This window comes from Phyllopteryx taeniolatus, chromosome 5, assembly GCF_024500385.1.
Source record: "Phyllopteryx taeniolatus isolate TA_2022b chromosome 5, UOR_Ptae_1.2, whole genome shotgun sequence".
Classification (NCBI taxonomy): Eukaryota; Metazoa; Chordata; class Actinopteri; order Syngnathiformes; family Syngnathidae; genus Phyllopteryx; species Phyllopteryx taeniolatus.
In genome coordinates this window covers 25,992,862-26,268,466 of record NC_084506.1, presented here as the reverse complement: position 1 = coordinate 26,268,466, position 275,605 = coordinate 25,992,862, and the positions used below count along the sequence as shown (strand labels likewise).

Below are 275,605 nucleotides of genomic sequence, written 5' to 3'. Positions count from 1 at the left end.
GTTGCAACACGTTCCAAAAAAGCCGGGACAGGTGACAAAAAAGACTGAGAAAGTTGAGGAATGCTCATCAAACACGTTTGGAACATCCCACAGGTGAACAGGCTAATTGGGAACAGGTGGGTGCCACGATTGGGTATAAAAGGAGCTTCCCCGAATTGCTCAGTGATTCACAAGCAACGATGGGGCGAGGTTCACCTCTTGGTGAACAAGTGCGTGAGAAAATAGTTGAACAGTTTAAGGACAATGTTCCTCAACGTACAATTGCAAGGAATTTAGGGATTTCATCATCTACGGTCCATATCATCATCAAAAGGTTCAGAGAATCTGGAGAAATCACTGCATGTAAGCGGCAAGGCCGAAAACCAACATTGAATGCCCGTGAGCTTCGATCCCTCAGGCAGCACTGCATCAAAAAACGACATCAATTTGTAAAGGATATCACCACATGGGCTCAGGAACACTTCAGAAAACCAATGTCAGTAAATACAGTTCGGCGCTACATCCGTAAGTGCAACTTGAAACTCTACTATGCAAAGTAAAAGCCATTTATCAACAACACCCAGAAACTCCACTGGCTTCTCTGGGCCCGAGCTCATCTAAGATGGACTGATGCAAAGTGGAAAAGTGTTCCGTGGTCTGACAAGTCCACATTTAAAATTGTTTTTGGAAATTGTGGACGTGGTGTCCTCCGGGCCAAAGAGGAAAAGAACCATCCGGACTGTTATGGACGCAAAGTTGAAAAGCCAGCATCTGTGATGGTATGGGGCTGCATTAGTGCCAATGGCATGGGTAACTTACACATCTGTGAAGGCACCATTAATGCTGAAAGGTACATATAGGTTTTGGGGAAACATATGCTGCCATCCAAGCAACGTCTTTTTCATGGACGCCCCTCCTTATTTCAGCAAGACAATGCCAAACCACATTCTGCAGGTGTTACAACAGCGTGGCTTTGTAGTAAAAGAGTGCGGGTATGAGACTGGCCTGCCTGCAGTCCAGACCTGTCACCCATTGAAAATGTGTGGCGCATTATGAAGCGTAAAATACGACAACTGTTGAACAGCTGAAGCTGTACATCAAGCAAGAATGGGAAGGAATTCCACCTACAAAGCTTCAACAATTAGTGTCCTCAGTTCCCAAACGTTTATTGAATGTTGTTAAAAGAAAAGGTGATGTAACACTGTGGTAAACATGACCCTGTCCCAGCTTTTTTGGAATGTGTTGCAGCCATAAAATTCTAAGTTAATGATTATTTGCTAAAAACAAAGTTTATCAGTTTGAACATTAAATATCTTGTATTTGTAGTGTATTCAATTAAATATAAAGGTTGAACATGATTTGCAAATCACTGTATTCCGTTTTTATTTATATTTAACACAACGTCCCAACTTCATTGGAATTGGGGTTGCATTTTCATCAGAAACTAACAAGGTGGCCACACAGGCACGACGATCAGCCGGGCTTGCTTATCTAGTGTTATTACTTGGAAGCCCAATAGACGTGAGGTCATGACTGTGTCATTTGATTGGTGAACTAGACTTAAACGTCACTCGCTTAATTGGATTGGAGCAAAACGCGCCCAATGCGCAAGTCGAAGTCGTAGTCTTGCACACGAAATAGTTGACAAATAAGCAATAATTGATAAAAGTAGCAAGCGACATTTAGATCACTGTAATGGAGTAAAATTACCGTTACTTCTTAACAGCAGAAGCGGTGGACGTTTTTTTGTGGTCTCATCAACTGCTGTGACTTAGCCAAAGCAGGTCCCGAGCACACAGGCGGAACCTCAGGCCAATGCTCTCGCATATTAGCCCGCCACGGAGTTAATATTCAGAAATTACATCTGTGTGTGGATGTGTGGAATGGATCTAGCCGCCAGCGTTCAAGTAGTACGAAACACCCTATGATGACAGCGACCCCCGCCCATTTACTTTGGAGATGTGCTCTGTGAAGTGGCAGTACAAAAAATAAATCTGCAATCTCGTAAACTAAAATGCTAATTCGATGCTGTCAAACGGATGTGGGAGCATCAGATATGATACGGCGGCAGGCACGAGGACATCATGATTTTCGGGCGAGTAACAAAAATTTACTGTATTAATATAAATTTGTAACAGTAAACGTTACATATGTTGGAATAAAATGCCTTTTTCATAACCCCTAGGCGCCGGCATACAGTTATACAATTGTTTTCATTTTCCTTATACCCATGTATACTATGCTCTATCGACCTTTGACAATTTTTTTGTGAGAAAAAAAAATGGCCAAATTATTCATGAGAATTACAGTACTTCCTCGTCATCTGTGGGCTCTCCCATTTTAAATTGGTTGAGCTGCTAAAAATTGTTATGCATTTAGCAGCATTGTCCCATTGTGGGTTGGAAAGAACGGTTACCTTTGAGTCCCTCGCTGCAAACTTCTGGAACATGTTGGCGTATGTACGCTTGTCCTTATCGTGCTGCTCCCTGATTTGCTTCTGACAAAGAACCATCTGGACGACAACAACAGAGATGTAAGGGCAACAAAATAAAAGGCAGGATATTGTCTCACCTGGATTGGAAGACAATGACAACTGCTTTCAACACGACGGGCAAAAATTTGACACCCCTCTCTCTGTCACGCACAGTGGAATTCCACTTTCAAACAGGCATTGTCCCACCTCTAATACTACATCCAAATACAGATAATTACCAGGTAAATTTTGCCCTCCCAAACTCCGTGTCGGTGCCATTTTTACATAAAAATATGGTGGGTGTGGTAGTGGGGGAGGCGGACAAATGGAGGCAACATTGCCTCATGTGTGCTTTTATAGACAACATTAGAGAGATTAATTTAACCATGTTTTATGGTATTTTGATAATACAAAAAGGTTTATCGTTTTATTTATATTGTATTTACAGAAGGTCCTTCGTTTATGACGGACCTCTATTCCTACGGTGGCAATACAACCAAAATCAGTATGCAATGAAATGTGCTGTAACCTATAAATATGCTAATGTGTTAGTAAAGTGATAATCGCAGTACACAATACACATCTAGGCTATAAATATAAAACAATCTACTGGAAAACCAGTAAGCCGCTACCTGAGCATGCCTTCTTGTGCGGCCTAACCATGTATTCTGCATGGGACGTGGAAAAGTAATCTTTCAAAAAATAGAACACTTGCAGCACTAGTTTTAGTAGGACTTCTATACTACAGTAACACAACTACAGGGGGTGCTCGGTTTAAAACAGAGTTCTGACTGTACGATGGCGACCTAACCCAAATGTGTGCAGTCTGAACACACTGTAGTCTATCACTAATGCAGCAATTACATTAAAAATTTGTAGGGGGGGGGGGAACAAAAAAAAAACAAAAAACACAACAACACTCATTTCTGACTCCCATTGTTCACGCTTAGTAAAAGCAAAAGCTGGAGATTGTGTAAATGTGTCTAACTTCTTTGCGCAGTGACATCATACCTGACTCTTGGCAGCCTTGTTTGAGGGATAAAGTTGAACAACACGCTGAAAGTCATCCCTGGCCTTGTCAAACTCCTTCATGCCAGACAGTGCCTCGCCCCTTCGGAACAGCGCCTTCTCGCTGGACTTGTCCAACTCCAGAGCCTGTGAGCATTCACCAGACAGCCTTTATTCAATAATCAAACCCTTTGGAGTCTCTACTGTAGTTTAATACAGTGTTTCATAACCTTTATTGAGCCAAGGAACATATTTTATTTTAGAACGTAAAATCTCAAAACACAATAAAAAGTAACAAAGAGCATATGCTGAAATGATGATTTCATGTAAATTTAACCATTAATTTAATTAGGGTCTACATGCCATAACATTCTGTTCTATGGCAGAAAACAGGTTAATTATCTACCTTCTTCCCTCTAGTGGAAAAGCATGTAATTGTTCTGCCTGTCACTATCAGCACACCATACGGTGGCCAAAGCGCTTTACAAAACCTCAAATTCACCCATTCACTCACACATTTATACACCAATGGGCACTGCCTTGCATGGCAGCAGCCACATGCAAAGCGCCATCATACCCACTGGGAGCAAATCAGAGTTCAGTGTCTTGCCTGAGGACACTTTGACAGCTGACAGTTGGAGCCAGGATTCGAACTGGGGACCCTTTGGTCACTTGGACGACCTGCTCTACAAACTCAGCTGTAGCCGCCCCAAAGATATGCATCTTTATTTGTTGTAAATAAAAACAATTTGGACTACCTCCCCGTGCAACACCTTGGGTTGGGCATCGTTTGAATTTGAGCAATTCCGGTTCTGATTCCGGTTCCTTAGTTCAAGTCTGGTTCCAAACGGTTCTCAATTCCAATTCTTTTATGGGGCTGGGTCAAAAAACATTTGCATGGTTTAAATAAAGGGTGTCCAAATTATGAACATCCATTTTCTTAGCAGCCTTTGACTTGAGGTTTCTCTATAACCAGTATCAATATTAAAACTATGAACTAAAAGGCAATGTGTGGAACTAACCCAATTGACTTAATATTCATTAATGTTTCAGCTAAAAGTTAAATATAGCATTGTTAAAAGTTGTTATAACTGTTTTAACTATTTTATTGTGTCACTCACCCAGTTGACTGAGAGTTGACTTCACTGACAGCTATATAGCTGCCCCTGTATTCTGTTTCATCACGTCAAATGGTTTATAAGTGCAAGTTTTAACTTGACTTCTTGTTTTAAGCCTCTAGCCTTTTATTTTGAAGGCTACGCACCAGAACTCAGCATTTTGACACGAAAAGTAACTTCACACGGCACCGGCGATTCATTATTTTTTTTAATGGATGGAACAAAAGGCTATAAAACGCAGATTCCTTTTCCTACCCACCAATGAGGCACAAGGTTAGTGTTGTGATACTGTGAGACGTTTGTGAATTTTGTCCCAATTCATTGTGATGTAAAGTTGCTAAGGTGAAGTTTTAGCCCAAGGTTATGTTATTTTTGTCATTGGTGGTTACGTTGGTTTGAAGACTAAAATAAACGCTAAAAACCATTTACCGTTTACCTTGTTAGCTGTCTCAATGTTGGCATAGCTGTCTCAATGTTGGCATAGACTTATTTTATTTCACTCACCCAATTGACAGAGTTTACTTCACTGGAGCTCCGCACGATGTAGGCTGAGGCTCGGAACGCATCAGACGCTACACATCGTGAAAGCCTCCTTTGCACCATATAATTTATTCCAAGTGTTGCACTGATGCGACTGGTCATTGATTTTAACAAAGCTAAGACACACTTTTGTTCGCCGTCGTTGCCGTTGAGCACCAGCACCTCATTGTGCCCGTTGTTCTTCGTTGGTTTACACCGCTTCTTTGTTGCTTTTCGGTGCCACTTCTTCGCGGCAAGAGGAGTAGGCATTGAAACCGGGAACTGAAATGTTTAAATTTGAACGGTTCCGGGAGAACTGGAACGTTAGTCCTGGTTCCAATCGGTTTTCGATTCTCAACCCTAGCAACACCTGATTATCTCTCGCGGCACATGGTTGAATCACTGGTTTAGTGTGTGTGATGTCTTGCCTTGTTACAGTTTTCCAGTGCTTGGTTGGGCTCTTTGAGCTTCAGGTAGCACATGGCCAAGTTGAGATGCGCAGCCAGCCGCAGCGCTTTGGCCTTGTTCTCCTCCTCCTCGGACAACGCCGACTCATTCTCAAGCCATGACACAATCCTCTTGTACTGCACAGACGCCTGGTTGAACTTACCCTCCTGAAAGCAAAGGCACCAGTGTCAATTAGACAACATCCACAGTCAAATGTTTCTCGTGTGGCTGTAAACTCAGCCACCTGTGCGTACCTTAAAATACTGCGTGCCCTTCTCTTTCACTACTACGCTCTGTTCCAACTTCTCTGACGCATTCATCTCCCACGACTCTTTGGCCTTTTCGAAGGCTGTCAGCTTGATCTTGTACTGCAAGAGCGCCCCGCCGGGGATGTTATATTTGGTGTTTCCAGCATCCCCGAAGCCATACCTGAAAGAAAAAACAGAAAAAGTTATTTGTACTTATACCTGACCTCTTGCAGTTTCATTTAAATGAGGCATACACTGTATGCATTTGTTTTAACAGTTTAAAACTGTTCCCATGTCTCATAACATACACTATATTGCCAAAAGTATTGGCTCACATTTGAACTTAAGTGACATACCATTCCTCATCCATAGAGTTCAGCATGTCAGTCCACCCTTTGCAGCTACACTATATTGCCAAAAGCATTGGCTCACCTGCCTTGACTCACATACGAAGTTAAGTGACATACCATTCCTAATCCATAGGGTTCAATATGACATCAGTCCACCCTCTGCAATTAGAAAATCTTTAACTCTTTTGGGAAGGTTTTCCACAAGGTTTAGGAGTGTGTTTATGGGAATTTATGAACATTTTTCCAGAAGCGTATATGTGAGGTTACACTCTGATGTTGGAGAAGGCCTGGCTCTCAGTTTCCGCTCTCATTCATCTACAAGTGTTCTATAGGGTTGAGGTTAGGATTATGCAAAACAGTTTATCCACATCAAATTCATTCATCCGTGTCTTTTTTAACCTTGATTTGTGCAATGATGCACAGTCATGTTGGAACAGGAAGGGGCATCTCCAAACTGTTCCCAGAAAGTTGGAAATGTCCAAAACATTAGCCCCTGTGCTCCAGTGAAACAAAATCAGAATGCTTCCACATACCAAGAGATTTTGGACAGTCTAACAGTTTGGGGGTTACTCCTTCCTGTTCCAACATGTCTGCGCACCAGTGCACAAGCAATTCAGCATAAATACATGGATGAGAGAATTTGGTATGGATGAAGTTGACTGGCCTGCACAGAGTCCTGCCCTTAAATCGAGAGAACACCTTGGGGTTGATTTCGAGTGGACAGTGAGCCGGGCCTTCTCGTCCAACATCAGTGTGTGATCTCACAAATATGCTCATGGAAGAATGGGCAAAAACTCCATAAACTCACTCCTATACCTTGTTGAAAGCCTTCCCACAAGAGTTGAAGCTGTTACAGCTGCAAAGGGTAGACCAACATCATATGAACAGAGATGCCAACCTATTGAAATTCACTTCAAGAACAATGTCCAAATTTGTCTGAATTTCCATATTTTCATAATTTTTGTCAAGAACACTACCGAGGGACAGTTATATTTTCTAAAAGGATAAAGATAATTCTTCATACTTTTCAATTGCACAACATAATCATTACTCTGTAATCGGAATCGTTAATAAATTATGGCTTCAATATTTGTTATCCTAATGTTTTTATTCCATCATCCTTGTAATGGCTGACGCAGTTGCACCCTGAGTCAAAGTATATGAGCGTTTGACATCATATTATTATACAATAACACTTTTCAACCTAAATGGATGGGCAGGTGCTCCAGAAACCCAATTATTTGTAGAGAAACAATTAAATTCACTGACATAATATTTGTCCTTTAGATCTACAATTAAGGCTGCTCAGTAAACATGCATTCGTACTTGGGTTTGATGTAAAACAGAGCCTCCTCTCCCTCCTCCATGGCCATGATGGCTTTCTCCACTCCGGCCGGCAAGCAGAGACTGTCTCCGTCTCCGATCTCGAACTTGAGTTCCCTCTCATCGAACACGCGCCCCTCGCAGGTGCCCTCGAAGCTCACTTAAGAGGAGACAAACCAAAATGCCGTGCTCATACTGTGTCATGTCACAACAACATACTACTGTTTTAATTGTGTAATTTCATACAGCTTGTGTGTTGGCTCTCAGGCTGTGTAACTAATGAATACTGAATCTAAAAATTAAATGTATTTTAGAAAGTTACTTTTTAAATGTACACTGCTACATTTGTAGATATTGCGAAGTAATCAATTTTTTGTTAAGGTAGTATCAGAAATGTGTTACCTTCAACAGAGGCTCCTTCATTAGGCTTGGCATAGCCATGCCCTCTGGTGATAATGCGGCGGATAATCCCTCCATCCTCGTCTTCTGTTAAATCCTCCCCCCGGAAATCAAAAAGTTCCACCTGCAGGTGAAGACAGTAGGGACAGGCATAGTAACAGATTTAACAATGCGGTGTGGAAATGACCGTCATTTAATTGAGTTTAAGTGACTGAACTGTTGCGCAGTTTTCATATTTGTGCAACCAGTTTTTATAAGAGGCAGACCCTCTGCAATTAGTTTTGCTGCGATTCGAACCTTGAATGCAGGTGAAGGGCAACGCAACGTCAAAGATGTAACAAAATCAATAATGCCATATTTTATCACATGAACTTCACAACAAAAATGTCGTATGGAGCGAGATCCACCTGGCCGATGCAAAGCCGTTCCAATACAGTAACGACAACGCTGTTAAAAAGTACTGGTCCCCTTCTCTTCACAAATACATTTTTGGGATAGTTTCCCCACTTTAAGAATAGATCAAACAAATGTAAATAGACAAATATAACCCAAGTAAACATAAAATGCAGTTTAAATTGTGAAAGAAAGAAAATAAAAATATAACTGAAATACATTTCTATAACTGGCAATTAGTGTCACATCTCTGTACAGATATTTTGGCCTCACTCGTTTTAAGTCAGCAACAACGGAGAAAGCCTTTTTAAGGTTGTGCCACAGCTTTTCAATCCAGTTTAAGTACAGAATTTTAGTAGGCTACTGCAAATCCATTTTATTTTTCCTCTCCATTTTTTTTTTTAATTTGAAGTTGACTTGCTGATGTGTTTTGGACTGTTGTCCTGCTGCAGAACCCAAGTGGGCTTCAGCTCAAGGTCTCAAATGATGACCGAACAGTCTCCTTCAGGAATTTCTGGTAAATAGCACAATTCATGGTTCCATCAATCACAGCAGGTTGTCCACAGGTCCTGCAGGAGTAAGCAGCCCGAGACCATCACACTACCACCACATTTGACTGTTGGTGATGTTCTTGTTCTGTAATGCTGTTACATTTTCGCCAGATGTAACGAGGCACACACCTTCCGAAGAGTTCACCTTACCTTCCGAAGAGTTCACCTTTTGTCTCATCAGCCCATAGAATATTCTCCCAAAAGTATAGGGAATCATCCATCCATTTTCCGCAACGCTTATCCTCATTAGGGTCGTGGGCGTGCCAGAGCCTATCCCAGCTATCTTTGGGCAAAAGGCGGGGTACACCCGGAACTGGTCGGCATCCAACTGCAAGTCTTGGGAATCATTCAGATTTTTTGTGGGCGAAAGTATGATGGTCAGCAGTGGTTTTTGCTTTGGAACTCTGCCTTGGAGGCCATTTTTCCCCAGTCTCCTCCTCACCATTGAGTCACAAACACTGCCCTTAACTGAGGCAAGGGAGGCCTGCAGTTATTTAGATGTTATCCTGGGTTCCTTTGTGACCTCTTGGATGAGTCTTCCCTCTGCTCTTGGGTAATTTTTGTTGGCTGGTCACTCCTGGGAAAGGTTTCCCACTGTTCCACGTTTTCTCCATTTAGGGATAATGGCTCTCATTGTGGTTCACTAGAATCCTAAAGGTTTAGAAATGGCGCTTGCAATTCAGGCCAAAAAGTTATATTTTGGTTTCATCAGACCAGAGAATTTTGTTTCTACAGGTCTGAGTATCCTTAAGGTGCCTTTTGGCAAACTCCAAGTGGGCTGCCATGTGCCTTTTAGTGAGAAGTGGCTTCTGTCTGGCCACTCTACCATAAGGCCTGATTGGTGGAGTGCGTTAGCAATGGTTGACCTTCTGGATGGTTCTCCTACCTCCGCAAGGGAACACTGGAGCTCCGCCTTTGTGACCATAAGGTTCTTGTACACCTCTCTGACCAAGGCCCTTCTTCCCCGGTTGCTCAGCTTGGTCGGACGGCCAGATCTAGGAAGGGTCCCGGCGGTTACAAACTTCAATTTCCAAATCAAGACCACAGTGCCTTCAATGCTGCTGAAATTCTTTTGTAGCCTTCCCCAGCTTTGTGCCCTGACACAATCCGGTCTCGGAGGTCTGCAGACAATTCCTTAGATGTCCTGGCTTGGTTTCTGCTCTGACATGCACTACCAACTATGAGACGTTATACAGACAGGTGTGTGCAATTCCAAATGATGTTTAATCAACTGAATTTACCACAGGTGGACTCCATTGAAGTTGTAGAAGCATCTCAAGGATGATCAGTGGAAATCAGATGCACCTGAGCTTAAGTTTGAGTGTCATAGGAAAGAGTGTGAATACTTATGTACCTATTATGTTTGAATGTTGAATGAATGTTCACATTTTTTATACATTCACACGTCTGAACTTGTGTTTTTACTGTCATTAAGGTATATCAATTTTTGTAGAGTTTTTTTTAAAGAAAACTATACTCAAATCAGCTTTACAATAAGTAACAGCAAAATGTGGAAAACGTGAAGGGGTGGGAACACTTTCTGTTGGCACTGTACATCAATGAGTGCAGTCAATGAATGGGGCGATCATTGCAAATAGCTTCTCAAATACCCATACTCTCCTTTATCTCACCCGTTTACTCTCTTGATTATCACAATATAGCTACTGCGACCAAGGCAATCGGCTTCTTCCTTGACAATCCCGCCATGCTTTTTGTAATTTAAAAAAGTAATACAGTACAGTATATGTAGCTGTATGGCGAGGAGTTACAGTAAGAAACTGAGCTACTTCCGCACAGACCTAATAATGAGGAAAATTGAGTGTAGCACAGGCTTACCTCAAAAACAAGTGTGGCGTTGGGGGGGATTTTGGGTGGGCTGCCCGCAGACCCGTACGCATACTCTGGCCCACAGATGAGCTGGCAGAGCTCACCCTCTTTCATAGTGGCCACGCCGATGTCCCACGCCTTTATGACTTGACCTGAGCACGAACACACAGGGAAGAGGGATGGAAACAGTCATCGCCATGATGGGCTGGCGTCATCTCCTTAACAACAGGAAACCAACCTTTGCCCAACTCAAAGGAGAACTTCTCTCCTCGGTCTCGGCTGGAGTCAAAGGGAGTGCCATCCAGAAGGGTGCCCACGTAGTGAACAAAAACTTTATCCCCAGTCATTGGGAAATCTGCACCAGTGCCTTCCCTTTTCACCAGCTGAAAACAAGGCAGTGAGGACATGCAGTGGTACCTTAAGAGTTTCACTTTTCACAGTGACCAAGCTCATAACTGAATTTATTCTTGCAAATTTAGTCTTGTGTCAAATACAATTTCCCCAATGAAATACCATTTATTCATTCCAGCCCCCCAAAACAAGTTTTGTTTTAAGCGTTTTTAATAAAAGAAAAATAGCATTGTATAAAAACTTACAACATAAGACAATGTAAAAAAAAAGTTTTAAGTGATATCACTTACTTACTACTGTACTATTAATTTGCTGAGTGCCTTAAAGGGGTGTGGCCTCGTCAGTGACAAAAGGACCCAGAGTCCGATTGGCGAATTACTCTGCATGCCAGTGTCTGGGTGTGAGCTGAGCTGTGGCCTACAGCTCCTTGCAAGTGTTCTCATTTTGTGTGCATCTGTTCAAAGTATTGGCCCCCTCCTCAAATAATATTTTTGGGATAGTTTCCCACTTTAATGTTTAAGATCATCCAACAAATCTATCATGATTGAGATTTTGGCTTCTCACAATCATAAACATTTTTAAATCAAAGAAATATGATCAATCTGCCAAACAGCACATTGTGTGGATGCAAGTTCCTGCTTTGTCAAAGCACCCTGAATGAGCAGCAAACCTGTAACGTTACCCAGAGCATGTTTTAAGCTGTAAAATGACACCCTGTTCCTGTAAAATTAAACGCACAACAAAAAGAACTACACACATTGTATATTTAAATATAAGACACTTCATTTTAGAACAATCACCAGCTTAATGCTAAAACAATGGAAAGCCCTATTGACGGGCTAGCTAAAATTTGCATTAAATCATGGGAGGGCATGATTTTTTCAAGTTTTGAAATGAATACATAATTGTTCTTATTAATAGTAATTTTAATTGACATCTCTAAATTGCCCGTAGGTGTGAATGTGAGTGGTAATGGTTGTTTGTATATGCCCTCCGATTGGCTGGCAACCAGTTCAGGGTGTACCCCGCCTCCTGCCCGATGATAGCTCGGATAGGCTCCAGCACGCCCGCGACCCTAGTGAGGAGAAGTGACTCAGAAAATGGATGGATGGATAATAGTAATTTAAATAATCAAAATTATTGTGATTATTTTTTTCCCCCCCATAATCACCCTGCTGGACTAAATTGCTCAATATTCACTTAACTCCAGTGGCGGTATATCTGAAGCTCGCTTTTTTTTTTTTTTAGATCGAAACACACACACAAATAAAATCTATTTAAAACCTAACAAGCAATGTCGTGTAACTCGAAAAACCCGTACATCGGGGCCCTTTTATATCAATGTTACATTGTATTAGCAAAATTAGAAGTAAGGAACTCATTACGTGTGAAATTAAACAACCGAGTAAATCTTTTGTTATCTGCCTATTTCTAAAAAGGTGTCTACAGACCAGCAGAGAAGCCTTGCCATTGGCCCAGCAGTATGAGGGGTGGGTTGAAGGTGCACTGCTGGAGACAGATCCGCTGCTAAAACCATGTCAATTCACCATAGCAAGAAATATGCTGGGCTGCAAAAATACATTTAAAATTATTCATTCTTGGGACATTTTCTCAAAAGTCTTCTGCCAAAAATGTTTACCATACAAGACACCTGGGAACGGTTTAAAATTTGGGGAAAAAATGTCAGTCTCCCTTAAGATGTGTCATGTGCAAGTCTCGTAATTTGCATTTATAATTTTGCATCGCAGTTATTTTTTGGAAAGCCCCTGGCACATTCTAAACGATTGGCAGAAACAGGTTATTAATTAATAAGGCAACACATCTTAACAGTTGCCTGTAGAGATACCATTGCATTATCACATTATCATCACATTATTTTCTGAAGCTAATGCTGGTTACGCTGCACTTTATCTCCTTTTGGCCTGGCTTTGACATGACGTGTGTCGGCTGGCACAAGTGTTTTTTGCATTCTGGAACTTAGTCCAACCAACAACAGCTGGAAGTCTTTGACAACGGGCAGCTTGCTGAAAACCTGGGCAGCGAGGTTGAAGTATAACTTGGCCTGCATCTCCGGACTGGTGGTCGCTGGCCTGGGACGGTGAAATAGAGACTTAGTTCCTTTTTTGGGTTACCTGGCACAAGACGGCGCGTGGTCCACAATGCTGTTTTTTTTACGAAGATGTAGCCGGTTCAGCTGGTCAAGTCATTTGGCTGAGAAAGTCAGTGTGGATGTGGTTATGATGTTGTTAATTAGTGTAGAACTGTTTGCTCACAGACACCTTTTCAGAAAAAGGCAGACAAATAAAAGATTTATTTGGTTGTTTTATTTCTTACGTGATGGGTTGGCAGGCTCTCCAGACACAAATGTTTGTATCCATCCGGATCAGTCCATTTGTGCCGAGAGGCGGGGCTGACAGTGAACTGGTCCCCAGTCAATCACACGGCACATACAGTATAGACAACCATTACCTCATGGATGAATTAGTTTTCAATGAACCTCAGGACTGTGAGGAAGACGTACTAACTACTAGACTAGTAATTCCCAACCAGTTGCCATATAACTTAACTGGCCCGAAAATGATTTACAGTGGGTACGGAAAGTATTCAGACCCCCTTAAATTTTTCAGTCTTTGTTATATTGCAGCCAATTGCTAAAATCATTTTATCAGCCATTGTTGAAATTTTTGCAGATTTATTAAAAAAAGAACAACTGAAATATCACACTGCCATAAGTATTCAGACCCTTTGCTCAGTATTTAGTAGAAGCACCCTTTAGAGCTAATACAGCCGTGAGTCTTTTTGGGAATGATGCAACAAGTCATTCCACACCTGGATTTGTGGATCCTCTGCCATTCCTCCTTGCAGATCCTCTCCAGTTCTGTCAGGTTGGATGGTGAATGTTGGCAGACAGCCATTTTCAGGTCTCTCCAGAGATGCTCAATTGGGTTTAAGTCAGGGCTCTGGCATGACCATTCAAGAACAGTCACTGAGTTGTTCTAAAGCCACTCCGTTATTTTAGCTGTGTGCTTAGGGTCAGTCTTGTTGGAAAGGGAACCTTCGACGCAGTCTGTGGTCCTGAGCGCTCTGGACAATGTTTTCGTCCAGGATATCCCTGTACTTGGCCACATTCATCTTTCCTTCTATTGCAACCAGTTGTTCTGTCCCTGCAGCTGAAAAACACCCCCACAGCATGATGCTGCCACCACCATGCTTCACTGTTGGGACTGTATTGGACAGTTGATGAGCAGTGCCTGGTTTTCGCCACACATACCGCTGAGAATTAAGGCCAAAAAGTTCTATCTTGGCCTCATCAGACCAGAGAATCTTATTGCTCACCATCTTTGAGTCCTTCAGGTGTTTTTTTTCGCAAACTCCATGCAGGCTTTCATGCGTCTTGCACTGAGGAGAGGCTTCCGTCGGGCCACTCTGCCATAAAGCCCCGACTGGTGGAGGGCTGCAGTGATGGTTGACTTTCTAGAACTTTCTCCCATGTCCCGACTGCATCTCTGGAGCTCACCCACAGTGATCTTCGGCTTCTTCTTTACCTCTCTCACCGAGGCTCTTTTCCCCCAATTGCCAAGTTCAAGTTCCAGCTCTTGGAAGGGTTGTGGTCATCCCAAACATCTTCTGTTTAAGGATTATGGAGGTGTGCTCTTAGGAACCTTAAGTGCAGCAGAATTGTTTTTTGTAACCTTGGCCAGGTCTGTTCCTTGCCACAATTCTGTCTCTGAGCTCTTCAGGCAGTTCCTTTGACCTCACGATTCTCATTTGGTCTGACGTGCACTGCGAGCCGTTAGGTCTTATATAGACAGGGGTGTGGCTTTCCTGATCAAGTCCAATCAGTATAATCAAACACAGCTGGACTCCAATGAAGGTGTAGAACCATCTCAAGGATGATCAGCACCAGAGTTAAATATATTAGTGTCACAGCAAAGGGTCTGAATACTTATGGCTGTGTGGTATTTCAGTTTTTCTTTTTTAATAAATCTGCAAAAATTCAGATTCAACAATTCAATTTTTTCCCCTGTTAATATGGGGTGATGTGTGTACATTAATGAGGAAAAATGAATTTAAATGATTTTAGCAAATGGCTGCAATATAACAAAGAGTGAAAATTTTAAGGGAGTCTGAATACTTTGCGTGCCCACTGTATCTCCTATGAATTTCTCTCTGTTCAGCTACCTATGCCAGCGCTGTATAGTGACAGTCGGATAAATTAAATGCCCTTCCACTGAACTGCAGAAGGCACATAATTTTCTGCTGGAACCACTTTTGGTGACATGGTTTGGTGGTATTTCATGAGATTTTTTTAAGCTACCTTGGCTCCGGAAAGACTGCATCAATAAGCAATGTAAATAGTTTTTCTTTTTTTTTTGAATGTACAAGATAGATAGATAGCCCTAGCTTTCTTGGCACGTGCTCAACAACATACTGCACCAACAGGTTATTTATTAATAACACCTCTCAACATATTAATAGTCGCCACGGTTTATAAAACCATAAACGTTCAAAAAAGTAAGTTATCGAACTTGTTGGACGTCTCCACAATTAACGACAATGAACGATTAGTTACGCGCCCACGGGGAGCTAGCTGACGACCGCTAACGCTAGCAGCCCAAGCGGTTTAATGTTTTAAAAAATAACCAAGAGAAAACGACGCTCTCAACGTGACTATTTACCTTCAAAACACCTCCATCTTTCTTGGACGTGATATCCTCTCCTTCCATGGGGATGGTGTGGTGCCCTTCGCTCGTTTGCTCCTCGGCGGTCATTGTAAAAACGAGGGTATAGAACCTAAGCCTGACTTGAAATAGCACTCAAACACAACAACACCTGCCTGGTGTGTTTAAGCCAGCTAATAGTGGTACTATCGTTTGTTTTACCAAGGCGCTAATACAGACGGCGCGTAAATGGGTCGTCGTGCAAAGTCCACGCGTGAATGAGAGTGCAAGTCAAGCAGCTGAAGCGGAGAACTTTCCAGACATTCTGGAAGGAACCGAGAACAACCAAGCTCTGCAGAGCGTTAAATAAAATACCAACATCTCCAGAAAAGGCGGTCCTAAACAAAAATGGTTTCGTGCAACAAATATATGTCTGCTATCAGCATATTATGTCTCAACATTACACACACAAAGTATATTATTTAAAACGTTGTATATAATTGCCACACTTGAGTGGTAAACGATGTTTAGTTAATGTCACCGCCCATGACTTCTACACCTTTCATTAAAACGCGCACACGTTAGCTGAGCTCGTTCCTTATTGGTCCGTTTCTGTGCCCTTTGCTCTCTGTTGGCGCGGGAGTTGAAACTAGTCAAAACAGTCCAACTCTTATCATCTTTTCATAAATGTGTCGTTTAAAGATGGTCTTTAGTCGTATATGACCACCTGTGCTACCCAAAACACCACTAGCTGCCCTGACGGGATCGTAAAAGTGACTGTAAGTAATGCTAAATGACGTTGTTTGTTGCGTCTAATTTACGAGGGGATCCATGTGTAAAGTGTGTGTTGCTCAACATTGTGGCTGATAAATGTATAATTTACCATATTTTGGAACCTAACCCTTAGTTTGAAGAGTTAATCTGGGAAGCTTTTCTTTCTTTTTTTAAATGAAGAACGTAGTTTGTGTGTTCTGCAAAGGTTTAAGGAATGTTAAAATTTTGAAGTAGAACATTTTGAGCATTTTCAAGAGTAAAGTGTTCAATAAATGTAATTTGAATAGGTAATGTTTAATGAAAGGAGGGAGCAGGTAGAAAGGTGGAGGCATGCACTGGAAAGGAGAGGAATGAAGATTAGCCGAAGTAAAACAGAATATGTGTGCATGAATGAGCGAGGTGGAGGGGGGAGAGTGAGGCTACAGGGAAAGGAGATAGCAAGGATGGAGGTCTTTAAATACATAGGGTTAACAGTCCAGAGAAATGGTGAGTATGGTAAGGAAGTGAAGAAACTGGTCCAAGCAGGTTGGAACAAGTGGAGGAAAGTGTCAGGTGTGTTATGTGACCAAAGAGTCTCTGCTAGAATGAATTTATAAGACAGTGGTGAGGACAGCCATGATGTACAGATTAGAGACAGTGGCACTGAAGAGACAACAGGAAGCAGAGCTGGAGGTGGCCGAAATGAAGATGTTGAGGTTCTCTCTAGGAGTGGCCAGGTTGGATAGGATTAGAAATGAGATCATCAGAGGGACGGCCAAGGTTAGATGTTTTGGAAACAAATTTTGAAAGAGCAGACTTTGATGGTTTGGTCACATTCAGAGGAGTGACAATGAGTGTAGTGGTAGAACGGTGATGAGGATGGCGCTGCCAGGAGAGAGAGCTAGAGGAAGACTAAAAAGAAGGTTGATAGATGTAGTGAGGGAAGACATGAGGGCAGTTGGTGTTAGAAAGGAGGATGCAGGAGATAGGCTGATGCGCTGTGGCAACCCCTAACGGTACACGCTGAAGGGAAAAGAAGAACAGTAAATATTCTCTGATTTCTGTATTCAACCATGAAAGAAGGCTGATTATCTTTTATGTTAAATTAAAAAAAAAAGACATGCAAACATCCACCTTTACTTTGGAAAACAATATTTAACATTTTTCCGATTTTCTGATGGATGTTATGGCGCAAACCAGTAATCTATTTATGTTTGTGCATTTTTTGCAATGTCAAATTGAAATAATGTCCTGTTTTTTAATAAGGGATGTAAATAAAAATGTTTTTTAAATACAATTCATCGATTCATTGAAAAAAAATCGACAGATTAATTGATTATTAAAAATAATCGTTAGTTGTAGCTCTAATACAAACATAAAAGGGGAACTAAACCCCAAAATGTTAATGCAAGAATACATTGTGTGTGCCAGCACTAATCAAAACACTGTACTCTGATTAATATTGCATTCCTGGAATAAGAATTAAACAGAATATTTAATCAGTGTAAGGGGGGCGCCATGTTGGGAAAAATCATTATCAGGTGCTCCCCAGAAGTGATGTCGACGCGCCAGTAGAGCATTGCTTGCTACCAGAGCGCTCCAACCGTGTCAGTTGACAGATTGCATAGAGCGATGGATTTTGCAGGCGCTATGCTATTGGTCTGTCCACGCGCCGGCTGTCATTTTTGCACAATATTAACCAATTTAAAGTTTTGAAATAGCTTGAGAACAAATCTATAAAATGCTCTTCAATACACCACTGTCTGAGGTGTGTTGTACTCTGTGAGCCATGGGCATTATTGTCGCCTTAAGATTGAGAGCCTGGATGCTTTTTAGACAATAACGTGTGAAAATAGGTTAGATACATTTGAGTCAGCCTGTTTTGTTAAAAGTGGATCGCTGTAACGCTTCAGTGCAGGAGGAACTGTCAGTCACAAAGGTGTGTGCTGATTCATGTTGTTCATCTATTAAACTCATTAGTCAACACATCATTTTATTTATTGCATCACTCATGGCAAGGCCTTTGTAAACGGTGTTTGGTAAGATAAAATGACCACAGTTGTTTGCTTTTGTGAAGTATTAAAGGATTTTGGTCTGGTCGGGTGGCAGCGGGGCTGGCCGGCCGGCGCAAGCACAGACTGGCTTGGATGGCTGGTGCCGTATTTTACCGTTTTAATGAATGATGATGAACGGTGTTGTGTTGATGAGATGAGAAGTGCGTTATGAATACAATGTATTATTATTATAATACCAACATGAACGATGCAGTGTTTGTTATGTAACTCAACCAAGATGTTTTTTTTTTTCTTTATTTTCTGAAAAGTAGTGAAAGATTTTGCAGATGCCACCCTACAGCGACAATATGCAGCTTGCTGTTGCTGAACATTTACTAACTCTATGGTTTTCTTGGTAAATAAAGCTGCATAATAAGCCGGAACTGCGAATTCGCACTCTCACGAGTGGCGGCCCTATAAATGAGTACATGAAAGCAAATGTGATTGTTGAACATATCTTTTAGAATAAATATTAGGTAGATTACGGTAAATAGCAGCTGATAAAGAAGATATGCACATTTAAAATATAACAAAGTTTTTACATTTTGGGTTTAGTTCCCCTTTAAAAAGTAAATTTTCCATAATACGTCCCCTTTAATTGTATGGTGTCTCCATTTGGTCTTCAGGTTCTTCATCATGGAGAATGGCAGATCCCAATTTCCATTTCCTTACCAGCCTTACACCATCCAGGAGGAGTTTATGCGATCCTTGTACAGTGCACTGGACCAGGGCAAAGTTGGTATCTTTGAGAGCCCGACTGGGACGGTATGCTGGTGTATTTCAGAACATGACACATGCAAGATGATTCCAAATTTACATTTAAACACCCCTTTGATCCAGGGCAAATCTCTGAGTCTGATATGCGGGGCGTTGAGCTGGCTGACAGACCTCGAGACCAAAAGAAAACAAGAGGTGGCCGCCCAGCTGCAGGAGGGCGAGATGTCGCTTTCTTCATCCGATCCAGAGGCCGGTGTCTGTAGTTTGTCCGCGGAGCCAGACTGGATCACCAGTTTTGTGCAAAAAAAGGCTGAACGGGATTTGGTGGCAAAATTGAAGGTGAGGGAGTATCAACCTGCAGATGTCTCGCTAAACGTGGTCCTCCATGTTAACACTTGTCTGTGTTTTATTATAGGGGGATGAAATGAAAAGAAAAAAGCGAGACGAGCGCTTAGAACTGATGAGAAGCAATGTTCAGCTCAAGTATGCAATGAAAAGAAAGGTAAGCTCTAACATGTTCCTTAAAATATTTGGTTGTCTCTGTAAGGAGTTGGTATGTAGTGTAGAGTGCATATACGAATGAACATGCTACTGTTAAAACCAACATGAAAACCAGAGAACTGACTCTTGGTGAAAAACAAGTGATTGTGAAGCTGAGAAAAGATGGAAAATACTGTAAATCAGAGCCATAGACCGATGAGACAATGAACAACAGTTCAACTAATGGAAATAAACATCCAATTTGTGGAACTCAGTGGAGGTTATGTCATGGCTTGGTCTTTGTGTTTTCTTCTGGAACAGGTGCATTTAAGGACCTCTCTAATGCTGTGAGCATTGGCACTTATTCCATAGTTCTGGACCTAATAAAAGCCATTTCTGAAGAAAGAAATTCCCCCCAAAATAGCCTCAGTTATAGGCTTGTTTTCTGATGACATATTTGATTTTCAGCCAGATTTTTGGCCTGCGCACTTTGAGGTCAGAACCTGCGTGAGCCTGCTGACATCAGCAGCGGAAGACAAGCACATTTCCTTCTAAACGTCTACGTGTTCTGCGGCATAATTGTCGCCTATATTGAAAGTGTGGATGTTTTTTTAAAGACAATAGCAAGTGAAGGTTTTGTCAGCTTGTCGTTTTATTCATTGAATCTCTCATAGCTGAAAGACCTTTGAAAAAGAGTTTGGGGAATATGACGTAGCAGGTGTTTGCTTTTGTGAAGTATTAAAGTTTTTTTTGCCTTCTAAATACATGAAATATGTTTGAAGAGAACAATTTAGTTCTGAATTGTTGAGATATGGCATTAAACAGTTTTTCACCATCTTAGTTTTCTGGATTTTCTTTGGAGCGGGGCCTAAAACGGGGGTGTTCTAACGATGCCAGGGAATAGCATGAGTCTGCTGTCCCCCACTCTGTAAGTACTTGGCGCTCTCATTTTAGCTGTGGCAATTCAGCACAGTTGCCACTTCCTTGTTGATAATAACTTGGGGCATTTTTCTATCACTACAATGTGCAATCGGCCACCAAGCTATGCCTACAACCCAGGCAACCCTGGCTCCCCAGCAACATTGTAGGGTAGGAAAAATAGGTTTGGCCACATTTCCTAGAAAATTAATAGTGCTGAAACAAACTTCCAACGGTATATACGTTTGTGAGGCCTAATTTGGTATTGAGAGAGATGCGTCAGACCTACTTCAGCAACCCGAGGATACACAATGCTAGCATGCAGCTAGCCAGTCCCGAAAAAAGTACTAGGCATTTAAGTGGTAGATATACACGGACTGTTATAATTCCTACACCGTTTACCCGACGTGGATGTAAACACCCTCAAATTTAAAGCTGAAAGTCCGCAGTTAAATCACATCTTGTTTGTTTTATTTCAAATCCATTGTGTGTATGTATGTATGTGTGTGTCTATCTATCTATCTATCTATCTATCTATCTATCTATCTATCTATCTATCTATCTATCTATCTATCTATCTATCTATCATCCATTATCTCTCCACTGTGTGTGTGTATATATATATATATATATATATATATATATATATATATACCAGTTCAGGGTGTACCCCGCCTTTTATATATATATATATATATATATATATATATATATGTATTTATATATAGGAGGAGGCGGGGTACACCCTGAACTGGTTGCCAGCCAATCGCAGGGCACAAACAAACAACCATTCACACCTACGGGCAATTTAGAGTCTTCAATTAACCTACCATGCATGTTTTTGGAATGTGGGAGGAAACCGGAGTGCCCGGAGAAAACCCACACAGGCACGGGGAGAACATGCAAACTCCACACAGGCGGGGCTGGGGATTGAACCCCAGTCCTCAGAACTGTGAGGCAGACGCTCTAACCAGTCGGCCACCGTGCCGCCACACTTTATGTCATCAGCCTCATTTAGTCAAGTTACCCTGAACTATAATAGGTGCGGTGGAAACACATACCACATGGGCCACAGGAACCTTTTGATACCAGGAATTCCAGCTACCAAGAACTCAAAGTTCCTGGGCTGGTTGGTGGAAAAGCCCCTTTTGTTGATTAAAATATTGGTTTCAGATTCACAAGTGGATTATTAAAGGTGTATTCTTTTGTCTTTTGTGTGTCCACAGAGCTGTGAGGAGGACGAAGCATTCAAGTTGCTCCAGCTCAGTAAAGAGGATCAAACAGACGCAGCGGCAAATCAAGACGACGAAGATCTTATTATTGCAGAGTATGAAAGCGACGATGAGTCGAAGTCAAAGAGCAGGTGTGGGCGGCCATTCGACTTGTAACCTTTGTGACTTGATCACATAATAACAGCAGGATATTTCTTATATCTCTTCAGATTCCGTGGGGGTGAAGAAGAGGATGACGAGCTAGTTGAAGAGCACGTAACAAAGGTTGTGATGCGTGTCACATGATAGCACAAATTCGTGCCCTGTCGTGTGAATACTGTAAGATTTATGTTGTGTGTGTGCATGCATGCGTGCGTGCATGTGTGTGTTTGTGTTTTCACAGATTTACTACTGCAGTCGCACACACTCCCAGCTTGCTCAGTTCGTACATGAGGTCCTGAAGAGCCCCTTCAGCAAGGACATCAGTCTGGTCACGATGGGCTCCCGGCAGGTGAAACATGCACACGCACGCAAACGACTATTAATACCCACCTACCAACCTACCCACATACCAAACCTATCTACCTAGCAAACTTACCAACATACCTACCTACCAAACCAGTCTACCTAATAAATCAACCTACATACACAATCAACATACCTCCCAAAGAAATCTACCTACCTACCAAACTAACCAACAAACATACCTACCTACCTACCCACCTACCTACTCAACACCCCAAGATCCCTCACCAACCTACCTACCAAGAAATCCTACCTACTTACCTACCAAACCAACCCAACCCACCGACCTAAAGAAGCATGTTACTGGTTGAAATGTGCTTTTGCACTACTAATACTTTAGATGTTCTCATAGCATGAAGAGTTAAGTTATAATTGTTAGGTGTTTGTACCCCAATTTTGCATAACATGACTCCCTGGATATTTGGAGGCAAAAATATTCACTTCTCATCCAAGAAATTGTTTATAAAAAAATCTGATACATTTTAATTGTGTTCTTTATTAGCTTATTTTTTTAATTTTGTATTAATTTTTTTTATTTTTTTTTTACTGAATAACTTTATAAATGGCCTGACAGGGCTCTACATTAACTTTTCCACTAGTAATCGCACCAGCACATGATTTGGTTGCACCATTTTTTAGGGACGTACAGCATGACCATGGCACACCATAGTTTTGATTAACAGTGACTCGAGATATTTGCAAGATATGTTACTGTGAACAAGAGGTTTTTCCGCAACAAGCAGTAGCAGACAAAACAGGTCAATTAAATTTAACAAAACAAAACAGGCTTTACTTTTATTTGATCATTTGTTCGACTCGGAGCCAGTTATTATAGTGAGGGCTCCTAATCCTCTCCCCCCGGGAAAAACACTTAATTTTGAGCACTACCAGTCCACAACCATATGATTGACATCCATTTAAAAATGGGTGAATAAGTGTGCCACCACCATATAAAAGTATCGTTCATGACTATTCACACTATTTTGCAAATTATTTACTAGCAAAACAAACCAATTTACCTGTTTAAAATCATAGTCCAAAACACTGCACGGATACAGTAAGTCATTACTACTGCTATAGTTCCACTTTATTTTAATGATATACAATCCTCTTTAAAGGAGTCTGGGCTTTTTAACTTTGCACATACAGTATCGTCATTAGTCTATCCTATAAACAGGGAGAGAGACAGATGAATAGATTTTTTAGCTTTGCTAGCTTCATAACAAAGTTATTAAAACCTTTGCACATGACATGAATGTGACAAATGTAGCAGCATTGATAATGTGTGTAAAAAGAAAAGCTGTAGGTGACTTGCGGCGGGAGGAGTTGATTGGCTTGCCGGACTTTAAATGTAGGTGCGGGCTAGCTAGCTTGCTCACGAGTTGTCCAGATGAGTTGAGGGCTGACACTTGCCATTTAAAATGAATAAGTAGTGGGCCAGGATCAGTACAGGTACGTGGTGGCCACTGGCCAGACACCACCGTGTACTGGCTCGTCTGTGGCGCGCGTAAGTGGCGCGCATGTACGTGACGGTGCTGTGATAATAATAAGAAGCAGTCAAATATGTCGCAGCAGGCGGCCAATCATATTGCAGCGGGTCGCTTTTAACTCATAACAATGATTGACATGGCGTCACAGCGCGCTCTCGCTCTCTCGCATGCGCAGAAGATTGCATCAGAAAAAAAAAGCCCACTTTCAAACATTAAAACATCCACTCGCGCAAATGCAACAAGATGAAATTTGTAATCGCACAAACTGAAAAAAGGTCACATATGCATTTGGTCGCAGTCTCAAGCTCTGCCTTTTTCAAGTTATCACAGTGACCCCACCCATCCTTCGTAATGTGCATTTATAACAAGAACACAATTGTGTTACTTCTTGGGAGACATGATGCAGTGGGAACCACTTGTCATCTAGTGTTCCACATAGCCAACTTGGATAACCTTCACTGTAAACCTGAACAGAATAAGAATATAGAAAATGGATGAACTCGACGCTAACCTTGACACCATCTCAACGTTGCAGAATCTTTGCATCAATGAGGAGGTGCGACGCCTGGGCAGCATTCAGCGCATTAACGACCGGTGCTTGGAGATGCAGAAAAACCAACACGGTGAGAAAAATGAAGGGAAAAATCATATACTGTATTTCATGAACACTCTGACAAGCCGAAAAAGACAGCATGTGACAAAAATTAAGGCCAAGAGATGATAAGTAGGCAGGTTCAGGCCTCACACTATAATGGAATTCAAGCAAAGGTTGCAAAAGTACTGTACTTTGTACATCAGTAGAAGTACAGATACATGTGGGAAAAAAAGTATAAATACTGATTCAACTACTTTTAATTTTATCCAGGTATAATACCCGTTTTGATAATTTGTCACAAGGAAAAAAAGATTCTGCACACAAAAGGTATCAGACTTTTATGCTATCGAAACCATAGCTCTGCTCACTTTTTCAACAGACTCATAAGAAAAAAATGCAAAATTAACTTATGATAACAACAGAAAAAAAATACACCTCATGTTTGCGTATTTGTTTTTTTTTCAGATTAGATGGAACATTTTTGAATTGCCAGAAGCTAATGTGTTTTTAGGCTGGCCTGGTACAAGACACAACACATACTTCACGAATCATTCTTGGAGCGACAACATCAAACAATTAAATAAGGCCATGGGTGGGGCATATCTTGTTTCTCCAAATCCATGTCAGTTTTTCTGCCTTTTACTGTAATGTTTCAATCAATCAGTCACGATCTCAACGCAGTTGACGTGACCTCTCTCGAGTTACGCCTTTTTTAACAAGCCTAAGTAAGGGGTAGAAAGTGCATATATCTGTTTTCAAATGTAGGGAGTAAAAAAGCCATCAGTAAAATAAATACTCTAGTAAAGTACAGAGACCTGAAAAATCTACTTAAGTACAGTAACAAAAGTATTTGTACCTAATTCTCACAACTGGTTTCAAGAATGGTCTGTATTTGTAGAGAAGCCGGATCACGACGAGGGCGCCAAGAAGAAGCGAGGCCCGGCGAAGAGCATATGTCCCTACAGCAAGATCTTGGCACTGCAACAGATGAGGGACGAACTCCTTGGCAAGGTCCACGACATCGAGCAGCTCCTGAAGCTGGGCAGGAAAAGCCATTCGTGTCCTTACTACGCCACGCGTCTCGCTGTCCCCCAGGCGCAGGTTTGTACTCCCACTCCTCCTCATCTTCCTCCTCCTCTTCTCATTGCTCATTCAGGTAGTGTTCTATTTGTCCAAAAGCTGAATCACTTTTGTTGCTTTTGTTTATGCAGTTGGTGGTGTTGCCTTATCAGATGGTGCTTCATGAAGCAACACGGCGGGCAGCAGGCATTCAGCTGAAGGACCAGGTAGTCAACTGGATTTCTACGAATGTGTCAGTTTTACAAAGTCTTAGCCTTAAAACAACAATACAGCGAATCCCCTTTTATCATGGGGGATACAGTTGATAAAAAAAAAATATCTTGGCTGTATACTGTAAAAACCCACAAAAACAATCGCTCAAAAATCCATGATCAAATGGAGGCGTGACTGATGAACTGCAGGAGGCGCATTGCAATGTCATTGTGGCCTCTCCCTCAGTCATGTTAGGTCAGATATCATTGGCTTTGGCGCAGAGCAATAATGAAGTGGCGCATTGGTGACAGTAGAATGTGTTTGTGTGAACAGGTGGTGATCATAGACGAAGCTCACAACCTCAGCGAGACACTCTCCTGCATACACAGTGTAGAGCTCAGCGGTGCGCAGGTAAACACTACTCACACAGCGTCATTTTTTTGTATTTGACCTGAGATCTGCTAATATTGTTGTTTGCAGCTTTGCCGGGCTCACTCACAGCTCAGCCAGTATGCTGAACGCTTCAGGTGAGAAACTTTGACATCTTCCTAACTGAAGCGGATGGAAAATAAAAACATTTGAATAGCTTGTATGCAAATAGTTGGGTCTCTGGAGTGCCTGCTTATCCATCAAGTGTGACATTATACAATCTAGTAAATCTTTTGTGAGTTGCCTACTTACAAAAATGTGTCTGATGTCACTTTGTTGTTGTGGATTTGTTACTTTACACACTCCTTGTACCGCAGAGATTCTCCACCCATGAATTTGAAGCTTGGTTGGGCAAAGATCCGCCATGCCATAAGCAGACCTGCAGTGTTGTTGCGTTAGCTTCTGATAAGTGGCATGTACTGTCCAATTAAGTTGTTGACATGTGAGTAGGGGGTATTTGTGTCGGCATGCGCCAAATGCATGGATCTGCCTATTAATTGACAAGTGTAATTTGGCAGCTTGGTATTGATGTGCTACCTCCACGAGTGAAATAAAATCCATACTTTTAATGCCTGCTTTTTTTATGGGCTTTGTAGTAGCCACTCACCTTGTTGCAACACCCTAGCTCATCATGTTAACAAAAGTCCTACTCACCGTTAGACCTGCAGTAGAGGGAGACAGGGTGGGTCATTTGAATGAGTCAGGACAACCCATCAAAAAAAGCACATTTCAGCTGGGGTACAAAAAGAGGGTAAAAAGAGCTATATTTCTTGATCCTTGCGCAGCTTTCACAAAAACATGTCACTGTCATGTTATTAAGACAGCAGGGAACTGTTATTAATTTTAAAAAAGTGCACGTCTCCTTTAATGTCTTCTCCAGAAGTCGGCTGAAGGCGAAGAATGTGATGTATATTAAGCAGGTTCTCTTTGTGATTGAGGGGTTAGTGCGAGTGCTGGGAGGTGAGTAAAATAATTTTTGCCTTTGACGACCATTACTATCATACTTGATGATGTAAATGTTATCCCCTCAGGCAAGGTTGGTCAGAATCCACAAAACCAAACCACACAAGAAGGTCAGAAAAAACACACACATTCAGAGGCAAACATCAGGGGCAAACGTTTGATCCAAGAATTCTTCTGTTTGTTTTTCAGCAACAGAGATGTTTACTATCAACAACTTTCTTTTCAAAGCTCAAATTGACAACATCAACTTCTATAAGGTATTGTCTGTATTAAAGCATGAATACATTTTCCCACTGCTATATATAGTGGCTCGTGTCCCCCACTATATCATGTTTTTAAGCAATCGTTTTGTTAAAAAAAAATATTAGGAATGTAATTTTTTTTTGTGTCAAGTGTACAACCTCCAGTTGCTTTATTATGTACACCTGCACAATCTAATGACACACAACACAAGAGCTCTATGAAAGAATGATGTGCTGAGAAAAAGTGTTGGCCCCCTTTCTCAAATGCTTATATTTTTACATAGTTTCCCCACTTTAATGTTTAAGAATATCAAACAAATATAACCCCATTAAGACTTAAGTCTTCGATTATGACCACAAAACTGAGTACAATGGTACCTTGACTCATGAGTGACCCATCTCACGTTTTTCGAGTTACGAGCTGTCGCTTGGGTGATTAAAAAAAAAAAAACGAAACAATTGTATTGATTTGTGAGCAAAAATTTGAGTTACAAGCGCGAAATGGCGGCAGCAAACTTCATATCAAGGAGCAGTTTGTCAGATAATGAACAGTTCTTTAAAAAAGAGCTCAAGAGCTTGTTTGAAGCTGCTTATTGGCACTCCCAGTTGAGTTGTATTGGAAAAGTAAAGATAAAACAGAGAATTACACATTGTGTATTTAACCAAACAGCACCTAAATTTGTCTGACAAAAGTCCAGAAGCTTAATGCTAACAAACAATGCAAATGGGCTAACTAAACTAGCATTGTCATGTGGCATTTAAGTAACGGATATTTGAACACAAATGGTGCAGAAACACTAAGGCAATACTCCCAGGAATATGTTCTTTATCCTCTGCGGAAAAAACAAACATTACTGTAGCTAACAGAGCAGTTGTCTTATTCACTAATATACATATGCATGTATTATACTGCCCCCTGATGGCTAAGCCACACAATGAATCCATTCATTTTTACAAAGTACAAAATTGGAAAGTGCTATTTGTCTTATCAAAAATCCCATTAGAAATTCTATTATTGTTGTTTTCTGGGGGCTGGAACAGATTAATGGCATTTCCATTCATTTCTATGGGGAAATATGATTTGAGATACAAGTGCTCTGAGTTGAGTGTCAGTTAATGCACTGTATTATATTTTTAAAAGCTAAATTTGTATTTAGCTCTTGTATTGGATCTCATCATATGTGCAGGAGTACCTAATGTTGTGGCCGATGAGTGTGTTTCAACAAATTTAGACGAATTCATGAATGTGGTGTATTGATCAATCAATAAAGTGATGCCATAATACAACTTCAAATTTGTCTTCTTCCTTGTTTTGCTAGCTTCACGGATACTTTGAGAAGAGCATGATCAGCAGAAAAGTAAGTCAGCAGGGAGTTGGCGTTTCCAGGTCATTTATCCGCTGTGTGCAATTGAAAAAACCTTACAGCCGTGTCTCTTTTGTTTTCCTCAGCTAGGTGGTTTTGTGGATAAGTATGTGGGTTCGGGCGTGAGTCCGCACACTCATGTTTGCTCCAAGAAGGAGAACCGGCGTACAGAGGGCTTGAACCGCTATCTTCAGTCCCTGCACGGCAAACAGAGCACGACACCAGGTTGGACATCAGATGCTTGCAAAATACATGGGCGGAAATTATTAGTTTGAGGACCCTAGTTGGTGTCGAACTGGGCCAGATCATACTCAATTGTCTTGTTGTAATCGTTGCAGTTCTACAACCAATATAATATAAATGGTGATTAAATTATGGTCAAAAGCAAGAATTGTTGAGGTTTTTTTAAAGGCAACATTTTTATTCTGACTTTATTTGTGCAGGCATACCTAATTGTGGTGCCTTTGTCTCACTGTAATTTAGATCGTACAAACAAAAAGTGCTATTTCCTATATTAAAGGGCACTTATTATGGAAAATTGATTTTTTTATCAATAATTCTTTATATTTGGGGTATTTGGTGGAAAGCATGTCACAGCCATGTTAATAGCACACCTGGGAACTTTTTTAAATTGTGTGTGTGTGTGTGGTGGAGGGGGGGGGCGGCAAATTTGTCTCCTTTAACCAGCACATTGACAAAGTGGTTAGCACATCTGCCTCACATTTGAGAGGTTGTGGGTTGGAATCTCTCCCTTAGTGGAGTTTGCATGTTCTCCCGATGCGTGTGCAGGTTTTCTCCGGGTATGCTGGCTTCCTTCCACATCCGATGCATGTTAAATTCATTGAAGACACTGAAGCAGAGGTGGACATAGTATGACATGTGGTTCTTTAATCCGGCCCACCAAGCATTTACATGATCATGAGTCCTGTTATATTCAGTATATACAATTTTCTTTATTTTTTTAAACATGTTAATCAAAATGTACTGTAATGCAGCTCCTCTTGCCCGCAGCTCTTACAAACAACCAACAGGCGTCCTTAGAGGCAGAGAACATGCTGGCTGCTTCCCCTATGATGCAAGTGGAGGGCTTCTTTATGTCTCTCACCAACAGCAGCACAGACGGCAGGGTGGTCATACACAGACAAGGTACTGTTTTAAACACGGAGCACTATAATTGAGGTCAGTGAAGACCCTAGTTGTAAACTTAAATACGCAAATGTGTAGGGAATCTGTCAGAAAGCAGCGTCAAATTCCTTCTCTTGAACCCGGCCGTCCACTTCGCCCAGGTGTTGAAGGAGTGCAGGGCCGTTATCATCGCTGGAGGAACTATGCAGCCTGTGAGTTCCTCTTGAATGTCAAATACAGTGTCCCCCCACTATATAGCTGGTCATCTTTCGTGCCTGTGCTAGATTGGTATTTTGTTTTTACTAGGGTTTACACGATCAGGATTTTTGGGGCCGATCACCGAGTTTAAAAAAATGGTAACCGATCCAATCACATGATGGAGGAATGTGTCTATTTAAATGACCTGTTCATTTACTGTATATACTTGTGTACTTAATTGCTCAGAAAATTATATTTACAATAAATAATGTATCTTTGTTCCTCTATTTATGCCAGTGAGGCATAATGACAGACAGAACAAATGAATGGTCTTTGATTAGATGGCAGGAAGTAAATACAGTAATTCATGTTTCCACTCTTTGTGACATTTTTGTATGTTGGTGTGACGTAAGATATTTCAATTGGGAAGGTTGGAAATCAATGCTCTAGTCAGGCCATGTATTCTAATCAGTCAGGTCAAACCAACATTACAACATGACAGAAATAGTGGGTGTTAACTTACTGTAATTAAATTACTTTATTTTTAATTACTTCACCCACACCGAAACTTTAGAGCATGATTCAACAGAACGGCGGCATGTTTACGCACAACCATTCGTGCTAGCACTAGCTTGCTAGGCTACATAACGTTTTTGTTGCCTGCTTGCGAGCCGTATCGTATTAAAAGTACGTGAACATACCTGAAGCAAGCCTTAAATGAACGTCCTCTCCTGAGCACCGGTGACCACCAACAAACGTTTTCCCCCATTTTGTTCTTACAAACACACGGCGCGATCCATTATTGTTGTCGTTGCCATGGTAACGAGTGTGGTCGTTGACACGATGAAGCCCAGAGATCGGAAAAAACAGGATGTGGTGGTGTCGGAATACAATATTTTATTGCAGTAGTCTGACATAGTGCAATCGCGAAAGAACAAATTTGTCTTGTAGTCTGATCCGGGCATTACGTGTTGTCTGTCTCAGACGTGTTGTCTGTCCCACACCGCCGACATGTTTTTTTTTTAAAATAACTTTATTGGCCGTCAGATATTTACAGGACTACGCCAAAAGACGTGCGACAAGGCTAAAAATAAATACGGGTGTAAAGTCTAGTTTTTACCCAAGCCATCGTTTTCTAATGTTGTTTTTTTAACAATATACAGTGGTACCTTGACAGTGTACCAGTTTTTTTAATTACAAGGTCAATTTTTGTTGTGTGTGCCCGTGCGTGTGTGTGTATGTGCGTGTGTGCGTGTTGGGACGCTAAATGGCCAACTGGCTACCTAGCCAAGGCAGCAGGCCTACTCAGCTCTGGTCAGATTTTACGCTGTGTTGGATAAACTTTCTCCCATTCATCCTGCCACACGGTCAACCCCTCCAGCGATGGCTCCTTTTGTGGCACTTCCATGTTATCCGTCCAACTCCTCTGGGCCACCTTTTTTTTAAATGTTTACATTTTTTTTTATTCAACTTTATTGAGCTACACTGCATACGTCCATGCACAGACACTATCCGCACTCAGTCAAAATGGTGTCGGCAGTAACCAAAGGCTAAACATCACGAAATAATTTAGATTTGTTTTTTTTTTTTAGTAAATGCAGTGTGGTAGCATTGCAGCTCTTGTCTGAATGAAGTAATTTGTATTTTATTCTTTGATTTGTTGTGATTCGTATCTGAAAAGTCTGCTCCAGCATTAATCTTTTTCTGGCGGGCTCAAATGCACCCCAGAGTGACCACCCATTTGTCCGTGGCGCGACCTGCGAGGATTATTGTTTGCTCTGTTTGTACATGTGTTATTGCTCAATGTGTGTTATAAATAGCAGTAATTTGAAGGCTTATAATTACCATAAAGTATTTGCCAATTTCCATCAGCCAGTCCATGGCATTTTACATTATGTTAGCAATAACTTGTTTGCATGTTCTCCCTGTGCCTGCGTGGTTTTTCTCCGGGCACTCCGGTTTCCTCCCACATCCCAAAAACATGCATGAATTGGAGTTCAGGGTGTACCCCGCCTCATGCCCGATGATAGCTGGGATAGGCTCCAGCACGCGAGCAAAATGTGCAAGCAAAAAGCTCTTCGTTACCTCAAAGTGATGTTATACTCCTATTTTGTGACAAAAAGAGTGAGAATAGGTGCTAAGGAATACTTTGAAAAGTGTGTTTTAATAAGTTTAAATGGGTTGGAGTTTTCCCTTGCCCAATTGGGGGGGTTTAGATTTGGGGATGTCGTCAATCATTGCGAACTGTAGGCCTGTGAAGCCCTTTGAGACACTTATGATTAAGGGCTATACAAAAACTTTTTGTATGGTCTCTCTATACAGTGCTGTGAAAAAGTATTGTATTATATGGACTGACGCGATGAAAGTTGAGCTTTTTGGAAGGTATGTGTCTCGTTGCATGTGGTGTAAATGTAGCACAGCATTTCAGAAAAAGAACATCACACCAACAGTCAAACGTGGTAGTGTGATAGTCTTGGGCTGCTTTTCTCCTTCAGGACCTGGACAACTTGCTGTCATTGATGGAACTATGAATTCTGCTCTTTAACAGAAAATCCTGAAGGAGAATGTTCAGCCATCAGTTTGTGACCTCAAGCTGAAGTGCACCTGGGTTCTGCGGCAGGATAACGATTCAAAACACACTAGCAAGTCAACTTGTGAAGCTGAACAGGACAAAAAAAAAAAAAAAAGGTTTAGGGGGCCATTACTTTTTCACACAGGGCCAGGCTACTTTGAATAGTTTTTTTCCCCTTCATTTAAGTTAATTTGTGTAATATTTAATATTTGTCTGCTATTTACATTTGTTTGATAATCTTAAACATTAAAGTGGGGAAACTATGCAAAAATAAAAACATTTGAGAAGGGAGCCACTACTATTTCACGGCACTGTATATTGGATTTTTTAACCTATGGCAAGTAGGTCTGGAACGTATTACCTATGATAAACGGGGGGTGGGGGGGGGGGGGGGGGGGGTTCACTGTACAACGTTTTAAAAAGTGAGTTTTCATGAATTTGTGCATGTTTTATATTAAGATTAAATGTCTTCAAAGCGTACGGGGGAGGGAGTGGAAAACAAAATGTTTTTTTCATATGGTCTGTATCGCACTTTTTCACACAATCCGGGTGCGTCTGTAATGGTACAGTTCACTGTAATGACAAAAATGTGATTCTCCTGGTGCTGAACGCTGCTCTGTGCAGGTGTCAGACTTCAAACAGGAGCTGCTGTTTTCCGCCGGAGTGCAAGAAGAGCGCATTGCTGAGTTTTCCTGCGGTAAGTGGGACCCCATTTGGCATCACAGCCACTCTGCTAAATATCCGTAATGGCTTTGTCAATATTTATGTTTTTATGGCAAAGGACAGTAACTGTGGTTAAGTATGCGGGGGAATTCTCTTGCCTCCTTGCAAGCTTCAAATCAATACATTTTTAGAGCTTGGATAGCTGCATTGCTCAATACTCAGCCATTGTTGAGAGATGAAGTGCTACAAGCAATAAAAGGCAACGAGGTCGGGTCGCGGGGGCAGTAGCTTTAGCAGGCCAGACTTCCCTCTCCACAGCCACTTCCTCCAGCTCTTCCGAGTGGAACCCGAGGCGTTCCCAGGCAAGACAAGAGATGTAGTCTCTCCAGCATGTCCTGGGTTCGTCCCCGGGGTCTCCTCCCCGTGGGACGTGTCCGGAATACCTCACCAGGGAGACGTCCGGGAGGCATCCTAATCAGAATATGTGCAAATGTGTTTCCATATATAAAATTAAGGTCACCATTATTTTATTTCATGCACCGTTATTTTGTTCCTACAGGCCATGTGATTCCACCTGAGAACATCCTTCCCATTGCCCTGTGCAGCGGTCCATCTGGTCAGGAGCTGGATTTCACGTACCAAAAGAGAGATTCCCCTTGCATGGTAACACACAAACAATGGATTTACACTGCATGGTTCAAGCGCGCGGCATGGTGGACGACTGGTTAGAGCGTCTGCCTCACAGTTCTGAGGACCAGGGTTCAATCACCGGCCCCGCCTGTGTGGAGTTTGCATGTTCTCCCCGTGCCTGTGTGGGTTTTCTCCGGGCACTCCGGTTTCCTCCCACATCCCAAAAACATGCATGCTAGGTTAATTGGCAACTCTAAAATTGCCCGTAGGTGTGAATGTGAGTGCGAATGGTTATTTATGTGTGCCCTGCGATTGGCTGGCAACCAGTTCAGGGTGTACCCCGCCTCCTGCCCGATGATAGCTGGGATAGGCTCCAGCATGCCCGTGACCCTAGTGAGGAGAAGCGGCTCAGAAAATGGATGGATGGATGGATGGATGGATGGTTCAAGTGCCACAATTCTGATTGTTTTGCTCTCAAGTTGAACATTTGTAATATGCGTTATGGCAGCGTGAATGGAAAAAATGCATGAAATCGGATAGCTACAGATTAGAATCGGGCCTCTCTCAAATGATAAACTCTTAATATGCATCAGATATTGGATATGTGTCACTTGAAATGAACATGGAAATAGAGTTTAAAAAAATCAGATACAATGATTAAATGGGAATTGGGCACATGGACCTGCAGTGTAAATCAAGCCCATGTGTTCTTGTTATGCATGATGTATTTCCTGACAGATGAACGAGACGGGTCGCATCCTCTCGAATATCTGCAACGTGGTGCCAGGCGGTGTGGTGTGCTTCTTTCCCTCGTACGAGTACTTGAGGCGCATCGTGGCTCACTGGGAGTCCGGCGGCATTCTGACCCGTCTCGCCAAAAAGAAGAAGGTGGGCTACGTGATCGGTATTGTTATTTTTCTTTACACGATAGAACCTCCAAAGTGAAACACAATACGTTCCATAATGACAGGTGACTTCCAAGTTGTTCTAAATGCAAAAGAACAGTATAAATGTTTTATATACAATTTGTTCCAGAGTCAAGCTGCTGCTGTCATAACCCTTTATTAACTGAATGCTTTGTGCAACATTTTTACATTCTTAAGAAAGATGATGGTTTGTCCTTTTGATATTGGTTTTATTGCAACCTGTATCACTTTTGGTGAAAAATTCTGATTTAAAATCCAAATTACATCTTCAGATTTTCCAGGAGCCCAAGAAGGCCAACCAGGTGGAGCAGGTGCTGGGCGAGTTCTCCCGTTGTATCCAGGTGAAGAACTTTGCGCTACAGTGGAACCGCGATAAAATTATCTTAGATATAACGGGTATCGGATAAAACAGACCGTCGCGACTAGTGTTGTCATGATCCCAAAATTCTGACTTTGATACTATACTTGCCTAAAATACCTCGATACCACAGCAAAATTCTAAAACAGAAACTTGAAAACAGACAAAACAACTTCAAATACTTTTATATTTATTTTTATGAATTGAAAATTTTAGGATAATCTTGAAAAATAATGTAATAAAGGAATTAGTCCAAGTCATTTTCCACAAAATTAATTAGCTTGATGATTGATTAGCATTATCATAAATATATATTATATAAGGTCCGGAGATTGACTTGGACAGTCTAAGACTTTCCACTTTTCCCCCCTGATGAAGTCATTTGTTGTGTTGGCAGTGTGTTTTGAGTCAATTTCTTGTTGCATGATGAAGCTTCTCCCGATTAGTTTGGATGCATTATTCTGTGAAGTGCCTGACAAAATGGTTTTGTAGACTTCAGAATTCATTCTGCTGCTACTATCATGAGTTACATCATCAATAAGACAAGGGTGTTGGAATAATTTCTAAGCTGCAGTCATCTGTCCAAGATGTCAGTTACTGAAAATGAGAAAAGTGCAGCGAAAAACGGCAAAAAAAAAAGGTGATTAAGTTCAATGAAAGCCAAGTGAAAAAAAGTCATTAGGAAAAACTTGATTCCTTACATTCCATTTGTTTTTATAAAGTACACTACTTTACAGTGACATTTTCATCATTACAAAGCATGTAGCAAAAAAAAAAAGTTTTTCATGGGGCTGGAACTGATTTGAGATACGAGTGCCTTGAGATAAATTAACTCATAATTTGATATGACTATGCAGTATCTCCAGAAATGTCATGTCTCTCAACAGAGGTGCGTTCAGCAAGGAGGTGGCGGCTTAACGGGGGCGTTGCTGTTCTCCGTGGTGGGTGGAAAGATGAGTGAGGGCATCAATTTCTCTGATGACCTGTGCAGGTATGTGTTTTTTTTTTTATTAAGGATCCTGTATTTACAAAAAGGGACCTTTTTCCTAGTGAAAATACTTTTTCATATCTGTAAATAATTTCTAAAACAGTCAAATCTGTTAAAATTAGAATCATGATTTTTGCCTGAGATTTTATTTTAAGGCCATATCACCCAGCTCAATATACTGTAGATGACAGACTCATGTACTTATGACACCTAGGTGTGTGGTGATGGTTGGAATGCCTTATCCCAACATCAAATCACCGGAACTACAGGAAAAGATGTCTTACCTGGACAAACACCTGGTGAGATGTGATACTGCTTACATTTACACGCATTGTTTTAATGACTCTTAACGGAGACATTACGGAAAATGTACATTATAATGGCTTGTATACGAAGAGTTGGGTTTCTGGAGTGCCTGTCTACCCATCAAATGTGAAATCAAGCAAATCTTTGGGGAGCTGCCTATTTACCAAAATGTCTTAATTTTGACAGACTGTGACATCACAAGCTAATTTACATAATTAGCCCTCGCATTTGAGTTTTTACACCCATGACCTTGTAGCTAGGTTGGGCGACAGCCCGACTACACTGTCTGAAACACTATCATGTCAAAGCCAAAAAAATAAGCAGAGCTGCAGTGTTGTTGGATGCACAGATTACTGTTCGCTAACGGAGTTATCAGCATTTGCTTCTGATAAGCAGTACGATTGTTCAACATGGTGTGGCGGATGGCGTATTTATATTTGGTGACGTGTCCGCTGCCTGTGCCATTTGCAATTGCAATTTGGCGGCTTGGTGATGAAGTGCTCCCTCCACTAGTGAAAATCAGCCAATGTGTGTTATAATTCTTAATCTTTGGGGTATTTTTAAAACTATGTCACAGGTGTGTTATTAGGACACCTCACAAATGCTTCAATCAAGACCAAAATGTATAATGTGTCTCTTTTCAAACATTTTTGTGTTCCAGACTCACAGTGGAGAGAAGAGCCCTGGCCAAGCACTAATTGAAAATCTCTGCATGAAGGCTGTCAATCAATCAATAGGTATGGTAGATCCCTGTGAGGGATCCACAGGTCATTAAACTTGTTTATGTCATCAACGGCGAGTGTTTTTGTTTCCTGGTCCCTAAAGGCAGAGCTATCCGTCACCGCGGCGATTACTCCTCTATCGTGCTGTGCGACCGACGCTACTCCCGTACCGCCACCCTCGCCAAACTTCCGGCATGGATTCGGAGTCGTACCACCACGCACCCAAGCTTCGGCCCCGCGTTCGCCGCCTTGCGGAAGGTGAGGAGCAGGCCGGTATACAGTGGTCCTTGGACTTACTGGATTGAGTGCCCCAACTCAGTAGTTTTTCCAGTTACCAGCCATCGCTTGGTTGATTTATTTGCACTGCTTTGTGTTGCGAGCAAGTTTCAGAAGTGAAACTAACTGTGTACTGTAATGCCCTCACTTGTGGGCAAGGAGAGCCACAGTCGCCGATGCTATTTCACCCGTTTATAGAACGGGACAAGCACAGTATACAAAATATGATTGTGTACTCACGGCCAGACCCTCACACGCAGTCTAGCAGACGCCAGCTCCTGTAGTGACTCACAAGGCCACAACCCTTAAAACATTTTTACAATGCTATTTTTCTTCATGAAAAGTGTTATGCAGGGCTGGAGCGGATTAAAGGCATTTTGATTCATTTCAGTGAATTTGATAGATGATTAAATTGCATTACGGGACAAATTTAACTTGTAATTTAAGGTACCGCTGTATCAGAATCCTCTTTATTTGCCAAGTATGTCCAAAAAAACACACAAGGAATTTGTCTCCGGTAGTTGGAGCCGCTCTCGTACGACAACAGACAGTCAATTGACAGAGAACACTATTTATTTAGATGCTCAAGATAAACTTGTTTTCACTGTTCTTCTTTTTCAGTTCTTTGTGGAGAAGAAGCAAAAGCTCGACTAGTTTTTTACTCGAACTGCTGGATCCTGGGTGCTGCAATTGTACAGTGAATACGGGGCTTCTGCAGTAAGGTTCTCTCTTCCAGCCATCAGATATAAGATTTTGTGTTGGACACGTCAATGTGGTTGTGTTCTGCTATAGCCTGAGCGCATCCGTGCTTTAGCAATATTGGCATCTACTATGTGGACAAAATTTTTAGGACACCTGGGACACACTCATCCAAAGAAAACAGGAGATTGTTGTTGCATGTCCTTCACACCAAGTACTTGCCATGAATTCCTGTAGCTCCTTCAATGTTCCTCACCAGTTTTCTTCTCATCTTCATCTATTTTGAAGGACATCCACTTTATGGTAATGACACTGCTGTGCCACTTTTTCTGAATTTGATTATTACTGTCTTCACTGTGTTTCATGGTATATTTGATGCCTTAGAAATTATTTTCTACCCTTCTTCTGACTGATACGTTTGAATAATAAGATTCCTCTGATGCTGTGGACGCGCTCTGCGGACTGGCACGTGATGCAAGATGTGTTTTCAAAAATGTCAGGAAAAGCCTACGAGCACAGCTTAAATGTAGTTGGGATTCATCACAGGCACTTTAAATGGTGGCATGTGGATTTAACATGAAGTTGAATGAATGTAATTGTTCTGGTCTGAACATCTCCAGTTATAAAAGGGTGTACACACACACACACTTGTTTAACCACATGATCTCAGCTCTTTATTTTTATTTCCCTAAAACCTTTTAACATTTTTTGGGTTTTACAGGTTATAGGTCATTAGTGGTAGAAAAGGGTTTTCAATGATTTATCTTGTTCTCATTTTATACATCACAAAAACCTAGCATTTGAACAGGGGTGCAAAGGCTTTTTTATATTTACTGAGTCTGCAACAGCCTTGGAACATTTCTAAATGCTGCATGTCCAACTGAATTATTGAAGCGGCTACAATGCTGCATGGCTTTCATTTGCCACATTAAATATTTAAAGTGCATTGTTACATAATGCAAACATTGGTTTGAAAAGAAAAACTATGCGTAAAATGCAGTCAAATGCACATAGCATTCCCACGATACATGCAGATTTTTGGGGGCATAGGGGATCTTTTCATTTAACATTTTAAATGTTGCCCACTTGACATTCATTGCAGCCTGGTCATCCTGGAAGGGGGATTTCTCCCCCCCCCCCCCCCCCCCCAATCTGCGGTCCCTTCTCAAGGTTTCTTTCGTTCCACCAAAATGGGGTTTTCAGTTATTCCTTGCCTGATTAGCGGGTTTAGATTAGGAGATGTCACCAATCTTTGCCAACAGTGGGCCTGTGATGCTCTTTGAGACTCTTGTGATTAAGGGCTATACGATTTGGGGGATAAGTGATACAAACATTTGTTCTACAATAAAAGATGTGATTGTTCGATAAAATATCTAATAATTGATAAAAGTTCTACTTAGAAATTTGCTGAAATGTCACGTTTTTTAATTGTATTAAATGGATGGATGTCTGCTTATGACAAAAGAAAATGTTAATATGTATGCTTGAATATAATACCTTTCCAAAATTCCCCAGCATAACCTCCCATGGAAATTTACTGAAAACTTTCCAGAGGTTTTCCAACCTTAATTATCAGTGCATTAAATCTTTATAGTCTCTTCAGACCTCCCAGTCGTCGTCGTCTGTCGTGGTCGTGTGCGGGGCGGGAAGTGGGGGGATGACATCGGACATTCTCGCGAACGCTCCTCCGGCACCGCCAGGAGGTTCGGTTGAATCCCCACCAGCGGGAACCTTGCCAGAAATACCTGAAGAAAGACAGGATGTGTCATTTTTAACTCCCAAAATAGCCGAAACGCATGGCTTCTTGAAGGTACCTTTCCTGCGCATGGCGAGCTTGTTGAAGAGATCGGACATGAAGTCGCCGCCATTGGACGCTGCTCCCACTGCTCATAGATGACATAATAATTTATTACGTTGTTGTCTGACTGTGACAATGGACATGTCATTAAGTACAACTGCTAGTGAGATTCAACACAACAGCTGCCTTCACAAAGGTAATACAGTTCAGGTGTCCTGTGGGAAATTATCCTCGGTCCATGTATTCTGTGGACCAGGGGTCACCACTCTGGTGCCCACAGGCAACATAAGTCATTTGAGGCGTTTGTTACTTCAGGAGTGTATCAAACTGGTAGCCTTTTGAATTCATCTGTCCCCAAGAAGTACTTCCCAGTTCAAAAAGGCTCTGCTGCAGACCTTTTCATAATGTTTGTAAACAATCAGCACCAAGGTACTCACCAGTGGCAGAAAGTGATTGAATAAAAAAACTTTTGTGGAATTGAACAATCACGAAAAAGTTTTATTTTTTGTCGATTTCTTTCGGCGTTATGACGGGGGGCGCGGGGCTACCATGAACACTTTTCATTATTAAGTTACACCCAGCAGATGGAGCTACTTTTCTAAGTACTAACTGCTAGGCGCGGCACGGTGTGCGACTGGTTAGAGCGTCAGCCTCACAGTTCTGAGGACCCGGGTTCAATCCCCGGCCCCGCCTGTGTGGAGTTTGCATGTTCTCCCCGTGCCTGCGTGGGTTTTCTCCCGGCACTCCGGTTTCCTCCCACATCCCAAAAACATGCATTAATTGGAGACTCTAAAATTGCCCATAGGTGTGACTGAGTGCGAATGGTTGTTTGTTTGTATGTGCCCTGCGATTGGCTGGCAACCAGTTCAGGGTGTACCCCGCCTCCTGCCCGATGACAGCTGGGATAGGCTCCAGCACGCCCGCGACCCTAGTGAGGAGAAGCGGCTCAGAAAATGGATGGATGGATAACTGCTAGGCAGGAGAGCCATGTCACACTACTGCCTTTCGCCACTTCCTACTTGTACGAGATAGGGTTTTCTGCAGCTGCCTCAATCAAGACCAAATACAGGTCAAAGCTGGACATTGAAAATTAACTTCGAGTGGCTGTCTCACAGTAGTGTCCACGATTAGAAAAAAATCTGCAGCACAACAAAAGCCCACACCAGCCACTGAAATGATGTTAAATTTTACCCGAATTTTCTTTTTTTTTTTTTTTTTTAATTCTTGGTGGCTTGGAATACTCGCCAGTGTAATTTTTCAACTGTTTTCAATAATTTCATCTCCAGAAGGGGGGCGCAGCAAAAAAAGTTTGGGAACCACTGGCTTAGTGGATGAGTAGCCACTTCTAAAAAGACAGACAGGTTTGTGCAATAAATTTTTCCCCCAGGTACAGTGGACCCCAGATATTTGCAGGGTATAAGGACCGGGCCTGACTGTGAAAAGCAAAAATCCACAAATAAGTGACTGTCGTTAGAATTACCGCTACATTGATTGATTTCTTTTTTAACCCCAAATACTAAAGCAGCGATATTCCACCAATTAGCATTTTCAATGAAAAATGGAGGTTGGATCCCTGACAACCCCAAAAAAGTGGGGGGGTAATTCGTAAATAGGTGAATTTGCAGGTGTCCACTGTATTTCTAAAATGTTTGTTGGGTTGTCTTTGATTAATTTAGCAAAAGACAATGGCTAGCCTGCAATCTAACATCAGCTCTGCTGCACGCTATCCAGTTCAGTGTCCAAAGCACATCTGTGCCATTGTACCGAGCAACAGAAAAGTCAATTTGCCAGTCCTCCAATGATCATGTAACCATTTTCCACCACAGCTACTTTTGACTCTACATAACTGCTTATATTTAAATTACAGACGCTGTTCCATCTTGCTTCAAAGCAAATGAAATGCTAGATAAGTTTAATTTGGATCAAATTAAAATAAAATTAAATGTTTCGCCTGGCCCTTCATGTTTTCTTTAAAGAATTGTACCCATCTTACAAATTCTGACTGGGTAATCAAACATTTGAGCACAACTGTGTGTTTTCTCATTTACTAAATAAAAGTAGGGCTGTGAATTTCAAAATAAGAGTAAGTAAATAAAGAAGCAGGTATTACGTGTTAAAGTGCTTAACTTCAGAATAATGATTTGGGGAAAAAAAAAAAAAACTCACAAAATACAGATAATACATGTTTTGATCATATGGGTAGACGTAAAAGCATGCATTGTAAAAATGCATTATACATAGAAGGGTTTTCCAGAATTTTGAGGTCAACTTTGAAATTACGGTATGTGTGACATCTAGGTGAAAAAGTCAATAAAGCCAATTCTATAGTGTTAGCTTTTAACAGTGTCATCATTTTTATAAAGTTTTTGATATGGAGAGTGACTCAACTCGCTAACCAGAGATTACTCGCCTGTGACGCTCCGCTCTCAATTGCTCATCAGCGACGCTAAAAGCTGCCTTTGTTGTCAGAGTTAAGAAAACACACCGCCTTCCCACCTTGCTCCTGCTCCTTCTGTTTCTTCTTCTCCATCTTGCGCTCCTTGACATTGCGCAACTTGGCGTTGCCGATCCCGCCAGCATTGCGGATGGACTCTAGGAGGCTGGCTCGACCGTCTGAGGGCTTGACCACCTCACTGGGGGCACCAGACACTGTGATCAGAGAAGAATGATGAGGACTTGTTTTGAATGTTGAATTGAACTAAAGAGTGTGCAAATTACAATGACATTATTCCCAAATTTTGCTTTGTATTTTTTTCACCTTTTTTTATTTCTCCTGATACCAAACAAGCTTTGAAACTTTTTTTCTCTGCCAACTTGGATCAACTTCCACAGAAATAATAGAAATAAATATTTTTTGGAAACGTCACTAAATAAAATAATAAATTGCGACGTTGGCAATACTGAGTCTGCGTTTGTAAACTAGCTCCTTTCTGTTGCAGCCATGTTGTTAGTGCAAGCAGTGCACGTCAACGTGGATGCTTTGAACTACGGAAACCGCAAAAAAAGTAAAAACAAAAACAATTATCACCCAGACCGACGCTAGATGTATAGTCTTTTTCTTTTATGATTGGCAAACCTGAGCTGGGAACTCTGACTCCATCTGAGGTGGTTTCTGCTGGAAGCGGTGGCGGAGGAGGCGGTCCTGCTGGAGTTGTAGTTGCGGGAGGAGGAGGTGGTGGTGGAGGTGGTGGTGGCGGTGGAGGAGGAGGAGGAAGAACGCTAGGGTGGAGCTCATCTCCTGAAACAGACAGAACAGTTAGGATAGGCCTCCTCCAGGCATATATCTTAGATAGGTTGTCTTAGTTGCGTATTGCTGTAACTTTCCATTGCTATGGCCATAATCAAATAACACTTCCTAAACTGGTTGCCCTTGTGGCAAACTGGCTTATCAGTGGAGCTGGGATTATTCTGGTTGACCCATTTCAGAAAGCCATTGCGGCTTTGCGCATTTAGATAAGCCAGAGATAGATTACATTGAGATAGGCATTGGCGATTTTTCTTCAAAGTAAAACTGACAGGGAAAGGCTTTCTGGGACATTTTTGTGGGTCTACTCATGATTGACGTGCCTACCCAATTTCATGTTGCCAAGTTAGACTTAGTTCAGGAGCTGCATTTTAAACAATTCAGGGCATGCTACTGTGCCAGTTTTTGATGAATCTATATTTTAATACCAGTGCTCTCCTCAGAGAAGGTCGGAAGCTCTGGAATGCTGTGCGTGGTTCCCGATGGGGCAAAGCCGGGGCCTAGGTCGGCACTGTAGGACAAGTCATCGGCGATGCCCGGCAGGTCCGGCAGGTATGACGGCACATCGATCTCAGGAACCTGACCCAAGTCTGGTACGTAGAAATAGTTCTCTGCAGTCTGGCAAAACAATAGTAACCAATCATCTTCAACACAGACCTTTGAAAGATCATTATGGTTGGATTTATACTGCACGGCTGAAGTGACACAATTCCGATTTTTTTTTTTTTTGCTCTCAAGTGGCACATTCGGGATATGAGTCATGGTGGCATGACTAGAAGTGCATGGAATTGGATATTAGGAGATCGGAGTCAGGCCTATTCCAAATGTGGATAAACATCTTAATCATAGACATCTTCCATCGTTGTACCATGACTTACAAGTGCCCCAACTTACTTAGTTTTTCAAGATACAAGCTGTCGCTCGGCCAATTTTTTTGCCTTGACTTGCGAGCAATGACTTGAATTACGGGTGCGCTTTAGAGCCTCCAAATAAAATAGAGCAATTAAGGTGGATCGCTATGTGTTTGCCTGATGACCAGAGTTAGCATGCCTCCTTACCCCAAACACGGATGTGCTGTGTGCATACAGTCCATTACACTTCATAAAACCAGTTTATTTCTTCACTCTCTTTTATTATGTTTTTATATTTATATTTTACAATACAGTGCTATTTTTCTTTTAAAAATGCAAATAGAAATTTATTTTTGTTTTTTGGGGGTGTGGTGTAACAGATTAATGGCTTTTCCATTCATTTCAATGGGGAAACTTGATTTGATATACAAGTGATTTGCTGCACAGTCCACCTAAATACTATGTAACATTTAATATTTATATTAAATGATCTTGTAAAAAAAATATATATTGTATTATATTTATGCGTATGGAGACTGTTTCATGCGTTTCGTCAGTGTAAACAGCCATATGGGATATGTGTCACTTGAAATGAGCATGGGGGAAAAAAAACGAAAAAAAAAACCTGATTATTGGTACTCAATTCAAATTGGGCACTTGTACCTGCAGTGTAAATCCAGCCCGTGTCTAGATTTTCTCCAATAAAACGGCAAAAGTACAGGGATATACTGCTTCTTTAGCAAGGTTCATTAAGGCATTCTTGCATGAATCTCGTAAAAATACTAAAATTAAAATAAAAAAATAAACTTTTGCTTGGAGTGGGCTGTTGTTAAGTTACCAGTCTCTCGAGCTGTTCTCTCTTTGTGATGGACAATGGAGCATCAAAAGGTTTCTGCTCTTTTTCCGTCTCGATGGTTGTGTGTGTCTTGGTCACAGCTCCCGCCAGAGGATCAAGGAACACGTACTTCTTGTAGCTTAATACACAATGGAGTAAGAAGAGAAGTCAATTTTTCAGGTAGCTGTACTTTAAATGAGTATTTATTCTTCCAACGAGAGTGTGCGTGTTTGTGAGTGCATGTATGTACTCACAGGTTCTCAGTGGTGTTGAAGAGCAACAGCGAGCTGACAGAGGAGATGTTGCGGGGCAGGCTGCCCAGCCCTTCTTCCGTCTCATCCTCTGATTTTTTCTTGTTGCCTACGCACACCGGGAAGTAGACCAGCTTCTCCTGCCAGGGAGACAAACAACAGGGGCTGAGGTAACGAGCTGTAAAATGTCACCTTTATCCCACCCACTCACACACGTTTGTGTAGAAAATAAACTAGTTGCTGAAAAATCCACCTATTCACACCTACAGTATATGCATACGCCCTGCTTCTTCTAAGGTGCCGTTAGCGCAGGTATAGCCGGCATTAGCAAATATTTTTCCAGAAAAGAAAAGTCATATTTTACTATAAACGGGTGTACATAGCTATTTTGGTCTGGTTCTTAGAATGAGCACCATACATTATTGCTTGGTGCTCATTTTTTTTCCACAACCCACAGACATCATTGGATGAACTTTGGTCTGTTTATAAACATGCGTCCTATTCATTACAGTACAAATAAATGAATAAAACTGTTTGTTTGTTTTAATGATCTCTCTCTTTTAGCTCTTTTTTCATGGGCTTTACGTTTCATTAGTCTTAGTCAGAGCCAGTTCACAGCTGGTACACAGTTTGTACATACTGTATATACCTGTAGCAATAGACATTCATCTAGATCTTCATCTGCATTGTATATCATTTCATCCCTTGCATTCTGTATATACCTGTACTTATTTTATAATTTTCAAATTTTTTTCAAATTTATGGAAAAAGGGAGAGGACCATGATTGTGCCAGCCCACGCTGCCAGGAGGAAGATAGTGGGAGTGGGGTCCTGTAGCGCCTCATCGAGGGGTCTCGCACAGGGCGCCATTCAAGATAGCACCACCCCTGACTTTCAGTATGGGGCCGTGTGATCAGCTGATTTGGCGCAGTTCTTTACGGCAGTGGTCCCAGATCTTTTTTACACCACAGTCCGGATTCACATAAAGAAACATTTTGAGGGACCGTCGTAGCTGCTGCTCAAGCAAGACCGAGACGCCCATGGAGCCCGCAACCTCGTTGCCGCCCCTAAGTGTCGTTGTTCGCGGGGAACTTTGTGCACCACAGGCTTACAGGTGAGCTCAACTAAACCAAGAAAGGAACATATCAGTTCATGAAGTGATTCCATTCAAATTCACACAAAATGTTTGTTCGTTTGAACGAGTTGTCGTGAATGACACGACTCGAGCTACTGAAGAAAATGCTTGGTCGTACGCAAATGTGTACTGATACAATCAAATCTGCTGCACTTTTATTATTTTCAGTACACATGCACACACCACTTATGTGCACCACTGACTATAAATGTAGTCTTCACAGACAAAATGCAAACTCTGGAACTGAGCATAAGACTTTCAGAACTATTTACTGTTTGAATCATCAACATCATCATCAAATGTGAAAACGAAGGTTGGCGCTAACTTTGGAAGCTAACATCAGAGGTTAATGTGAGACTTCCTTAGCTCTTTCAGTGCTATTTATTGTTTGAATAATAATAAAGTAACAATCATTAACTTTGAAAGCTAACGTTGGAAGCTACAGTTAGACACTAATGTCAGAAGGTGACGTTTAAGCTAACATTGGAAGCTAACGTGAAAAGTAACATTGAAGCCAACGATGGAAGCTTAACAAAAACATGAGGTTATGTTGGAAGCTAATGTCGAACTAACGTTTGAGGTAATGTTGCAAGCTAATGTCGGACTAACGTTTGAATGTTATTTTGAAGCTAATTTTGAAAGACGACGTTAGAGTTAACTTTGGAAGATAATATTAGAGGCTAATGCTAAACCTCCATAGTGCTAACAATAGAGGTAATGTTGGAAGCTAACTTTAGAAGTTATCAATAAAAGCTAATGTTGAAGCTAACATTGAAAGCTAACATTAGAGGTAACACTGTTGAAGCTAACTTTGAAAGCTGACATTGGAGAAACTTTGGAAGCAAACGATGGCGTTAACATTGGAGACACGGTCTTTGTTATCTCGAACAATACAGGCATTGATTGGAAGATAACTTCTGAAGCTTACACTGGAGGTAACGGAAGCTAATTTAAGAAGTTAACATTAAAAGTAATGTTGAAGTTAACGTTGGAAGCTAATGTGATAGGTAACCTTGAAAACCTTTAGAATCTAAAGATAAAAAGTTGTTTGCGATATATACTGTATTTCAAAATGAGTACACCGCATATTCACGGATTGGCATTAGCGAATTCACCTATTTTCAGATTATTTATATCATATTTATAATATATCCCATCTTATTTGCATTTTTTTTTAACCCGAACCCCCTTATTTTCAATTCTTTTTTACCCCATTATTTTTGTTTTTACAAAAAAAAAAAAAAAAATTCATGGCAATTATAAGGGAGTGTCAATTATTTGCATATTTTCTCTATTCATGGCCAGGCTCTGTCCTTATTCCCGAGAAGAGCAGGGTCAACTGTAGCTTTGTATCCATGGGTCAAAATCTCAATATAGTGGCTAATAGAATAGTAATTGGTATTTTTACGGGTTGCGAAGCAGCGACATACACGTCAGTGTCCTTGCACTTCAAAATCTAAGTGGTTTGGGACCATAGTTTTTGGTATATTTAGGATTTAAAATATTACTATAAGAAATTAGAAACATTTTTAGGAGGTGGGGCATCAATTATTCGCAAATTGTTCCATTTGCATCAGCGCTTGGTTCCTAACCGCTGTGAATAGTGAGGGTTCATTGGAATAACAAATGGGGAAAAGGGTCATGTAAGTGCAGGCAGAACTGAATCAGATGTTTCACCATGCGGTAAACTGAATAATGCATTTGTGCACCAAAGGAAATTGCAGGATGTGTTTTCATTTGTCTCAAGACAAGACACTCAGAAATATCTTATTGCAAAACAAAGCAGAGCTACCGAGGGAACTACTGTACGCGTTTCTTTTTCTTAAAGGAGACACGTTCCCAGGTGTCCTAACTAGGGATGTCCCAATCCAACTTTTTCACTTCTGATCTGATATTGCAGCCTTGAATTTTGGCTGATACCGATATCAGTACAATCCGATATCAGCAACAATCATACTTACATTATTTATTTTGTAGTATGGAATGTTAGAGAAGGCTTGATGAAGTGATATTACTCAAACAGAGAATCAGCAACAGTAGGTATGAGAAAAACAGACCCTAACCAATGGGTTAGATGAAGTGACTTTAAAAATAAGAATCTACTACAATTGAAAAAAATAGAACAAAAAAAAAACAATAACAAAAATATATATTTAAATTCCAAAAATAACCACTGCTTAACTTACATCTACATCTGAATAGAGTAAATTAAGAAAAAAAGAAATAATCAATAAATAATATAAATTACCATATACTTTTAAAGTGCAAAATAACAAGGTTCAATCGAGTCATTTTTTTTTTCTGTTAGTATATGGTATGAACATCATTTGCTTTCACCACATGGGCGGCAATACACTTAAACTTCTTGATGCAACTGGGGTTTAGTTTTATTGACAATCTCTGTTCCTGATGTGCATGTCTTGGCCTCTGTGGGGGAGTGTGATACACGCAATGGGATACACACTTGCAGTAACAAAGAAAGTAGAAGTCACAATCGAATATTGTTATTATAATTCATATTTCACAGAGAGTATTGTTATAGTGCCTGTCTGTATGTGGTTATACAGCATTTGTGCACCAATATTCATTATTTTAAGAGATATAAGTGTCACGGGTTCATTGCTAATTTTTGTTAGCTCTTCAATGGTGTTTTTCATTCATCGTGTTAGCTTTGAGCTAGCGATTTTTGTGAACAAAAACGAAGAAAGAAAGAGAAAGAAAGAAAGGCTGAGATGTTTCTGAACATTCAATAAATGTAATTATTTTGTTATGTGAGTTTAGTTTTACAATGAATTTTAACTGGAGTGTCAATAAACGACTTTACGCAAGCAGCATTCACTCTTACTCCTTGCTACTATGTTAGCACCTTAGCAACCTGTTGTTGTGATTACGTGAGCTCTGCATGTAACAGCAACTCTCCACCACCAAATTTACAACTTCACAGAACATTTAAAAGTGCTGCTTATCGGAAATGAACACTTTATTTTAGTTTTGGCTTTTACATGATAGACGTCACCGTATAGTATATCTGTCACTTGAAAATGGGGGCTCTTCACCAAGTCTGCCAAGTCATGGGTGGAGAAACTCGGCTTGGGGGCAATATTGGGTAAATTAGCTGTAGTGTTACGTCATAATCCAGAAAAGACTCGCTCATAGACACATTTTAGGAAAAAAGCAGTGATCGCCCGATCTCACCTGTAAAGTCTTCTCACAGAAGGGGCGAAGTTTGTTCTGTATCCTATGTCGAGGCCGGGCTTGTGTCGAGGGGTCGGCGGCTCCGGTGAAGAGAGACAAGTAGTCCTGGAGTCGGTCTGGGGCTGGATACTTAGCACTGGAGAAAACCTAGAAACATAGAAAGCTTTTTGAAGGAGACATTGAAAGACATTTTTCCAGGTGTCAATTTTCATTTTAACCATGATGACCAGGGGCCAGAGCTCAGGGGTTGGGATGAGGCGAGTGGCTTCTTGTGGAACAGCAGGCACGTAAAGACGGTAAAAGCCTTTTATTGTACAAATAATTTTTTATAATATTAAACACTTTGTAATCACTCTCTTTCATTTCATTTTTCCACAAATAAACTGAGTAAAATAATAAATATTGTAAAGACTATGTATTACAATAAATACAGTATATAGAATGGGTGGTATTTTTTTTTTTTTATAGGATGGATCTCTGTTGTTTCATTTCTTATCTTTTTTTTTTATGCGTCTGTCCTGCATGGAATAAATCCACCAAATAAGATAATACTAATATTATATTAAATAAATAATAACACTAATATTGAGCAGATTTCGGGCACTACGGTGGCATCTGTCTCTTCAAGTGCCACTGTAGAAGTCAGCTTTACAGATGCCACGTCTGCCCATTTCGACTGAATGTTTTTTTTTTTTTTTTTTTTTTTTTTTTTTTACCTTGGTGGCTTTTTTACTGCCTTTGATCCTGTCAACACGAGCCTGAACCAGTCGGATCCGGTCAGTGACACTCAGCAGGTGGTGGCGATTTTTCTCCACACTCTCAGAAACTCTGAAAGCAACACACGAGACAAATATATATGTATATATATATATCAGTTCTTTTAAGAAAGCACCCTGAAACCTGAACGGTGAGAATTTTTAAGCAAATTTGTGAGGAGCTTACCTCCTGAAAATATCTGTAGAGATGGTCTCCAGGAAGAACAATGCATCTGCTATCTGGTGAATGGCCTCCTCTCTCCTCAGGGCCGGCTGTATGAGAGGCACAGAGTACACCTGACCCTCCAGGCAGTGCTTCTGGGTCATCCTGTATCACAAAGGGCAAAGCAAGCCCCCAATTACTCTATAGAAGCAAGGGTGTCAAACTTGTTTTCCTCATGGGCCACTTCGTCATTATGGTTGGCTGGTTATAACAGTGAAACCACATAAAATGCATAATCGCTTAAAGGGGTGTGATGACATGCCAGAAATTGTACAATAGGGAGTACACCTCTCACGTTTTTGATTTGATGTGAACCAAAATGGCAACTAACACGAGTGAATGCCTCGGTAATGCACGCTCTAGAATTGACCATGTTTCTGTCCGTTTTGTTCGTCTTTAGAGCCATTAACATGACTTACTAAGTTACACTAGGGAAGACTTGCTAAACATTAGGGAGTCTACTCCGAACCTTCTTTCGCCAACTTTTACAAATCCACAAAATTTTTTCTCTGAGTTACTCACGAGTGGAGCGGCCGCACTCTATGGTGCATGGAGTAGGGGGAGAAGATGACGCCACAGAGGAAAGCCGAATTTGGACATTTTCACTTAAGGGTGTACTCAGTTTTTTTGTCAGGGGTTTAACACATTAATGGCTGTGCATAGATTTATTTTGAGGGGACAGTAAATTTACAGTTATACAATCTGTACCGTGACTAATATGCATTGGAGCAAAGTTTCATATCTAAAATATTTACAAAAACATGAGGAGGGTACTCACTTTTTTTTTTGGACTACCTTGGTTTAATGTTCGGTGGGGGAACTCTAATATATAATACTGTAATCCTTTGTGTGTGTGTACTGACAATAACTTACATATAGAAGCCCACTCATTGCACTCCAGTTACATATTACAGTCTAATAGAGTCGAGTGTGTCAGACGGGTACTGGCAAGCGTGAAAATTTTGCAGGGAAATGCAAATTTAGTTCAACTCATTGCATTAGCAATCGCACTTTACATGACTGTAGCAGCAACAACAATACATGAGCCCATGTCACGTATTGCAGTATGTCAACCCTTTACATGTATCATTGAAACTTCGAATAGGCAATACACCCCCATATTGAACGAATTAAAAAACTAAACAAAACAAAAAACCGATAAAATTGTATAATCTACTCTAAGCAAAAGTGACGAGCCAAGACTATGCAGTATGCAGTTTATGCTAATAGGAATAGAAACACCATAACAGTTAATTTGTAAAAACGATTTGAAAGCTGTACGCTTCTAGATACAAACTCCTTACCTGACCATTGATTTTGTGTACTTATTAACACCTCCAGGGCATTTATATGTAGGAAAATGCTATGCTAACGGCGCTAGCAAAACAACGGTCGCTTTACTTCTGCGTCTACGTATCATGTGACTTCACCATTCATGATGGCGCATTCAAGTACCCTCGGAAAGGTTTTGACAGTTTACGCAAGATGGGCTGCGAGGGGTGGGGGGGGGGACAAAACAGTTAAAGGCAATTCAAAAATGACACGTTCCACTCCCATTGCAATTGATTTTGTGTAATTATTAACACTTCCATGGGATTTATATGTAGGAAAAGCTAGGCTAGCGGCGCTGCTAGACATGCTCGCTTTACTTCTGTGTCTACGTGTCTTCACCTTTATTAAAAAAATACAAATCAGTGTACGGCCACAATAATAGGCATGCCTGCACAATCTAATAATGTATAAAAAGATTTCGCCCAGAATATATGTCTTTAATAAAAAACAATAATGTTATTTATCAATGTCAGAACATATGTTGCTGTGATTTTGGTTTGCATTAGTGTCGAAGTGCACCGCATCATACTGAATGGTGTTTTCAACATGTTGGTCACCTTGTGTGACTTGCAAAGTCAACAGGTTCAGATCTTGATTGAGATCTTGTGGGCTAACTTGAAAAAAAATGTGAGAGCAACGACATGGAAGAATGTGAACCAAAGAGCATTATCAATGATGACACAGCAGATTAGGAGAAGCAAGATATTCCCCATCCCTCGCAAAGAAAATTGTTTGATGTTGTCGGCTTTAAGAATGATTTGTGGCAAAAGTGTTGTGTCTTGGGCCAGCATAAAAAACAATATCAGCTTTGTTCATAAATTCTCATTCTATGAAAAAAAACACATGCAGGTAAAGTCTATATTTTGTTGTTATCGTTGGTGTTTGCTCAACCAGTCTACATGTGATTTGTGGACCTGGAGAAGACGATTGACCGTGTGCCGTGTCCTGTGGAGGGTCTCCCTGGAGTATGAGGTACTAGACCTCTTAATAAGGGCTGTTCGGTCCCTGTACGACCGCTGGCAGAGTTTGGCCAGTTCCTACCCTACCCTATGGCCCCCGCTCCTCCAGATCGAGAGGAGCCAGATGAGGTGGCTCGGGCATCTGATTAGCATGCCCTGGACGCCTCCCTGGTGAGGTGTTCGTTGCACGTCGCACCGAGACGAGTCAGGACACGCTGGAGAGACTATGTCCCCCGGCTGGCCTGCAAACACCTCGGGATCCCCTCGGAAAAGTGGCTGGGGAGAGGGAAGTCTGGGCTTCCCTGCTTAAGCTGCTGACCCCACAACCTGACCCCTGGACAAGCAAAAGAAAATGGATGGATGTTTTCATGAGCTAATTAAGCATTTTTTTTGCTATAGGCAGTTCAAAACTTACATTGCTTTTTTTTTTTTGATAGCCTAAAAGTCTGAACCAGTGCTAACTAGCTAGCTCTTGGTTTAAAAAACAAAATACATGTTCATTGTGCCAAATTATCAAAACAGGCTAAAAAACAAAAACAAAAAGAGAACCAACTTATTACCTTAGTACTGGTACTTTAGTCTAAGTGCATTTCAGAGCTCGGATAGTGTAGTGGTTATGTAGTACATGCTACTTCATGCAGATGATGCGAGTTTGATTCTTCACAAGTGTCCCAAGACCAAGCCACTGCTTGTGCGTAGGCCATATGAAAAATGGTATTGTGGCCAATCTAACCTTCATGTGCTGCTTTGATGTCGCACCGCCTGTAGGGTGCGTCTTTGCCCTGAAGTTTGATCGCGGCTGTGCGTAATGGCGCACCAGTGGCTCCCCGCGCCTCCTCCTCCTTGTCTTTCCCCCTCCCTCCCATCACAGCTGGATCTAGTTCCTCTCTTCAGCACTTCTCAGCGCAATCAGAGAGGGAGACAGGAGGGAGGGAGCACAAGTGCAGGCGAGGACTGTCGCTGCATCCTTCTGAAAGAAGACAAAATAACAACAACAACCCCAAGGAGAGCTCGTCCCTATCATCTTCCTCTCTTCCGCGTCCTTTTGCCTCTCTCTTCCTGGCCATTGTCCAAGCCTTGGCTGTAGAATGAGCTCCAGCCTGCTGGAAAACCCGGTGCAGGCGATCTTGTACCTGCGGGAGCTCACCACCATCGTGCAGAACCAGCAAAGTCTCATCCAGACGCAGCGCTCCCGCATCGAGGAGCTGGACCGGCGAGTGGATGAGCTCATCGGGGAGAACAGGCACCTGCGAGATGTCCGCGTGCAGCAGCATCAGCATCCCTACACTGCGTACCCGCACCACCTCCTCCATCATCACCACCATCAGCTTCACCCCGACGTGGGCTTCCTCCATCACCTCCACCTCGCTCAGGACCCGCAGACCAAGAGCTCCGCGGCAAACTCCGCGGCGAGCCCCGCGCCGGAGCAGGCGGCCGCACCGGCACAACAAGTCGACGGGGCCGCGGTGGTCCAGCCCCCTCCCACGGAACCTTTGGACCCGGGAGACATGCAGCTGGTTCCGGCCGAGCCGACTTCGGATTCGCCTGTCGAGAGCGAGCCGGATAACGGCGGGAGTTGCAGCGGGTGCCGCTCCTTGGTTCCGATGACCCCGACCACTCTGTGTCGGTCATTGGCCCTCGCCAAGACGTCCGAGTGAGTAGACAGCGAAAATAGTTCAGAAATGCATTGGAAAAATACTATAAGTAACATACACTACTATTGCGCTCTATTGCTGAATCTATTGCGCCGCATCCCAGCATGATTTTCCCTCATTTTCGTCAGAATTTTTAATTGCACCATAAAGGTTAGCATTATTTTCTTGCAAGCACATTCACAGCTGCTCAGTTAAAGAAAATACGATTTTATTGTTTTTGACAGAGAGAGAGAGAGAGAGAGAGAGAAAGAGAGAGAGAAAGAGAGAGAGAGAGGTGGATTATTTTAAAACGAAAACTGGATTATCATTACGTAACAAACAGCTGTGGGCCTGCACACGTGTGTTGTGATGTGTGTGTGTTCATGCGTGCGCGCGTGCCCGCGCGTGTGTGATGCATGCATGTTTAATGTATGTACGGGTGTAAAGCATTCGTGTGTGTGTGTTTGTAATGCATTATATCTGCGCTGTGTGTAATGCATTTGCGTGCACATACGTGTGTGTAATGCATGCTTGCATGTGTGTAACTTTGTAAAAGGTATGTGTGTGTATGTTTGTAATGCATACATGCATTTTTGTATATTCAATGAGTGTGTGTGTGTGTGTGTGTACGTGCGTGCGTGCAATATGGATATATACGTGTGTAATGCATGCATGCATGTGCGTGGAGTGAATGTGTGTGCGTGTGTTTAATGCATGCATACTTGTGTGAAATACACGTACAGTATGTGTGTGTTTGTGTGTTTGCTGAATGGATGTGTGTGTCTGTGTATTGCATGTGTTTGTAATTTAGACGTGCGTGTGTAGTGGATGCATGTGAGTGTATTTGTGATGCATGCTTGTGTGTGTGTGTGTGTGTGTGTGTATGTGTTTATGTAATGCATTTATGTGTAATTCAAGTGTGCGTCTGTGTGTGACAAATGCAGCCCTATGAGGACGACAAGCCAGTATAAACTGTAGGCCGGTCCCAAGCCCGGATAAATGCAGAGGGTTGCGTCAGGAAGCGCATCTGGTTTAAAACTTTGCCAAAAAAATATGACCGGATCGATCGTGGCTCGGGTTAACAACGTACGTCACTGGTCCCGTTAACATACAGGGCGGCGGTAACCTGCAAGGTGCCGATGGAAATTCAGCGACTGTGGGTTGAAGACGAAGGCGAGGTGGAAAGCGGGTTCTCAGGCAGAAAGAGAAAAGGAAAGCACAGTGCCTACAACTGAAAATGTGGACTTTGAATGTTGGGACTATGACAGGAAAAGCTAGGGAATTGGTTGACATGATGATAAAGACATCCATCCATCCATCCGTCCATCCATTTTCTGAGCTGCTTATCCTCACAAGGGTCACGGGAGTGCTGGAGCCTATCCCAGCTTTCAACGGGCAGGAGGCGGGTTACACCCTGAACTGGTTGCCAGCCAATCGCAGGGCACATACAAACAAACAACCATTCACACTCATATTCACACCTACGGGCAATTTAGAGTCTTCAATTAACCTACCATGCATGTTTTTTGGGATGTGGGAGAAAACCCACACAGGCACGGGGAGAACATACAAACTCCACACAGACGGGGCCGGGGATTGAACCCCGGTCCTCAGAACTGTGAGACAGACGCTCTAAACAGTCGTTCACCGTGCCGCCATGATAAAGACAAAGTTAGATATATTGTGTGTCCAAGAGAGCAGGTGGAAAGCCAGTAAGGCTAGAAGTTTAGGGGCAGGTTTCAAATTGTTTTACCATTGTGTAGGTGGGAAGAGGAATTGAGTAGTGGTTATTTTAAAGGAAGAATTAGTTAAGAATGTCCTGGAGTTGAAAAGAGTGTCAGATCGATTGATGATGATAAAACTTGAAATTGAGGGTGTTATTTTTAATGTAATTAGTGGTTATGCCCCACAGGTAGGATGTGACCTAGTGGTGAAAGAGAAATTCTGGAAGGAGCGAGATGTCGTTCTGAGCATCCCAGACAGAGAGAGAGTCCTGATTGGTGCAGATTGCAATGGACTTGTTGGTGAAGGAGACAGGGGTGAGGAAGAAGTGATAGGTAAGTTTGGCATCCAGGAGGAACTTGGAGGCACAGATGTAGTAGACTTTGCAAAAAGGATAGAAATGACTGTAGTGAACACTTTCTTCCAGAAGAGGCAGGAATATAGGGTGACCTGCAAGAGCAAAGGTAGAACCACGCAGGTGGATTACATCGTGCACAGACAATGTAATCTGAAGGAGGTTACTAACTGCAAATTAGTGGTAGAGGAGCGTGGCAAGGCAGCATAGGATGGTGGTGTGTAAAATGACTCTGGGCGTGGGGAGGAAGATTAAGAAGACAAAGGCATGTGGTGGAAGCTGAGAAAGGAAGAATGTTGTGCAGCTTTTTCGAGAGGAGGTGAGACAGGCTCTCGGTGGACAGGAGGAGCTTCCAGAAGAATGGACCACGACACCCAACGTGATCAGAGCGACAGGATGGAGAGGACCTGGTGTGTCTTCTGGTAGGAAAGGGGAGAAGGAGACTTGGTGGTGGAACCTCAAAGTACAGGAAATCATACAAAGAAATTGATTGGCTAAGAAGAAGAGGACAGAGGAGAGGATACAATAATACACAGAGATGCAATGTAGGGTGAATGTTGGGATGACAAAGGCCAAACAAGAGGCATATGATGACAGGTATACCAGGTTGGACACTAAAGAAGGAGAAAAAAATCTATACAGGTTTGCCAGACAGAGGGATGGAGATGGGAAGGATGTGCAGCAGGTTAGGGTGATTAAGGACAGAGTTGGAAAGGTATTGACTGGAGCCAGTAGTGCGGTGGATAGATGGAAAGAATACTTTGAGTTGATGAATGAGGAAAATCAGAGAGAAGGAAGAGTAGAAGAGGAAAGTGTGGTGGACCAGGAAACAGCAATGATTAGTAAGGGGAAGTTAGAAAGGCACTAAAGAGGATGAAAAATGGAAAGGCAGTTGGTTCTGATGACATACCTCTGGAGGTATGGAAGCATCTAGGAGAGCTTTGTTTTTGACCAGGTTTTTCAACAGAATTCTAGCGGGTGAGAAGATGCCTGAGGAATGGAGAAATTGTGTGCTGTGCCCATTTTTAAGAACATGGGTGATGTGCAGAGCTGTGGGAACTATAGAGGAATAAAGTTGATGAGCCACACAATGAAGTAATGGAAAAGAGTCGTGGACCCTAGACTTAGGACAGAAGTGAGTATTTATCAGTAACAATATGGTTTCATGCCTAGGAAGAGTACCGCAGACACATTATTTGCCTTGAGGGTGTTGATGGACAAGTACAGAGAAGGTCAGAAGGAGCTACATTGTGTCTTTGTAGATCTTGAGAAAGCCTATGACAGAGTACCCAGAGAGGAACTGTGGTACTGCATGTGGAAGTCTGGAGTGGCAGAGAAGTATGTTGGAATAGTACAGGACATGTATGAGGGCAGCAGAACAGTGGTGAGGTGTGCTGTCGGTGTGACAGAGGAATTTAAGGTGGAAGTGGGACTGCATCAGCGATCAACCCTGAGCCCCCTCTTTGCAGTGGTGACAAATTGACCATGATGTACACAGATGACACTGTAATGTGCAGTGAAAGCAGGGAGCAGGTGGAGGAACAGTTAGAATGGTGGAGCCACACACTGGAAAGGTAAGGAATGAAGATTAGCCGAAGTAAGACAGAATATATGTGCATGAATGAGAGGGGTGGAGGGGGAAGAGTGAGGCTACAAGGAGAAAAGATAACGAGGGTGGAGGACTTTAAATACTTGGGGTCAACAGTCCAGAGCAATGGTGAGTGTGGTAAGGAAGTGAAGAAACGGGTCCAAGCAGGTTGGAACGGGTGGAGGAAAGTTTATAAGACAACGGTGAGGCCAGCCATGATGTACGGATTAGAGAAAGTGGCACTGAAGAGATAACAGGAAGCAGAGCTGGAGGTGGCAGAAATGAAGATGTTGAGGTTCTCTCTTGGAGTGACCAGGTCGGATAAGATTAGAAATGAGCTCATCAGAGGGACGGCCAAGGTTAGATGTTTTGGAGATAAAATTGAGGAGAGCAGATTTTGATGGTTTGGACATATTCAGAAGAGAGAGAGTGAGTATATTGGTAGAAGGATGATGAGAATGGAGCTGCCATGCAAGAGAACTAGATGAAGACCAAATAGAAGGTTGATAGATGTAGTGAGGGAAGACATGAGGGCAGTTGGTGTTTGAGAGGAGGATGCAGGAGATAAGCTTGCATGGAAAAGGATGACGCACTGTGGCGACCCCCAACGAGACAAGCTGAAAGGAAAAGAAGAAGTGCGATGCACATACAGTAGGTGTGTGCAACGCATGTGTATGTATGAGAGTGTTGGAGCAGTCTTTATGAGAGCAAGACTCGTGCGTATGAGAGTGTTTGAGTTGTGTTTATGAGAGCCTTTCAGTAGTTTGTGTGTGTGTGAAAGCATTTGAATAGTAAGTGAGAGAGCTAATCCTGAATAATGACCATAACGGCCCCTCACATGTATGTGTGATGCATGCATGTGTGTTATGTATGCATGTGTGTGTTTGTGTGTGAAATGTGTGTGTGTGTGTAATGCATAAGTTTGTGTGTACTGTAGCCGTGAGTTTGTGATGCACATACAGTATTTGTTCATGTGTGATACATGCATGCATGTGTGTATATCTGTGTAATGCATGCTTACGTGTGCGTGTGCGTGTGTGTGTGTGTGTGAAAAATATGTGTGGGGGCAGCCTGGCGTGTGATGTGATGCGGTGCACGTTGCTACTCCTGCTGTTAATGAATGTGCAGCTTGTTCACGTCTCATGGGGCTACCGACAGGCCTCCGATGTTTTGCTGTTAGATGAGACGCACGTGCCCCACGTGAACGCGCACACCCCACCACACCACTACCTCCCCTTGCTTCATAGTACACCACTATGTCATCTAATGAGAGAAAGACACTCTCATCTTTATCCTTTTCATTGTATTTCACATATGTCAAAATTTCGGCCCGTGGGCCATTTGTGGTACGCCGTTCATGTTTTTGCAGGACGCGGGATATATGAAAAATAATATTTTACACGGCATACAATGCTATTTAAAAAAAACAAAAATCGTCTTTGGTGGTGGGGGGATGGTTTGGGGGGGGGGGGGGGGGTTGTCAGGGTAAAAAAATGTGGATGTCAAAAAGGTGTGGTGGGGTTGTGACACCCACATCCCCCATAGGTGTGACCCCCCTGAAAACTGCTAAAACGATTACTACTAATACAAAAATTGGTTTTAGACAGAGCTTTTTCCTAGATAGGAAAAGATGCAAAATACTATTTACAACTACTAAAATAGTAACATTTCTCTTCATAAAGCCTCAGTGAATAAAGCTAAATGATTTTTAGAAGCAAAAGCAGTTTCTGCCACTTTCCGTGCCATCTCAAGATCCAATTTGTAAACATTAATGACCCTCAAGTAAACACAGCTTTTAAGATTGTCAACTTACTACAAATTGCTCTTGTTTTGATTTTGTTGATGAATTTCCCTTGCTTTGTACGAACGCCTGCTCTATGAGTTCATTTTAATTTTTAATTTTTGTTTCATCAGTAGCGTTAGTAGCTTGCCTTCCACTACATGTATAGTATACTCAAAAAGATCCTGTTTCGAGAAACTTGCCATGGATAATGTAAATTGCCCTGCGCGTTTGAGCAGTGTGACGGCCATAAAGCTGCTCAAACTGGTGCCGAACTGCGGTCGGAGAACAGAAAAACGTGTTGCCAGGCAGCAAATTGTTTCAACGCTGCTCTAATGTGAATTGGCGAGTCATGGGCAAAGAAATGATATGCTTACAAAAACCGCAAAGCCTCAGTTGTCAAATGTTGAGGGCCTCACATCTCTTCTAATGATACCTGAAAGGAAATAGGAAAAGGGAAGTGTATAGTGACACACACGCACACACACACACACACACACACATATATAGTACATGTATATACTGTGTCTGTGCGTGCGTGCGTTCTGTGAAAAAGACCTATTTCCCACCCCCCTGAACGCAACACTGGACTAGATAGATAGATTTGCCCTGAAATTGGCTGGTGACCAGTTCAGTGTGTACCCCGCCTCTCGCCCAGAGTTAGCTGAGATAGTCGTCAGCACGCCCGTGGCTCTCGTGAGGATAAGCGGTACGGAAAATGGATGGATATTTATTATGAAGATCTTTGTGTTGGATTATGTGATTTGTTTCTAATGAAGTGGCCTGTTAGCCTCGCACACTCACCGCAGGCGTCTATCAGTGTGTCTCCATCTAAATGACACGTGGGCTGGTGTGTAGTCTTTTTTTTGACTACGTGTTGGTGTATTTTGCATTGTCGCCAGTGTTTCCGGTGCATGTGTATGCACCTTAGGGGTTTTGCAGGGAAGCAAGAGGTTCAGAGAAAGGATTCGCTCTCTCTCTTTCGCCCTCCCTCTTTCCAGCTGAGCCTTCCTATCTGGCCCACTTAGCCCGTGGAGCGAACGGTAATCAGCCGTTCTCAGGAGGGGGAGCGAGAAATAGAAAGATGCATGCTCAGTAACGCTCTTTGATGGAGGCCCCCTTGGAGGAGGTTTGCGGAAGGAGCTTGAGGCTGACTTTTGAGCAGACCAGCTCAGAGAGGCTGAGGCAGGTGGAGGGAGAGGGCCAGGAGAGGGAAGAAAAGGAAGGCTGGGCTACATTTTGGGGGAGGTCTCTACTCGCTTTATCTATCCTGAACAAACAATCCACGTCAACGGACTGAGGGACATCCCATGGTGTCTGGGAAGGTGCACAAAATGTACTGGCGTCATCCCGAGCCCGTGTTGCCTCCTGGCAAGTGACTGATGACTGAACATACTGTGCTTGAAGTAGTTGTACAAAAGAGCAAGGCCGTCCGTGTGAGGCAGGACGGGAACACGGGCCGTCAGCATTAGGCATGTATTCTTACAATATTCACCTGCTCTATTTGTATGCCGCCTTGCATGCGGATGGCCATTATGTGGAGGGCCTTGTACAAACGAATGGATGGGAGAGTGTGTGTCTGACAACCTACATGACCACACGTAAAACAACAACAAAGTTAGCAGAAACTGAGCTCTTATACTACAGTTCCCACACTAATGATCAACATTTGCTTTTCCAATTACAGTGACAGTAGATCTATTAAGACACCGCACAATTTCTCCCATAGGAAATAATTGAAATGGGCAGCCTGGTGGACTGGTTGCTAACACGTCTACCTCACATTTCTGAGGTTGAATCTCAGTTTTGGCCTTCCTGTGTAGAGTTTGCATGAAATTGTCCATCGGTGTGACTGTGAGTGTGAATGCTTGTTTGTCTAGATGTGCTCTGAAGATTGACGACCAGTCCTGGGTGCTCCGCCTCAGACCCAAATTAAGATCGGATTGGCTCATGGGAGATGTTGACAATTTCTAACCCAATTTCTAAAGGAGAGAAGAGGATTAATCTTCTCAAATCAGGCAATGAAAGGATTTGAACAGCTATATTTTAGTTGGGCAAATTTTTGCAGTTTCAACACAAGCCGATCAGCCTTTGTCACGATGCCCCCCCCCCCCCCCCCCCCATTCTCTCACAAACACACGCGCACACACACACAGGAACACACACACAAGAACATGATTTTTTCACGCCGATTTCTTCAGCAGCATGAGGTGGCATTTCCTATACGAGTACTTTTAAAATCCCTCCCAATTCTGTGGCTGTCGCCTTGATTAGACGAGTCATTTACTCTCTGTGAATGAGCCCCAGGGCTCATCTGAAAACAATTGTTTCATCTCAAAATAGATTTTTCTAAATCTCCGACTGTCTTTGCGGCACTGCTCTCGGAGACATCCCAATTAAAAAAAAAAAAAGGTGAGTTAAAAGTTCGGACGAGTTATCTTAAGCAACCAAGTTAATTAACATCAATCAGTTAGCCCGATTAAACCGCAAGCTACCAATAATCAGGTAAGTGGAATACAGCAACTTGTTAAACTAAAAATTACCATGTGAATAATAACCATGCCTGTTTTCCCACTTAAATACTCAAAGAGCCATTTGGACCATTTCCCACAGAAAAACAACAGACGAAAATCATTGTGAGCAACAAAAGCCTTTTGACATCTAAAGTGAGGATAACACTGCATATATAATTTTTGTTTGTTTTGTTACCTCTATGTAAAAAAAAAAAGAAAAAAAAGTATATAGTAGTGTTGCATTTATGAAAATCAATGAACGGCTACAGAGAACACAACATTTTATTTCAAAACATTTTGAACTCTGAAAAAAGACGGTTGGTTGAAGCTCACTTTGAAATAACATAGTGTCTGTTGAATTCCTCCTCTTATTCATGAAAGTAAAGCCAATCTTAAATTATCCACCTGCAGCGAATAAAAAATTCCATCTGCTTTTGTGTTCCGTCATTATCGCGTGTGGACCGTGTAGTCAGCTGTCAACTTAAATTAAAAAAGGACTATTTCACTTAACAATTTAAAATATATATTTTCAAAACAATAGTCAATTAAAAGATGTATTTTACCTGGTTAATGTGGTTTTTGCTCCTGAACCTCGGTGCACAGCATTGACACGTCATAATTTCAAATAAAATCAAATAACATCAGGGCTAAGTCACTGATGGTGTAGTGGTACACTCGCCTGACTTTGGTGCAGGCAGCGTGGGTTCAGTTCCCACTCAGTGACGGTGTGAATGTGAGTGTGAATGGTTGTCCGTCTCTATATGTGCCCTGTGACTGACTGGCGACCAGTTCAGGGTGTAGTCCGCCTTTCGCCCGAAGTCAGCTGGGATAGGCTCCCGCGACCCTAACCAGGATAAGCGGTGTTGAAAATGGATGGATGGATGGACATCAGGGCTGTAGACGTCACCTTTGTTTTCACACACAATTGTAAGCTGTCATCTGTGAGGTGTGAGCGATGTTTGTTTATAATATAGTATAATGTAGCATTAAGAATTCTGTTTTCTTTGGGAACTTTTCTTTTTCTGGATTTACAGTATCCATGGCAACCTATTGGTTAGCACATACGCCTCACAGTTCTGAGGACCTGGCTTCAAATCCGGCCGTGCCTGTATGGAGTTTGCATGTTCTCCCCGTGCCTGTGTGGGTTTTCTCCGGGTATTCTGGTTTCCTCCCACATTTCAAAAACATACATGATAGGTTAATTGACGATTTTAAACCGTCCGTAGGCGTGAATGTGAATGTGAGTGTGAATGGTTGTTTGTCTATATGTGCTCTCCGATTGGCTGGTGACCAATTCCGGGTATACCCTGCCTCTCGCCCAAGCTCAGCTGAGAAAGGCTTCAAGCACACCTGTGACCCTAGTGAAGCTGAGCGCTGCAGAGAATGGATGGATGGATGAATCTAACCTTTTTTTTTTTTTCGGCTGTTAGGTCAAGCAGAATGGAGGATCTGTATCCCTTTTACGCCGGAACAGTTTTACTGTGTCACAGTGGAGTTTTTAAGCTGCCGCTGTGGGTTCTTAGTATTATAAGTGATATTTATTCAGAATCTTAGTCGATCAGTCTAAAAGAACAAAACAGTAATTGTAAACAAGATGAGAAAAGTAAATCATTACATATCTGGAATAATGAAACATTAGATATGAGAGTTGTATGGGGCAGTAGTGCTACACCTTGTGAGGGAAGGACAGGACAAGATAGGACAGGACAAGGACAGGAGAAGAAGCATGCAGGACCAGGGACGTGTACAACTTCAGTGGTGGGAGTGACTGTAAATTTTAAAGGTCTATAGGACGAGTGTGTGAGTGAGGGAATACTCATGCAATTCGCATATTCATGAGATATTTGTCACAATAAGTGAGTGACCCCACACCCAGCAAATACGTCGCAGGGGTGTGTGCATGAAGACACAAAATTGACACTGTTTTGAATGCACAATGGCTGATGGAAGTGTACTGCAATTACTGTGCCTGCACCGTGGTGGCTGAGGACCCCACAAACCAGGCAGGGATGAAAACTCCACAGCAGGTCCCACAGCCCGCAGGGGACTACCTGGCCCCCCCACAAGAAGAGGAAGAGCTGTCCGCAGCGGGACGCAAGGAATGGAGAGAAGAGGAGGAAGCAGGCCCGAGGAGCGACAGGGGGGTCACAAAAAACACAAGCACATAAATGAATAAGAAAAAATGAAGAGAATGACAAATATAATAATAATAAAACAACAAAAACAACCTCGACAACAAAAAATAAAGAAGTCAAAAGTTTACTTTTACACTTACAAAATAGTCTTGTTATTGTCAGATGGCACACTACCCAGGCAAAAGACTCAAGAGTCTAGATTTAGCACGTTGAGGAAGGTTGACCAGCTATCTACGTATATATGTAATAGATTTTTTTCATTCTGCTGATATTTTTTCCAACGCAATATATTCTATGATGAGATTTAGCCAGTGATTGATGTTAATAGCGCGTTTGTTTTTCCAGTTGAATAAAATTATTTTCTTAGCGCCAGCTAACGCGACGAGTAATGATTGTGAATATTCATTAGGGAGATCGATTATGCGCAAGTCACCAAGTATGCACGATCTTGGGGAAAGTGGAATCCTGAAATTCAAAACATAAGAGAGTTTCTGTGTAACCGAAGACCAAAAGCATTGAATTGGTGTGCATTCCCATATATCATGAAAATAGGTGTCTGGGGTATTTTTGGTGCATTGCGCGCATATATTAGATGGAGAGAAACCCATTTTATGCATAGTGTACTGAGGAAAGTGTGTTCTATGGAGCACTTTATATTGTATAAGCTGTAAACTTGTGTTTTTTGTCATTCTAAACGTATAGTTACATATCTGTATCCAGTAGTTACGGTCAGCGGACATGGTAAGGTCCTCTTCCCATTTAGTGATTGGTAAGTGCATTGATTTAGTGCATGAAATGAATTTATAAACTTTTGAGAGATTTATTTTCCTTTGTGGAAGAAGCTTCACTATTTGCTTGACAAACTCCGGCAGTTCGAGGGTGCTCTGGAGTGTTGCTATTCTTTTTTCTATTGCTGCTTTTAATTTATTATATTGAAGAAAGTTTCCACCTGTTATTTGGAATTATTGGAACAGTTCATCACGTGTCCTAGAAATATTATTATATTAATACTATTATATTAATAGTTGTTGCAGGTGGTCAATTCCATGTTGTTCCCATGTGCTAAAATGAAGGGGTATATTATTAATTTTGAAATCTGGATTATGCCAGATTGGGGAGAGCATAATGGGAGCTAATTGAGATCTTGCAGATTCTAAACTTTTCCACCAAGCCGTTAAGGTGGATGCGATTATTGGGTTCGAGAAGCATTTATGGAGTTTAAGACTTGTGGAAATACAGTAAATGGGAGTTTTGGGAGTTTGATGTTGTTGCAGTCTATTTGTTCCAATTCTAGACAAGAATGATGCTCCTCATTGTGGTGCATCCATTTGATGAGGTATTGTAATTGGTTAGCTAAATAATAGTGCTTAAAGTTTGGAGCCTTTAGGCCTCCCTCCTGTTTACTTTTCTGAAGAGTGTATACACTAATTCTATTTTTCTTATTTTTTGACTATAACCTTATGACAGCAGAATCTAATGTTTGAAACCATTTAAATGTGGTCTTAAAATTGAGAAGAACTAATTTATTTTGAGGTGAGATTTTCATTTTTATTCTTCCCAGTAGTGATATAGGCAAGTTATTCCAGCGTTTTAAATCCTCTGAGATTGAGTAGTGTGTAATTTAGATTGGTTAGCTCTGGATGGATGGATGGATCTATCCATGCTTTGCCTGGTCATACACTTAAAAATGTTTTGGCGCTAGGTGTCGCACATCGGCAGTCGTGACACATATTTTGAGGAAAAAACACAATTAAAAACATTTCATTTGAATGTTTTAAGGATACCATGATCTGCACATTTAGAATTACATTTGAAAAACAAACTAACTCCTTTAAATGTGAATTAAAGACACTCATAATTCAATTTCAAAAGTCGCAGAGCCACAGTAGGATGAAAGAACCACATGCTGCTTTGGAGCCGTGGGGTGGAAAGCCCTGGATCTGTATGGCTTTAGGACATGTATACTTTAAGTATTTGTGGCAGCATGGTGAAGTAGTGGTTAGGATGTCTACCTCACAGTTCTGAGATCCTGGGTTAAGGCCTTCCTGTGTGGAGTGTGCATGTTTTCTCCAGGTACGGTGACTTCCTCACACGTTCCAAAAGCATGCGTGTTAAATTGATTTTAGACTCTAAATTGCCCATCGGTGAGAATGTGAGTGTGAATGGATGTTTGTCTATATCTGCCCTGCAATTGATTGGCGACCAGTCCAGGGTGTAAACCACCTCTCATTCAAAGTCAGCTGGGATAGGCTGTAGATCACCTGTGATCCGATTGAGGACAAGTGCTGCAGAAAATGGATGGATGGCTGTGTAATTTCCTCTTGGATGTGGAAGTCGTGGAGAAAAGAAATCTTTTTATAGCTGCGACTGTCACTGTGAGTCCTGGCGTTGACTCTGACTGCCTGTCACTGTGATTCTGCATCACATACAATATGCTGAGTGCAGGTCAGGAGATGCCTTTGTAGTGCAGTCAATCAAGAATACACGTATTGCGGCGAGAACTCATCTCTGAAAAGCATATCTCACAGTACACGTAATGCCGGGAGACGTACAGCATCCCGAAGGTGAGGTGATCCATCAAAAGTATTTACAGGGATGTTTCTACTCTGGATAGCAGTGGTGGGAAGCGACAAAGTACAAATAATTCATTACTGTTCTTAAGATCTTTCATGTATTTCAGTATAAATTTTCTGATGACTGTTTTATTTTTTCTCATACATTTGAAAACTTACATGGTCAAAATAAGCTTGTTACTTTTCTCATCCTCTCCTTGATCAAGTACATTTTAGAGTCTGAACCTTTTTTTTTTTTTCAATGTTATGAAGTAAAGGAGTTGAATCAGTACTTCTACACAGGGGCATTGCCAGAGATTTTTGGCCCTGTGAAAAGAAATCTGACAGAGTCACCCCACTGCCGGCCATCAGGCCAGTTGAAAATGTTGATAGTTGTACATAAAACATTCATTTTGGTAATATTTTTGACTATTACCATGTTTGGCGGCACGGTGGCCGACTGGTTAACACATCTGCCTCACAGTACTGAGGACTGGGGTTCAAATCCCGGCCCCGCCTGTGTGGAGTTTGCATGTTCTCCCCGTGCCTGCGTGGGTTTTCTCCAGACACTCCGGTTTCCTCCCACATCCCAAAAACATGCGTGGTAGGTTGATTGAAAACTCTAAATTGCCCGTAGGTGTGAATGTGAGTGCGAATGGTTGTTTGTTTGTATGTGCCCTGCGATTGGCTGGCAACCAGTTCAGGGTGTACCCCGCCTCCTGCCCGATGACAGCTGGGATAGGCTCCGGCACGCCTGCGACCCTAGTGAGGAGAAGCGGTACAGAAAATGAATGGATGTATATTACCATGTTTGTGAAAAGAACAATGCCAGATTCATGCAATAGAAGTATTCTCTAAGCAGGCGGTGACAGTCCTAAACTCCTTACCAAACATTATATTGCAGAGATAGCTGATGCTATCTCGACTATTAAAATCGTAATCGACAATAGACTTTTCATTGCAGAACAATTTATTTTCCTTAGTTTTTTTAAAATCAACATAATAATCAATTCATGTAACACACAGCTGTTCACCTCCCTCCTCAGTGGGGACTTGGGCATGTTCAAGTGGGGGTGACTGACAGAAAAACAGCTCCTGCTGCTCCTCTTAACATATCTGTTCCGAACGTGCATCATTTTTTGACTGATTGAATATGAGCAGAGCAGCTTGCTAATAGTTTGCCTGAATCGATTATGTAACTAAAACAAGAGTCAGAAATATGAGCTTTATTGGGGAGAATAGTGAGCTAGGTAATAAGTTAGGAAAAGACAACACGCTGACGTTCCAGAACTTTCCATCACATGAACTACTAACAGACTCACATTGCGTATGAAAAAACTGGGTTGATATACTGTTGAACCTTCTCTTCTTTCTCCTGTCTGAGCTTCTTTCCTTTTCTTATTTAGAGCATCTTGCCATCTCCGACTTCTCCTTATTCTCTCCTTTTTAATGCCCCTTCTTATACTTTGCCAGGGAATTTTTCACACAAGTATCTGTACTACAGTAACAGTAAAAGATACGTGAGTATGAGTAGTTTTGCCTCCTCTGTTTACAGTACACATAATGCTTGGAGACTTACCCTATCACGAAGGTGAAGAAATCCATCAAAAGTATTTATGGGAATGTCTCTAGTCCAGATATCAGAGCTCAAATATGAATGAAAGTGTTGTATTTTGTATGGGAAAGGAAATAGCTGCAAGTGACCATCTGTCACACTGATTTGGGAACACGGCTAAATCACAGCGATGAATGATGCATCGTGTGTATCAACATCTGGACGCTGATATCAACGCAATGCAAGCAGTCTCAGCCCGCAATTGACCCACATAGGGTATTTACTCAGGGATCAGTGCCAGATAATCCTGACGAGTTTAATGAAAGTCTCTTTTTGTGGATCTTTTGGGGTGAGCAGTGTTGCCACAGTTACTTTGAAAAAGTAACAAATGCATTGCGTGCTTAGCACGCCAGTAAAGCTATATTCTTAAAGTGTCAATAAAAAAGTAACAACAATCACATACACTTTTTACTAAGGAAAATAACTAAAATAGTGGAGCGATAGTGAAGCCGAGCATTTCTTTGCACTATTATATTACCGTACCGTCACTGTGGATTGTATGATGAACCTCGCAGTCCTTTTCCACAAAACAATTGGAGGGATGTGGTCTGTGTTATTGTCAAAATTGTAATGGACAGATGGATTGCTCCACCTGTGAGTCATTATCCACAAATGATTCCTTGTTGAATGTCAGTGTTGACTCAAAAGTAACTAGTGATAGTTTGATGAAGAAACTGTAATCTGCTTAACGCCTTACAGTGCTTGTTACTCAAAATGACCACCATTTAAGAGTAACATGTTACTGGCATCGCTGGGCGTGAGCAGGTTGGCAGGATTCTGGGAAAACAAACAGACAAACAAATAATTTTCTTGTTTCGTCTCTGGTTTGCAGAAGCGAGACGGTGCTGCATCAGTTCTGCTGCCCTGCCCCTGAGCATCCTGAGGCTGACACAAGTGGCACGTCCAGGTATGACAGACGAATTGTATGTGTGTTGGTTTTTTTTTTTGTGTGTGTTTTGGGCAAGATTTTCATCTGTAGTTGACATGGTCAATAGGTACAGAGAGACCTGCACAAATGACTGAAAAGGCTGTAATATGCATGCCAGGCCAATAGTTGGCAATAGTGAAGAAACAGCAGCTGCTTGTCTTATCCAAAACCAGCTTCTGACCACTGTAAATAATACTGCAGAAATAATATTATATATATATAATATTTTTCACACGGTGGTATAGTGGTTAGCACATCCGCCTCACAGTTCTGAGGTTGGGGGTTCAAATCCGGATTCCGGCCATCCTGTGTATACAGTTTCCATGTATTATCGAAATGCTTGCGTGGGTTTTCTCCAGGTACTCCGGCTTCCTCCCACATTCCAAAAAACAGTTTCCTAGGTTAATTGAAGACTAAATTGTACTTACTTGTGTGAATGGCTGTTTGTCTGTAAGTGCCCTGCGACTGGCTGGTGAACAGTCCAGGGCGTACCCTGCCTCTTGCCCAGAATGAGCTGGGTTGGCTCTTGCTCACCCGTGACCCTAAAGAGAATAAGTGATATAGAAATTGATGAATGGGTTTATAATTTAAGTGTCACAATATCAATTAAAAAATACAAATGTGCGTGCAAAGAATTGTGTTTTTTCTTTATGTCTGTGTAGATTCTCAGTAATCAAGGTTATCGTAATCTGCAAAGGTTGAATCGAGGCAGGAGGACTCTTCTTCAATTTAGTTTTTCCCCCCTTATTTTTCCTTAAAAAATTCAAAAACAATATAAGCAATTATGCTATTAGGATTACAAATTACATGCTATTAAATGTCATTAAATGTTATTCAATCTTATTAAATGCAGTTTTATTTTCTGCTTTTAAATGTGCTCCTAAAGCCTGAGCTGATAAAATGCTTTTCTTTGTTTGATCAAATGGTTATCATTGTTCTATTTAATTTAATTTAATTTAATTTAATTTAATTTAATTGTATTTTATTTTATTGTATTTTATTTTATTGTATTTTATTTTATTTTATTGTGAGTCAGCCGGTCACAGTAACAAAATTTGGAAAAAAATACATAGTAGTGGTAATAAAAATAAATAAAAATAAAAACGTAAAATTCTAAATGGCTTTCTTGTTCCCTCTTCTTTGAACCACACTGAAAAAAAGTCCTTTGAATATGCTTAATTTGAACATGTGCTTCGGTTGCACATGATTAAAATATGTTATACTAACATATTAATTGATTATTTATGAGGAAAAGATGGGAAAATTACATCAGTTAGCACATTTTAATCATGTGTGACTGAAAATTAGGTACTTTTTTTTTTTTTTTTTTTTTTTTTTTTTTTTTTAGCACGCTTAGACGGTCCCTATTGGTCATGACTGGAGCCACCTTGACGTCTGACATTTCCTTTGCGGACAGAGGGTGCACACTAACTTTATTTGACTCACTTCTGCAATCTCCAGATAAGCGCAAGAACTATAATAGCCTTGAGGGTAAGAAAGTCTTGGACAGGAACATTAATACTGTAGATCAAGCTCCTCCATTGTCGTCCTTTATTTACACTCCTTTATCCATCTCTCTGGTTGGAACTGCTTTTCGCCTCATTGTTTCCTTGGTTATCAGCATTCACTGAGTCAATTCAGCTGTTTACTGTCATCAGTCACACTATCAATGTAATGATGTCCTCTCCTATTGTCTCCTTGTTTGTAATGGGCAAGCATCATATTCATTGTAAGTCTCCAACATGGCCATTACATGAAGGTTTATTGTTATACCGAATGACATTTTGTTCAGTGTGCAGCTGACCGCACAAATTCCGGTGTGTCTGTGTGTTTGTGTGTGTGCACTCGTGGTCACAGATGCAGCCACATTAAATGCGTCGTAACAAATAGCCATCATGGCCTCCATGGTATTGAGCACAGCGGCCTGAGTCAGAGCAACGAGCATCGATATCATCAATACACGATCGCCCCTAGCAACCTGGCGATGACGCAACAGCCGTCACTGCCATAGTAACGAGGGGACGATAAAAACGAGCCATTTTGCCTTCTGTTTGGTGCGTGGGCAGTTGTGGGTTTCATAGTACAGTGATGAGTTGATGTGTGTGTGTGCGTTTTTTGTGTGTGCGTGTATTAGTGTGTGTGTTTGTGTGCGTGCGTGTATGTGTTTGTTCTCTTTATTTTTATATAATCCTCAGACAGCAAATTGGATTTACAGGCGGCAGTAAAAACGTACAGCAACATATCAAAATAAGGATGTGGAAATAAAATCCTAATTGAAGCTGCAATGAACGAGCCCCTGCTTCCTTTTGGGGCTCATTTCGGTGAATTCCCTATGAGGAGTTTGCCTAGTATGAGCCCTGGAATTTGCCCAAAATGTGTTCTTCAAACCAAAATGGCTGACTTCCTGATCAGTTTCAGTCCTTGAGACTTGAGAAATGTCCACCCAATTATGTGTCCAGTGACTTTTTTTTTTTTTTTGGAAAGGGGGCTCATATTTGGACCCCTAAAATACCGTACTTACATTTTCATCAGGAAATAAGCACTTGCAAAAAGTGAGTTTTGGGGCATTTTGAGGCCCCTAAATATGTATTTAATTCAGACTACTGTACCTGACCAAAACCCAGGCAAGCATGGGGAGAACATGAAAACTCCACACAGGAAGTCCGGAGTGAGAGTCAAACCTAAAACCACAGAACTGTGAATTGTTCTAACCACTAGGCCAATGTCATGAAAATCCATCCATCCATCAATTTTCTATTCATTAGGATTGCAGATAAACCCTAAACTGGTCGTCAATCAATTTCAGTGTCATGAAAATAGAATAACATTTCTTAAAATTTTAAATGGCATCCAATTAATTATGCGTATACAGCAGTGTTTCCCAACCTTGATTTACTTATTGCTTTTTGCATGACAAAAGTCTCACAGCACATCCCCCAAACGAAAATATCACAATGTACCTTCTGTCATCTTGTGGAAGAGCATTTCAATGTTATACTTATCACTATCTGTTGCTGGCATACAAAATGAAAATATATATATTATTTGTCGAAAATAAATAATAATCTTCAGACCAGTAAGGTGAAATTGGATAATTGTACTCAAATATGCCACGTCACACAGGTTGGGAATCACTGGTATACAGGATTAGAAGTCAAATTTCCACCGGGTTGGATCCAGATCGCACATTTGGCACCAATTTAAATTGAACATGGAAAGTCCCATTGAATGTGTTCAGAGGCTTATACTGAATCTGCATTCAATCTCATCAGATCAACTTGCAATTTGTGGAGCTCATGGGAGATCTCATTGCATTCTGCTCACTAGTGTTGGATGAGAAATTTGGCATTTTTTTTTTTTTTTTGGAGATAATACCATTCACGACGGTTTAGTTTTCATGACAAACCTTTATGATTTGCAGCTCTTCTCCTTTCCTTCCTCTGTCGCGATGACAGCACTGTGACACCCACGCAGCGGTGCAAACATGTCCAGTCGGCTGTGATGACAAGAAGCAGACATTTAACACTAACGTGGTGCCACGTGACAACATGTTCTGTACAAAAAAAAAAATCAACCTTCCTTCCCCTCTTGTGAGGTCATGAGCAAAAACCAATTTATGTATACGCATTGCAGCACTATTTGATTTCTTTTAACGCACAAATGGCCCAGCACATTTGTGGATGAGGTAAAAAGCGATAGTTAAAGGGGAGTTTACAGTTTTCAAACTGGGAGAAAAAGTTTAATTTAACTTCACTTCACTCCCCCCTCGAGTTTTTGAACAAATCTATGTCCCTCACCAATGTGAACGTAGACCAGACATGCACTATACAAACGTGCACCATGACCAAGCCGATGTTAGCCACAGCTGCACATTGCTAGTATGATTTATTCATGATGCAGTGTTGAAAAACACTAAGGGTTCGATTTTCGTGAACAGCGTAAATCCTGGGTGGCGGACGGCGCAACTGTGGGCCAGAGGCGAGTTAGACCGGTATTGGTAATTTCCTACACGAGCTTAAGCCGGCAGATCTGAGAGTGGGCAGGTCCGCCACTGTGGAAGTGTTAAAATCCGACCTCAGTCGCGGCTCCTCTCGTTCTCTAAATGTAGTGCAACTGACAGTCTTGAGGGAGACATGGTACTGGATTCTCAGTGCGGAAAATGACGACGCATAATCGCAGTGATTCGTGGATGAGGGGAGCATTGTCACTGCTCTGGCTATGGTGTGGCAACAGATGATGTGATAACCACAGGTGACTGAAATATAGTATGTCAGGGGAGCTCAGTATGTCTGCCTGCGCCCTGATCAATTTCACCAAAATCATGTTAGACCAGCGGTCAAGCTTGCGCCAGGACTAAACGTGGCTGTAAATTTAGATACATTTTCTGACACCAAATTGTCACTCCTCCAGGCACTTTGCCAAGGACACTCTCTTGCTGCGCCAGAATGCCAAGCTTGGCACAGACCGGTTTGACAAATTGGCAAACACGTGCAGCGAGCCTCGCGCTTGCATGAAACCCGCCGCTGCAGATGTTGTATTTTTTGGAATGTACAATCAATTAACAACCAAAAACAGGAGATAAACTTTCTTGTTGAGCAGTACCATTGCTAATCCCGCTTCGGTCTTGAATCCTCTTATGCGTCTCATTTGGCCCCTCCACCTCTGAAAGGCAGCTTCTATGTTTAACCGTGGCAAGCTAAAGTGCTGCGCAAGTATGTGATTCTCACTCCCTGATGCCTTAAAGAGAGGCCACTGGCAGCTCTTTCATTTTGCCTGAGGCTGGACCGCATCCAGGTACATATGTTTACTCTTGTTTTGTCTCGGGAGCTGTCCAATTCCTCCTTTTTAACTTTTGTTGCTAACTGGAGGTAAATCATCCCACCAAGGAAACAAGTCTGCGAGGCTGCGGCGTGTGCCCGTGTGTGCACGGCAAATGATAGACATCTCGTTCACACCTTCTGTCGCTACAGTCTCTGATAAGATAATCTTACACGGGCACGGCATATTAAATTAAATTATTAAATTAATATTAAATTAAAATTAGAGGCCTAAAATGGGGCCAAAGAGTGATGATTTTTCAAAAGATAATTTTAATAATTTTCTACTGTTAGATCATGTAGACGTTTTCATATATATGACAAAAAGTGTTTTTTTAACTGCAACCCTTCCTTTAATGTTTGTGAAAAAAAAAAAGTAAAATAGTTAATTCTAATAGAAAATAATTGTCCATTTATCCATCCATTTTCTGAGCCGCTTATCCTCACAAGGGTCGCGGGAGTGCTGGAGCCCATCCCAGCTATCTTCGGGCGAGAGGCGGGGTACACCATGAATTGGTCGCCAGCCAATCGCAGGGCACATACTATATAAACAAACAACCATTCGCACTCACATTCACAACTACGGGCAATTTAGACTCTTCAATCAACCTACCACGCATGTTTTTGGGATGTGGAAGGAAACTGGAGTACCCAGAGAAAACCCACGAAGGCACAGGGAGAACATGCAAACTCCACACAGGCTGGGCCGGGATTTGAACCCCAGTCCTCAGAACTGTGAGGCAGATGTGCTAACCAGTGGCCTACCATGGCGCCTTCCTTTAACTATAACTAACCAAATATGTCATGAACAAATAAAACATTGTTGAGTATGTCAGGTTGTTTATTTGATGAATATTTTTTCATTCTATTATTTACAGTAAATCATTGAACCAAGTATTCAATGAGATAAATACAAATATGTAGGCGTAAAAGTGTATGTATATTATGTAATTCTATAATAAATAGTAATTCAAAATGTGAAACTGTATTCAGTCTAATTATTTAAATTATTATTCACTAACCAATTATTTCATATATATTTCATATATCAATTAAAACTACATAAAATGTGTTTGCAAACTACAGTATGTAAAATAGTTCATCCATCCATCCATTTTCTGAGCTGCTTCTCCTCACTAGAGTCGCGGGCGTGCCGGAGCCTATCCCAGCTATCATCGGGCAGGAGGCGGGCTACACCCTGAACTGGTTGCCAGCCAATCGCAGGGCACATACAAACAAACAACCATTCGCACTCACATTCACACCTACGGGCAATTTAGAGTCTCCAATTAATGCATGTTTTTGGGATGTGGGAGGAAACCGGAGTGCCCTGAGAAAACCCACGCAGGCACGGGGACAACATGCAAACTCCACACAGGCGGGACCGGGGATTGACGCTCTAAAAATAGTTCATTTTAAGAAATAATAATTCTCATTATTTATTGTATATGTATTATTTAACTAAATATAGTCAAGTAACTGCAATCAATTAGCATTTTTTAATCGGATAAATACATATAAATAAAAATTAATTAACACATTTAAATGAAGCACTTTAAAAGAAATACTGAATTTATGCAACAAATACCGGTAACAGTTCATTTTAATAATACAATAATCAGTCATGCTCATCTTCAACTTTTACTATTTGGAATGAAGTTAAATATAATTTCTCAACCTACTATCTAATAGCAAAAATATATACTTACATGTATATGTAAATGTGTTCTGTTTGACTAATATCTTTTGACAGATGTACACTTGTGACTTATGTACTACGTGCAGACTGTGAGTTGGCTGGGGGGATGGCTCACATACAATTGTATTACAGAAGCTTTTTGCAGTGCATATCCATAAATTGCTCAACTCTTGCGTTTTAAACCCTCTCATGTATTCTAATGTACTCTAATGTATTCTGATGCAGCGTTCTCCATGCGCGTCCTCCTCGTTTCCGCTGCCTTTCTGTTCTATTTGCAACTGATCCCGACTCGCTCCAGTTCATTTGAGAGACAATGCTTCTCTTGTGGTCTTATTTCTGAGTGGGATATTGCTATATAACAAAAATAACAATACAAAAATAACAAGAGGAACTCTCAGGGTGCGCTCACGAATAGGATGTTTAACCTGCCTGCTGTTGTTCAGCCTTCAGATTGTAAAAATGAACAGCATTTGTATGCGTTACACTTGTGAATACAACCCCAATTCCAATGAAGTTGGGACGTTGTGTTAAACATAAATAAAAACAGAACACAATGATTTGCAAATCATGTTCAACCTATATTTAATTGAATACACTACAAAGACAAGATATTTAATGTTCAAACTGATAAACGTTATTATTTTTAGCAAATAATCATTAACTTAGAATTTTATGGCTGCAACATGTTCCAAAAAAGCTGGGACAGGGTTTGGGAACTGAGGACACTAATTGTTGAAACTTTGTAGGTGGAATTCTTTCCCCTTCTTGCTTAATGTACAGCTTCAGCTGTTCAACAGTCCGGGGTCTCCGTTGTCGTATTTTACGCTTCATAATGCACCACACATTTTGAATGGGAGACAGGTCTGGACTGCAGGCAGGCCAGTCTAGTACCCGCACTCTTCTACTACGAAGCCACGGTGTTGTAACAAATGCAGAATGTGGTTTGGCATTGTCTTGCTCAAATAAGCAGGGGGGTCCATGAAAAGACGTTGCTTGGATGGCAGCATATGTTTCTCCAAAACCTGTATGTACCTTTCAGCATTAATGGTGCCTTCACAGATGTGTAAGTTACCCATGCCATTGGCACTAACACAGCCCCATTCCATCACAGAGGCTGGCTTTTCAACTTTGCGTCCATAGCAGTCCGGATGGTTCTTTTCCTCTTTGGCCCGGAGGACAATTTTTGGCACGGAGGACAATTTCCAAAAACAATTTGAAATGTGGACTCGTCGGACCACAGAACACTTTTCCACTTTGCATCAGTCCATCTTAGATGAGCTTGGCCCCAGAGAAGCCGGCGGCGTTTATGGGTGTTGTTGATAAATGGCTTTTGATTATTTGCTAAAAACAATCAAGTTTATCAGTTTGAACATGAAATATCTTGTCTTTGTAGTGTATTCAATTAAATATAGGTTGAACATGATTTGCAAATCATTGTATTCTGTTTTTATTTATGTTTTAACAGAACGTCCCAACTTCATTGGAATTGGGGTTGTACACTGAATGAACAAATAAGTGTTTTGAGGACAGGGAGGCAAGCAATCACAATACAATATTAGTCAAATGATGATCAAAGCTCACAGGAGACATTATGGAAAATTGACTTTTGAATAGCTTGTATAAAAATAGTCAGATCTCTGCAGTTCCTGTCCACCCATCAAGTGTGAAATTACATAGCATAGTAAATTTGAGCTGTGCATTTCCCAAAATGTGTCTGTGAGCGACGCGTTAAATATCACCATCACACAAAGTTTCTCTTCCCATGACTTTGTCAGACTTGACTTGAACACTATCATGACAAAGCTAAAATATAATCACAGCTGCAGTGTTGTTGGCTGCACAAATTATTGTTAGCTAACAGCAAAAATCAAAAAGTAATTGAGGGAGAATGTGTATGTCACACAACCCGTAATTGCTATTGTCCAGGTTGTCCATCATTTGTTAGCTCACAGGAAATTTGAAAACACAAATTTAATACCCTCAGAGTGGAAATCTACACTCGCCCAGAGTTTTCTTTTATGAAAATAACATTTATCATTCCGGGGACCAGAAAACTGGTATGTCACCAGGAAACATTGGCAATGTAGTGAACATGGCCAGAAGGTCATTATTCATCATACAACACACAATCACGGTTTCACTAAAGAAAAACACCCACTAAACACACACTTGTTACAGTGTAGGGAGAAATAAAGTGTTGCAAAAAAAGCAACGTTAAGCTACAACCATGGTTGTGGCTTTATTTTCCGCAAAGCATTTTGGGAGTACCAAAGCTTTCACCGTCGTTACAACATATATTTTTTTCATACTACTGGAGTTCACAGCATCAGTTCATTATTATTTGAGTAAGTTTGAACTCCATGTGAAAATACAGGAATAGGAAAATTGCGCTGACTCGTCTCTCTCAACATGAAGTGTAGATGCAAAAGTGGAGTTAATTTATTACATCTCTGAAGAGTTAATCTAACATCATGTAATAACCCCTACTCTGGACACCATTCAAATCCGAAAAAAAAATAAAAATCATACTTAGGGACTTACAATCACCTTGCAAAAATTTCATTTTTATTTTTTTTAAATTTTAAGTCGGCTATCCTGTGTTCAGCGTTGGTCACGTGGCGTTCCGCATATAGCGAATTGGGCAGCTCTGTGATGACATGTTGCCTCCACGAGTCAAAATGAAATGCATACTTTTTCTTTCTTAATGCTTGCTCAAGCAATTTGTAGCCACATGGCTTTGGCCCTGCTGTCGCGGTGGCGGAGTTAGCTGTAGCTCATTTGCATGAGACAGAACCGCTCCCTCGAAACACCCTAAAAAAAAGCAGGTGTAAAGACTGTTATAATTCTCAATCCCTGGGATATTTTGACAAAAGCATGTCACACAATTAAATTTTAGTTAAAAAAAACAAAAAAACAAAATCAATACGGGATTGATATGGCTTTTTGCTGCCCTCAATTCACCTTTGGCAGATTTTCAGTGGTAATGTCGTGTAAAAGAGCAATGTTTGTCCAACGGTGGACAGGAGCTGGGATTAAAAAACAGGGAATTATTGAAGGGAGCCATGATAAACCATGTTGACGCTGCATGCACTGTGTGTGTGTGTATATATATATATATATATATATATATATTGTACTTCTAGCAAATGATTGTTTGCAAAATATCTGCAGAGGCTGATGAAGTTATCTTAAAGTCATGTTTGACTTTGACGATATTGTCTTGCAAGCGCATGCAGACATTCTCGTTCTCTTGCTACAATTCATGCTAGGAACACAGCGAGTTCACACACCATAGCACTAACTTTGCAACTGGGCCATTGTTTCCACTATGTATTTTATGTTTAATACAGAGCGCGTCGAAACAATCTCCCTATAGTGCTGTTTTTGAAGTGAAGTTTCTCGAGGCTGTCGATGCCTAGGTTTGCTTCATGTCTTATTTTTCCATTGGTTCAAGAGTCAAACATGACTAATCTTGCCTAGCGACAGAAATGTGTGGCAGACATGCTAACCACTAGTACACCATGCTGCACCAGTTTAAATATAATGGCCTACGCAAAAGATAAGAACGGTCAGTCCAGATGGGACGTAACCATTTATTCCCAGCCAAAATATAGATAAAATAGATAATTCATAATTGTACATAATTAAACAATATTATATATATGATGACAATATCACAATAGAGTCTTGAGAGTAGATTTAAATGAATTCCTGCTGCAAACTGTGATGAAATTGTGTCCTGCTCTGCCTCCGGCCATCGCAATCATTTCCCACCTGCTGCTCCTCTCACAAACATAAGCACGCACATGCGCGCACACACACACACACACACACACACACACTTCACAGATGTGTTTTGAAGGTCAGGGACGGAGACAGCCGCTGATCGCTATCCGCTCTTATTCCCACAACAGCGGCCGTTTGCTGAGCCTGGAGGACGGTTCGTCCTCGGGTAGACCGGACGTGGAGGGCACCGCAGCCAAACGGGAGGGGCCCAGCGAGTACGAGATCTCCCTGGAGAACAAAAACAAACAGGTACGTCCTTCTCGAGGGGTCGTCAGGGACACATTGTAATTCAAGATTAGCTCTCATACACAACTGAAATGCTCTCGCTCTCACTCTCTCTCACACACACACGCGCGCACACACACACACTTGAAATTCTCCGACCCATAATTCCTGAAATCCTCTCACGCTTTATACAAAATGTTTTCATTTCTTTGCATCATACTGAAATGTTCTGATATGATTTACTTACTAAATGCTCTCATATAATGTACTTAAATGCGCTCATATATGATACTGAAACTGTAGCACACATCATACAGAATGCTCTTACACATACTGAAACACTCATATAATAAACTGAAATGCTTTCACACTTCATACAGAAATGTTCTGATATGATTTATTTACTAAATGCTCTCATATGATGCACTTAAATGCTCTCATATTATATACTAAAACTGTATAACACATACAGAATGCTCTCACACATACTGAAACACTCTCATATAATATACTCACACGGTATCTTGAAGTGCTGTTGTATGATATACCAAACTGCTCTCACACATCAAACTAATATACTGTAGATAAATCCTCTCATATAATATACCAAAACTCTCTCACACATCATAATGAACCAGTCTTATATAATATACTGAACTGCTTTCACACACAATGCTGAAATGCTCTCATATGATATATTTGAATTCTCTCACAAATTCCAAAACTCTCCCATTAAAGCTAATATACTGAAATTCTCTCATACATCATACTGCAATGTTCCCACCCAACATACTGAAACCCTCTCATGATATACTTTTTACACACACATCATGATATATGTGACGTATATCGTATCCACGTCATACTGAAATGCTTTCATATAATATGCTGAAATGCTTCAACACATTATCTTGAAATGCTGTCACATAATACACTGAAATGCTCTTTTACGATATACTGAAATGCTCTCACACATCCTCGAACCCTTTCATATGCAGTAATCCAGTATACGCAAAAATGTGTGTCAGTAGGGTGTTTATGGCTATTTCAGTATGATGTGTGAAAGCATTTTAGTACATTACATTAGTGCATTTCAATATAAGCTGTGAGAGCATTTTCTTATGTTATTACATTTAGTATGGCATTTTAGTAGTGTGTATGAGAAATAAACTTGATTTCCATGACGGCCCCTTATATTGGGGTGTGTTTTTCGCCCTTGGCTGTAGAGAGACGAAACGAGGTTTATCTTTGGGAATGAGGGGGACGAGGGGAGGGGGTAGGGGGGCTGCGAGGGTGACATTGGGTGCTGCAACAGCAGAAGCCCATTCAGATCTATTTCTGTCTCTGTTGACATGAAAGGGGAAAAAAAACGAACACCAGTGTTTCTACATCCACAGCGACAGGAGCATGAAAGATGCTAGGTTGCCATGGTAACTGCTAATAACGGCTTCTGTGTGTGTAAGTGCGCATTTTTGTGGGGTGTTCTCAGGATGTGCGTCGGCTGTCCTCCTTTTCTCTGCTCTGATTTTTCTTCTTCTTTAGTGGAAAGTTTGGCAGTGCAACTTTCCTAAACAATTTATTAGGCATGCCTGCTTATGAGAACCCACACTAGCATTCCGCCTATACCAAGATAAACATGCACAATTTTGTTCAGGTGGTATGTATCTATGACCCTAAAATCTCATCAATGTTTGCAAACGTTTATGTCCTGGTGAAATGCATTCACCGAAATGTCTTCTGGCATCTTGCACACGTCTCCCCAAAAAGTCACTCATTAGCGCCCCCTGGAAAGTTAAAATAAATTAGCCCCTGACACCAGTGTGCTCGACAAACACGCAATTGGGCGAATTCCAGGGCTTGTACTAGGAAATTTGTCAAAATGAACAATCATCCATCCATTTTCTGAGCCGCTTCTCCTCACTAGGGTCGCGGGTGTGCTGGAGCCTATCCCAGCTATCATCGGGCAGGAGGCGGGGTACACCCTGAACTGGTTGCCAGCCAATCGCAGGGCACATACAAACAAAAAACCATCCGCATCTCCAATTAATGCATGTTTTTGGGATGTGGGAGGAAACCGGAGTGCCCTGAGAAAACCCACGCAGGCACGGGGAGAACATGCAAACGCCACACAGTCGGGGCTGGGGATTGAACCCCGGTCCTCAGAACTGTGAGGCTGACGCTCTAACCAGTCGTCCACCGTGCTGCCATGAACAATCAATCCAAAATAAATTATTTTTTTTATTTTTTTGCCCAAACCAAATGTGGACTGGAACAGTACAGTACAGTACTGAGTTTTGAGCTTGAAATGAATGTAACCCAAAAGTCGATATACCACTGTATGTGCCTTGGCTCAATAAAGGTTGGAAAGCACTGCATTAGATACATATAATTATTATATGCATGATGTTTGTTTGCTATCTGCCATCCTCCAGCCATATTGGGTGCTAAAGGATAATAAATACGATTTAGTTGGAACTGTTTGTTCACAAACGCCTCAATAGTTAAAATGTGAATTCTTCACCCCACCGTCCTCTCTCCAGATAGAAGACCTGGAGCAGAAGTACGGAGGCCACCTCATCTCCCGACGGGCCGCCCGTCGCATCCAGACCGCCTTCCGTCAGTACCAGCTAAGCAAAAATTTCCAAAAGATCCGCAACTCGCTCTCGGAGAGCAAGCTACCCCGCCGGATCTCCTTGCGCCAACCCAGCCCCTCGGGACGGAACCGCAATAGCGCCCAGAGACACAGTTACTCTCTCCACCCGGGAGGGGGACAGATACCGCTACGTTCCAAGACGCCGCCTCCGCCGCCGTGCCGCTCCACTTCTCTGCCGCCGTCTCCCGCGTCCGCCCCAGCAGCGGCTGCCCCTCCGGCCACGGGACCGGCGCCCGCTCAAAGCTCTGGACCCTCGCTCTCACAGCTGGAGGACTGCTTCTCTGAACAAGTAAGCTGGAGTTATTATTTTTTCGACACCAAAAATGCTAATCTGTTCAAGGTGGTAGGTAACTGGAGACTAGCTCAGCTGACTTTGTGCAAGAGAAGCAGGGTATACCATGGAGCCTTTGTTTATAGCCGAGGCCATTTAGACTTACTGTGCGTGGTGTCTGCGTACGTATGCAGTTGTCGCGAGAGCCTTCCAGCGAGATCTCCGTGGAAGGAGGCGTCCATTACGGCAGTCAAAACGCGTCAGTGTCCTCTCTGTCCGGTTGAAGAGAGTTTTCAAATGATCAAATTGGATTTTTCATTTGTTGGACAATTATTTCGAAATAGTTAACGGGTAACGATTCAATTCTGATTTGCAACTCATTCGTTACTGTCAAAACGAATAGTGAATCGGGATTTTGAGGGCGAGTCCGCGTCCTAATTTTGACAAAACCATTCACACTCACATTCACATCTATGGACAATTTAGAGTCTCCAACATTCCTTCATATTCAATTCAGACATTCATTTGTGTTGTTCAATGAAAGGGTAGCACAGTGATTTTGTGTTTAGCACGTCGTGCCTCACAATTTGGTTCCCTGCGATTGACTGGCGTCCAGTCCAGGGTGTAAATTAATGGATGTTTAATTTAATGTAATTTAACAATAATTAAAGCGTCCTATTTTGAATATCCCCCCCAAAATAGCTGTTTGCTCAATTAAAGTTTCTGCAAAAGCCGTCGGAGCCAACATTCTACCTCAGCTTACATTTAAATTTGAACGCTTCATGTACATTATGCATCTGTCTGCGTTCAACTGAATTGTACTTCACTCTATATGACCTATACGTATAGAACTACTGCATTGTATTATTATTATTTTATTTTTTTATTCTTTAGTTAGTTGCCCCGAGAGAGAGAGAGAGAGAGAGAGAGAGAGAGAGAGAGAGAGAGAGAGAGAGAGAGAGAGAGAGAGAGAGAGAGAGAGAGAGAGAAACTGCATTTTGATTCTCTGTATGTACTCTACATACTGTATAGAGCATATGTGTCAAACTCAAGGCCTGGGAGCCAGATGCGGCCTGCCACATTATTTTATGTGGCCCGCGAAAGCAAATCATGCTCATCAACTTCCGTGATTTTTGCTAAACTCTGTACCCAAATTCCAAATTGTCATAATAATAAACAATAATGTTGATATATTGCATTTTTCTGTTACCAAACCCTTCTTCTACAGTAACTTAAACAATACTTCAACAAACTATTATCTTTGTCTTCTGATTTCAAAAGTAGTTATCCCTCAAGTTGTTGTGTAATGGTAATAATATGATTTGGTGTTTAAACATGGCGGCACGGTGACCAACTGGTTAGCGCGTCAGCCTCACAGTTCTGAGGACCCGGGTTCAATCCCTGGCCCCGCCTGCATGTTCTCCCCGTGCCTGCATGGGTTTTCTCCGGGCACTCCGGTTTCCTCCCACATCCCAAAAACATGCATGAATTGGAGACTCTAAATTGCCCATAGGTGTGAATGTGAGTGCGGATGGTTGTTTGTTTGTATGTGCCCTGCGATTGGCTGGCAACCAGTTCAGGGTGTACCCCGCCTCCTGCCCGATGACAGCTGGGATAGGCTCCAGCACGCCCGCGACCCTAGTGAGGAGAAGCGGCTCAGAAAATGGATGGATGGATGTTTAAACATTTATATGATTTCACTGTTCTAACGGCCCTCTGAGGGAAATCATAACTACAATGCGGCCCGAGACAAAAATGAGTTTGACACCCCTGGTATAGAGCATTGACAATAAAAATCCTTGAATCTTTGAACTAGGTGACGCCTGCCCTTCCTCTTATATGACTTTGAAATCCAACACTAGCAACAGAAAAAAAGGCTTGTTTCAGCAGTTTTACCTCACGATCTAATTACTAAGACATTGTCACTATTCATCTAGACCCCTTGGTCTTACAAAGGGCAGATAATTAGCTAACCTGCTCGCAGTAGGAGTCCATTTTCATCCTTTATTCTGCACCAAAGTACTTTACTATTAGTAGACACAGGTAACGGTTCCTTTTGAAAGGTGCAGGTATGTTCCTAATGTATTAAAAGTGTCAAGGTGACATCCATTTTCTGTACCTCTTGGGTCACACTCACATTCACATCTATGGATTTAGAGTCTTCAAATAACCACAGATATTTTTCAGCGAAGATTCGGAGAAGGATCTCCTGACTGTGAGGCAGTTGTACTAACCACTATACCAATAGGCTGCGCAATGACAAAAATGTACTTAATGTTCGATACTGAGTCTATCCCAGCTGACTTTGGCTGAGAGGCAGGGTACACCATGGACCGGTTGGCAGTCAATCGCAGGGCACCTTCACATTCAGAATGACATTCACATCTGTGGGCAATTAAGTTTTCAATTAACCATAGAGATTTTTCAATGGAGAGTCAAACTTGGATCTTCTGACTGTGAGGCAGGTGTGCTAACCACTGTTTGTCTGTTCCGGGCAACAACATTTAAAATGGATTAAAAAAATACACTTGATGTTTGACACTCACACTGATACATTGATACAGAATTTGGGTGAGTGGCAGTGCACACACTGGACTAGTGACCAATCAATCACAGGACACTTATAGACAAACAACCATTTACATTCACATCTATGGACAATTTACAGTGATGTTCCGACAGAGATTCAAACACAGATCTCCTATCTACTACTCAACCATGACAAAGCTTGATGTCTTTTTTTTATACTTTCAGCTCCACTCGCTGGCCCAGTCGATAGATGAGGCCCTCCGTGGTTGGAGCGTATCGGAGGGCCCGGAGGGCCAGGGCCTCCTCATGGACCCAGGGGCCCTCCGTGCCGCCGCCGAGAGTGCCTGCCTCCCCCGCAGCGCCAGCTCTCTGCTCATGGCCTTCCGGGACGTCACTGTCCACATTGATAGCAACAGTTCCTACACCATCTCCTCTGCTACCACCACTACCACCACCTCCCTGGGCAACGCCGGCGGCGAAGCGGGCAGCAGGAAGACCTCGCTGAGCGGGATGGGCCTCGTCAGAGGAGAGTCAGCTGAGGAGCCTGAATTCCCTGCGCCTCCTCCAAGCGAGGAGCTGGAGAATTTGGATCCGGGGTCGCGGAGGGGCTCAGCTGTGCCCCTCCCGGGGGGGTACGGCGCCTTAGAAGGGGAAGGCATCTCGGACAAAGTGGGGTCCAACTCCACATCTACCTCCACCGCCATCGTCACTTCGACCTTCTCCGACCAGCAGCCTGCCCAGATTTACACCCAGTACCAGCAGTACCACTACACCCATCCGCAGCAGCTGGCGGCGGGCACCGGCCCCGATGCCCTGCAGGCTCTGGTGGTCTCCCTCCCCAGGGATCGATGCCAGGATCCCACGTCTTGCCGGTCGCCCACCCTCTCCACCGACACACATCGTAAACGGCTCTATCGCATTGGACTAAACCTCTTCAATGTGTAAGTGGAACCACAAAGCACACACAAACACTAACGTACTGTATAGACATTCACTCACGCACACATGCACATGCACTAGTCGTTCTTCAAAGTACACTTTTTGCCTTGGGAACTTCTTTTGTGGTAGGGCCTCACTACAGACAAGAAAATAAAGGCGAAGGCATCGAGGTGATGGCGAAGCTATAAAAGAGAGAAGCGTAGGGCGTGCACAATGTGAAAGGAGGCATAAATAGAAAGAGAGCACGACTGGCCTTTACTTCTAATCATTACTATTAGTTATTGCGAGTTAAAGTTGATTAAGCAGCACACATCGCTGACAGCAGCTCTGACCCGAACTCGTTCTCAACTAACAGCTTTTGAGCAGGAATGTGCTCATCTTTTTCTTTATTTCATAAGCAATTTCTTCACACACACACAGAGAGAGTGAGAGTAAGTATCCATGTGAATACAGTAGAGTCCAGCAGTTGCAAGCTACAATGCGAAAAAGGCCACCATGTTACAAAGCTACCCTTGTGAAATGTTAATAAATGGTTTACGAATGGATTATGAATAGATTATTAATATTTTACAACGCATTGACTAAGAACCGCTGGAGTGACCTCTCTATTGTCAAATGCTGAGCTCACATTTAGCTTTACTACTTTGCCACAGATTAAATTGGTTAACTCGTTATAACAAAAAAACAACTGCAGATAAGAATGAAAAACAAAATGTAGTGCAGGCATTACAATAAATACATATACATTTTTAAACACATTGAAATATGTATAAATGCATTTGAAAATATTAAAGAATTATCATTTTATTCAATAATATGCTATATTACATATTTTATGATCATTATTTGTTTATTTGTATCATTGCTTATTATATCGCAATTATTTTTTCCCCTCTTTATTTTCCATATTTAGTTCTTAAATTAAAAAAAAAAAATTGTGTTTTCTTCATTGCATTCTTTTTAAGTATACTACACTTGGAATTAAAAATTGTAACCCCAGAAAATTAACTATCGAGTATTGTTACGAGACTTTTTATTTAGTTTCCAAAAATATTTAATGATTACATTAAATTATTATAAATATATCCATTAAAATATATCCATCCATCCATTTTCTGTACCGCTTATCCTCACTAGGGTCGCGGGCGAACTGGAGCCTATCCCAAGCGACTCTGGGCGAGAGGCGGGGTACACCCTGAACTGGTCTCCACCCAATCGCAGGGCACATATAAACAAACAACCATTCGCACTCACATTGACACCTACGGGCAATTTAGTCTTCAATCAACCTACCAGGCATGTTTTTGGGATGTGGGAGGAAACCGGAGTACCTGGAGAAAACCCAAGCAGGCACGGGGAGAACATGCAAACTCCACACAGGGGGGGCCGGGATTTGAACCCGGGTCCTCAGAACTGTGAGTCAGATAAGCTAACCAGTCTTCCACTGTGCTGCCATTAAAATATATATTTTATTATATTTATTCACAACCATGTAATTCTTATATTGCCTTCTTTTCCTTCCTCTTCTTCTTATGATTATTAGTACAAAAATGTTAAATAATTAATATTTAATTCATAATCATTACATACCAGTATAATATATAGCTCTCAATATAGTTTTAGGGACCTCATTTTTATGGTCATATTCTATTGTTTATATTATTATTATTATTATTATTATTATTAAAATTTCACGTGCTATATTATTATTGTAAAAATATTATATTATACATGATAAAAATACAAAATGTGTTAATATTATAGCAGTGTTAACGTGTCTATTTTCAGATTTTTGTATTTCAAAGTTGTCTAATTCTTCTTTTGATTATATGTGATTTCCTATTTATAAAGGGCTGCATAATGAATTAGAGAATTTTAAATGGTAGCGTGTCATGTTGACAACATGATTAATATGAATAAGTAGCTGACTGTCACTCGCTAAATAGTGAGTCCCGCCCTGGGTGTTGTGAAGTAGTTTTATGATGTCATTACAGTCCTTACTTTAAAGTGTTGTCGCTGGTACCTTGTGCTGGCAGGAACCCGGAGAAAGGAATCCACTTCCTGATCACGCGCGGCTTCGTGCCCGACACGGCCATCGGCGTGGCTCACTTCCTGCTCCAGAGGAAAGGCCTCAGCAGGCAGATGATTGGAGAGTTCCTGGGCAACAGCAAGCTGCAGTTCAACAGAGACGTTCTGGAGTGAGTAAGCATTCTTTGTATACACATACAGTGGTACCCTTCAGATATGCCGTAGTGTAATGACCTCACATGTGGACAAGGACAACATGAAAACACTCGCTCGGAGCTGCTCTAAGCCACAACTCACGCACAGACGCTCACACTGGACTAAAACCGGAAACCCGACTCCAGCTCCTGACATCACTCACTAGGCCAGGCCCATTGAAGGTACATATGAATACTAAAGTACGTGGGGCTAATTTACATATTAACAGATCCAACGCTGAGTTTCTATGGGAAAAAAGCCACCGTTTTCAAGCAACGGCGGACTACAGTGTTGTTGAATGCACAGATCAGTGTTAGCTGACAGTGTCATCAAGTGATAAACGGCACATTTTTTTGTGCTTGGCGATATGTCTGCTTTATGCGACACATGTCCACTCAAGACATTGTAATTGGGCAGCTCGTTGATGAAGCGCTGCCTCCACGAGTGAAAATACAATTCATGCTTTTACTGTCTTAATGGGTTTGCATGCACAGTTCGTACCGGCTTTTTTAAACTCGGGGCTCAACAAGTAGCTCTGCTCCTAGTAGAATGGTTCATTTTGCATGAGACAGCACCCCACTCCCCCCCAAAAAAGGGTGTAAAGTACTGTAGGCCTGTCACGATAATTACTATATCGACACGATAGTTTTTCCAGACTTGATAAATTGTCATTGCCCGTAGGTGTGAATGTGAGTGCGAATGGTTGTTTGTTTATGTGCCCTGCGATTGGCTGGAGGCCAGTTCAGGGTGTACCCCGCCTCTCGCCCAGAGTCACTTGGGATAGGCTCCAGCATGCCCGCAACCCAAGTGAGGATAAGCGGTACAGAAAATGGATGGAAGGGTGTGACTTATTTTTCATGATTTCAGAGGCATTAAAATAACAACATTATTGTTTATCATGATAGTTTTGGGGACAATATATCATCTTTTAAAAAATGTTATTGTGACAGGCCTAGTGTAAAGTATGCTGTAATTCTTGAACCTTGGGATATTTGACAAAGGCCAGACATTGTTACGTTAAAGCAAAAGGCTAAGCAGAGCTGCAGTGTTGTTGGATGCACAGACTAGTAGTAGCTAAGACCGTTATCAGTGTTATTTTCTGATAAGCCGCGCATACTTATTTGATCAAGGTGTTGATGCATGGATCTGCTACACTAACTGACAAGTTGAATTGGTGATGAATGAAATTACAATCCATGCTTTGCAGTTTGCACCCACTTTTTAAGACTTGAGGCTCAACGAGCAACTCCGCCCCTTGTTGTCATGGTAACAAAAGCTGTAGTAGAGAGAACAGGCTGGTATCAGAAAGGCGAGATTGTGTGTAATGTGGGCTATACAATTGACAAGTGCAGTTTGGCTGCTTGTTGATGAAGTGCTGCCTCCTTGATTAAAATACAGCGCAGGCTGCTATGGTCACTTCCTTTTTTCTTCTTCACACACTGGGCTCCTGCGTCGTGATAACAAAAGCTTGACTTTTGCCCGGCTGTACAAGGGGTGCAGGGTGAGCAGTGGCTCATTTTCATGAGGATAATTTGCTATAATTATTGTTCCTTGGGGTCTCGGGAGATTCAAGGATAAAAATACATTTGGCATTTGTAAGGACATGAAATAATGTATTTACCGTAGTGTGAAATGTGGGGAAAATGCCAGAGGAGAAAGACAACTAAATTACTTGCCTGACTTTATTAAAACTGTTTAAAATTATGTACTGTATATATAAAAAGCATAACGTGTCACCTTTAAAGAAACTGATGATTACGTTAAGTCATTATAGTGTTTCCCACATAATATTTAATGAATCTAAATAGTTTCTCCCAGTGTCTTTATTTATTCATTCTTAGGGACAATGTCTAGTCTATTATTTTAACATTTGCGTTTGTTTTATTCCCCCAATGGAGACAACTTTAGATTCAATATAAATAATTTACCATCGCTTTACAGAGTCTTTGTAAACCATTAGGTGTTTTTTTTTTCAGGCAATTGAACCTCAGCCATCCATCTTTGAAATGTTTCAGTGGGGGTTGATAAAAAGGTCAGAAGCAAAAAAAATAAAAAAATAAATAAAATAAAATTAAAAAAAAGCACCAAAAAAGAAAGCGGTTCAAAGTTAGATAAAGAACGACAAATGATGAATTCTGCTAGACAGGGCTTACATTTCCCTTTATTCAATAATTCCCATTTTTCTGTTTTATCTATACAACTTTCTAATGTTCTTCTTCTAACCTTAGGATTAAAAAAAAGGCTTTTTCACAACTTTATTACCATAAATTATGATTATAATCTTGTAACTTTACAACAGTTTTCTTAAAGTAAAATTTCATTCTTAAAAAAAACCCATAACTTTTACTTTTGCAAAATTACTTTTTACTCATAAAGAATATTTTTCCTCCAAAAATTTGACGGTGTTCTTGTTACATCACATTTTTCTCTTAAAAGTCCAACTTTATTCTCTTAACACTTTATTGTAATTTACTTTTTGCTGAGGTTGTTGCAGAGATTGTGGAAACACTGCCTACGTTTCCCATCATTCAACAGCATTTCCTGTCAACATTTCATCAGCAGCATCATTCACATTGATGTTAGGATGCTGGGACAGAGCGATGCATTATACGAGATCTTTTCCAAGTTTAGCACTTCCCACTTTTATTGACTTGTAGATTGACAGCTATGCTGATATTTTGTCTACCTGCAAGTGATAAGCACAAGCACAAATGCATTTATAGTGAGATATAGCCATATGGTGTGCTACTTTACACCCTAGAGTTGCATTAGCAGCAGCTCCTGTACTTGTATCTTGGATTTAAATCAGCCGCCTTTGTTTAGAGCACCTCCAGGACTCGTTGTCATGTTTCAAAGTTGCAGAATGAAAAAATTAATCCATAAAAGCACATAAAGAAACATATTGTGGAAGTTTCAAGTTGTCGTGTTTCTGAGAGCCATATAAAATTGGCTTAAAAAGGAAAAAAAACTACTTTGGATCTTGGGGGCTTTCTGTCAAGTGCTTTCCAATGTTAAGAATGAGCTGTGAAGTGTCTGCTGCATTACTGTTCAACTACTAAAAAAGAAATGGAGAGAGATCCTATCACAGGCTTCACAGTGGAAGCTGTTATTATACAGTAGCTGCAGAGGGTAGACAATGAAATATTTTCTTCCCTGTGTGTAAAGGCCTGTGTTGAAGCCATAAAGTATGTGAATCTAGCACATATAATTATATACAGTATACTGCACCGTACGAGTCAATATCACCATAAAGAGCCTTTGACACCTTCCCCATTTCAGCCTGGCCAAAAAGCTCAGATTTCCTATTCAACTTTGTATTCGTTGTATTAAGCAAATGTTAGGCTGTTAGAAATGCATGTTGATTTCTTTTTATTATTATCATTATTAATTAACTGGAAGAAGAGAATATGCAAACACCAAAATATGTGAGCTTTCTGACAAGGGTGGACATTTTTGACTAGTGTTAGCATTTAATGAACACAGGGTGGACTTAATAACATGAGTCACTTAGCAAGCTGACTGTGTACTGTTGAAGTTATGAAACAAGAGTGTAAATATTTATTCTGCAACTCGCCACTGTTTCAGCCTCCAGTGAAGAAAGACCAAATGATGGTCAGTTTTGTCTCAATTCCTTTTTTCTTTTTCTTTAGAAAATATAACTTTATTGTCATGAAATGAAAACTTTTAGCACATAATATTAGGTTATTCTCATAAATTTACAATATTTTTTCTTGTAACGTTCCATCTTTTTCTTGTAACAAAACAAAATTTTTCTCATAAAATTACAAATGATCTCTTGCAATAGTACAATTTTATTCTTGTAGAATTATAACTTTTATCCTTCATTGTAATCCAACTTTATGTACACTGTACAATGGTTTTTCTCCCGTCATTTACTTGGAAAAAAATCCAACTTTATTTTCACAACATTGCATTTTCTTTTCTCTCAATATTCTTGTAATTTTAGAAATCTTTCAAAAATGGGACAACTTTTGTCTGGTAATATTATAGCTTTTCTCTCGTAAATGTACATTTTGTCGAGTAACTTTACATCATTTTCTTTGGAAAAAACACAATGGTACTATTTTTGTCTTCAGTGTGGCCCTCATAGTAGTAAAGTGTGCGCGATTACACACTGGCATGCATAAATGCAAAATGCATTCATTCAAAATGCTCATGTTTTTGTATCCATCCGCATGCGGAGACACATCCAGGGTGGAGGGAGAGGCTTTTTGCTGAGGTTGTTGTAGATATTGTCGAAATAGGTCACTGCACATACACGCACATGCACGTACGCACACACACACACACACATTCATGTATGTGCTGCCATTGGCACATTCTTAGCCTTTCATATACTCCTTTGAATGTTATAGTGACTCTCATGCTTCTATCTCCCAGTGTCATCACTATCCTCCTTCCTCTTTCCGTGTGTGTGTGTGTGTGTGTGTGTCTTCCAGGTCAGTGGCTCAGTAATGGAAGTATGACTGTAAAGGAAGGTTTTGCCATCAGCGTGTGCTTGTGTGTGCATTCACTCGGACGCAAACACCCACGTCTCTTTTCCTGTGTGCTAAATTGTTGCTTCTCTTTTTTCTCACCCCTGTCTGCGTGTGTGGTTCCTGGCAGCTGCGTGGTGGACGAGATGGATTTCTCGGGCATGGAGCTGGACGAAGCCCTGAGAAAGTTTCAGGCTCATGTGCGCGTGCAGGGCGAGGCGCAGAAGGTGGAGCGACTCATCGAGGCCTTTAGGTGAGAAGCCGGGAGCTCTAAAACGAAACATTTTCACTTGGATAAATATTGAAAAGCCAAAACAGGCCATGCCCTCAACTTTGGCACCTTGGCATTCGTTGGGGGTTACTAACTGCAGCAGGGGCGTGCCGTGCATTTGTTACCTCTGAACCTCTGAATACCACCACTAATCACGTTGAAATAATGAAAACCATCAATACAAAAACGCAATACAATAGCACGCAAAGTTGCCATGTACATCATCTGGAGCAGTTCGGAACCCGTATTTATTTAATAACAACAAAAACATAAACAAACAATACAAATTAAAAAAAATAAAATACATCATACTTACCGGAGAAGCTGATTATAAATATATTAATATCTAAAGACGTGCTTTGCTAGTTGAACTTGGTTTGCTCTGACTGAGCAATCAAATGACCGAAAAATGGTGACATCATTGGGGCTCGAAGTTAACTTTTTAGGGCACTTCCCCGAAGCTTGTCCTGTTTGGTCAAATGCACTCAAATGTTTGCTATGTCTCACAGTTTGGTTTTATCATATTATTAATCTCACAGTACTCTAATTATTTCGGTATCGTGGGAAAGCTCACAGTATTGCAGGAAGGTTGACGGTGCGAAGAGGTGAAAGCAGGAATACTGAAAAACATCTCTTTTTCTTGCTCGCCGAGTCCTTCTCAGTTGGCTTTAGTAGTTTCTGTGTGTTTTCCCTCAGGTTTTTGTGAAAAAGACATCTTCACATCACATATTACCGTGCACTTCTATCCCCGTCCATCCAACGTTTACATTTGTGTGCAGTACCTCCAAAATGCTAATTATTACTGCAGCGATAATCCTACCATGCTCACAATAACAAAACTGTCCATTGATAAATTGTCTGTTCACTAATTTAACAGAATTTATTGTCATTAAAAAAAAAAAAGTTATACCGTTAGGAATTGCTTTTATTCTAACTAACATTAAAAATGACTGCCTACTAACAGTAATTTATTTGCTTGAGTCCAAAAATTCAAGTCAAGTCAGAAAGGCAGGAAAAGTCTTAAAAGGCAACACAAGTTTAGAAACAGCCAAGTAACAATAATTAAACTAATCATGGGATTCCTACGTAGTTTCTTTTCCTCTGCTTAGTGATATTGTGAAATTATATGTGATATGTTTTGATTTGAAATGTAGACATTACCTTTGAAGAGAGGGAAGTATGTAAGATGATTTATTTTTGCAGTGATATGGAGTGGACCTATCATATTATTTGATTGTTGGGACTTACGCTCTCCAGCCTGGCTAAGCAGCTTGGCTTCGTATAGACAAAACAAAACTACATTTTAAGCACAACAGCTCATTATTTTTATGGTCACGGCCATGACGATAACGTGAATATTGTGACATCCCTACAAACGACAATACTTTTTTTCCTACGCTTGCCCGATCAGGAACGTTGTAAGTTTTGCTAGCTTGCCCGTTACTTACATTAAATATGTGTGTAATTAATTTAAACAAAATTTTATAATACATTAATTTAGATATGCATTTGACATGTTGTTGTCCATCCATCCATCCATTTTCTTTACTGCTTATCCACACTAGGGTCGCGGGCTGCTGGAATCTATCACAGCTATCTTCGGACAGGAGGCGGGGTACACCCTGAACCGGTCGCCAGGCAATCGCAGGGCACATAAACAAACAACCATTCGCACTCACGTTCACACCTACGGGCAATTTAGAGTCTTCAATCAACCTACCACGCATGTTTTTGGGATGTGGAAGGAAACCGGAATGCCCGGAGAAAACCCACGCAGGCACGGGGAGAACATGCAAACTCCACACAGGCGGGGCCGGGATTTGAACCCCGGTCCCCAGAACTGTGAGGCAGTAGTCCACCATGCTGGCATATGTTGTTGTATTCATCAAAAATATTTACAAATATAAAAATAAATGTTAAAAAATAGGTAAATAAAAATTCACATATATGATAAAATGAAAATCAAGTAAAAAATGAAATACACTCAAATAATTCATTTCATTCATCTTCCGTTCCGCTTATCCTCATGTTTTCAATATTTAAATAAGTAATAAAATTTGTAACCATGGTAATCCAGGTTAAAACTTTTCACCATCATAAAACTGCTCCAAATTGTAACAGCAATGTTTTAAGTAACATTTAAACATTCTTAACTGTCATTAAATTGTAAAAATAATTTAACAACTGTTAATACGTAAACTATGTACATGAAGTATGTCAAGTATACGAATTGAAATACACATAATTGAATTGAAATACACTTTTTATGTTATGCTTTTTTTAATAATAATTATTTACAACATAAATATATAATACAAATACATGTAAAATGAAAATAAAACCAATAAAAAATAAATATTGAATTGATGAAATCCACAATAGAAAAGAGAATATTTGAATACTTTATTTATATACATAAAATACAATAAAATTATATATATGATAAATAAAATAATTTTAAATTGTAATATTATATTAATAAGTTAATACTTAAAAACAGGAAAGAGCTCAGACTTAAAGTGAGTACTTAATTGTCACACTAGTGAAAAAAGAAGAAAGTGCTCTAAAACAAAAACAAACAAACAAATAAACACAAGTGCCAACACACGGTGAAGCAGGACAAAAGTATTAGGCCAGTCTTTCTTGAGTCTTCTCTAATTATTTTTCTCTTAGTTCTGTGCATGATTTCATGCATGATTGTATGAATTTCCTGATTTGCCGCAATAAAAAAAAGCTTTGCTCTTGAAAGACACAAGAACATAAATCTATCACATGCTAAAAACCATATTTTCACGACCATAAGGCGCACCGGATTAAAAGGTGCAGTCTCAGTTACGGGGTCTATTTCTGTATTTAACACATACATAAGGCGCATGCATGCATGCTAAAACAATGTTTTTAAAAAGGCAGCAGTAGCAAAACTGAGTTTGGTTGTACTTTATTGAAATATTTAACATTGTACTCACGTTATTTTTTGATCAGTCCTCATCCACAAATCCATCAAAGTCCTGATCTTCTGTATCCGAAATGCACAACTGGGCAAGTTCTCCATCAAACATGCCAGGTTCCCCCTCGTCATTGTTGGAGTCAGTCTCGTTGCCGTGCGGCTCCTCAGAAATGATGCCGGCTTTTACGAAAGCTCGAACAACAGTGCAAGCAGACACGTTAGCCCAAGCATCCACAAGCCATTCATAAATTGTGGCGTAACTCGCCCGGGGCTGCCTGTTCGCCATCTGTCATCCATCGCTCCCACGCCGCTCACAACTTCACTTTGAACGCCCTGTTTACACCGATGTCCAGCGGTTGGAGTTCATTAATCCATTGCTCAAATTAGGGTTCAGTGTCTTGTCCAAGGACACTTCGACATGCGGACAGTCGTAGCAGGGATTCGAACCTCTTCTACCTACTGAGCCAAAGCCACCCCAACATAATCTCATTGGTATCGCAAGACACGTCCAGATCTGTGTGACAGACCACCATTATTACTGTAATGCCTAGTATGAACAAAATTAGGGGCGACTGGCTTGATTGCTACTTTACGATTGAAGACTGGCTTGACCGCAGTCATTTTCGGGGGTCCTTATCCAAACCGATGTTGTTTTGCACAATGCACATACAGGCGCTATATACCTACTGGGGGCGTTCCTTTAGCGTCCTCCTTCACGGGTTCCTTTAGCGTCCTCCTTCACGCGCACCCTTCCCCCTGTCCTCAGCCACGTCCGCTTTTCTTCTGTATAAGCAGCGTGTCGGTAGGAAATGCTCCCAGTCAATCAAGCGGAGCGCTCATCACACAACAACATTTATAGATTTTGGAACTCGGTGCACACATAAGGCACGCCGCATTGTAAGGCGCCCCGTCCATTTTGGAGAAAATTTTTAAATGCGCCTTATGGTCGTGAAAATACGGTACTCCTTTTTTGTTATGCCGTCGGCGACTGGTGCTTACATATTCTGCAATAAAGCTAAAAAAAAAAAATAAAATAAAAGAAGAGGAAAAGGATCTTTGATGTCATGTATCAGCCTTGGGGCTAGCAGATATCCACATCCAGAGAGACATTTTAATGGCCTTTAAGTGCTTGTGAGAGCTCTTGGTGACAGGTTGTGATGAGAGCAAAGCTTTGGTATCATTAAGAAATTTTACTGATTGCCTGCAACTGTGGATGAACTCGCCAATTACAACACCAAAAAAATGATGCAGGGAATCAGTGAGTGTACAAAAATAGATGCTCTCTACTTCCCAACAACCTCCTGGCTATGGTTTCCAAACACATTTTTTTTAGGGAGTTTGTATGCGTTGTGATGCCAAGCTTCAGCCGAAGTCACAAATGAATATGTGCAAAGAACCCTCGCTATTGCGGTTTATTGTTCATCCCCCGCTATATCATGGATTTTTAGGTGATCGTTTCTTATTTGTTTTTACAGTATACGGGTCTTACTAGGGTATATGCGCAACCAACTTCCACTTTCAGCAAAACAGGTTTGAAGCACTTCCTTCTGGCTCTGGTAAATGGCGAAGGCCTATAGCAGGAGACCGGGACAAGACCTGTAGGAACTTTAATCGTCTACCTGTGTACTTTGTTTCACACAAGCTGTCTTCAAGAGCTACCAAAGATGACAATATTTGATGTTTAGGCTTCATTTATGTTTAAATATACAGCGGCTGAAATAAGTATTTAACACGTTACCCTTTTTCTCCTTAACTACATTTCCAAAGGTGCTACTGACATGAAATTTTCACTAGAAGTTGGGAACAACCCAAGTAATCCATACATATAAAGAATGTCGAAAAATAAGCTCAGGAATTAAGTTATGTGTAATAATGTGAAATGACACAGGGAAAAAGTATTGAACACGCCAACTGGTATTTATTTAAAACTTTGTACAAAAGCCTCTGTTTGCAATGACAGCTTCAAGACGATGCATTGCTCTGGTGTGATTTTGGCCCAGTCCTCCCAATGTTGTGCAGCAATCTTTTAACGAGCTTTGACATGCTTTTTTTTTTTTAACCAGCAACGGGGTCTTCCGTGGTGAGCGTACATACAGGCCATGGCGGCGGAGTAAATTACTCACTGTTTTCCTTGTGACAACAGTACCTGCTAATTCCATGTCTTTTTGAAGCTCTCTACAGGTGGTCCTTGGCTCTTGGACAACTCTTCTGATTATTCTTTGCACTCCTCTTTCAGAAATCTTACAAGGAGCACCTCATCGAGGCAAATTGATGGTGGTATGATTGGCTTTCCACTTATGTATTATGGCCCCAACTGTGCTCACTAAAACGTTCAGAAGCTTCGATACGCGCTTGTAACCAACGCCATCGTTATGTTTTGCAACAATTACTTTGCAATGGGCTTGAGACAGCTCTCTTACCCGTCATGAGATGTGTCTTGACTCAAACCTTGGCAATGAGAACTTTTTGTAGGCCATCAATTAGGACTGAACCATCTGATATTCATTTGCACTGACAAGGGGCTGGATTGCGGTTGGATTATTGATAGATTATAGGTGTTGTCTTGTCTTTCCATGCCTTTGTGCACCTCCCTTTTTTTGTGTGTTCAATACTTTTTCCCTGTGTCATTTCACATATACACATGACTTAATTTCTTATCTTATTTGTTCTACTTACTTTGTATGTATGGATTACTTCGGTTGTTCCCAACATCTGGTGAAAATTCCATGTCAATGGCACCTTTGGAAATATATTTAGTGAGAAAAATGGTGATGTGTTAAATACTTATTTCAGCCGCTGTATCATGTCATATTTGCATAAATATATGATATCCATGTATTTAACTTTTGTCCAAAGACACAGGCCACAAATATTTTTTTAGCAACTTCTGGTTCAAACCATCATGTCATCAACACGTTGTTCCGCTAGCTAATGCAGCATACACAGGAAGTCCGAACCTGTTTTCCTGGTTTGGTCAGGTGACATTCCGCATATAGCTGATTTAGAATTGCGCGCCTTCAGTGTAGTACCACATTGTGCCAAAACATGCTGGGAAGCACTGTGGTCTACTGGAACAGATGCAGTATAGTTAAGCGCAAAAAGATGAGGCAGAGAAGGTCCTCAACTGAGCTCCTGTTATAATTGTCGTTCCCACAGAGCAGAGAGTACATATGTCGCAGGTTCGCCAATTTTTGTATGTGGCACATGCAGCGGACACATTGCCAAATGCATATACCACCCACCATTATCTTGAAAAACGTCACCAAACAATCATGTCAGATTGGTTTGGCAGCTAATGCTAAACTTTGCATCCATCAACACCAAAGCTCTGATAAACATTTGGCTATGACATGATAATATTTCTGTGTAGTCTGGCTTGTAAATGACGGAATTTTGCCCAAGCTAGCTGCCAAGTCAGGGGTGGAAAAACAAGGGGTGTATGGGTGGTATTATGTAGAGTAGCCCCACTGTTACATCACAATTCAGAAGGGCTTGAATGCAGATACATTTTCAGAATTAGGCAGCTCACAACAGTTTTTCTTGGTTGTATAATTTCACACTTGATGGATGGGCATGTACTCAACAGACCCAACTATTTGTATATGAGCAATTAAAAAGTCACTTTTCCATAATATTACCCCTTCAAGAGAGTAGTCCCGCTGCCTTTATGACACTGCTGTAGTCACCGTGTTTAAAGGTAAAAAGGGAAGGAGGTGAGCAAACAAATTTTCTCTGCAGCGCTGCCCTGGAAGCGTGCTGGATGTGTGACGGAGCTTTTCAATGTCCTCTGTAATGTTAGTTTCTCAACATTAGCATATAATTATCTGAATGACGATAGCCAACTTTGTGGGAATAGTTTGTAAGATGGGGCAAGGCCCTTTTCTGTTTCAGCATGAAAGTTAATGAATTTTTGAACACAAACTTGCAAAATCAAACACCTTTGGAATTAATGACAACAGACTTCTAGATGTCCAATATGTGCGCAGAAAATGGTGTCCTCGGCGGTCCCGACATAGGAGGTTTTGAGGTTACGACTGGTGCGCAATGAACTACTTACTATGTGCAGCAGTGTAAGAATGCATTGTCATGTGCCACAAGAAGGGACGCTCACTTATTGCTGTAATTACTGTTTTTCATCGGATTGTTTTACATTCAAGTGAAATCATGACTTTGCTACTGCGTTAGCCTATGATAGTGAGACTACAATGCATTCAGACTTAAGCAGTCTTTGACACAGTCAAAGTCAAGTTTATTTGTATAGCCCTTAAGCACAAAAGAGTATCAAAGGGCTTCAGAAGACCACAGTACCGGGTTATGACATATTAGGCGTTTCCTTTAAATGTTAGAGACCCCACATACAGCATGACGGGGAAAAAACGTTTCCTTACTGTTCTTATAGTGTGTGGTGTATAGTGAACTGCATATTCCCGGCTTAGCATCTGTTGTTTTACCAAGGCTGACCTATGAAAGGCAGCGTGGTGCCAGAGGATAGACTGACTGTCAGAAAATACAAGCAAGAAAAAAAGTAGTTGGAAAATAAGAAATAGGAGAAGCTGGGGTGCATTTTTATCTGCTAACTACATTGCTGTTGCAAAGTCTTTTTCCTTGACATTTCTGTTGTGGTGAATGTCTCGTGAGACATGTTATACAAATACACAACTACCAGTTGCTCCTCTATTTTCAGCATCAGCACCATCTTCAGCGAGATTGCTGATTGTCTAAGATTCCATTTCACGTCACAATCACAGAGTCCCTGGGTCGGCCCCTTTTCGGTATTGACCCGACACAATAAGGATTTGCCTTGTTGAATATTTAACAGGTTTAAAGTTTACAATTGTCGGCCCAAGCAGATCGGGGCAGTAAAACCACTCTTAATACACTTCACATCATGGGATAATCGCTCAGCACGATCTTTTATAGACATCCGATAACCGTGCTTTTGCTGACTTTTATTGGAAGGGGGGAAATGCTCCAATTTGCCCGTACCATTTTCCGTGCACATCGGGGACGAAAGCACCCAATACCACAGGATAATCACTCAGGATAATCTTTTGGAGACATCTGAGAATCATGTGTGTGCAGACTTTGTTCAGAAGGGGTGACAATGCTAAAATGTGGCCCAATCGTTGGTATGTGCGCACCCCGCTTTACATACAAATTCAGGTTGTGTTGCCACTGCAGGGACGGAACTCCGTGGTAAGCCTAGGACCCTTTGAATGTATATTAGGCGACCTTTATATAACGTGTTGAAGACTGAAAAGAGAAGCAAATAGCCATCATGCATTTCCTCTCATTTGAAGGCCAATCAGAACACTTCATCAAATCTCAGCGAGTCATAGGTACCGGGCCCTTTGGGTGGCGCACATTACATATCTGTCACCCGCCATCACGTACCAGGCTCTGTGAGCATTGGTCACAAGTGAGCAGGCCTTATCGGGATGTGCCGTGTGTGTTACGTAACACTTGTTATGTCATCTGTGTGTGTGTGTGTGTGTGTGTGTTGCTCTGTCATCGTGGCACAGGCTTCTTTGTGCCAGCTGGCGTGTGAACCTTCATGATATGAAGATGCCAGGCCGCTGTTGAAACAGACTGCTGACATAAGACGGGGAGCCAAGAGTGACGCGCACACACACACGTTAATGCTGTTTATTCACACAGCGGCGCATAAACATGCACCTCGCCTCAGCATTTGCTGCATATTACATCAAGTAGACGAGTCGGGAAGCTGCTGTGTCACTGCATTTGCTCATTGGGTGAAACCAGCAGGAAAACATGTCGTTCACTGGATTCCACAAAAACTGCTATCAAAGTAGAAATGTGTCAATAATTAAAGCTGCAACAATATGAAGGGGTCCCCACAGCCCCTTTTTTTCATGCCGATTTCTCGGAATGATCATCAATCCCTTCAAAGTTGATGTCATAGGCAAAAAAAAAAAAAAACAGTCTGGGCTAGTTTTGACAAAAAAATAGAAAACTGAACAAAATCCAACGGCAATTAGGCATACAGGTAATAGTTATGTTTAAATGGCGTTAGGATTATGAGGAGGACCAAGGAGTAATTTCTCCCTTGGACCCAACAATTTTGATAACCCTAAAGGATTTAGTTAAGAAAGCTTGGCAATTAAGTGTCAGCCATCTGTCCAGGATACCTGCTTCTGATTGCAGTTCATTTGGGCAAAACGCCAAGTCGGAGTTTTCCCATAAGCTGCTTGAAATCCAAATTGACGACTTCCTCTTCAATTTAGGGCATTGGTCCATGAGACTTTTTTTCTGCATCTGGTTCTGATAGACATGTCCATTTGATGTCAATTGGTCTAACAAGTGTTCATGGCCCATGTATTTCATTTTTTCTTCTTTTTTTTAACTTTCCAAGAATCCTTAAAATCATCAAACTTTGACACCTTACTCCTCCCACATTGGGCCCTCCATATACCGAGTGACAGCACGAAACTGATGAACTGTCATACAGCGTGCAGCATTTGGCAATTAGTTTGCACGAGTGGCCGACTGATAACTACTAATTTTGCTGCTATTTAAAATGGCCTTGCAACAGTCCAGATGTAAAAGTCAATCAAAAATGAGCTTTGGCAAAAAAAATCAAATAAAAAAATACATACATACATATATACATATATATATATATATATATATATATATATATATATATATATATATATATATACATTCACACACACACAGTGGAACCTCGATTTAAAGTTGACTTAAAGTTGACATGACGAGTAAACTCGAGTAAACAACAGCCTATGAATGGCTAGATACGACACGCCCCATTGCTAGCATGGCCGCCACTTAGGCACGTCAGTTAGCCAGAGCTAGTCTTCATATCTGTGACAACAGCGGCACAACCCGGAAATACAGGTACCAGTCTGTCTTTTGATTCTGCCAATAAACAACAGCATCCAATTCTGGAACTAACAGACTTTGTCCATTACAAAGGGCCATTTTGGAACAAAGGTTCCAACCGGTCATTGTTTTCTGTCCGTTAAATCCAAAGTCTGTTGTTTCTGGGTCTGTTAAATCGAGGTTCCACTGTATATCATTGCCAACAGCCTCTCAAAGTAGCCAATCTCTCTCCTTTACTATTGCCTATTTTTTCTTTTTTTAATTATTATTGGCAAACCACTTCTTCCATGACAATTGCACCATGTTTTTGTGGTTCAATAAAAAACAATACAAAACAATATACTACTGTATGTGGAGCCTCAAACTCTATAGAGGGTTACCCTTTTTTTCCGTCGCAGCATGTTGGTAGATGTGCGGTGCCCCGGAATCATAAATGGTACGGTCCTGTCAGTTTTTTTTTTTTTACTCTCGTTCGATAAATGTTTATTGGGACAATTCCCCCTGCCACATAATCAGAAATGGTATGGTCCTGTCTTTTTAGATCATGGTCCGTGAATCAGAAAGTAGCCTCTTGACTCATATATTGAAAAAAACAAATATAACACTAAAAACCCACTTTTGTTGAGGAATTTATTTTATATTTTTACCCGCCAGCCTCCCACATAACCAAAAATTGTATGGTCCTTTACGAACCAGGTAGTAGCTTGCAAGCAGACGAAGAGACAAACTTGGAAGTTTGAACCAGAAAGTGGCCTGATTAATAATGGGGAAGTACAAATACAGTACTACACATTTTTGCCAAAAATTTTGTTGTTAGTGTTAAGGAATTTTGTAATCCAAAATGGTATGGATCTCCATGAACCAGGAAGTAGCCTACAAACAGACAAAGGAACACAAATGGCCTTTGCTAATTCAACTTACTGAGCGCCATTTTACATGTCATTAGTGACACTTTAAGCATCTCATCGTGCCATCATGTACGAAATAATGTGGAAAAACAAGTTAAATATAAAAAGAAGTGTGCTATAGTGTGTGTCCTCTGGTGTTAATAGCCTCCGCCTTGGTTTCCTGTCTTTGCCGATGTGATGAAAGCCCCCCTGACTCCCCGAATGCACCAGTGTGTAAGCGCAAGTGACAGTCAAGGAGTCGGGGAGGTGCGAGCGAGACGTTTTGAAGCCTGCGGGCAGAGATGGAGAAGACAAAGTGCAGCATCTCATCACGCTCGTGCGAGCCAACGTGATGAGAGAAGCGTTACTTCACTACCGAGGGCACAAACCGCTTTGCACTGTCAAATGTGTCCTAGCAGCACCATTAATGATGATTACTCCTTATTTTCAGCCAATGCTGATCACAACCTTCCTGTTTGTCTTCACAATCTTAAAGGAGACAAAAAATTTAAAAATTTCCCCACAATTTTTGGAGGAAAAAGAAAGCAATTAAAAAGTAAATTTTCCATAATGTGTCCCCTTTAATTATTTGCAGGCGGCATGGTGGACGACAATTTCGCGCATCTGCTTCACAGTTCTGAGGACCGGGGTTCAAATCCCGGCCTCGCCTGTGTGGAGTTCGGATGTTCTTCCCGTGCCTGGTTGGGTTTTCTTCGGGCATGGATGTCCCCTTTAATTATTTGCAGGCGGCACACCGTGGATGAATGGATAATTATTTGCATTGGCTTTCCGAAAGGGGACACTCTCAGATGCTGGTATTGTATATTTCCTCCTATTCTAGCCAGCTCGCAATCCATAACGTAAAATAAGAACAATGAGAAAATGTGCGCCAAAATCATAATAAAGCCGCGAGCCTTGAAGTCAGGGGGCCGCTCCATTAAGTTAGACTGCACTTCAGGTGCCACAAATAAGGTTTAGAGAGGTGTTTCTATAATATTCAGTGGAAGCCTGCCTGCAGGTGGAACTCAACAGAGCTGGGCTGAATATTAAAGCATTTTCAGCATCCTTTTCTACAGTAGTGAAGAACTTTTGAGCAAAGTCGACCAAATAAATGAAAACTTGAGTTCGCCAGGTTCCATTTCACAGCAAAAGTGAGTGTCCAGTCACTCTGTAGTGGATACTGGATGCTTTGATGTTGATTTAAATGTGATGCAGAGTAAAGAGAATGAAATAAATGCTTGATGTGTGTTCAGACGTTTATTAATTTACATATTTTGCCACACGCTCCAAACTGGCACTGATTAATTAATCTTGAGCCCTATGTAATTCCTTTGTAAGCATTATTTGTTACAGATATTCCCTTTTACAGTATTTGGCCTCTCTCTCTCTCTCTCTCTCTCTCTACTTATATATAAAAAGAAAAAAACAACAAGAAAATCGAGGAAAATAATTTCTCATTAACATATTTAAAAATCTGGAAAAAGAACACCCATTAAAATTACTTTTAGAAAATTCAGACAAATGTCACTAAAATATTACTTTGACATTCCAATTAAAACTAATTAAAATACTTAACACATGAATTTGAAAATTATATCACTCATTAATGTCCTTTTTGAAAAATACAAATCCAAAAAGTATCACTTATTATATTTTACCAAATCTTGAAAGAAAACCCATTTTAATTAAATCTTACTGAAACATATACAGTATACAGTGGAACCTTGATTTACCGGACCCCGATTTATTGGATATCGGAAGTAACGGACCGTCTGGACTGTACATCTTTCCAAAAATAGTTACCAGTTGTCACTTAAACAAGCGTTGACAACATCTGTTAGTTCCAGAATTGGCCACTGTTGTTTACGAATGGCGGCACGGTGGACGACTGGTTAGAGCGTCTACCTCACAGTTCTGAGGACTGGGGTTCAATCCCCCCGCCTGTGTGCAGTTTGCATGTTCTCCCTGTGCCTGCGTGGGTTTTCTCCGGGCACTCCAGTTTCCTCCCACATCCCAAAAACATGCATGGTAGGTTAATTGAAGACTCTACATTGCCCGTAGGTGTGAATGTGAGTGCGTATGGTTGTTTGTTTATGTGTGCCCTGCGATTGGCTGGCAACCAGTTCAGGGTGAACCCCGCCTCCTGCCCGATGATAGCTGGGATAGGCTCCAGCACTCCCGCGACCCTAGTGAGGAGAAGCGGCTCAGAAAATGGATGGATGGATGTTTACGGATTCTGTGGCGCAATATAGGCAGAGACTAGGAGACAGATATACAATATGTGTGGCAATGTGGTGGCCATGTTGAATGTAGCAACATTTCCAGGCGATGCATTGACGTGGCGGCCATGATGGCAGGAGTTCTATCTATCGTCGCATAGAGATCTGCTCACAGAAGGAGCAGCATGGCAGCGGTGTTAACTTTAAGAGGAATACAACAAACAAGTCTCTGGAGTCCGGAACATGCTATTTTTGGTACAGTAACTGTTTTTTTTATCAAGCGGTTCGTCTATGGCAATGGATTTGGAACTAGGAAGCACAATAATCCCTCGTGGCTCATAAAAGCAAACTGCCATGACTCGCCTATGAGTGTTTCAACAATGTCACCATCAAGCACACCAGCGTGGTAAGTTTGGATAAGATTTAAAACTTTTCAAACATTTTCAAGCTTTTTCATATTTATTTACAATAACTTTGCACTGTACTGGCTACTGTTTTTAATCTACAAAAAAAAAGGTATCACAAATGTAAATACTTTAAAAAGTCCAGGAAAATATTGATTGATATCGATTTTCAGTTACATTGACGCACTTACAGTACAGCACAAAATTATTGTTTTGTATTTCTTCTGCCTATTGATTGTGCCACAGCGCCAGTAAACAACAACTGCCAATTCTGGAACTAACAGATTTTGTCAATGGCGCGTTGAGTGACAACTGGACACTATTTTTGGACACTTTTCTGTTTGTTCAATCCGATATCCGTTAAATCGAGGATCCACTGTACATGTAAAAAATATATCCATCCATCCATTTTCTGAGCCGCTTCTCCTCACTAGGGTCGCGGGCGTGCTGGAGCCTATCCCAGCTGTCATCGGGCAGGAGGCGGGGCTACACCCTGAACTGGTTGCCAGCCAATCGCAGGGCACATATAAACTAACAACCATTCGCACTCACAGTCATGCCTACGGGTAATTTAGAGTCTCCAATTCATGCATGTTTTTGGGATGTGGGAGGAAACCGGAGTGCCCGGAGAAAACCCACACAGGCACGGGGAGAACATGCAAACTCCACACAGGCGGGGACGGGGATTGAACCCCGGACCTCAGAACTGTGAGGCTGACGCTCTAACCAGTCGCCCACCGTGCCGCCGTAAAAAATATATATCCCAAAAAAATCTGATTTTTTTTTTTTTTTAATCCAGTATAATAAAACCAGTCATTAAAATAGTTTTGGTTTCACTCATCAAGATACGTTTCATAAAAACTGGAACATAATCACTAGTTAGAACTAAACCCCAGAAATGTATTGCAAATTACTTCAATATAGTTGTAATAAAAGTATGATCTTTTTGATAGTTTATACTTTCATTATATTTAGCTATACATTTTTATAATGACCCTCCTTCCCTGGATGTGTGTATCTATGTTTATACTGTATTTGTGATGTTTTTTTTTCTGTGCACACAGCCAGCGCTACTGTATGTGTAATCCTGACGTGGTGCAGCAGTTCCACAACCCCGACACCATCTTCATCCTTGCCTTTGCTGTGGTCCTCCTCAACACTGACATGTACTCGCCCAACATCAAACCACAGCGCAAAATGGGCCTCGACGACTTCATACGCAATCTCAGAGGTGAAAGTCATTTACAGTACACATACTGCACATACACACGTACATACATACATACATAACACACACACATACTGTACATACTGTTGTAGTAGGCTTTTCCTTTTTTTTTGCCTTTTAGCAGAAGCCCGAAGGTTTTGTGTTAACAATGACTGGTATTTCGAATTGTTCATAATTCCTCCCACCTTTTCTAAGGCCCCAGTTCCAGCTGAAGAAAAACTGCTCCAAACTCTGATGCTGCCGCCACCATGCTGTACGTATGGTGTTCTTTTGGTGAGGAGCAGTGGTGTGTTTGTGCCAAACATACAATACCTTTTCGAACTATAGCCAAAAGTTGGTTTCAGCGGACCATAACAAAATCTCCCAAACACATATGGAAAAGAATGTGTGGCTTCTGCTAGAAAGAAAAAAAACAATTCAGAAAAAGCCTACTAGAACATCTGATATGTATTTGGCGTTAACATACACACACTCACACATACAAACAGTATATACATTAGATAAACATACACACTTTACATACTTATACACAAATGCGCGAGCGCACACATACAGACACGCACACATGAATTTCTATGCCCTGTAATTCATCACCTCTTCACCTGAAGTAAAAGTTTCTGGGCTCTCCTCGCTCTCCTGGTGTTCCATGTCTGATAACTTCAGCTCCTCGAGTTCCGCCCCAGAGAGCATGGCAATTAATTGCGCCTCATTGCGATTTAACGATACGAGCTGGTATTTTCCACATGCATCTCATCACCTGCGCTCGCCCGGCAGCACTTTGACTTCTATTTACCTTTGCTCACCAGCACTTTTTCTTCAGTCAACAGCAGCTTCCAGACAGAGAGTTCATTGTCATGGAAACCAGGAAAAAAAGCGCAGCCATCCTGCATGGTGTGGCTGTGACTGGCCAGCATTTAAGGCTCTGCATGGGCACTCATTCGAAGATCTCACATGTCTGTCTGTCTGTCCCGCTGTCCACTTTAATTTTAAAGTGGTTTGTGCAAGCTAGATAGCATAGGCTTGCAAAAAAAAAATTCTTCTGTCTGTGTTTTAGTGACACAGTCCACTTTTTATGAAAGTTCTTGCAGACAACAAGCAGCAAACAAAACAATTTGGTCTGATACGTTTTTTCCTCGTAGCTCAAGCTCTCACAATCTCATGAGTTCCCACTTGATGGGAAATAGAAGTTTGAATATTTTTTTTTTTGAAGGGTCCTTGACCTAGCCCTGCAGACAGTATAGTTCACAATGAGTCAGGCTGATGTATTTTTCTTTGGGGGCACGGGGGTCACGGCTGCTCGTTCAGGTGTGGATGACGGAGCAGACATCCCCAGAGAGATGGTGGCTGGCATTTATGAAAGGATCCAACAAAGAGAGCTGCGATCCAATGAGGACCATGTCACCTATGTGAGCCGTGTGGAGCAGTCCATCCTGGGCCTGAAAACTGTAAGCATTGGTCACCTTTTAGCTTCTGTGCTACCTTCCATACCGACACACTTGCTTGCCGATAAAACTGCCAAGCTACCTACCCGGGTGACCTTCCTTTGACCAAATGACTGAACTGAATTTTTCTACCGACCTACTTACCTGCCGGCCTACTTACACATTCCACTGATGCCCAACCTCACAACTTGATGGACTGACCTACTTGCCTGCCTACTGACTAACATATCCATGGTAATCTCTTTCCCTGTCCCTGTGTAGATCTTGGCCGTGCCTCACAGACGTCTGGTGTGCTGCTGTCGTCTGTTTGAGGTTCCTGATGCCAACAAACCTCATAAACAGAAACTGTCGCAGCTCCAGAGAGAGGTCTTCCTCTTTAACGACCTGCTCTTGGTAAGCACGCTCCAAAACATGTGACTCATATCAGCCATTTGTTTCCATGTTGTTTTATTTAGCGTAGCAGCTTTATAGCATTTTAAACATGTTTGGGTCCGTCTCCAGATCCTGAAGCTGTGCCCCAAGAAGAAAAGCTCGGCTTCTTACACCTTCTGCAAAGCCATGGGTCTCCTGGGAATGCAGTTCCACCTCTTCAGCAATGAATGTACGACGAACCTCTGCACAATCTAATCCATAAATTCAGTGGGACCTTGACTTACAAGTTCTTCAATTTATGAGTTTTTGAAGTTACAGGCTGTAGGTTGGTCGATTTTTTTTTTTTGCTTTGTGTTGATAGCCCAAATTTGCAAGACAAAGGCGGCCAATAGGGAACATCTATTTGATATACAAGTAAATTGAGTTAGGAGCTTGGTCAGTGAACAAATTAAACTTGTAAGTCCAGGTGCCATGGTCTGTAACGATCGTGTGTCAGAATATTGAACCTCCAAAAATTTGAGCAAAACCAACAAATTTACTTAAACAAGGGAGCACAACAAACGTGAGCAAGAAAAATAATGAAAAATGTCAACAAAGGTTGACGTGAAAACAAGAAACAGCGAACGCTGAAATAACAAAGGTGGATGGGCGTAGGGAGGAGCTAGGCGTAGGGAAAAATAATGAAAAACGGAACTGCAGCAAAAATCGATAATACAAATACACAGCCGAAATAGGAACTACAGTATCACTAGAAAAATACTAAGCAATGCTAACAGAAAGAATCCTCACTACAGGAGAAGGAAATGGGAAAAACAAACAAAGAAAATGAATCTAAACCACACAGATTTGGAAGCAAGAAACAGGTTACAAACAAAAGGAACAAACAAACCTACTGCACAAGCGTAGGCAAATACTAGAAATACAAAAACTGGAATTATTTACATTTGGAGAAAACAAATATGATGCAGAATGGTGGAGAAAAAAAGCACACCAACGACTACAGGCAAACAGCAAGGATAAAACAATATTCTGGTGACTAGATGACTTCTGTCTGGCGATTAAGAACCTAACTAATGATGATACTGAGCAGGTGTGACTAAGCAGGCTCCACCCATCCACAGACCCAGGCACTAGAAAAACACCGAAACCAGTATCAAAACACAGGCTAATGACACGGTCAATGCATATGTCGTTAAGAAACATCAATTCTGCGCTCTAATTAAAGCTGCATGCCACAATGAACAATCTCGTTTTCATGGTCCATCATTGAAATGATCACGAAACTTGGCAAGTTAGTGTCGCCCATCAGTTGTGGGTACCTGCTTCTGATTGAAATTCCCAGTCGGAGTTTGGATTCAAATCAAAATGGAGACTTACAGACTTCTTAGTGCGTCCTTTTATGATCGACACGTCTACCCAATTTCATGTTGATCGGTTTAGTTCATGTTGGGCGCAACTTTTTAAGGGGCGCTACTTATTAATTTGCAATTCATGAATAAATATGATGTGTGTTTGTGTTTGGCACCAGACTATGCCCATGGCATCACCATGATGAGCCCGTTTACCTCTGAGAAGAAGCAGCTGGTGAGCTTTTGCTCACCAAGTGGGGAGGAGCTGCGGAAATTCGCAGAGGAGTTGCGAGAGGCTATTTCCGAAGTCAACGAGATGGAGCGCATACACATCCAGTGTAAGGCTTGCGGAGACGGCAATATTACTCACACTCTGTACTTGCCCCCTTCTCAAATTCTTATTTTTTTGCACAGTTTCCCCACTTTAATGTTTCAGATCATCAAACAAATAATATCAAAGTTAACCCAAGTAAACAATAAAATGCAGTTTTTTTTCAATGGCGATTTTATATGTGAAAAAGTAGCTGCCCCCTAAACCTAACATACTTTTTCCACACAGGGCCAGGTAGCTTTCAATATTTTTTCCCCTTAATTAACAAAAGTACGATTTAAAAACTGGATTTTATGTTCACTTGGGTAATCTTTGTCTGATATTAACATTTGTTTGATGATCTTAAAAGTAAAATTGGGAAAACTATGCAAAAAATTTGAATTATTGAGTGAAGGGGTAAATACTTTTTCATTGCACTGTAAGTAAAAGTACAGATACCTTTAAACCTTTACAAAAACCTGTAAAAAAATACTTAATTTAAATAAAAGTAAAAAAGTACAGACTCTGGTGTAGAGATTAAGTCACCGGTTCGTATCCCCGCCTGAACACGTCATCGTCGTATCCCTGGGCAAGACACTTCACCCACATTGCCTATGAATGAATGTGCTTTGATTTTTGGTGGTGGCTGGAGGGGACGTAGGCGCAGAATGGCAGCCACGCTTCTGTCAAACTGCCTCAGGGCAGCTGTGGCAACACAAGTAGCTTACTAGCACTAGGGTGTGACTGTGGAGTGAATGAATAATGTGTGCAATTGTAAAGCAACTTTGAGTGCCTTGAAAAGCGCTATATAAGTGGTGTGCATTATTAATATTATTATTGCATTTTTTACAGAGAATAAATAAATTATCACTGGACAAAGCTTTGCTGCGTGCTAAATTCTGTCAGGATAATTAGGACTGAACTTGAAAACAGGTGCTGTATGGAGAATGAATATGGAGAATTATTTTTATTCAATGAAGTACAGCAAGGAAGTATTAGTTACTTCATTACTTCCCACCACCGAAGATGTATGACGACTGTGCACTCAAACCTGTCCAGTATATCATACACACTTCTGTTTGTTTTCTCGTATTTTTAAGGGGAACTGGAGAGGCAACAGGGCATCCAGCCTCACAGCATACATACGAATGGCGGCCAAGTGGACGCGCACACGGGGCAAGGATCCCCGTCAGGTGCTGACTAAAATCCATTTTCAAGACAAAATCCATTTTCTATACATTAGGATCTGGAGAATATCCCCGCTGACTTGAAGCAAGAGGTGGTACACTCTGGACCAGTCACCAGCCAATCGTAGGGCACATATAGACAAACAAGCATTCATACTCACATTCCCACCTATGGACAACTGTGGGAGTAATTATACGTAACAACATCACCACACCATGTATCTCTGTCTGTCAGTGCTACTTGTTGAGCGCCAAATCCCCAATAAAGCCTGTAAAAGTATCGATTGTTTTTTCACTCGTGGAGGCAGCACTTCATAACCAAGAATTACACTGTCATGGATACTTGTATTTAGCACATGCAGCAGACACATTGCCAAACTCAAATCTGATCTTTTGGTTTTGACATGATAGTGTTTCCAAGGCGGATCTTCAGTCAGCCTAGCTGCCAAGTCACGGGCAGAGGAACTCGTTAAGGGGATGTTATTGCGTAAATTAGAGCTAATGTGACATCACAGTGCGACAAAATTCAGAACGCTTCGACACATTAATTCCCGACACATTTTGGGAATTAGGCAGCTCCCAAAAGATGTACTTGGTTGTTTAATTTCACAGCCCACTATTTCTATACAAGCAGTTCAAAAGTACATTTTCCATAGTTTGTCCCCTTTCAGCAAGCATCAGTGCTCTTAACCTGGGAAGGGCTCCCTTGTCAGGTTTTTATCCAAGCCTCCAGTGATGACTTTAAGCTTACAAGCTGTCATGTGTCTCACTCTTTATTGGTTGTTTATCGAAGTTTTGTTGAGTTACTTTTTAGGCAAATTTGTGCTGCCCCAAAGCTAAACACTGGCTAAAATGTGCTATGTAGTCACTGAGCGTCCATTTTAGTATGTATATATGTAGTGTCGTGTGTATTTTTTTTGTTTTGCAAAAGAACTTAAGCTCGAACGCACATTGTGGTAAATCTCCTTATCTCGCTCACTGGAGAAAAGCAAATAAGCATTTTTGTATATCCCCAAACTGCTGAAGCGTTTCTTGCACTCACGTACTAAAAAAATCTCTCAAAGTGACAACTCCGCTACTTAGTGCTGATTAGAAGCCCCGAAAGATGGGAAATTTGTAATTTAATTAGAGTACACGTCGGCGGTATTTGCAGCTGTTAGCTGTCAAGGCTATCCAGTGTCAGTACTGCTTGGGACACAGTCACAAATCATGGAAATGATGGAAGTCACATGGAAGTCACAAATGTAATTTTACATTCAAGTGAAGGAACAAACCTTTTACCTCCGCCAAGGAAGTTCGTTTGTTTTGGTGAATCATCCAGTCTACATTTTCAACCTATTAAACTCTGGTGCAAATCTCAAATTTATTCACTTGTTTAAGACACAATAGAACCGTACACAACACCCACACATCATTTACTGTAGAACACTTTTAAAATACAGTTTTACCCCACCCACATGCTTTAAACACAATCAAAAAAGTTAAGAATTAAAGAACACTATTCAAAGAATTTTAAGCACATACAGTTCTCCAAATAAGAGGCAAAACATGCTTGCTTCAAGCTGTTTATTTGTCACTCCCAGTCTACTGTAAAACAGTGAATATTTAAACATTAAAATGCTCAACCAACCCATATAATAATCAAGTCCGCAAAACGCCATAAATGGGCTAACAGAAATTAAGTAATAGTAAACCTTTAAAAAAACCCTGATACTTTAACATACACGGTTGTACACGGAGCAGCAACACATACAAACAGAGCATACAACAATTCATCAAAACATGATATAGCAAGGGCTCAAACGATGAACCGCAATACGGTATAATCCAAGGTTAAACCCCACTGTACAGAGGGGTTTAACCTTGGAGCTCTCCTGAGGGCCATTATAGCAAACAGACCATACTCTCTCATTCATTCACTAGCACAAATGCTGAAGCCTGCACAATGCGCCTCCCACTCCAGTGCTTTTAATATTCTGAAGTATGCCTGTTGATTTCTTGTGCGTTCCGGCAGGTCAACAGGATGCGTACGATAAAAGCGGCAACAACAACGCAGTGGAGGTGAGTGCCAAAACCACTCTTGTCTCCCTCAGGTAAGTGTGTGCTCGTTCATCTCCGTGGGTCTTGTCGGCTTCTCTGTGAATGTGTCCGTGTGTGTTTGCGTGTGTGACTCAAAAAGGAGAAAGTCATGCTTTGCTTCAACAATAATAATAATAAAAAAAGCAAAAAGCTCCGCCCGTGGCTCATCACCAAGGATACAAAGGCTGCCTAGAGGCCTTCGAGTGGATCAGCCGCCACTCTCGCTCTGTAGAAAACATCCATTCTCCATCAGCTGCTGCTAAGCCTCGACAAGGCAAACATAAGCCAGCCTGTGTGTCTGCATGTGTGTTTGTCCCCACCGTGTGTGTTTCTTCTCCCTTTCACCGTTTGTCTCTCTCCCGCCTTGGCCAGTCCTCTTGAGAGATGTCAGTCAGTGTGTCAGGGAGGCACCACGCCCTCGGTGTCACTTTATCCCTTGATCTTCTACCAAATACCCCCACCCTCATCCACCTGCAGAACAAGCTCTCACACCCCCTCTCCTCTTTTCTAAGGCATTAGTGAGACTTTTGATGTAGTGTAAAATGTTTTTACGGCATACAGTAACCCCCGACTATTTAAGGAAGATAGGGACCATGCCTGAATGTGAATAGTGAATATCAATGATTATTTGATGCTCCCCTAAAAGTGATTTATGCCCATATTAATACAGCAGTGGCTTGAGATACAAGTAACCCAACTTACGAGTTTTTTGAAATTTGAGCTGTCATTCAGCCTCTTTTTTGCTTTGACTTGCGAGCGCAAACCTTGAGATGCGAGCACTGTATAGTGGTAGTAAACTCATTTTCACTCACTTCACAATAAGCAGCAGTTTAGCAAATATTGAACAATTAACCAAAAGCTTCAAGCTTCAAGCTGTTTAATGCTACTCCCAGTTGAAGTTTATTGTCAAACGAAACAGAAAACCTGAAGAATTACACATGTACTTAAAACACCCACATAGTTTTGCCTTAGAAAAGTCAGCTCAGCTTAACGCTAGCATACACTGCAGAGCACCATTAAACTGCTAACGGTTAGCATCAACAGTCGCGGTTTTACAACCCCAATTCCAATGAAGCTGCGACGTTTTGTTAAACATAAATGAAAACAGAATACAATGATTTGCAAATCATGTTCAACCTATATTTAATTGAATACACTACAAAGACAAGATATTTCATGTTCAAACTGATAAACTTTATTGTTTTTAGCAAAAAAAAATAAACCCCCTGCTTATTTCAGCAAGAGTGCGGGTACTAGACTGGCCTGCCTGCAGTCCAGCCCTGTCTCCCATTGAAAATGTGTGGCGCATTATGAAGGGTAAAATACGACAACGGAGACCCCAGACTGTTGAACAGCTGAAGCTGTACATCAAGCAAGAATGTGAAAGAATTCCACCTACAAAGCTTCAACAATTAGTGTCCTCAGTTCCCAAACGTTTATTGAATGTTGTTAAAAGAAAAGGGGATGTTACACAGTGATAAACATGACTCTGTCCCAGCTTTTTTGGAACGTTTTGCAGCCATAAAATTCTAAGTTAATGATTATTTGCTAAAAACAAAGTTTATCAGTTTGAACATTAAATATCTTGTATTTGTAGTGTATTCAATTAAATATAGGTTGAACATGATTTGCAAATCATTGTATTCTGTTTTCATTTAACACAACGTCCACACACACACAATGTGAAAGTGCAGCAATGACTGTGGCTCTCCTCTCTCGCATGCTGAGAGCATTACAATGCCTCAATTGCTCCATTTTATTTCACTTCACTCAAGCGTCGGCGTATCTGATGCTCGCTCGTAACAAGAGGTGCAACGATTAATCAACAACTAATCGATTATCAAATTAACCAAAAACATTTTTGCTAATTGATTAATCGTTTGGAGACCTTGTTTGACTTAAAATTGTCCAAATCTTAGAATTTCAGCTTCACAACAGTAAGTATTAATAATTATATTTATTATAATAATAATAAAGCAATACATATTAATAATATTATAATAATAAAGCAGACTGATTATCTTTGTGTTTCATTGAAATAATTTTGTCTCGCAACACAAAGCAAAAAAGGATCAAGCAAGGAATGGCTCATGGGGCACTTGTAAGTTTTTGTAAAGGCAAAAAAACAAACAAACGTATGATTAAAGAATATTTGTTATTATATATCATTGACTATTATGAAATATACAAATCTCTGGCTTTTCCCCATGATCTATTGTGAGTTTAAATTACATTTGTGGTTTGGATGGTTAATTTACACAGCATCCCAACTTTTTGGAGTCAGCCTTATAATATCTATAAAAGATACATATGAATGTTTAGACGAGAACGCGTGTGTCTCTGTGTGTGTGCGTCGCACGCGCTCACTGTGCACGCCACCTCCGTGCATGCCTGCATGCGCCCATGCGTGTCACACCAGAGGGCTGCGTAAGGCTGCGTTCAGGCTGGTAACTCCCCGTGCGTTCTCTGGCTGTTCCTAAACTAGGTGTCAATTCACAACAGGCTGCAGACCTACCAACTGAGCCCGCCCGGCGTTGAGTCGATGCCCCCACTGGCCCTGACCGCCCCGCCCGCCTTGCTCGACCCCGCCCCGGCCGGGGAACTCCGCCCGGAGACGCTCATCCAGTGTCAGCAGATCGTCAAAGTCATCGTGGTGGACCAGAGCGGGCGGGGCCGCATGGAGGCCTTCCTCAGCCAGGGCCCGACCGCCCACCAGCTCCTGCGCTCGGCCATGTCCACGCCCGTCCACGTCCAGGGGGACGGGCCCCAGCCCCCTCTGCCGCCGCCCCCGCCCCCTTACAACCATCCGCACCAGTTCTGCCCGCCAGACTCGCCCATGCCGCTACACCACACCATCCCACTCACTCGCAGACGCAATTCCAGCGGCTCCCGCAGCATTGTCTGAATTACTCCCCTCCCCCACCCCTCCGCCCCCACCCCAACCCAAAAAAAACTAAAAAACTGCCACTATGACCCTCCCGGGACCGACAACATGGAGTTGTTGGGACACCATTTTGTTAAGGCAACCGACAATTGGCCCGCTCGCTGAAGATGTCTGTTCCGCGTTTCACCATCTTCAAGACACATTCAGACTCTTTGTGCACAGGTCGCACCAAGATTCATATAAAGCAGGGGTGGACAAACTAAGGCGCTCAAGGGCCACGTTTGATTATTTAAAATGAACAGATGGGCCAGCTCATTCGTAGTAGACGAGGTGCAAAAAAAAGTTAAGTGTATGCAAAGCGTGGGATGGGAAGATAATTTTTTCTCGTTCTTAATCTTTTAAATATTTTTAAAGGATTTAATGATAATTAATTTATGAATTGTTTAATTGTATAAATATATATATATATATCCATCCATCCATCCATTTTTTGAGCCACTTCTCCTCACAAGGGTCGCGGGCATGCTGGAGCCTATCCCAGCTATCATCGGGCAGGAGGCGGGGTACACCCTGAACTGGTTGCCAGCCAATCGCAGGGCACATACAAACAAACAACCATTCGCACTCACATTCACACCTACGGGCAATTTAGAGTCTCCAATTCATGCATGTTTTTGGGATGTGGGAGGAAACCGGAGTGCCCGGAGAAAACCCACGCAGGTACGGGGAGAACATGCTATATATATATATACAGCGGCTGAAATAAATATTTAACATGTCACCATTTTTCTCATTAAATATATTTCCAAAGGTGCTATTGACATGAACATTTCACCAGATCCATCCTTCCATTTTCTGAGCCGCTTCTCCTCACTAGGGACGCGGGCGTGCTGGAGCCTATCCCAGCTACCATCGGACAGGAGGCGGGGTACACCCTGAACTGGTTGCCAGCCAATCGCAGCATTTCACCAGATGTTAGTGGAAGTAATCCATACATACAAAGAAAGTAGAACAAATGAGATCAGAAATGAAGTTGTGTGTAATTATGTGAAATGACACAGGGAAAAAGTATTGAACAGACCAAGCATTTATTGAATACTTTGTACAAAAGCCTTTGTTTGCAATGACAGCTTCAAGATGCCTCCTGTATGGAGAAACTAGTCGCATGCATTGCTCTGGTGTGATTTTGGCCCATTCCTCCACACAAGCAGTCTTCAAATCTTGAAGGTTGCGTGAGCTTCTTTTGTGGACCTTGAGTTGCAGTTCTTTCCATAGAATTTCGATTGGATTCAAGTCAGGTGATTGGCTGGGCCATTCTAGCAGCTTTATTTTTTTTCCATTGAAACCAATTGAGAGTTTCCTTGGCAGTAAGTTTTGGATCATTATCCTGATGAAATGTCCACCCTCGTTTCATTTTCATCATCCTCGTAGATGGCAGCAGATTTTTCTCAAGAATGTCTGGGTACATTTGCCCATTCATCCTTCCTTCAATAATGTGAAGTTCACAGTACCATTTGCTGAAAAGCAGCCCCACATCATGTTGTCACATCTGAACTTCACTGTTGGTATGGTGTTTTTAGGGTGATGTGCAGTGCCATTTCTCCTCCAAACGTGATGTGCTTTATGGCATCCAAACAGCTCAACTATATTCTCCCAGTATTTAACTGGCTTGTCCAAATGTTGTTCAGCAAACTTTATCATGCTTTTTTTTTTCAGCAATGGCGTGATGAGCGTGCATACAGGCCATGGCGGCAGAGTACATTACTCACTGTTTTCTTTGTGACAGCAGTACCTGCTAATTCCAGGTCTTTTTGAAGCTCTCCACAGGTGGTCCTTGGCTCTTGGACAGCTATTCTGATTATTCTTTGCACTCCTCTGACAGAAATCTTGTGAGGAGCACCTCACCTGATCGAGGCAAATTTATGGTGGTATGATTGGCTTTCCACTTACGTATTATGCCCCCAACTGTGCTCACTGGAACATTCACAAGCTTAGATGTGTGCCTGTAACCAATGCCATCGTTATGTTTTGCAGCAATTAGTCTTGAGACAGCTCTCTGCTCTTACCCATCATGAGATGTGTCTTGGCTCACAATTTGGCAATGAGACCTTTTTGTAGGCTATCAATTAGGAGTGAACCAGCTGATATTCAGTTGCACTAACAAGGGGCTGGATTGTTATTTTATTATTGATAGATTTTAGGTGTTGTCTTGGGTGTTCATGCCTTTTTTCGCCACCCTTTCTTCATGTGTTCAATACTTTCGCAACGTGTCATTTCACATTATTACACGCAAATTCTGATCTTATTTGTTCTACTTTTGTTGTATGTATGGATTACTTGGGTTGTTCCCAACATCTGGTGAAGATTTAATGTCAATAGCACCTTTGGAAATATATTTAGTGAGAAAATGGTGACGTATATATACCAGGTGATTGAAAAGTAACTCCCTACTTTTAAGTACTTTTTCATTTATTTCTGCACTATAATTCTTATAGGAAATGAACATGAGAAGAAAGTGTATTGCATGGTGTTTTATTTAACATTCGATGGAAGATATAACTTCTTGTATTCACCCTTCAAGTTCTCCCAAAGTCGTTGGTTTGGTAGAATAGACTTGCTCCTTTAATCATGGAACATACACAAAAATCTTTTGAAAACATTACAACATGTGAATAAATTCTAAGTATTTTAAAATAGGGAGTTACTTTCCAATCGCCCTGTATAAATATATATATATATATATATATTTATATATTTTACTAATTATGTATTTTATGTGAAAATATTCAATGATCAAATAATTCATGTTCATTTTTAAATGGTATTATTTTAAATTCATTTAATTAATTAATTAATTAATTAAGGAAAGAGTAAATTGTTTTATTTTACTATGTATTTGATCATTTAAAATATTAATATATTTCAATTAAAATCCATTAACAAAATTGTTAATTGAATAAAAAAGCCTTATAACTACTATTTTAGTATTTTGTACAAAATATATTTTAATTACAAATAATGTATGCTCATTTTTAACATTTTTTAAATAATTCCTTTCATTTCATTTAAGTAATTGAATCAAAATGCATTTTTGTATTTTATGTAAAATCGTTTATTTTAACAGTAAAATAATAATTCTTGCTAAGTTTTACATTTTAATTCTAATTTTAAGTAATTAATAAAATATTTTAAATGGTTTATTTCACAATGATTTTATCATTTACAATAAATGACCAGTTTTAGGAGATAACTGGCTGCATTAAGGCAACAAATTATGTTGTATGTGATTGAAAAAATAATGAATCAATACATTTCTATACAAAAATAAAAAATAAATTAATGCAACAAATATCACAGGGTTTTGATTAAAATAAAGGCTTGATGGACCGGATTTAAGAACAGAGCGGGCTGTATCTGGCCCACGGTCCTTACTTTGCTCACCCCTGCGAGAAAACAGAGGATGCTATTGAAAAAACAGAGCGTTTAAAAAAAACTGGTCTTGGCACAGCAAGTCTAGCTTTTCAGATTTGCAATTATTTGTTCTTATCAACTGGAAAAGAAGAAAGCTGCTTATCGGTGCAGTTCTTCCTGTCTTGCTTTAAAGGAAGAAAAACAGAGAGAGAGAGAGAGAGAGAGAGAGAGAGAGAGAGAGGGGGGGGGGGGGGGAGGATACAAAGGTGTCTACCCGACATGATGTACAGCATAGCGTCACACGAGTGGGTTTTTCCCAATGGTGCGTGGGAGCAGATCACGTCACAAAAACAAAGTACAGTTTTAGTATTGCATTACTGAGAAATGTTAGGGCCACGCTGGAAATAAATATTATATAATATTTTTTTCACAAAGTCAAATTTCAAAATAATTGAAAAAGTTGGAGTGTTACGAAATTGTTTTGAGTATAAAATCCAAATTTTCACAACAAAGTCAAATTATTATTTTTTTTTTCCAGGAAAAAAACTTTTTCTACTCTGATTCTTTTTTTTATTGTAAAGTTAGGACTTTCCCTGGTAATTTGTTTTACTCTTTTTCTTGTAATATGAAATACTCTCAAGAACTCATACAAAATATGACATAATTTTTGCTTTCTTGTAATATTACAACTTTTGAACTTTTCTCTCATAAAATCACTATTTAATTCACATGAAATTAATATCTTTTCCCTAAATAATGTCTTTCTTGTAATATTACAGCTTTATTCTCATGATATTTAAAACTTTCTTCATTATACTTGACTTAAAATTTACTATATATGTATATATATATATATATACACTCTCATATTAACTATTATTTATGGGAAACTACCACTATTGTCTCATAATATTCACTCTTAATTTTTTAAAAATTGAGATTAGTATCCCTTCATACTGTGACTCTCTTTCTGTATAATTGACTTTTTTCTTGTAAAAACAAACATGAATTTATTCTCATAAAATTTGGATTTTTTTGTAATAATAGTACAGTACAGTAATTATTATCTTATTGTACAGGTTTTAATGTAATACTACTCCTATATATTTATAAAATTTTATTTTTACTTTTGTCATGTTAGACGTTAAATCTTGCATACTGTGACTTTCTTTCGCTAAAATTTAGACTTTATTTCTGCGTAATCTTTTTTTACGTTGCTCTGGGCAACTTTCTAGAATATTACCACTTTAATCTGATAAAATTGTTCTTGTAATTTTACCATATAATTTTCATAAAATTATGATTGGATTTTTCTTCTGAAAATGTTTCTTTTTTTCGTAAAATTATTACCTTTTTTTCTGCAAAATGCCCCCTGTATTGCTTTAACATTCTCACATAATTTACATAAAACTAAGACATTTTCACCTTATACTCTGACCTTGGTTACCCGTAATTATGGCTCTTTTTTCCTCAACATTATTCTTAGGACGTTTTGAATATTACAACTTTAATCTAAATGAATCTAGTTACTCCCACTCTTTCTCTTTTCTACATACAGTATTACATTTTTATCCTTGTAAAATTCGGGCTTTTTGACTTTTGATCTCATTTGAAATCAAGATTATCCCTGATATTTTTTTTTCTGTGTTTTTTTACTTTCCAGTGTGGCCTTAATAGATTTAGCTGATAGCAGGAATCGCCTGCGCCTCTCTGACTTACTTCCATTTCCCTTCCTCACACTGGGACCGTGGTGGTAATTCATCATGCTTCCCCTCCTCTTGTACATTCTCTCCTAATGGCTTTCTCCACTGTGAATATTGTTGTTGGTTGAAGACCATTTATCAGCCGGGAAACTCTCACTTATAGCTTTAGTTGAGGAAGAAAAAAAAAAAAAAAGGCTCCACACGGGGGGGTGGACGTAGGTCTCCTTATGAACGCTTTTTGCACTTTTTACTTTCCGGCACAGTGAAAATATATATATTTAAAAAAAAACAAAAAATAAAAAACAAAAAAAAAAAACAATCAGGAAATAATGAAAAAGCAGCAGCAAGATGGTTCGGATGAAGTTCAAACAATGGTTATTTGTTCAGAGCCGCTTTGTATAGCAGAGACGCACTGAGCACGTCTTGTACCTTTTTTGCACCACAGAATATATTAAATACATATTGTAAATATATAGATTCTATTCTGAGAACGTGATCTCACGTCCGTGTGTGCGTGTGTCTACGTCTGGTTAATTTGTACAGAGAAGAGTGTAGTTTAAAAGAGAATGACAAACACAGAGCTATAGTTATTATTATTGGCGTCTTAATATCAGGCGGGGGAGGGTGGGTGTCCTGACTAAGTCCTGCAGCCGAGCAGGAAAACGGCAAGCTTTTATAGGCTTTAGAAGGGTTACCATGGCAACGCATTATTATTATTACCATCTTTATTACTGTGGTATTGTATTAATAAGAGGAGATTGCAAAGGGCTATGCTGTTTGGATGAATACACATACACACACATGCAAAAACACAGCAGGCAAATAAAACACAAAATCCATTTTAGGAAACGCTTGTCTTCTCCCTGCTTTGGCGTTTGGATTTTCTTTTTCCTTTCTGTGAACCCTCACTGACTTGATGACCGCCATTCAGCATGTTAAGCTTCAGAAACGGAGCGGCTCCAGTCTGTGTTTGCATCATTAATCGTCGTGTCCATTAATGTGATTTTCTATGATGTTTATTTAACGTGTGAATGCTGAAGAGCATATACAATATGTACAAATTCATTCAATTTAATTCATTTATTCATTCATTCCACAGAATGAAAACATTTTCAGGGCAAAATTCCCACGTCATTTTACACATTTTCCAATCCTTTGCCATTTTTCAACCGATTTAAACCATTTCACTGTCAAAATGTTCAGGACATGTTTTTTTTTTCCATTTAAAAAACTCAGAAATCCACATTTTCTCTGTCTAAATTCCCAGAATTAATGGAGACATTTGTACAAATTTACACAACCCTTCCACATCGATTCAGAACTGTCCAGCATCAAAATGTTCAGGTCATTCAGGACATCATTTTAACATTCACAGAAGTCTAATAACAGAACACCCCTCGGGTTCTGATCGTTCTGATCCCAATCACGCCCTTCCAGGTCTCACTGTCATTGCCCACGTGAGCGTTGAAGTCCCCCAGCAGAACGATGGAGTCCCCAGCCGGAGCGCTCTCCAGGGCCCACTCCAAGGACTCCAAAAAGGGTGGGTACTCTGAACTGCTGTTTGGTGCATAGGCACAAACAACAGTCAGGACTCGTCCCCCCACCCGAAGGCGGAGCGAGGCTACCCTCTCGTCCACCGGGGTGAACCCCAACGTACAGGCGCCGAGCCCCAGGGCAGTAAGTATACCCACACCTGCTCGGCGCCTCTCACTGTAGGCAACTCCAGATGGGAAGAGAGTCCAACCCCTCTCAAAAGGACTGGTACCAGAGCCCAAGCCGTGTGTGGAGGCGAGCCCGACTATATCGAGTCTGAACTTCTGAACCTCACACACCAGCTCGGGCTCCTTCCCTGCCAGAGAGGTGACGTTCCACGTCTCTGGAGCCAGCTTCTGTAGCCGGGGATCGGATCGCCAAGGTCCCCGCCTTCGGCCACCGCCCAGCTCACACTGCACCCGACCCCTATGGCCCCTCCCACAGGCAGACAGTTTGCAACTTTTCTTAACTCTTCCACATTTTTCCCTTTTTCCGTGAGAATGTATCCCCACTGAAATGAGTCAATCAATTTGACATTTCCAATCCTTCCACAGGCCTGTGAATATTCTCATTCATCCAGGTCATTTCATTCTCAGGGCATTGAGTCGAGCGCAGCTGGATTGTTCTGTGTGTCTTAGAAGACGTTTCGCCTCTCATCCGAGCAGACTTCATCAGTTCACGCAACAAGGTTTAGTTAGGATGTACTAGCGCCTAGTGCTGACCATCCTTCCACAATTCTCAACTGATTCAAACCGTTTCAATATCGGAATGTTCATCTCATTAACGATAGCATGGGATCTATTTTCCACTTTGCAAAAATGTTCATTCCTCCTGCTGGAATTCCATATTTTCCATGGATACATTCTGAAATTAATGGAGATTTTAAAAAACAAAAGGATTATTACTATTTTTTTATACACATTTTCCAGTCCTTCCATTCAAACCATTTCAAAGTGTTCATATACGCCACATTAAAAAAATTCCAATTTTTTTCTAGAATTCTACATTTTCGATGGAAATGTATCCCCACTGAAATGAATTACGAAATGTGACATTTCCCAATCCTTCCAAATGATTCAAACTAGTTTAATGTCAAAACTGTTCTGCACATTCTGGACATCATGAACATTTTTTTTTAGATTCCAAAGATTTCCACTTTTCCCCAGTTTTTGACAATTTCCATAGCAAAATTCCCAAGTTCATGGAGACATTTGACAAATGTATCTAATCCTTCCACATTTTTCAACCGATTCAAACCATTCCAGCGTCCCAATTGTCAGCTCATCCAGGACAGCTCGGCAGCTATTTTTTTTCCAGTCCCAAAACTACCACATTTTCCCAGAATTTCACACATTTTCCACAAGAAAATTCCGGAATTAATGATACATTTGACATTTTTTTCCTAATCCTTCCACATTTCTCAACCAATTAAAAAAATGTCATCGTCAAACAAATTTATTTTCATTTTTCAAAAGTCTTCTCCATTTCCTACATTTTTATAAATTCCACAGTATTTCTGTTCAGCGTCAGCTCTTCAGCATTCACGCACAATTTCGCTTATCTTACTCCCTGTCCTGAGCTCTCCTTCATCCCTCCTTCTCTGCGGTTGTCATGGGGATGCGGCGGCCTCATGCATTCACACTGTCATGAATATTTGCACCCTCACGCTCTTTATAAAAGAAAACAAAAGGAGATTTCATAAAGATCAACATGTTTATTAGAAAAACATTAAAGAGTATTTCTCATTTTTTTCTTTGTTTGTTTGGATTGAATGAAAGAATAAAGTAGTTTTTACTCTCTACATCTTTGTGTGTTGTTAATATTGACTCGAGCTGCACAAATGAAAGATTTTGCTGCAGGTGGATGAAGGGGGCGATAAGGATGGAGGGCAGGGAGCTTATGGGAAAATCAGCCTGCAATGGTTTTCCTGTGCCTTTAGCACACAGGCGCTGAACTCATTCATTACGGCGCGGGGATGCAATATTGAGTGTGACAGCATTTGAGGAATGTACATGAGGAAATAGACACAATAGTCTGCATAGATATTGGAGAGTGATTTGGCCTTATACAACACACAGCAACAAAGGCTTTGAAATAAAAGCAAAAAATGGCATTTTACTATTTAGGATTGGCCAGACATTTTACGTGGACTACCTCCATTTTCAGGGGTTAAAAAATAACTGGAGAAAGTAACATCATTTTTAAAGGAGACATATAATCCAAAATGTACAGTCATGGCTAAAAACACTGGCATATATATATTTGTCTAAAAAGATCCTCTCATTATTCTGGCATTTGGCAAATAGAAATCTATCCATCCATCCATTATCCGAGCCACTTAGCCTCACAAGGGTCGCGGGAGCGCTGGAGCCTATCCCAGCTATCATCGGGCAGGAGGCGGGGTACACTCTGAACTGGTTGCCAGCCAATCGCAGGGCACATACAAACAAACAACCATTCGCACTCGCATTCACACCTACGGGCAATTTAGAGTCTTTATTTAACCTACCACGCATGTTTTTGGGATGTGGGAGGAAAGTGGAGTGCCCGGAGAAAACCCACGCAGGCACGGCGAGAACATGCAAACTCCACACAGGCGGGGCCGAGGACTGAAACCCGGTCCTTAGAACTGTGAGGCAGAAGTCATTTGGGTAATCCTAATTGACGTAAAACAGGAAACAATTTCATGTCAGACAGTCGGAAAAAAAAGTGTATGTGTCAAATTTTTTTAGCCGTGACGGTATTTTGGATAAAAATAGTTAGGTCTCTGGCAGGCCTGCCCATCCATCAATTGTAAAATTACAAAACCAAGTACAGCGGTATCTTGATTTACGAGTGCACCAACTTACAAATTTTTGGCTCTTTTGCTTTGTACTGCGGGCCAAAATCTGAGGTACAAGCGAGCTTCAGATACTCAGCCGCTACATGGCAGCAGTGAACAGCACAACATTCGTCCCGCATCCTGCGGCTCACTCGCATTTTGAAATAAGATCAAACTGAGTTAAAAGCTCAGTCACAGAACAATTTCAAAGGTCTAAATCTTTTGTAAGCTGCCTACTACCAAAATGTGTCTGTGAGTTATCTGTTCATAGAGTTGCCAGATTGTGATGTAACAGTGACACTATTTACATAGAACCGCTTAAACAGCGAGTTGACTTGACAGCTCGGCTGACGAAGATCTGTCATTTTCAAGCAACGGCTGCACAAGACAGATGCTCTATCGTGACAAAGCCATTGGGCCCTATTTTCGTAGACTCCGCAATGTACGCCGGAGCGCAAGTGATGGCATATCTTGATTTTCATGCCTGTTTTCCTACATCCGCTCCGTTTTCATACAAAAAATGTGTGACTCGGCCATTCATTTCCCAACAGTGCATTCATCTGAAGCATTTCGTAAGTCGTGTGAAAACAGTTCTCCAGACCGCAAGGCGTATACTGTATGTTAGGGCACCATCACCATAACATCCTGTCCAAAGTCAGACCTTCAAAATAAAAGTGTGCAATATAACACGGTTTCACCACACTTTCTTTATCCACACAGTGGCTTATTTAGCAGTTGCACTCAATAAAGAAGCACAAAAATAGTTTGAGTGTGACTGCTAAATAATCCAGCATTGGGCGAAAGAAAGTGTGGTGAAACTTATTTTACTGGTGTGTGTTTTTTTTTTTTTAAGGCCTTATTTTTGACAGAATCGTACAGCGAAATTGTCCGAGTGTTGCCAAGCAAAGTGGGAGGCTTGTTATTGGCCTGCGTTGCTTAATAAAAACTTGCATTTTGGAATAGGCTTTGCCGTCAGCTGAACCTTTTTCACACAGTATGAGAGAAAGTTCCAAGTGCCAGCCATTTGATAAAAAAGACGAGAAACATCAAGAACTCGAAGCAAAGTACAAAAATTGCTCCCTCTCCCCCTCCTGTCTTCCACACGCCATCAAGAGTCTTCAGTGTAGCAAAACCTGATGTTAAATGATAATTTAGTCACTTTGTTAGTCATTTATATTTATTTCAGTCTATTTACTGTATGTAAAACGAGTTATTCTCTATAAAAGGTATTTTTGTTACTAATTTTGGATAGCTGGGATGGATTAATTGGATTTACGTTAGTTCCTATGCAAAATATTGCTTTTAGGCAGACTTTCAAGAACGAATTTAATCATGAAAACTGAGGTTCTACTGTATTTAAAATCCATTCTAGTTTTGTGTACAAAGGCAACATCATAAAAACTACCGGTATTTCATTGTCCCAATACTTCTGGCCCTAACTATACGTCTCTTAAAAGTTACACACACACACACACACACACACACACACATACATACTAAATAGTCATAGCCTGTTCATAATGTAATGTGACGGCACAATGTCACGACGGATTCATTCCACATAGGAGTCGGCGAGCGTAGTTCAAGTATTAAGGCTGGAAATAACAACAACACAACAATAAAAATCCAAGCAGTTTTTACTGGTGCAAATCACTCTTGAGAAAAGGATCTCAACCAAAAATGGGAATGCCGTCAACTCCTCGATGCAGGCAGCAGAATTTAGACATAATAAAAGAATAGAAAATAAAAGAAATATGGCTGAATAAATTACCTTACAAAAACACAACAGCTTTTAATATGATACAGTCATGACAATACACAGTGGACTCAATGTGTGCAAAAATGTGATAGGAGGCTCTGAGTGCTACCACTTATTTCCTCATCATGAAAACAAGAAGGTCATTGAAGGGAGCAATGTTCCAAAGAATGATTCTCATCCTCTTCATCCTTCTCCTTTTTCTTCTCATGCTCTTAAAAAAACAACAACCCCATCTTCTGGCAAAGGTGTCTACATCGTGGTCTCTTCCCATTCCAGTTCGACGTCACCTGAAGACGTGTGTGCAGGGAGACGTGTGATTGAACAAGTGTGTGTGTGTGTGTGTGTGTGTGTGTGTCAATTTCAGTGATTCCCAACCTATGTGCCATGAAAGATCATTTGGTGTGTATGCATCCTGCCATCCATTTTCTGAGCCGCTTATCCTCACAAGCTGGATCCCAGCTATCATCGGGGAGGAGGCGGGTACACCCTGAACAGGTTGCCAGCCAATCGCAGGACACATAGAAACAAACAACCATTCACACTCACATTCACACCTACGGGCTATTTAGAGTCTTCAATTAACCTACCATGCATGTTTTTGGGATGTGGGGGGAAACTGGAGTGCAGGCAACATGCAAACTCCACACAGGCGGGGCCGGGGATTGAACCCCGGTCCTCAGAACTGTGAGGCAGATGCTCTAACCAGTTGTTCACTGTGCCGCCGGTGTGTATGCAATTAACTTTAATTAATCAGAAAATTTGGATTCATTTACTACAAATAATGTATCTTAATTTTTTCTAGCTAAAGTGGGAGGAAAAGGTATGTGAACTTAAATTTCTGCATAAATCAAATGTAGTCTGAGCTTCATCTACAAACCCCAATTCCAATGAAGTTGGGACATTGTGTAAAACGTAAATAAAAACAGAATATAATGATTTGCAAATCCTTTTCATGCGGATTGTTATCAGCGCAATGTTCAAAAGCCAGCATCTGTGACGGTATGGGGTGTTGTTAGTGCCCATGGCATGGGTAACTTGCACATCTGTGAAGGCACCATTAATGCTGAAAGGTGCATAGAGGTTTTGGAGCAACATATGCTGCCATCCAAGCAACATCTTTTTCAGGGACATCCCTGCTTATTTCAGCAAGACAATGTTACAACAGCGTGGCTTTGTAGTAGAAAAGTATGAGTACTACACTGGCCTGCCAGCAGTCCAGACCTGTTCCCCACTGAAAATGTGTGGCGCATTATTGAGCGCAATATGACAACAGAGACCCCAGACTGTTGAGCGACTGAATTTGTACATAAAGCACGAATGGGAATGAATTCCACCTGCAAACCTTCAACAATTAGTGTCTTCAGATACCAAACGCTTATTGAGTGTAAAAGGAAAGGTGATGTAACACTGTGGTTAACATGCCCTGGTCCCAGCTTTTTTGGAACGTGTTGCAGCCATAAAATTCAAAATGAGTAAATATATGCAAAAAACAACAACAACAAAAACAATAAAGTTGATCACTTTAACGTTAAATATATTGTCTTTGTAGTGTATTCAACTGAATGCAGGTTGAAATGTGTTTTCAAATCATTGTACAGTATTCTGTTTTCATTTACGTTTTACACAATATCCCAACTTCATTGGAATTGGGGTTTGTATAAAAATGTTAGTCTCTTACTGTCTTTCACTTCAAAATAATTCGCCAATTACTACTTTGCAATTAGACAGGGCTTTGGCGCCATCTCCTGGCATGTTAGGAGTGTGGCATGAGCACAAAACCACAAAAAGTTTTTCAGCAAATAGATGAGGATATGTTCAGAAAAAGGAAAAGAAAAACACGATTCACAATTCGTGACTAGCAAACCATGAATAGATGGGCTTTCATTTGATTTACTTTTTGTGACATTTCTTTTTAGTGGTGTGGTGTGAGATTTCTGAATGTAAAATGTGTGCCTTGGCTTAATAAAGGTTGGGAAACACTGTACTATTGTGTGTGTTATTTGTTACCTTCAATTGCATCCAGTGAGTCCATCTTTTCCAGAGCAGAGTAGCTGACAAACCAGATTGATTGACTGTTGCCTTTGTTGTTCAGCAGTTCCAGCGTACTCTGGTGCAAGAAGATGTACTGGGCCTGACACAAGCGCGTGCACACACACACACACACACACACGTTCCTGAAACTAGCAAATAACACTAGCAAAACATGCTGATAAGGCCAAAATCCAGCATATATGCAGCTAAAAGTGACAATAAGTACTGTGTACCTAATCCATCTTCCCACTATGCAGTAAGCACAACACATACATTCACTGGACACTTCATTAAGTACCCCTGCAAAATCTCACGAGAGCCAATAAAAGAGCCTTTGCCTTTGTAAAGATAATAATGCTCAGTTTTGATTGATGATGTTGGCTAGATATAAATACTGCACTGTATAAAATGTATGTTTCTTATTGTGCCTGTCGTTTGCAGTGCTTCTAGGCGGTTTTCTTCTTGATAGCTAAATAAGGTTATGGAAATATTTTTTAAAAAGGCCTAACCTCAGTGATTATCAATCCATCCATTTTCTGAGCCACTTATCCATGCATGTTTTTGGGATGTGGGAGGAAACCGGAGTGCCCGGAGAAAACGCACACAGGCATGGGGAGAACATACAAACTGCACACAGGCGGGGTTGGGGATTGAACCCCGGTCCTCAGAACTGTGAGGCAGACGCTCTAACTAGTCGTCCACCGTGCCGCCCTCAGTGATTATGTAGACCTTTAATCATTATATTTACTCTCCTGTATGTATGTTATGTACCCAGTTTTTGTTGAAGGGCCTTGTTCTTTTCTTCTCTTTAGTATATATATATATATATATATATTTTTTTTTTAAATTTAAGGATGGCTCGTTAAAAAACAAAAAATAAAACTCATTTTTTATGAGTCGAGTCACTCGTATCCAAGGCAGCTATGATAATCGAAACAGTGTAGACATGAAATCTTAGCGCGCACACACACAGACACACACGCACACACACACACACACGCACTGAGAGACACGAGCTCATTAAGCAATGAGCAAGATGGGTGATTTTAGGATGCCTGCGTGCTTTGTCAGGATGGGGGAATCCTTCTCACAATACACGTTTAATCCACTGCCAGATCATCTCAGTCAAAAAAACAAAACAATTTTCTATTAATGCCTCGCAGGGAACGGGATCACAGGGGGGCATGAAGAGTAAAGTAGGACAGCTACACAGACGTTTGCTGATGCTTAAATGCAACGGAACACAATGTAAGAGGATATTCTGTGTGGTGCATTATTTGTGTGCGTGTTGCTTCATTGGAGGTTGTTAATTTCAATTGCATGGTGAAAACAAATCGTGTGTGATTACCAGATTCTGCACCATGCACATCCTCTCGCTGCGCAGCTCAGCCACCAGGCCGTAAACGTCCACAAAGTCGTGATCTCTGATGTGCTGAATGAGATGGTCCAGAGCGATGAACACGCCCGTTCGGCCCACGCCGGCACTGAGGCGACAGACACACAATGACTACACTAAATATTTGTTGAATTTGTAACTTTGCTCCTTGCAAATAATTTAGTCCCTGATTTTTATGGTTATTCATTGATTCTGGTGATAGACAGGATATCAGTCAAAATGTATTAAAAATACACCATATACAAATTAAAAAGGTTGTGCATTTTATTGGAAAAAAAAAAAGTATTCTGGCTCCTTGAGATTTGACTGGTGCCCATATGGCACACATATTCACATGCACAAGTCACCACCAATTACCATTTGGGGTGCAAGGCGATTTCATTGCAAAGAATGGAGCTACAGTATTTAATGGCAAAACTGGGAAGATCCCTAAAGATGGGCTGTTGCTTGATCTTCTAGCATGACGATGATCAAAAACTACTAGAACACCGTGGCTTAAGAAGAAACATATTAAGGTCATGGTGTGGCCTAGACAGTACCCAGACCTCAAGTCAAATAACAAAAGTCTTTAGGAAGCTGAGGCATCACATTTCCAAGTGGCAGTCAGGACCGTTAGAGGAATTAGAGTTCCCATAAAGAGACGTTGGGCACAATCAAAACAACAACAAGCAACGTGTCATCACTGTGCTTGCCAGCAAGGGTTCCTACATCAAGTACTCACTTATGTTTTTCTATTACCTATAGTCAATAAACAACTATGAAAACTTACAAATTCAGCAGGGGATCAAATCATTATTTCCCCCGCTGTACAGAAGTCCATTTGCATACCTGCAGTGGACCGCTATGGTGGTGTTGTCGTGCTGGTGCGCTCGGACCACCCGGACAAACTTGATGAGGGTGCCGCAGCATTCCGGGACCCCGTGCTCGGGCCACGATGTGTAGTTGAAGTGGCAGATCAAAATGTAGTGTCCATGCTGCAGAGAGGAACGTAAAGGAAGGTTTCATTTGGACTTACGCTTTACAATGTTTCCCTATTGTTTGTGATTGTGAATATAGTACAGGGGAACGCAGTACTTCCCCAATTGGTGACATAACCGAAATTTGTACATAAGATGGAACAGGCCATAATCTGTCACTAAGTAGTACTTTAGGCAAAGGCAACGTTTCGTTCAAAGGAGACCTGTTATGCAAAAAGTTCCCTGATAACTTAATGAAAGGTCTCTGACATTCTTGTATCAAAAAAATAAACCAAGGATAAATAATTGAAACACACTTAACATCTGTTTGTCACACATTTTGTCTTTCATTACCAAGGAGCTAGGGTGTTGCGACAAAGCAAGGGCAAATCCCTGTTGCCAATTTAACGACTTTTCCAACACTTCTAGCGAGTATTTTTTAAAAAATGGAATAACAACAAATCAAGATACTTTTTGTGATGTTATTGGAAATTTCTGTAGACTCTGAAAGCAGGAGATATTCCCGCCTCTGAGTCCAGACTGCAAATGAATGGCGCTTGCACAAAGCCACCACTGGCCACCACTAATTAAACCTTACACAAACCCATTAAGATTACATCACATTTTAACTCATGAAAGCAAGTACTTCATCGGTATGTTTTTTAAAATTTCACATTTGATGGGTGGGCTTCGACTCCAGAGACCCAACTATTTGAATACAATCAAGTCAATTTTCCCATAATATGCCTCTTTAACACATCCAATCATATGGGACTGCCATGAAATTACTATTGTTTACATTTACCTTCTCCACTTTAAGTGTTCTGACAGTCCAATCAGGAAGGATTTCTTCAGATACTTTTGAAATTAGGATGTCACCAAACACTGACATGGGCTTGTTGTCCTCTGGCCAGTATTTGTGACAGCGAATCTAGAACGGGACATACGAATGCGTGAAGTAAAATGACGTATTTGCGATGAAGCCTTTGAAAGTAAAGCAGTGACGTACTCTGCCTTTTTCGTGGCACTGCGTGAGCATGGCGATGGTGCGGGTGCCCGTTTCCCAGATCATCTTCCAAAAGTCAGCCACCGTGTTGGGCAGAGGACCCTGGGTGGCGATGAACTCATTTGGACACAGGTAGCCCTTTGAGACGCAGACACAAATACATGATATAAGAATTTCACTTACACTGACAGAAAAAAAAAGTATGCATTTGTTCACTTTTTAGCAATTGATACTCACCGACACAAAGCTGGCATTGATGTAATCTGAGCCCGCAGTTCCCGGTTCTGACAGCAGTTTAACTCGATTGTTATTATCTGGGTACAACATAGTCATTTTCAATATATAGATCAAATAGAAATTATTAGTCCTTCAGAAATAGTGTGCAAATGCTATTACATCACTGCATATCAGGAAAATGTTATATACATTAGCATGTAGAAGGGCCTTTTCTCTCTTATGGCCTAAAATGCTTAAAGAAGCGTAAGAAGGTATCTATTTTTGGATGTAGCAGCATTATTTAAATTGTATTAGAATGAGAGTTACGGCCCATAATATCAGTCTCCGTCGTAAACCGAGGAATCTTTGTAGTGGCCTTTCTTTACAAAAAAAAAAAAAAAAAAAAAAAAAAAAAAAAAGAAATCAGGTCACTAATTACTTTTACAATGAGTGATATCACCATGTGGTTGTGGAAGATGGCTTTACAGACCTGGCATCTGTAAAGCTGACATTTATGCTGGTGTTTCAAGAGAAAATATTGTAAACCGGGGAACCGGAATTTGCTATGCGTACTCACAGGGTTTTATATTGGGGAAACGGTTTTTGGATTTGTTCCAGAGAAGATCTGCATCTGTGGTGGCCAGGTCCTGAAGCAGTTTGGGGAGCTCCTGATGGGAAGAAACGGTGCAAAGCGTCTGATTTCACGATTAGAAATAAAATTCACTTAAGGAAAAATTTGCTTACGGAAAACTCCTCCAGGAATTTGGCATTGTCGTTGCTGCACAGATCCTCCACATGCTGGAGGAAAGACTTCTTGTTGACGGGCCTTGAAAAGAATTCAAATAATGGACCACGAAAGCCAATGTTGGGAAGTAACAAAGTACACATACCTTGTTGCTGTACTTAGGCAGAATTTTCAGGTATCTATACCTACCGAGCATTTATTTGGCAACTTTTATCATCTGTACCTTATATGCTTTGTTTTGTCAATTTAGGCTTCTACTTTTTTTTACTTTAGCAAATGACGACACCACGTAAAAAATATATTGATGCGATACATTCGGAGTAGCAAGATATTCCCCATCATTACCTTATTAAAGAGAAATGTTTGATGCTATCAGCTCGAAGGATGATTTGTGGTGAAAGGGTTGTGGTTTGTGGCAGCCTAAAAACCAACAGCTACTGCCATTAAAAAAATATTTGTCTTATTTTTTCCACTGTTATCATTCGCTAATTTAGCATTTTTTGTTATGTGTTTTGTTTTGCTCATATTGGACATTGTTAGTCCTGATGATCCTTTCAAAATTTAACTTGCAGGACTGATTTTTTTTCAATTCTTACTGAGAGCACTATGCAAGTTAATAGGGGGAAACTATTTTGATGCAGTGATTTTTTTCCATTGTGCCAAGTTATCAAAACGAGTACTGTATATAACTGCCAATACAACATAATTCTTACATTAAAACATAAGTACATTTCAGACTCTGTACTATACTTTTACTAATGTAAAGGAGTTGAAGCCGTACTTCTACTATAACCAGAGTATACTTCTGCTACCACCTCTGATAATAGCAGTAGAACAGCACACACACAGATGCACGCTCACACGCACTTACTGGCCACAGCAATTGGTACACAATATTTAGAATATTTACAATGGTGGATTCAATGTGGCAAGTGGCCGGTGAGTGTGTGAGTAACACTAACATACAGCGAGCAGCACAGTACACCATGTTGGGATGCCACAGCCACTGTCAGCATATTATTTATACACATTTATACATAATTCATGCAGGATGACTTACTTGAGTGATTTCCTGTAGCTGAGGAGTCTGGATGAAAATAGATAGCATGCAAAAAAACAAAAAACAAGAAAAGAATGCGCTCAATCACAATTGCTTCTGTGCTATTTCCTCATTAAAAGAAACATGTCTGGTTAAGCAGAGCTTAATCGATTACACTTAGAGACTATATAATAATATATAATAATAATATATATACTGTATGCATATCATATACAGGGTGGGCCAAAAGTAGGTATACCCTTTTCAATGAAGGAAGGTTGGCAGAAAGGAAGAAAAGAATGAAGGAAGAGAGGAAGGACAGAGGAAGCAATGATGAAGGCAGGAAAAATTAAGGAAGGAAGGAAGGAAGGAAGGAAGGAAGGAAGGAAGGAATCCAGGTGAATGCATGCACAAACCCACATCTGGACTTCAAAATCCTAATTTGAAACCTCAAGCCTTGTGTAAGCCTATCCCAGGGTTCAAACCCTATTTTGAAATATTTCTTAGAATATATGAGATTAAGTGTATTTGTAAGTGTAAATGTAATAACATTTAAAAATTGGAGTGATACATGCAAAATCTGAGATATAAATGTGCTTCAGACTTCCCACTGCCAGATGGCGGCAGCACTCTTCACAACATCCAGCCACCACCAATTCACATTGGTTTCCTTGCAATGGCAGGACAACATCAATTGGTGGCAGTAATGCGCCATTAAGCTGGTTTGCCAACTGCCAATCTGCCCCACAGAAGAACAAGGCCAGTCAATACATTAGGTACAGTCATGTTCTGTGCTTTCATTTTCCGTGTTGGCAGATTACGTGGAGAGCAAACGTAATCACTGTGTTTACAGACAGTACATCTAAAAAAAAAAAAAAGAATTGTGGGTGTTTTGTTAATTCCATTTTCATTAATTTCAATGGGGAAAGATGATTTGAAATACAACTTGTACAAGTCACAGAACGAATTAAAGTGTTTCCTCACTCTTATGTGGAAGGCAGGGTATAAACAAGGTCATTGTGTTGGACTTGGGTGTTTCTTTGCCATTTTGAACCCATGAACCAGATAACGCTTACCTCTGCTTGCCCTCTAAAATTATTCAGCCTTCCAAGCAGGTTGGAGATAGTGGGAGAGTCAACAAATAGCACAGACAAAATGTGCCTTGCAGGGCCAAGCATGCCGACAGTATGTATGAATGAGCGAGTAATGGGTGGAAGTGGAAAACAGCATCTTGAAACACTTACTGGATGACGTATATCTCCTTCCGTCTCAAGAAGAAAGACGAATACCTGGTGGGAGAAAAGTGTTCAGTGAGAGAGGTCTAGGGTACACACATGCTGATAATCGAGCCAAATTTGAACATTTCCCCCCCAGTTCCGGTCAAAGTCAGCAAAGGCCTGATGTTAAACGTACGTCTGTAAACGATTGTCCTGAGAGAATATCCTGTAGTGTGGGGTGGTTTAAGAGGGATTTTTCAGAAAATGTTGAGGGCCAGCAATCGTAAATTTTAAACTGTGTAAAGGGGAACTCAACCTAAAATCTTGTTGTTGTTTTGAAAGAATATGTTGTATGAGCCACCATTACTCTAAACACACTATTCTGGTTAATATTACATTTATGGAATAAGAATTAAACAGATGAATTCATCAATTTTTCATCCATCTCACGGAGCCGCCATATTTGGCAATATCGCCCTCTGCTGTCGACCGAAATGAATGTCACAACTGCTCTCGCGCTTGCATTGTGAACGTCATGGAACCTAAACCCGGAACACAGGTAGCCGTCTCCCCAGGTATGCTGCGATAACTAGCATACATACAAGTAGATAGAATGATAGGTTGAACAAAATTGTCGCAAGTTTGGTATATTAAACAGAACACCTTTTTTAGACTGGTGGGGCACATACAATTAATTCTTGCAAAAACCCCAAAAATAAAACCCAAGAGTTTAGTTCCCCTTTAATGTTTACGATTACCTAGCTTCTTGTATTTCTTCTTCTACTATTACTCCGACTTCTTTGTGTTTTCTAGCAGTCTGGATGCACTGTGGCAACATAGCGCCTCTATCAGGTCAGTCTTGGTACTACGACATACATCTGGTTTGGGGGAGGAGTCGCCATCGTAGGTGGAGATATCTTTATGTATGTGTGATGTATCAGTTAAGGTGTTAAAATCTGTATATGTGTAGCCGAGCTGTTACAAAGTGCACATGATTGTGTGAAAGCAAAGTTATTTTAGTGACATGCATACGTGAGTTATTATTAGAACCGATTCTGGCAGCATCTCAAACAAAAGGCATGTATTGCAGAAGACAGAAGCTGCTTTAGGCAAAGATTAATATGCAATGACCTAAAATATTTGCTTCCCCAAAAGAATGCTGTGAAAATGAGTGGCTCTCTTTCACCAGGAGAATATAGTACGAACTGCATATTAGGGACTGGTATCTTAAATATTTTATGACACTGCCATATATTCTCAAAAGTAGCAAAATTGGGCACATTAAACAGTAAAATGCAGTTTGGTGACATACTTTTATTTACAAGTTTCACTTTTATAATGTCCCTGCAGCTCTTTTTTAGCTTCTTTTTTTTAATAGAGGACAGTTTTAAAGTGGGCGGCACGGTGGGCGACTGGTTAGAGCGTCAGCCTCACAGTTCTGAGGACCCGGTTTCAATCCCCGGCCCCGCCTGTGTGGAGTTTGCATGTTCTCCCCGTGCCTGCGTGGGTTTTCTCCGGGCACTCCGGTTTCCTCCCACATCCCAAAAACATGCATGAATTGAAGACTCTAAATTGCCCGTAGGCAAGACTGTGAGTCGAATGGTTGTTTGTTTCTATGTGCCCTGCGATTGGCTGGCAACCAGTTCAGGGTGTACCCCGCCTCCTGCCCGATGACAGCTGGGATAGGCTCCAGCACGCCTGCGACCCGAGTGAGGAGAAGCGGCTCAGAAAATGGATGGATGGAGTTTTAAAGTGACAGGAACCGCTCTTTTTTGGCTTTTTAATTTGGTTGAAATATTGAGAATGCAGTTTGCTTTTACTGGCTGCTCCACTACTTCTTCTTTTCCTTTCGGCTTGTCCCGTTAGGGGTCGCCACAGCGCGTCATCCTTTTCCATGAGAGCCTATCTCCTGCATCCTCCTCTCGAACACCAACTGCCATCATGTCTTCCCTCACGACCTCCATCAACCTTCTCTTTGGTCTTCCTCTAGCTCTCTTGCCTGGCAGCTCCATCCTCATCATCCTTCTACCAATATACTCACTCTCTCTCCTCTGGACGTGTCCAAACCATTGAAGTCTGCTCTCTCGAACTTTGTCTCCAAAACATCGAACCTTGGCTGTCCCTCTGATGAGCTCATTTCTAATTTTATCCAACCTGGTCACTCCGAGAGCGAACCTCAACATCTTCATTTCCGCCACCTCCAGCTCTGCTTCCTGTTTTCTCTTCAGTGCCACTGTCTCTAATCCATACATCATGGCTGGCCTCACCACTGTTTTATAAACTTTGCCCTTCATCCTAGCAGAGACTCTTCTGTCACATAACACACCTGACACCTTCCTCCACCCGTTCCAACCTGCTTGGACCCGTTTCTTCACTTCCTGACCACACTCACCATTGCTCTGGACGGTTGACCCCAAGTATTTAAAGTCCTCTACCCTTGCCATCTCTTCTCCCTGTAGCCTCATTCTTCCCCCACCACCCCTCTCATTCATGCACATATATTCTCTTTTACGTCGGCTAATCTTCATTCCTCTTCTTTCCAGTGCATGCCTCCATCTTTCTAACTGTTCCTCCAGCTGCTCCCTGCTTTCACTGCAGATCACAATGTCATCTGCAAACATCATGGTCCACGGGGATTCCAGTCTAACCTCATCTGTCAGCCTATCCATCACCACTGCAAAAAGGAAGGGGCTCAGGGCTGATCCCTGATGCAGTCCCACGTCCACCTTAAATTCTTCTGTCACACCGACAGCACACCTCACCGCTGTTCTGCTGCCCTCGTACATGTCCTGTATTATTCTAACATACTTCTCTGCCACTCCAGACTTCCGCATGCAGTACCACAGTTCCTCTCTGGGTACTCTGTCATAGGCTTTCTCTAGATCTACAAAGACACAATGTAGCTCCTTCTGACCTTCTCTGTACTTTTCCATCAACATTCTCAAGGCAAATAATGCATCTGTGGTACTCTTTCTAGGCATGAAACCATACTGTTGCTCGCAAATACTCACTTCTGTCCTGAGTCTAGCCTCCACTACTCTTTCCCATAACTTCATTGTGTGGCTCATCCACTTTATTCCTCTATAGTTGCCACAGCTCTGCACATCACCTTTGTTCTTAAAAATGGGCACCAGTACACTTTTCCTCCATTCCTCAGGCATCTTCTCACGCACTAGAATTCTATTGAACAAGCTGGTCAAAAACTCCACAGCCACCTCTCCTAGATGCTTCCATACCTCCACAGGAATGTCATCAGGACCAACTGCCTTTCCATTTTTCATTCTCTTTAATGCCTTTCTAACTTCCCCCTTACTAATCATTGTCACTTCCTGGTCCACCACACTTGCCTCTTCTACTCTTCCTTCTCTATCATTTTCCTCATTCATCAACTCCTCGAAGTATTCTTTCCATCTACCTAGCACACTGCTGGCACCAGTCAACATATTTCCATCTCTATCCTTAATCACCCTAACCTGCTGCACATCCTTCCCATCTCTATCCCTCTGTCTGGCCAGCCTGTATAGATCCTTTTCTCCTTCTTTAGTGTCCAACCTGCCATGCATGTCATCATATGCCTCTTGTTTTGCCTTTGCCACCTCTACCTTTGCCCTGTGTCGCATCTCAATGTATTCCTTTCGCCTCTCCTCGGTCCTCTCAGTGTCCCACTTCTTCTTAGCTAACCGTTTTCCTTGTATGATTTCCTGTACTGTGAGGTTCCACCACCAAGTCTCCTTCTCTCCTTTCCTGCCAGAAGATACACCAAGTACTCTCCTGCCTGCTTCTCTGATCACCTTGGCTGCAGTGGTCCAGTCTTCTGGAAGCTCTTCCCGTCCACCGAGAGCCTGTATCACCTCTTCCCGAAAAGCTGCACAACACTCGTCCTGTCTCAGCTTCCACCACATGGTTCTCTTCTCTGCCTTTGTCTTCCTAATTTTCCTCCCCACCACCAGAGTCATCTTACACACCACCATCCTATGCTGTCTAGCCACACTCTCCCCTACCACTACCTTACAGTCAGTAACCTCCTTCAGATTACATCGTCTGCACAAGATGTAATCCACCTGTGTGCTTCTACCTCCGCTCTTGTAGGTCACCCTATGTTCGTGCCTCTTCTGGAAAAAAGTGTTCACTACAGCCATTTGCATCCTTGTTGCAAAGTCTACCACCATCTGTCCCTCCAAGTTCCTTTCCTGGATGCCGTACTTACCCATCACTTCTTCATCACCCCTATTACCTTCACCAACATGTCCATTACAATCTGCACCAATTACGACTCTCTCTCTGTCTGGGATGCTCAGAACTACATCATCTAGCTCCTTCCAGAATTTCTCTTTCACCTCTAGGTCACATCCTACCTGTGGGGCATAGCCACTAATCACATTACACATAACACCCTCAATTTCAAATTTCAGCCTCATCACTCGATCTGATACTCTTTTCACCTCCAAGACATTCTTAGCCAACTCTTCTTTTAAAATAACCCCGACTCCATTTCTCTTCCCATCTACACCATGGTAAAATAATTTAAACCCTGCCCCTAAACTTCTAGCCTTACTGCCTTTCCACCTGGTCTCCTGGACACACAATATATCAACCTTTGGCTGCTCCACTACTATAATCATAAAAATACATATTTACTATATTTCTCACCTTAAATGAGACATTTTATGCATTTTTCACAGTTTTAAAACAGTTGCTAGAAGTCTTATTTGCAAATTACCCCTTGGTAATACTAATCTGTGCTTCGAACACTGCAGCTTTGCTTTTGACATGATAGCGCCTCGCATGAAAATGGTGCTGACAAGTCATGGGATGAGAAACATGGCATGATTACAGCAACAGTATCGTTACAGGCCTGACAAAAAAAAAATCTGTCAAACACCTGCAGCTACTTCAATACGGTGCTGCTCGAGTCCTAACTAAAACCAACAAATTGGATCACATCACTCCAGTCCTGAGTTATCCTTTCCACTGTAAGTCTTCTGACAGTCCAATCAGAAATGATTTCTTTGGCTACTTTGGAAATAAGGAAGTCACCAAACACTGACACGGCTTCGTGTAGTCTGTCACTTGAAAATGGTGGATCTTCGCCCAGTCTATAGGTGTTAAATCATAGGCGGAGAAACACGGTGTGGGGGCAGTATTATGTAAATTAGCCGACCTGTTACGTCACAATCCGGCAAAATTCTGCACATTTTGGAAAATTTACTTGGATGGGTGGACAGCACCTAAAACGTTACATAATATGTCCTCTTTAACATGATCTTGACTCAAACAGTGACGTTGTTTCTCACCATATTACAGAATGAATAAATGATGTAAAAGTATTTTATGTGACTGATGTAGAGACGTTTTTAAACAAAGCACATCTGTCAGAGAGGATGGTCGGAAAGTGGCAGACAGCACGTCTCCAAAGAAGAAAGCAGCAAATATAAAGCCACAACGCCAGAGACGTTGCTTCTATTTTTGCTCAAACTCGGCAACAACAAGATGATTTAGTGCTGATGAACGTACATGATGTTGGCAGCGGCAGAGACACTTTGGTCTTGTTGAATTCACATTTAAAGTCGTAGATCTGGAGCGGCCGTCATGAAGTCACAAAAAGCGTGCACTTGGCTTCAGCTTGCCAGCATTTGTTGTATGTCATTATATTTAATATACCAACCGGGGCGGCACGGTGACCGACTGGTTAGAGCGTCAGCCTCACAGTTCTGAGGACCTTGGTTCAATCCCCGGTCCCGACTGTGTGGAGTTTGCATGTTCTCCCCGTGCCTGCGTGGGTTTTCTCCGGGTACTCCGGTTTCCTCCCACATCCCAAAAACATGCATTAATTGGAGACTCTAAATTGCCCGTAGGTGTGAATGCGAGTGCGAATGGTTGGTTGTTTGTTTGTATGTGCCCTGCGATTGGCTGGCAACCAGTTCAGGGTGTACCCCGCCTCCTGCCCGATGACAGCTGGGATAGGCTCCAGCACGCCCGCGACCCGAGTGAGGAGAAGCGGCTCAGAAAATGGATGGATGGATGGATACCAACCGGTTGACTTTTTCTTGCTTCAGCTCCAAGTCTGCCACAGCAATCAGCTGATCCAGCTTACACTTGGTCTCGATGATCTCCGCTTCTCGGGGGGAATATGTTCCACCCTCCTTCTTGCGCTGGTGGACCCTGGCAAACACGTCAACAACAAAGCTAATCAGAGTTACAGTGTATTTGGAGCACAGAAAAGCAGCGCATACTTAAATGGGAGGTGAAGTTGTCGTTGAATTTGTGATTGAAAATATGTCTGCCACATGGACCACACACACGGATGTGTACACTAATTGACAAGTGTAATTGAACGGCTTGGTAATGAAGTGCCGCCTTCACAAGTGAAAAAACAATCCAGGCTTTTATTGTCTTTATGGGGGGGGGGGGGGGGGGGGGGGGTCACAAGTTCTTTGCAGTTTACACTTTTAGACTTGGGGCCCAACAGGTACAGTAGCTCCCTGGTCGTCATGGTAACAAAATTCGTCATTGGCCCTGCAGTCGAGGGTGGCAGGGTGAGCAGGCTCATTTCAATGAGACTAGAAAGACAAGTTGAAATGTGTGCTATAATTATTTATCCTTGAGGTATTTTGACAAAAGCATGTCAGAGACATGTTAGTATGATACCTGGGAGCTGTTTTAAAAATGTGAAAACAAATCCATAATATGGCTCCTTTAAGTCAGGAATATCTATAATATCTTTCTATCTATCTACTGTATATAATTAAGTCATAGAATATGTCTGTGCCAAATCATCTGTAGACTTCAAAAGGGGCATGTCTCTTCTTGTATTTTTTGTTCTGGATTATTATGATAATCATTTCAGATAATCTGGGAAATTGTAAAATCCTTTCCTCTGGAATTTATTGTTTTATTCCAGAAAAAGGCTCATTACTAAATCTGTTATTGTAGAACATTTTCTTTCACAATTACGGTAGTCCCTCCTCCAATATTGTGCTTGAACATATTTCAAAATATTCTTTTGCTTTTCCTTTTTCTGGTAACCTTTTCCAGGAATTAAAAAGGAAACATTTTTCATTTTATTTAACGCCAAAATACATTTCCCAGTGCATGCTCTTTTACCTTTGTTATTCATGAATTTTACTTGTATTAGTTGCCCACCATCTGAGTGCTTTGATTAGTGCCTGAGTGTTTCGTGAAGATGTTCAGAAAGGCGGTAAGTGATTCTGTTTCTTACTTGACGGACGCGCAGATAATGACAAACAGCAGCACCGCCAAGAAGAAGGAGAGGACTACACCCAGGATGAGCTGCTCGTCTCGGCTCAACAGTCTGTTCACTATACGGAGAGAAAATGAGCATCGGGAAATCATTTTTAACGCATTTATTGTGAACAATGTACAGTATATACAGGTGCATCTCAATATATTAGGATGTAGTGGAGAACTTCATTTATTTCAGTAATTTAATTTGTATATTATATTAAACACATGGAAAAATACTTCTCAGAAAGTCAATTCCTACCGAATCTATATTTAACAATTATTTGGATTGTTTTTATGTAACTTTCTCATTTCTCTCGTGCATTTTGGTGTTTGTTTTAGCTGTAAACTATAAACATCAATAATTAAAATAATGAACTCTTTTCAGTCTGTGCTTTGTGAATCAGTGGTGGCCTTTTCTGCTGGCCTAAAACTATCAGAAGCACTGACTTACGTTTACAATCTAAATTCTAACATTTCTTCCATTAAATTGTATTTATTCATTCCTAACTGTCTATTATCTTCATTTCATAATGTTTGTCTTTGCTGCATTGCATCCAGTACATGGACAGTACTGTATGTGAATGACAGCTTAATTATTCTTGGATTTTTTTACCAATCAGATTTCAGCCTCTATGTGCTGCCATGTCAAGCTAACCTGCCCACAGCCTTCAGAATCAGAAGTGCCGGTGGATGTAAATTAAACATCAACATTTTTCCATACTCTGATTGGCTGGTCAGAGGAGAACTTGTTACATCCAAGTTCAACTAACAAAACAAGTCTGTTGCGATCTGCTGCATTAATACATATAATAATCAGCATCTATGGTAAGTATTGTGTGTGTTTTATGTTTTTGTCATGTTATTAGATAAATATTGATTCTGAACTGCTCCAGATAGTGCAACGTGATGTGGATTAAGTCGGGTAAATCCCCACTGAAGACCCAGGTACCAAATGTATAGTCTGCCACTGATCTATATAATATAATTTTGGGAATTCAGCAACTGAAAGAAAGTAACTTTTCTACCATATTACATAGCCTGTATAGTGTGAATACTGTATGTATACCTCCAGTTTTAATATGGTCGGAGTACTCAGAGTCAGTGTATTGGCCGATGCTGTTAGTTGCTCTGAACTTAAACCTGTTGAATAGACATGGTATATTTAAAACAGCTTTGATTCAGTAAAAACCATTTGATGGTACATGGTCCACTCACACATAAACAGTGTTGGCCTTCAAAGGTCCGTTACACAGCGTGTCCGTGTGGTTCTCCTGCATACACTCGTCATGCTCTCCGATCACATAGGTCCCCGCCCGGGTGTGATTGCGTCGGTGGTCTCTGGATACCCTGCGGGTGTCCTCCGGACACGGAGGGTTGGGGAAGCCCTGGTCCGTCACATAAGGGCCGGGGTCTTTGAAAAAGGCTTCCCTCCAGGTGGTTAGGTTTGCGAGGTCCTTCGCTGTGACATGATGGAAATGAAAGCAGAATATTTTTTTTTATGTGTTTGTCAAACTCCGACAGAATCAAAGCGACATTGTGAATAGTCGTACCCCCTGACTCAGCCACGATGACCTGGATTTTTGCGATTGGCCCGTTGTCGTCACTATAGAAACACGCTGGCATGTGAATGGTGATACTCTTGTGGGTAACCATGGCAACCCCTCTTTGGCCAAACACTGCCTGGGGTTTTTGGGTGGGCTTGGCCGCCGCTGCAAAACCACTAAAAATCATCAATGTTGACACACACACATATGTGCACATGCACACGTGCACAAAAATGTCTCAAAAAGTATGAATACTGACACAATTATGATCTTGTCTCAATGTACTCACAAATGTATTTACTCAGTGTGAAGTGTGGGCTTGTTTAATTGAACACAAAGCAGATATAATTGCAGGAAGTTTTAGATTTATTATCTTGTATAAATGGCAACAGGTGGGTTATTGTACCTTCTGCCATCTAATTTAAGAGCATGTAATTGTACGCTGGCATAGATAGATGAACAAAGTTATATTTGTTATTACGAAAACATTTTCAGACAAGTGAAATTGGATATTTTTTTCCTCAGCACCCCTGATGATCTCTCATGGCGCATTAGTTCCACGGCATCCTGGTTGGGAATCACTGCACTTAACAGTGTCAATATTATAAATAATTGCTAATCGAATCTGATAACTTTTATAGCAAAAAAAAAAAGAAAGAGGATTCTACCGAAAAAAAATGGCAACAGGTCAATTTTTGAATAGTGAAGCACACAATTGCAGGGAATTACTGTATTGTGGTTCCTCATTTAGCTCCATAAGAGTCAAACAATAAGAAACAGCTCTCAGCATGATCCACAAAGGTAAACATACAAATAAACAAATACCTCACTGACAGTGTCAGTCAAAACACAGTGGTATAGTCTCTGTAAATGTAATGTTTTTTGTAGAAAGTGTGCTCCCCTGCAAGGCCCGCACAGACGTGAATTCAATTTAGAAGTGTCAGCAGTAGTGCCCGGAAATAAGTACGAATATTGTACCTTTGATTCCTGTTGTTATCTGGACGAGTGGGCTGGGTGGACTCCGACCTGCGCTGTTCTTTGCGGAAATCTACAAACAAACACATTGGATGAGGGAGAGGTAGAAGACCAATTACAGTTTCAGGTTAACAGGGGCGGGCAATTGTCAAAATTGTTAAAATGTGTATGTACCGTAAATTTTTGTGTGTAATGCGCATTCCCCCCCCCCCAAAAAAATGTCAAAACTCAATAGTGCGCATTATACATAGGTATAGGGGAAAATGGAAAAAAACTTTCACCTTTTACAAATGTATGCCACCATCTAGAGGTTATGAAAAAGCTGTACACTTTAATTCCAAAAGGCCACCGCCATCTAGAGGTTATGAGAAAAGTGTACACTTTCATTCTAATATGCCACCGCCTTTTCATAAAAGGGTGTAGGCTACACCCTTTTATGAAAAGGGTGTAGCCTACACTTTCATTCCAATATGACAAGGGTACGTATGACTGCATATATGTACAGTTGTGCTCATAGGTTTATATACCCTGGCAGAATTTGTGAAATATATATATCTATAGCTATATATATATATATATATATGTATTTTAATATGACTGATTACTGAACAACACCATCATTAATTTCTTTATGGTTATGTTTTGTTTAATGATAATGCTTTTCTGAAATGCTTGACCGTTTAATTTGAATCCCATTAAAATAAAATTAAACATGTTTCGCCTGGCCCTTCATGTTTTCTTTAAAGAATTGTACCCACTTTACAAATCCTGCCTGGGTAATCAAACATATGAGCACAACTTTGTGTTTTCTCATTTACTAAATAAAAGTGGGGCCGTGAATTTCAAAATAAGAGCAAGTAAATAAAAAAATAAAGTATCATGTGTTCAAATAAAGTGCTTAACTTCAGAATAATTCTTTGAATAAAAAGCCTAACAAAATACAAATAATACTTGCTGATTTGATCATATGGGTAGAAGCAAAATCATGCATTGTAAAAATGCATTATACATAGGTAGAAGGGTTTTCCAGAATTTTGAGGTAAACTTTGTGGGTGCCACCCACCAACCTACCTATATACATACCCACCTAACTCTAAAACGTGCAGTTCAATTAATTCAGATTTATTTTATTAATTAATGTAGTTAAATAAATCCATCTATCCATTTTCTGAGCCGCTTCTCCTCACTAGGGTCGCGGGCATGCTGGAGCCTATCGCAGCTATCATCGGGCAGGAGGGTGGGGTACACCCTGAACTGGTTGCCAGCCAATCGCAGGGCACATACAAACAAACAACCATTCGCACTCACATTCACACCTACGGGCAATTTAGAGTTGTCAATTAACCTACCATGCATGTTTTTGGGATGGGGGAAGAAACCGGAGTGCTCATGCAGGCACGGGGAGAACATGCAAACTCCACACAGGCGGGGCTGGGGATTGAACCCCGGTCCTCAGAAGTGTGAGGCAGACGCTCTAACCACTCGTTGCCGCCTCCTACTCAAAAATTTTAGTCAATGAAATATCTAATATAGCGACTATTAAAGCAAATATTACAGGACTCTTGATAATGTAAAAGCTCAGTGGGCACCTAGCGGGCCGTATGTGGGCCCCGGTAAATGATGTTCACACCCCTTTGTTAAACACTAGGGGAAAAAGTAAGTACATTTTATTTTTATCGCACTTCTCACATAGAGAACTCACAAAATGCTTTAAATAAAATACAGTCATAAACATTATACAGTAAATACTAACAATTAATAAAAGCCCCCCCCCACCACCACTCACCTGAATGCTGTAGTTGTGACCACCCTTTAGGCCATCGATGACGGCACTCATGTGGTTGTCTTTTTGGGTGGTGTTTAGGCTAATGTTCCTCACCAGGAGTTCTTTCTTGTAGATGTACACAAAGTAGGATGTGATTTGCACGTTGGGCTCCTCCGGCGGCGTGAAGGTCACCTTGACCCGGTTCACCTCGTCCGGGATCACGGACACCACCACGTTCTTTGGTGGGTCTTTAGGCTCTGGAGACACACAAGAAAACACAGAAAGAAGAAGAAGCCTTCATTATCTCTGTACAGTCAACTGTGTATGGCCTCAGCAATGTCAATTACTTATTGCCGGTATGCATTAATATATAAGTACTGTAATTCATCTTCTGTGATTTTGGGTCATGTTGCATAATATGGATTTCCAAAATAGGAATATTATTCCTCAACCATATTATTAAAGCCAAATTGTTGCCTATTTTCTTTTTTTGTGTGTGCGTTTATTATTAAACACTGATTACTGTATTCTGTATCCGATTATACATATACATATATGCATATATATTATAGATATGCAGTATATATTTTTTTGTATTTGTTTTTTCTGATCATCTATTATTCCTGTATTTGTTATTATGTTAACCTCCATCTTATTCATTGTGATAATTATTTCAGAATGTATAATGTTTCTGTAGTGGAAACAACACTGTATAAATAACTTTTGAATAATTAATATTTCTTTCATCATATTTATTGTTATTCTTGGATATGTTATTATGTTAACCAATATTTTATCTGATCTTCTACTAATTACTACAGAATACAGTAATTCATTAGGAATTAGAACATTTCATCATCATCATCATCATCATCATCATCATCATCATCACCATCGTTTCGCCATATTCCTAAGGAATAAGTCATTTTGCGCAATACCATTGTTATGTTGGTGATCTTATTTTCTTATTTACAGTTCGTACAACTATTTGAATCACTCATCTTCTTTCCGGAATATATTTCCCCTTTACCATACAATATATTAGCGCTGAATATTTTCCAATATAAAATATGCAAATAATCAAATATAAGTCAGAACAAATCAATTGGTATGCAATATGGGAGCAATGTCAGGGTATGGGGGACTACACAAACTCTCCAGCAGAGTCAATTTTTTCATATTTTTCTTATTTTTTCTTTGCCTACGAAGAACTTTCCCCACACACCTTCCTCCAAAGTTCGAAACACAAAGGGCCCAATGGCCTTCCCGTCCTCAGCCGCGCGCTCCAAGGGGCCGGTGAAGGCGGTGACCGTGACGAAATAAGGAGAGAATGCCGTCAAGTTGGTCACAACCACCCTGGTCAACTCCCCTGGCTCTCGGATGGAGGAGTAATTCAAACTGGGACCTTCCACCTAGTGGCGCAGTAGTTGGACATATTGAGTAGAAATGGCAATTTAATCAATGCTTACAAAATGTGAGTGAAAGAAATGACCTGCACGAGATAGGACGTGGGTCCGGAAATAATGTCAGGAGGGTCCCAGTCTATACGAAGGCTGCTGGAGGTGGGCAGCACCCTGATATTATGTGGAGGGGCATCTGGGTCTGAGAGATAGACACACACATCACCACTTACACACATTTGTCCTTTTTCACTCCTGTTTAACTCACTAGTTCCATTCCCCCGTGACCTGCTAATTTAAAAGATTACGGAGAAGCATTACGGTTGATTACTATTTCGTTGCATCAATGTAAAAATGTTACAAATGATTAAAACACCAGTTTAGAGAGGGGCTCAAACGGATGATATTGCTGTTTTTCTTTGCTGTCTTGATATAAATGCAAGTAATTAATAAAGCCAATACTTTAGGTACAGCTGCACCATCTAATGCGATCCAGCCATCCATTTTCTTTAGTTTGTCCTCAATAAGGTTGCGGGTTTAAGTTTATCCCGGCTGACTTCGGGGAAAAGGGCGGGGCACACCCTGGACTGGTCGCGAGTCAATCGCAGGGCTCATACATACAAACAAATATTCACACTCCAATTCACAACTATGGACAATTAATGTCATGCCTAACATTCATGTTTTTGGAATGTGGGACGAAGCACGGGTAGAACAAACAAATTCCACATAGAAGGGCCCCGAGATTCAAAAACACAGGACGTCTCGACTGTGCGGCGGTCACTAAAGCACTCCTCACCGTGGTGGCCTATTGGGGTCCAATACACGCATTTTATCAAAAATGCTTCTTTTACAAATATTATGCTCAGTTTTAGATGGGACATATTATGGAACACTTTTTTTTAGTTTCTTGTAAAATAGTTGGGTCTCTGGAGTTGTTGCCCACCCATCAGGTGCGAAATTGAACAACCAAGTAAACCTGTGGTTCAGGGTTCGAATCTCAGTGGAGTTTGCATGTGCTTGCCGTGCTTGTGTGGGTTTTCTCCAGGTACTCTGACTTTCTCCCACAGTCCCAAAACATGCATGTTAGGTTTACTGAAGACTTAAAATTGTCCACTGGAGTGAACTGGTGTGAATGCTTGTTTGTCTGTCTGCGCCCTGCTGTTGACTGGCGACCAGTCTAGGGTGTACCCCGCCTCTCACTCAAGGTCAGCTGGGCTTGACTCCAGCTCATCTGCAACACTAATGAGGAAAGCGCTAAAAGGATAGATGGAATTTTGTCACACAGTTGTGCAGGTTAATGTACCTATTGAAGTGTCCAGTGAGAGCAGAGTCAGATTCCACTGTCATAAGGACATAATATATTTGTGATTATTCTTACTGCCAGCCAGGGTGCGTGCATAATTCCACTCCGTATAGTCTCCGACTCCTGCGTTGGTCACCGCCGCCACTTTGAAGCGGTAGTGTCTGTACTTAGCCAGAGGATGGAGCGTGATACTGGGGGCCTCTTCCGAAGCGTTGACGAACACGGTAACACTTGACTCCACGCAATCCGAGACCTTTTCTTCTTCAGGTTTTAGGATGTGGGGTTCACATTTAGTGTCGAGCAACTCCGTGACCAGGCGGTACTCTTTAAGCAGGCCTGGAACGGAGAGAGGGGAACTCCACTCCAGTGTCACGTTGTTGGCAGTGACCTGAGAGACGGCGAGGAAGCGAGGGGCAGATGGGGCTAAACAGAAAAACCAGGATTAAGGATTACATTTAACATCCTTTTTGTTTTTTGCTTTTCAATTCTCTGAAAGGATTACATTCATGATGTATGTACCTGACTCTGAAAGAGTAGAAGCAGTGCAGTTGATTTGCTCGCCTGGTCCTGCAGAGTTGACCACGGCCACACTAAGTATGTACTCCTGGTCTGGTGGCAGTCCAGTTACTGTGTATTCTGCTGTGTTGACCTGGTATGAGTCCACCTCCATTCTAATCTCATAAAAGAGGATCTGCCCATTCGGGCTGACCGGAGGTTCCCAAGATAACTGAATGGAATGCCAGCTGACTCCTGAACATGACAGGTTCACCACAGCTTCTGAAACTGCCGAAACAAAAAGCAGACATGTTGATCTTCTAAAATTAGCTCAAGTAATAATTCATCTCTCTCCGAGCAGGGGTAGGTCTAGTTATTTTATTCAGACTAAAACAAGGCAGGATTATTAATAGCACAGATGTTATAGAAATCTAGAAGCCCAAATAAGCTCTCAACTTGCATACTGATGCGTCAATCGTTTGAGCACCTCAGCTCATTTAGTGACACACTAATGTGGAAAAAAATCAAAACACGCAATATGCTAGTGATGCTGTATCACCGGCGCCGATGTGTTCAGTAATGACCACAAATTGCTTATGAATGAAGCGGGAGGCACGTCATCAGCAATGCGGCGATGATTATCCTCCGTATCAGCTATGCAGGTTGATTTTACATTTGGACTGTTACATGTTTTCCAGGTGGATATCAATAGCATTCATGTCTCAGGGAAATCCCACTTTCTGGAAATTATACCCTTCTTCAGATTTCAATGAGTCACGCCTTTCAACCCGTTACACACAGACAAGCTGGGTATGCACAGAGCTGTGGCAGAAGTAATAGCAAGAGAATTGGCAAACCAGGTGCATAAAAAAGACATGCACGAATTTCTGTTAGTACTGGCATGTAATAGCTTTCTAGGAAAGTGAATAGTTTTTAGCACATATGGAACCTTACATATGTAGCATTAACTCAGCCAGTGTAAAAAAGTATTTGTACCTAATTTCTAATTATCTCCAATCTTTGCTCCAAAACACAGGAAACATTGACAAAGTGAGGTTAGAATTTCTTACTTTGCTGTTAGCATTAGCATGTTATAGCTTTTTGCAAAGGGACAAGCTTTTACATAGCAACATTTTTTATTTCAAACTCATCATCTACATTTGCCTTAAAGATAAATGCTTTACAGATTATTTGATTCAGGAAAAAAAATCCACCAGTAGTGCAAGGATGCTGGCGTGTACAGTGGGTACGCAAAGTTTTCAGAGCCCCTTAAAATTTCCAATCTTTGTTATATTGCAGCCATTTGTTAAAATAATTTAAGTTCATTTTTTCCTCATTAATGTACACACAGCATCCCATATTGATGAAATGGAAGACGTTTGGGACGATCAGAACCCTTCCTAGAGCTAGCCGTCCGGCCAAACTGAGCAATTGGGGGAGAAGAGCCTTGGTGAGAGAGGTGGAGAAAAACCCAAAGATCACTGTGGCTGAGCTCCAGAGATGCAGTCGGGAGATGGGAGAAAGTTTTAGAAAGTCAACCATTACTGTAGCCCTCTTCCAGTCGGGGCTTTATGGCAGAGTGGTCCGACGGAAGCTTCTCCTCAGTGCAAGACACATGAAAGCCTGTGGTGGATTTTTTCGCCTGTGGTTCCGAGTCGGAGATCACCCGGGAGGACTCCGACGTCCGTCGGGCATGGGATGAATGAAGACTTCGAGACACTTGGCGTTTGGGCTAATTCGATTTATTGAACAAGCCTTAGTGTCATAACAGCTGCTTACATTGCCAGAACGACGAAAACCCCTGGATCTCAGTTTATCAAGGTTTAATTCTCTGGGCGTGGAATTAGCCCCTCCTTGGGGGCACCCGTGAGATGGCCATTCCTGATGACCATATTTGGACTCACACTCGCCTGCTGGTGTCTCTTACTCTCGTCAATCTCCCCCCTCCCTGGGGCCCTTTGCTGTGATAATGAAAACAGTCCTTTGTGAAGATCTGGCCCCGGTTGTAAATACCAGACAGGTTTCTGTCAAGGACGAGCAGGAAACCCCAATATCCATAAAACTGGTTAAAGGATGTCCTTTGATGTAGAAGTACAAAGAAAAGATAGTTGGAGTGATAGTCTCCCACCATTTGTCCTGTGCAAAGGAACTCTGATTGTGTTACTATTAAAATATACTACAAGCCCGCATGGAGTTGGCTAAAAAACACCTGAAGGACTCCAAGATGGTGAAAAAGATGAATGCGGCCAAGTACAGGGATATCCTGGACGGAAACCTTCTCCACAGTGCTCAGAACCTCAGACTGGGCCAAAGGTTCACCTTCAAAAAAGACAATGATCCTAAGCACACAGCTAAAATACCGAAGGAGTGGCTTCAGAACAACTCCATGACTGTTTTGAATGGTCCAGACAGAGCCCTGACTTAAACCCAATTGAGCATCTCTGGAAAGACCTGAAAATGGCTGCCCACCAACGTTCACCATCCAACCTGACAGAACTGGAGAGGATCTGCAGATGATCCCCAAATCCACGTGTGAAAAACTCGTTGCATCATTCCCAATAAGACTCATGGCTTTATTAGCTCAAAAGGGTGCTTCTACTAAATACTCAGCAAAGGGTCTGAATACTTATGTCTGTGTGATATTTCAGTTTTTCTTTTTTAATAAATCTGCAAAGATTTATTTTCTGTCAATATGGGGTGCTGTGTGTACACTAATGTGGAAAAAATGAACTTAAATTATTTTAGCAATATGAAAAAGAGTGAAAAATTTAAGGGGGTCTGAATACTTTCCGTACCCACTATATGTAGCTGCTATAAATACCAATTTTTACTGTACCTTGACCTTTCATCTAACCCCTTTTATTACATTTTTAACCCCATCATCAGCTCATCAGCTTCATGGCAATGGCTGCCGATGCTTAACCACTTGAGATTTCTTAGTTTTGTATTTTTAATGAATTTTCCCACATTTTAAAAGACACTTTTTTTCTGTTTTATGGTGTGTTAGGTGTAGTATTTTGAGGAAAAAATTCATTTACAGTATTCTGACTTGGAATAAGGCTGTAACAGAAAATTGTTCTATCCTTATCAGGAATCGTGTGTGTTTTTGCAGATATTTTCCAGATAATTATCTGTCATCCACTCATTTAAAGTGATTATTTTCTTTTCTTACCCGACTCATTGGTGGTGAAGGTCACAGGGCTGCTAAACTGGTTGCCATGGCCTACTCGGGTGTAACTGTAAACGCTGATCTCGTAGGAACTATGAGGCCTGAAGCCGGAGATGTACTCACTTGTTGATGGACCGGACGAATTCTGTAATGGTGCGCACACACAAGCACACACACACACACACACACGCACACACACACACACACACGCACACACACTCCCACGCACACAGACACACACAAACCGACATATTTAAAAAGAAGGGAGATAGTCACCCCATCTTGATTACTTGCTGATGATATCTTATTGTTTGAATTTGAATTTAATGTTAACGCCGAGTGGCATCTGGAGTGTGAAATTAGAGTCGCTAATCCGTGTGACAGGTGTGTAGCTTTTGCTGAGCGGATCTCCCGGGTGCACTTTCATGTTTTCGCTATGACGGACTGGGCTTTCGGCGTGTGAAATTGACGGTACCCGGTGTGTGACAATGTCTGTGATGAGCTCTCGGATCCGGAAGCCGTACTGCAGGACCACCCCGTTCGGCTCCAGGGGGGGCTCCCAGCTCAGCCACACGGACACAGCCGTGTGGTTGAAAATGGTCAGGTTGCGGGGAGGGGCCATGGGGCCTGGAACACAAAAAATTAAAAAGTAATTTTATTATTTATCAAATTGCTATATTCATTATTATATTCATTACATGTGTTAAGCATGGTGGACGACTGGCTAGCACATCTGCCTCACAGTTCTGAGGACCTGGGTTCAAATCCGACCTCACTTGTGTGAAGTTTGCATGTTCTCCTCATGCCTACGTGGGCTTTCTACGGGTATTCAGGTTTCCTCACACATTCCAAAAACATGCATGGTAGGTTGAATGAATACTCTAAATTGTCCGTAGGTTTGAATGTGAGTGCAAATGGTTCTTTGTCTATATGTGCCCTGCGATTGGTTGGCGACCAGTCCAGGTTGTACCCCAAACAAAACATATCTCAAATGACCCCTAATGATGATGAACAAAAATGGACCTCAGTTTCCCTTGCCCAGACGCGGGTCACTGGGCCCCCCCTCTGGAGCCAGGCCTGGAGGTGGGGCATGAAGGCGAGCACCTGGTGGCCAGGCCTACACCCATAGGGCCCAGCCGGGCACAGCCCAAAGAGGCAAAGTGGGTCCCCCTTCCCATGAGCTCACCACCTGTGGGAATGGGAATGTGATCTCTCCAGAAGGGAAAGAGCCCGAGCTGGTGTGCAAGAAGTTCCGATTAGATATAGAGGGGGTGGACACTTTTCCACTCAGGACTTGCCCACAGTGAGAGGCATATTTACTGTCACCCGACTCGGTTTATCCCGGTAGATGAGAAGGTAGCCTCCCTCTGCCTTTGGGTGGGGGGCAGGTCCTGACTGTTGTTTGTGCCTATCCACCAAACAGAAGTTCAGACTACCCTCCCTTTTTTAAGTCCTTGGAAGCGGTACTGGAGAGCGCTCCCCCTGGGAACGCCCTTGTTCTGCTAGGGAACCTCAACGCTCAAATGGGCAATGACAGCGAGACCTGGAAGGGTGTGATTGGGAAGAATGGTGTTCTATTATTGGACCTCTGTGCTGGTCATGGATTGTCCATAACGAACACCATATTCAGACATAAGGGTGTCCACATGCATTTGGGTGAAGAGAGCAGCAGAGCTGTCAACTAATCGCCACCTGGTGGTGTGTTGGCTCCAATGGTGGGGGAAGATGCCAGCCTGACCTAGCAGAGCCAAACCAATTGTAAGGGTCAGTTGGGAACATCATTTCCTCCCTTAGAGATAGGGTGAGAAGCTTGTTCGTCTGGGAGGGGCTCAGACTCGAGTCACTGCTACTCCGCATCAAGAGGCGGTGTGGTGAATTGGGCATCTGGTTAGGATGCCTCCCGGATGAATCCCCGGTGAGGTGTTCTGGGCACGTCCCACCGGGAGGAGTACCCGGGGCCGACCCAGGACATGCTCGAGAGACTAGGACAAGCTGGATGAAGTGGCTGGGGAGAGGGAATTCTGGGCTTCCCTGCTTAAGCTGCTCCCCCCGTGACCCGACCTCGGATAAGCGGATGTAAATGGATGGATGGATGGATGGATGAATGATACACAGATTCCACAAACCCCGGTGTCCGGAAGTATTGCTGGTCTTGCATAAACTGCACATATAGCCTTGACATTGCACCCATAGACAACATTCCACAACAAAGACAAACACACACAGACACAGAAGGGACAGACATGCATCCACACACATACACCGAGAGGATCACTCCACACACACTTACCGCCCTCATCAGTGTGCAGCATCAATACCAGCGTGGGCCCAGAGCCTTTACGCGTCGCTGCGGTGACGCTCAGGTTGTAAGCTGTGTACGGCAGCAGGTTGGTGAGCGTGAAGATGCTGTCAAGGGTCTGTGTGGTGTTTGAGCCCGTTGGGCCGAACAGCGTGAGGGTGTACTCTGTGATCTCCCCGTTGGCCTCCAGTGGGCGCTTCCATGCCACGGCGATGGAGAACGCCGACAAGTTCACGGCGGAGACTAGCAATGGTGCAGAACTGGGGACTGATAACAAAAAATACATTCAAGTCATATATATATACACCAGCCATGGCCGTGGTCTCTGTCCTTGAACTAACCGTCGTCATCCGTCCTCAGGTACATGGTGCTGGTATGGTTATGGGCGGGGCCAGCCCCTGTCGCCGGGGTAACGGTAAATACGTAAGGAAAATACTTTCTGAGTTTGGTGAAGAGGAAGACAGTGTCGGTGGTAGTGCGCTTGATTGTTTTGTTGACCGCAGGAGGGGTTTGGTTGGGTACAAGTGGGAAGAGGCCGGCCTCCTGCAAGGTGAGGATGTAGTGGGGGCGGCCGTTGGGCTCCAGGGGAGGGTCCCAGCTCACGATAATGGCGGTGGAGCTGAAGATCTGAGCGGTCAGGTTGTGGACGGAGTCGGACGGCACTGAAGGGAAGACAGGTGGCATAGTGTTACATGACATTCTTATCGAACCACATTAAAATTGTTTTGTATTAAAGGAGACATATGATGGAAAATTTACTTTTTTAGGACTTAGGAACTAAGTTGTCTGGGGATTTATGCCCCTGGCAATGTCACCCATGGCAAAACGGTCCTAGGTGAGGGACCAGACAAAGCAAGGATAAAAGACCCCTTATGATGAGTAAAATAATTAAATCACATTTTCCCTTGCCCGGACGCAGGTCACCTGGGTACCACCCTGGAGCCAGGCCCGGAGTGGGGTTCGATGGGGAGCGCCTGGTGCCTGGGCCTGCACCTACGGGGCCCGGACAGGCACACCCCGAAAACGCATTGTGGGTTCCCCTTCCCATTGACTCACAACCAGTGGGAGGGACCAAGAGGCTAGGGTGCTGTGTGAGCTGGGCGGCGGCCTGTGGTGAGCCGATCCCCGTCTACAGAAGCTGGCTTTAGGGAAGTTGAACATCACCTCTATGGCAGGGAAAGAGCCTGAGCTGGTGTGTGAGGTCAAGAAATTCCAACTGGACATAGTCAGGCCCACCTCAACTCATAGCTTGGACACCGGTACCGGTCTTCTTGAGAAGGGTTGGACTCTCGTCCACTCTCTCAAGCTGAAGGAGTCCTATCAGGCCTTTTTGGCCTGTGGAACTCCTGAGGCAGCTGATGGGTACCGGCTGGCCAAGCGGAATGCATCTTTGGTGGTTGCTGAGGTAAAAACTCGGAGGAGGACTTCGGTGAGGCCATGGAGAACGATTTCCGAACAGCTTCGAGGAAATTCTGGTCCACCATGTGGCGTCTCGGGACGGGGAAGCAGTGCACCATCAACACTGTGTATAGTGGGGATGGGGCGCTGCAGACCACAACTCGGGACATAGTGAGTTGGTAGGTCGAATACTTTGAAGACCTCCTCAATTTGCCTTCCCAGGAGGAAGCAGGATCCGTGTTCTCTGAGGTGGGTTCCCCTATCTTTGGGGTTGGCCCAGAGTTTCTGAAGGCTCTGGATCTTGTAGGGTTGTCTTGCTTGACACACCTGCAACATCGCATGGACATTGGGGACAGTGCCTCTGGATTGGCAGACTGGTGTGGTGGTTCCCCTTATTAAGAAGGGGGACCGGAGGATGTGTTCCAACTATAGGGGGATCACACTCCTCAGCCTCCATGGTAAGGTCTACTCAGGGGTCCTGTTAAGGAGAGTCCGTCAAGTAGTCAAATCTCAGATTCAGGATGAGCAGTGTGGTTTTCAATCTGGCCGTGGAACTGTGGACCAGCTCAATACATTTCCAGTGTGGGTTCGACTCCGCCAAGTTGGACTCCCTTTGTTACAGATTCTGTTCATTACCTTCATGGACGGAATTTGTGGGTGCAGCCAAGGCATTGAGGGAGTCCAGTTTGGTAACGTCAGTATTAAATCTCTGCTTTTTGCAGATTATGTGGTTCTAATAGCTGCATTAAGTTGCGATCTTCAGCTCTCACTGGAGTGGTTCAGAGCCGAATGTGAAGCGGCTGGCATGAACATCAGCACTTCAGAATCTGAGACCATGGTCCTCAGGCGGAAAAGGGTGGAGTGCCCTCTCTTGGTCAGGGAAAAGATCCTGCCCCAAGTAGAGGAGTTTACGAGTGAGAATGGAGCAGGAGATCGACAAGCAGATCGATGCAGCGTCTCCAGCAATGTGGACTCTGTATCGGTCTGTCGTGGTGAAGAAGGAGCTGAGCCGAAAGGCAAAGCTCTCGATTTACCGGTCAATCTACAGTACGTTCCTACCCTCACCTATGCTCACGAGCTGTGGGGCGTGACTGAAAGAACAAGATCGCGGATACACGCGGCCGAAATGAGTTTCCTCCTCAGGGTTTCTGGGCTCTACCTTAGAGATAGGGTGAGAAGCTCGGTCATCCAGGAGAGCTCAGAGTTGAGCTGCTGCTCTTCAGCATAGAGAGGAGCCAGATGAGGTGGCTCGGGAAGACCCAGGACATGCTGGAGAGACTATGTCTCCCGGCTGGCCTGGGAACGACTTGGGATTACCCTGAAAGAGCTGGACGAATTGCCAGGGGAGAAGGACGTCTCGGCTTCCCTAATTAAACTGCTGCCCCCGCGACCCGACATCAGATACGCGGAAGTAAATGAATGAATAAATGATACCGCCCCCACACTGAGTTGATGACTTGACAGGTAGGCTGGGTAAGATCCGCCACTTTCAAGTCACAGTCAGACTACACTGTCTAAGACAATATCATGAAAAAGAAAAAAGGTCAGTCGAGATGCAGTTATTTTTGTTGGATTTTCACAGTGTAGTGTACCCATGAGAGGAAAAAGTGTCATTATGGGCGCTGACTGTTACAAAACAGTGGTGCTAATTTCCACACCAACTGCCCCCAAAATTTCTTTAGCCATGACATGGTCAGCTAGGGTGGATGAAAATCCAGAGCCATTTTCAAGTGAAGGCTGGACTACACCGTCATGCACAAATGCCCACATGCCCTACTGAAGACCCAGGTACCAAATGCAAAGCCCACCAAAGTTATTAAGACACCTAGGAATGCCTAATATGTCTCCTTTAATGTGAATGTTTCAATCATCATTAGTTACAAACAGTCATCATTGTAGCAGCAGTGTTGTGGTTAACAGGCAAAAGCGGAAAAATAAGGCAAGGTGGAAATATACTTCAAAGAGACAGTGATAGAGAACAAAAAAAATGCCATTCAGAAGGGAAGTGTGCCTTTAGGGATGGAAAAAAAGGTTGGGAAGACAATACTTATCCTGCATGTTTAACCTGAGAAGCAAGGAAAGGGTAAATATGATATTTAAGATCAATGAGAGGATTGAGGTAGGCCAGGTATGTGTGGAGTCAGTGCCTAGGGGGGGAACGAAGCCCCCGCTGGGCTTGGCTGAGCGGCAGAGACAAGGCGGCGTGGTGGTCCGCTGCTCGGCCGCTGCTCGGCCGAGAATGGAGCGGCTAGATCACAGGCAGAGATATACAGTCAGTTACCAGGCGTCATCATTTCATGACTATTCTTCGCTAGTACATGCCTATTGAATTGGGGCTACGTCACTGGAAGCTGTCTGCACCCTTTTTCACAAAATCACATAAAAACAAAGCCTTCTGACGTCAACTTGGAATTCACAGCATCAAAGGAGAGTTCAAATGAACATTACATGTGTGCGGGAGAATGCCCGTATCCATGGCAACGAAGCAACCACGGCATAAGGGCGGCGTGCGACTCCAGCTCACGAGATCTGTCAGCCTTTATTACTTTGTCATCAAGTGCTTTTGCACTCGCGCTTTGTACTTTTTGCTTCAAATCCCACACAACTTTCATCCTGCTGAGTGAAAGGAAATACAAACTGGTTGCCCTCTGGACAAAAAAAAAACCAAAACAAAAAACAAGAGCCAGTTTGCCAGATGGAGAGTTATCTCCTTTCACTGAGCAGCCTGAGCACAGTTTTTATGTCATTTTCTCCTGGAGGTGGAAGGAGAGTCTTGAAAAAGGTATGCAGACGCGTCCTCCAGTGAGACTGCAACTAGATATGATAATTTATATGCTCACCGGACCATTTATTAGGTACACCCATACAATCTAATGAGATTGTGTACAAAAGCTGTATCTTAAATGTTGCCTTTGCAAAGATAAGAATGCTCTGTTTTGATTGAAACTGTCAGAGAGGTATGGAGCAACAATCTCACACCAGCCAACAATGTGAACCACTACACTACCAACATCCCAATTAAAAACATCTATCCATCCGTTTTATGCAGCTTACATTCACTATTTTTGTACAAATGATATGGAAAACCGCTTAAGTATTTATTTAATATCCTTGATAACCATCTTAAGGTTAAGGATGCAAAAGTATGCACTTTGTAATCACTAATAAGACAATTCAGTCCACTAGTAGAATGACTCGGGCCCAAGAGTAATAATGTCCCTCATGGTACTAGGAGCATGCAGTTGTCAATTAGTGCACAGTATTGCCACACTCGTAACATGTAGTTGACCCACTAGTACAGAACGCCAAAGTTGTCGTGCTAGTATGCAAAACTGTCATACAAGTTACAGAAATGCACTACTAGTTGCATGTAGTCAAGCAGTAGTAGTCTGTAACTGCATACTAGTAGCACTTACTAGCGAACAAAGAACGGGTATTTAGACCTTAAACTGGACATCAAGGATATCGAATAAATCCGCAAAAGGCTTTCCATAAAATGAGGCATTTCGACACACTGCTCGTTCCTCATTCATGGGTGAAATAACAAAATAGTAACAAAAAATAAATTACAATTTCTTCATATCCAATGTAATTTAATATAAATTTCCAAGCATTTTCTGTTTTTACATAAATCATATAATAATACATATACAGTATATCAGTACACCATTTTCTATATTGCTTGTCCGGATTAGGGTGGTGGGTGAGCAGGAGCCTATCCCATCTGAATTACAGGATACACCCTGGACTGGTTGCCAGGCAATCGCTGGCACATAGAGACAACCAACCATTCACATTTATACCAATTGGCAATTTAGCCTTTTGTTTACTGCCTGAAGAAAACACCACACAGACATGTTACAATGGAGAATCAAATATGGATCTTCTGACTGTGAAGCAATCAGGCGGATGTGCTAACCACTAGGGCTGGGCGATTGGGGAAAAAGTAACGATTTTGATTATTTTAATTGATATTGAAATCACAATTCATAAACACAATTATTCACTGATTTCAAAACTTAGTATTTAATTAACTACCAAAACTCAACTTAGAATCTAACTTCTTAGAACAACCAGAAAACAAATTAGGAACAAGTAAAATAATGATATATTAAAAAATGGAAATAAAAAACAATGAATAAAAAGAAATACAGCCACAGCTAAAAGCATTGGCACGTCTGGCGGGACTATTGTCTATTATATAGAGTGCATATTTGTTTAAAAAAATCTTTCTCTCAATATTCTAGCATTTAGCAAATAGAAATAATGTTGGTAATCCTAATTAACCTAAAACACATTTTACTAAAATGTTATTCTAACTTAATGTCAGACAGACAGGGGGGAAAAAAGCGTTTGTGTCTTTTTATACAAAGCCATGACTGTATCTGCTGTTCCCACTGTACGCACCTTGGCCTCTTGGGGGCGGTGTGGTGCGATGCATGCATATTACAGTGAGCTAAAATAATAATAATAATAATAATAATAATAATAATAAAGTAGAAGAAAGTCGCAATAAAACTTTATTAAACTCATTTTTCACAGATTAGGAAGAATATATGCCTGTGAGTATTGTTATATTGTCTGTCTGTATGTGTTACTCCGACGGTTGTGTGTAAATATTCGTTATTTGAAGGTAAATCCCTCCCGTGATCTAATGCTAATGTTTGCTAGCCCGTCAATAGGGGTTTCCATTGACTAACAGTATAAGATGGTGAGTTCTAAAATGATGTGTCTTGTATTTAAATATTCAATGTGAGCAACTCTTTTTGTTTTGTGCTTAGTTTTACAGTAAACTCCAACTGGGGTGTCAATAAACAGTTTAAAGCACCCTCAGGGAAGGCAGAAGAACATGCGTCACACGCTTGCTGCAAGCAACACAGGGTGCATTCAGGGTCAGTTTAGAACGCAGGAAGTTGCATATACCACTCGAGCCGCTGCACATTAATCGTTTTTCTTCGATTACAATCTTTTTATGATCGTTCGAAGATTAATCGCCCAGCCCTACTAACCACTAGATCACAATTTTCATCTAACACAGAAAATATACTTTCTCCTCCCTACATTGTTTCAATAGCCTACTGTAGTTCAACCCCAATGCACACTAGCGGCACAATATTAAACCTATTGTTGTCTTTCCTGTAAACAGAGCTCTATAATCTTTGTAAATAAATATTTTTTCATTATCTTAAACCAGATCTCACAAGATTGTGCAGGCGAACCCAATGAGAAGGCTGGTGAGAGGGCAATGTGCAGTAATCTGCCTTATGTTGTGTATCTGGGTGTTTGTGTGTATCTGACTGACCATCCTCAGGTAGGAGCAAGCTAAGTGGTTCGCTCTGGACTCCTCCGTCACCCCGTACAGTGCTGGAAGTCATCCACACTGTGTAGTTAGTTCCCCCGATAAGACCAGTCAGAGTCCAGGACAGAAGTGTGTCCGTCGATGCAGGGACGGACACATCTGCAACAGGAACTTCCTGTAGCAAGGCAGAATGACATGAGTGGCAGCATTTTTTTTCACATAGAAATGTACTTGACTATATTCAGTGGGGGTAATAATGATTTGATACATTCTAAATCTTGCAAGTTTTTTGGCTTCCACTTGAAAACGTAAAAGCTTCAGCTCCCTCCACAGGTTTGTGTGTCTCACCTGCTTGGCCACAGTGTTGTTGTCAGTGTAGTAAATTGTATAGCGAACAATAACGATTCCGCTGGGTTTGGTGGGTGGATACCACAGCATGGTTACAGCGGACATAGTCACGTTTGCAAAAGTGACATTCTGGGGTGGTTCAAAGGGCTCTGAAGGAACAAATGCTCATCAGAGACCATTTCATAAAAGGTTAGCGAATGTGTTGGCCACACTCTTGTTCATCTGCCACCTGCATCAGAGGTTATGTAGGCCCGCACCCCTCCGTATCCCAGCCTGGTCCAGGTGGAGACAGACACATTGTAGCGGCTCTCAAAGTTCACATTTATAACCACTGACGTCTCGGTTACATTGTGTAACAGACTTGTTGTCTCGTTCCTGACAAAGACGTCCGGTGATCACATTGCGGCCATTCTTCTTTCCCCGTTTCACATACATACACCACATAGAACTCACCACACTCTGACAACGTAGTACAGTATGTCGGAATTGGCTACGAGCGGCGGTTGCCAGGACAATTCCACCTCAAAGTCGGATAACTTCCTGGCATTGAGCAACTGAGGAGGCGTGTCTGGAGCTGTGATGTGGGAGAGAAACTGTCGAATCATGTAACAACAACAACAACAAGAATTGGTTCTGTGGAAAACCCGGCGAACTGCAACCTTGAGGGTCTTTAGCTGCTGTTAGAATAAAAAAAAGGTTAGTTGTCACCGACCTGATGGAGGAAGGAGCATAATGAAGGAAAAGAAGCACAGAAGAAATAAAGGAATTAAGACACCGTCCTTCACCCCCACCCATCAGCTCGTCCGTCCTTCTCACCGTCCTCCAGTGTGGTGAAGTTGAGCGGCTCGGAGCTGAAGTTCCCCGGCCCGGCCCGCGTGTGCGCCTGCAGCGTGACACGGTAGCGCGTGTACTTTCTCAGGTGGGTCAAGTGCAGAAAGTTGGTGGGGGAAGTGAGGTTGAGGTAGTGGGTGGAATTGCACAACTCCAAGCTGTAGTGGGTTATGACGCCATTGGGCACCAGTGGTGGCAGCCAGGTCACGTTCACTTCATTGGGACTGAGCGACTCATAGGCAAGGCTGTGCGGAGGACTGCCCGGCACTGGAAACGACACAAACGATTGTGCATTTACCGATTGTGATGGGACTTCAGAGTTTTCAAATATTGCAAAAAACGAACCATCCTCCCCAGACAACACGCTTAAATAGTCCGAGGTATGGTTGCCGTGACCGAAACGTGTGAAAGCCATCACAGAGACGTTGTAGTAGGTGAATGGCCTCAGGTGCGTTAGAGTGACTCTGTTGCTGGAGGTGTTCACTGAATTGGAAGACGACTGGTTCTCATAGAGGACCGTGTACTGTTGGATCACCCCGTTGTTTTTCTCTGGCGCAGACCAGGTCAGGGTGGTTGTGGACGAGCTGGTGTCCACCACAGTCAGGTTCACCGGGGGGGAATCAGGCTCTGAGGGGAAAAGGATTTACAGTAAACCCCCATTGTGTCCCAGACCCACGCGCAATAGGTGAACATATGCTGTACTCTTTTACATTTGACCTCTCCCACAGACTTTGAACACTATGAAACGTATTACGCCCGCTGCACACTGCGCGATGTGATCAAACCAGATTGGACCATTGCGAAAAAAAAAATTACAGTTGCCGACTCACCCCCGCACATTGAGTGATTGGCTATATGGACGCCCTGAATAGCGAGCCTTCATAGGCATTTTAATGCTACACATACAGTATATTGTATTTCATCACATTTAATACTCCATAAAAAGATCAAATGTAAATTAAGGAAGAAGCGGCTTGCTACCAAAAGAGTACTTGGGTGAGAATAAATGTGAGTGTGGATATTTTATAGGAGGCTCACTGGCTCTCATTCCTTTTAACATACTTGGCACGGTATGTACTGCTCACGTACATTTTGACCACAAGCTTCGTTGCTGCATCCACAGGTACATTATAAATGATAAAGATAGTTAAGTATTGTTGTAAAATGCAACATTTGATCCTTTATAATGTACTGTATTTGTATGGCTTGGGGTCGGCACGTTCTTTCTCTCGCTCGCTTAAAACCCGGAAATGTATTTTAAGCGTGAGCGAAAGCTGATGCTTATTTTGATTGGGCGTAATTTGCGTAATTTGTCCAAACCCCACACATTGGGCGACAGTTTAGTCAGGTTCGACCGAGTTGCTCGGTGTGTGGCAGCCTTTAACTATTCACATAGAACTGACTGGCTCACTACCTCTGTACTGTCCCATCCCGTTTTGTTTGCTGCTCGTTGTGTCCCTTCCTCACAGAGGAGTAGCACAGCCTTCCCAGTCCACATTTAGTTACAGTTTTCTGTTCCTTTTTTGCTCCATTCTCTTTTTTCTCTCAAACCTCATTCTCGATACAAACAACAGACAACAAACTCTCCAGTTGCACAGCAATTCCATTTCACGTATGCATTTTTGTTTCCGACCTACACATACCGTCCTCTAATGTGAGAACAAAGATGCCATCTTCCTGGGATAGCAAGCTTTCTCCCACAGCCGTAGATGCTGCCACGTGTAGCATATAGCCAGTATACTTATCCAAATCTGTAAATGAGATATTGCTATATATTATAATGACAACTGCACAGAACAGTGTGTTGTCGCAGGGTAAACACGCTACCTGTTATCAGTATGCTGGTAAAGTTTGTGACCCACTTCAGGCGCTGACCACTGTGCACCGCGAGGCCGTAGACAGTGTAATGCGTGATCCGGCCATTGGGGGTGAGTGGCGCCGCCCAGCTTACTAATATGGAGGTGGAGCTGATGTTTTGGTAGGCAAGTTCCAGTACCGAGCTGGGAACTACATGACACAGAGCACAATATAACCATTGCCATGAAAACACACTGTGTAGTATTGTACTTTTTAGGCTGACCATCAATTATTGGTACCTTGCTCTCGTGTCCTCTCGGTGATGTCGGCGGCGGGCTCTTCGCCCACTATGTTGGAGGCGGAGACTCTAAACGTGTACTCGGTGAAGGGTTCAAGGTTGGAAACCAGGTAATACAGCTCGTCTGTCGACAGGTCCATGACCACTTCTCGCACTGTTACGCCTGCAGCATGCACAAGAGATCAAATTGTATTTATTGAAAATGTAATATTTTTTAAGAGCATCTGTTAGGAAGACACATGATAGAATATAAAAAAGCAGTGTCTAAGTGTCCAATAAATGACAACTGTGTACAGTATGTCATTGTTTTTTTTCTGAAGGATCAAGAAAAGGACAGTTTAACAGTTAATTAGTTAATTTTAAAAAACATCTGAAATAACAGACATGACACTTATCAATCCATCCATCTATTTTCTATAGCGCTTGTCCTTATTAGGGTCGCAGGTGAGTTGCAGTCTACACCGTAGACTGGTCGGTTGTCAATTGCATGATACATAAACACTACTATTCACACTCAAATTCACACTTATGGACAATTTTAGTCTTCAATGAACCTAAGATGACTTTTTCTGTATAAGAAGCGTCGCACACCATGGACTGTTCACCAGCAGATTGCATACAGTATATAAAAACAACCAGTCACATTCACATTGACATTTTTGGGCAATATAGAGTCGTCAATTAACCATAGAATTCATAACAACAGTCACAAAATCCAGCTCGTAACTCAATTTATTCGTATATTTAATTCATTTTCCCGATTAGAATGGATGGAAATTTCAATATCTGTTCCAGCCCCCCAAAATTAAATGCTTTTAATACTACAGTGCTGTAAAATACAAACATAAAAACCAAATAAAAAACAATATAACAGTACTGTGCAAAGGGGGGCAAAGGGGGCAGTGGTTCCAGGTATCCACCTGGGAGGGGCATCCAAATGGGTTGAGTGGGCATCAAAATGCCACCCGCCCTTGACAAATGGCCCAGAAAACCATGAAATGTTGGTTTGTAACATCCATCCATCCATTTTCAACACCGCTTATCCTGGTTCGGGTCGCGGGACGCTGGAGCCTATCCCAGCTGACTTCGGGGGAAAGGCGGACTACACTCTGAACTGGTCACCAGTCCGTTGCAGGGCACACATAGACACGGACAACCATTCGCACTCACATTCACACCGTCACTGACTGGGAACTGAGCCCACGCTGCCCACACCAAAGTCAGGCGAGTGTACCACTACACCATCAGTGACTTGGTTTGTAACACAAAGCAAAAAATCTACCAAGCGACTTGTAAGTCAAGTGATTGTGTGAGTCAAAAGTAGAAGCTGTACCTGGACTTCCAGAAGCCCCCGCATGTCCTGTAATGGACGCATGGCGAGTGGACAAGCGCAGGTGGCCCGGGGTTTGAGTGAGGTCGGATGACTCGGCAGTCACGTCGTCATCTGGCGTCGACAACCGGGGTGGAAGCGTAGCAGGCGGCACAGATGAAGCAGAAAAAACTGTGGTGGGAGGCTGAGAATGGTAAGTGTTGCTGGGTGCCTCCGTGACCGGAGGGGTGACAGAGGGGTTAAAACCCTGCTTGGCTTGAGCGTCTGCGCTGCTTTGCTCAGCACTTCCGAGGAGAGTGAAGGCCAGGCTGAAGGAGGTGATGCTGATCGACTGTGTGGAGTCAAAATGAGCTGCAGTGGAGGTCCGACTGAGCTCAGCATTCCTCTTACGCCGCCATGCACCAACGTCCTGATCGAGACGGAGAAACTCCCCTTCATAAGCCCCAGTTGTGCTAGTATTCTGTGGGAGAGAAATGGAAGGTCTACAGGTGAACATCTACTACTTACAAAAAGTCAGGGATATTCGGGTGCAATTTCAGAATGAATCTAAAATGGAGTATAACCTTGACAGGAGAACTTAATTTGACCTCTAAACTTTTGAATGTCCAACTGTTCAATGTTTCAGTACTTTACTTTTTTCACAACTTGCTGTTTTCTAACATGGCATTTTTTGTTATGAGTCCAAAGCCTAGTATTTACATAAACACTCCTCTGCATCATGCTGTTCCCATTTTGACATTGGGAGACAGAGACTACAACTAACAATTGATCAACAGTACCTCGCCATTGTGACGCTTCAAAGACGTTGTTCTCAGAGGGAAGAGGTCACTGAACTTAAAGCATCACAGAGTGTCATTAGCAGATTACAAGAAGATACAAACAGACTGGAAGAGTCACAGAAAGGCAGAGAAGTGGATATCCTTGGAATTCTATTGGTCCGTTCATGGATCAAACACTTGAAATTTCACCGAAAGCTGAATATCCCCAAATCTTTGCAAGCAGTGCATGTTCAGAATTTCCCCTCTGGGGATCATTAAAAGATGATCTGATCTTATCTTAGCTTATTATTATCTATCCATTTTCTTTACCGCTTTACCTCACTAGGGTCTCGGGCTACTGGAGCCTATCCCATTATTATTATTATTATTATTATTATTATTATTGCTATACGGAAGGTTCAGCAGCAGGGTTAAAAACAAGGCAGTTTACCAGCTCGCCTACGAGGGTGATGTCCTGTAACAGAGTGTCGTTCAGTAGGACCCGCAGTCTGTACTGAGTGATTGGACCGTTTGGCTGAGCTGGACTTCTCCAGTTCACACGGACTGAAACGGCGTCCTCTGCGACTGCCATCAGGTCCTGAACAGCACTGGGCGCTATACCACCAAATACAGCAAGGAGACAGTTAAAATTGGGTAAACAAGTACTGACAACCAGGCCAAATTTGAGCATTTTCTCTCCCTTGTGAGCAAAGTCAGCAAAATCTTCCATAGAAATTCATAATTTTTTGGTGTGTGGTGTGTAAAGAGTGATTTTTCCTCCGTGATATGCTCGCAAAACAGTCAGGGCCGACAATCCATCCATCTATTTTCTACACCGTTTATCCTCACTAGGGTTGCGGGTATGCTGGAGCCTATCCCAGCTAACTGCGGGCAGGAGGCAGGGTACACCCTGAACTGGTCACCAGCCAATCGCAGAGCACATATAAACAAACAACCATTCGTTGTTGTCCCATTCATACCTATGGACAATTTAGAGTGTCCAATCAACCCACCGTGCATTTGTTTGGGATGTGGGAGGAAACCGGAGTACCTGCAGAAAACCCACGCAGTCACGGGGAGAAAATGCAAACTCCACACAGGCAAGGCCGGATTTGAACCCGGGTCCACAAAACTGTCGAGGAAGGTGTGCTAACCAGTCGTCCACCATGCCACCAGGCCGACAATCATACATTTTAAACCTGTTTAATATTTGCCATCACACATCCTTGAAGTGATTGGTTTTCTCGTGTACACTGCACAATACAAGAGCAGTAAGAACACAACTAATGATTTTAACCTCGTCATGTGTGGGTTCTCCTCTGGTTCAAAAAAATCGGTTAATATGTTGAACAACTATGTGTGTAGCCTGCTTAAGCTGCATTTCAAGCTATTTCAAGTTGCAGGAAATTTTATTTATATATCCAAAAAGAATGACAGCAAGCAGATGATACTACATGACAAAAGAAGCGAGTCTGTGATTGGCTTGGCTATCGACCAGTCCAGGGTGTACCCCGCCTCACACCCAAAAGTCAGCTAGGATAGGCTCCAGCTCACCTACGGCCAGAGTGAGGACAAGCGCTGTAGACAATCGATGGTTGGAACACTGTTTACTTTCCAAGTTGGTTGATTTAAATGCCCACACACACGCAAGTGTCGTCACCTTCAGCCGATGTCCTCACATCATCCTTAGCCACCGGACCCACTTCTCCGGCCGCTTTGGCTCCCACCGCCACCGTGTACTTGGTGTACGTACCCAAGCCGGTGAAGGTGAATCGCATGTCTGCTGTGCTGTTCTCGTACAAATATCCTACACGCAGAAGAGTCAGTCAAACTACATTTCACTGCTGTCTATTCATGCAGAGTCAATATGTACTGACCTGTAGCCCCATACAGGAAGACCACGTAGGTGAATTTCCCAGTGATGATGGTGGGAGGTTTCCAGGCGAGGGATATCGATCGAGACGTCACGTTCAATACAGTGAAGTTTTGTGGAGGATCTTCTGGGCCTGTAGCGCACATACACACAGACATGAGATTTTTTTCCTCAATATTAGAATAACAAAACAGATACAGGGCATCAAAATTGGAATTGGGCATTTTGGAAGTGCAGTTTAAATTCAGCCTTTAAAGACTTATTTTCCTTCGCACCTGACTCTGGCAGGCGGACCATAGTGGAGGCGATCTGTCCCTCCCCGTCAGATGTAAAGGCAGACACTTTGAAGAGATAAGCGGTGTAAGGTCGAAGCTGATCTACCTCCACCGAGATGGGCACGCTCCAGGCGGCTGAGGGGGGCACCGCGGTGAGAGTGTAGGGTGCGGACGATGCCGTCATTTCCAAGGGGCTGACGGTCGCACGAGACAGAATATCTGCTGCATCCTAAACAAACAAACACACACACACAGGTGAAAATTTCAGTAGTATTAATTTCACCATCTAAGGCCCAAAATGTATTTATTTATCACAAATTATGTATCCTTTGCTCATCTTTGGTGCCAACGATGTATAGCGACAGGTAGGTACTCTGCCCCCAAGTTACCAATGAGACAGTATATACTGTAGTAGTGAGCATGACTGGCATGTCATTTAAGAAAAAAACAGCTTACAATAGTTTTATATTTAACATGCCCAACATTCGAGGTTTTTTTGTCTTATTTTGACCTGCCTAACTTTTGGGAGATTTACGGTCGTCGAATATTAAACCTACCCGACTTTTGAAGATTTTACGGTAGTCTTATTTTTCTGATGTTTCATATATGCCTTAGCTCACGAAAGGTTGGGAAACGCTGATCTAAAAACTGGCAGCAGTGGGTCAGTTTTAAAAGCCCGCACATTGCAGTGAGGCAGCGCTCCCGTCATGATGTCCTCGGCGTTGACCTCCAGGTTGCGCACTGTCTGGCCCGTTCCAGCGTGCTTGGCCTTGATGGCAAACGTTATGATCAGGCCGTTGATGCGGTGCGGCAGGAACCACGTGACCAGCACCGAGGTGTGATTCTGGGCAAAGGCGGTCAGGTTGGTCACCAGGCCTGGAGCTACATAACAACACGATTGTACACACATTTTCCCATAGAGCCGTGTATTAAATGGACATTTTTTTGCGAGTGCCTGTTTGTGGGTACTCACGGGACTCAGCGGTCTTTATGTAAACAGCTTTACTGAATGGTCCCATGCCAGCAGGAGAAGAGGCTGCCACCTAAAGACAGGAAGTTGGACAGTACTGTATCGCATGAATCTTATTATATGGTAGTGATGACATCACATGAATTGTAACCTACTTTACCCTGGTTTGATTATCCGGTAATAATTCTTGGGTTTTATATGTCAAGGGGAGCTAATATTTTAAGTTGACTCTTTAATAACTTGTATACAAATACTTCGGTCTCGTCTTGCCAAGCCAAGTCAATCTTTTCTCAGCTGCCGATTTACCAAATGGAGTCTGTGAGCGAGCAGTTCTACTCAACTGTCCTGCTTTTACACATAATAGTTTAAGAATAATTCACAGAATAGTTTAAGAATAATTCACATTAACCCCCCCGCCACACCAAATTTATGGTGTATTTATTTTCTGTCGTGACTTGGGAGCTGGGCTGAGTGAAGCTCACGGGCCACTTTCAAGTCACAGCCACAGTCCACTATAATGCAGAGGCACTGTCATGCAGAAACATCCACATCTTCCACTAGGGTGACACCCTTGCTATCACGTGCAAAGCCAAAGGGTAAGCAGAGCTGCATTGAGTTTCGCTGGATGCAGAGCTTCGCATTCGCTAACAGTATTAGCTCCTAATAAGCGGCACATACTTGATTGCTCGGTGAAGTTGATGTGATGGCAGTAGGTTTTTTTGGGGGGTATTTGGTGGTGTGTCCATGTTCCACATACACATTGTAGTGCATGAAGTGCTGCCTCCACTGGTGAAACTGCTTTTATTGTCTTTATGGGCATTCATTTTTTCCCCCTCATACACTAGGTTGCACCTGACCGCCCTGGCAATAAAATCTTCACTCACTATCGGCCCGGCAATATGTGGGGTGGGATGTCCAGTCGCTTACTTGCGTGAGACACGACTACCCTCTCGAAAATAGGAAATTTTCAGCAAGAAAGATATAGGGTGTATAAACTGTGTTGTAATTCATGATCCTTGTAATATTTTGACCAAAGCATTTCACAAACATGTTATTAAGACACCTGATAACTGTTTTAAATTGTGAAAAAAATACATCATAGGTATCCTTTAACAACTCTAATGTGGTAATTTGACACAAGCACACACACGCACATGCACACACACACACACACACACAAACTCACACACACACAAATAGATAGAGTAGATGCACATACAGTATAATCAAACAATGTGCTGCCAAGGCTTTTAAATGACATTTGTATAAGGGTCAGTGTGGGTTAATGAATTCTCCAAGCTAATAAGCAATGTCACATTCATTCAGTCATAACAGACTGTGAAAAGATCCCCGGCTGATCCATAGCTCTGTTTACCTGATTAATAATGCAATCGGGATCCATTACTGACACTGAGCCCGATCAAGAGACTGCTTGTGGGGTCAGTGTGAGATAGATGTTGAACACATTCCAGGTAGACGTAAAAAACAAACAAACAAACAAACAAAAAAGTATGGCGATTCACTTTAGTCCACGTATTGCACCACGACTGACACACAAATTGGCAAGGGAGTCGATGTTGTCCTTTTGCGGTTTCAGGGTTTAGTGCCTTCCTCAAGGGCACCAGCATCTCTCCAATAATTCACCACGTTTTTTGGCCATATCCTTTCCTCACAGACTTTTGCACCGCTGGGTACTTTGCACCGTAAACACGTGACTTGGAGATGAAAAACAAGTTCACTTGACGAACAAACGTTGTCTTCGAGCAAAGAATTAAAACCTAAACGAAACCCTTCCTTAGTCAACTTATCGATTTAATACTCATCCATCGATTTTCCATCGCGCTTGTCCTCATTATGATCACGAGTGAGCTGGAGTTTATCCCAGATGACTTTGGGCGAGAGCCAGGGTACACTCCTGATTGGTCGCCAGCCAATTGCAGAATGATGTAGTATATCAATTATGAATATCATTGTGATATTATTCCAATAATAGTGGTATTAGTAGCAGAAGCTGTGGAAGAATAGTAAAGAAATGTATTTCTATTTTTGTTATACGCCTTTTTTCTAAGTTATCCACCTATTCATCCACCAAAATATTTTTTTAGAGTTTTTGGTGGCTGTTGAGCTGGAGCCTGTCCCACACTGGATTGGTTTCCAGTGAATCACAGGACACCAATAGACCAACAACCAGTCACACTCATATTTGCATTTTAAAGACAATTTTGTGTCTCCAATGAACCTAACATGCATGTTATTTTTTTATGTGTGAGGAATAACTGGAGAAAACCCACACAAGCATGGGTAGACCATGCAAACACCACACAGGAAGGCCAGAGCTCAAATTCAAACCCTGGACCTGTCTCGACTATGAGGCAGATGTGCTAGCACACCGTGCTGCCCTATCGTCATTTTTGTTGTTGTCACAACACGTTCATTATCACAACCTTTCTTCAATGACTGACTCGGAAAATTCAGATACTTCTAATCCCTTTTAAAGTGATGTGTAGGGACCAGTTTAATATACAAAATATTGTATGTCTCCTTGCCCTAAAACATTTTGTGACCAGAAGGCCGCAGGTTTGATTCCCTGATGGGCAGCGGGAGTGAATACGCAGCCGGAGGAAATATGCATTTAAAACATACAGTATGAATGACAAAAACAGAGTAAAAATCGTTAAGTCGCATTGGTTGCGGTGTCCCTGTGGACAGCAACCACTGGCACAAGTACCTGAATATAGTACGTTGAACCTGAGGTGAAGTCAGTGAGCAGAGTCTCTGGGACCTGCAGGTACTTGGTCACTTCTGTGAAGACGGGACCCGGGTAAGGACACACTTCCTTGTACCTAGGAAGTATTAAGTCATCTCAATTTATAGCCTAGCCTACTGATTCTGATCCAAATAGAGAAAAATTATACCTGATGGTATAGCCGTCAATATTGGTGGTATCAGTCGGGATGGTCCAGGAGAGAAGAATCCCGTTGGAGCCTACAGCCTCTCCTTCTAGACCTGAAGGTGGACCAGGAACTGAAGAGCAATAGTATGTTACTATTCTGTCACCAGGGATGAAACTATTTACATTTTACATAAACCACGATAAACAAATTCAAATCGTTAGTACAGTGTGCAGTTCATTTAAAAAAAAAAAAAAGATATTATTATTATTATTTTTTACTGTATACAGTCAAGTCAGAATTTAGAGTTGTTAGCATTAAGCTAGTGGACTTCCATTAGACATAATCATGTGGTGTCATTGAACAATTTAGATATACAGTTTTTATGTTCCAAACAGGCACTTGGAAATACTTTAAAAGTGTTTTTTAAATGAGTTTAAGTGTAAAAAGCATGCAGGAGGGATATATATACCGGGGGATTGAAAAGTAACTCACTATTTTGAAGTACTTGTAATTTATTTCTGAACTCTAATTTTTTACAAGAAATGAACATGAGAAGATAGTGTTTTGCATGGAGTTTTATTTAAAATTCGATATGGGCGCCAGCATTAGCCACCAGTTTGTCAAGCCGCCTGGGAACCGCATTAACTGATTTCGCAAGGAACTCTTGTGGGATGGAAGACATAACTTCTCGTATTCGCCCTTCACATTCTTCCAAAGTCGTCGGTTTGGTAGAACAGACTTGCTCCTTTAATCATGGAACATACACAAAAATATTACAACATATGAATAACTTATTTTTAAAATAGGGAATTACTTTTCAATCACCCTGTGTGTATATATATATATATATATATATATATATATATATATTATATATAGCTCCATCACTGGCACGTCTTTGTATTTTGTGACACAGCATGTTATTAGCGATAGCATTCAGCTAACCGAATGAAGGTAAGAGTTATTGATATGTTCCCACCTTGCTGAGAAATTTCTGTCATTGTTAAACGGATACATCTTCTTTTAGCATGCTAGCGCCTTATTTTCAGTGATAATGTATTGCAGTGGTGGTTTTGAAGTGTAACAACTATTTGCTGGTGTGTTGTAGCTTGCTAGATTGTCCAGATGATTATTGAAGTTGTCAACAAAGGCCGGTTTGTGTTTGTGTTGCTGTATTGACAGATTACACGCATGTCCGTGCAACAAACCTTCTTCCAGTTTACATTCTTGTGACCAATGAGAGAAGCAGACAGCTCAATCTTGCGATTTATGATGCAATTTGGGATCTTGCATGCAAGAAAATTAATTTAGTTTGTTGCTGTTTAAAATTTCTTATGTATAAAAAGTGCATAGGGTTGTTGATAATATATATATTTTATAGTCAAAGTACACCATGTTGTGTCTAATTTTTTGCTTACAATTCTTCCAGCAATATTGGATAATACCTAGTGTGAATTTTGGTTACTATAAATGTGAAGGGAAATTTTCATCCCTTTTCATCTCTCGCTGTCACTCATTTCCATTCTTTTATTACCTATCACTTATCGTAGCACTTAAGAACACGAAGGACAGCGTGAACAGTAACAGAATAAGTATGCTCGCGAGCACGGGGGCTTGTGCTCGCGTTTTCACTGATCTGAGGCTTCACTTAAAAGTGACATTCAAGAGACGCTCAGTGCTGAGCTGTTCATCGTGTACTTCAAACACAAAGCGCTTAAGTTAGCAGAGAGGAATTTAACAGACACAGTTACTGATACTGACACATTCTTGTTCTTCAATTAGATGATGACTCACTCAGAAAAAAAAGACAGAACTGAACCTTTAGGAGTACAATGTCTTATCACCAGGGTGGTACCTTTAAAAGATATTGCATTTGTACCATAATAAAACTTCATTTTTACAGACAGTTCAATAATTAGGCCTGGCTGTAATGTGACAAGTATTGATTGTAGCATTTGTTTTTGATGATGCGTCTGCTCCACTAATTTGACAAGTAAAATTCACACTGCAGTAGTGTGGGCGGGGTGAGCAGTTGTTTTTTGCATGAAACGGCCGCCCCCTTAATACATGCTGAGTTCAGCGAGGCTACAAAAAGAGAGTGGAATGTGTACTACTATAGCGTAGTTACTTTTTCTTTTCTTGTTTTTTTCTCACAGATTCTCTGCTACGGACGTGGGGGCGCAAATGATTATGCCCCACAAAGGAGAGACGCACACACACACACACAAAATGATATTCTAGTTGCAAAGGCTTATAATGAAAAAAAAAAAACCTGTTGGTTTTCTTTGTAATTAAGTACATTGCAACAAAATTGGAATAAAAAAAAAAAAGCACAATAGAAAGTAAGAGAGCATTTGAACTTTCCTGTTTTGTTGCCCTCAAAATGCCACAGCGAGGGATAGCAATAGACTCATACAGCAGTCTCTAACAGCGAACTATTGAAAGTACACGACCCAAATCAAGCATTGGGACGTCTCTCACCGCTCTCATTGGCGTTGAGCATGCGACTGACTCCCGGACTGATGTTGGTTGAAGACGCTGCAGTGACAGTCAGTGTGTATTGTGTGGATGGACTCACACTGTCCACATCAGCCTAGGGAAAACAAAGCAACAACAACACACGACATACAAAACATCAGCAAATATCACCACCAACAACACATAATCAAGTACAGTATGTGGTCTACAATTATTAGGGCCAAAGCATAGCGGTGCGAGGACCCTATTGAAATTACTTCCTTATTATTATCATTCTTCTGATGAATTAATCACATTTTTGAGGGTGTCAGAATGCCTGAAAAGCATGTGTATCCTGGTGAAAATACTGTATATACATTTTAAGGGTCCCAAACACGACCCCTCGAAACTCACGCAATAACACCCCTTGGAAAATTAGGGGGGGGGGGGGAACGAGCCCCGGACACCAGTTTCACTGATCGGGATGAAATTAGTTGGACATTTGTATCATAACATGACGCACGGAAAAGTCCCAAGGACCCAGGCCCGAAATTGAACAGGAAGTTGGTCAATATGGTTTGAAGCAGACATTTTGAGTGAATTCCACGGACTGTGCTTTGACTAACTCTGACTAAAAAATTCAACCAAATGAGCCCCAATTTAACAGAATCTTAAACAGATAGGAGTGACTAAATTGCCAAGCTTTTTTTTTTTTTTTTTTTTTTTGCCTCAACTGTGGCCAGCGCATGGCATCAGAGTTTGGTAATCACTTCAAGGATTGACCATGAAAAAGGGGTTCAGGGCCTATTCATTGCTCTTAGCAGATTTATTTTAATTGATTTTTAACTCAAATGATGAGTTATCTTTGCTAAAGCCGAAGGCTTTACGATGCTGATTAGGCTTATCACTGCCATATAAACATCAGCTTTTCGCAGAGTATAAAACATAGCATATGATAATCTGTGGAGGGATATTTGTGTTTTACGTGAGGGGAAGCAATCCGTAATTTGGCAGAACATGAGAGGGAATTGGAGCAACAATAAAGCGTAAAAGCAGAACTACCAGGCTGCGCACTCTCACAGAAGTGCAGAAAAAGACAATCATTTTGATTCTATTTTTAAAAACACATTGGTAAAGATGGGAGCAAATTGACTAGCAGATGTACCTTGTGTTATTCCAATGGTATACATGTTATAAAAAAAACAATGCTAACGAGTACTGTGTGACAGATATTAGCGCGGTTTATTGCTTATTCATGGTATTTGGTGACTTAAAGTGACTTTTGCATGAATGCATGGAGAGACAGCTTGCTAGAGCGATAGATAGAGAAAGAGACAAAGATAGAAAGATACCGTAGAAACAGATATAGAATAAAAAGATATATAGAGGTAGAGAGAGGAATTTAACGAGAAACAGCAGACAGACAGACAGAGAGACAAATGATGTCGAGGCGCTAATTATCTGTGAAGGTGTACAATTTCGTAGTGGTCCAAATTCGGACTGTTTAGCCTTGGCAGAGGTATTTATCTCTGTGCCTGTCCATCACATTCAGTGTTCCCTTTCTGTGTCAGAGAATCAAACATATATATTTTTAAATAAATGTATAAACACATCAGTGGATATTTAATAGATACCTCCCAAAATAATGCCCGACATTGGGCCTTACCTTTGAGTGAACAAGAGCCATGCAGAGTCTGAGCAGCAGGATGCGATAAAAGAAGGCCATGACGGAAAGGGGAGTTCAAGGTTTAGCTGAGTCGCACTAGTGCTGAAGTGCATCCAGAGTCACTGCAGGTAATCCATGCGGCTGAAGAATGCCAACAAGCTGCTCCGTGCCGTGACTGGACCTGGCAAAGTTAGTCATGGAGAGACTAACCAGAGCCATACAGTTTTCCAAAGTTTTGGTGTTAAGGACAGAAGACAGTGAATGCCTTCATTCCCTACTTGAGCAAATAAAACATTCAGGGTTAAGCTCATGGAGCCAACTCAATAAGTCATGAGATCTGTTACTCAGCTGTACGTGTGTGTATGTGATGGTTAGGGTTACATTTTGGAGGGTGGGGGTATGGGACACATGGCAACCGGAAGGAACCAAGATGGGGTGAAGCCTGGCTGAATGTGTGTGGTACAATTCTGCACTGTAATGTCTGACCAGCATAAACTGTGCTAGGATTGAGAACCTCTGACGTATACTCAAAACAAAATAACAAATGAACACCTTTTGAGCAACCCTGTATTATTTTTATTTGTGTTTGACCAAATACGTGTGTACACGTGCGTGATGTGCTCCTTATGAGTGCAAAACTCTCTGTGGACCACTGGACTGCATTCAGGGTCCCTCATGCTCTTAACGCTTATGCTGTTGTGTATTGTAGTCCCGGACCTCGTAGCCGGTGCCTTGGACAATTATCTCCATCTGGGATCTTGTATGTGAGGACAGGAGGCCGAAAACTAGCTAAGAAACACACTCACACACGCATGCGCACGCACGCCCGTGCACACACACACACACAGGCAAGGCACAAGAAAATAAAGCCTCAGTGACTTTCAGGGACAGCATGTAGAAGCAAGCTTGGTCATTCTTCCTGGCCGAGGCTCTATGTGGATCATACATCTTTAAACGGCTGGAAACTCAATCTGTCATGTGCTGACAGCGGTTGCTTAGCAACTAACAGGTGGGCGTGGAATGTGACGCAAATGTGTATATTGAAGAAAGACTATTTTGTGTTTTACAGAAATGACATCATCAAGTGGTGCTCGATTGATCTCCCACCTTGCAGTCGTCCATCTGTCCTGGTGGGGGTTCCAAACACAGAGCTTGCCACTTGCCCCGCCAGCGCCAATTTCCGTGGCGCCTAGCGGGACTGGAGACGAGACAACATAGTGACAGCATCAACGCTCACTTTGATTTTGAGGGTTTCTTATTGAACCAGAAGAAATGAGCTAAATTTAGGATTTTGAGAGCTTTGAGAACTGGAAGGTGGCACGTTTCAGATCCACTATCCATCCATCCGTTTTCTATCACTGGAGCCCATCTCAGCTGACTTTGGGCGATAGGCGGACTGGTCGCCAGCCAATGGCAGGGAACATACAGTGGCTCTAAAAAGTCTCCGCAACCCTGTGCAAATGGCAGGTTTTTGTAATATAAAAAAATGAGATCAAGATAAATAATATTAAAACGTTTTCCACCATGGCTGATAACCTGTGCAACACATTATTTTTTCTTATCTTTTTGACTGGGGAAGTAAATATAAACAACTGAGATAATGTGGTTGCACACGTGTGCACACCATCTTATACTGTAACTATGATGTGGCTGTGTTCAGAATTAACCAATCACATGCAAACGCATGTTAAGTGGGTGTCAGCACACACTTGCCACCATTTAAAGCACCTCTGATTAACCACACAAAACAATTTCAGATGTTCTAGTACATGCTTCCTGAGATTGTGTTTGTTTGTTTTTATGCTTTCTAGCAAAAGCCTTTTTGCTCACACTGACTGCTATTTCAATTGTTCTTAATTCTTTATACCTTATGTGCGCTGCTACCACTTTGCTTCAGTGTTGGTATGGTGTTCTTTGGGTGAGGAGCAGTGTTGAGTTCATGACAAATCTTTTTGGAATCATGACCAAAACCTTCAATGTTGACTTCATTGGACCATAACACATTTTACCACATTTTAAAACATTGAGAGATTGCAAACATTATTTGTTACCAAGCCACAGTTTAAAGTTAACCAAATTCTTTTCCGTATTTCAAAACTAGTTACTTCCTGTCAGCCTCCAGGCCTCCTATCAGAGCAGAGAATGAGCCATAGCCAGACCTGGAGATGTTGGCCATCACAACCCTAACCCTGATTCACTTAATACCAACATACAGACCAAAACCTAACTGTCCAAAGACTGGTGAAAACAGTGAAGAAGTGGACCAATGAAGAAAAGTTAAAACTTGAAGACTGTTTAGATGGCACAGATTAGAGTGTCTTTGAAACTTGAACTGGCAGCCGAGATAAATATACGGGCTGTGTCACATGTGTGTGTACCAAAAAAGACATTTTGCACGTTCAACAACAACAAACTGTGGTTCACTGCCAAACTTCAACAACTTCGACAGGCTAAAGAGGACGCCTATCGAAGTGGGAATAGAGCCCTTTGTAATTGCGCTACAAACCAGCTGACGAAAGAAATTAACATCGCGAAGAGAAAAATATGCCGAAAAGCTGGAAAAACAGTTAACCGCTAACGACTCTAAGTCAGTCTCGTGTGGATTACAATCACTACCAACTACAAGCGACCATCAGTCTCCTCTTCAGGAGGTAAAATGCATGCTCTATTTGGTTTAGGTCCAGTGATTGACTTGGCCAGTCTCAGACCTTCCACTTTTCCCCCTGCTCTGCCAGCCACATGTAGATCTTGCAGTCAGGACGCCATGGAAAGGCACCAACAGGCTCCACATACCCCTGCAAAAATTGCATTTTACTGTAGTTCTCCTTCGAAAATCCTGCAAAGTTCCTACCAGGCGGTTTCTTGCTGTTTTGCAGGTCACCGTAAAGCCGTCCGGCCTTTGCGTCGAAGGAAAGCAGGGGAACATAAGCTCAAACACCACTGGGTTTAAAGATTGCTCACAGGTCAGTGAGACCACCTGAGGAAGAGCAAAAAGTCACTCCAGTGCTGGAAATAACTCAAATAGTGAAGTGAATAAAAACAATAACCTTACCTGGAAGAAGCTTGCAAGCAACCACAGATGCTCATTAGAAGCCAGTTCATCTCACAGATCAAACTTGAAATCCTCAGGGACACTCAACTGTACGTGTGTGTGGATGTGTTTGTGTGTGTGTGTGTGTCTGTGTGTGTGTGTGTCAGCAGGCTGAACGAGAAACCCCAAAACAGCAGTGTGTAAACATCTCAAATGGGCAACAGAAAGTCCCAAGCTTAACTACTATTTGTGTCAATGGAGCATCGACCAGAGCCAAGAAGTCACAGTCCAAGAAGGCTGCATGATGACATGTATGTGTAAAAGTGAGTGCGTGTGAGAGACTTTAGCCCATTTTGTTCTGGCATCTATGTTGGGATAAGAGCACTTTGCCAAGACAACTTAGGGGCACTCCACAATCGTGCCCCTGAGGGCAGGAGAGGAGGGAAGATGTAAGTGAAGCATCCCAAAACAAGGTACATGAATACAAATTTCTTTTCAACATCATAACTGGTTTTCAAACTGTGAGACACCCCATACATGACAAGGGGAAAAAATAGGCAAGTTTGTTCAGATGATCAACAGCACACCACACGCAACAATGTGTATCGTAGTACCAAGACGGAACTTTGAGAGGAATGTGGTGGATAAAAAGAAAGACTAGTGAGAGAAAAAGCAATAGAAGTCAGAATAGAAGGCAAACAATCATACATATTGAACATGTTTAAAACTTATGACTGTTCGCCTGACCATTTTTCAAGGAGATCTGAGATACAAAATGCAAAAACAACAACATTGAACACACCGCTCACCACAGGAGAATTTTTCAGGATAATCTTTAAATTCCTGCCTTTGCTTACTTGAAGGGAGGTATGTATGCAGTGGTTAATAGGTTACGTTTTACATTACAATCATGAATATTGTTTATATACAGGATGTATATGTTTAACATTTACATTTGTCAATCCAACCTTTCTCCAACCAAATTGGGTAGCGAAAAAAAACAAAAAACAACTTTTAACACACTCCACACCACAGTAAAATCACTCAGGATGGTCTTTTTGTGAAATCCGAGAAGCGTGCCTTTGCTGACTTAGAGCATAAGGGTGGGGGGGAAAAGCTAAAATTTGGCCCCACTCTCTGTATATACAGGTATGTACCCCACTTGAGATGTATGTGAGCATGTTTGTTAGAAGAGCCATCATTTTTGCATACACTACTCACCAAGTACACAGAGTTGGAACTGTTACTAAAATCTATGAAATGTGAGCTGAGGTGGTTTTTGACAGGGATGCCGGGTGTGGTGGGCCCACTCGGTCATGAAGAATGACGAGAATGTGATAGGGAGAGAAATCGCGGCCCTGCATACAAGCGAGCCTGACGGCAAGTTGTGTTATTGAAAAGGGACTCCCACAAAGGCAGTAACCTCTTGGACACAAACAGTACATATGCTGACTAAGGTTGTTTGCCCAAAGAGACTGCAGGCACCAAAATGTAAGAAACTTAAATGCTTACGCTGCTGGATTTACACTACGGAGTTCAAGTGATACTATTCCTATGTTTTGTTCTCAAGTGTCACAGTTGGGATATGCATCACGGCAGTGTAAATAGGGGGAAAAAATGCATTGAAGCAGATATCTTGGGATCTGAAGCAGGCCTCTTCCAGATATGGATACAATTTCAATACGTAAAGAATATCTCCTAATGTGAGTCCAGCATTAAAAAGCCCACATTAAAAACAGCAACTGCAAATCTAAACAACAGTAAAAGTCCATTTAATATGGTATCTATATATGATATATTTGAGGTGTGTTGATTATTAAATAAGCAAAACAAAGCCAAGCAAACTAAATGGTATATAACATTTAATGTTTGTATTATTTTCGAAATATTGTTTAACTAAGTGCTGTCACAGCCCACTGTTGATTCTTGTAGCATTTTTAAGTGCAGTTTGGCCGATTTGTTTCATTACATTAGTGTAAACAACCCATATTCAATGTGTCCCTTGAAATTTACTTGGAAATAGATGGAATAACGGCATTAAATCTGAATTGGGCACTTGGGTAAAGTAATAATTCAGACAAAAACACATTTAAAGCTTTTATTGACCTATTCTGGTGCGTCAGTAAGAAGGTGGAAAGAGTATTGTCTTTTAACAGTACTTCTATAGAAAATCGGGCTCATGCAAGACGTCAGTTGGTAAAGACCCATGTTAATCTCCTCAAAAATATTCTACATTATAATACATTTTTTGGGCTAAAAATGATCAGTTGTCAAAAATAAGCAGGATACAACATGATTGTAAACTTTCCTACAATGGTTAAGTGGATGGGTACAGTCAATATTAGTGTATTAAATTTTTTTTTTTAAAATAAAACAAAAATTATTTCAATCTAAAACAGTTCCTCGGTGCCAAATAATCCCAAGGATCAAGAGTTACAGTACGTTTTACACACTCTATCCAGTGGCTTGCTGAAAATGGTCTGTTTTGGGGGGTTTGCCCTAATCCCTTGAGCCAATGGCGAGTCCGGCTTTAGTTTCCATGACAACTTTATGCAGAGTTTGTGCTTGGCAACTGCAGATGCCACATCTTGCCGGCGAGAGAGAGAGAAATACTCCTTTTTAGGGCCGCACTCAAATCAGCTTGTTTTTAAGGGGTGGTCAAGTCAAGTCAATATTATTTACATAGTGCCAATTCACAAGAGAAGTTATCTCAAGGCAGTTTACACTTTGGGTAGGTCAAGTACCACACTCCTCATACATTAAAGAAAATCAACTAAACCCAACACAAGCAAGCACTTGGCAACAGAGGGAAGGAAAAACTCCCTCGAAGGAAGAAACCTCAAACAGAACCCAGGCCCTGAAGGGAGCCCGTCTGGTGCTGTCTCATTCAAGTGGCATCACAAATCAGCAAAATTCTCAACGGCTCGTCGACATACACGTTTTCGGAATTAGGCAGCTAACAAAAGTTTTACTTGGTTGTTTAATTTCACACTTGATGGGTGAGCAAGCATTCCACAACTATTCTATTTGTATCCAAGCAAATAAAAAGAACATTTTCCATAATATGTCCACTTTGAAGCACTGTATTACCTTGATCTCTAAGTGCTGTACAAAATCTAATGTGATACCTTCCCTGTACTACGTCATACATGCGTCACAAATCTTAGAGCCCTCTGTTATTTCCTTGCCGGAACCTTTCATTCAGTTCCACTGGCAGGTACAGTCCAGGGGCTCTTGAAAGCGGTACGCCACCCTGGTGGCATTGCGTGTGCAGTAGAGCGCCACTGAGCGGGACTGCAGTCCGTTCTCACGGCAGCACTTGCAGAACCTGGCGTGACTGTTGATGTTGAAGTTGAAGATGGTGGCCGACGGACATTTTCCATCACAGGAGAAGACTGTCACCTGTAATAAGGCCGGGGTACAGTGTGAAGGCAGATGTATAGGCTAAAGTGAACCTCGTTCATCCTGGGGGATATCTGTGGTCTATAAATACCATACAAACACATTTAAATATACGGTGCGAGGAAAAAGTATGTGAACCTTTTTTTCTTAGATTTCCTCCTTCGTGTTCTCCCGTGAACCTCACCATTGTTTTACGTATGGTAGAATTGTCAACAGATATGTTGGTATTTGCTCGTAATTTCTCACTGACACTCTAGGGTTCTTTTTTACCTCATTGAGCATTGTGTCCTGTGCTCTTGTAGTCTCATGTAGTTTTCCAGCTTTATACAAGTCATCAATTCTTAAACGTAGGTCTTCTGAGCAAGGCATGGTACACATCAAGCAATAGTTCTTGACCAGAGACAATTACAAACTGGTTGTGTGTTTTCTCGTGACCAGAGCGGCTTTCAGCCACATCTCCATTCTTGTCTCATTGATTGAACTGGCTTACACCTGACTGATTAACTCTTGGAGAATTTGTAACTGAGAGGTTCACTTACCTTTTCCTCCCTGTCCTGCAACTGTTTACATTTGCAATAAAAATATGAAAACATAATTCTTTAAGTGGTATTAGTTTCAGCAAATTCTCTGCTAGACCATGTTTTATGACCAATTTATGCAGATATGTAAGAAATTACTAAGGTTTCACATATTTTTTACTCCCAACTGTATTTGAACACAAAAAAAAATTAAACAAACAAACAATAGAAAACACTGTACGCATTGAAGTGTCCGGGTGGCTCAAGCGATGGTGAGTCTGTGTGTGAGTGTCCGGGCATGAGGTGTGGCGGACAGCAGCTTTTGCATGAGTGTGCTCATTATGTTTTAGCAGCGGGCGTTCAATAAACGGCCATAAAGAGCAATGGTGACAGTTGCTCTTCTTTCCCAAATGTGAGGGCATTACCATTAGTAAAACATAAAAGCCGATAAAAAACGATTACTACCAACTATAGATTTATGCAATTTAGCAGAGAGTTCCCTCACAGAGAGATATTTTTCACTAAAAAATCTGTGATATAATGAGGGTCAGAACGAGGATCCGCGATAGAGTGGGGAACACTGTATTGTAATTGTGTGTGTGTGTATGTTTTCTCACAGGTGTGTTGCTCCTGCAGTCATCTTTACGTATGGTGGTCCGGATGGCCACTCTCTTGCATGTCTTACCGTCCTCTTTGCCTGTATTCACGTTCACAGAAAACCACAAAAAGAAGACGAATCACTCACAGACACTCTCTAATATAATTCAATACAAGCACTGTATCAAAAATGATAACTTTAAAAAAATAAAGCTGCAAGCATCGATGAGTGGGCCCTCGATTTTTCATTGCGAATGTTCAGCAAACTTTAATGCTTTGCTCCGCCCACGTAAGATGCCGTAGGCAAAAAGCTCAGCAATTTATCGTTGTGTATTTTGATTTTCTTACAATATGTAATAATCAAATTTCTTGCGATAGCGAATTTTTGTTTTTCGTTCGTTGTAAGCTATAATCATAAATGATATTTCACTCTGTGAAGTGTGTAGTGAATTTACATAAAATTGGAGTTTCACTTTTTGAAACAAAGTTTTCCTCGATATTGTAATTTATCAAGACACACCTGCATATGAAGCTACAGTGTGAATCAAACTGAGCATCATTGTGTTTAAATAGGTTTGATACAGCGCTTGTATTGGATGTCATTACAGTACAAATTCATGGTTACCGAATATTACCAGTCAGTGTAAATTATTATAATTGGCAAAAATGATGATGAATGACAAATATATAAATACACACACACATCTACACGCACACACACATTCTATTAGGGACCCTGTGAGGACTATTGAGCTGGATGTTTTGTTGCCCAGCAGCAGGTATTTTATTGGGGTGCTCAGACTGCGCTTGGCTACAATGGAGAATGAAGATAATTGCAAGTCAATCAATTGGATCAGGCCTCATCGTCTAATATCAAGCAGCACATACCTGTGTCACAGTTAGTACTACCGGTGGGGGTTATGGGATTAACGGTAAAGGGTAAAACACCCACTCCAGCACCTGGTAGCATCGTCAGGACAGCAAAGAAAGAAAGCGCCGGGAGAACACAAAAACCATTAAAAGAAAAAACAACATCAAGAAGTCAACATGGCACAGACACAGCACAGAGAGGACGCAGGGCGCGAGCATGCACATGCATTTTGCTCCCTCTTCCACACCTCAACAACAAAAGGAACCCAAATCACATAATGCGTAAAGACAACCTCTGCGCTAGCTCACAACCTCACCGTGGAGCAACTGCAAGGTCAAAGCAGGCAAGCGGTGAAGAAACAATCCACTTTCAATCACCCGGCGCGTACCATTACTGTATTGATGCACAGATGATTATAACTTTCCTTTTTCCCGGCTGTCGATCACCAGACCAAAGTCGCAGATTGTAGGGAAAAACAGGCTAAGCGTCAGGATTGATCGCCAGTTGCTACAACAGGCCACGCACCCCTCATAAAATTCAGCCAATAAGCCCATCCGCTGTCAGGCAACAAGGCACTCACCCTTCTCAAGCATTAATAAACGCAGACACTCACATGTCCTGCAGCAGCCGTCCAAGTACCTCTGAACCACACCACCTTTCTGCAAGTAGAGGACAATACTTACCACTTCTGTTTAATTGTATGATTATATATCTTCATTTTGACATGAAGCCCAAAACATGAGTAAAAATAGGAATAAAGGGAAACATTTGACCAAATTAGCACACATCCATCCATCCATCCATTTTCTGTACCGCTTATCCTCACTAGGTTCATGGGCATGCTGGAGCCTGTCCTAGCCATCTTCGGGCAAGAGGCGGAGTCCACCCTGAACTGGTCGCCAGCCAATCGCAGGGCACATATAAACAAACAACCAGTCGCACTCACATTCAATTTAGAGTCTTCAATTAAACTACCATGCATGTTTTTGGGATGTGGGAGGAAGCCGGAGTACCCGGAGAAAACCCACGCAGGCACGGGGAGAACATGCAAACTCCACACAGGCGGGGCCGAAACCCCGGACCTCAGAACTGTGAGGCAGATGCTCTAACCAGTCGGGCAGCTGAAGATTCAGAAGCTATGCCGAATTAGCAACAATTCTGCTCAACAACCCACAACGAGACAAAAAATAAGTTGTGTAAAGTAATAATTTTGAAAAAAGTTTAAGTGGAATTCAAAACATTGAACAGCTACTGTATCCTATTGGAACCTAATTGGTTGAATATTTTTGGGGCATGAATACACAATCACAAACAATTGAAAGGATGTCTGGTGTGATAAAGTAGCTATATATAGAAATTCTACACATCCCTGTGGAAGCTTTTTGCGTACCATGGCTTGTGCTGTAAGATGTGATACAAACATCATAATATGCGGTCCCGACCATACAAAAGCCTTTGAAACTTCACAAAAGCAAACGCCAGTGTTACGTCATCTTCCCAAACTCTTTTTCAAAGTTCTGAGAGCCATGAGCGATGCAATAAATAAAACCATGAGCTGACTACCCCTGTGTATTAGGGGGATATTAATCTAATCGTGGTTCAAGGGCTTCCTTCTGCAACAAAGCAGTACAGCGATCGATGTTTTTATAAAAAAAAAAAAAAAAAAGGCTTACTCAAATGCATCTAACCTTATGCTGCAAGGCTCCCACAGAGTGAAGGAAAAGGTGAAGTTTTACAACACTTCTCAGACAGTTGAGTTTTAAATTGGTTAATAACAGACAAATTGTGGACACTCCAAATAGTATTCCATCCATCCATCCATTTTCTGAGCCGCTACTCCTCACTAGGGTCGCGGGCGTGCTGGAGCCTATCCCAGCTATCATTGGGCAGGAGGCGGGGTACACCCTGAACTGGTTGCCAGCCAATCGCAGGGCACATACAAACAAACAACCATTCACACTCACATTCACACCTACGGGCAATTTAGAGTCTTCAATTCATGCATGTTTTTGGGATGTGGGAGGAAACCGGAGAGCCCGGAGAAAACCCACGCAGGCACGGAGAGAACATGCAAACTCCACACAGGCAGGGCCGGGGATTGAACCCCAGTCCTCAGAACTGTGAGGCAGACGCTGCTCCAAAGTCTGATACTTTGGAGCATTCTATGCTTTCAACTTTGTGGGACCATCTCACATGTCCAACATCCATTCCATCCATCTATTTTCTACACTGTTCCTCACTCGGGTCACGGGCGTGCTGGAGCCTATCCCAGCTAACTACGGGCAGGAGGCGGGGTACACCCTGAAGTGGTCGGCGGCCAATCGTAGGGCACATATAAATAAACAACCATTTGTACTCACATTCACACCTACGGACAATTTAGAGTCTTCAATTCAGCTACTGCGCATGTTTTTGGGATGTGGGAGAAACCGGATTTCCCGGAGAAAACCCACACAGGCAGGGGGAGAACATGTAAACTCCACACAGGCGAGGATGAATATTGCAATATTAGTCATTCGAGCTGCTCTAAGTGTTAGAGGACTCTGCATCTTTTTGCACAATTGTCAAAAAAAAAAAAATAAATGTACCGGCATTACCAGATAACTAGCAACCCTTTACTGCTCAGTGACTGTTTTTTTGTCAATGTCTTTATGTCTCCAAAGTGTTCTCTGTCAATTGACTGTCTGTTGTCGTACTAGAGTGGCTCCAACTACCAGAGACAAATTCCTTGTGTGTTTTTGGACATACTTGGCAAATAAAGATGATTCTGATTCTGATGAACCGGGTCCTCAGAACTGTGAGGCGGATGTGCTAACCAGTCATCCACCAGTCTCTTTTTATTTTTACTTGCTGAAGCCACGTGTGACAATACTTTTGTCCATCTTGTGTACAGACACCTGTCCTTGGTCCCCAACCTGAGTGCACTCGGTGTCATTGAAAGGTGGGCAAACCACGCCAGAGGCTAGCACCACGGCCCCCACCGGTGTTTCCATGCAGTTGTAACTGGTGCAGTTCTCCACCCAGGAGCTTCCCACCTGCACACACCCACTATTCCAATCATTTTCACTTAAAAAAAAGATGTTTTTTGTTTAGTTTTTGTTTGCTCTCACGGTAAAAAGCTCTGTGGTCCCATTGTTGCTGGTGAATGCGCAGGAGATGTTTTTACAGGAGCCGCAGCACACCTGAGGGTCAGCAGATGATACGTATACCTGGTTCTGTTTAGACAGAAGAAGAAATTACAAATAATCGGGTCACTTTGAGCATTTTCCAACACTTCGGATCAAAGTCAGCAAAAGCCCCATTATCGGATGTCTCTCAAAGATTATTCTGAGCGATTATCCTGTGGTATGGGGTGTGTTAAGTGTTATTTCCCCACACCAATCAGCTCGGAAAACTGCTTAGCCTACAATCGTAAATGTTAATCCTGTTCAATATTTACAATAGCAAATACGTTTCCAGCAGTCTGGATGCCCTGTGGCACAATGCTGCCTCTCACAGGTCACTCTTGGTACTATGAAAGACATCTGGTTTGTCGTTGGAGATATCACTATGTGTGAAGTCATGTCAAGAACACGACCTAGTAGAAGAACAATAAGCACACACTTGCCCATCATTTTCTCATCATGTTTGGTGTCTCATGGCAAAAATCGGTTAAGATGTTAAACAAAGGTATGTGTGTATGCTTTAAAGCTAACATTACATATATGAAAATGCACTAAATATGCTGGATACATACAGGTTTACATTGCTGGGAGCAGTTGACTGAAGTGATTTCCATGGCATAGAAGCCTGTGTTTGGATCTTTGTGATGCAGGCATTGGACAGTATAGCACAACTCTGTCTCAAAGTACTGAATGAGGGATTGGCCCGGTCCCAGAACTGTTACTCCTTGGAAAAGGCACACCTCTGCTTTCTCTAAAGGGAAGCACACACAAGCATTAAATCAATAATTACACGACAGAGGAAGACCAAAAACCCTTTTATGGAAGGTGGGTGGGGTGCCAGGGAGCCCTGGATGGCCTGGCACCCCAGTGTGTTTTTTCATGCTCGCATTCCACATACGGCATGCGTGTCGAGGACAGCCACAGTCGCTGCTGCTGATGTCTGGGACCTCGAATAGAACCTCCCCCTGAGAGAAGATAAAGCGCTCTGGCTAAAGCGATTGTGCTGTCTCGGTGTGAACAAAACCCTGCTTTAGAGTTTTAATGCAGCTGACTTACAAGCTGGCACACTTGGAGAGCACTGTCCTCACACTGACATTCTGGGAGTGACAGAGGCAAAAGCATACTGCGTGAGGTTTAAACACAAAAAAACGGAGAACTTGATTGAAACTAAAATGTTTAGGTACCACAGTGCTGCTGCGGACAGCAATAGCCCGATGGAGTGGTTTCAACCAAAGTAAGACCCGGTGCACAGCTCACAGATGATTTGGGACACTTGTTGACATCACACACTGTAACAAATGGGAAAGATTTTAATGAATACAATTATTAGCGCTGTCAATCGATTCATATTTTAAATCAGATTAATTACATTTAAATTTTGATTAATTGCGATGAATCACAGGCACCAAATATACCACACACAGTACCACATTTTGCTTTGAGATGGTATTTTAAACTTGTTGTGCTGTGATGAAAAGAATGAGGGACTATGTGCAAGAATGAGGGACTATGTGCAAATTACTATTCACAGAACTGTGAGGCTGACGCTCCAACCAGTCGGCCACCGTGCCGCTGTGTATATTCAATGATGCCAAATTGTTAATATGGTTGTCTTATTTTGTAGCTAAAATATATAAAATCCATCCATCCATCCATTTTCTGTACCGGTTCTCCCCACTAGTGTCGCGGGCATGTTGGAGCCTATCCCAGCTATCCTCGGGTGAGAGGGGAGGTACACCCTGAGGTGGTCCAGCCAATCGCAGTATATAAAATACATAATTTAAACAAATTATAATAATGCCACAAAATTACATATAAAATATTTCATATATATTTATATATTATATATAAATATTTTATATATTTTCTGCAGTCCAGACCTGTCTCCGATTGAAAATGTGTGGCGCATTATGAAGTGTAAAATACGACGGAGACCCCGGACTGTTGAACAGCTGAAGCTGTACATCAAGCAAGAATGGGAAAGAATTCCACCTACAATATATATATATATATATATATATATATATATATATATATATATATATATATATATATATATATATATATATATATATATATACATACACACACATATATATATATATATACACACATATATATATATATATATATATATATAGTACTTACATGTATATACAGTATATACGCACATTAGTATATATACATACAGTACATACACATATATATACACACACGCATGCATACAAGCACACAGAGAAAAACAGTTGGGATAGAGAGCCTAGACTAATAAAATCACAACAGCCATAGCAAAGGTAAAAACAAAAAGCTGGAATAATTAATATTACTATGCCATATGGCAGCACCGCTCACCACAAAGATACTGTGGGCAGCAGCTTTGGGTGGTGTTCAAATCCACAGCCAGGATTTCTCCATGCAAGCAGGTAGGTACTGGCTCCATGCACGATTCACACACTGCACGGCAAAACACATCATTATAGCCCTTCAGATGATGGAGGTGCCCATAATAAACAGTCACACTGCTCCTTAAAGGGGACACATTATAAACAATTGACTTTTTGATTTCTTTTATCTGAATAGTTGGGTCTCTGGAGCGCCTGCCCACCCATCATGTGTGAAATTAAACAACCAAGTGCATCTTTTGTAAGAGGTCTATTTCTGAAAATGTGAGCAAGAAGTGTGACCAGATCCAGAGCCACTTTCAAGCAACTCTACACTGTCTGAAAAACTGAGAAGTGCAGAAATAGCCCACATTTCCCACCGCAGGGTCAGTTGTCAGCATGGGTTGAATTCTTGACTTATCCTTGGGGTATGTTGGTGAAAGAAAAAAAAAATGAAAAAAAATGCATAATATGTCTCCTTTAATGTTTTAATAAATCTCTGGCCTACCACAGAGGTAAGAATAGCAGCACAGTTTCCCCCAACGTATCTCCACTAAAAACTGGTCTTCCCTACAGTTGGGGCTGAGCGCAGGGGGACACGCCGCAGGGTCACACTCTGAGGAAGAGGGGTGACAACACAACGTTAAAGCATGTCAAACAATTTGCAGGTAATAGTGCTTGTTCTCACCGCATCGGTACTCTGGACAGCAGGAGAGGGCGCTGTAACCGATCACCAGTCGGTCGCCGTGGTCACAAGCTGGTGCTTCACTGTCACATATGGTCATGTTGCATTCTGGATGCAAGGACATGGTCGAAGATGTACGATTCTGTCACTTAATGAAAACACTTGACCCACGTAACGTTGTACCAGTGCACATTTCAGTGAGATTTTAATTCCTAACCCAAGTGTATCAATTGGATTACTCATGGGTCAATTGATCACACCTTCCGAGTGGGGTACGTGTAATTCAACTGTTTACATTTGTTTCCTGGCTGGCGACTAGTCCAGGGTATAACCCGCCTATTACCCGATGTCTACTACTACTGTCACATGTATACAAATGGTTGTGTATACAATACACGTGTACACAAGAGTCAAGGGCTAAGAGCCAGTTCACCATCTGGAAGAGTTGTGTTTAACAAAAGAGTTACTCTATGTTATTCAGTACACTAAAAATGCATTATAAAATAAAGACAAAACGTCATTCTAGTTATGCACAAAGCGCATACCACAAATGTACTGAACCATGGCACAAAAAAAAAAAAAAAAAGTACAGTAACCGTGGGTAACCTGTACTGTCCCACCCCTACAAGTGGCTTTGAGTAATATTGTAAGAATACCAATAATTGTGATTATTTTGGTCATGAAAATCATAGTATGTCATAGTCACGCTATTTCATCTTGACACTTGACCTCACCGCAGATCTTCTTGGGGCAGCAGGCGCCTTCCTCCAGCACGTCAAGCACGTACTCGCCCTGCCTCTCACACAGCGGCGTCGGAACAAAGCCGCAGTCGGGGTCCACAGCCAGCACGGAGCCATTCTCCATGCACTTGTACAGGCAGCAGCCTTGAGCGGAGCCATTCCACACCTCACCAGGGGCCCGGGGCCTGCCTTCACTGTCCGTGCATACTATGGAAGCCAGATAATAATTCACAGATGGGCAAGGTAGTCATTTTCAGTTTTTTTCCGACATATATCATTTGCAGGTGACTGCCACCTGCTCAAAAATCTATGACATCATGAAAACTCTAGTTGGGTGTTATTTTCAATTACAATTGCAGTACAGTGAACCTCCATTTGTCACGGAGGTTACACACTACACCTGTAATAGGTGAAAATCAGTGCTATAGGGAGACCATATAAACAGTATTTCATTGTTCTTTTAGTTTTAACCCACACATTTAAACTTATTAAAACACCTTGCAAACATACTTGGAGACAAAAATATTGTTACTGTAAATTACTAAAATGCATAGAAAATGACGTACATATTGTAGCGTCTATGTACATGCAAGCGTCTTTAAGAGGTGGGGCTTGGTGTGGTGGTGGGTAAGTAAGTATACTGTAAAATCCCATAAAAAATGATCTCTTAAAACAGAGGTGACGTGAACGATGAACAGCGAAAAAGAAGAAGTGCTGTGAATAAAATTAACATGCTTTCTTTCCTACACCAAATGTGAGAGACAGTTTTGTGGGTTTTCAAATAGGACAATTTGTTTGTAACCAAGCATCTCTGATTTCTCCGGGAAAAAAATCTTCACAAGCATTACATCTTATGTTTTTGGCTTTTCGGCAACGTCTTGTAAAATAAGCGAGTATTTTTTAAGTGCAGGTGCGTAATTGCAGGCAGTAAAAAATATAAAAATTCATGCTACTGATGAGATGCAGTCTTTTGTCAGGTCTAAAAGTAATAAAACTCATGAAATGGAGTGAACCAAACATTAAAATCACCGTAAGTTATGGTAATTTTTAAATCACTTTGTTTTAAATTTACAAACTACAAATTCACCTGGCTCAGACATATTAAGGAAGGCATACTGTACTTTGTGATGCAAGCCAGATGCATTGTGCATGCACTTGCTCCTGCTCTTGTGCAACAGCACAAGCTGGTCCACAATTTAGTTTATTTAACGGATCACAGAAAGATGTTGCTGCCTTTCAGTGCGACTCACCGCAGCGATCCTCGGTCACGCAGTGCGGGGAGTCGGCGCGATGCAAGAGGGTCCCGCCACGGCAAACGCACTCTTCCCGGACGAAGGGGCAAGCGGTCTCCTTGTAGTAGTCCCTGTTTAGACAGGTGAGGCTGGCGCAGGTGTTCACACAAGGACGATACTCCTTACCGGGGGGGCACTGCAGAGCTGCGGGAGGAGTGATGAGCTTTGAGGCCATGAGTTTAATTTTTTCCATGACCAAGCTAGTAATTCAATTTATTCATATATCAAATCAATTTTCCTCTTTGAAATGTACTGAAATGTCATCAATACGTTCCAGCCCCCAAAAAACAAATGTTTTTGCTGTGTTGTCAATCAAGGAAAATAGCACTGTGTTGAATATGAAAAAATAACAAATAAAAAACAATGCAAAGAAACAAACTGGTTTCATAAAGTGTAATTACAGTACATATTGTAGAATCCGTGTGTTGAATGTGTGCCATTAAGGGGTGTGTCCTTTTGAGTGATGTCAGGAGTTGAAGTTGCATTAGCCAGTTAGTCTGGGTGTGAGCATCTAAGCGTGAGTTATGGCCTACAGCAGCTCCTTGTGAGTGTTCATATTTTGTATTTGTGCGTTTGAGGGTGCTTCTTTGACAGGGCATCACAGTACCTTAACTGCTCCATTTTTTTCACTTTATTTGAGGCATATCCGAAGTTTAGTCAGACCCCAAATTTTGACTCTCCACATAGAGCAAAAAAACGACTGACGGCTCTTAACTAAAAAAAAATACTCGGGCATAAAATTGGGGTTAAGTTGGGGCATTCTTAAGTCAAGGAACCACTGTATCTGTATCTGCATCTGTGTGTGTGTGGGTGTGTCTGTGTGCGTGCGTGTGTTCTCACGGCAGAAATTGTGTCGTCTCCAGCTGACGCACACTTGGTGCGTGTAGCAGACGGCCACGTACGCCGCCAGAAAGTCGCACGGGTGGTCCTTGTAGTGCAGGTCGCCCGCCCACATGATGTCACAGAATTGATCCGGAGGCACCTGCAAAGCACATGATCCAATGTCATAGTCCTCTGTTCATTGGGGACTCCTATGGTATGCTGTGATGTATTCACAGAGTATTCACTGAATACTGTCATGAGGCAAAGAGGCAAATCATGCTTTTAAAAGATGCACCTTGCTATGGCACGATATGAAGGCTCTCTGGTGGAGCATGTAGAGACAAATAGAGCAATCCCCGATGGTGCAGTTGTCACCGACCCTGCGAATGTGCTCGCTGTCGTCGGGCGTGGGGACCCTCCAAGCCTGGAGGAAGAGGATCATGTCTCCCACCTCCCTCACCACGGTGCCATTGGGCAACCTCAGGTCATTCTCCGGGTTGCCGTCGCAGTAACCTGCCATGACGGGTAGACACGAGGTCAACGGCAAATGTCTGCTCGTGTTTATTCGATTCCCTCATCAAGCCTTTGCCGTGATGGTGACACTCACCGCACAGGCCTCGAGTGTACACAGATGCTTCGTTTTGCGTGATGTACTGCAGCACCATGATCCCAGTGCTGTGATACCACTGTATGCTGACATGGCCAGGTGTTTTGATAAGATACATAGTGCCAGTGTCTTCCACATGAAGAGAGTGGCGGGAGAACGGCAGCCTAGTTGGCCTGGAGTTCACTGTTACCTAAAAATATACATACAGGTGAATCTTTATAAATTGGAATTGTGTAGAAAAGTTAATTTACTTCCCTAATTCAGCTCAAAAAGCGAAACATTACATAGATTCATTAAAAACATGGGAAATCTTTCACGGAAGAGCAATTCCTACTTTCATAGACATACTAAATAATTTTTGATTGATTTATTATATGTTAGGCGGCATGGTGAAAAACTGGTTAGAGCGTCTGCCTCACAGTTCTGAGGACCGGGGTTCAAATCCCGGCCCCGCCTGTGTGGAGTTTGCATATTCTCCCCGTGCCTGCGTGGGTTTTCTCCGGGCACTCCACTTTCCTCCCATATCCCAAAAACATGTGTGGTAGCTTAATTGAAGACTCTAAGTTGCCCGTAGGTGTGAATGTGAGTGCGAATGGTTGTTTGTTTATATGTGCCCTGCGATTGGCTGGCAACCAGTTCAGGGTGTACCCAGCCTCCCGTCCGAAGTTAGCTGGGACAGGCTCCAGCAGCCCGCGACCCTAGTGAGGAGAAGCGGCTCAGAAAATGGATGGATGGATGTAAGTTAATAATAACACTGGGTTAGAAAAAAATTTCTTTAAAGTTGTTTATGTTTTTTTTAAGTGAGTTTGCATCGCTGAATCCGAAAATTTTGTTTCTGTTTCTTTTGTTCAGGTCCGGTTTTTATTCCAAGTTGTTAACAGTTTAATAAACAAATGTTTCAAACTTGCTGAATGTAAGTTGAATAGTAGACACTGATAAAAGTACTTGTAAATTACATTATGTCATCATTGTTCAAAATTCAGGGCATTACCTTCCGTTTATTTGAACCTCTAAAGTGAAAATACCTGCACATGTAAAAGAAAATGTGTTCAAAAAGATGACCTGATTGAACAAAAACAATGTGATATTTTGATTCAGCACATCAAAATTTTCCTAAATCAGTTTAAAAAAAAAAATCTTAATGAATTTTTTGTTGACCACTGTAATTTTCAGACCAATTATTTAAAATCGGAAAATTTCCCACAGCACACTAATGTGCCTGGCACACAGCGGTTGGGAACAGCTGTCTTATGGAACATTTTAATTTCTTGAGATATAAACTATAATCATCAAAATTATAAAATCATGACTGTACTTCACTCTGTGTGTCATGTGTTACATTATCCACAATATTCTAAATAATTGAGATACTGCTATAAATTAACAAAATTCAAAAGGAAAAAACAGTTTTTAATTCAGGTTAAGAGGATCACCTTTCGATCCAGTCGATTGATGACAATGCGGTCGTAAGAGGTAGTGATATTTAATTTCTTCAAACACAGACCAGATGTTCCACCTGTTGGACTCTGTAGGCAAAGAAAATACAGCACATAAAATAAATAAATAAAGCATTTCATAGCTTTTGGTCATAATGGAACAAGCTGTGTATGTGACACTCACAGGTCTTCTGATTGAGTTTACGCTCTGGAAGGATTATAAAAACAACAACATGATAAGCATAATGCCACAGGGTTTCACCAAATCATTGTAATATGAATATCCGAGTAACAAAATTAAATAGGCTTCATGTTGAAAAACAAAAGATTTATTTCTCAGAATTGTAATTTACATGTTCAAATATAGATTTTTTATTTTTTTTATTTCACAAAGCTTTGCAAAAGTTCAATATGCGCGCTGCCTGTAAACAACTATTTAGACATCTGGAAAGTGTTTTCTATTGTTTAAAAAAGGAATAATGTGTCTGATATAAACTTAATTTTTTTACACCTCTTTCGAATTTAAGATCCTTTGAGCGAGACTTGGCTATGGTAGTAGACTATGAAATTACGTCAAATTTAAATTTTAAATAAATTACAACAAAACAACAAAATATACACAAAACGTTAAATGAATATGTAAAATTGTTCATTTTACACTCATTTTTTATTTTATTATTCACCAAAAATCAATTAAATTATTATTTAATTAGGTAAATTAATAAATAATGAGAAAAATAATTTTTTATGAACAAATCTTTACACAGTGCAATACCTATGCAACCTACACTTGAATGCCTGCATCCTTGAACTTTATATACTTATTTTTGTAGTTTATCTTTCATTATTTTAATTGTTCTTTTTTACAGCATCTTTTATATTCTTTGTATTAGTGGAGGGAAGCTAGCAAAGTAAGAATTTCATTGCTCAATGCTGCCGCTGTGTTTTTACCGTGCATATGACAATAAACATCTTGAACCTTGAATTTTATAAAACAACAGCAAAATTACGGGACTCTTTGTAATGTAAATACTCGGTGGACCATATTAAAGAATGCAGCCGGCTGTATGTGGCCTGTGGGCCATACTCTGCCTACCTCTGCTGTATATAATCGAGGTTTAACATTACCTGGCCGGTTGGGCATTTTTCAACTGTGCCAATAATAGTCTCTCCCGGTAGCTTAACCATGATGTAGGAGCCGTTATCATACAAAGCCACGTTGTTGCCATCAAACGTGATCACGCGGAGGTCAGACATCACAGTACAACGACCTGGCAAAAAAAAAAAAAAAATCTTGATCATCCATCTTGATAAACCTGCACCATCAGCGTATATCAAAGAGTAACAATGTGGCAGCTTACAAGGGCACCGCCATTGTGGGCAGCAGGGGTCCATGTTGATGAGGACGGGCAGGCCTAGGAGGCTACACCGAGGTCGGGTGGTGTTGAAGCGGCAATGCAGGGACGCGTTGTAAAGCAGCAGCTGCCCGTTGAAACAGATGAGCTCTGCACACTCGTCAAGACGGTAGACGTATGGAGGCTTATGGGATACACAGCATTGAAGAATGCACAATTAGAATGGGCACCATAGTTAGACTAGAAGACACTATAGTTTACTTCTTATAGAAAAAAACTGTGAAGATTGGGTTGGGTTCGTTGCTTTACAAAGTGTTTTTTGTTTAAATATTTTCTTTAACATATGACTTTACTACTGCGTTAGCGTAAGTCAGTGATCGAGACCATGCATGTTCACTTACATGCAAAATTTGGTTATGTCGGTGTCCTACTAACAAAACTCTGTTGGAAAATAAGGGCCGCTTGTAGTTGTACACTAATAAACATATTGGGATCTGTATTTTTGAAATCTGTGCTGTTCGGCTGCTCTCATGCAGTATGGGGGCTCTGTATGCCATGCCATGCCAAAACAGTTTTGTTGTGCAGGAAATTTGATACACTCTTGTTCTGTGACAATCTGTATTGAGATGGATATTTATAGGTAATGCATTTGGACAGTATGAGGTTTGAGAAGGGATCAGAAAGAGTGAAAAGAGCGGATAGAGCGAAAAAGAACAAACAAAAAAACACCAGCATAACAGCAGTATAACAACACTAACTTCACATCGGAGTTGGATCGTCTCTACTTTATACAGTATGTGAAGGGAACTGGGAAGGCAGTGGTACACCCTGTGAGGAACGGATATGATGAGTAGCACATAGGAGAAGACGGGACAGGGACAGAGGGACTGAGGGACTGAGCCAGGAATTACGACACACTCTAATGAAGTGATGCAAAGAACAGTGAATAGGACAGGACAGGACAGGATAGGACAGGGGAAGTGAGACAGGCACTGCTATGCCCTGTGAGGAAGGGTAGCAACAAGTAACAAATAGGAAAGGGAAGGATAGGATGGGTGCAGTGAGCCAGACAGCGCAACACTCTGTGAGTAAGGGACACAACTAGTATCAAATAGGGCAGACCGGGACAGGATAGGACAGGACAGGGATAGTGAGATAGGCAGTACTCCATCATGTGAAGAAGGGACGTAACATATCGTACAGGACAAGACAGGACAATTACAACTAAGCTTTATCATCTTGATTCTCATGATGATTGTGACTCTATTTCTTCAAATCCAACAAAAGACCCTCAAAAAACATCTTCCACACTGTGCACTCTCCTAGATGAAGTAACACTTACAGTACAGGGTGTTGTGGGCATGAAGAACGAAGACGTGGTCGACGCCTCCTCTTTTGTCGGAGATATGTCTTGACTTGTGAATATTTCTGTTGTCACCGGCTTGGTGCTCGTGCCAGTTGGCACAGAGATTGCCTCGGCAACCGTCGAAACGTCCACCGGTGTGATAGCGGCGGGCTGAGGTTGAGAAGGAATAGCCATGCTAATGGTGCTAGTGGCGGGGGAGATGACGGGAGGTGGCGTCGACGTCATGGGGGCAGGTGGCACTGGGGTTGAAGGTGTGGTAACGGTTGTGGTGGGAGTAACTGAAAGGGTTGGAGTTAAAATAAAGGGCGATGTGGAAGGCTCTGTGGGAGCAGTTGAGGGTGTTGGGGTCATCTGAGTGGGTGTACTTGTGGGGGGAGTTGTAGTGAAGGGGATCCTTGGAGGAGATGGACTGAAAGTAGTGGCGAAGGTTGCTGGCCTCATAGAGGTAGAGGATGTAGTGACCACTCTAGTGGTGCTTTTAGTGGTTGTGATAATCGTAGGCCTCTTTGTGGAAAGTGTTATCGGTGGAGACGTCGTAGTTATGTCAGGCTGCGTCACAAATGCATAGGGGGTGGGAGTCGGGGGAAGAGTTACACCTAAAAAGGAAAGATCATACCACAAATAAGAGAGTTTTTGGAGAATTCAGCCCTATTCAAAAGCAATAGCTACAGTAAGCACAGTGGAACATCTGAAGTCCAATAAAGTGGACCCTGCATATTCACTGTTTGGTACCCAAGGATTCACCTATTTGGAGATTTTTTTTTCAAAACATTTTTTTCCAATGTAAAAAAAAATTTTTACTTTTCTTTTTACTTCATATTTTTTGTTTTTGGGGGGAGAAACCAAACCCCAAAACCGCTTCTTGGCGGTTCATCCCCACTTGTTAACATTTTTTAGGGGGGTTTAAAAAATATATAAAATATATATTTTTTCATTTCAATTACTGTATATGGGCCTCAATTAGCCGCAGATTTTCGCTATTTGCAGTCCGGCTCGGTCCCTATCTTCCGCAAATAGCAGGGGTCCACTGTACCCATGAGGTAAAAAAATGTAAAGTGTGGGGGGGAAAATACACATCTATCATCAAAACCATTCAAATGTTCATTGTGCATTTGCCATTAAAGTTCAAAGTGTCAGGGCTGCTGTTTCAGCCCCCTGAGTCCAGCCCTTGAGTGTGTGTGTGTGTGTGTGTGTGTGTGTACACGTGTGTGTGTGTGTGTGTGTCTCCGGGTACTTTTGCCTTCCTCCCACATTCACTAAATTGCCATTGTGTGTGAATGTGATTAGAAATGCTTGTATGTCTATAACTGCAACTGACTGGGAACCAGTTCAAAATGTATCCTGCCCAGAGGTGGGTAGTCACACGCTATATTTACTCAGTTACATTTACTCAAGTAAACTACTTCCTGTCGAGTTGAATACTCTACCTGTGCTTGTTCGAGTGTTCTTCATCTCGCATTCAAAAAACAAGCATGTTAGGTTTATTGATGACTCCAGATTGCCCATAGGTGTGAATGTGAGTGTAAATGATTGTTTGTCTATATGTGCCCTTCGATAGACTGGCAACCAGTCCAGGTTGTACACACTTGCCCGGCATCCCAACCTTAAAATTTGCACTGAAAGCCTTACAGTACTCACAATCCTCCATGTAGACACATCTGTTGGTGACCTCATCTAGGATCATTTCCTTGGGACATCGTGGAAAGCAGCCCTCCACGCTGTGACATATAGTAAGTCCTTAAAGAAAAATCCCTTTAAAATACGATTGAGTGTGCGTCACGATGCACTTACAGAGGCAGGAAGCGGCAGCGTTTAGCATCAGGGTCATTGCAAGTGCGCACGCATGGGCTGGCACAGGCCTGATAGCGCCACTCACACATTAGCCGGTAGGGGATGACAAAGTGAGTCTCTGCATCAAGAGAGTAGCAAATTGGTTAGTGCTGTTGCATATATAAATGTAGAGCACTGGTTCTCAAACTGCGAGTCATAACTTGGGGGTCCATCCATTAATAAATTAAGTTTTTTTTTAGTGCATACCTACATATGGGGACCGCCCCAGCTTTGGAAAAAAAAAAGAAAAAAACATACTAAAACAATTACCGTAATTTCTCGTGTATAATGCGCACCAATGTATAATACGCACTCCCAAAGTTGACCTCAAAATTCAGGAAAACCCTTCCACCTATGTATAATTCATTTTTAAAATGCATGATTTTGCTTCTACAAAAAACATTTAATTTTATTTTAATGGGATTCAAATTAAACAGTCAAGCATTTCAGAAAAGCAATGTCATTAAACAAAACATAAACATAAAGAAATTAATGATGGTTGTTGTTCAGTCATCAGTCATATTTAAAAAAAAAAATATATATATATATATATATATACCTATGTATAATTCTTGCTCTTGACCTTTGACAATTTATTTTTTTGGGGGGGGGGAATGCGCATTATACACGAGAAGTTACGGTACTCGTTCATATATTAGCAATGGCCTGTTTAAAAACTGATATGGTTGTGAAATATCACATACTGTAAATCTGATCTTTTCCCGCTTTATAATACTTTTTTTCTCATCTAGAGATGTACAGGTAAAGCAAGGTGACCTAGGAAAAATATTTGCAGCTTGGAAGCACATGTTGCTAAATCACTCCTTTTGAAAAGTGTAAATGGGAACCATGTCTTTGGCAATGTTCTGCGTGATTGACTGTGATTTCCTCGTCTGTTTCTGAGCAGGAACTGAATTCGTTAAAATAGTAGATAGAGTGGTAGGAAAAGTTTCTAAATATAATGTCCAAATCGCAAAGAACTATTATAAAATTCAGTTCCTTCAAGCATTTTTTTCCTCCAAAAAAAAAAAAAACAACACTAATAATGTATAATTTCCTTATAGATTTTAGAGAAAAGAGTACATTTATCAAAAAGTTAGAAATACTATAATTCGGTAATTGTACGCACTATAAGTACACTAGTTTTAAGACATCATTTTTTTTTTTTTAGGCTACAACATTATTTATGCCCTCCGACTGACTGCCGACCATTTCAGGGTATAGTCCGCCTTTTGCCAAAAGTTTGCCGGGATAGGCACCAGTGCCAGAACAGGATAAGCGGTATTGAGAATCAATGAATGAATATTGTTTAATGAAATCTATCCAAGTCAAATGTATGTTTTTTGGCAGATAGTTTTGCTCAAGTTCAGCAATATATTCAATATACACGTCGCGCCCGACTGGTTAGAGCATCTGCCTCACAGTTCTGAGGTCCGGGGTTTCGGCCCCGCCTGTGTGGAGTTTGCATGTTCTCACCATGCCTGCGTGGATTTTCTCCAGGCACTCCGGTTTCCTCCCACATCCCAAAAGCATGCATGGTAGGTTAATTGAAGACTCTAAATTGCCCGTAGGTGTGAATGTGAGTGCGAATGGTTGTTTTTTCGATGTGCCCTGCAATTGGGTGGCAACCAGTTCAGGGTGTACCCCGCCTCCTGCCCGATGATAGCTGGGATTGGCTCCAGCACTCCCGCGACCCTTGTGAGGATAAGCGGCTCAGAAAATGGATGGATGGATGGAAAATACACATGTGCTTTCGGGGGGCATATGGTAGTGATGTTAATAAAGGGGATCCTCAAAAAACTGTCTCTCCTGTAAGGGATCCCTGGACTAAACATTTGGAAACCCCTGACATAGATAACCATTTTTTCAGTACAGAGGTCCATAGCTGTGCCACTTAAATAAACAAAAAATGTACGACATACCCTCGAGTATGAAGCTACTGCTGGCTTTGAAGCCGGCAGACGTGTCATATCTCAGAGCTCGAGCAGCGGTGCGTGTCAGTGTCAGAAAGATTCCCGGTTGGCCGGCAAGTTCGAACGAGGTGTGACCTGGCAGAAACAGCCCCTGATGCTGGATGAACGTCGCCCGACGTCTGAACTCCTCCCCTCGACTCCAGCGCTCCAGCTGGACACATCTCTTTTCTGACACCACAAGGAAAAAGTTGGGTCTCTCCGCGGACTCGAGGGACACCACAGGGACACCTGGGGGAACAGTCACTGGGGATTAAACTACTGCATCCCTAAGAGTGCAGTGGAACCTCTGAAGTGGAACACCCGTGAAGTTGTCCATCTATCTAGCTGAGCTGGAGTCTTTCTCAGCTGACTATTGACGAGAGAAGCGGGGTACACCCTGGACTGGTTGCCAAACAACACTCACACATATGGACAATTTACAGCTGTGATTCTCAACTGGTGGTTCGGAATGCAAAAGTGAGTCAGGGACCCATTTTAGTCGCGGACATCTAATAAAAAAATTACATGTATTCATAATCAGATATTTTCGGTACAGTACAAAGGGGTACCAAGTTTCCACATGGAAGCTATTAGGTAAGCAACAGGAAATGTTACTCACTTGTAATCTAGTCACTAGTTTACGCTGTAAATAAATACAGTGCAACTTAGCCTATAGTTAACGGGCATCATGTCTAGCAATATGCTTTTTGTCAAACTTATATGGAACGGCATTAAAAATACAACATAGTGTACATGTTTTCAGAGGCTATTTTTAAACCAAAAAATGCTTTATTGTTCTTAACTTCTATTAAAGTGGGTTGTGAATTTGCAACAACAGGAAAATGCAGATCCCAGGGTGAAAACAGTTGAGAACCACTGATTTAGAGGTTAAGGAGACTTGGCGAGAGAAGCGGGGTAGACTCCACACTGGTCACCGATCACTTGTAGGGCCCATATAGAAAATCAACAATGCACACTGACATTCACACATATGGACAATTTAGAGGTCCTCATTTGGGTTGCGGGTGAGCCAGAGTCTATAGCAGTTGAATTTTGGTGAGACAAGCGGGTAAACCCTGGACTGGTCGACTATCAATCACAGGGCACATATAGACAAACAACCATTCAAACTTGGATTAACACCTATTGACAATTTAATCTTAATCTTAAATCGTGAATGAGCCTAACATGCATGTTTTGGAATGTCCCAACGGAGATTCGACCCGTGATCTCCTGACAGTGAGGCAATGGGCTATTTTCCCCATTTATATTAGTTTCTATGCGAAAAATCACTCCTAAATTTGGAATAACTGAAGGTGGACTAGGGTCTCAAACCATGTTTCACTTTGGAGGTTCCACTGTAGTAGTACATCATGAGGAGAACCTGCGATACGTACGTGACGTCCTGTTCCTGTGCAGGCCTGCCGTGACCATAAAGTTGAAGAGGAGGCCCGGGGCAGGCAAATGGCCTGACGTATGCCTCACCAGCGGAAACACTGATCCACTGGTGCGATTAACTCCCATCATCGTGTTATTGTGGACAGCGCTCACCAAGGAATACGGGCCGTCGCCTAGTGCTGAGGTGCGCATAAGAGGAGCTGAGCTTTAAGGAGGTGAGTGAGTAATGGCTGGGATTACAATTATAAATACCTTGGTTGTAGTATTCACAATCCTGGGCTGAAAGGGATAAAGATTCAGGACACTGTTGACAATCAGAATCTGATTGTTCATGTATGTGTGTGCATGTGTGTGCGTGCACTCACGACACACAGAGGGTGACCTCCAGTGTATGGCGATACCGTGCTGGCAACATTTGTGCGCATAGGCGGCGATGGACGTGCACAGACACTCACAGTCGCCCCCTCGGTTGCAGTTGCAAGTGTCGGTAAGGCAGTTTCTGTAGAACCAGGCCACATCCACCTGTAGAGTATGCATGTCATGAGAGTACATGCAAGCACACTGCATTAGACAGGAACACTCTCAGTGGCCTCGAGTTGTGGCAAGTAACAAAGTACAAATACTTTGGTCCAGTACAAATTTTTTGGGGCATCTGTACTTTGCTTGAGTATTTAGTTTTCTGATGACTTTTTACTTTTAGTCGCGACATTTTAAAACAGCTGTCATTTCTCCACCTTACACCTACAATTCCATTGCAACATGCTGGCAATTTTTTGTCTTTTTGTCTTGAGTTTGTTGTCACATTTCTGTGGGGCCAATTATATATTACTCGTGCACTCACTGTAGTAGTCTCACCACGCTGCACTATTTGCATATCTATTGTTGACCAATACTGGCCACTCATGCCAGAGTAGCATCTGCTCCATTTGCACACTGACTGAGGAGTATCTGCAAAATTTGCACAATCAACATTGTCGCAGATTATCGCACTACTCGCTTGAAGTCTCGGCGCCCTTTGTACAATGCTCATTGCACCGGACTATTGTAATATTAATCATTCGAACTGTTCTAAGTGCTAGAGGACTCTGCATCTTTTTGCACAATTGTCAAAAATAAATAAATAAATGTACCGGCATTACCAGATAACTAGCAACCCTTTATTGCTCAGTGACTGTTTTTCTCAATGTCTTTATGTCTCAAAAGTGTTCTCTGTCAATTGACTGTCTGTTGTCGTACTAGAGTGGCTCCAATTACCGGAGACAAATTCTTTGTGTGTTTTTTGGACATACTTGGTAAATAAAGATGATTCTGATTCTGATGACTTTGTTGAAATAGGCTCATTACTTTTTTCAACCTCTGTGGAAGGTGACACGACATAAAAAAGATGTAAATAGGGATAGAGATAAAGTTCACCGCAGTTGCTATGAGATCTGAAATAATTGATATATTGGGGACAAACAATCATTAACAACTAATACTTTCTGGATACACTGTATACGTAAGTATGATAGTAATGCTCAGTTTTAGAGGGATTTTATTGCTGTCAATTGCCCTGTTGCAGAACACATCAGGGCCAGGGAGAATGGCCTTCTCCTTATCTCCATGGGGGTAAATGAAGTGAGGCCTTGTTTAGGGGTAAGTAGTTGTCAATAATTCAGACGAGTGATGAGATATCAGGACAAAGAATTGTGGGTAAACATCTGGTGCAGAAGGAATCAGGTGACCACTATGACGGAGTCAATATGCATGCGCGATGAGTCAATTTAGTCCAAAGGAAAGCTAAACTCAACTGTCAATCACATACGTTATAAAGTTGTCAAAAACGTATGTGAACCCTTTGGAAGTACTGGGATTTCTGCATTTTGGTGATGAAATGCAATCTGATCGTCATCTAAATCACAAGAACAGATAGTCATCTTAATCTAATACCACACATAGAATGACATGTTTTCATACTTTTATTGAAAAAAAAACATGTAAACATCATAGTGCAGAGTGGAAAAAGTATGTTTAGGGGCATTAACATTAAAACATGAAAACATCCTATTGTTTGTGTAGTATTAGTTTCAAAATCGTTGTTGCTGTTACCAATTTAAGGTTAAAAAAAAAAGGTTCACACACATTTTCATGCAACTGTATGTCGCCCCATGTTATGACATGTGTTTCTAAAGGTTACGTTGCTATGAGATATGGCAACTATCATAATAGAAATTCGCACCAGATGCATGAGAGACTCAAGCAAATGTTACATCACGTGCACTGCATGATTAATTATCTCCTAATAAGCATCCGGGCAATCGTTAATTATACATGTTCATATCTACTGCAATATATCAAGTGAAGTCCTCTAAGGTTTGTGCTTTGTTATAGACCTGCGGTCCACCGGCTGCTTTTGTGCACAAATATAGGACTCCATCTGCTGGCCACACATGTACTGTATAATAACTTTGTGTGTGTGCGTGTGTGTGTGTGTGTGTGTGTGTCATTCACCATGAGGAGAGATTAAATGGTCAGCACCGTAACAAAATTTCAAACAGTTACTATGACCATTTTAAATTGTAATTATGGTCAATAGACTATTTAGTAAGTTTAATTAAGTAGCTTCGTCACTGGCTTCTTTTCTATTCGGTGATGCAGCATGTAATGCAAATAGGATAGGCGTAGGTGTTACTGATTGATAAGCTATGGCGAATTTCATTGAATTGGTCTGAAATGTATTAATTATTTACTACTAATAATGTATCTTTGTTCATCTCTCTATGCCAGATAGTGTACATATGTATAGTGACAGGCAGAACAATTAAATGTTCCTCCACTAGATGACAGATGGTAATTAAACTGTGCATCCACCTGTTGCCAATCATACAACAGAATACTGTAATATATTTTTCACTGGCCCAGATTACACACTGAGTGAGGAAATGGAGAAGAGATCCTATTTATTTCAGTGTGTACACTTTTTGTGACATCTTTGTTTGGTAGTTTGCTGTAAAATGTTTCCAATGAAAAATATGAGCACAATTAGGGTTGGGAAACACCGAATTAGATCATTGACAACTGATACAGCTTCGGTTTCGCATGCTAGCTTCTTCTCTTCAAGGATGATGTGTTGGAGTCTTGCTTTTAAAATGTACTCGGCTTTTTGCTGATGTGTTGGAGCCTGCTAGATTGATCAGATAATTATGAAAGTTATCAACAAACAGTAGTTTGGCTCCATTTTGGGTTTATTTATGGCGCTTTATTCAATCTGTAGTCACTAAGTTACTGCACACCTACACCTGTTTACATTTTTGTGACCAATAAGAGAAGAGATCGAATTTCCAGGGTTTGTCTGGGATCTGGCATGCATGACAATGAATTCTGGTTGCTGTTGTTTACAATCCATCTATCCATCCATCCATCCATTTTCTACACCCCTTATCCTCACTGGGGTCGTGGGTATTCTGGAGCCTATCCCAGCTATGTTCGGGCGAGAGGCGGGGTACACCCTGAAGTGGTTGCCAGGCAATCGCAGGGCACATACTAACAAACAATCATTCACACTCACATTCACACCTACGGGCAATTTAGAGTCTTCAATTAACCTACCATGCATGTTTTGGGGATGTGGGAGGAAACCGGAGTACCTAGAGAAAACCACGCAGGCACGGGAAGAACATGCAAACTCCACACAGGCAAGGCTGGATTTGAGCCCTCATTTCTTCTATTCAAATCAGGGCATGGCAATATGTCCTTAAAAAGCCAATTTCCGATTTTAATTGGCTTCCCCCATTGGTTAATTGAAGTAAATGACAAGACATTATAAAAACAAGTCTGACACCAAACAAGTTTTGAGGCTTTCCTTTTTATGTTTGTTTTTGTTACAGAATTAACTTGCATCAACTTCCACAGAAGTAAAAGAGCTATATTAGATAGACACTAGAAAGCTTGAAAAAAAATCATCTATTTAAAAGAAAATGTCAAAAACTTCGATTAATCGTCCAACCCAAACTCAAAACAAAACTACTTGCAATGCTTTAGGTGCATGTACCTGTCATTTATTTAGCAATATCATATGATACTGATAATTGTCAGAATTTTAGTCATAAAATTCGTAGTATTAACTTTTAACTATTAATGGTTCATATCTCTACTCACCACATTGTGACAAGTTGCAAAGACCTCACTGTACAGGAGTGCACATTCCCTCTTGGCGTACGGCTGTCTTCCCAAGTCAGCTTCGCATGGTCGCTCCACTACGTAGTCACTTTGACACTAGCAAGAAAGATGGTAGGCAAGATGAAGTTCTTGATACAAGAGGTGGGGGTGGGGTGGGGCATACCTGTCCCAGCGTCCAGCTATCTCCAAAGGTCTGCGCATTGTTAACCTCCATGTGGCTCGACGTGGTCATGTCGTTAATGGTCACAGCATCGAAATTTCCACAAAGTCCGCTGAGAAGGCCCTGGTGGAAAAATTTAAAATAGTTTAAAGGAGACATATTATGGAGTATTGTATACAAATAGTTGGGTCTCAAATTTAACAACCAAGTTAATCTTTTGTTATCTGTATATTTGTAAACATTCATCTGGGCAAACCCTTTCTTGTTTTATTTCTAAATACATTAAATATAGATAAGTGCTGAAAACATGTCCAAAGACTTATAACAGTATATCGCTGAATTGTTGAGATATAGCGTACCATCTTTTTCACCGTTTAAATTTTCCTGATTTTGTGGGCGGGGCTGAAACACAGCCCCATGATGTGTATAATTTCTAGCGCGAGTTCTGTCCCCCACTATATAAGTATAAAGTTACACCATGTTGTTTGGCTGTGCTCAGTTGTGAGTTAGGTGTGCTTAGCTTCCATAACAAGGCCCATTTACCACGCCAGTTTGCAGTTAGCCAACGATGGCAACACCCTGAAAATGTATCTTCGCTGGATGCTTCAATTTACAGAACAGCTCAGTGACATTTTTTAAGCTCCCACAAGAAGGGGAAATAAATAAAGCGATCGATTGACTTTTTAAAGACACGCAGATGGCGAGCTGAAAGAAACACCACTAGCCGACTCTGCAGTGTGCATTTTACGACGGATAATTTTGTAAACTTTCACCAGAGACAACATGGCATTGTGGGTAACTTGACACTAGTGAATGGGGGAGTGCCGACTGTCTAACTACCTGGGCTTCATCCTACCGTCCCACTGTCGTCAGGTGCTGCGTTCGGCTGTGACATTTTGTCACCAACAACGAGGGTTGACTTGTGTGCTTATTTTTAGGATTATTGTCCACAATAACCATTCAATTTTGAAGTTGAGCCTTCTAACGTGATTATACATCGTCTCAGCTATCACCCCCTCAGTATGTTTTTACACCTTTTGGAGCATCCATTCGACACATCCACAGTGTCTGAGAGCTGAGAGGTGGCCCTTATAATTCAAATTTGCAACCTGATTTTATATACTTAGCCATTTTCTTTAGTCATTCAAATTTGGCAGGCTTGTTAACATTACTCTTCTCTGTGGTGTGTCAAATTTAATGCCATTTTTTGGGGCTGCTTAGTGCTACTTTAATTTACCACAACATACATACAGGAGTTTCTCTGACCATGATATGATCAGCTAGGCTGGGTAAAGATCTGCCATTTTCAAGCCAGGCTGGACCCCACTTTCTGAAATACTAGGATGTCAAAGCCAAAAGGTAAGCCTTGAGTTTTGTTGAATGCACACATTAACTGTTGATAGTGTTTGCTTCTGATGAGGAACACATAGTTGATTGCTCATTGGAGTTATCATACATTATGTGGTATTGGTGTTTGTATCATAATGCATTATGTTGCCTTTGTAAATGTATGTTGCAGGCAACTGAAATGTATTCCACCAGGTATCCTCCACTTTTTTATGATGGGCTAAATGTACAGTGTGTATGGAAAGTATTCAGACCCCTTTAACTTTTTCACTCTTTGTTATATTGCAGCCATTTGCTAAAATCATTTAAGTGAAAAAACATTTACTCATTAATGTACACACAGCACCCCATATTGACAGAAAAAAAACGTAATTGTTGAATTTTTTACAGATTAAAAAAGAAAGACTGAAATATCACAGAGCCATAAGTTTTAAGACCTTTTGCTCAGTATTTAGTAGAAGCACCCTTTTGAGCTAATACAGCCAAGAGTCTTTTTAAGAAAGACTTTCACACCTGGATTTGGGGATCCATTGCCATTCCTTCTTGCAGATCCTCTTCAGTTCTGTCAGGTTGGATGGTGAATGTTGGTGGACAGGCATTTTCAGGTCTCTCCAGAGATGCTCAATTGGGGCTTTCATGTGTCTTGCACTGAGGAGAGGCTTCCATCGGGCCACTCTGCCATAAAGCCCTGACTGGTGGAGGGCTGCAGTGATGGTTGACTTTATAGAACTTTTTCCCATCTCCCGACTGCATCTCTGGAGCTCAGCTACAGTGATCTTTGGGTTCCTCTTTATCTTTCTCACCAAGGCTCGTCTCCCCCGATTGCTCCGTTTGGCCGGACAGCCTGCTCTAGGAAGAGTTCTGATCTGTGCCTTGCCACAATTCTGTCTCTGAGCTCTTCAGGCAGTTCCTTTGACCTCATGATGCTCATTTGCTCTGACATGCACTGTGAGCTGTAAGGTCTTCTATAGACAGGTGTGTGGCTTTCCTAATCAAGTCCAATCAGTATAATCAAACACAGCTGGACTCCAATGAAGGTGTAGAACCATCTTAAGGATGATCAGAAGAAATGGACAGCACCCGAGTTAAATATATGAAAGGGTCTGAATACTTATGGCTGTGTGATATATCAGTTTTTCTTTTTGAATAAATCTGCAAAAATTTCAACAATTCTGTGTTTTTTCTGTCACTATGGGGTGCTGTGTGTACATTAATGATGAAAAAAATAAACTTAAATGATTTTAGCAAATGGCTGCAATATAACAAAGAGTGAAAAATGTAAGGGCTCTGAAAACTTTCCGTACCCACTGTACATCAACCCATTTTCTATGTGGTCGCAGGTGAGCTGTAGCCTATCCCAGCTTACTTTGAGCAAGAGGCGGACACCCTGGATGGATTGTCCATCAATTTAAACTTTCCAGTGAACCTAACATGCATGTTTTTTAAATCTAGGAGGTACCCGGAGTACCCGAAGAAAACCCATACAATCATGAGGCGAACAAGCAAACTCCACACAGGAAGGTCATAAAAGTTGTCCAACTTGACAATCAGGTGACAGCAATGTCAGCTCAAATAAAACACTTGGAAAATGTCATATGATTAAAAGAAATGGAAATTTTTTTTATATTTTTTGCCCTTCAAGTGTTGCAAACACATAACCTGAATGTGAACTAATAAAACTGAGCTGTGGTACACACATACTGTACACATGCATGCACGCAGGCACACACACACATCCAAAATTGTTGTGTAGGAAGCATGGCAGGCATGAGGCTGACTGCCAAAAAATGCCTTCCCCAGGTCCCTACGTTGAGATACAAGAACAGTCAGGACAAGGAAATCTGTCCTAATTTAAAATGATTGGCAGCTGCATACTTTCCACCGAGGCCCGGCTCTGATGTGCACGGTGGTCTTACGGTCCCAGAGGACGGTCAGGTCCTGATCGGGGAAGTAGACCACCGTGTAGAAACCGGCTTTCCACAGCTCAAACACTGACTCTCGACCCACCACAGTAGATGGGCTCTGCATGGGAAAGCGACAATCACACATCTTATTTGCATACATTATAAAATATGTTCCATATATATTCGGGTGTGTGTGTACAGGATTGCCAGAGTTGTCCATGAAGTAGATCTTGGTAAGTCCTACGTGTATGACCAGTGTTTTCATGCACACAATGCCACTTTCATAGCAGTCCTTGTTTTGGGCAACAATGGATACTTCAGTTTCTCCTGAACTCTGCACACAGGAAAAAGGTCATTCATTAACAAAATCCCCTTTGAGTAGAAAGCTAACATTGACATTTGGATTGTACGCGCTCAGGAAATACTGCAGTGTAATTAAACAGCAAGGACCCAATTACCCACTCTTTACGGGTCTGCACGGTGGTCTGCAAATCTGTCGGGTCTCAATCGGACCGCCTGTTCCACCCATTCTAATTCTATATCCCTGGGAGCACAGGAGCCCTGAGGTTTGGGTTGAACACTGGTCTCTTTGTCGTCCTAAATCCTTGCCTAGCATTACCAGGGCACAAACAAAGGAGTATACACATACAAACGCCTTTACCTTCTCTTTGTAAAAAAAAAAAAGAGAAAAAAAAGAAACACTCAAAGATTTTGTTGCTCTCTACCAGATTCAAACACAGTTATGCTACTTCCGTAAAGGGGACCTTAAAATTTACTTTTTAATGAATTGTATACAATTAGATGGGTCTCTGTAGTGCCGGCCCATCAAGTGTGAAATTAAATAACCTACTGTAAATATTTTGTTATCTGACTATTTCCGAAAATGTCGAGCCAAGTGAGACATTATGAAATTTACTGGACTGTGAGGCTAATGGATCTGCTACATGCACCACATGCAGGAGAAACTCTACAAACAACACAAGTGTAATTCAGTGACTTGGTAGTGAAGTGCTGCAACCACAAAAGAAAATACAATTAATACTTTTACTGTCTTTATGCTGTCAGCTACACTGACTTTGGGAGCAGGCAGGGGTTGAATATACAATGAAGTTGGGACATGGTGTTAAACATAAATAAAAACAGAATACAATGATTTGCAAATCATGTTCAACCTATATTTGATTTAATACACTACAAAGACAAGCTATTTAATGTTCAAACTGATAAACTTGATTGTTTTTAGAAAATAATCATGAATTTAGAATTTTATGGCTGCAACACGTTTCAAAAAAGCTGGGACAATTGGCAAAAATTAAAGTTGAGGAATGCTCATCAAACACCTGTTTGGAACATCCCACAGGTGAACAGGCTAATTGGGAACAGGTGGGTGCCATGATTGGGTATAAAAGGAGCTTCCCTGAATTGCTCAGTCATTCACAAGCAAAGATGGGGTGAGGTTCCCCTCTTTGTGAACAAGTGCGTGAGAAAATAGTCGCACAGTTTAAGGACAATGTTCCTCAACGTACAATTGCAAAGAATTTAGGGATTTCATCACCGACGGTCCATAATATCATCAAAAGGTTCCACCTACAAAGCTTCAACAATTAGTGTCCTCAGTTCCCAAACATTTATTGAATGTTGTTAAAAGAAAAGGTGATGTAACACAGTGGTAAACATGACCCTGTCCCAGCTTTTTTGGAACGCGTTGCAGCCATAAAATTCCATGTTAATGATTATTAGCTAAAGACAATAAAGTTTATCAGTTTCAACATTTAATATCTTGTCTTTGTAGTATATTCAATTACATATAGGTTGAACATGATTTGCAAATCATTGTATTCTGTTTTTATTTATGTTTAACACAACGTCCCACGTGCGAATAAAAACAATTCAGAATGTGGACACGGATGTGTGAACATCTCCTTTTCTACACGGAGTCTCCAGAAATCTTTAATAACAACACAAGAAGTTGCTAGATTGATTGCTCATCACTTTTTAGAAAAATATTCACAGAGTTTGTAACACTAAATAGCTCTCGCATGCACATGATGGTCGTCATGGTAACAAAAGCCAAACTCTACATTTGCATGAGTCGGAACTGACTGATTTCAAGTATGTCAAATGACTATTAGTGCGGGGTCGTTCTTTATTCTTTGTATATTTCTATATAAGAATGTCAGAGACCATTTATTAAGACGATTTTTTAATTCTGACAAAAATTTTTTACAATATGTTTCCTGTAAGGACCAGGCTGACACAAAGAGGAGACCTACCTCCATTCCATTTTGTAGCCAGGTGCCCCAATACTGCTAATAATTACATATACAGTATAACCTGCCACACAGACATTGCTTAGGGATCCATACAGACTCACTTGGAGCAGGTAGACCTGACAGTTGGAGTGGTAGTCATACTCCAGGCCATCGAAGGTGTGGTAATGTCTGTCGCTGTAGACGGTACACACAGCTGGACATGGTGAATAACTGCAGTTAAAATAACCACGTTGACACACACTGAGGAGATGGCGGGCAGCAGGTGGATGTATGTAAGGAAAAATAAAAAGAAATCAAGCAGACATGTAATTTCAACGTTCCAAAATGATTTTTTTTTATTCCGTTTGTTCCAAATGAGCGATAATCCTAAATCAAACAAAATCGTATCATATTACCATATGATTTTGTGGATAATGTATTCCCTATTTTCTTTGTCTCCGTGTGTAGTCAAGAGTTTGTGTTTATTAAAATACAATACAGATAAAGCTACAAGCAGCGATGAATGGGCCCAGACATCCCGTTTTTTATGGCAAATCCTTAAAATGGTCATCCAACTTTCATGACTTAGACAAATAAAAAACTTCACACTTCACTTCTCTCTCGTATACCTGCTTCCAATCGGGGCTCATTTGGATGATTTCCTTAGTAGTAATTTGTCTTGTAAATACTAACCCTAAAATATTTCCCTAAATTGCAGCTTCAACACAAAATGGCCGACTTCCTGTTCAATTTCGGGCATTGGTACTTGAGACTTACAGGTGCGCCCTTTTATAATAGACATGTCCACCTAATTTTATGAGGATTTGTGTAAATGGTGTTGGGAGCTGATTATTTTTTGTAACTTCCCAGGGGGTACCACTCAGTGAGTTTTGGGATGTCACGTTCAGCACCCCTGCAAACTGCAATAGATACATTTGCACCAGGATATACACGCTTTCAAAAAATTCTTGCGTTTTCGAGCATTCTTCATCCGAGGAATAATAAGGGATTCCAAGAGGGCCTTTGACATACCATTTATAACAGGACGTTTCCACAGTTTCTCCAGGGAGATACTCCAGGCCAAGCCAGACACAGGGGCAGTTCTCTGGATAGTAACAATCCCCGCGGTGCAGTACCAGCCTTTAAATAGAATATACCAAGCATACAAATATGCGCAATAAGAACAAGACTGTACAGACACAGAATGAAGAAAGGAAGATATGCAGGACATATTAATATTAGTGTGAAGATCTTGATGATGAAAGCATACGCAGCTTGCTCTCTCTTGATTAAGTACACTGTGCCTTTAATCATTGTAGATGACTACCCACTAATTACATCTCTATCTCACAGGCAGCCTCCGGTTTTTCGTCCTTTTGTGCTCACATCCACATGCATACATTTGAAAATTAATCTCTTTAATGAGATCATTTTGTCAGAGATTGCCAAAAAGAGCTAGATTTGCACTGATGTTTTTTTTTTTTATTATTATTATTTCCAAGTACCTGTAAGGCAATTTCAGGACCTCAATGACACAGATGAATAACAATAATATTGAGAGGGGTTGTATATTACCCAGGAGGGCAGACACAGCTCGGGATGCACAGCGTGTTGGGTGGGCAGGTTACGTTCAACATGAGATTGCGGCATGTTGGCGCGCAAGCCAAGCCGCCTCTGTGCTCAGCGCAACTGTGGTATACTTTACCCGTGGGGCACTGCCCGATTTCTGGGCTGTCTGGCTCTATACACACACAGAGATGAGGGTAAATCAATCACCAACCACAGCAGGTAGTTCTGGGAAACTAGCTGCAAGGCTACTAACATAATAAGCTTGATTTCAGCAAGGGGGACACCGCCTGAAACAGCACTTTGTTGTTAAAAGAAACAAGAACTGAAGGAAGGGGGAGTGTAATGGAGGGGGCAGGGTGTTACCTTTTTCCTCTGGCACACACTCTAGCTTCCCATTCCTGCACAGGCTGGTGGCAAATGAAGGAAAAAAAGAAAGGTTAGCTGAAGACAAGTTTATTTTGTCTCATTCGAACATCATTTGAGTTTTACAGTGAACCCTCGATCATTCGCAAAGTTGTCATTTGGGAACTCACCTACTCACGAATTTTCCTGTAGAAAATAACTACAACTTTTCATTGATAAATGTACCTCTTTGTGCATATCTGCGCATTTTTGTGCTCTGTCTGTAATGACCTAAGATACCGCCCAAACAGCCCCTAAAAATGCCTTTAAACTATTACCATTGTCAAGAGTGGGTAATTTTACTTTTATTATACTTGTTTTTTTATCTTTTACAATTGTCAGTTGAGAATGTTGACCTTTTATTTTTCTTTAGGCTTTTTGGGTTGTGTACAAATTCATTTGAAATACAATAAACCCCCGTAAATTTGCAAATCAGCATTGCATACTCACCTACTTGCAAAATTTCACGTCGAACACAACTTAAACTTCGCTGAAAAACGCACCTATTTGCACCCTGTTCACTGTAATGCGCCATGCTAGCAGAGGAGTCGTGAGTGTCGACTTGACAGCAAACAGCAGCGTGATGGAAGATTCCAGTAGAAGACACACACAAGGGACACAGACAAGGCTTCTACAAGGCATTCACACCAGAAGCAAACAGGGAGGTAAACTTCTCAAGATGATGTAGATAAAGGTCTAGATCGCTATTGACAATGGTGGAAGTAACAGCTGATCAGCTGGTAACAGCCAGCTGCTCAACACAAGATACAAAGTGCCCAACAAAAGGTAAAGAGTCCTTTGCCATATTTGTAATTACAAAAATCAGGTGTGTATCACTAAGTCAAAAACATAATAAAGTGGCTAAAAGGAAAGTAATTGGTATTTTTATGGGTTGCGAAACGACGACATACATGCCAGCTTTCGGTGCGTTTTCTCCAAATAAAATCATCTGAAAGCCATTTTTAACGGTAATGTTGTAAGATAACTTATAAATGATATTAAAATGCTTTATAGTTTTGGCCATAATTCTGGTTCTAACTATTGCTAAAGGCAATTCTAAATGTTTATTATTTGCAATTCGTGTTGGGGCTTGGTCCCTAACCCATGCAAATAGCAAGGGTTCACTGTGTTTGTTTCTCCAACGTGGTGTGGATGTTGCAAGTGGGAGAGCAGCCAAAATGTCTTTCTGCTTTTTCAAGCAAGCCAGCTAACTCACCAGGGTCCAGTGGCACTGAAGAAGACCTCGCCTGGTTGAGACACACCAGCCATGGTATAGCAGTGGCACTGTGCCCTGCCAGCGACAGAAAAATTATTAGCTCATGACGGTTGTTTATGAGTGGACATGAACACATCCTTGTTAAATAAGCATGTTTGATGTGATTCTTTTTGTTTACTTTACAAACTATAAATAAATGGGAAAATGTATTGTTTTAAAAAGAGAAAAAAAACAATAGTGCAGGTCACCAGAGGAACACCAAACCCATGCTTTTCTTCAGATGGAACTGGCACTTTTGTCATGGATATTAGTTGAGTAGAAATATCAAGTTTGGAATTTGGCTCAGCCTGAGCCCAGACTAAATCCAACTGGGAATCATCTGGGTTACCTGAAGGGGGCTGTGTACAATTTGACACGTTTGGAGGACTTCTGCAAGGATGAGTGGTCACTTAATTCCAAGCCAACATTCAACAGATTTCTACCCTCAAATCCTTTCGCTAAATTAAAGTAGTCGTACTATTTCATTTTTATTTTGTGTACATGTGTTTTTGCTTTTATTTATTTATTTTTGGTATGCTGGTTTATTTTCAACCTTGTGAATATGAGGGTTTAGCATATGAATATTCTATTGATCTATAAATATTCAGCATAACTCCTTTATTCTGACCTTTGGAAACATTTCAAAAATGCCTATTGATGAATGCCAAATTATATATAATAATATTAATAAAAGCATGTATGCCTCACAGTGGAGAGGTTACAGATTCCAATCTTGGCTCGATCCTCCTGTGTGGAGTTTGCATGTTCTCCCAGTGCTCGTGTGGGAGACTAATTTGTCCATAGATGTGAATGTGAATATGAAATGTCAAACGACCATTCATCATCATATTCAGTATGTGCTCTGTGATTGATTAAAAGTCAGATGGGATAGGCTCCAGCTCAACGACAACCCTGATGAGGAAAACCGCTATACAAAATGGAAGGATGATTTGAATGATTCGTCATGGTACATTAAAAAAGTGCTATTTTAACAGAGTTGTGTTCACATCCTATTAACAGTGGAAACTGGAGTAGACTTACAGTCGCACACATCGCTGGCGCATGTCGTCATAGTAACTGCCGTCAGGACAGCCACACCCCTCAGCGCAGTCATCTGGGTTACACAGCTCCATGCTGGACAGATCACGACAGGACCGCCCACAGGACGACACACACGAGTGGTACAGCATTCCTCCGAGACAAACCACTCCTTTACGGTATGTACACAACCAACAGGCAAAAAAGTATGTGACCTACCATTTGAAAACAAACAAAAAATCCCAGAAGCCTTTTCACCACAATGTATTATTATAATTATGCAAAGATATTGTTTTCAAATCTCGACAGTGATTAAACTCACTCCAGCAGCTCTCGCAACTCACCGCATTCGGAGATGTGCGCTCGGAAATTAATGTCAACGCCGTGCTTAGAGCAGAGCAGAGTGTAGTGAGCCAGAGCGGTGCACAGACAAGCGCTTCCGCAGCGGCAGGCCTGGTAGCGACACTGCTGCCGGTAGATGTTTGGACCAATGTAGCCATGACACGGGGTGAACAGATTCCCCAGGAGGACGTCACACTGGGAGGCATAGAATACTAAAAACATATGCACAACACATTATTATACGTACAATGTTGGACAATGTGCGTGTGTGTGTGTGTGTGTGTGTGTGCGTGTCTTGGGGGGAAGAACAAAATGAGGAAAAACATGTGGTGGTCGTCATTCAAGGATTGCTTGAGGTATGTTCACATACTTTTAATACGATATCGCTCACAAGCAGACAACAAAACGATATGTAACCTAGCAAACTCGTACTAGCACTAACGGTTGTACATAAAAATGCCGGCAATCCATCCATCCATTTTCTGAGCCACTCATCCTCACTAGGGTTGTGGGAGCGCTGGAGCCCATCCCAGGTAACTTTGGGCAGGAGGCGGGGCATACCCCGAACTGGTCGCCAGCCAACCGCAGGGCATACACAAACAAACAACCATCCGCACCCACATTCACGCCTACGGGCAATTTAGAGTCTTCAATCAACCTACTATGCATGTTTTTGGGATGTGGGAGGAAAACCCACACAGGCACGGGGAGAACATGCAAACTCCACACAGGCGGGGCCGGGGATTGAACCCAGGTCCTCAGAATTGTGAGCCAGACGCTCTAACCAGTTGGCCTCCGTGGGATATCGGCTGCGATAATCGGGCCATTATCCGGCCTAAAATCCTGTCGTCTGATCTAAAGCAAAACAAAGTAAATGTATTTATATAACGCATTTCATACAGAAGGTAACTCCATGTGCTTTACATGATTAAAATCATTTAAAAACAAAGGAAAAAACTGCTTATAAACAATTAAAACGAAAATAAATAAAATAAAAGTACATCAGGTGTGCTGAGGTTGCACTGTAAACCCGCTTTAACCGAAAACATTCCCTTATTGGTGAAGCTAATTACCGTTCTGTAGGTTCATCTCACACGGGTCAATGATGGGCAAGTTAACCGGCGCGACACAGGCTGAGGACACCTTCCAAGCGTTGGCATGAAGCTGTGGCGTACCCTCAATCATACCTGCAGGGGACCTATATAAAAATGGAAAACTGTTACAAAAAGCATTAAAAACAAACTTCAGTGGCAGAACTCCATTTGATATGAAAAGTGCAAACTCACAGAAAGTCATCTCGAAGATTTCCATTCAAGGTCCCGCAAAGGCCGAGCGTCAATCCACGCCAGCGGCTGTCCAGCTGCAGATGGACTCGCCCTCCTCTGCCATCGTAATGCAACCTCAGCCCCACTCGTGCCTTCAGTTGGGTGAACACCGAGGTCAGCTTGCGCACATCCATTGCATCTACATACCCAGGCAAAAAAGTGTTAATTTGATGTGAAATTTAAAGTATGGAGTAGAAAAAAATTATTCTGTTTGGTTGAATAAACCTGGATTTACACTGCACAGTTCAATGGACACAATTCAGATTTGTTTCTTTCAAGTGACACAACTGAAATTAGAATACATATCATGGCAATGTGAATAACATAAACATCCAGATCTGCCCAAACACCACCAATGAACACATGAAAAAAAAACAATCGCTGCAACTCTACAGAGAAAGCAAATAGAATTACATTAAATGTAATGCAAATATATTACGTACATTAGAGGCACAATGTCTATCATCAAATTTGCCAAAATAATTACAGATGCCAGCAGCCAGTGGAGAAAGGTGGAAGTTACTCTCATTTAAATCAATTAGGGAAGAGTCAGCCCAGGCCAATTAAACGCTAAGTGAAATTTATATTTGTATTATTTACGCATTATTCTTTACTTCCGTCACTGCCCTTTGTGGACACTTGTGTAGTTATTTAAGTGCAAATTCTTTGTCTGTGCATGTGGATTGCTTTTTTTGTGTTCAGTCTGTCTAAACATAGGCTGTACGGGATATATCACGTGAAAGGTACATGGAAATAGACAGCCAGTAAAATCGGAGATTAAATTGGTTTGGGCACTTAGACCTCAAGTCTAAATCCAGCCAGTGAGTAATTAACAAATACAATGAAAAAGGTCTATGTCACATGTTTGAAACTGGTAGTCAAATTGGAAGGGAAAAGGAGCTGACTAACATGTAATGTGGAGACTTGCAGACACACAAACAAATGCACCGTGTTCATATTGTTACTCTTATTTTGTTCATTCAAATGCTCTGAATTTGTCTTGACAACTCAGCGACTCAATTTGACCATAAAGAGTTATCTACTGTCAATTTAACATTCATATTTTAAACTCTGTGGGAGAAAAATATTTCAAATATTTGGGCTTTTTTTTGTTTCTGACACTTGTGTAATTAAAAATACCTAAAACAAAATTTAAGAACGTTATTTCTATTCCTAAATAATGAAGGTAACAAGAAAGTTGAAGTGAATAGAATAGTCAATAGCCACCATCAATATAAGGCAGGAGAGGTGCCGAGTTGACGCCGATCATCACCCCTCCTTCTCTGGTCAGAGTGATCTGACGACTCACATCCTCCTCCAGCACCAGAGTCACCGACTGAATACACGCCTGCTTCTGTACACATAAAAAGGCAGGTTAAACCTGAGCGGATTTGTGGATGTATGAGGGGCCATCAGGGACATCCTTCGGGATTATCTCTCACACTCACTACTGAAATGCTCATACACACTACTAAAACATTCTCACACACTACTGAAACGCTATCATACACACTACTGAAATGCTTAAACAAACAACTGAAAATCTCCTACACACAAGTGAAATCCTCTCACAGTTAATGAATTAAGCATGAGAGGATTACAGTAGTGTGTATGAAAGCATTTCAGCAGTATGTGTGAGAGTGTTTCAGCAGTGTGTATGAGTGTTTCAGTAGTATGTATCAGTGTTTCAGTAGTGTGTATGAAAGCGTTTCAGTAGATTGTATGAGAGTGTTTCAGTAGTGTGTATGAGTGTTTCAGTAGTGTGTACAAGAGCATTTTAGTTATGTGCCTATGAGACGTAATCCTTAATGACGTCCCTGAAGGCCCCTCATATGGGTGTATAGACATCTCTTTGGCACCTCGGTGCAGGTCGTGTACTGCAGCGTGATGGTAAATCTGCTGCTGCCGAGGCTCTTTGCGAGAACGTACTGGCACGCACCCGGCTGGAGAAACATCCTTCCGTCAAACGTGGTCACAAATACATCGCCCACCACCGAACACTCCGCTGTGGGGGGATGGACAAAAGAAGTAAAATGACAGATTCACCTACAAAAGGTCCGGCAGTCTTACCCGTGCAGTTGTTCTCAGTGCAGTTCCAAACGCCTCCCATGCAAATACTAAAAATGTAGCAAAGTAGTTTAACAGCACAATGGGGAAATTGATGAAATACATGTCAACACTCACCAAACATTGCAACCCTGTCGAAGCACATGTCCGTGCACGTATGACGAACCGTGGTAAACACACGGACACTGGGAAGCCGCTATACATGTTCCATTTTGTAAAATGAGCCCTGATGGAAAACATTAGGATGATCAGATTTTGCATTAAGGGCATGCGGACTAGTGCCCCACCAAATGGAATTTGGCTAGAAAAATAACTTCAATTGAGAAATTGTTTATTTAAAAAAAATGAAATTGTAGTGCCATTTATTTTATCACTTGGGTATTTTGACATGCTTTTGTAAAAAATATACCTCTAGCACACTTTTTACCATTCATTCATTCATTTTCCGTATCGCTTCTCCTCACTAGAGTCACGGGCATGCTGGAGCCTATCCCACCTATCTTTGGGCGAGACGCGGCGGGACACCCTGAAATGGTCGCCAGCCAATTGCAGGGCACATATAAACAAACAACCAATCGCACTCACATTGACACCTAGGGGCAATTTAGAGTTTTCAATTAACCTACCTTGCATGTTTTTGGGATGTGGGAGGAAACCGGAGTACCCGGAGAAAACCCACGCAGGCATGGGGAGAACATGCAAGCTCCACACAGGCGAGGCCGGATTTGAAGCCGGGTGGGTCTTCAGAACTGTGAGGCAGATGTGATAACCAATCGACCACCATCCCATCACTTTTTACCATTACCATTAGAAAGGAAATTACAACTAAAAAGCACAATATTAATACTGTTGATTTACTGGTATGAGGCTCACTATTTTTGTCTTTATGAACTCCCCCACTGTGAATAATTTTAAACTACAACTAGCAGGTAACAGAAATTACTAAGTTCCTTGTCTTCACTACCATCAGGACAGTAGCAGCCATCCAGGCAATGGAGGTTGGTTCCAAGGCACTCTTTGTCAAAGGTGCAGGTGGGAGGGCAGCAACTGATACAGTCTCTGTACACGAAGCTCTCCTCGCAGCCATCGTCTACATGCAAAGAGAGTTTCACACACAAAGTAAAGCAGGGTCCACGCATAATCAGGCTGGATTGGAGCGTTTCTTTTGTTTTTTTTATCCGCTCAAAATTAGCAAAGGCCCAATTTTCAGATGTCCCTGAAAGATTATCTGGAGTGATTATCCTGTGGTGTGGAGTGGATTAAAAGTGTTTTTTTCCGACCCAAATTGGTCCGAAAACGGCCGGGGTCGACAATCATAAATGTTCAACCTGTTCAATATTTATGATGGCAAATCCTTGCGTGTGTGATTAATACCTAGAGCCACAGACCATGTGATTTTGACTGAAACGGAACATAGCCAATTACAAAGTGGAGGAGGATCCTCCACTGGATGTTTGCCATTATATTTATGAATTGTTTATTCATTTAATTTGGTGGTCTATTTATAAAATACGTATTTTAAAAATAAATAGAGTAACACACAGATAATTTCCATTAATATCATGTAATTTTAAGGAAACAAATTTTATCAGGATATACTGTATATCATTATCAGGATATACAATTTTGTACATATCGCACAGCTCTAGTTGGTGGAGATATGGTTTTGTGTGTGGTTTGTTGTGTTGTTCATCTCGAGTTCACCACATACTATAAGAGCAGTAAGCACACACATGCAAATGTTTTTCCTTGTCATGTGTGGGGTCTTTCACATTTTAAAAATTGGTATGTGTGTACCCTCCTTTCAGTTCAAAAGTTATAGTCAGAACTTACTGCAAGAGGGGAAGCTATCCCTCCATTCCCTCACTGGATACCCTACATGAGAGCAGGCCCGGGTGTACTCTACCAGGGTCCGGCAAAATGTCTCCTCATCATCGGATCTATGGTCAAAATACACTTTAGAATGAGACTAGTTTTAGAAGTAATGTGGGCCTGTAACCAGGCTAGCATACTAAACACATAAAAAGGACAGTGGAGAGTGAATAGGTAGTTCTCACTTACACACAGAGGTCAGAGACACAGCTGGCCACAAATGGGTTGGGATCAATATTCTCATGACAGGACAGAAACGGGAAGAAGAGGAGAGCACTGCATTTCTCGGTAGCATCCTGCAGACATGAATGGCATAGCAATGGAGACAAAAAACAAGCAGCCATTGCCTATTTGGAAGTCAAACCTCAACCGTGATGTTTTGTTGATACTCTCAGATACAGTAATATCACGACGTACCATATTGGTACACTTAAATACACGGGACGTCGGGAAATAACTCTGACCAGATTGTGGTAGTGTTCAGAGTCGCAAACAAACATTCAACCTTCCATTTTCTCTAGCGTTTGTCCTCATTAGGGTAGCGGGTAATATGGAGTCTATCTCATCTGACTTTGGAGGCAGGGTACACCCTGCACTGTTTTCAACAAACCTAACATGCATGTACCCACAGAAAACCCACACAAACTTTACACAGGAAGGCTGGAGCTGGCTACGACTTGAACTTGAGGATAATCAAAACTGGAAGAGAATAAATGCACCAAGACTTATCTAGTAAAGGTGCCACACCACCAATTTTTACCCCATGTGCTCCTATGTGTGTGATGAGCCCCTTTTCAGGAATGGAAAATTTTGATCCGCACCCACCCCCACGCCCAGCCACGTTGACGATTGGCTTTGAAAATGGAAAGGTTCGATCAGTACCCCACATAAACGATTGGTTTTTGGGATGGAATACTTCAATCACATTCTATGCCAGTGGCTTACAGTGACAGGCAAATTAAATGTTCCAATTAACCTGTGTTTCCACCTGTTGCCATTCATACAACAGAATAATGTATTCAACTAAACAGTCCGAGATTTCACACTGAGCAAGTAGAGTGAGACAAGATTATCATTATTAGATTTTTTTATCATGTAAAATATGTACCTTGGCAATATAATGGTTGAGGAACACTACTAGATAACCACAACTGCTGTTTTGTTTGAGTAGATAGATGTAATGTTTTACTCTAGGACATATAAAATAGTGTTTTATTGTGCAATCGTATCCCTTGTTCAACCAAACAAGTGTCATTTTTGCTTAATCGACAGGATCCACAGTGATGGGTGCAACTACGGTGATTGTATTGGCATACTTCATTGCTAAATCGAGTAGTTTGGTATTACACGCTGTGATTTGTGTCGGTAACAGACTTTCAGTGCAGTGCGTCAATGTAGTTCTTACGTCCATATCTGATTCTGAGTCACACGGTCCACTGAAGTCGAGGTCCACTGAGGGACAGGCTCTTTCATGAGGAAGGTCCACCGCCCAGCTGTTAGCAAACACAGCAGGCTCATCAGTCCGTATGCCTGAAAATACATAATGGTGACATACAGTGCCTCTGGATGCGCTGTGATGAAAAGGCCCTCGCACCCCCTTTTTCATGGCTTTAAATTATCATCAAATTTGATAACATGCTGCTGGTGGCACAGCTAAAATCAGCTTCACAATTTAGCGTCACTTATCCACACTATCCACTCATCCATCTAAAACAGGGGTTGTAAACCAAAAATTCTAAAAGGTCCAGATTGAGAAAAAAGGTCCAGATCGAGAACATTTCTTGAAGCAAAGGTTTGGAAGATCGTGGAGCGTCTATTTATTGTGATATATATTTAAGTAGCCTGCCTTGTAGTCTCCATCTGCTTGTAATCAATACCTCTGTCAAATCCAAAAACCTTTTGGCATTTATTATTGTGAAGTAACACAGAACTAAACAAATAAGTATGACTGCTGATATGTACATTTGTGCTCATAAGTTTACATACCCTGGACAAATTTGCAAAATATTGTTATTTTTAAATACCTGATGACTGATCAAGAACCATCATTATTTTATTTATGGATATGTTTTGTTTAATGATTGTGCGTTTCTGAAATGCCTGACAGTTTTATTTTGAATGGAATTCAAAATAAAATTAAATGGCTGGCACGGTAGACGACTGGTTAGCACATCTGCCTCACAGTTCTGGGGACGGGGATTCAAATCCCGGCCCCGCCTGTGTGGAGTTTGCATGTTCTCCCCGTGCCTGGGTGGGTTTTCTCCAGGTACTCCGGTTTCCTCCCACAGCCCAAAAACATGTGTGGTAGGTTGATTGGAGACTCTAAATTGCCCATAGGTGTGAATGTGAGTGCGAATGGTTGTTTGTTTCTATGTGTCAAATTTGCAAACAACAATTAACGGTCTGTCATACCCCCTTTTTTTGTGGTGAATCCCCCAAACAATCGTCAAACTTAGCACCATGCTACTTCGACATTACATGGCATAGTCAAAGAAAAAAGCTTTGCAATTTAGTGTTACCCATTTGTTTAGGTTCTTCCAACTGAGCTTGATTTGGGAACATTTCTCAATAGGGATTTATTCAAATATGAGGCCTGGAATTAACCCAAAATGGTTATGATAGACATGTCCACCCAATTTTGTGTCAATCAGAAGAAAAATAAAAAATATGATTTCAAGATGGCATTCACACTGCTTGGTGCTGTTGCCCTAATAACAATTGAGAAAATGTATGCCGACAGAAGTGAAAAGGAGACGATGGACCAATCAGGCAGTTCTTACCGCGGGCAGTGGTTAGGTCATCACCGGCTATGTGGTTGAAATTCCCACACAAGCCACAGGGTGCACCCTGGTGATCCTCGCTCATCTTCAGGTAGACCCCCGAGCCACCATCCCAGGCCAGGGAGAAGCCAAAAACACTCTTCACCAGCAGGTAATCGGCCAGCCGCTCGATAAAAACGCCACCTATCGTGTGAGGCAGGCTGAGCCTGGGATTACACAAAGACAGGCATTTTCAGCTTTCTAAATTCTCCTCAAAATAGGCTATTAACTACACAAGTATCCCTGCACATCACATACCTGCGTCCTCCCTGGTGGACATGGTATGCAGATATGTGAATCTCTTCCTCATTTGGGAATAACAAGCTAAGAGCTCTTGGACATGAATACACACTCCCGTCGCACACTCGGCTGTTGTGCACCTGAAGACACACCAAGGGACAAGTCGCCACGTAAGAAATGCAGAAATGTGCCCAAATCCTCAGCCATGTTCATCGTGTCCCATTCAGTTAAACATATAGTATTTTCTAATCGTGTAACATTTTGCAGTGTGGTAGTACCCCAAGACTTTACATACATGCACTAGCCCCAAAGCTTGCTTGTATACAAATACCTGTAGGTGCGTGTCTGATGTGAGTGTCAAATTACACAACCAAGTACATCTGTTGTGAGCTGCCTATTTCCCCAAATGTGCTCGTTCTGAAATTTACAGGATCGTGACGGAACAGCTTGTGTGTCAGCTACATGTTCCACATACAGTACATGGATTTATGCAATAATGGACAAATGCTGCCTCCACCGCGAGTGAAAATACAATCTGGGGTTTTACTGTCTTTGTGGGGACTTGCAAGTGCTTCACAATGCGCACTCAATTCTTTCAGTTCAACAAGTAGCTCCGACCTAGTAGTTGTTATGGTAATTGAAAACCATATTCACTATTGGCCCCACACTAGAGAGGGAAAGATGAGCACTGGTCACAGGACTGCCCCCTCAAAACAGGCTCAAAAAAGACAGTGAGAAGTGCTAGAATTCTTGATCCTCAACATATTATGACAAAAGCATGTCAAGACACTTTATTAAGACACCTGGGAACTGTTTTAAATCGTGAAAATCCAACATGTCAATGTTAAAGTCATAACCAATATATAAATCCTCCAATACTAGGTTCAAAAAGTAACTGCATTGAAATTTGTGATATGACATTTTTTAGATGATCTACATCCTTGTTCTTACCCACACAGTATACTGTGGTGTTGCAGAGTGGCAGTCCTGGGCCAGGACGTATGAGCATGTCCCAGGGAAGTAGAAGTAGATTCCATCAAAGGTCTCAAAGTGGTGCTGACCCCAGGACCTGCAGATCCCATCTCTGTCTTGACCCTGGTTGGGTACTGATGGATCAGTTTTGGGTTTTGGAGACATAAACTCTATTAATTAACATTTTTTTAATACCCTTCTCACTTTTATCATACTTTGTCATCATCTTTTATTTAAGGAAGATTCCCCCCCCCCCCCCAGTTAAAAGCTCTTCACGGTTCACTGCATCCCCCCAGCTGACGATGCTGACATTTGGGGAGTGTGGGGGGTGGGTGGGTCTGATGGTGGATTAAGTGAATCATCTTATCTGCTTAGCAAAGGGCACATTTGTATATCCGATACTATTTATCTGTACATGAGCTGATAAAATATACGATTATTTAAAATGTGCTTAGCTGCTTTAGTATTAGTCTTATCTCTCGAAATAATTAGCTTTATTGAATTGGGCTTTGGGGGGGAGAACACTTTCTTAAAGTAAAAAAAATATATCTTCAAGCCTCAGCTAGGTCCCATATCGCCTTCCAACATGTGTGCGGATGCTAAATCAGATTAAAATATATTTATGACAATTCTCCTGCTGTGTGCGTAGGATAGAGAGCAAGCAATCTGTGGAAACTAATTACGTTGTAGCGCATATATCTTTCATGAGTACTTGCTAAATAACCAGAGAATATGACATGTTTAGAATAACGTAAGCATGCATAATAGTCCCTTATGATGGGAACACAAATACTAATAATAAACACAGTGATCCAAGAGGGTATTGACTCCATCTGGTACTTGGACCCTAATAATAATTGAGAAGATTCGTGCCAATGTACCAGATAAGAGGTTCCACTCTTCTGGAAAGACTGAATTTTAGATCTCTATTGTAGTTGTTAAAAAAAATTTGTTGGATGAACATTAAGATTTGACCACTGAACAATTATTTTATAGATAATGTGTCTCGTTTTTTTGCGTTTCTGTTAACACTTTATTCACCAATCTGACAGCGGTCTCCCAGCGCCTGGAACTGGGTACAGTCACACACTCCATCGTCCTGACACCAGCCACCATTAAGGCAGCCACAATTTTCTGGGGGAAAAAAATATGAACAGCTTCCTTTCTGTGACATCATCATTATCATGGTCATCAACTTTATCTTCCAAACCAACAGAGCGCTTACCTGAGGAGGAGTCTCTGGCAGTGTAGTTGTGCAAAACGCTGCGTGACAGAGTCTCATCGGAGAGCAGCGGTCTGTATGTCTGGTTAATGGTTTAAATCAGCGGTTTTCCAACTTTTTACAACAAGTACAAGCTAAACAAATAGTTAGACCTTCAAGTACCACCTTTATGACCTACATTAAAATACAGTAGCATAGTAGGCCTGAGCGTTCATCAAAAATGAGGCAGAGGGTTTATTCCTAAAAAGTACATTTAATATTACTGTAAGGCACTGGAACATTATGCACAGTTTCAGCATTAACACTATGCTTAAAATATAGGAACATTAAAAAACTGTACTTAAATGATTCAATTAAAATGCATTGCCCATGAGTTAAATAAAAAAAATTACCTAAATAAATGCTTGAAAACAAACAGTTCTATGACATAAAATGCATCTGTATTGTACTTAAAAGTTAAATACACACCGTAATGTAAACCGCACATAACAAATGTACTGTACTGAATTTAAAAAAATTAAGCCATAACATTATGCACATGTTGAATTCATTTAATTCAGTGATCTTTCACATACTAGAGGGAAAACCAAAATTTGAGAATCTTTGAGATTTACTGGTTTAAATTATTATAAACTGAAATAGAAATTGACAGTGTCCGTCTGAAATCGACAGTGTCTCTCTGAGAAAGTGCAAATGTGTGTCACGTGTACAAAGACAGCTTTGTGTGAAATTTAAGTGGGTTTTTTTTTTTTTTGGCACATGAGGGCACCCAGGCTTGCTCTGGTTCTCTTCGGTGTAGTGTACCAACCTCATCCCAGAGGAGATCCCGTTTCCTCCGAAGTGCATTAGCCCGTCTGCACACACAAATACACACAAACACACATTCTAGCAGGAAGGAGTGATAAAAGGGATGGCTTAAGACTTTACACTACTCGTAACTGAGGCATTCTTTACTACGTAGAAAGGATACTGTCTGTCACACAAGCTGGAAAGAGTGCAAGTGTAATCATCACAAGATTCAACAATGATAATCACTCACTGGGCACTTCATTAGGTACACATTGAGCACCAATTTCTGTATCAAAAATGTTGCCTTTTTCTATCCCAATGAGTTGGGCCTGATCATGGAGAGGTAGCGTTCAATTTTTATGCCACACCTATGCGGAACAAACTCACTGTTCTTTTAAATTAAGGATGAATACCTTTCTAACAGCTGCTGCCTATTCCTAAATGATATTTAAAGTCATTCTGCAGCATATAAAACCTTTATTTTTGAACGCTCATCCAATAAGGTTTGTTTGAATGTAACACTAATAGAAAAGACAACAATGCTTAGGGATATCAATTTGACAGTATGCAATGTGGGGTTTGCAGTACAGTAGTATAGGAGTGCAGTGCATCACATGGAGTTATTACTGATGTTTCGGAGACACAACAACTCAAAAACGTACCGTAAGGAGAAATGTAGAAATATAAAAATACAGCAGGCCTACATACAGTTTCTAATGTAACAAATTGGTTAAAAAAAACTTGTCTCTGACAGTGTCAATCAAAACAGTGCATGATTATCTCAATAAATTAGGAAATGTACATTTCATTCATATCAAACACAATATACAATATTGTTGTTTTCCATCCATCCATTTTCAACAGCGCTTGTCCGATACCAGGAGAAAACCCCCACAAGCACAGGGAGAATATGCAAACTTCACACAGAAGGCCCCAAGTCGAGATTTAAAACCAGAACCTCTTGACTGTGAGGCAGATGTGACAACCAATAGCCCACCATGGTGCCCTTTGTTGCTATTAAAAAATATTAATTCATTTACCTTTGTAGTCTTGATTCTGAACCTGAAGGTCGATGCTGGGCTCCTAAACATGTCAGAAGAAAATAAGAAAATAGAAACACGGGTATTTTAAAAATGGCCTCTGTGCATTTTAACAGGGCGTCTTCGGATTTACGACAGTTCCCCTCCTACGGCCAAAATGCAGCATAATCGATCATGAACCTATGCTAGCGCAGTAGTCATCACAGTAAATATTTGTATGAAAACCATTTCTACTGATAAATATTAAATAATCACATTAAAAACAGGAGGTACGGAGCTCTCTGTCTTATATTGTAGGCCCCCTTATGACTGCCTCTGGACTTCCCTGTGGGCACCCTAGATACAGTTACTACTGGGGATGTCCCGATCCGATCACGTGATCGAAAATCGGGGTCGATTACGTGTTTTTTTAGCTAATCCAGATCAGGTGAAAAAGGTCGCTTTTATTCGACTGTAGCAGACTATGTGTATGTATGCGTGCATGACACATACATACACAGGTGGTCCTATATATATATATATATATATATATGTATATATCCATCCATCCATCCATTTTCTGAGCCGCTTCTCCTCACTAGGGTCGCGGGCGTGCTGGAGCCTATCCCAGCTGTCATCGGGCAGGAGGCGGGGTACACCCTGAACTGGTTGCCAGCCAATCGCAGGGCACATCGAAACAAACAACCATTCGCACTCACAGTCATGCCTACGGGCAATTTAGAGTCTCCAATTAATGCATGTTTTTGGGATGTGGGAGGAAACCGGAGTGCCCGGAGAAAACCCACGCAGGCACGGGGAGAACATGCAAACTCCACACAGGCGGGGACGGGGATTGAACCCCGCACCTCAGAACTGTGAGGCTGACGCTCTAACCAGTCGGCCACCGTGCCGCCTATATGTATATATATATACATATATATATATAGGACCACCTGTTGAGAGCTTCAAAAAGACCTGGAATTAGCAGGTACTGTTGTCACAAGGAAAACAGTGAGTAATGCGCTCCGCCGCCATGGCCTGTATGCACGGTCACCACACAAGACCCCATTGCTGAAAAAAAAAAGGATGTCAAAGCCCGTTTAAAGTTTGCTGACCAACAATTGGACAAGCCAGTTCAATACTGGGAGAATATAGTCTGAATTGAACTGTTTGGATGCCATAATGCACACCACGTTTGGAAGAAAAATGGCACTGCACATCACCCTAAAAACACCATACCAACAGTGGCGCTCGGAGGTGGGAACATGATGGCGTGGAGCTGCTTTTCAGCAAATGGTACTGGTAAACTTCTCATTATTGAAGGAAGGATGAATGGGCAAATGTACCGAAACATTCTTGACAAAAATCTGCTGCCATCTACGAGGGTGATGAAAATGAAACGAGGGTGGACATTTCAGCAGGACAATGATCTTAAACATACTGACAAGGAAACTCTAAATTGGTTTCAAAGAAAAAAATAATAATGCAGCTAGAATGGCCCTGACTTGAATTCAATCGAAAATCGATGGAAAAAACTGAAACTCAAGGTCCATAAAAGAAGCCCACGGAACCTTCAAGATTTGAAGACTGCTTGTGTGGAGGAATGGGCCAAAATGCATGCAGAGCAATGCATGCGACTAGTTTCTCCATACAGGAGGCATCTTGAAGCTGTCATTGCAAACAAAGACTTTTGTACAAAGTCCATCCATCCATTTTCAACACTGGTTATCCTGGTTTCGTCGCGGGGCGCTGCAGCCTATCCCAGCTGACTTCGGGCGAAAGGCGGACCACACCCTGAACTGGTCGCCAGTCAGTCGCAGGGCTTTTGTACAAAGTATGAAATAAATACCAGTCGGCGTGTTCAATACTTTTTCCCTGTCATTTCACATTATTACGCACAACGTAATTTCTGAGCTTATTTGCTCTAATTTATTTCTATGTATGGATTACTTGGGTTGCTCCCAACATCTGGTGAAATTTTAACATCAATAGCACATTTGGAAATATATTTAATGAGAAAAATGGTGATGTGTTAAATACTTATTTCAGCCAGTGTATATATGTCCCTGGACAGGTTTTCCTTGGTTTACAACGGCCCACATACACACACTGTATGTATATATATAGGCCTATAGTATGTATGTAAATGTATCGGATCAGGACCCAGTATAGGAAGATACTTAAAATCAAAGATCGGGACATGGCTAGTTACAACACAGTACTGTAGTAAGACAACAGCATTAGCAGTTCGTGGACACTAACTAAACACTTGCCGCACTATGAAATCAAGCAAGGAGTCACTACACAGAGCACAACCTACACTTACGGTACAACGAAACCGAAACACACACCCAAAACCGAAACACACACCCAAAAAAAAACATTACGGTTGACAGGTAATTATTGAATGTACTAAGCATGCCGGGAAGTCTGCGCCCACTTCTCCCCGGCGCTACAGTACGCATGACTGTAAATAATAAAATTGTGATATTGCACCGACGCAAAAGGCAGAACTAATGCGTGTCACTCAAATTCAATACTCTAGTGGGATCCTTTAGTGTGTTTTATTGAAAACCTCAGCTCAAAGTTACCATCCACCTGGCAAGAGGCAATCAGAACCAATAAACAATTACAACAATCTATAAAGGAAATACATCTGGTCAAAAATTATTATTAGCCAACTCCATGACGTATAATAGCAACCTGTCAGACCGGGTGTTGTCAGCTTGAGTTGATTGCAAGCTTGTAGCAAACGGTAGTTAACTTTGCCACAACACAAAACTACGCAAGCCTGCAAAAGTATAATAAATGTTATTTATATAGTGGGTTGTTTAAATGTTGTGTACTCCTCTCCTTTGCTCTTTGTTGCCTTTAAAATGTGTAATGCGTAGATGTCCACCTTCAGCTAATTTGCTGCTTCCATCCCTGTTCAGGCTTTAAAATACAATCGTGTGTGCGTGCGTGTGTTTACGTACTTGTTTGTGTGTGTTCGTGCGCGTGTGTAAAACTGTGCCCATCTGACTAAACCCCAGGCCCAAGCCCAGCCACCCCAATAAAATTGCTCTAGAACCGCCAATGGCCGGAAATGTAATAATTACAGTAAATATTTGCATTTAAAACACTTCTATGCCATAAATATAAAACACATGAATAATCTACGGCGGTCACTGAGCGTGCCTTCTTGTGCCCATGACAACATACTCTTACACTTCTTGATCTCAAAACCCTTTATTGTGCACACACACACACACACACACACACACCTACATACACACGCACACACGCAGGTATTGAAATTTAGTGATGAAGAGCTGTCTGCCTGTCTCACTTACCCTCCACGAGAAGAAGGAGGAGGTGGGAGAGAGACAACATGACAGCAATGCGTCTCACTGTCCGCTTGAGGCTCATCTCAGAATCCGGTACATGTCACTGGTCTCGGGAGGATATTTGGACAACGGTGGCCCCCGCGAGAGAAGATCAAGTGGGTCGCCACTCGCAAGACAGTCTGGTGCAAGTGGGAGGGAGGGGGGAAAAAACAACCTGGTGACGACACGCAGCATACTCCCACTCAGCAGGTGAGTGCTAGCCTTGCAGGTAAGCTAAAGTTCTCTGTTTTGTTTTTCCACATTAGAAGCACAAACGGACTTGTTGGTTTATTTTCACTTCCATACATCGTGTTTGTTGGACTTAAAACCCCAAAGGTGCGTTATGACGAGGAAAGGAGGACAGGAAATCCTTATTTATGGGCATTTGAAGTATTCATTGCTAACTTTGCTTTATGTTTACTATTGACTGTTTTACCACTTTGTAGCTTAGTTATGAACAATCTAGCTAATCGAATTTTCTGGTGAGGCCATTCTAGTAGTATCAGGACATTAGCGTTCACCTTTTTTTTCTTTTTTTTTTTTTGCATTCAAAATAATTTGAATACATATTTACAAAATTGCAATGGGGATATAATAATCCATTTTGTGTGCATGTTCAACAGCTAATCAAGCAAAATTGTATGCCCCCACCCCCGTTGTGTCATTATCATATCCAGTAGCAGATGTATTGTGTATGTGGTTGAATAGAGCGGGTGGAGGAAAACACACACAAAAAGGTTTACAGAAAGTGTATCTTGTTTAGGTTTGTAGATTGTTTGCATAGTTTTTCTAAAGGCAACTAATGCAAAAAAACAACAGTGAGTGCATCATAATTGGATAACAATAAAATGGAAAGTGTATTTTGAAAATATTGACTTCACACTTTCATTGCTTTAATGTTCTTATAAAGTGCAACCTCAAATTTCAAATGCCACAAATTTTCAGAATGTTTTTTTACCTCTAAAGTTGCATAAAATCTCAGTAGTTGAGATTTTCCTAACCCTCAGTGAGTATCTAAAGAATGAAATCCCCCATTGTTTTACTTGTTCTTTATCCTTGGATTCTCATACAGAAGGATACTGCCGATACAAAATGGAAATGTGTGATGAAAGTCTCTGTCTTGGCTGTTCAGTAGAATGAGGCATCAATTATACTTTTTCTCAGGCTCTTTGGTACATACAGTATCTCAGATCAGAATTGAAAATCTCAAAACTGCTGCAATTTTCACATCATTGTGCACATCAATAAAGCATTTTCTCATTTCTTTGAACCAGTTGCAAATGCTTTGGCACATCCACGTAAATGAATATGTACAATTCTCTACTGTTTCTGACATGATCAATTGCTTATGTTATGTTGAGCCAAATATATTATAATGACTCCGTTGAATAGTTTCACTCCCCACAACATTTTGACATTTGTTCATCGCGTAAGTCTTTACATGCAAAATGGTTTTAAAAAAGGTTGTCATCATATGTCAAGTATATTCCTATACATTTCCATTAGACCTTCCGTCTGACTTTTTTCCCAAGTGAATGTTGACGTTCTCAAGTGAAGGGAAATGTGTGAAGAATTACATTAACCAATGATTTTCTGAAATAGCTCATCCCAAGAGAAGATTTTTCTTGTGATGTGGATGAGAATTTGACTGCACTGTAATTCCTACAGGACTGCATTTACAGTTTTCCCTAATGAGATTGTACTATGTTCACATTTCTACTTGGTTTTTTTTCTTCTTTGAGCTATGCAGTGGTCTTTTCCTTTCTACATTGCAATGACGTGGTTTGTCAAAAAATTACAGTACAAACAGTAAAGCATAAGTGACTCTTGTCCAGTCTCTTGCAATAAATTTTCTACCTATACTAAGGTGTAATTTCCAAATAGGAATAATTGTCATCAAAACTTTAACCGCAGTTTACTTCAGAACATCCCTCCAGAGTACACTGTTATACTGACAACATGAATAAGTAATTTGCGTATGTTATCCGGACACAATGACACAAAGACTTGTCATTCTGATGGTACTGACATGGCCAGTGACACAGATATTTACTTTTCAGAGATTAATTTAAGGTTTTGATCAAAAGAATGGCCTTTGCAGGTAATCCATGGTGTATTGTCATTTGTACAATTTTTTTTGAGAAATGCACTTACTGTTTTGCAAACATTGAGGATGAATCGAGAAATGTACCAAAGCAACTGAGAGAAACTGTAATTGATATATTACAAGAATGGAAGGTACGCCGCAAAGTTAGCTTGTTAATGTGAGGGGACTCACCTCCCAGGAACACACAGTAATCCACCCTTTACGCCTAATTACAGTAAAAGGGTGAGTAGTTTTAGTTTTATACAGTTTTGTTACACAGTGATCAATTTCTTTTCAAACTCGGATGTCATATAAGAATGCTAAATTTTTATTTAAAATGTTTCCTGTACATTTAATACGTTTTAAGATGGTGACAGTTTTACTACAGAGCTAATTATTTCTATTTCTAGTTCAAAATTTGAATAAATCGAAGTTTGACCAGCAACCTTGAAAGGATTCTTTTCAATATTTTAGGTCCCACTGTAGTTCTACATTACCTGTAGCTATGCCACCTACTGATTTTCAATCTTGATCACATTTATGCTATTAAAGGCCATGTTTGATAAATAGAGTGGAGAAAGCTAATGGAAGGAGATCACGTCAGGAGAGTCTATTCATCCATTGTCGCCCCTCAGATATTCATTTCTTGGAAATTAGTGCATTGATGTCGTCCTCCGGTCGAAGGCTGTGCCATTGCGCGATTGGTCGCCTCGGGTTGGTGAGCATGTCTGACCAATGGTGATGCTCGGTTCCCGCACCGCTCCCGCCCAGCAATACTTTCCCAATGGCGTCGTTTTTTCCAATCTTGTCATAGTCCAACACGGTCACTGCAAGCTGCACTTTCTGGAGATAGGGATCAATGCACAAACACAGAAATTGAATGCGTTTGTGATTGAACCTTGAACCTTTTATGTATGGACATCAGCCACATGAATATCACATTTTGCCTATAAAAAGATAAAACTGCAAACAGTGATGAACATGCCTTCACACCACTGTTTTAAGGCCGAATCCTCAAAATGATCATCAAACTTGCAACATCAACATCCACATTAGATGGCATATAGGCAATACATCTTCTGTCTAGGATACCTGCTTCCCATCAGGGCTCATTTGATCAAAAGTATGAACCCTGGAATTTGAGCGAAATGCCTCTTCACACCAAAAGTGTCCGAGTTCCTTTTCAGTTTTGCACATGCATCCTTGAGACTTATTCATGTGTGTACATTGGATTTCGTGTTGGTCAGTGAATCTGGCATCAGGCACTCCTTTTTTCCAAGTTTCCAGGGGGCGATACTGTGTGAGTTTTGAGGGTCATGTTGAGGACCACTAAAATAATACTAATATTTTCACTATAAGGTACATGCTTGAAAAAATTGATGAGTTTTGAGTCATGTTGAGGCACCCCTTAAAAGTAGATAAATTCCATTAACAGAACATTTAGGGCCCAAGCACAAGCTTTAAATGAATGGCCTTTTGGGGGGGAGCTCAACATGGCTGAAAGCTCAACATTTTCTTCAAGCGTGTGTGTATCCTGATGAAAATCTCTGCCTTTTAGGATTCCTAAACATGAGCCCCAAAACTTACTCAGTAAACACCCCCTGGAAAGTTACAAAAGTGATCCTGTGAAACCGTTTTTTCAGATCGACACCATATATGGTATACATACCGATCATAACTTAAAAAGAAATGTCAAAAAATTTAAAGGAAGTCAGCCATTTTAGGTTTGAAGAAACTATGATGGGCAAAGTCCAGGGCTCGTATATTGACTAAACTCCTACTAAAGCAAAGCAAAGCAAATTTATGTATATAGCACATTTCATACGCAAGATAACTCAATGTGTTTTACATGATTAAAAGTATTTAAAAACAAAGGGGGAAAAAAAGGGATAGGGAATTTGTCCAAATGAGCCGCAATCAGAATCAGGTATCCGAGAAGGTTGGGTGACCCTTAAATTGCCAAGCTTTTTTGCTTATATTCGTGCAACATGGCATCAAAGTAGATCATTTTGAAGAATGGCTATGGAAAATTGTGTGCGAGTGCCCCTTCATCGCTGCTTGTTTATATTTGAATTTGCAAGCACTCCCTCAATACATCAAATATATTGGCCAGGTTGTGACACAAGAGGCCAAAAGGGAATATAGATTTTTGAGGATTAGCAGCTAAGAGGATGGCGCTGCTTACAGCTTTGATTATTGTGACTGTAGAACTGCATGGCATCATTCTTAGAGGTGTGTCTAAATTTTTGGCCCATGGCAAAATACATTAGGCTTACGTTATAGTGTCTAATGCAATGTCAAGCAAGTATAGAATAGGTGTGCCTGTGTGTACCTCTATCTGTTCACACGACACTTCAAAGCTGAATGACTCGTTGTAATAGGGGTTCAAAGTGTTCTTCTTGATAGTTGTTTTCTTTTTCTTGAGCCTTTTCCCATTCAGCATTAAGTGGATCTTCACATAAGGGTCTGATGGGGAGAACGGGAACAATCAATGGTATAGTTTATTCAGCAGTTGGCATCCATTGTGATTGCTCCTTAGCTCAAGCACAAAAAAGTTAAAAGGTGGTAGTGTGTCACTTAAAAATTGACCTCTCTCGAGATTAGGGAACATACTTTGTTATTTGACTCACCTGATAATCCACCCACATCCATTTTCTTCAGGTTTTTGGCCTCCAGAATCACCACAGTCAGCTTCCCTGCTGTTGGAACATACCTCAAGGACAAACAAATGTCTCCGAGCCGCTCGCTCTAAAACACAGAAAGAGAGGTACCGATACTTCTGGAAAATATGTACTCTTCATGGTCACGTACAGTACACATTCGAATAAGATCGAATACAAGAAAAAGGGACATTATCCCTGAAGTGAAGGTATCCTTGACTTCAGCCTTCAAGTAGCAGACAATGCTCATTCTTGGTCCCTCGAGTCAGGAATAAAGGTACCAAGTTGACAAAATGTCTTGTGAATGGAAGCACCCAATTTTCATTTTGGAGTTATAGCCTTCTGATTATTGCCATCTCAAATCAGCTAGAAATTGTATGACATACAGTATAAAGTACAATTGCACTAAAAATGGCATTAATCTGTTTGTGTATGTAGGAATCTGATGGAAAATAAATATATGTAATTTCTATTGTTTATTTTCACGTATATCTAGTCATTGACCAAAATCTAATTGAATTGTAAAACATTGTTTATTGCATCAAATATTTGATTTGCTTAAATTACATTAATTACAATGCCTCTCAATTATAGGATCATTTCAATAGAGTCCCACCACTATTAAATATATCACTGTCCTCTCGGTCATTTTAAGTCAGACAGTTGTTTCCTGTGTAGGTTGCAAATTTGATATATTTTAGGTATTCAAAATAAAACCTGTTTTTAAATATTTTTTGTGTACAGTATTTGTGATTTTTATTTTTATTTTTTTACATCTAGCAATGCTTTGATAATAAAGAGAATCATAATAATTTTGATCATGATATTCGTGATGTCAACTTTTCAACCAATTTCATTTCTGATTGCATCTGTTACTTTATTTAGTTAAATGCGATAGGGCAAGTTAACACACTTCCTATATGTCCATTTAATACTACTATGACAGTGATGTGCTGTCCGTCTCTTTGTAAGGCAGACTATTTGATATACCAGGATCTCATTCCATGATGTCGGGCTCACACAATAAAGTCTCTCTCTCTCTCTCTCTCTCTCTTTCTCTCTATCTATCTATCTATCTACACACCTCCTCTTTTTCTGCCTTCTGCAGATCCCGCCACTCCTGCAGCGACTGGCTGAAGTCCACACTGCTCATCGGTATTTTCACCACCCCGATGGCATCGTGCTTGGAGAAGCGGTCAAAGTCATACACGGTCATTACCAGCGTCTTGCCGCCCAGCTCGGTGTATGGTACCTGCACACACATACGTACACCTTGTTAGATCCCGTGTGTTTTGCTTTTTTTGTGATGATACCATAAAGGAAGAATACCAGTGGTGGCATACTGTGATTACGACTGTAGAACAGGAAGGTGGGAGAAAGCCGGTGATATGCATGTTATATTTGAGCTTGGTGCAATAGTGCTTGGTAAGCACTTCTGCCTCACAGTTCTGAGATTCCAGGTTCAAATCTCTGGCTTTTCTGTGTGACGCTTGCGTGTTCTCCCTGTGCTCGGGTTTTCGCTGGTTACTCCGGTTTCCTCACACATTCCGAAAACATGCAAAGACTAGTGTGAATGGATGTTTGTCTGTATGTGCCCTGGGACTGACTGCTGACCAGTCTAGAATGTACCCAGTCTCTTGCCCAATCATTAACTTGCAACCTTAATGAGCCAAAGCTATACATGAATGATGGATGGTTTACTTATTTTTACCATTGTATAATAAGACTATTAAAATGGTATTGTAATTCAATTTCTGTTATTTCCTATGGGATGGGAAAAAAATCAGAATCAGAATATGATATCAATCAGCTTCCTGGAACAGAATTTAGCTTGTTTCTACTAAAAATTGCAACATTCCAAAACAAAACAAAAAAAATCACCTTAAATGTGAACGTCTCGTTGAAGTTGGGTTCCAGAGTCTTCCTGTGAATTTTTGTTTCAAACTTTTTCTTTTTGTCTGGGAGTAGATAGACTTTAACGTAAGGATCCGAGCTCCCACCCACATCCATGGCAGGAAGCCCAGCGGCCTGCAAGATTCCCACTACGAGCTACAATGGGAGAGCAGAGCATATTTAACATTAAGAAAAGTTATTGTCAGGTGACATTTGGGATTTGGCGGACATCTCACCATATTATCAGTGAAGTTGTAGTCTAGTGTGAAATGCAGTCTGCCCAACTTCTCATCCTCCTTCGCCTGGATGACTAACAACTCTGTTTCCTTCTTGCTCTCGACTTTGAGTGGCTGTATACGCACACAACAAACATGCCAACATGTCGTTCACTCTCCACTCAAATTTACCCGAAACATTTTGGATAAAACTTATGTTGGCCTCAATTTTGTTCTTTTTATTATATATTATGGCGGCACGGTGGCCGACTGGTTAGAGCGTCAGCCTCACAGTTCTGAGGTGCGGGGTTCAATCCCCGTCCCCCCTTGTGTGGAGTTTGCATGTTCTCCCCGTGCCTGCGTGGGTTTTCACCGGGCACTCCGGTTTCCTCCCACATACCAAAAACATGCATTAATTGGTGACTCTAAATTGCCCGTAGGCATGACTGTGAGTGCGAATGGTTGTTTGTTCCTATGTGCCCTGCGATTGGCTGGTAACCAGTTCAGGGTGTACCCCGCCTCCTGCCCGATGACAGCTGGGATAGGCTCCAGCACGCCCGCGACCCTAGTGAGGAGAAGCGGCTCAGAAAATGGATGGATGGATGGATTATATAGTATTTAATAGGGGATAATTATTTAATAGGAAATGTGAAGGCCCTCTTGAAAACACTATGTTTCTTCTTCTTCTTCTTTTTCTTTTTCTTTTTCTTCTTCTTCTCCACATTCTCCTCCTCCTCCTTCTGGGGGACCTCAACATCTCTGATAACTTCAACTTTTGCAAGCGCGTGTATCCAGGCAAAGATGTACTGCATTTCTGAACACGACCTCCCCAAAAAATCACTCAGTAATGCCCCTTGGAAAGTTCACCAGTTTTTTGATTGACACAAAATTGAGTAGAAATGTCTTTCATAACAGGATAAACAAAAAATGACCCATGCATTTTAGTTTGAAGCTGACATTTTGGGGAAGATGTGTACCTCTTTGGAAGGGCCATCAATTTCAGTGTCAAAATCTCCTCCCTTGCTCTTCTCTTTTCCCTTTTTCTTGTCCTTGTCCTTTTTCAGACATTTCTTCCACGCACACATGCTGAACGAGAAGAGCACGCACAAACTCACAATACAGAAGGCTGCCATGACCCATGATGATGCTGAAAAACAAAATACACACACACAAAAAAAAATAACAGATTTAATCTGAATCCTCAAATCAGTGAATGTATTCACATTTTACCTGTATATTAAAGGGGTCATATGGAAAATTTACTTTTTAATTGGTTGTATACGAATAGTAGCGTATCATCAAGTTTTAAATTATGTATCCATGTTTATCATGGAGGATACATTCCAGACCAGCCGCAATACAGTAGGTGAAAAGTCTTGATATATATATATATATATATATATATATATATTAAATTAATACCTCTCAGACAACATCAATCAAAAGTGAGCATTAATTATCGTTGTAAAGGCAGAATTGATACAACACTTGTATTATAGATGGAATTATTAAATTGTGAGTGTGTACCTAATTGAGTATTTGCAGGGGTTATCCTACTCTCAAAGTATTTTTTATTGGCTAAGATTCCATATAGTGTACAGTACGTGTATATTATCTCATCAATATAATTTTGCATTAACTCACTGTGAATTCGGTGAGGCTCACTCATAAACTTGTCAGGACTTTGGCTGTCAGCATGCGTTCGGTTTTCTGTGGCATTGAGCCATTGGGTGGCTCCTGTTGGGAACATCGGAACAGCTCGGTGGTTTCCCGTCATATTGTACTCCTGACAGGACAGAGAATCGCATCCTTGGAGAAATGGAGACCAAGCATCAAGAGAACAATAGCACTCAGTAGAGCAAGGATCTCCATCAAGGCTCCCCAAATAACGATCAGCCCCCAAATGTTCACCTTCATGTACAGTACCCACCTACTGCATACAGACAAATATTATCAATAAAGGGGATATTATGTAAAACTGACAATTTGCCCCCACACACTTGAGAAGTAATAGCCGCTCCCCTTTTTAATCCTAGTCATCATGGTCAAGAAAACCTTACACACTGGCTGGTGACTAAGACAGGAGGGGGAGTTCTATGAAGCTTAAAAAAAGGCTGAATATTGTGCTGCAATTCTTGATCCTTGAGGTGTTTTCATAAAAGAATGGGAACCGTTTTAGATTGTAAAAAACAATGCGTTATGATATAATGAAGAAGTTTGTGAGAAGAAATATGAACACATCCATATTTTAGTAACTTTCTCATAAAATTGTGACTTACTATGACAAGTTTTAATAATTACGTCAGGTATCTATAGGAAGACAGTTAAAAACGAGCTTCTTGGATGAGGTTGCACGGTGGACGACTGGTTAGGGCGTCTTCCTCACAGTTCTGAGGACCGGGGTTCAATCCCCGGCCCCGCCTGTGTGGAGTTTGCATGTTCTCCCCGTGCCTGCGTGGGTTTTCTCCGGGCACTCCGGTTTCCTCCCACATCCCAAAAACATGCATGGTAGGTTAATTGGCAACTCTAAATTGCCCGTAGGTGTGAATATGAATGTGAGTGCGAATGGTTGTTTGTTTGTATGTGCCCTGTGATTGGCTGGCAACCAGTTCAGGGTGTACCCCGCCTCCTGCCCGATGATGACTGGGATAGGCTCCAGAACACCCGCGACCTTAGTGAGGAGTAGTGGCTCAGAAAATGGAAGGATGGATGGATGGATGGATATTACGTCATTCTCATATTAAAACTTTGCGTCCCCAAATATTATGATTTCATTCTTGTCATGTTATGAATCTTTTCCCTTCAAATTGTATAAAAAAAAATCAGTAGGACCTGAATACTCCTCTTGCATCTAGCAAAAAAAAACAAACCCCAGCTAAATGCAACTAATCAATTGATGCCATAATATTCTCATATGACCGTCGGTGTCAAATGACTTCTCCTTTTTCTGCTGTTCTGGCACTAACAGTGGAAGCCGGATGTTGACTGTACAACTGCGTCTGACCGAGCTGTGACATGGAGGGCAAAGGGGAGCATCACGCGTGAGGACGTGTGTGCACGCTGCTCCACAGAGGTCACAGCCATACGCCAAGGTCACTGTCATCCCTGAAAAACTGCCTCTGTCACTGCAATTTTTATTCAGCAGCATTGTTATTGTTTTTTTTGTTTTTTAAATTGTGAGTGCATTAGTTTTTCTCTCTTCTTCATCCACTACCTACAGAGCTTTTCCTCATTTCGGTCACAGGTGAGCTGAAGCATATCCGAGCTGACTTTGGTAAAAGGTGGGCACCAACCTGGGCTGGTCGCCAGTCAATCACAGGGCACATGTAGACAAACAACCATTCACACTCACATTCACACTTATGGACAAGTTAGAATTTTCAATGAACCTAAGAGGCATGTATTTTGTTTTTTTTTAATGAAAGAGGAAGGTGAACCCGAGAAAATCCACACAAGCATAGGGAGAAAATGCATACTTTAGATTTGAACACAGAACTTCTCGACTGTGAATCAGACGTGTTAACCACTAGCCTAATATGCTGCCCAGGTTCTCCTTTTTAATTGGAAAAAAATGCTGACTTAAATGACTGATAGGTCATTGGAAAGTGATGTAAACATTAGTTACTGGAATACATCTTCAATATACAGTAGGTATACAGTACACTTGACAACATCAAAGGAGTCTAATTTTCAGGATTGAGTAAGTCAGCAAAATCTATATTTTTTAAATTCATATATGAAATGCACATACTCAAAGTGTTGCACATATTTCATGTTATAAAAACTTTGCTGATAAGACAGAAGTTGTTTTTCACAAAAAAATTGCCATAGTGTAAACATATTAACCAGCCTGAATTTATGAAACAAGACGTAGTTATGCATAGTCATATAGTATTCTCAAGTCTATAAAGCGTCCTAATATTGCAAGTCAGATTTCTTTAGGGAAATAGTTTGAAATTGTTCGGCATCAAAGAGAGCAAATAAACAAACCTACCAGTATCCCGACTGTGCACACAGCAGCGATGTCCGGACTCACAAGTTCTCCCTTTTTCCCTACATGCAGAGAGGAAGATGAGGATGAAGAGGAGGAGGAGGAGAGGGGATGACAGGACCGGACAGGACAGGCGGAGGACAAGCATGTGGTAAGGGAGAGAGTCAGTGTGTCATCCTTTTTTGTTTTTGTACTTCTCAAAAAGTTTTAAGTTCAATAACAAGGAATTGAATAACATAGTTTGAATATATGCTTTGGTAATGTTGTATCTGTGCTAATATGAGTCTCGTGGGAGTGTGGTTATTTTTCTCTGTCTCATCCATACTGGTCACCCGAACCACAACACAGCTGAATATTCATCAGTGTAGTGACACTGCGTTTTAAAAGCTTCTTAGCATGCTGAGAGTTCAGCAGTAGTGTGCATTAACAATTAGATTATGCTTATGAGCGTGTGTGTGTGTGTGTGTTTGTGTATGTGTTTTGTGTGTGAACGTCTCACTGCATAAGCACCCTGATATCGTCTATGTATAGATGATCGGCGCCTGATTTAGAAACTTAGGATGTGGTTTCTTCAGTAAGAGAGAGAGAGATCAGGTTCGGGACCTGGGCCCAGTTCACCTTGAAACACCAGAAATGAGTGAGAGATGCTGTACAGAAGGGAGGTTGAGGCACACAGAGAGAGAGAGAAAGAGAGAGAGAGGTGGGGAAGGTTGCACACCTCGTGGATTCAAGGATGAATTCAATAATTTTTGACAAAGGTTAAGGTCACTGCAGCTTCATAAAACACTTTGTACAATATATTGAGGGATTCCTTCCAAAGTTACAAGGCAAATATGGCAAAAATGTCAGCTGGAAAGCCATTTGGCTTAATAAAACACTTGAAAATGTTCAGGCTTACGTTGAATTAATAACTGCTCAATTTAAAATCCCACTACAATATACTTGTTTAATATACAACCCCAATTCCAATGAAGTTGGGACGTTGTGTTAAACAAATAAAAACAGAATTCAATGATTTCCAAATCATGTTCAACCTATATTTAATTGAATACCCTACAAAGACAAGATATTTAATGTTCAAACTGATAAACTTTATTGTTTTTAGCAAATAATAATTAACTTAGAATTTTATGGCTGCAACACGTTCCAAAAAAGCTGGGACAGGGTCATGTTTACCACTGTGTTACATCACCTTTTCTTTTAACAACATTCAATAAACGTTTGGGAACTGAGGACACTAATTGTTGAAGCTTTGCAGGTGGAATTCTTTCCCATTCTTGCTTGATGTACAGCGTCAGCTGTTCAACATTCCGGGGTCGTTGTTGTCGTATTTTACGCTTCATAATGAGCCACACATTTTCAATGGGAGACAGATCTGGACTGCAGGCAGGCCAGTCCAGTACCCGCACTCTTTTACTACGAAGCCACGCTGTTGTAACACATGCAGAATGTGTTTTGGCATTGTCTTGCTGAAATAAGCAGAGGCGTGCATGAAAAATATGTTTCTCCAAAACCTGCACGTACCTTTCAGCATTAATGGTACCTTCCTAGATGTGTAAGTTACCCATGCCATTGGCACTAACACAGCCCCATACCATCACAGATGCTGGATTTTGAACTTTGCGTCCATAACAGTCCGGATGGTTCTTTTCCTCTTTGGCCCGGAGGACATGACATCCACAATTTCCAAAAACAATTTGAAATGTGGACTCGTCGGACCACAGAACACTTTTCCACTTTCAACCAGTCCATCTCAGATGAGCTCGGGCCCAGAGAAGCCGGCGGCGTTTCTGGGTGTTGTTGATAAATGGCTTTTGCTTTGCATAGTAGAGTTTCAACGTGCACTTACAGATGTAGCGCCGAACTTTATTTACTGACATTGATTCCTGAGCCCATGTGGTGATATCCTTTACACATTGATGTCGGTTTTTGATGCAGTACCGCCTGAGGAATAGAAGGTCACGGGCATTCAATGTTGGTTTTCGGCCTTGCCGCTTACATGCAGTGATTTCTCCAGATTCTCTGGGGGGGATATATATATAGGTGATTTATACCTGCTTATTCAAAAATTTTATTACATTTTTTTCTCAATGAAGATTTAATGGCCATCAATTATCCATAGATTTTCACTATTTGCGGTTGGGCTCGGTTCCTATCCCCCGTCAATAGCGGGGGTCTATTGTTCTAGAAATGTACTAATAATAATTAAAATGTAGGGTGTAATTTACTGAAAAATATTTTAAATAATTATGAATAAAAATGTATTCAAATGTGAAATTAATTTAGTAACAAAAAGCTATCTGTTTAAATGTTTGAATACATTCTACTACAAATTTACTAATAAAAATGTATTGATTTAAAATGTGGAATATAATTTACTACTAATACAATATTAAAAATGTGGAATACTGTATAATTTACTGCAAATGCACTAATAAAAACCTGCTGTAGCTATCTAAAGGGGAATATATTTTTTACAAATTAAATGTACTTATACAAATATATCTTTTGATATAAAATGTGGACTATAATTCGCTAATAAAAATAATTCTATTGAAAATGTGAACTATGATTTAGGAATGTACTAATAAAATATATCTGTATTTAAAACGTGGACTATAGTTTACTAGAATCTCTATACGACGGAACGAGAACTTAAAACGTAATTGTAACGTTAATCACTTGTCACAAATCCGTTCGTAACCGCGAAATGTCGTCTGACCCTCTGTAACTATCTTCATCTAAATGCAGCTCATACCGCCACACGCTAAGCGGCAGTATTAGCTTGTGATCGACGTTGCGTTTGCGTGCTTACAAGAGTAGAAGCTCGGTCTCCTGGATACAGAGGGAAGCGTCGTTGTTTGGATTCCGTAATGGTGAGTTCTTCTATGTTTTTTTCCTAAAGGATTCTCGCTGACGTGTGGCTTCTAGATAGGCCGAACTTGTCGCGCGAGTTGAATTGATAGGACGGACAAGGGAACTAAATCAGACTGCTTGATTCGCCGCTTGTTGTCAGTTTAGTAATGCGAAAGCTAGCTAGATGCTAACGGTGTGTACGTCGATGTGTATTATTTCCAAGTGATGATTGAGTGGCAGTTTTCATAATAATTATTAGCTTTGTACAATGTGTACCTAACGTAATTTCTATTGAGTGTATGTCAACACGTTAGCATTAAGGATCAATTTCATGTTAGGGATGATAACAAAAAGCCACACAATAGCTTCATTATAAGAATCCTGATGAATGAATATTGTCTGTTGAGCACTATCCTACAGTATGAGACGTGTGCTAACCAATATTCCACTGTGCTGGCCTCAGTTGCATTTGCAAGAAAATATTTCCATTTGCATTCTTCCAGCCTAAGCAGTGTGGAACTAATGCATTTATTTTACAAACCACCTCTACACATTCTTCTTTTGTAGTGCGTAGAAATGCCACGAGTGCAGCGCCTTCACCAGAAACATGTCATGCAGGCGGCGTGCGCGCTGGAGGCCGTCGTCCTCCGCATCTTTGGTCCCGAAGGAGGACAGGTGCTGTTCACCCGAGACAACGGACATGTGATGTTGAGCCGCAGTGGGACGCGCATTCTCACGGCGCTACGACTTGACCATCCACTCGCCAGGTAACTATAGCAACACTGCTTCCAGCAGTCAGATAATTAGATGCATGACTATATCAGTGTGATGTATGGAATACTTGTCAGACAGCGACATTTGCCATTTCCTGAGGCACTAAATCTTTACCATTAAAGGTTTTTTTAAAAAATTTTTACACCCCCTCATTCTGTGTCGGTGCTGTTTATACAAATATGTTACACTAAAAAAAGGTGGGAAAATGCTGGTCTTTACAGAAGAATCACCTTTATTGCCATGAACATGCATGCATATGAAATTTGTTCTCTGCATTTTACCCATCACAGTGAACGCACACACACTTGCCCGGGGGATGTTGGCAGATGGTCTGGTTGGGGTCTTGAACCTAGGTCCCCCATGGTGGCAGGTGATGATCTTAACCAGTGGGCCATGGCATGGTTGCCCAAAAATTGAAGAAGCAATAGCCCATCTGTCCAATAGTATTTTGGCAGACTGCTTTCCGCTGTTACAACTTAAGGACTGAAGACATGGTCTGTCATGAGCCTGTGGCCGGTTGTGATATTTAAAATAATTGCCAGATATTGACAATTGCTTTCAACACAGCCGCTGTGGGAAGATTAATTGTGGGTTAAACTTTACACTTCTGTCCTGCTTTTACCGGCATTTTCTCACATACAGGCACAGTTCTGCCTCTGATACTGCCCCCAAAGATGAAAATTTGCCGGTCCCCCCAGTTGCATATCAGTGCTGTTTGGTCAACACCCACCGACGTCCGCTTGGTGTGCAGTAGCTTTTAGAGACGTAAACCATGTGGGAACACCAGTTGTTGCAGATCTATTGAGAAAGCATTACAATCCCCGCTGCCTACTAATATATAAGGGTGGGAGGATAACATGAGAAAGTAGCCAAAGATAATGTGCAGTTGCATTTTCAGCGACTTTCTTCACTCTGTCGCTTCAGACGGTGAAGCAGTGAACAATCTTAAAAACTCTGAGGCATATCAGTACCTACACAGATGGTTGTGTTTTTTTTTTGAAAGAGGTGAGAGTCTTATTTAACTATAAGCAGAACTGTAGTCCAGTCAAACCCTTATAGTCCCTCATCATCGAATCACTTAAAAATACAGTGAAGACTTAACAGGAGTAATGTGTGTTATAGATAATGAAAGAGCTCTGTATGAATTAAAATAATACTTTTTTTTCAGGCCTTTATTTTTGGTTGAAGGGAAACAGTGTTCTCAATATAATATCGAATATATTTTGCTATGATCCAAATACAGAAAATCATAAATCTAAAAGCTGCAGCTCTGAAAATATAGAGCAATTTACCTGTTTAAGTTATTTTAAAAATAAAGAAGAGCTGTACCTCAGTTTTACAAAAATGATGAGGGACTGAAATATGTATGTATGTATTTATCTGTGTAAGTATGTAAGTACCTATGTACGTAATTACATATGTGTGTATGTCTAAGTGCAACCTTTGCAGTGGTTTGTCATATCCCAACTACAATGTAGGATGCAGGTGTTCCTCTATGGGCCTTTTGTCAACAAAAGAGCGCACATAGGTCTTCTCAGTCATATCCTTATGGGTTCCTCATCTCCCAGTATGCTATAAAAACTGATCCAACTCTCACAACAAAATTTCTCTTAGTATGGGGTGCATCTTCAAAAAATGTCTCTTGTAGCCACAGATTTAACATTATCTTGTTGTTAATACAACTGCGAACAGTGCAACATATTCCTAAACTGTGCAAAGATATTTTTAAATGCTGTGCCTACTAATAATCATTTAGAAAAGAAAACAATATCAAAACAATATCTTTGTTCGATACACATCTTTAAAATGACCCCATAGACAGTAGGCCAGGGGAGTGATATCAGGTGAACAATTTGGCCAGGGAATTTGAAATAAAATTGTAAAGAGACTTTGCAGACCCTTTATTTGCTTCTGTTTCATTATAGGATGATGGTTGAGTGCGTCTGGAAGCACAGCGGGAAAACAGGGGATGGATCCAAGTCATTTATCCTTCTCTTGGCATCATTGCTACGTACCATTTACACCGTAGCATCTAAGGAGCTCAACGGATCTCGTGTCTATAACTCAAGGGAAGTAGCCGAGTCTGCCACTGCCAGGCGCTTGGCTGACCAAACGTTGGCTTTTGCATTGGAGGAGCTGGAGGATCTTATCGCTGTCGCAGTGGCTCCTTATGGATTCTGTCTGTCAGTGAAGAATTTAACTGCAAGCACACAATCTGCATCTCACTCGGATGGGATTTATGTTGAAAAGTTGATAGCATCTTTCTTTCATACTCGTTTGGGTTTTGCCCACTGTGACTTCATGGGCGAGCTCATTTTCAAACTGCTCGCCAACTGGAGCTGTAAAACTGACAAATCTTCGAGATCGGACAACCCCAGGAGTTTTCAGGGTAATTTGTATGTGAACTCAAATGGCTGTAAGGCAGATTTATCTTCCTCATCACTCCAGTTTCTAAATGACAATTTCCCTGCTCTGCATACGCTGGTGTCTGGCTTTCCTGTCAGCTGTTCACGTTTGATAGAGGGACAAGTCATTCACAGGGACTTTGCAACACACTACCATGGCAGTCACCAGCATCCAGTCAAGGCAGTGTTTTTTACCATTTCACTGCAACCCAAATGGCTAAACGCAAGCGACACACTGGAGATTGGGAACGGAATACACAGCAAAAGCATCATGCACTTTAGTGCCTGGGCGGAAAGCTCACTGGAACATATTTTTGCCACCCTTCAATCTCTTGGAGTCTCTGTCCTGCTGTCTGCGGTCAAACAGTCTGACGCCGTCCTGACTTTAGCAACACAGGCGGAGATATGTGTCGTGGAGTGCGTTAGCGAAGATGAACTTGCGCTCTTCCTCCACCTGAGCGGAGCCTCAGCTGTCTCAGACTGTGGGAGGATTCAACCAGAACACATTGCTTCTTTGACATTTTGTCGACCAATACTTCTGGGAACCCATAGGTGAGAAAACGGTTTATGACAACACAATTTTAATTGATGCTGTTCTCATGTGATTTAATTGTCACAATTCCACCTTATCCCCCTTCCACAGATACGTTCACATGGCGTTTCCAGATTCCAGGGAACAGCAGCCCTGTAATATCATCATCTGTGGCTTGGGTGAAGGGCAAACGGATCAATATGCAGGTGCTGTTCAGGATGTTATTCGTATGCTGCGTACAACATGGGAGCCCCTGGGTGCAGCTACTAAAGCTCCATCCTCTATTTGGCCAGGCTGCGTCATACCAGCTGGTGGTACTTTTGAGCTTCTCTTATGCCGCGCCCTCCTACAACATGGCCACTCTCATGCCATTTCTAAAGATATACCTGTCGTTTGCCAGCTCCTGGCAGACGCGATACTGCATCTTCCCCGACATATTCACTCCGGCAATGCAAGACGTTTCTTACAGATTCAATCAAAGGTCTGGAGCTTTCCAGACAGAAATCCTTTCCAACCTGATGGATTGTTATGCGAGCCAGGCTTTAGCCAAGGACATTGTGATAATAAAAGCTTTCAAGGAGACTCTGAACCAAGTATGTATTGTTCATTAGTCAACAATATGAAAACGCTATCAGGACTTGAGTCTGTTTCCTGTAAATACCATCTCATTTTGGCTGTGCTGCAGTGTGTCAAAAACCTCCTCAGATTCGATAATGTGTTTCACACACCCACCGAATTGCACCCAAAATCACTCAAACTCACTTATTCCTCTGAGGATGAAGACTGAGGTTTTTGACCTACAGCTAAAAAACAGCTGAAAGCTAAAATCATGTCTGTTCGTCTTCTATAAATGTGACTTTTAATAATTTGCATTTTTCATGGAAATCAATACTCTTTGAATATATTTCTGGAACACTTTTACCAGGTATCTACTAAGGCCTTAACCCATTCATTGTGTATGTGCTGCCATGGCGCATTGACAAAACGTCATGTCGCGCCACCTCGGGGCGGAGTTTTGCCGCTACAGCAGTGCTGCCCAGATTGACTAATTTTCAAGTCGAGCGCAGCACTGCCATGACGTCAGACGTCCAATAGGAAACATTGTGGTAATTTCAGATTGGAAAGAGCAAGATATTTTAATGGTGTTGTAGGCTTCAGTGAAAATCATGGAGAAACTTAAAGAAGCCTGTTGTAAATCTCAAAGTGGTCTCCAAATAGCTGTAGCTGATGGAGGAGCTTGAACTCACAGGCACGGGGAGAACATGCAAACTCCACACAGGCATAGCCAGGGATTGAACCCCAGTCCTCAGAACTGTGCGGCAGACGCTCTAACCAGTCGTCCACCGTGCTGCCAGTATTGGAACAGACATTATTAAATTAACTTAAAGTGAATGATATTTCATATTTGGCATAACTCTTACTTGCAAAAACTGCATCAAGCCTGCGACCCATTGACTTCCCCAGACTGTTGCATTCTTTATTTGAAATGCTTTTCTAGGCCTTTACTGAAGTCTCTTTCAGTTCTTATTTGTTCCTGGGGGTTTGTCCCTCCAGTTTCTTCTTCAGGAGGTAAAATGCATGCTCTATTGGGTTAAGGTCTGTTGACTGACTTGGCCAGTCAACGGAAAACCTTCTGCTTTTTCCCCTGATGAAGTCCTTTGTTCTGTTGGCAGTGTTTTGGGTCATTGTCTTGTTGCATGATGAAGCTTCTCCCGATTAGTTTTGATGCATTTTTATGTAAATTGACAGACAAAATGGTTTTGTAGACTTCAGAATTCATTCTACTGCTACCATCATGAGTTAAATAGTCAATAAAGACTAGTGAGCCCGTTCCAGAAGCAGCCATGCAAGCCAAGCCATGACATTACCTCCACCATGCTTCACAGATGAGCGTGTGTGTTTTGGATCATAAACAGATCCTTTCTTTCGCCACACTTTGGCCTTTCCATCACTTTGGTAGAGGTTAATCTTGGTCTCATCAATCCATAAAACCTTTTTCCAAAACTTTTGTGGCTCATCTCTGTACTACTTTGCAAAATCCAATCTGGCCTTCCAATTCTTTTTGCTGATGAGTGGTTTGCATCTTGTGGTATGGCCTGCTTATTTCTTGTCTCAAAGTCTTCTTCGAACAGTGGATTGTGATACCTTCACCCCTGCTCTGTGGAGGTTGGCAGTGATGTCACTGACTCTTGTCTTTGGGTGCTTCTTCACAGCTCGAACAATGTTTCTGTCATCAACTGCTGTTGATACCCTTGGCCGACCTTTTGGATGTCTGTTGCTCAGTACACCAGTAGATTATTTCTTTTTCGGGACATTCCAAATTGTTGTATTGGCTATGCCCGATGTTTGTGCAGTTGCTCTGATCGATTTTGCATCTTCTCTCAGCTTTAAAATGGTTTGCTTTTCTTCCATAGACAGCTCTCTGGTCTTCATATTTGCTTAACAGCACATGTAGTTTTAACAGGTGAACCCAAAAACAAGCACTATCTAATGTTTAGGCAATCAATTTAAAAGGCAACACCTGAGCAACTAGAAACACCCCTAAATCACATGTTCCAATATTTTTGCTCACTTGAAAAGTGGGTGGCTTCAAGCAAAAGGTGCTCTGTCCTGAGTTGTTTAACACATCTAGATGTAAATACCATGAAATAAAAGCTTGAATTATGCACTTTTGTCTCATATTCCTCTTTTGATTTGAAACCCAAATGTCTCAGTATACGACAAAAACCAAGGAATTGCCCTTGCCATTCCAATACATTTGGAGGGGACTTTATACTTAAAGCTGTCTTCTGCGATTTATGGCTCCCCCTAACGCTGGAATTCAGCTTTACAACAAAGCCTTCGTCACTTCGATATGATGTAGGCTAAATGTTTGTCTGGCCCCCTCCTCCTCCTTCCAACCCCTCATGCTTTCTCCTTTCTCTATGCCTCAGTTGACCTGCACATTGTCCTTGTTTGGGCCTGCCTGTTTGTAGGTAAAATATGTCGTTTCCGCTACGTCATTTTAGAGCGCCACCAAGTGATCCAGCGCGGAAATGTGTAGGATAGTCACTAAATCTAATAAAAATACATATTGAAAATATAGCAAGACTTGTCAGAAGCTGATAGGGTTAATCAGCATTCTGTCATCTACTCATGTAGTGGCTTGTGTGAATTTTTATTTTATTTTTTTAAACAAAACATAGTTGTGTATTATAGCTTTAATTGAAATAACATCACAAACCTTATCAAAACGTCTTATATAAATTGTCCAAAAATATTACAGTAGTCAGTTCATTTCAAATCAATGTTGAAATGTTTTGCAGCATTTTGTCTATAAATCTGACGCTGTTCAGCTTTTCAGATGTCATGTCTGCTCCGTATGACAGTCTGTGCTGTGGTAGGGATACGTTATATACCACAAGACATGGTAGTATCAATCATACGTACATGGTAGGTTAATAATTACGACTGGTAATTCCAAGAAAAAAATCTTGTTTGAGGTGTGGTGTTTTGTATATTAACATAAGTAGAGGATTGTTAATAATTAGGACACTGTGTTTATTTGAGTAGAGGACACGATTTGAGGAAATATGGGAGGTAGTTGGAATTGAAATAATTTTAGCAATCTTCATGGGATTGTGACTGTTTTTTGTATGGTTAAATTAAGGCAAACCTCAAAGCTTGTAAACCAACAGTTTTGAAGCAGTTTTTTTTTAAGACAGGCCAATTTGTGTCCATGGGAAGAAGAACAAAGAGCAGCTTTAGGCCTTTCTTGTTGGAAAGGATGCTTTCACGCTTATGGCGTCATCAAATTAGCAGATCTGATTGGTTCCTGATTGATCTGATGAGCCAAACCATCATCCTATCAGCTAACAAGATATTTTTGAAAATGTCTGCCCATTTTATCATTTTAAATTATATTTGTCTTTACCACGCAAAAATAATTGTGAAACTAAACTCATGCTAAACAAACTGTCTGATGCTAGAGGCTTACACAAGCATAGATAGCATTTCATACAGTATATACAGTAATTCTACACTTCACATTACGCCAGTCAAATGTTAACACTGTTTTCTTTGGCATTTCCGGTAATCAATCAGTGCTCTATGCTTTGCTTTCCAACTAAAATTCCAAGTTAGTCATTAATCTATCACTGAAAATGTGCAGGTCCTCTTCTAGCCCGAGTGTTTACTTTGGCTACTCACCATGACTGTGACATGTATGTTATAAATGTTGTTATTATTATTATTATTTTTATAAACTTCTTTCTTATCTCAGTTTTTCTTGCTCTCTTCCCCCGGCCACCAGAAAACAAATAAGAGAACACATAAATTTACACACAATCTTTTTTTATAATCGGTGTTATCTTTAGCAGGAGTCAGGGTGGAGGCCCAGCTGTCAACAACCAAATCACCGTGTACTTCCCTGTTCTCTAATAACACCCGCACCAGGTCTACTCATCACAGTGAGTTAGTTCATATAAAGTGGAGTAATACGTTTTTGAAAAACAACTTTTTTGCTTCAATCTTGTTCTTCGGATCAAGCATCAGTCTTACATTGATAGTGGAAAAACAACCCCCATCTCGCTTCCTACATCCTTCCCAGAACTTAAAGAGTTGAATTTGTTCTGTAACTCAGCTCATAACTCACTTGTATCTCAATTTGTGAGTGAGACGCGGGATGCATGTTGTGGCGTTGTCTGCCGCCATTTACCACAAAGCTGGCTCGCAACACAAAGCATAACAATCGACTGAGCGACAGCTCGTAACTTAGGAAACTCAGAAGTTGGTGCACTCCTAAGTCAAGGTACCACTGTATTTTGGAAAATTGACTTGAATTTCTTGTACACAAATAATTTGGTCTGTTAAATTACACAACCAGTAAATGTTTTGTTAAGGTGCCTAGTTCCCAAAATATGTCCGTATTCGAGCCGGATTGTAACGTCACTTGCTCGTGATAGAACCATTCCCATAGGCTGATTTCAGTGAGGCTCTAAAAAGGCTGTTAAGACAACTCCCAACTGTTTTAGATTGTGGAAAATCATATATAACATGTCTGAAAAGAAAAATGTGTGAGTCAGTGTTACCATATAAGAAAACAGTCAAGATGTAGGTCTCCATTTTGGTTTATTTGACTCTTGAATCATCTGTTGGTGTGATATAAATCAACCAAATTCAATACAATTACAAGGTATTCTGAAAATACATAACATTTCATGTGTGCATATATAAAGAGGAATGAAAAAATATGACACAAAAAAGCATTTAGAAAGAGGTGAGCCAACAAAATGTCACAAAGGATACCACTTGATTCTCAATTAGAAAAATTGTTTACAGCTCAGCATCCTGTTACTCTAATTCTAATGAATTCAACCATTCATTTGGCAGCTGATGCATTCTGCCAAAGAGGCGGTGGACTTATTTGGCTGTGATCCACATCTCCTTTTGCCAGTAAGTGAGAGGTCTCAATTGAGAAGTGATCAATAAATAATAAGCCAATCCAGTTAAGGTAATTTGCACAAGCACTAAATTCATTCGTGTGATCTCAATGTGGTACATTTTTCACTCAAGCACAGATGACATCCATTCTGGGCTGGGCCTGACAACCATGTAGATGGAGGGTATGAGTCCCCCCCACATTGAACAAGCTGTGTTTCAATTGAAAGTGGGGAGTCATGTGACTCTAAGAATGACATCATGCAACATTAACGAGGACTCTATAACGCTTTGGTGGGTGTCACACCACCTCTCGAGATTTCCTGATGGCACAGCACAGGAGCATGCTAAAGATCATCCCAAACACCTGCCAAGAGAGATGAACTGAGTTGCATACATTGTCATTTGAGTGACGGGACTAGGCCAATCAGGCATTACCATAATGACCCCGATAGTGACGCCCACTCCTCCTATGATGTGCAGCTTTGAGTCAAACACCTCATCAATGGCATCGGGGCAGCTCTACAACACAGGAGCACAAAATTCATTTGGGCCTTTCTCAGACCTGTGGCGAAATGACTTGGAGAGCGCACAAACGCTCTAGTAAAACCGTTGTTTCCATAGAAACCACAGCAAGAAGGCTGAAGGAATGCGTCTGCAATGGAAAACCGAGAGCCCACACCATCATTATGTGTTTTTGACGTCTAATTACAGTTCTCACCCCAATAAAGTTTCAATCTTTTAAGAAGTATCCATGAAGCCAGGGGTGAGCAAACTACAGCTCACTCAGTTCTTTAAACCAGCTCAAAGTATTATCAATAGTCGTGCATTTCTTGCGTTAATTTGGCTAATTATATATATTATAATATTTTTACATATTTAATAATTGCTTTTTAACTTTAATGATAAATTATACAATTTAATCATGAGTGATTTTTTTCTTAAAATAAAACTGACATAGTTTGTTACGTTTGAAGCGCTTTTTTAATTATTACCTCATCTACGAATGTGCTGGACATAAGTCAGTTTAAGAACTTAACTGTGACTCCTGAGCACAAAAGTACGCCCACCCTTGCGTTGAGCAAACCACATTTGTTGTCTCTTGATTAAAAGCAGTGTTGCGATCGTACCTTGGTGATGAGCTCCTCAAGTAACTCTCCTGGAGGACAAGTGTCCTTGGCAGCATCCAACACAGTACCAGTTGGACCGCAACAGTTTAGCTGGAACAATACAAAACAAAAACTAAAAACAGCTTTTTCTTTCACCAAAGATTTTTCTCAGTGGTGGTGTCAGGCATCACTTTTTTATTTATTTATTTATTTTTCACTGTGCATACAAATCATAATGGGGTTTATAGCTGCAAGTGTCTATTTATGGCCTATTGAAACTAGATTAGTTGACTTAATCTCCCTCATCCCCCATTCTGTCGCTGTGTTATATACAGAACAGCAAAATGACAGCGTTAGTGTCAAGGAGCGTTAGACATGAATGGGTTGGGGACATCAATCCTTTCATTACATGCAAATTCAGTTTTTTAACACAAGTCTGTCACCAACAGAGTTGTATTAGGTTTTGACGACATGTCTGCTACATGCACAGAGGTGCAAACCAATTGATATTGAGGTAAGATGACACACCCAAGTAAATCTTTTATGAATTGTTTATTTGAATGTTGCTGGATTGTAACGTAAACATGGGTCTAATTTACATAATACAGCCCCAAAAATGAGTTTCTCCAAGAATAATTCGGCAGCTTGGTTTTGAAATGCGGCCTTACGAGTGAAAATGCAATCAATGCTCTTCCTGTTTTTGTTAGGGCTCACATGCTCTTCCGAACAAGTATCCTTGACCCTAGTCGTCACGGTAACCAAAGCTGTAGTCGGTGTTGGCCCTGCAGTGGAGGGGGTTGGGCGAGCAGGGGCTCATTTGAGACAGGACTGGCCCCTCAAACCAGACTAACTTTAGCTGTAATTCATGATCTTTGGGGTATTTTGACGAAAGCGTGTCACAGATATTTTATTAAAGGTCAGATGACCAAGATGTTATGGGGTCAGTTAAAATTCACATTTGCATTGTTTATATGTTATGTATTACATGCACGTAACTTCCAGCAAGTTTTCAATCATAGATTAGCTAAAAATGAGGTTTTTACGACACATATTGAGTCCTCCCCGAACATACCCGAAGCTCAAGACGTGTGGTTACTCTATCCAGCGCAAGGGCTACCAGAAGTGACGTTGCAATTGACAAACACAGCGCGCTACACACTATACGCAATGGCGAGCAACGTGTTGGAATATGTGGAGGAGGAGGATTTCGACGTACAGGAGCACCCAACTGAACCCGGCATCGTCCAAGCGTACATGTTTGAGCAGTGACGACGACGAGCAGCCAAGTAGCAGCGATACAACAGAAAAAGAGAGTGGCCACTGGCTCGATGTGACGGTGTCTTGTTATACAGTCATGGCTTGAAGTAATACCAAAATTGTTTAGCACGACTATACATATTATATACTCATATATGTTTCAGTGACACGGCACATGCTTTTATATAGGATGCAGTACAGTGATCCCTCGTTTTTCACGGTCAATGGGGACCAGAACCCCCCACGAAAGGTGAAAAACCGCAAAGTAGGATTGGCGCTGGTGTAGCTGGGGTTTTACCTTGGAGAAAAACATGGTGATGTGTCGTTGTTGTCTTTGTTTTTTCTTTTGCTTCAAAATTCCCCTGTACAAGGACATGACCTCGTCAACACGATTGCTAAACTCGACAGCTCGAACCATATTGTCGTCAATGTCTTGTGCAAATGGTTGCATTGCCCTTGCCATGTTGCACAATTGTTGCAGGTTCTCCAGGGTAAAGCCTCAATTTCTTCTTCGTCTTCCTCTTCTTCTGTTCCTCACTTGCAGACTTTGTCATCTCAAGGAGGTCTTCATCTGTCAGTGGGTCTGAGTGTCAATCGATGAGGGCGCTGACGTCTTCTTCCGTCATGTCGACAAATCCTTCATCCCTTATGATGCGAGCCAGCCTCACCACCTTCTCCACCGCTTCGTCAGGAGTAAAGCCTGGATAGTCGTGCACCACGTTCGGCCATCATTTCTTCCAGCTAGAATTTATGGTCTCACTTTTCATGTCCTTTAATGCATAACTTCTGCCCTCTTTGATCATATCTAAAAGTTTCACTTTTTCGCTGATGGTCATCATCTTCTTCTTCCTCTTGGGCGCCCCGGAGGAAGCTTTTGCAGGGGCAAAGCGCTTAGGCGGCATTGTAAGGGATTAACTAATAAAAAATAATAATTATCGCTTAAACAAAAAACGTTATCACGAACACAACACTAAGATACAGTATGCAAGACAGTCAACAACGTGGACGAGACTAGCCAGACGCAACAAGGGAAGATGCTGGGTGAGGCTGCGATGATGCGCAGCCAATCAGCACACGGGATAAATCTACTCGTGCTCTCTCTCATTGGTTGATGTCGCGCCGGGAACCAATCAGGCGCCTTGTATGAGTGCCCGTGGAATGTACAGTACAGTACAGTACAGGCATGTACAAAGCCTCTGAGTCAACTCATCTCTTCGTTTGGCAAGCAGGGAAACCTCTCGCGCGTCAACATGAAACAACGCGTCTTTCCGCAATATGGCTGCCGATATGGCTGTATTTTTTTCATTTTTATTTTTTGATGAATACTTTGGAAAAACCCGCGAAGCACTGAAGCCGCAAAATGTGAAGCGCGAAGTGGCGAGGGAACACGGTATTCCTATATATTGCGTGCCCGTCGCTCGAGCAGCGTTGCTGCACAGAAAGTCTTTGCCGTGTGTCTGTTGGCTTGTTATATAGGCAAAAGTACAGACGTCAGTACTAAAAAGTACTGCGTGGGTCTTTTTTTCCTACTCCCCAGTGGATAGTAACCATAATAGAGTCGTAGGTACAAGGAAATGCTCACCTCTTGTCTGCACCGCTTCGCTGCTGCGCCATGGCGGCTGCGAGATTCAGTTCTCTTGCTGGCAATTGATGCTTTTTGCATCCCGCGCCTTGCGGTCTTTGTCTCTTTCCAGCGCTGTGACGTCACACGCCACAATGCACCAGCGAACAAAGAGGTGAGGATTTCCTTGAATATACCTACGACTTTATTATGGTTACTATGCACTGGGGAGTAGGAAAAAATGACCCACGCAGTACTTTTCAGTACTGTCGTCTGTACTTTTGCCTATATGACAAGCCAACAGACCTGTGCGGCGTGTTATAACGCTACTCGAGCGAGGGGCACACAATATATAGGAATACTGCATCCTATGTAAAAGCTTGTGCCTTGTCACTGAAACATATATGAATATATAATGCGTATAGTCGTTCTCAAAAATATTGGCACCCCAAGGGTGCCATTATTTCATGCCATGACTGTATAAAAAGACATGCTTTTGACATACTGTCACAGTGGCCACTCTCTTTTTCTGTTGTAAAGCTGCTACTTGGCTGCTCGTCATCGTCACTGTCAGGTTTCGAGCTCCTGCTCCTTGCTCGCCATTGCGTATAGTGTGTAGCGCGCTGTGTTTGTCAATTGCAACGTCACTTCTGGTAGCCCTTGTGGTGGATAGAGTAACCACACCCTGGTGTCTTGAGCTGCGGGTATGTTCGGGGAGGCTCAATATGCGTCATAAAAACCTCATTTTTAGCTAAACTATGGTTGAAAACTTGCTGGAAGTTACGTGCATGTATTACACATAACAAACAATGCAAATATGAATTTTAACTGACCCCATAACATCTTTGTCATCTGACCTTTAAGACACATGAGTACCGTTTTAAAATGTTGCAGGAGGAAAGTATAATTAGTCACCTTTAAGTACTTAACAAGTCCCCCGTGATCTTCGCTGACTCCTTATAGCCACAGTTCTCTTAGTAATGTCTAATTCCAGCGTTTATTTCATGGTATTTACATCTAGATGTGTTAAACAACTCTTTTTATAAATATGGTAAGAATGAAAGAAGCTCACGCCAGTTTGAATCACGCGCAGAGTCTCTTTGAGACGTTCATCCTTTGTTTCCTTGTAGTTATTGAAGGTCTGCACGTAGAATGTGGTAATGTCATCCACCACCTGCCACGCAAGCAGAGAAAATGTTCATTTGCATGTGCCTTCCACTAGAACTTGTTTTGTCTGGCAAGAAAGACTATATATATACTTACGCACTTTAGCCAAGTGTGTTACCTTGCTCTGGTTGGAAAATCCCCAGATGCCAGCAGCGACTTCAATGGCAAAGATGATAAGCAGGAAGAAGAAAAACTGCAGCAAGGATAAAGGGAGTTAGAATGCTGTCTGCGCATGTCTGTTGGCACGTACGAACAAGTCAGGTCATCTGTGCGGAACTGAACTTGATTTACATAGAACCCTCCGACTGGGAGATTTAGTACAAGACGATTAAGGCCAGAGGGGAGGCGAGGAGTGAGCCACACAGGAAGTGAACGAGCAACATCAAAGCCTGCTGGCTGGCCTTGGCCCTGTTCAGTAAATGCTGATTGATGCAAACAGGCATTTCAAAGGCTCAGGGTCAATTCACATTCCACTCAGGCTAACAATGCAATGTAACACAATTGAAAACAAACTGTTGACATTTTGTATAAATGAATAAAATGAAAGCAATGTTTCCAGTTGGTCTCCCATCCAAGTACTGACCGCACCTGCCCCTGATTCGCTTCCGAAATCTGGCAAGATCGGGCGCTCTCAGAGGAACCTTTATGCACCTACTCAGTGGAGTAGCATTTAATTGTTATGTTTACTACGTTGCAAGCATGAATAGATGAACAAAGATAAAAACATTTGTAGTACATAGCTGCATCATAGTGATTTGGAATCACTGGGATAAATGATACATACCAGTCCCAGCATACACGGAGACTCCTGGATGGCACCGCAACATCCAAGAAATCCCACGACCATCATCAATGCCCCAGCTCCGATCAGGATGTACACACCTACATGCGCCGACGACAAACGTATCAATCTCTGCTAATGATTTGGCAGCTAGGCTGTGGACAACGCAGAAGCACTATCATTCAAAGCCAAAACAAAAGCAGAGCTGCAGTGCAGATTACCGTTCGCTGACAGCGTGAACAGCATTGGCTCCTGATTATCGGCAACATACTTGAATGTTCAGTGTTGATTGTCGACTTAAGGGTGAGGTGTATTTGTAATCGGCGAGGACACCGCTACACTTATTGACAAGTCTAATTTGGCTGCTTTGCAAAATATGTCTCCTTTAAATTAAAACTGATGCAACACACCTCAAGGTAAGACAATGAAACCCTGTGTTTTCTTCCAGACAACCCAAAAAATGTCTTGTCATGTACTACAATAATTTTCTGAGGTTGGAATGTTGAATTTGATTATGTTTTTGAGCATCAGTAGTAAGCGTACTAGTTGTGCCTCAATCCCAGCTATTGTAAGCCACTTTGCACTCAACATTTCCCATTCAATATAACACAGTGTAACATTTAAAAATTCCAGTGCCATTCATTAGTAGTGGATCTCAACATGACAAATAAAGCGGTGACTCTTCATTAAACACAATGCACCCAAAGCCAAGTGATTAGTAATCATTGGTTTAAACACAGCACTTGTGCTGAAAAGCCTCTTACCGGTGTAAAATACATATGGAGAATCTGGTCCCTCAAAAAGGCCTTTGGTCTTGGGATCTAATCTCAACCACAGGCCGATGGCAAAGACGGCAGTACCTGCAAGCTGAAGCACACAAGACTTGAGTTCATTTGACGTAATCATAGGCACAAGCAGACCGGTTGCCGGACCTGTCTGAAAGGGGGCACGTGAAATGCACTGGAGGCCCACTTTTCATTTCATAAATACCAGGAGGACTCCTTCAAACATTTAGTATTGTATTTGAAAGCAAGCTTCAACCTAGTGTTTTTTTCCGCGGGCAGGAATAAAAAAAGGAAAAGAAAAACTTCTTCATTTTATGTCCAAAGGGTTTTGTGGCTGGTTTTGTTTTCCGTATGGAACGAGTTCCAATGGCGCTTTGAGTACCGGTATTTAAGGTTGCCAACCCATTTTTCCCTCCTCGCTTACTGTTGTACTATGAGTGTGCCAATGTACCGCAGCGTACTCGTTCAGCTCGAGTTATTTACAAATAGTACATATTTTACAGAAATGTCATGCCATGCCATACTGCCAGGCAAAAACATTGCAGATTCACTGTGAAAAAGGTGCAGGACTGTTGCGTTCCAACATTGACATGTTCGTCACGTAGGCCTGCGCACCATAAAAATTATTTTCAGTAAAGCCGTGATAGGCTGTTGCAGATTAGATTGACCATAAATCAAACAAAATCACACCATCGGTTCTTTACATTTTTAATGTCATAGTGATAAAGAACTCAACACTAGTATTTCTTAACACAAAAAATAGCTACCATGATAAAATAAAATCAAAATTAAATTAGAAAGAAAATGTTTATTTTTAGAGAAACGGGCCTCAAGTGGGGCACAAGCATCTTGGTGGGTGGGCACGGCCCTCTACGGCCCACCCATGGCGGCGAGTGTGGGCACAGGACACTTCATTTGGTACACATGCACAATCTAATTTTATTTTGCCCAACCTATATTAAGTTTAGACACAATTTTACTTTGTAAAAATTTTTACAGCACTCAAATCCAAAAAGTATACAGTGTCCCTGCGAATGTATAGGGATATATTGAAAATCTGTCAGTAATTGACATACCCCCTTCCCCCCCCTAATGTTTAATAATTGCCAATAGATGACGCAAGATTGTCAGCAAAGCCCTGCGTTTTTCTCAATGAACCTTCTCAACTCACTACAAAATAGGCCCTTGGCACAAAGATGCCATTAGATAGCAGCAAAGCACTACAGCACATAGGTTGGAATCACTGATCTAATCCAATACAAGAGCGACGTTTGAAAATGGGTCCATTTTACACCACTGTAAAATATAACCAAAAAATAAACAGACTGTATTATGTAAATAATATCTCCATGACAGACAGTATCAATCAAAACAAAACATTATCTTTGTTAAGACATTAAATAAACCTCTGGCATTGGAGCTGATATGTTTTAGCAGATGTGTGTTTGTTTGTGTGTGCGATTTTGCGGGAATTCCTCCACTTGAGAGTCATCCATGCGCAAAGCCATTTTGTTTTGACCGCACACGCTTAAACATGACAGTTGAACGTCTTCACATTCACTGATAGTGCGTACGTGCTCTAAATATAATCCCACGCATCTGTATTGTATTGTTTTTTTCTCCATTTTTGACACACAAAAGTTGAAACTTTGTAGAATTCACCCCTCCTCCTTCCGTCTAACTCCCGAATACACCCACACATACTCACACACATTAGTAAAAATGAAGTACACCTACCCAGAAGAATAAGTTGAATATAAACATGAGATACTTGAGGCACCTGATCCCCCCAACGACAGCCATGCTGACTGGTTTGTTGGCAAACTTAAAACTCCTGGGAGGAAGTAGTGTTCGCGTGAGCCGGAAAAAACTGAGGCGTTTGAAAGTGAAAACGTTCTCAATACCACGCCTTCAGTTGCCCGAATGCACACACGGGGAGTGGCGAGTAGATGGGCCTACTCAACAAACTGACCTGCCCATGTTCGACTTCCTCTTTGTTTCACGCTTGCACAGATTGTGGCTACGACGAGTCCTGTGCCAGAAGCTGCAAGTTGCTATCTTGGCATTGAACCAAGATAGCAACGCATCTGATAGCGACACAGAAGGCCCTGTTGGAACATGCTGACATCTAATGTCTTATTTATTTTCTCACCTGCTGTACTACAGGACTAAACGTGTTGAAACACACCTCTTAATCAATTCATCGATCAGTTGGCTAGACGTCTTAAGCGGGGTACCCACGTACTGATTTTTAATATCTTAACCGATATTTTTAAATGTGAGAAACCCCACGCATGATGAAAAAAATGGCATGTGTATTCTAACTATTCCTATCGCAGGGCTGTCCAAACTTTTCCTTAGAGGCCGCAAACAGAAAAATCTAAATCACCACTTTGACATTCTTTGACTTTATTGTATTAAACACCCTAAAACCAATCCATCAAACAACGATGTATTTTTTAAAATAGTTTTGTAATAACTTCTAGGTACGGGCTTTCTATTAAAGGTAATGAGGCAAATAGTTTAGAATTGTTCAGTATTTTGGGGTGGCCCCGTGGCCCTGTATTCCACTTGAATCGATCCGCCCCTGCACTGAACAGTAGGTGACTCACATCTTCTCATTCAGAAACAAAAACAAAACAATCGAGAAAGCAGCCCATTTTGAAAATTGTTTCTTGAGCATCATTAATGTGATATGTTCACAGATCGGACCTTGACATGGAAAAAAATGATTTTTCTTCTGTAACGGAATTAACTTGATTCATCATTATGAATGACTTTTTTTGTTGGAAAAGGTTTATTTGCATCTTTGCATGTCTAGGGAAGCTCTATTTAAAACCAATTCATTAGTAGCAGCGGTAGTCGTAGTAGTCGTCAGAAGAATTTGAGTCTTGCAACAGCACCGGCTTCGGCGATCTTCCCAATTGGCTTTTACTACATATGTCACAATTACGGAGTTTATTGTTCATTTGAGAGTGTCGGCTCAGAGTGTCTTCTGAGCAGATCGGTTGTAGAAAATCTCTCTGAAATTTGGCTCTTTGTAAATTCTTTACCTATTGTGGCTGGCGCAGACCATTTTGATTGTCATCCTTGTTCACCCGATTTTTTTTAGCACGTTCCCGAAAGGTGACTAGTGGTTAACGCGTCTGCCTCACAGTCAGGAGATCTGGGTTTGGATCTCCTTTGAACATCCCCGTGGATTTTGCACATTTCGCCCTGATGCTTGTGTGGATTTTCTCCAGTTACCAAACTGAAAACGAAATTTTTTATCAAGGTTGAATGTGAGTGTGAATGGTTGTTTGCCTTGTGATTGACTGGCAGCCAGTCCAGGGTGTACCCCGACTCTCGCCTAGTCAGCTGTTCCAGCTCACCCATGAACCTAATGACGACAAGTGTTATAGAAAATGAATAAATGTTCCCAGTATATAACTCTACACATCGGAAACTACTTTTCAGATGGCAAATTCCTCACAAATTTCTATGATAAAATCATTGTGATGGTTTCTAATGTAATATTCATATTTCTTTAAATGGTTATATTTGGCAGGGTTCTTCACTGTAAACTATAATACTCAAAATTATCTACAAAAAAAAAAAATCATTACATATTTTCATTTTTGTAATGAATCTAAATGAGATTCACTTTTTAAATCATACTCTAATTTAATGAGATGCACTTCAATTTTTCTAGCAGTGTTTATTTCCACAGTGTACGTCCTCTCACACACACATGGACACATACGAACCCCACCCCCACACCCTTGTGATGTATTGTTGTGCTCATTTCTATCTATAGCTGCAAAACTTAAAATCACCATAAAAGGCCAAAACATCCGTGTGAAGACACACACACACACACACATAGTTTAACATATACAGTTCTCGATAAACAAACAGACAGTTGGGACACACCCCACGGGGTTAGTGGGACTGTGGGACATAAATAGCGTGCATGGGATCTCCAAGACGCACACACACAGTCTCCCCACGTGACCGTGCACAAGTCTGCAGTCAATAAATGACAGACTGGCTCAATTATTGTTTTTGTTTTTTGCGCAACCATTTTTAAATGCCGTGCGCGCAAACCGTCCGTGTGCTCCGTGGAAGTGGGTCATTTGGCCACTGGGGAGGATTACAAGCAGCAGCCCCGCTGAGCCACGTGCCGGGAGTATGCTTATAGTGGCAATCCGGTGCAAAAAAATAAAGAAATAAATCTCGACCCCGTTAGGACACACTGCGACAATTTGAAGGTTTGCACTCGCGACGCACGCCTCGTCAGTACGCACACCCAAATACATTCTAGTTTTGAAACGCGCTTACCCAGAAGACCAGGTTGAAGGCGAACATTAGGTACTTGATGAGCATCTCTCCACCGGATAGCGCCGCCATGACGGCGACGATGACGAGTCTCGTGCAGGAGGAAACGATTCGAACCTTACAAGTAGTGTGGTCGCTCAGTGAGGTGCTTGTCCACGCGTGGCGCTGCTGGGGCGCGCTCGTAGAGGATCCCGCCCCCGGCTGCAAACCAGCCAAGCGTAAAAGGCTGGATATGCTCCCAACACTGCACTAAATCCTTATAGTTACGGGTTTTTGGGGGTTTTGTTTTTTACGTGCTTGTCAATGCATTACGTCGCCCTCTAGTGCACAGGACGACCCACAGTGCGATGACGTTATTGTCAGACTCAGACTCGTTCCTGATTAAATTCGGTGGCACAAGCGATGATGTCATTCTTCCGCGATAAGTAAAGCGCTTGCAAGGTCGCTGTCTCGTAGGAAGCCGGCAGTACTGTATACTGCACGTGAACGAACATGCCTTTGCTTCATTGGAAGAACTATTCACCCATCAATTTTCAGTACCACTTTTACTCTTTTTAAACTGTAGTATATTTAATAGTAACACAATCAGACTTCCTTTGCAAGGGCCAAATGTTTGGAGATCTGTATTCAAGCCAACCATTTTTTCTTTGAAGTTCTACATCAAAGGACTTCCTTCAACCCTTTGTATGTTTATTAGGGTTTTCATTCTCCGCCCAGATAGTAACATGTCTTGGGTTCACAACAGGCGTCCCGGTCTGCAAAGAGGATGGATTTGCATCTTACAAGATGAGGGAACCGGGTGTGAGCGTAGCTAGAAGGTGAGGCACAAACTGGCGGGTGCGATGACAAATATGGTCATGAGGAACGGCCATCTTCCGGGTGCACCCAGGGAGGGGCTAATTCCACACCCAGAGAATTAAACCTTGATAAACTGAGATCCAGGGGTTTTCGGGGGCTTTTTCGTCGTTCTGGCAATGTAAGCAGCTGTTATGACAGTAAGGCTTGTTCAATAAATCGAATTAGCCCAAACGTCAAGTGTCTCGAAGTCTTCATTCATCCCATGCCCGACGGACGTCGGAGTTCTCCCGGGTGACCTCTGACTCGGAACCACAGGCGAAAAAAACCCACCACAAAACAAACAAGGCGGCACGGTGTCCGACTGGTTAGAGCGTCAGCTTCACAGTTCTGAGGACCTGGGTTCAATCCCCGGCCCCGCTTGTGTGGAGTTTGCATGTTCTCCCCGTGCCTGCGTGGGTTTTCTCCGGGCACTCTGGTTTCCTCCCACATCCCCAAAACATGCATGAATTGGAGACTCTAAATTGCCTGTAGGTGTGAATGTGAGTGCGAATGGTTGTTTGTTTGTATGTGCCCTGCGATTGGCTGGCAAACAGTTCAGGGTGTACCCCGCCTCCTGCCTGATGATAGCTGGGCACGGCCGCGACCCTAGTGAGGAGAAGCAGCTCAGAAAATGGATGGATGGATAAACAAACAAGCATTCAAGCATTTTGTCTTCAATCAACCTTTCATGTTTTTGCGATGTGTAATGTTTAATGTGGACTATCCGCAAAAAAAACACTAAACACGGGGAGAACATAAAGCCTTTTCCTCACTTCAACATGCTTCCTTGACACCAATTACTACTTACCTATTTGTCAGGGCTTTGGCGCAATCTTGTTGCATCTTTGAGCATTGTAGAAAAAAAATGCAATTAGGTAATTGTTATTATTATGATATAAAATTTATTCGGCTATTAGCTCGGGATATGTTTCACCCCCCACCCCCAAAAAAAAATAATATAAATACAGCGGCTGAAATAAGTACAGTAATTTCTCGTGTATAATGTGCACCCATGTATAATACGCACTCCCAAAGTTGACCTCAAAATTCTGGAAAACCCTTCTACCTATGTACAATGCATGATTTTGCGTCTACCCATAATTTCAAAACATGAAGTATTATCTGTATTGTGTGTGTTTTTTGAAATAATTATTCTAAAGGTAAGCACTTTATTTGAACACGTAATACTTTCTTTTTATTTACTTGCTCTTATTTTGAAATTCACAGCCCTACTTTTATTTAGTAAATGAGAAAAGACACAATTGTGCCCATATGTTTGATAATCCAGGCAGAATTTGTAAGATGGGTACAATTCTTTGAAGAAAACATGGAGGGCCAGTTGAAACACATTTAATTTTATTTTAATGGGATTCAAATTAAACAACCATTTCAGAAAAGCATTATCATTGTACAAAACATGTCGTTGTTCAGTCATGAGTCGTATTGAAAAACACAATATTTCACAAATTCTTTATGTGAATTTATGAGCACAACTGTACATATATGCAGTCCTACGTACCCGTCATATTGGAATGAAAGTGTAGGCTACACCTATTTCATAACCTCTAGGTGGCGGTGGCATATTAGAATGAAATCGTACACCTTTCTCATAACCTCTAGGTGGCGGTGGCATATTGGAAGGAAAGTTTACAGCTTTTTTATAACCTCTAAATGGCGGCATATATTGATAAAATGTTAAGGTTTTTTCCCATTTTCCACTATACCTATGTATAATGCGCACTATTGACTTTTGACATTTTTTGGGGAGAGTGTGGGGGGGGGGGGGGGTGCATTATACATGAGAAATTACGGTATTTAACGCATCACAATTTTTCTCACTGAATATATTTCCAAAGGTGCTATTCACATGAAATTTCACCAGATGTTGGGAACAACCCAAGTAATCCATACATACAAAGTAGAACAAGTTATCTGCAGTAATGTGAAATGACACAGGGAAAAAGTATTGAACACACCAACTGGTATTTATTTAATACTTTGTATAAAAGCCTTTGTTTGCAATGACAACTTCAAGACGCCGCCTGTATGGAGAAACTAGTTGCGTATATTGCTCTGGTGTGATTTTTGCCCATTCCTCCACACAAGCAGTCTTCAAATCTTGAAGGTTCTGTGGGCTTCTTTTATGGACCTTTTATGGAGTTTCAGTTCTTTCCATAGATTTTCAATTGGATTCAAGTCTGGTGATTGGCTCGGCCATTCTAGCAGCTTTATTTTTTTTTTCTTTGAAACCAATTGAGAGTTTCCTTGGCAGTATGTTTTGGATCATTATCCTGATGAAATGTCCACCCACGTTTCATTTTCATCATCCTCGTAGATGGCAGCAGATTTTTGTCAAGAATGTCTCGGTACATTTGCCCATTCATCCTTCCTTCAATAGTGTGAAGTTTACCAGTACCATTTGCTGAAAATCAGCCCCACACCATCATGTTCCCACCTCTGAACTTCACTGTTGGTATAGTGTTTTTAGGGTGATGTGCAGTGCCATTTCTCCTCCAAACGTGTGCATTATGGCATCCAAAGAGTTCAATTTTGCTCTCATCCGACAAGACTATGTTCTCCCAGTATTTAACTGGCTTGTCCAAATGTTGTTCAGCAAACTTTAAACAAGCTTTGACATGCTTTTTTTTGTCAGCAATGGGATCTTGCGTGATGAGTTTGCATACAGGCCATGGCGGCGGAGTGCATTACTCACTGTTCTCCTTGTGACAATAGTACCTGCTAATTCCAGGTCTTTTTGACGCTCTCCACAGGTGGTCCTTGGCTCTTGTGCAACTCTTCTGTGCCCTCCTCTGTCAGGAATTTTGCGAGGAGCACCCGATCGGGGCAAATTTATGGTGGTATGATTGGGTTTCAAACCGGCACGGTGGGTGACTGGTTAGCACATCTGCCTCACAGTTCTGGGGACCGGGATTAAAATCCCGGCCCTGCCTGTGTGGAGTTTGCATGTTCTCCCCGTGCCTGGGTGGGTTTCCTCCCACATCCCCAAAACATGCATGGTAGATTAATTGAAGACTCTAAATTGCCCATAGGTGTGAATGCTAGTGCAAATGGTTGTTTGTTTCTATGTGCCCTGCGATTGGCTGGCGACCGGTTCAGGGTGTACCCTACCTCCCACCCGAAGATAGCTGGGATAGGCTCTAGCAGCCCGCGACCCTAGTGAAGATAAGCGTAAAGAAAATGGATGGATGGATGGATGATTGGCTTTCCACTTACGTATTATGGCCCCAACTGTGCTCACTGGAACAGAAGCTTAGATATGCTCTTGTAACGAATGCCATCGTTATGTTTTGCAACAATTACTTTGCCATGGTCTTGAGACAGTTCTTTCCTCTTACTCATCATAAGATGTGTCTTGACTCACACCTTGGCAATGAGACCTTTTTGTAGGCCATCAATTAGGGCTGAACCATCTGATATTTATTTGCACTGACAAGGTGCTGGATTGCTGTTTGATTATTGATGGATTTTAGGTGTTGTCTTGGATTTCAATGCCTTTGTGCACCTCTCTTTCGTCATGTGTTCAATAGTTTTTCCCTGTGTCATTTCA

The 275,605-nt window shown here is 41.5% G+C and overlaps 9 protein-coding genes and 2 long non-coding RNA genes across 21 annotated transcripts in view; 3 read left to right on the top strand and 8 right to left on the bottom strand.

Moving 5' to 3' along the window:
* The window catches only part of fkbp4 (FKBP prolyl isomerase 4), a 22,041-nt gene extending 6,044 nt beyond the window's left edge, over positions 1–15,997 (bottom strand). The window contains exons 1-9 of the mRNA XM_061774233.1: positions 15,666–15,997; positions 10,874–11,018; positions 10,645–10,787; positions 7,868–7,988; positions 7,469–7,625; positions 5,799–5,973; positions 5,526–5,711; positions 3,464–3,607; positions 2,396–2,491 (exon numbers count right to left, since the gene is read on the bottom strand). Coding sequence (XP_061630217.1) covers positions 2,396–2,491; positions 3,464–3,607; positions 5,526–5,711; positions 5,799–5,973; positions 7,469–7,625; positions 7,868–7,988; positions 10,645–10,787; positions 10,874–11,018; positions 15,666–15,758 — 1,260 coding nt within the window. The 5' untranslated portion in view covers positions 15,759–15,997. The remainder of the gene's footprint in view (positions 1–2,395; positions 2,492–3,463; positions 3,608–5,525; positions 5,712–5,798; positions 5,974–7,468; positions 7,626–7,867; positions 7,989–10,644; positions 10,788–10,873; positions 11,019–15,665) is intronic.
* Positions 1–38,782, top strand: part of ddx11 (DEAD/H (Asp-Glu-Ala-Asp/His) box helicase 11) — a 65,721-nt gene extending 26,939 nt beyond the window's left edge. The window contains exons 1-28 of one of the 2 annotated variants that reach the window (XM_061774230.1): positions 16,268–16,426; positions 19,081–19,219; positions 19,295–19,510; positions 19,587–19,673; positions 21,796–21,932; positions 22,011–22,065; positions 22,184–22,291; positions 24,331–24,418; positions 25,289–25,491; positions 25,602–25,676; positions 25,996–26,073; positions 26,143–26,189; positions 26,972–27,051; positions 27,123–27,164; positions 27,244–27,311; positions 28,616–28,654; positions 28,747–28,885; positions 29,672–29,806; positions 29,885–29,997; positions 33,180–33,252; positions 33,778–33,881; positions 34,587–34,736; positions 35,047–35,115; positions 36,020–36,123; positions 36,335–36,419; positions 37,088–37,163; positions 37,252–37,406; positions 38,046–38,782. In XM_061774230.1, the coding sequence (XP_061630214.1) occupies positions 19,091–19,219; positions 19,295–19,510; positions 19,587–19,673; positions 21,796–21,932; positions 22,011–22,065; positions 22,184–22,291; positions 24,331–24,418; positions 25,289–25,491; positions 25,602–25,676; positions 25,996–26,073; positions 26,143–26,189; positions 26,972–27,051; positions 27,123–27,164; positions 27,244–27,311; positions 28,616–28,654; positions 28,747–28,885; positions 29,672–29,806; positions 29,885–29,997; positions 33,180–33,252; positions 33,778–33,881; positions 34,587–34,736; positions 35,047–35,115; positions 36,020–36,123; positions 36,335–36,419; positions 37,088–37,163; positions 37,252–37,406; positions 38,046–38,078 (2,688 nt within the window). In that variant the 5' untranslated portion in view covers positions 16,268–16,426; positions 19,081–19,090 and the 3' untranslated portion in view covers positions 38,079–38,782. Of the gene's footprint in view, positions 1–16,267; positions 16,427–19,080; positions 19,220–19,294; positions 19,511–19,586; positions 19,674–21,795; positions 21,933–22,010; positions 22,066–22,183; positions 22,292–24,330; positions 24,419–25,288; positions 25,492–25,601; positions 25,677–25,995; positions 26,074–26,142; positions 26,190–26,971; positions 27,052–27,122; positions 27,165–27,243; positions 27,312–28,615; positions 28,655–28,746; positions 28,886–29,671; positions 29,807–29,884; positions 29,998–33,179; positions 33,253–33,777; positions 33,882–34,586; positions 34,737–35,046; positions 35,116–36,019; positions 36,124–36,334; positions 36,420–37,087; positions 37,164–37,251; positions 37,407–38,045 lie in introns of those variants that run through there. The other variant, XM_061774231.1, reaches the window with a different exon arrangement.
* Positions 38,783–38,784: 2 nt separating this feature from the next.
* wash1 (WAS protein family homolog 1) lies at positions 38,785–51,866 on the bottom strand. Its single transcript, XM_061774232.1, has 11 exons — positions 51,715–51,866; positions 50,375–50,515; positions 50,149–50,260; positions 49,433–49,579; positions 45,106–45,242; positions 44,855–44,990; positions 43,594–43,783; positions 42,998–43,159; positions 42,418–42,570; positions 39,938–40,006; positions 38,785–39,868 (listed from the first exon to the last, which is right to left on the bottom strand). Exons 1-11 carry the CDS (start codon positions 51,720–51,722, stop codon positions 39,723–39,725), a joined length of 1,401 nt encoding a protein of 466 aa, XP_061630216.1. The 5' UTR covers positions 51,723–51,866; the 3' UTR covers positions 38,785–39,722.
* A 1,738-nt stretch (positions 51,867–53,604) lies between these two features.
* On the top strand, positions 53,605–121,971 carry iqsec3b (IQ motif and Sec7 domain ArfGEF 3b). Of its 3 annotated transcripts, none has more exons than XM_061774221.1 (15): positions 53,605–54,355; positions 69,428–69,502; positions 79,954–80,074; positions 82,591–82,992; positions 85,729–86,444; positions 88,479–88,640; positions 93,292–93,414; positions 107,818–107,984; positions 109,287–109,426; positions 109,685–109,816; positions 109,925–110,024; positions 111,324–111,482; positions 112,555–112,647; positions 114,656–114,702; positions 117,206–121,971. In XM_061774221.1, the coding sequence occupies exons 1-15, from the start codon at positions 53,790–53,792 to the stop codon at positions 117,623–117,625; spliced, it is 3,423 nt and encodes a 1,140-aa protein (XP_061630205.1). In that variant the 5' UTR covers positions 53,605–53,789; the 3' UTR covers positions 117,626–121,971. The 3 variants fall into 3 exon arrangements, with proteins under 3 accessions (XP_061630205.1, XP_061630206.1, XP_061630207.1); XM_061774222.1 differs by having other exon boundaries at positions 114,656–114,734; positions 117,206–117,393; XM_061774223.1 differs by having other exon boundaries at positions 53,606–54,355; positions 117,223–117,393.
* On the bottom strand, positions 78,608–83,297 carry LOC133478313 (uncharacterized). 2 transcript variants are annotated; one of them, XR_009788649.1, is made up of 3 exons: positions 83,141–83,297; positions 82,829–82,984; positions 78,608–80,053 (listed from the first exon to the last, which is right to left on the bottom strand). It is a non-coding gene; the product is annotated as an uncharacterized LOC133478313 (long non-coding RNA). The 2 variants fall into 2 exon arrangements; XR_009788650.1 differs by lacking the exon at positions 83,141–83,297 and adding an exon at positions 83,076–83,139.
* A 6,678-nt stretch (positions 121,972–128,649) lies between the features above and the next one.
* On the bottom strand, positions 128,650–181,165 carry ptprq (protein tyrosine phosphatase receptor type Q). The gene is made up of 46 exons (XM_061774830.1): positions 180,937–181,165; positions 178,188–178,299; positions 175,728–175,836; positions 175,541–175,655; positions 172,816–172,885; positions 172,525–172,724; positions 171,843–172,071; positions 171,572–171,700; positions 171,355–171,501; positions 170,146–170,309; positions 168,940–169,396; positions 167,608–167,769; positions 167,339–167,518; positions 167,155–167,262; positions 165,857–166,138; positions 165,497–165,778; positions 165,134–165,254; positions 164,910–165,055; positions 164,681–164,829; positions 164,336–164,507; positions 157,977–158,297; positions 157,627–157,902; positions 155,812–155,963; positions 155,340–155,481; positions 152,192–152,455; positions 151,748–152,095; positions 150,459–150,568; positions 150,192–150,378; positions 148,988–149,223; positions 147,205–147,274; positions 146,233–146,391; positions 145,898–146,141; positions 145,749–145,822; positions 144,657–144,756; positions 143,471–143,599; positions 137,465–137,509; positions 136,242–136,268; positions 135,181–135,262; positions 135,014–135,104; positions 134,458–134,534; positions 134,224–134,358; positions 134,020–134,145; positions 133,087–133,232; positions 132,211–132,346; positions 130,839–130,962; positions 128,650–129,118 (listed from the first exon to the last, which is right to left on the bottom strand). The coding sequence occupies exons 1-46, from the start codon at positions 181,054–181,056 to the stop codon at positions 129,081–129,083; spliced, it is 7,293 nt and encodes a 2,430-aa protein (XP_061630814.1). The 5' UTR covers positions 181,057–181,165; the 3' UTR covers positions 128,650–129,080.
* Positions 181,166–182,441: 1,276 nt separating this feature from the next.
* On the bottom strand, positions 182,442–182,985 carry LOC133477669 (uncharacterized). The gene is made up of 3 exons (XR_009788446.1): positions 182,882–182,985; positions 182,681–182,806; positions 182,442–182,624 (listed from the first exon to the last, which is right to left on the bottom strand). It is a non-coding gene; the product is annotated as an uncharacterized LOC133477669 (long non-coding RNA).
* Positions 182,986–184,974: 1,989 nt separating this feature from the next.
* On the bottom strand, positions 184,975–237,488 carry otogl (otogelin-like). Of its 2 annotated transcripts, XM_061774199.1 has the most exons (58): positions 237,361–237,488; positions 234,050–234,092; positions 233,029–233,074; positions 232,224–232,302; positions 232,040–232,132; positions 230,978–231,132; positions 230,045–230,166; positions 229,748–229,953; positions 228,373–228,497; positions 227,157–227,263; positions 226,929–227,035; positions 226,060–226,185; positions 225,213–225,321; positions 225,099–225,145; positions 224,888–225,033; positions 224,256–224,382; positions 222,990–223,167; positions 222,777–222,901; positions 221,706–221,915; positions 221,365–221,533; positions 220,285–220,359; positions 219,030–219,073; positions 218,673–218,838; positions 218,130–218,237; positions 217,220–217,358; positions 215,045–215,179; positions 214,817–214,963; positions 211,598–211,717; positions 211,414–211,530; positions 207,642–207,798; positions 207,529–207,555; positions 207,276–207,455; positions 205,849–206,127; positions 203,888–204,005; positions 203,735–203,814; positions 202,073–202,692; positions 200,737–200,914; positions 200,504–200,646; positions 199,560–199,583; positions 199,373–199,465; positions 197,940–198,129; positions 197,628–197,845; positions 197,351–197,492; positions 196,469–196,654; positions 195,213–195,425; positions 194,482–194,586; positions 194,302–194,409; positions 193,765–193,866; positions 192,597–192,701; positions 192,469–192,509; positions 192,311–192,377; positions 191,985–192,163; positions 191,359–191,463; positions 191,164–191,283; positions 188,862–188,907; positions 188,266–188,337; positions 187,398–187,477; positions 184,975–186,262 (listed from the first exon to the last, which is right to left on the bottom strand). In XM_061774199.1, exons 1-58 carry the CDS (start codon positions 237,434–237,436, stop codon positions 186,062–186,064), a joined length of 7,626 nt encoding a protein of 2,541 aa, XP_061630183.1. In that variant the 5' UTR covers positions 237,437–237,488; the 3' UTR covers positions 184,975–186,061. The 2 variants fall into 2 exon arrangements, with proteins under 2 accessions (XP_061630183.1, XP_061630182.1); XM_061774198.1 differs by lacking the exons at positions 188,266–188,337; positions 226,929–227,035; positions 227,157–227,263; ... (7 more) ...; positions 234,050–234,092; positions 237,361–237,488 and having other exon boundaries at positions 225,099–225,321; positions 226,060–226,167.
* Positions 237,487–259,065, top strand: bbs10 (Bardet-Biedl syndrome 10). 5 transcript variants are annotated; one of them, XM_061774203.1, is made up of 9 exons: positions 237,487–237,603; positions 242,141–242,246; positions 243,248–243,350; positions 247,216–247,339; positions 247,468–247,528; positions 248,311–248,389; positions 251,662–251,861; positions 253,794–254,825; positions 254,917–259,065. In XM_061774203.1, exons 7-9 carry the CDS (start codon positions 251,671–251,673, stop codon positions 255,590–255,592), a joined length of 1,899 nt encoding a protein of 632 aa, XP_061630187.1. In that variant the 5' UTR covers positions 237,487–237,603; positions 242,141–242,246; positions 243,248–243,350; positions 247,216–247,339; positions 247,468–247,528; positions 248,311–248,389; positions 251,662–251,670; the 3' UTR covers positions 255,593–259,065. The 5 variants fall into 5 exon arrangements, with proteins under 5 accessions (XP_061630187.1, XP_061630188.1, XP_061630185.1 ...); XM_061774204.1 differs by lacking the exon at positions 247,468–247,528; XM_061774201.1 differs by lacking the exons at positions 237,487–237,603; positions 242,141–242,246 and having other exon boundaries at positions 243,251–243,387.
* Positions 238,133–248,533, bottom strand: syt1b (synaptotagmin Ib). Its single transcript, XM_061774206.1, has 9 exons — positions 248,242–248,533; positions 245,892–246,056; positions 245,225–245,394; positions 244,269–244,382; positions 244,021–244,188; positions 243,224–243,391; positions 242,110–242,227; positions 241,812–241,945; positions 238,133–240,322 (listed from the first exon to the last, which is right to left on the bottom strand). The coding sequence occupies exons 1-9, from the start codon at positions 248,384–248,386 to the stop codon at positions 240,119–240,121; spliced, it is 1,386 nt and encodes a 461-aa protein (XP_061630190.1). The 5' UTR covers positions 248,387–248,533; the 3' UTR covers positions 238,133–240,118.
* Positions 259,066–259,897: 832 nt separating the features above from the next.
* Positions 259,898–271,455, bottom strand: cd9a (CD9 molecule a). Of its 2 annotated transcripts, none has more exons than XM_061774207.1 (8): positions 271,204–271,455; positions 266,863–266,965; positions 266,102–266,199; positions 265,436–265,510; positions 265,223–265,324; positions 261,354–261,443; positions 260,662–260,745; positions 259,898–260,590 (listed from the first exon to the last, which is right to left on the bottom strand). In XM_061774207.1, the coding sequence occupies exons 1-8, from the start codon at positions 271,270–271,272 to the stop codon at positions 260,525–260,527; spliced, it is 687 nt and encodes a 228-aa protein (XP_061630191.1). In that variant the 5' UTR covers positions 271,273–271,455; the 3' UTR covers positions 259,898–260,524. The 2 variants fall into 2 exon arrangements, with proteins under 2 accessions (XP_061630191.1, XP_061630192.1); XM_061774208.1 differs by lacking the exon at positions 271,204–271,455 and adding an exon at positions 268,621–268,834.
* Positions 271,456–275,605: the final 4,150 nt, after the last annotated feature.

What these genes read in the sequence shown, in the direction of transcription:
- wash1 (XM_061774232.1), bottom strand. An exon ending in TTCAACACCACTGAGAACCT is followed by an intron (nt 44,991 to 45,105) that starts GTGAGTACATAC and finishes TTGTGTATTAAG; the next exon opens with CTACAAGAAGTACGTGTTCC. An exon ending in ACAGAAGGAGCAGGAGCAAG is followed by an intron (nt 40,007 to 42,417) that starts GTGGGAAGGCGG and finishes ATCTATGAGCAG; the next exon opens with TGGGAGCAGCGTCCAATGGC.
- iqsec3b (XM_061774221.1), top strand. Translation starts at nt 53,790, where the DNA reads ATGAGCTCCAGCCTGCTGGAAAACCCGGTGCAGGCGATCTTGTACCTG. An exon ending in TCTTTAACGACCTGCTCTTG is followed by an intron (nt 109,817 to 109,924) that starts GTAAGCACGCTC and finishes GTCCGTCTCCAG; the next exon opens with ATCCTGAAGCTGTGCCCCAA. An exon ending in GCAACAACAACGCAGTGGAG is followed by an intron (nt 114,703 to 117,205) that starts GTGAGTGCCAAA and finishes TTCCTAAACTAG; the next exon opens with GTGTCAATTCACAACAGGCT.
- ptprq (XM_061774830.1), bottom strand. Translation starts at nt 181,056, where the DNA reads ATGCTGTCACTATGTTGTCTCGTCTCCAGTCCCGCTAGGCGCCACGGA. An exon ending in GTTCAACGTACTATATTCAG is followed by an intron (nt 172,886 to 175,540) that starts GTACTTGTGCCA and finishes TCCTGTCTTTAG; the next exon opens with GTGGCAGCCTCTTCTCCTGC. An exon ending in CGACCATATTAAAACTGGAG is followed by an intron (nt 144,757 to 145,748) that starts GTATACATACAG and finishes CTCTCCGTATAG; the next exon opens with TGAACAGACTGTTGAGCCGA.
- otogl (XM_061774199.1), bottom strand. Translation starts at nt 237,436, where the DNA reads ATGAGCCTCAAGCGGACAGTGAGACGCATTGCTGTCATGTTGTCTCTC. An exon ending in TTCAGTGCCACTGGACCCTG is followed by an intron (nt 219,074 to 220,284) that starts GTGAGTTAGCTG and finishes ATTTGCCACCAG; the next exon opens with CCTGTGCAGGAATGGGAAGC. An exon ending in TGGACAACTCTGGCAATCCT is followed by an intron (nt 214,964 to 215,044) that starts GTACACACACAC and finishes TTTCCCATGCAG; the next exon opens with AGCCCATCTACTGTGGTGGG.
- syt1b (XM_061774206.1), bottom strand. Translation starts at nt 248,386, where the DNA reads ATGCTTGTCCTCCGCCTGTCCTGTCCGGTCCTGTCATCCCCTCTCCTC. An exon ending in TGTGCACAGTCGGGATACTG is followed by an intron (nt 246,057 to 248,241) that starts GTAGGTTTGTTT and finishes CATTTCTCCAAG; the next exon opens with GATGCGATTCTCTGTCCTGT. An exon ending in GGATGTGGGTGGATTATCAG is followed by an intron (nt 241,946 to 242,109) that starts GTGAGTCAAATA and finishes TCTCCCCATCAG; the next exon opens with ACCCTTATGTGAAGATCCAC.
- bbs10 (XM_061774200.1), top strand. An exon ending in CTTGACCATCCACTCGCCAG is followed by an intron (nt 251,862 to 253,793) that starts GTAACTATAGCA and finishes GTTTCATTATAG; the next exon opens with GATGATGGTTGAGTGCGTCT. An exon ending in ATACTTCTGGGAACCCATAG is followed by an intron (nt 254,826 to 254,916) that starts GTGAGAAAACGG and finishes CCCCTTCCACAG; the next exon opens with ATACGTTCACATGGCGTTTC.
- cd9a (XM_061774207.1), bottom strand. Translation starts at nt 271,272, where the DNA reads ATGGCGGCGCTATCCGGTGGAGAGATGCTCATCAAGTACCTAATGTTC. An exon ending in CCTTCAACCTGGTCTTCTGG is followed by an intron (nt 266,966 to 271,203) that starts GTAAGCGCGTTT and finishes TGTGTGCTTCAG; the next exon opens with CTTGCAGGTACTGCCGTCTT. An exon ending in TTGAGGAGCTCATCACCAAG is followed by an intron (nt 260,746 to 261,353) that starts GTACGATCGCAA and finishes CCTGTGTTGTAG; the next exon opens with AGCTGCCCCGATGCCATTGA.